This window comes from Hesperophylax consimilis, chromosome 12, assembly GCF_061612785.1.
Source record: "Hesperophylax consimilis isolate HC1 chromosome 12, BYU_Hcon_1.0, whole genome shotgun sequence".
Lineage (NCBI taxonomy): Eukaryota > Metazoa > Arthropoda > Insecta > Trichoptera > Limnephilidae > Hesperophylax > Hesperophylax consimilis.
In genome coordinates, this window is record NC_142847.1 from 31862267 (window position 1) to 32122649 (window position 260383).

Below are 260383 nucleotides of genomic sequence, written 5' to 3' on the forward strand. Positions count from 1 at the left end.
TCTATTTCGTACTAAGCCAATTTATTTCCTTTAACATTTTAATTACTTTTGAAAATCTAATTAATCTCATTGCTCTATTTCGGAGTATCCGAATCTTATTTTATTCTCTGATGTTACAAAAGAAAATAATTGTTGAGCACGAAGATCTATTAAATAAATGTTCTGAAATCGCGTATTTACCTAACTACATAATAAAATTGAAAGATCACCATCAGATGAAAACAGCAATGTTTTATTTGACCTTGAGTTACGAATATTATTATGATATTTAAGAATATGATTGCTGAAAATTACTGTAGAGGGTATAATGTAATGGTAGATAATATGAATATTCCAACAAACATAAAATCATCCGTTCAATAATTTATGGAGTTTCATGACACAAAATTTTTGACGCATAAATAAAACACTAAGGCAATCGTCCCACGGGTCAATAAAGAATCGACAAAAACTGAGTGCGGTATACCGAGAGCCTACCGATTCATATATTTGTATTGGGGCCTACAAACAGTGCAAAAGGGTCGGGAATACTTCCCATATACAGCTAGCGGTACCAGGTTTCAATGGATGTTCGAAATCACATAACGAACTTCTAATTATCATTTTAACAAATAAAAGTTACTTTAATTTAAAATGATTTCAAAATATTTTTAAGGTTTTATTATTTAGGCACTTTAATAATATCATTAAAAAATATCCACAATTGTCGTCGATTGGTGACTGACTGTCGTTTGTTATTGTTTACATGTTTATACGCCATTCAGTCGTCTTCTCAGTTTTTGACAAATTACAATTTATGTTAATATATCAAATTACCTATAACAATAATAGTCTTATAATAGTACCCGTAGGTCAATTTGACCATGACAAGATAATGACATTCAGCGTACAGGAGGTAAATGCCATAACAGAAATCTGCACTACCGCCTTTACTAGGCTACAAGCTACACAATTGATATATGATATATTATGATAAACTTGATATCTGCAGACCATACAGCATCCATTGCACAACATTTCCCGCATCCTTACAGCACTCTGTTTATTTTGATTCTTTACCTACCCGATAGCCTTAAACATACAAGTATTCTAATTCGTGCACCATTTTGAATGGTACAAACAAGACTTACAATGGAGCTTCTTTGCGGTTTTTACGCGATATAATGCGACAAATAAGAATAATATAAAACCACAAAGCATAATCTATAGTTCATAAATACAAGCTTCTAGATAAATTAGGCGAATTGGTATTTGTGGAGAAATTCTGAAAATGTCAACGAATAATATATTCTGTTTAGATAAAAACGTAAAAAAACGCTGTGGCTTAACATAATTACAACAAATTAACACGTTAATGTGCATACCGCAAATAACTGCCCTAGCCAGTTCGGCTGTGACATCCCCAATGAGGGTACATTGTGAGTTGTGAGGCTGATGGAAGAGGGATTTGTTTTGTTTTCATTTGCCCATGTCAGGTTTCTATTCTTTTACCTATGGGTTCAGAGCTATGGAGTTTACCGCGCGTATACGGAGGTCAGATTTTATAACAACACACTGTTTTTTTTTTTGCATAATGCACCAGATTATATAGCATACTGCTCCCAACGGTCTGAGTAAGACTATGGCATTCCCAATTGGGGTATGTTGTTCATGTTATCTGGCTCAAGACAGCGGGGAAATGAAGGAGTTTGGGAAAAGGGAGGTGGGCTAGTTTCTGGATTTTCAGATCCTGTCACCAAACATGATCAAAGCCATACTGTTTTCACTTTATTATCTCCCTGAGAAAAAAATAATAACCAGTATCTACTTTTGAATGTAAATTCAATTTTAGAAAAAAATGACATACGTATGAAATGGTTCCATGATAACTCAACACAGTGACAATTTAACACACTTTTAAAAAGTGATATAAAGTCATTAGAAACGATGAAAAAAGATTTTTTTAACCTAACCCAACCTAACCTACTTAACCCAGTTAATAAAGTTTTTGTTTCATCACTTTCCATGACTTTATATAACTTTTTAAAGATGTGATGAATTATCATTGTGATGACTTATCTGGTCACCGTATAAAATACATAACAAAGGTAAGAAGAGAAAATAAACTGAGAATGCCTGTGTATCTATATTATAACAAAAATAAACTATTAAAATACGAATTGAAATATAATTTTTTTAAATATATATAATACATTTCAAGCAATATTTCAATTCTGTATGGTTGTCTCTCACCAGGGTGATACTGAGAGTATTTTTCACTCTGAATGTCAATCATTGTAATTATTAATCTTCCTCAGAAAGGAAAAATATTTTTTCAATAATAAACATAATCCTCGAATAAAACTTAAAACGTCGAAAATCAGTCGAATGAAATCCTCTTGAAAAACAAAGAAACGAAGCGGAAAAATTCGTCGAACGATCTATTATATCAGTTAAGAGGGGAAATAAAAACCTCGGCTTCTGGAAACCCTAAAAAACTAACGGCACTAACCTGACTATTGATATCTTGCAATTCGACAATTTTCTCGGGATTACCGTCAAAGAACATCCACTTCGGAGTTTCGGAGAGTTATCGACAAAAAATACCGTGGCTTGGAAACTAATTGCTGACTTTCAGATTTGCTTCATGTTTAATTAATTAGTTGAATAATTTTAAATGCCGAGATATTAAAAGTAAAATATTTTAGACGAGATAATCTGAATTAGAAATAATTCTGTGGAAGAAAATATAGAAATTTATCAATATTTTTTTTAACTTAATGAACTGAATTGAACTGAATTTTTTTAACTTAATCTAAAAATACAGTAAATATCCATAATATTGTAGGATACACGTAAAAAAAAATCTAACCCATGTTTTAAAAATGCACTTATATGCTATGTAGATATATCGTTATTTTTAATCTACAATGAAAAATTTTCAAAATCTTGGGGGTAGGCAAGGAGGACGGACCACCAAATAACTCGGTCTTGGTACAAACTCCTTGGTTAATTCACATGAATACATCGTTTAACACAAACCCTTTTCTTATTCTGACCCTTGACTCGGCCCGACTCTAGTATTTGGTTCACTCAAACGTGCCTTGTCTTCGTCGGGCGTCTCTGACTTCTTCTACAATTCGCATTCGCGTCATGTATTCTTCTTACACTCTTTCTTCGTTCATTTGCTCCACATCTAACCACACAACACCATCTAAGCGTCTATAAATCTTAATCATTAATATAAAAAGTCAAGAAGTGTTTTTTTTTCAATAAAATTTTATAGTGTTGACTGACCGTTGCGAATTCCTGTTTTAACTCACCCTTTTCGCATTTCATCTGTCTGTAAATTTTTTTGTACGTTCCGTTTCCGGCTCAACAAGGTGGCCGTTTAAATAGTTCTGTGACTCTTTTTTGAAGTGTGAAATAGTCGTATTTGTTTGGACTTTTGTATTTTTCAATATTATATTACCTACATTGTGACGTTTCTCCGAAAAATTGTATAATTACTAATTTGAAAATGATACGGCCTCCATGATCGAGGGGTAAGTCTCTCGAATAGTAATCCGAAGGTCGCGGGTTCAAATCCCGGCGTGCGCGAGTAAATTTTATTTGATGGTTTTGTGTTAGTTCACAATTTATTGAATTAAAATAATAAATAGTAGGAACATACTCTCAGTATAGCCCTGGTGTAAGACCACCATTCCGAAATGAAACGTTGCGTCAAAAGGCTTTAGCCATGTTTGGAGACCAGGAATGAATAGCCAAGTATACCACCATCTTCCTCTTCCCACTAACTACAGCTACATACCAGTCTTTCTGGCTCCAGACGGTTGGAAGCTGTTGGAGCTCTTGTACGGTATTCATATATAAAAAAAAATGGGTAAGTTTAAAAATGTAATAATTACCTTCTTACAATTCTTACGATTTCATAGGAAATTTAGGTCTTGATTTACTATCGTACATAAGATAAAATTCGAAACACCTTTTTTTGGACGCGAGGTGTAATGTTCACAGAACTACTAGTAACGATCAACTAGGTACCACTTGATCGCACAAATATGACAGCAGCGAGAGGTTTTTCGTATCTTGATGTGGAAGTAGAATATTTAAAATTGCGGAAATAACCTTGTGGTAGATAACGGTAAATCTCGATGCACACTAAGACGCTGAACATCGAACGCATGACTGTCACGAACCAGCGCAACCGTAGTGTTGTTTACTTTTCAAACCAAGAACATGGTCCACTCGACACAGATATCTGCATCCAAAAGTTAAGGCGACATAAGAATATAATAACGGGGATTTGCTCGACGCTCACATTTTAACTATTTCTAATGAACGTATTACTAAAATCTCAAATGTTTCTAAAGGAATCCCTACGAATGTAAGTTAATTATATTTAAAATTAATAAACAGGATATACCAATAAAATATTGTATGTAAAACGATAAACTATAAAATTAGCGCTAATATTGTTTTTACATTATACTAGGCAGCATAACAAATTGTACACACATGCTGTAAGGACTGAATGTGCCAAAAGAGGCATTGGCCACGAGGGTGTACAAATATAAAATCTCCTTCCAGATAAACTTAAAACGGAGAGTATAAATGTATTTTAAAAAAAAACTTTTTAATCTTAAGTTATTAGAACAATATTAGAAAACTACTTATTTAATGTTATATATTTTAGTTAAGAAAGTGAAATGTAAAATTTCTTTTAACTTCATAAATAAAAATAAAAATAAAAAGACTTTATTTTAGAGATTTGATCGGGCAAATTCAACCGCAGTTCAACAAATTCTTTAGTTACATTTAAAGATACAGTGTAATTTTTTTCATACCTATAACATCAATTCTCTATATAAATAAAAATGTTCGTAATTTAAAAATTTGATATCTTCGAAACTTCTTCACCGATTGCTTTTAAATTTTGACAACGTTGCATTTGAATACGCGTGTTTTTTTATATACCTGTATTTAATAGATGTCACCTGTGAAGGGTGAAAACACACATTTTTTAAAAAACAGCGCTATCTGTTGGACAAACATGTTTTTTAAACAGCGCCATCTGTTGGACGTAAAAGCAACACGCGCTACAGTTTCTCCATCTGCATAAATAGACTGAGCCACAACAACACGTGGCGGGGTAAAGCTAGTATTAAATAACAGAATAAAACGTTTTTTTAAATAATTTTGGAGGGTACTTTTTAGGGCGATTTTTTTCCATCGAGGGAATTTCATATGATTACCGTTTCGGCATTACAAATGTATTGATATTATCGTAAAAAACAAAATAAATTTTTTTAACTTAAAAACTTAAAGCTTTAAAGAGAAATATGTAATAAATCGGTAATAATTGGGAATACGTGGGATTAAGATTCAGATATTTTTTTAGGGTAGTGTTTCGTCTTAAGGCGTGAGAAGCATCTGTGACTGCCTGCTATTGAGATATATACTATGATCATGAGAGTGTTTGGACGCATCAACGTTTGAGCCCATTACCTAGTTGCTGTGGTATATGAGGTGAATATTAATCACGAGCCGTTAGTGGCTAAATCACGCTTGGAGGGTTACCGTTTTGTTGCGAACCACTTGAAAATTACACGTTCTTCTAGAAAATAAAAGAAAAAAGTAAATATTAAAAATAATCATAACTTTGATGTTCGCATTCAGCGACAATATAAGAAGAGTGTTTGTTATTTTTAAGCCACTCAAGAGGAAGTCGTGAGGAATAGTAGAGTGTATTTTTAATTAAATTATTTATTTATTCACGCCTTAGAGGCTTTTGCATTCATAAATTGTATGTCTCATTCATTATTATTCATATCATAATAATATAGGGAGTACGAATGATACAGGCAGGTTTTAAAAAAGTAAGCCGTGTTCAGGATGCGCCTGTCCACCAACTGCGTGGGGTGCCAGATCGGGAGAGGCTGATTTGTGGAGATTTCTTGACCCCTTCAACTGGTCTCTCGACCCATCGTTTTTTCCCCGCAGCGCGAGGGATATATTTATACCCACCCTCATACCTTTTTATTTTCCAGAACTTCATCTCCTTAAAAATACCCTCTACACAGCATCCGCATAGATGACACAGGGCCTGAGGGAAATTATTTACCTCAGGACCTCCTGTGTGGGGTTGATTTAAACAAAAACAATAAAAGTTGTCGTAAAGAGTTTTTTTGAACTAAGAAGTTAAAATATTGTATATACTAACAGGAGTACAAAATAAGTTCTTAAAGTACTATGAAAGTAGTTACAGAGCAATCTGTAGTAACTATTTACTAAAATAAACTTAAATAGTTTGTTGTAAAGAATGTGAGTATTTAATATGCATTTATTACGCCAGATTAGGTGCTTTACAGATAATAATTAGATAAATGATGATTTAATGAGATAAAGTGTGCAACTCACCGCGTGAAAAATGTTGTGATTCTTGACGGTTGCAAGGCTTATAAGCGAAATTAGTAAGATTAAGAAATGGACGCTTATATTGTTTGGACGTGTCGAGTGAATGAGCGAATAAAGAAATTTAAGGAGAATATATGACGCGAATGTGAATACTAGAAGAATTCGGGGATGCCCGATGAAGATATTTCGACGTTCAGAATAACAGAAGGGGATGAATCAGACGATGTATTAATGTGAATGATGTAAGGAGTGTCGACCAAGACTGAGTGTGTGGCGGTTCATTCCCTCTGTCTACTTCTGCGGGGAAATGACGTGGTGGCTAGTTATTCAGTATTAAAGGGTACTGGAGATAATAGAAACATAAGTTGTGGAAAGGAGAAAACACAAAAGCTGTAACACAGTAGATGTTTGAACTTATGACCTAGTCGTAAAAAATTCCCGTTCTCAATTTTATTTTGGTTTAAGTTTTGGGATGCTGGACAAGCATTTAGCTTTTCCGCAGACTGTGAATTCCTAAATCCTCTGATCAATTTTCATCGAACTAGTGGTCAAACGGATAAGTGTATACTTCTCTCCTCCAAACAAAACTGCCTCCTAACTAAAGCAATTTGTTTTCTGCTGTATATATCTACTACAAATTTATTGTCAACCATCGTATGTTTTTAAAATACTGAAGTCTTGAGAAAGTTTTATTTAAAAAAAGAACCGAATGAAGTGATAAAGTGTAAAAACTTATATAGGAAATAAATAGTAATAAAATACAAACAAACAAACCAGTAAGTCGAGACCTGATACATGACAAATCAGATCAACCGCAGGGGAAATGCGGATGTACAAAGTTAAAAATAACGTTTTCCTCAATTATATATAACGATTAATGTTTATTTTACACATTAGGTAAGTAGACATTAACTTGGCAGACATGAATGTTTAAATAAATATTGCTAAATTATTAAGAATCTCTTCGAGTTATTAGTAATCCTGTTCAAAACTGGATTGCAGGTCATTAACGAATGAATTGATAGGTATCCTGATAAACTTTTAGTTGAATTTCAAATGTTTTGTCACGATGTCGGAACACGTGTTAATAAAAATCCTAACATTTTCGGATTTCGTCATTATATAAAATTAAAAGAAACGCAGGTGCGTGAACACGAATTCCGATATTATTACGAATTTACTAAAATTTTATCAGGAAGCGGCCTGCAGTCTTATTTCTACCGGATTACCAATATTTTGAAGAGTTTTTAAAAATCAATATAACTATTTTTTCTCTCTGTAGGAGGTACTTCAGTAAATATTTGTCATAACTCGCATCAAACAATGTGATGTTTTTAGTATATTTTAATTTTATTTGTAGTGTGCAATTCTGTAATTTTTCAGAGGTTATAATAAATCGTTATATTATTATTATTTTAATTTATTTATCTAAAAGAGTGTCTATGGCGGGCGGTCAACGGGTTAGCGGCGTGGATTTGATTTATATTCAAATCTACAGATTTATTCCGAGGATTATGAAACTTTGCACACTTGACCCTCGAAACAAGAGTAAGGCCACTGTCGACATTAGGTCTGGTCTACAGTGACCATCGAAGACATCGGACTAAACAAAGACATTGGGTCGGAGCCCCAACGTTTTTCTATCAGCCACGAAAAACGTTTCAAAAACGATGTTTCATGTTTGCCCAAGCATTCAGTTGAATGTTTGTGGTAATATTATCACTCCAGAACCGCCTTTGGATTTGAAAAAACTCTGCGTAAAGCACGAGCAACGCCAATAAAAACATGTTTTCTTTTCTAAAATCAAACGTCAAATTGTTCATAAAAAAATTGAATACTTTTCAAGGCTTTCTTAAATTATTGGGTAGGGAAAATTAATAATTAATCAGATAAAGCGTATATTTCATACTAAAAATCCTACTATAAAATGGAATAAATGGAATTATAGACAGCCCAATTTATTGATTCTAATCACCTATAACATACCAACTAGAACTGCTTGATTCAAAATTATTTTTGATTCCAACAATAATATCGGGACTGGGTTATTTAGATACTCGCTTGCACCTAGATTTCATGCAGTTCATGCGTACATAGTTAATAGTTGTAAATGTATTCTAATGCACGGAATATAGTTACAAGAAGGCTATAATAACATACCTCAATAATAATAACAATTAAGGTTAGCATAATACTTTTCTACTGCATGGATTATATACAATTTTACTTTTGATTACTGCTCCACTGAATTATTTTGAAAATATCATCACATGTCTGTAAAAGTCTATATGGGCGAAAAATATATATAAATAAATAAACTAGTCCATAATTTGTATCCATAATTGTTATACGCGTACGATCTTACAACGCAGATTATTTTTCAAATCTGTTATGTATTTTTTTTTTCTAAATTTAATTACATTTTTTGATTAAACGGTGAAATATTGATCCCAAAGTTAATTGCGTTATCTGAGTCAGCAATTTTTCTCGACTGCTTGGCGTAATTGATTCAAATTTATTTTGGATGACGTGACCAAAATTCAAGAATCGATATAGATTTTATATTTTGTATTAAAACATTCGATTTATTTTTACCTTATTTTTTTTTTTTAAATTTACCCGCCGTGGCGGGTTTTTGTTTGCTATTATTTAATAACATTCAGCTTTTTTCTAATCCCATCTTTCCAAATGTTTAGAATATTAAAATAAGTAATCTTGTACTGTAAATGGTTGTTAATCTATCGAACAATAATCAAAAAATAAAATAACGTTGGTATACTAAATAAGTAATTCTCTTGACAGTAGAATAATTTTCCAACTCTTTCACGACTTTTTTCACCTTCGCGACATATTTTCTTTGAGCATTCCTATTTACTTGTTTGTTCGTATCTGAAACATAAATTTTTTAGATACGAACAATTATCATAAGATAAACATTTTTTAAATACGCTAGCTATACCCTGCTACGCGTTGCTGTGGTTCAGTATGTCTGTGCAGATAGCAAATAATAGTTTCTTTTACATCCAACAAATGGAGCTGTTTTAAAAAAAATCATGTTTGTCCAACAGATGGTGCTGTTTTGCAAAAAAGCATTTTTGTCCAACAGATGGTGGTGTTTTAAAAAAAACTTACTTTTACACGTCACATTTGACATCTATAATATACAAAATACACGCGTATTCGAATGCAACATTGTATCAAAATTTTTAAAGCAATCGGAGAATTTAACATTTTGAACAAACGAACATTTTTATAGATATAGATATAGATATAGATATAGATATAGATATAGATATAGATATAGATATAGATATAGATATAGATATAGATATAGATATAGATATAGATATAGATATAGATATAGATATAGATATAGATATAGATATAGATATAGATATAGATATAGATATAGATATAGATATAGATATAGATATAGATATAGATATAGATATAGATATAGATATAGATATAGATATAGATATAGATATAGATATAGATATAGATATAGATATAGATATAGATATAGATATAGATATAGATATAGATATAGATATAGATATAGATATAGATATAGATATAGATATAGATATAGATATAGATATAGATATAGATATAGATATAGATATAGATATAGATATAGATATAGATATAGATATAGATATAGATATAGATATAGATATAGATATAGATATAGATATAGATATAGATATAGATATAGATATAGATATAGATATAGATATAGATATAGATTATTATCATTCCTATTAACACTTTTTTATCGATTTAACGAAGATGAGCTTTTTCGAAAGAATGTTCAGTAAATAGCATGATAAAGTAGAAAAGAAAAATTATTTACCTCTGTTTATGAATAAAATATGACGGAATGACACTTACCTCAATACCTCAAAACTCTCTAAGCACGTTCCAAATACCCGGCACACGCGTCTCACTGAGTAAAAATGCGTGATCAAAAACATCGATCAAATAAAATATTTCACCACTCGATGGCAGTTTCCATCAAAACACTTCTAAGCCAGCTTGGTTAAAGTGTATGTGATTGATATTTGAAGCACCTATTAATTACATAAATTCTTTCTTATACCACGAGCATAACTGTTATGATAATGGCATAATAAATAAAGAGCAGCGCGTTATTGTCATTATGTGAATGGAAATATTATACGGTTAAAATTGTCTTCCCAAAAACACATAGAGAATGAAATTGAACCAGTATTTTTTGCTTTTTATAACCGTTCAAAGATGAAGCTTCTTATGGGATATCTGATCAGGAAAAACTTAGTTTAAAATTTAGCGATTTTTTTTTCAAATAGAAAATCATTTAAATCTTTAGTTCATCTAAATGCGAGATCATTTACAACGGGATTGCAATAGGTAGAACATATGAAGCCCGTGTTCGCAGTATCCCGGATTATAGCTCCATCATTTGGGACCCTTCTGAATGAAACCAAATCCTAGAAATAGAAAAAGGACAAAAGAGGTTTATGCGTTAGCTATATATGAGAAAATATACGTACTATTCATTTGTTCTTAACGGGAATGCTCGATTTCGACACCTTAAAAGCACGCTGAAAAATATTTTTAGACTCAATTTTTTTAAAACTAAATACATGAACTATATTAAATCCACTTAAATTAATAATAATAATAAATAATAATTTTAAAAATAATTCACCATAGTTTGGTAATTAAACATAACTTGATTGACTGCCGTAATATAGTACCATATTATGAATACGAACCAAATTCATTTTTAGAATACGAATTTTATAAAATATATTATGATAAAACTATACTAACAGACCGAACGATTAGTCATAATAGACCCGATATAGTTTTACATGACAAAATTTAAAAAAATAACTTATATCATTGATGTCGCTATTCCAAATTCATGTAATATTCAAAAATGTGTTAGTGAAAAAATAAGAAAATACCCAGATTTAGGAAATGAAATTAAAAGAATTTGGCATTCTAAGACTAAAAAAATATTACCATTCGTTATTTCGGCTACTGGCATTATACCTAGCTCTCGTATCTATCAAAAAATTTATATATAAAGATGCAAAAGTCGATAATTTTGAATACATGTAGGATAACGAAAGATTTTTTAAATATTTATGTTGAGGCATCAGTAGGATTTATAGGCCCTATTAGGAGTTCTGCCGAGCCGAACCCTCTGATATGAAAATATCTGGAGTCGGTGAATTATTTTCCCATTTTATCCCTGGTGAGTTGACGTGTTGTTCTTGTATTGTTTTGTATTTATTTTGCTTATATAATGCATTTGCATAATGACTTTATTTATTATACTGTTATACTTGGTGGAATTATATATTATTAAAATAGAAAATAAAACATTTTTTAACTTATTTCCACTTTTTTATTTTACCACTTTAGTGGTAAAATAAAAAAGTGGAAATAAGTTAAAAAATGTTTTATTTTCTATTTTAATCATTTGCATAATGTTGATTGACTAGATGATCATTTGTGGAAAAGTGTGTGGAAGGGTTTAGTTTTTCCTATGGGGAAGATTTAACCCGGACATAAAATCGAAAGTTTAAAAAAAAAAAATTCAGAATGTGGGGAGGTTAGTGCAATCCCACATGTCCCATATTGAAAGAGGTTAACTTATATGTACCTAACAAGTATACTCGTGGGAGATCCTACCCGCACTTTTATAATCCGAAATCACAGAGCGACTGCTTAACCATTCTGCTTTGGCCATCGACATTTTTAACGTCACTTACTGACAGTTTTGCAACTATCTTTTCACGCATGTAACAAAATAATAAAATTGTCTTCAAGACTTTTTATTCTTACGTGTTCCTCAAAACTGCAATCTTCTACGTCAGGTGTGGCGAACCTTTTTGGGCCCGCGTGCCAAAAATCCTCAAATATTATTTCTAGATTGTGTGGCGTGCCCAAGCTGTAAAAAAATTTAACCAAATAGATAACATAATTTATTTTTTTTAAATTTTATTCATAAGCTTAAAAATTACTAGAGTTTCATAAAAATAAATTCATAATCAATAAATGTACAAATTAGTTATTTATCAATGAGATTTTTGCTGTTGTACATTCGATGACAAATTCTTAATATCTGGATCATATTTCGTCACTTTTAGTAACACACACGACCAACTGGATTCATCAGTCATTCTCGTTCTTGAATCGCATTTTATGAAATTCATTTCTGAAAATAATGTAGAAGAGAAAATTAATAATGTTGCTCTCGCTAGTTTCTGGAATGGCTTTCCAAGTTCTCATTATTTCTTCTTCTGCATTTTTATTATTTATGTTCGTTAATCGATCGCTTTCAATTATTTCCAAATCATTTCTCAAATCAACAAATTTTTGTTTCCATAGCGAACTCGATTGGAATTCGATAAATTGCATTTCAAAATCTTCTAGATTTAGCCACTCGAAAATCTCCAAATTGAGGTCATCTGCTGATAGTGTATCTGGATATAAAATAAATTTTGATATTTTTTCAAATCTCCTGAATTGTTTGAATCTTGAAGAAAATTCGTTGATTATCGATTGAATAACTACAGAAAATTCTTGTGTTAATTTGATTTGATCTGGCTTTTCTTCTGCAAAAAGTTTTTTTGTATTTGGGGAATATTTGAAGGTGTTAGATACAACGTCACGATCAAAAATTTGTAATTTAGCTTGAAATGCTTTGATTAAATCAAACATAACAATAATTGTTGTACATAAGTAAGCCCTTATATACTGAGTTTACCTCATTTAACAATTCTAAAAATTTTCGTTTGTTTAATCCGCGTGCAGATATCAAATTAATCAATTTTGTTACAAGAATCATAACATCTTCCAGTGACTTAAATCCGTGCTTTGCGCATAAAACTTGCTGGTGTATAATGCAATGAAAACCCAGAACGGAATGTCCAACACGTTCAGTAAATAAATTGACAAAACCATTTTCCTCTCCTGTCATACTGCGAGCGCCATCCGTCGTTACTGATACAATTTTGGAAAGATCTATTTCTCTTTCAGTGAGTGCTTTTACAACTGCATTGCAAATATCTATTCCTTTTGTTGTTGTTGCTAATGATATTAAACTGATCAATTCTTCTTTGATATTATTTCCATTGCATTATCGGCAGCGAACTCCATAAACAACTTGTGAGTGTTGCAAGCATAAATAAACCAATCATGTTGAAAGCGTAAAAAAAATATTCCTATCGATTTCTCTGGAAAAATTGTCAGTCTCGGCGGGGAACATTGAATAAAATTTTCAAATGTAACGTAAGTTAAATTTGAGTTGAAACAACCCAATTCTGGTTGAGGATGGTTTTGAACTACCAGGCTATTTAAATCTAGTGGCCCAACATAAATAAATCCACTTCAAGCAACGTTTCGATTCTGAACAGTGGTCTTTCACCGGGGCGAAACTGAGTGTTTCTACCACTTCCTTAACCCGCCTCCCAGGGCAGAAAGGCGAGATTCTTTGCTGTGACAGATTAAAAAACACCAAACCTACGCAGAATAGAATGTCCGTATATTAACTAGAAACTGGAGTATAAAGATCTGATTCTAAATGATTGTTCTGTTACATTTCTTCGCGCATTCATCACGCCCTATTCCAATACAACGTCTAATTATTAACGATATAATTTGACTGGAAGTACAGTAATCTTAACCTACCTCAAACACAGCAAAACAACTTTTCGAATGTAGATTACAACTCCCTAATAACAAATAACATAACTAATAACCCTGATCCCCGAACCAGTTTATTTCAAAGTGGGACGAACCAAAAGCCAACATCTTACAATTAAGTTTATTGCTGGTCATTGAATGGTAACTGATATCATATTTATGCTAAATTTAACAGCGTAATAATCCACTTCAGGCGGTGTGGCAAACATAAATACTGTCAAAACCAAACGCGTTTTGCCTTAATTATCGGTTTTTAGATGAAACATATAGTTTTTTTCGTTTTATGTCGAAATTTGATCGTCGTGTGTGATTTTTACAAATAGATGGCTAAACTATATATTTACTATCCTTTGTTGTTATACACGATCTTTATTATTTACTCAATTCTCATGTACACATATATCTCTAATAAGGGCTTAAAAATGTTGGGATTTATAACTAGGCTAACCAGAAATTTTAACAATATAAAGTGCATTAAATTGTTATATTTTGCCTATGTAAGAAGTCAATTTGAGTACAATTCTCCTGTCTGGAACCCACATTATAATATACATGTACAAGCTGTTGAATGAATACAAAACAAATTCTTACGTTTTATAAATTTTAAAATGGGTATTCCAGCAATTATGTTGAACTACAACACTATTAAATTATATGAATATGCTCAAATTGTCAGACATAAGAATTTTCACCGACTTGGTATTTCTATATAAAATTCTAAATGATTTAGTTGATAGTCCGGTATTGCTAGAATTGATAAGCTTTCGGATTCCACAACGTAATACTAGAAGTCCAGATTTATTTTAGTGCAGAAATTTTGGGACTAACTACCATATGTATTCCTCTTTGCCCATAATACTAATGGAGGGAAACTATTATACCAAGTCAGTGGACATCTTCAATTTATGTTTAAACAAATATAAAATGTTGTTAATGAAGCAATTCAGTTATGTACAATAAATAATGTATATTTCTTAATATTCTCATGTAAAAGCACCGGAAAAGGGCGTTAATAAATAAAAAATAAATAAATAAACAGATGTATGGATTATATCTCTGACACAATACAGATATGTCCTCCCGAACTCATTATCTATGGCTGATACAGATGCTTCCTATGGAATTTCTTTTTTTTTTTTTTTTTTTTTTTGTATTAGGCAATTCACCCTAAAGAGAGTGCTTTGTGCCGATTGGGTTAAGATATATGGTTAAACTGATGTGAATTATCTATAAGGGGACTGGACATATCATATATTAAAGTCATTCAAATCTATAAACTTATAAAGAATAGAATATACGCGAGAGTTGTTAAGAGACAGCAAATATGGAATACTAAGGGGAGACTGGTGGGTGATTTTAATAAGCAATCGATACATGCCTTTGAAAGAAGAATGGTTTTTACAATTGAAGAAGACATGGTCAAGAGTCTCATCCTCCACACCACACTGGCATAATGAACTTTCGAGCACCCGAATTTTAAACAAATGAGTTGCAATAGAGCAGTGGCCAATTCTCATTCTCGAGATACAGGAAATAAATCTTTTGGACTTTTTTTTGCCGTGGAACCAGGGTTTACTTGGAATATGATTTTGTATTCCAGCATAGAAAGATCCAGTTTGAGTTTTCGTGATTGTCCAATTTTCTTCCCAGGAACGAGACATGTTGGATTTAAGAATAGAAAAGACGTCAGAGACAGGAATTTTAAAATCTAAAGGAATAGAACCAGATACAGTTCCAAGTTTAGCGAGAGAATCAGCTTTCTCGTTACCCTCAATTCCTAGATGGCCAGGCACCCAAACCAGTATTGTCTCAAACATAGATTCGTTTAAAGAATCGAGGATTTTTTTAATATTACAAATAACATAGTCTTCTGGACATCGAACGATATTAGAGGAAATTTTTAATACTGCACTTAGAGAGTCAGTACACAGTAAGGCTCGACGAATATTGAGGAGTTGGATTTGAATTAAAGCTTGTTCAATTGCGAAGCATTCTGCAGTAAATATGGAAATTTCTTTAGGCAATTTATAAGACAGATTAACATTGAATTCAGGAATATATACCGATGCGCCACATTCTTTGTGGTCGGATTTGGAACCATCTGTGTATATGAGGGAAAATCCAGGAAACTTTGAAAATATAAAGTTTTTAAAATGTTCTTCAACATTTTGAAAGTTATTAGCTGATGATAAAATGTTCGTCCGGAAGTCAGAAATTATTACGTTTGGGATAAAATTAATAGCATTAAACGGGGTACTGTAAATAGGAAGGATTGGATCATCTTGTAGATTTTGAAGGTAAGAAGACAGATATTTAAATGATAGAAAACTTTTTAATAAGAGAGGGAATCGATCTCTATCTATTACCCTCCTTCTGCTATTTAAATTACTTAACAAACGATCGAGACTCTGTTCCAATGGGTGACGCGATAAAGATAACGCTTTGAAGATATATCTATCCGCGAGGTATTGTCTTCTCAAAAACAAGGGAGGATCTACACATTCTATCTGAAGAGCATTAATTGGAGAAGATTTCATTGCCCCAATAATCATTCTAAGCCCTTTTGATTGGATTCTTTCAAGTTTTTTATCCAGATATTTAGGAAGTGGGTCGAAAAGAAATGTGCCATAATCCAAGTGACTTCGAACGAGGGAATTATACATTAGTTTAAGAGTAGTAGGATGGGATCCCCACCATACTCTGGAAACAGCTCGCATCATATTAAGCCCCTTTTCACACTTAGCAGAAACGTTCTGAATATGCGGGAGCCAGGAAAGCTTATGGTCCAAAAGCAGGCCAAGAAATTTTATTTGCTTAACGATTTGAAGGGGGAAATTATCAAAAGAGACTGTAAAGTTAGGCAGTTTTCTTTTGCGAGTAAAAGCCACTACCTTGGTTTTAGAGGTAGCTAAATTCATTCCATTTGTCAACATCCAAACTTTAATATTATGTAAAGCCAAATTTAATTCCTTCGCAGCATGCGATAAATTTTTGTGAAATAAATATATGAGAAAATCGTCCGCAAAATAAAGTCGCTTAATAGACGAAGGGATTACAATGTCTAAATCACTCATATAAATATTAAATAATAATGGACTGATTACAGACCCCTGGGGTAGCCCTTTCCAAAGTTTGCGCTTCAATATGTTTGAGGAAGAGTGGATAATAATGGTTCTGTCTGTTAGCAAGTTGATAATAAATTGAACTAATTTTATGGGGATTTTTATTTTAATTAATTTTTCCTTCAAAACATCAATTAATACATCGTCGTAAGCTGAAGAAAGATCTAGAAATGTGGCCAATGTACAAGAGTTAAGGGATTGAGAAATACGGATATCTGTTGTTAACAAACTTAAATTATCCATAGTAGATTTCTTTTTACGAAAGCCGTATTGATTAGGAGGGATAATACTGTGATTTTCAACAAACCATTCTAATCTGTTCTTTATCAAATGTTCCACTACTTTAATTAAACACGACGAAAGAGCAATAGGACGATAGGATGAAACTTCGGACGGATTTTTCCCTGGTTTTAAAACCGGGAGGATTTTTTGAACTTTCCAGACATCCGGAATAAATCCTGTTTCAAACATGTTATTAATTAAGGATAAGAAATATTCAACCGACATGTCGGAGAATACTTTAAAGAAGCTATATAATATTCCATCAGGACCCGGAGAAGAGTCAGAAAGAGATTTGATTACTCGTTTTAGTTCACTAACTAAGAAAGGAGAGTCTAGCCAGTTAGAGTGAGATGGATATGAAATAAAAGAGGGCATTTCTTCACATCTGGCAACTGAAGGAGGGGCAATCTTATCAGCAAAACCCATAATAATTTCCTCCGGAATATGTTTGGTACGCTCCGGAGCATATGACGAACCGAATTTTTTTAAATTAGTCCAAACAGATGACTGGGGAGTTTCAGGAGACAAGTTTTCACAAAATTTTCGCCATCCAGACCGCTTTTTATTTTTCAAAATACGTTTAGTTTCTGATTGGACGCGTTTCACTGATAAGAAATTTTCAAAAGACATGCATTTGCGGTAAATGGAAACTGCTTCTTTTCTAGAGTTAACAGCACGAGTGCATTCTTCGTCCCACCACGGAGTCGAATGTTTAGTTTTAATGTTAACTTTACGCTTTGGAATGGATTTTTCTGCTGCTTTTATAACTATACTAGGAAATAATTCACATTGTGTTCTGATGTTCCCAAGAGAAGATTTTACAGAGTGAACAAGAGAGTCTAATACAGAAGAAAAAAATCTCCAGTTCGCATCTTTCGTTTTAAATTTAAAATTATTGTTAATTGTAAAGGAATGCGAGGTGGTTAGATAGTGAAAGAGGATTATAATAGGGAAATGATCACTGGAAAGGGGGTCTTTAAGTATGTTCCAAGAACATTTACGTATCACCGAAGATGAACAGAGAGATAAATCAACAACACTTTTCCTTTGTTGAGGGGGGGTGAATCGGGTTGGAGATCCGTCGTTTAAAATACATAAATTATGGGAATCAATAAAATCTAAAAGATTACGGCCAGAACGATTCGTTAATTCACTACCCCAAGAGGTAGAATGAGCGTTAAAGTCGCCCAGTAACATATACGGGGGACGGATCTGAGACATAAATGATGACCATTCGTTTTCATCAAAAATAGTGGAGGGAGGGACATATATTGATAGTATTGTAATATCACATACAACAGCTGCTACTATCTGAAAATTGTTGGAGAGAGTATGAAACATGATTGGTTTGAAAGGGATAGAGTCATGGATGATTAAGGCAGCGCCACCTTTACCATCCAGTCTATCATGTCTAAGACAATTATATCCAGAAATCTTAAATAGATACGAGGGTTTAAACCACGTTTCAGAAATAGCGGCAACTGAAATTTCATGTTCATCGAGTAATTTTACAAGTTCAAATTTATTACAGATTAGACTTCTGATATTCCACTGAAGAATTCTGTTCAGTTTCTGAGACATTAGGAAGACAGGATAATAATGATTTAATGCAATCGGCAGCGTTGGACGGTATATTATTGTTGTTTGAAAGAATAGAAATTAAGAGGGTAATTAAAGTCTGAATGAAAGCAGAATTTTCATTCACCACTTTCCCTAAATTAGTGGAAGATTGGGAACTATTTAAAGCACTCCCATTGAGTGTCTGAGATTTATAATTCCCATTTGGGTTAAACAAAATATCATTATGTTGATTTTTATCAATAGAAGCAATAAATTTTGGTTTTGGTTTTTGTGGTATAAAAATTGTTTCCCTGTGAGAAGATGATGGAGGAGATTTAGAGTAAGATAGATTGCTAGGAATTGAGGTAGATGTTACCTCTGCAAACGATTTTATTGCAGGTGGGAATAATTTTGATGCCTGGAAATATGAAATGTTATCTGAAGCCATTGATTGTTTAATATTCCTTTGTCTGGTCAATTCTGGACAGGCCACACTAACCGCTGTATGATTTCCCTTGCAGTTAATGCAACGTGGATCATTCGATGATTTTTGGCAAAGATCAAAGGGGTGGTCTTCTCCGCAATGAAAACAACGTGGAGGGGAACGACATATGGGTTTTGAGTGTCCGAAACGGCAGCAGTTAAAACACTGGATCGTCGGGAATTTATATACTTCCACAGGGAGTGCGTTGTAATAAATAAATACCCGAGATGGCAAAGTTTGGCCTTCAAAAGTAATAACAACCGATTGTGAGGGTTTCCATGTAGTGGTTCCATTAGATGTATCTTTGTAATTTAATCTACGTGCTTTTAAAACCTTGGGGGTCACTTGAGAATCATTAAGTGCATCAACAATTTCAGATTCTGAGAGATCGGTTGGTATACCTCTCACTCGGCCCATTCTAGTAAGGTTGTAAGTTGGAATATAAGATTTAAATTTGTGGTGTGAAAGCGTATCTATTTTTTGGACAAATTCATTTGCAAAGTTTGCGGATTTAAATTCTAGGGATAACTTATAGCGGCCTTCCGGCTTAATAGATCCGTTAACTATGCCAAGGTTACTGTTTTTTGAACTAAAAATGAATTTCCCGAAATCCAGAGGATGAATGATTTTTCCTTGTTCAGTACTTTGGACATTGACAATGAATGGAGCCGAGGAAGATGGGGAATAACTTAGATCAGTATTTTTAGATTCTGATAATATGGTATCCTTACGACTTTCCTTAGGGTTTGAGGTTTCATCGGATTGCGAAGGTTTAATTTTGGGTGGTACATTAAGACAGAGCGATGGTCTTCGTTTTCTGGAAGGGAGTATTATAGAAACATCCGATTCATACTCATCTCCAATATTAAATATGGACTCGGGGTCAGGAGGGCGATTTTCATCTTCCTCCATATTTATAATTAATTAATTAACAAAAAAAAAATAATACAGTCTATTTGATTGACTGTACACACTAATTTATCAAAACCTAAATATAACAAACAAATAATAGAAAACAAAAATGTAACAATAATTTCTTATCTGTACGAAGTCCGCGACAGCAGGTAGGCAATTCGTCAAACACAGAGCACGACTATCCACTACCGTAGTTCGATGACTAATCCGAATTTCTTTTTATTTGTACTTTAGTAATAAAATGTATGATTAAGGAAAAAATATAAACCTTCACAACCTTTTTTTTTCTCTTTTCACGAGTTCTAAATTTTACACATACGTACCTACCTAAGAAGCTATCCTTGCTTTGCTTTTAACATTTTTTTTAAATTTTATGTTGGTATTTTACATGTTCATAAATATTTCAACGACATTGATCCTGAGACAAATAGTGTGTAAATACTTTCAGCTTCACAGATACTACAATAATTATAATATCCCGTGATTTTTCACGGATCTGCTCTAATTGAAAATAGTTTACCTACCGTTTTCACAGCGGTATTGATAATAAATGGGGGTATCGTTGCAAAACTGACTCAGTCCAATTTTTGTCAAATTTGACCTGTAAATGCAATATGTTTCTAAATATCTTTTCAATATTTTTGCAATACGATGTTGCGAAAGCAACTTATTCCCATCGAAAAATAACTGATTTCTGAAAAACTAATTCCACTAATGTTACTATCAAATCAGGCTTATTCCGTTTCAGCCAATAGACAAGGAGTATTTGGTCACGTGATAAAATGGCCGCCTGGTTGGCTTTGTTTGAAAATTGCTGTCAGTTGTATTATATTGTCTTGCAAAGTAGACTTATTCCAAACTCTAACTGTAAATATCTTTTTCAATATTTTTATAATTTATGTTTCAAATCGAATATAATTAATATATTACTAAAAAAAACGCAGATATAAAATCACATATTTGAAAACCATATCAGTTTTTTGCGATTTCCCAACAAAATAAGTCAGTTTTACAAAATACCCCTGAAATTAAAAAAAAATGTACCCGCACATTATTTAATCCACTATTTTTTTATGTAAACTAATATTCTATTTCTTTCTGTTCGCAGGAAATCATTAATTTGACTACACCTGGCACTACTGAACCGTCTCCGAAAACTATTACATGAAATGAATTCATAACCTATTAAGCATTAAGCCGAAATAAAAATCGTATCGAATTGACTAATGGTTACAGTGTTAATAACAAAAATTATTGGTTCAGAGCGACCGATGAATCTCTAGAGCAATCATACAATTTGAATTGGGTCATGATTTTAAATTGAAATTCATTGCGTTGACGACATTTGAAATTTAATTGCTTAGACTTTAAAAAAACGAAACATCGTGTTGTGTCTAAAATGTGGTTGTTTTTAAATAATGTCTAAAATTAAAGTTGATTTACTTGAATGTTTTAAGAGACAAGTGTGAATTTTGAAGTGAAAGTGATTTGTGTTTTTGAAAATGGGCAACAACGTCAGTACGGAGAGTGGTTCCTCCACACTTCCGAAACGGAAGTGGGGGATGGGAAAACAAAAGAAGGAGCCACATCCTGCCAACGCCGAGTCTTCGAGGGTTCTGTTCCTGCTGTACCTGATCCATAGAACGTGGAATATTGTTGTGGAGCACGTGGACTCTAAGAGCGTTTCAAGGTAAATATATATCTATTTAATCAAATTAAATCTGTGTCATTATGTCTGTATCCGCGTCTGTCTGTTTGTGCGCATAGTTCTTTTAAACTATGCAACTTTTCTATGATTTAGAAATTTTCTTCCGGAAGGTTTATATATATTTTATTTGGTTTTACGACCGGCCGAGCTTTTACATATATATAACTAGCAGACGTGTACCCGGCGTTACTAGGGGTTATCCTTAGAAGATAAACATATACCATCGCGGCCTTTTAAAGATATACTATTCCGTAGTAAATAATTTTGATGTATCTCACAATAAGACCTAATTACAAAACATCGACTTTTCTCTACTTTCTATAAATTTAATATCCATGTATTATATAAATAAACCTTCCTGAAGATATTCACTAAATGTTTAAATGATAGTGAAATCCCCATCAAAATCCGTTGCGTAGTTTAGAAGAACTAAGCTCACAAACACGGATAACTAAATGGTTTTATACTATTTATTAGAGATACATGCATATTATAATTTTTAAAAGTCCATCAACGCTGGGTACACATCACCTAGTCTTTTTTATAAATGTATTTATTTATGGAAAATATATGGTTGTCATTTATTATACTTATACTTTTTTTCTAGCATCACAAATTGTTGATATATTATATCAACAATTTGTGATGCTAGAAAAAAAAATTCTCAGTTAATTCTTCATTTAAGAACCTGTTAAACTAATACAGCAGTTTGTTAACAGGTTTATAATTACGTGATTCTCGTGATTTAAAAAAAAAAGATTAAATTTGATAAATGTGGAAAAATAATCAAATAGGTGGGTAATTAATATAGACTCGCTATAGGAAAGCAAAAATTAAATAATAATATTTTTTTAATATGTGAAATGCCTTTTTAAAAAGAACTTTCGTTGCTTTTAAGCTACTTTTGCATATCAGTTACCTTAGCTGTGTAGAGTCACGTGGGGTAACCGTGCGCAATTTTTACATTGGGATTTTTGTATTAAAAAGCTTTAGGTATTTTACTCAATTTTTTTGTTTATTAATATGATCGATTGTTAAGGCTTCCCAAACAACCATAAAAAACTCATATGGTTCATAAATCAAACAGTTATATAAAAAAGTTTACATGCATGTCGATTGCGTACACTTACCCCGTGTGCGGGGTAAGTATACGCATACCGTAGGGTAAGTGTTCGCATCGCGAAGAGTTACCCCCCATTGCAATTATCACACTTAAATTGCCCCTTATCGTAGTCTGTGCAGTTCTCATGCCACCATGCTTTACACAATACATTCTATCCAATCTTCTGTTGGTGGATCTCGATATTTCTCCTTGTATTGTGGGCAAAAATAGTCCTTAGAAGTCTGTTTTTGTGCGCTCTTTAAACAGTTATGCACGCTGGAATTTCCCGCATTACGCTTTGTGGTGTGACTTTCTTGAAAAGAGGTGGTCGTCCGATTTCCATAGTTTTAAATATTGGTTTTCGGACGATTTTTGCATCTGCATCTGTCTGTTTCTGCTGAAGTTTCTTTTTATAGGGACTTGAGATAATTATTTTAGACTTGCAAGCATTTTTCAGTTTGCGTAAAACCGCCGAACTTGAACAACGTTAAACCCAATAGCTCTCGCAATACTTGTGGGAGTAGTCTGTCTTAAAGCTAAAACAGGGTTACATTTTAGAAATCCATACACCCAATCCTTGCCAGCCGTTTTTGTAATGTTGTCAAATCTGTTCTCGATCTTGTTGATTTCAGCATACTCGTAAACAATTTTTCTCATTGTCTGCATAGTCAGGCCGTAGAACATTTCGTCAGTTTTTTTACAACAATCAACGATTTCGGCCTGAAAATAAATGAATAATTATTAGATCAATAGTTTCACAAAAAAATGACATATGCACGATAAATTGAGTATCTATTTATCTAAAAATCTACTTCTTTATCTGGTGTAAATGTCGGACGATATCTCCCCATTGAAGTTGCTATTAATTTTAGTTTTAGGCGTTTACGCAGAGTGGCTTCACTGATCCCAACAATATCTGCAGCAGCCCGCTGACTCTTCCCCTCTTTCATAAGCCTTTTTGCAGTTTCTTTTTGCTCTTGAGTGCAAACCGACCTCTCCGGGTGCTTTATCACGTACACACGTGGCATATTTCACTGTAAAAAAATAACGAGAGTTGAAATATTGTGCTATGAAATCAATTTTATCTTTCGGGGTAAGTGCTCGCACTCGTCCAACTGCGAACGCTTACCCCAGCACACTTACCCCATCACACCAAAATTCAATAAACTTTAAAAAACAGATAAGTGGTTATCTTTATTAGAATTATCATTTTGCACCCGTCTAACTAACAATATTTCACTAAAAATTATCATAGACCACGTCACTCTGACACAGCTGGTTACACAATAGCGCACATCGGTAACAGAGATGAAAAATTTAAGAAAAGCACGAAAAAAAGTAATTTACCTACCAGTTTTTATTGACAAATCAGCATCCACTGTACACATGTCCTGCTTCGGCGCGATCCAGAAGGCTACTGAAATAAGGAACGCGTGGGCGCTTAACAGGCACAATCTTGTCGGAAACATCACTGCGAACACTTACACTCCGCGTACGGTTACCCCACGTGACTCTATGCATGATATACGGACGTTTATAAACGAATGATTGATGTTATTGTTACAGTGAAAGATATAAATATTTCGTGTGACTTGAAAATTTGTGCTGTATTTTTTCGGTGACCGGATAACTCATCAAAATGATAATTCATCACATCTTTAAAAAGTTATATAAAGTCATGGAAAGTGATGAAACAAAAACTTTATTAACTGGCTTAAGTAGGTAAGGTTAGGTTAGGTTTAATTTTTTTTTCATCGTTTCTAATGACTTTATATCACTTTTTAAAAGAGTGTTGAATTGTCACTCTGTTGAGTTATCATGGAAACATTTTTTCAATAGAATCCGAGTGAACCTTATAATGCGTTGGCCAAGTAAGTGAATTATACTCTGTTTGACTCCGGACTAATGAAGTATATACAAATTTGAAATTAGATGTATCAAAAAAGTATTTGGCGATTCTATGAAACCGAGCATTTTTTAGAAACATAGCGCGTGTTGTTTTACATCCAACAGATAGCCCTGTTTAAAAAAAATACATGTATGTCCAACAAATTTCCCTGTTTTTAAAAAAATCATTTTATTTAACTATCACAGGTGACATCCATATAATATTCATACATAAAAATCACGTGTCACTGTGTTCGTACACGCTAATCTCCGAAACCACTTTAAATGAAATTTTGTGAATTTGTATGGTTTGTTCCAGCTTGAAATAAAGGATAGAAACTGAAAAAAAAATTGTGCGCTTAGATCTTCTAAACTAGGCATCGGAGTTTGATAGGGTTTTCACTATCATTTAGAGAATTTATTCCAACGTTATATACGTTATAAATGGATATTATATTTACTGAAAGTAGAGATAAGTCGAGCAACGCCGGGTCATCATTAAATGCATTCCAAATAGTCGAGTTCAATTCCAACTGGTTTCTAATATTAATATATAAAAATTCTAAAAGTAGACAACTGATATCGCTGAACATTTGTTTTTATTAGTGCCAGAAGTGTTTAGATATGTTTAAATGGTAGAAGAAATCGGGGACGCCAGAGGAATCTCTGCACCGTAATGAGATACAGAGTAGAATTAAAGTCGATGTAATGTAGTTTTTTAACAATAACATTGTGGTGTAGAGTAGTGAATGGTGGAAGAAGTCAGAGGCGCCCGAGAAAGACATTAGCAATAGCGAATCCACTAGTATAGATATTTAAAAACACACGCGTATTCGAATGCAACGTTGTGTCAAAATTTCAATGCAATCTTTGAAGAACTTTCAGAGATTTAAGATTTTGAACAAACGAACATACGAACATTAACATTTTCATTTATATAGATCATAGACATATGAATATTAGTAGACCTGCCCTAAGTGATTAAAAGCGTATTATCCCCACTCCCCATACCGGTTCCATTGGAGCCGGCTGTGCTGGCGTATGGCCTCAAGTGAAATTTGAAAACGTGACGTCATCATTCTTGTGCGAACTATGGTCGAGGCATCATCGGTTCATTTTACAAAATAACACGGCAAAATGTTGACTTGTACTATGAAAACTTGTAAAAATAGATGTGAAAAAGAGAATAAACCCAATTGTCGTATTACATTCCATATATAAGCATTATTTTACTTTATTTTAAGCATATTCACATCGTATAATATAGATCAGTTTTAGAGACATATTATACTATCATATCGAGAAACGTCTGGACGCGAAACACAAAGCTGGTTGGTTGCTGGGAAGTAAATTATGAACATTTATAAAAGTGTCTTAACTAAATACTTAAACGAAATATTCGACTCTGAAAATACAACCGAATTTTTTTGCCGAATTTGGACTTCGCAAATTTGTTCATAACGTGGCGAGTAATTTGCGCTCCCATGTAAAAATGTCTATTCATTCCAAAGCAGATTTTACTTTTAAGAAGTAAATGGTGATACTCGTATTATAATGCGAGATGCCTATTTACTGTCAGATTGATTTATTGACGAATCACAGTCAGCTTCACTCCCTTCGTTCTTCAACAGTTGATTTTACCCCTCGCCATTATCTTCTCGTCTATTAATTCCTATGTCTGTGATATAGATAGATAATGATATTGGCCTTCTATGATAATAAGCTTGTAAAATATGGTACATAATAAGCTTCGAATTTCAAAAAAAGGATAGATAACCATTTCAAAATTAAAATGTTTTATTTGAGTTTATATGAAAAAATAAACTTCGAATTTCGAACAAAGTTATTTTTCTTTTTAACTTCTACCATCACGTGGAATCATTACATCCCGAAATTAGCGCACTTTAACTCCGAATAACCTGTATATGTGTATATATACATTCCAATCCTAACCGACTTATACCGTACTCTTTCGTACACATCTTTTTTTTTGGTTTGTTTAAACCGTTTTTGACCCGAAATAACAATATTGTCTCAATAAAAATTAAACATGTAGTTTCAGATCGATATTAATCACAAATGGGGTTTGTAGGTATCGGATATCCCCTGCACCATGTGCCATACCATCATAAGTCTTTCCTTACATTCAAGGACATGGCATAGTAACCCACAAATAACCAGTATGAAAGCACGAACGAGAAAACCAGTATATTGCCAGCGAATCCGCCGCGTTTCGGGAACCTGCGCAAATGTAACCCGTTGGTTACAAGGCAGATCGCCAATAAATAATACAATTCCGAAATCAGGTTTTGTTCTCGATATTATTTGAATTTAAATGAGTAACTACCAGAAGTTTACGCATTTCTTTCATAAGAGCAATAATATTTCAATGAACATATATTTTAAATCAATATAAAAAAAAATCCCACGCTTAAAATATTGCCGTGACCGGACTTAATTTCCCGCTTCTAATCTGACCTAGTTGGGGAAACATATATTATGTTCACCAAAATAAAGTAAACAAGAGCCGTTAATAAACAAACATTTGAGGATTATCAATTTCACGATAATCCGATTTTCACAAAATGTTCATTGCACAAACTAAAAATAAGTTTTAGATGTATTGTAAAGTGTTCACAATGTAATAGAAATAAGTTAAACGGTTTATACTAGACATAAAAATGTTAAAATAATTATAACTAAATAAAAACATACAAAAAAATCTCCAAGTACCAACATTAATGTTCATTGCAAAAACTTCAACTAACAACATTAATGTTCAGTGCACAAACTTCAACTACCAACATTAATGTTCATTGCACAAACTGCAACTACCAACATTAATGTTCATTGCAAAAACTTCAACTACCAACATTAATGTTCATTGCAAAAACTTCAACTACCAACATTAATGTTCAGTGCACAAACTTCAACTACCAACATTAATGTTCATTGCAAAAACTTCAACTACCAACATTAATGTTCAGTGCACAAACTTCAACTACCAACATTAATGTTCATTGCACAAACTGCAACTACCAACATTAATGTTCATTGCAAAAACTTCAACTACCAACATTGATGTTCATTGCAAAAACTTCAACTACCAACATTAATGTTCATTGCACAAACTGCAACTACCAACATTAATGTTCATTGCAAAAACTCCAGTAGCAACATTAATGTTCATTGCAGAAACTACAACTACCAACATTAATATTCATTGCAGAAACTCCAACTACCAACATCAATGTTCTTTGCAGAAACTCCAACTACCAACATTAATTTGAACATTTTATAAATGAACTTTTAATAAAATCAACCGGTAAATTACGATTTTTTTACTATAATAAATCTATTTTTATTATTTAGAAAAAATTAAAACACATATCTTTTTTTAGTTTGACCGAGGATTTAACCTTCATCCCCAGGAACTGGCTCTTAACTGCAGTGACATTTTTAAAAGATCTTAAAACTTAAAAAAAATGGTTTGACTGAGGATTGAACCATCCTCCCTAGACACTGGAGTCACCCGCGCTAACAAATGAACCGAGTCCCGATTGGGTAGGACCGACATTTATTTCGTAAATTAACTGCTACAATGTCAAACGATTTCAGAGAAATGCGTATATGTCCGCGTATGTATGCTTGATTGCTACCAATTTTTATAGAATGCAATGTCATCGACAACGAGTCTACCGAGTTTCAGCTCAATCGGATTTCGGAAAGTGGGTTAATTTTCACTTTCAAGATTTGCATTATTCATTCACCAAAACAAAAGTGATTTTAAAATAGATGTATTTAAAAAGAACATATTATATAGGTACTAAGGAGGGGTTGTTTCGGAGAATCTGAACAATTCATCAAATTTCAACGTTCATTTTCAAGTTCTGTGAAAGATTTTTTTAAGTTCTGTTTTTATTTCAGTTTTGTCAAGCAACTAGCCTACAATGATATAAAAGAACTTGAATAAGTCTTTCACAGAACCCGAAAATGAACGTTGAAATTTGATGAATTGTTCAAATTCTCCGAAACAACCCGTCCTAAATAAATTTGACTTCATAAAGCAGAACTATGAAGAAAATATTTACCAAAAATATGAAGTTTTTTAGTGTCAGTCAAAACTGATCGAAAAGCATATAAAAATCTATTTTTATACAGTTGAAAAAAATAAATCGACAATGAGTATATCTACCGAGTTTCAGCTGAATCGGAAAAAATAAAACTTTTTTTAAATTAAAATATGGTAACGGTCGTTTTTCATAAACACCTCTTCAATTATTATCTTAATCCGGTATTCGAAACATTATTTTGAGTGAATTCTGCACAAAGAAACCATTCCACAGTTTGAGAAACCATCACATCTTTACTAGTTTGACTATAATGAATAGAATGGTTCTTGGAATATTCACTACGCGCAATTCACCGCGGGAAACATTCACCACGTACAATTCACCGCGAAAAGTCGCAAACCCCACTGTGAACGTTCCGCGGTGAATTTTCCGCAGTATTTTTTTTGGATGCCCATTAAGGCATAGATTATGCAAATATGTAGTTCTAAAAGAGGTGGAACAATATTGACCTTTGCAGAGATATCATTTGACCATTGGAGGTTGAACGTTGGATGTCTACCGCGCGTCAATAAAAATATTGAATTTAAATATTTACTATGGGACCTTCTAATCTGGATACATTGATGAATTGTATTTAGATTAGACGTGAAACGAAAAAATAGGTTGCACTTTTTGACCTCCAACTGACCTCCAACTCAATCAACCCTCTCAACTAAAACTACCGATTCAAGGCTGCGCGCACCGCTTATCGCGTTCTAATAGAGGAACAAGTTTACTACGCAGTGGCACCTCTAATCAATTTAAAAAAAATCTAACAAATATGTTATGATTGTAAATTCTATCTAAGAACAAAATACTTCATGGCAGCCAAAAAAAGTACGTTTACTATGAAAATAAAAAAGACAGGCCCTTAATTAGCGTAATAAACGTATGTCTAAATGTTTAAAAAATACATTAGTGTATGAAAGAGATAGCACGATTATGCCGACACGTATAAATGGGTATGTCTGCTTTCGTATTGCTTATTTTTATCAGTAGCCTTCATTCAAGTTACTTGTACAATTCTTGTACATTACACTCAGTAAGTACCCTGAATTTTACTCTAAGACAACTCACTAAATCCCTACCAGAAGTACTACACTATTATAAACTGGAACCAGTTCAGCACAAAATGGTGCAGTCAAGACCACAACAATAAGTATAGTTTTTAATAGAATCGTTTCTAGTTTTTCAATTGTTGTTCTCTGAATGAAATCTTTTGAAACTCGGAAAGAGCTAGTAACGGCATGTATATTTTTAATTTACAATGTTTCAGATTAGAAATGTTTTCATACCAGCACATTTTCACAGAGGCTTCGAAGCTGTAGTGACCATAGCGGCAGCATCTCTATCTCTCCCGCCTCTCTAATTAACGCCTATTAATAAACCAGAAGTTGCCGTTGGTCCATCGTTAAATTAAGTGTAAAACTGGCCAAGTCAAACAGAATATACTCGAAAGCTGTTATGGCGACAATTTTGTATTACTTTAAGCTATTTATTACTTAGCTAACATTGACTTTGTAATCATTAACACGGAGAAAAATTACTAGTATTGAATATTGCTAATCTGATTAATATCTTAATGACTGTATAGTCTAGGATTGTTCTAAACAGAAGTGACGCCCTCTGTTATTTTCAAAAAGAACCGTTGAAGTTTTCAAGGTTTTTATTTGCTAATCTCTTCAAATTATTCATGATCCGGTTAAAAACGAGATTGTAGGCCCTTAACGAATTAATTGACTATTTTTCTTACAAACTTTTAGTAAAATACCAACGTATTGTCACGATGTCGAAACACGTGTTCATAAAAATCCACATTTTCTCATTATTATTATTATTATTACGAATTTACTAAAAGCAGTCCCGTTTTTAACAAAGTTACCAATGATTTTTAATAAATTAAATAAATACCTAAATAGTCATTTTTCTTCGTGAGTGAATATACAAATCTTTTTGACAGCAAAATGATTAAAGATTTTTAAATATCATTTGGATCCGCATCTTATATAATGGCTTTGTCTTTTCATCTTGTATACTTTTGTAGTATTGCATTTTTTACAGTTTGCTTGAAGTTTTTAAATATTTGTATTGCTTATATATGCATTAGTATCCGATGATAGTTTGCTTGAAGTTTTTAAATATTTGTATTGCTTATATATACATTAGTATCCGATGATAGTTTGCTTGAAGTTTTTAAATATTTGTATTGCTTATATATGCATTAGTATCCGATGATAGTTTGCTTGAAGTTTTTAAATATTTGTATTGCTTATATATGCATTAGTATCCGATGATAGTTTGCTTGTAATTCTCTAAAAATGCCTACAAATTTGTTTATGTATGTTGTGTGCTTTTAAGTGTGTTAATACCTATAGGTTAAATCGATCTGTGTATTATATTTATTCTAGTCTCTTGAAATTTTATTTTTCTTCTGTTTATTTTCTATATAATGGCTTCTCGTTAAATGTGTGCTTTGGTCTTATAATTAATATTTTGAAATAGACCTGCTGACAAACTGCTTTGGCAGTTTAGCTGGTGCGAATAATAAAGAATAAAAAATAAATGTCTCAAGCTGTATGTATTGTGTTTAATGTGCAAATTGCGCGCGTCTAGGAGACGCAAAAATGAAACTTTTTATACATCAAATAATATGTAACCGTTCCGGTGTTAGAAAATGTTTTATTTCGACAGTACATTATGTTCATCCCCTATTGGTTTTCCCATGACGCATTTGAGTCAACTTGACTGTATCTGTAATGGTAATGTTGTTTAGATGGCGTGGGTCCAGGAGACACATGGACTCGGACTCGGACCCGAGGGACTCGGAGATGGCCTCACAGTACTCTTTCTGCAGTTGCAGTCACTGCCGGTGCAATGAGGACTGTGACTCTGTGTCTGTATGCAGGTTAGTGCTTTACCTACCTACATGCTTGCTAATAAATCAACAGTCTTTAATTTCCATTGCAAAATGTTATTATTGAACTAAAGCGAATTAATATGAACGGATATATAAATTTTATACATCGAAACTGACTATTTTAATCCTTATTTAATTCATATATGGATCTCCGACTATCTCGGCCAACAATAGAATAACAAGATTTCTTAAAATAATTTTTGGTAAAATTGTATATAAAACGTAATCATTGTAACGCAAGTTAATTGCTGTCAGCATTATATTCTTAGCCAGCTACGGACGGATTAAACAAATGACGATTCTACAAAATAGAACTATGAGAAATATACTGAATAAAAATAGATATACTATATTAAAGGTAATGTTGAATAAGTTAACATGACACATCACCCTAAAATAAAGTCGTAATCTTAACGACGCAAGTGAAGAAAGCGTAAACAAAAATATGCGACTCTCGGCTCTGGTGAATTGGATGGACCTACGGTCGTATATGCCCCAGCAAATACCGTAAAATAAAGTGAGAATCTTAACGACGTAAGTGAAGACGGCGTATATACAAATATTTGGCGCGTATTGGATAGACCTACGGTCGAATTCACCCTAGCAAGCCTGGAAAAATAATCTTTGACCGTCATTTATTTTAATAAGCCCATTTCTAAAATTTCAGATGTCACTAAATGAGTACCTCGGAAAGTTACAAATTCATCGCAAGAAAAATATAATCTTGTGCTAACCGCTAATTTTATAATTGAAATACGTTTTATACATTTTTTGAACTTCTTATTTAAAATATTTTAATTGGAAGATAAGTATTTTTGTAATAATTTTAAATATCGATCGGAAAAGGGTATTATATATATATAAATTTCATGCCCCGTAGAAAGCGTTCAAAGATGGTTTGAAAGGGAGATATGTAAATACAAATGTTTTAGGGAGCGCACTAATATTAAAAAAACGATAATAATTAAGCGAAAATGGTGACAATATTTAATAAAACACGACTCGTTTGAGATGGATCAAAAATCTCTCAACAAATGCTTTAGTTGCATTTAAAGATGCACTGTGATTTTTTCATGCCTACAACATGTAAAATACCAGAACAAAACGTGTTTTTAATAATCTCGTGATTTTTTCTATCGAAGGAATTTCATATACTTAACTTTACGAAATAACAAATGTATAAATATTATTTTCAAACATAAAATATATATGAAAATTATATATATATATATATATATATATATATATGTCGCGCTCCCTCCATTCGTTTGATTATCATCCAAGACAATTGATTTTATGTTTTATCACCTTCTTTTCCTCTTTTTTAGGAATCTGGTAAAACTTTTTTCCCCATGCCTCTCTCAGAAAAGAAGACTCAAACCAAAACCCATCATCTTTACAGGGAAGGGTTTAGGCAAAATTAAATCAGTAGAAATTGGTTATTCAGGGACATGTATTATATTAGTAATTAAAGTTCAATTATTTCATGCATTCCCCATCGAGACCCCATGAATTAAAGTTTTTCTTTTTTAAATTCAATATAAATTAAATTTAATATTATTATCATTAAATTGATTTACATTAAATTAAGAAAAAAAATGGATTTCTAATAGTTAAACACAAAATAAATAAATTAAAGTGTTTAGGTCACCCGTCCCATCAAAGTTCCGTGGTTTACGGACAGTGCTGGTAGTAATGTGCTTTACTCATGCTCGTGATCTGTCTGAACAAAATGAGTAAGTAGTTGATTTGTAGGAATGTGGACACCGGCGCTTTCAAATAATCATGGTGATCCATTGACATATAAACTATTGATAAAATTGAAGAAGAAAATCTTTTCTTTTCAGATCTTCTCATTTGTGATTAGAATTATGATGCTATCACTAATATTACCTACTAGGGGTCCAATAAAATCAATGATTGTTGATCCAAAATACATATAATCATTACTTATCAGCTTGATATTACCTACCTACAATGAAGGTGAAGCTTAATGCTAAATCACTTCTTCTTTATAACGAATTGGTTTATATATTATGAATACCAAATATATGAATTAGATAAATTGAAGCTTTTTCTGCCATTTCTCTTGAGAAGAATACAATTTATTTATTGTTATTAAGTTTAATTTGTAGAACTCCATTTTATTTTTTTATTTTTATATATATACAATAATATTATTATTGGGTTTATAAAAACAGTTTATTTTTAAACAAGTTCTGCTGTGTAATTATTATTACGCGTGACAGCTGTTTCGCCCTCTAAAGACAGTTTGATAATGCCTTTAGAGGGCGAAACAGCTGTCACGCGGAATAATAATTACACAGCAGAACTTGTTTAAAAATAAACTGTTTTTATAAACCCAATAATAATATTATTGTATATATATAAAAAAAAAGAATACAATTAAAAAAAATTAATAACTCAATAAAAAATTTAAATGTAAACTACAATTTTTTTTAATTGAAATGTATGAACGCATAAAAAAACAACTTATAAAAAAACTATATTATAGTTTAGATTATCTGTGACAGTTTCCCTTGATAAGTTTTTTTGCTTTCTTATAAAGTTGTTTTATAAAAACCACTTTTGTTCTGGATGAAATAGAGATACATTTTTACATACTATCCAATTGAGCAAATCATTTATCTCCAATGGACTAACAACTAATTGCATTCACCTAATTCGTTTCATTCATTTAGCGGTTTTTCATTAAAATATAACTACGGTTGTATTTTTATTAATTGTTAGAGATATTAGATGGTTAAATATGTATTAATTAATTGGGACAATTAATTATGCATCTCAATTTAAAGTCTACAAAATAATAACTTATCAAAAAACAGTAACAGTAGTAGATCGATAAATGACGTTTAATCTACAGCTACAAAAAATATATACCGGATGCCCACTGTAAAAAGAAAAATAATGCACAAGTAAATTATAGCAAAATTTCTACTTTTTAACAGTGATGTATTTGTCACAAAACAATAAAATCACGTTGTGTTATATTTGTCACCATTTGACAAATCCTGAAAAAAACAGTTTTATAAAGAGAGACCACCAAGATTTCACTTTGCATTTAAATGCATACCATATACAGGTGTTCCAGCACGTATCCGAAGGATTTTTATTGATGGTTAAAATCCCTAAGTAAGTAAGTGCTGTTACATCCTGAACACATTAAAAAAATGAATACGAAGCGGGTATATTATGAAAAAATCTGTAATCTGAAATATTTTGTAAATAACAAGATATTATATTATTGTCTTGACCCGACAACGGTCAACGAAGAAACGGCGTAATTCACAAAAAATGACTACTCAACTGGAGTAAGCGATTTTTTTTTAAAGAAAGACAAACATTCCCGGGTTACGAATAACCTGACAATATTTGAAAATCTCCTACTACCACCACAGTAAACTGAAAATGTTGCTTGTGTTGTGATGGAGGACTTAGCCAGCCGAGGAATTGAACACACTACGCCTGAATGGGACCCAAACGCGATGTCAACTCGGCCACCGACCGGTCAAAACGATTACAAAGTGTTAAGAACTAAATGCACAATTATACAATGCAGCCATAAATGAACTACAGTTAACACAAAACAAAGTAATCAAAAAGTTATTTCACTTCAAACCCAGAACATCCCAAAAAATTATATATGGAAACAAAACTGTTAACATTCAGATTACTATTAATATAATACATGTCTCTTTTTATACAAAATAAATAATAAAGTCATACATAAAAATACAGAATTCATTAAAACGTTCCAAGTACACACACACTTAAACATACTCCCTGTTGAAATTGTAAAACGTCTGATTATAAAAATAATATTGATGAAACAAAGAGATTATCCAACACAGCTAATTTTTGATGAAGTTAAAATATTAAAATTGAATGATCTTGTCCGAAAAAACATAAGTCAAATAATAAAAGAAAAACAAAATCACAGCCTTTCAACTGAAAATCGTACTCGTCAAAAGCATATATTTCCAACACAAAAATGTAACACCACTTTTGCTCAATATCATTACATCTATCTAGGGAAAAAATACTTCAACAGCCTACCTGAAAACATCAGATCAATCGCAAACGATAAACACCTAATAAACGCGATTCAAGAGAAATTCAGTGAAAAAATACCACAATTATGAAACTATTTTCTTAATTAATTATAATTTTTTTTTTTTTTTTCATTTACATATATTATTTAATATTCAAATTTCCTTGAATCATAATTATAAACATTAAATATTCTTCATCCTGATGATCAACACTCCTTTGAACACAAGCGCCAGCTTCTATAGAAGAGAAACATTAAAAAAGCAGTGAAAACTGGTTTTATGGATTATCTTAATTAACATACGAGTACATTATTATACTCTGTAAATTGATTAATTATTTAATAAACAAAAAACAAAAAAAAACATTACACGGCAACACAATAACATACATTTAGACACCATAGATACTCACTATGGCCAGCAATCCATTGGTTACGAGGGGGGCAACATATATAATTGCCTTCCAGACAACATTATAAAAGTAAAAAGTTTTGATACATGAAAAAAAAAAATTGTTCACTTTTATGCTCAATCAAAACACTGAAAGTGAATTATATTGTTATGTTATGTATTTATGTGTAATGTAATTTAAAAAATGTATTTATTTTAGTTATTTCTAGTTAAATAAGTGAAAATGTTTTTCTTTTATCTGGAATAAAAAACCTTTTAAAAAAACCATAACGATATACAAATATTTGGCGCGTTTTGGATAGACCTACGGTCGAATTTAAAAAATGAATTTATTTTAGTTATTTCTAGTTAAATAATTGAAAATATTATCTTTTATCTAGAATAAAAAACCTTTAAAAAAACCATAACGAAAACAACAAAAAAAATACTGGAATATCGACGAATTATTTTTTTTCAATTAATTAATTCATTCGAATATCGATTAATTCATTTAAAAATTTTAATTTAAAAAATTTGCATTATTAAACTGTGTCTAAATCTAATTATTAATTTCAAAATAATTAGACACATCATTCATTAATCCATTTTTTAAACAAATAATGATTAATATTCGAACAAAATCAGAATCAATCAAAAAATTTCGGACGATGTTGATTATCTAGAACTCTTAATTGGACCAAAATAAATAAAATCTAGAGATGGACGTTTCGATAGTTCGGCATATTTATCTCGTCCAAACGGTGCAGTTTTTAGCGAATCTATCTCTAACCAGTCAGCTCCTCAAATAGAGCCTCTCCCGCTCTGTATTTGTTCTGCAGGTTCTCTTTGCTCGGCTGCCACTTCCGGGTCAAAGAGCGCCAAATTCGGCTAGATTATGGCGCATCGGAAGTACTACCTTCCAATGCGGATGCGGCGGAAACGAAAAGCTACCATTGCAAACAAACTTTTAAATATCTTTTGCAGAAATGAATACAAGCTTTAAAAAAATTAAGTAATTGCGACTTCAAATTTAACAGTTTTTTTCTCCACTCCCCAATATAATCTACAGCCTCCGTGGATGAGTGGTCACTATTCTTGGCTACGAATCCGGAGGTCGTGAGTTAAAATCTTGGAGTGCGCAAGTTAATTTTAATTGTGTAGTTTGCGCTGTTTTACAATTTATTCAATAATAAATAGTATTTTTGCGACGGGTTTCAGAGTGGTGGATTCTTTCAGTAACGCCTTTCGATTCTTTTTTTCTTCCTTTTGATCCTTTCGAAAAGTTGCTTGAAATGGCTTTAGCCCTGTTATATCATAGTATCTGAATAATCAACTACCTCCCCGCTTCCTCTTCCCAGCTCTTTACCCTTCACACTACCTTCAACAGTACAAAATACCACAATATTTAAGATGTCATGAAATCACTGGTCGTACATAAAAAAAACATTGCTTCAAGTCTGTTAGAATTGTGTGGCGATTCGTCTCCCTGCCTATACCTATGGAGAAACTGGTTTAATTATTCAAGACAGTATAAGCGATTCTTAAACAAATATTTGAAAGAGAAAAATCAGAAAACGACACGGTCACATCTAGGACATGAACCCAAAACCCCAAAGCCGGGGCACCGCTCTACCAACTGATCTAATGGGACCCTATCTCCTTCGGGCATATTTAAGTGTATCATAATTTGAAAAAGAACTACCAACATTATCTTCATTTTTATTGGCTGTTTCCTTTGTGTAGATCGCAAAATTCAACTCGAACTAAATGCAACCATAGATATGCTAGATGTCATATATGTGGCCTTACTTTTTCTGATTTTTGTGTTTCAAATTATAGATTTAGAATTTAATACTAAAATTTGAGGTTTTACTCATAAAGTTATTTAAAAAAATAATAATTATTATAAATTGCTATCCTTTGTGCTATGCACAAAATCCTTTTTTTATAAACATTAGTTTATCATTAAAAAAATAGCATCCATTTGAATCGCAATCCATAGAATTTCTAGTATTTCTGCTCGAAATGACTTTACTCGGTTCTTAATATCCAGGTACATCCAAACCTGTTCATTCTTCTTACCCTTCCCTGCCCAACATCATTCTTCTCAAAATACTCTTCGTAATCTGGATTCCACAATAACCTCTATTCTGGTGACCCATTAAAAGTCACGGCTTCGCTATTTCAAAAAAAAAACAAAAATTTTAAACATGATTTATCACAGACCTGTGCAAATACAAAAGCTGATTTACGGTTCATCAACATGTTTATGGCTCACACATTTATCCAGTTATCAAGAGGTTAGATTATCAAGTTTTGGAGATAAAAACAGATATCTGACAAATGCCCAAAGATGTTTTGGGGCCATACGAACGAAAAAAAGCTGACCTAGTTGTTTTTAATCTTTAAACTTTATAAAAAATCCGACCAAAACTTATATAAATTGATTTTCGTTCATAAATATATTTTAAGATATGCATTTACCTTATTTCTTGTTCATTTAAACATAAAAATATTATTATTTAAATGTTTTATTTGCTTATTGTGTGTGTATGTGTGTGTGTTTTTATGTTGACCATGGTGTTTTTTTAATTGATTTACCAATTATAACGTATTTTCCATATTTACGCTAATTGCTGCTTGAAAAACTTGTTATTGCTTTGCCCTGTACATTTGATATTAAAAGAACATTATACAAGGCAAATGGAAGGATGAAAAGAGCAAAATCGTCAAAATAATGTAATTACGTACTAATATTAGATTCATTGAGGAATTAACAAGCGGCCGTACCTACCTTTTTTTTAACCTAACTTGTGTTTACAAGAAAATGATTTTATGCAAAGCGCAAAGGATAACAAATTATAATAAGCAATATTTACTTTCCAGAAACACAAATATAAATTGTATACTATAATATGTAATAGCGAAACATAATACGATTAAATGTCTAGGTGTTAATGTTAAGGTGTCTTCTTTAAATATGTACTTACATAGTGTGTTGACTCGACCTCCTAATTGTCCTAACTCGCTTGGATGAGGTTTTTATACCTCCTTCTCTCCAGCGTTCAGTTTCGCTTTTGCAAAACGATATCGTGCTGGGCCTAGCTAACTCTGAACATTCCCCGCCCCTGTGATATTACACACAGTAAAATAAGGCCTTCGCTGTGGGGTTGATCTACAATAAATCCCTTAACTTCACGTTGTGTGATTTGTTAATTCGAAGCCCCCCCGCTATGGGGTGGTAGGTATTTAATGTCTCCTTTCTGTGGTAACTCCCGGTTCTTTTTAGCCAAAGTGTGGGGAAAACGTCCATCGACCCTCAACGAGTACTACAAGAAACGAGTACGTGTCTCACCTAACTTTCGAATACTGGACCCTATTGCTAATTGACCTAGTAGTTTCTATCATATCTCTACAATTTCCTTGTATCCCCGCCCTTACCTAATGTCCCCGTGTTTATAAACTCTAGATTGTGACATAGGACCGTACCCCCCCCCCTCTTGTGTACGCGCTATTAAACCCTTCGTTGAATAGTGTGTTGTTTCCGCATAAGTACTGGGACTCCCTCGTCGACCTCTGTAATGGTGTACTGGAACTATATAAATGGATTTAGCTGTGGTTAGTAAACTTTGGGTGTTGCGAATGGAAGTGGAAACGAGAGAGGAAAGGAGATGGGAACGGATTGAATGACGAGAAAAGGTTTTTTTTTGCAAACTGGGTCGGCACCTCACTGCCCCAAATGAAATGGTCGCTATTCTTCCAAATGCACAACCCCAAGAACCAATACGTGTCTGGCTTTCCCCGAGGTCTGGTCTAACTTCTTCTTATAGTCGCCTTGACACCTCCGGACCGCTCACGTCAGAGGGAGAGGTAATGCACCTGTTGGAATATCCCAAGTCACCCCGCCCCGCTTCCTCCAACGGACTACTTTACTGACTGTAAAAGGGGAATTTTTCATTGCGTCCCTTGTCATGATGCTAAACGCGTGCATGTTTCAAATAGGTTTGTTCTGGTGAGGCTTTCAACGTCCACTAGCCGCCAGACCTACTATCCACCTCACGAAGGATGCTGCAAAGGATCTCGAGGGATTTCCAGTCGAGTTGCATCAACCTCCGGGTAAACCCCGCTTTAGTATGTGTTCGTCCTCCGATTTTGAACCCTCGTTCATCACGCCGACGTCCCCTCCACGCGATTTTGAAAGACTTGGAGCCCGTTCAATTAAACGCCTTCGCAGCGAACCAAGGCCCAAACATTCCAACTTGACATTAATTTTCATACTGCCTCTCGTGTCCTCTCATCCGACCCGGTTCCGCGAAAAGGGATGACCTTCCGAACTCTTCGTGATTCTCCATACAACGTTGACGCCCCGAAATCGCGTGATGAGGAAAGTAGAAAATCTTCTGAGCCGAGGAAGTTGTGTGCTTTCCCAAGACAGCTTACGGACAACATACTCCAACGGTGAGTTCTAAGCCGAGGCCAAAGGTATTTAGGAATTTGTTAGTGAACATATAAGGTTATACAAATATTATTAATTTTATTTTTTTATTTGTTTTGAGCATGAGTTGGTTGCAGCTAGTCGCTTCCATGTTGATTTGAGGTGCCTCTGCGCGGCTGCCAACTCGGTAGAATGTACGACTTTTGTCGTCAGGCACGGACGTCGAGTGATTTATGGGGTCCCTTTTCTTCCTTTTGGGTCGTGTGTCGCCACTAACTGCTTACAAATAAGTAGGTCATTGGCCTCGTGCTAAACACAGCTGTTAGAAGCAAGCAAACAGTTCTAAATGTGATACTATTTTATCAGTTGCAGCCCCATCTTCGTCGCAATTTTAACGTTCTGGAAATATATATTCATGCAAGATCACTCACCCAAAATCGTTATATTACCAGTCCAGTCGGGATATCGACGACATGTACATTAATCCGCGTCCAGGAACTGTAGGTATGAGTAGAAGCCCCTAAGCCGTTAAAGGTTCGTATTAAATTCGAAATCGGTTCTCTATGTCACCCGTCTACTCGCCGGTAGAAACTATAACCATATTGTATCTAATTTTTCTAGCTAAAATTTCTACTTTCATACGCCGCTCCGTAGATAGCACATAAATTACCTGATACTAGAATTCGGAATGTTTAAGCGGATCATTTCTTTCAATAGAATGATCTCTTCCTCCCTAACCGTAAATTGATAGTTGACATGCATCGGTATCTGTTGGCCTCCTCTGTACCTAATCTAGATATCTCTCCCTATCGACTATTTTAGAGTATCTAAGTAAGTATTTGCCGAGATCTACCCAAAACCCCCTTCCCCTCCCTAGAACCTTTCATATATTATCTGCCACGTTCACTTCGATTTTTTCACTCAATTCTTATATCGTGTAGACCGTTAAAATCCCTTCCCGTGCTCGCAAGGAAAACACTGTCTCTTCAATTTCACAATAAATTTGGAACTCTGACTTAGCCGTTTTCGTCTGGTCATTTGATAATTATTATGGTTCTCTATTTTTTCCTCCTCTAATGGCACACGCGTTATTATTAAACATTACCGCAGTCGAGTTTCATCGTTTTATATTAGTCTGAACCAAGAGACTCCAACCCGTGAATTTAGTATCGTCTAATTATGAGTTTACCCTTTTTTTTAGTTGAATCTAATTAAATTTTAAAACACTTCAATTATTTCAATTAATATTAAAACCACAACTTCACTATATTTAAAACTCTATCAGTTTAGTTTAAAGATAGCACACCAAACTGTCGCGACGTTAAGTTCTCGAAGCCCGACTCCAACCAAGTTAAAACGAAAAAGCCCCGATTTCCTCCAAACAACGCTATTTAATAATGTTTTCTTTCGAATAAATCGACTTAAAATTTGTGCGACTTTCGTCTTTATGAATTCGAGGTTTCACTCCCCGTTAAGTTTAGAATTGCATAATCCCGTTTCAGATTTTTTTTTGTTCTCGCCTTCCGAGTTGAGGTAAACACCTACCCTCTGCCGAGACGGGTACAGGCGTGCACTCGGTGACCTGACTTTTGGGCGCCCTCCCGTTAATGATATACGGCGATGTAGATTATTGCGTAAAATTATTTGATTCTTTTTTTCGTACACGTGTTGTGTCCGTAATATTGGTTGATTTCCGGCCTATAGACTAGGTGTAGCTCATTTCTATATCGTTGTTTTCGAAATCTTTCCGAGAAATTCGCTATTGATATCGATAATATAATCGATAAATTATCCCAACTAACGGAAGCTTTTCACCTATTATGTCCAGCGCTTGCGCAATACAGTATCCTTCCTTGTGTGCTGCCTTCTAGCATTTGATTGGTGTCTACACGATCCGTGGGTGATCCCAGGACACATATACCTTCCCCTCGGTGATGACATACGTAGGCATTCGTTCCAAAATTTGATCCGACACGTTTTTGTAATTTCGCCTACCTGTTTTGACTCTTTTCGTGATATCCGCCGCATATCTTCTGGTAATCTTTCGTAACCCAACGCTGTCCACTACCCGAGTCGTTGAAGCCCCTTCCATCATGAGCTAAACTACTTTTCGGGTTTCTTTTCGATTTCCGGTCCTTTCTTTTCAGCGATCTACGCCCAGTACATCCCTGTTTTTACAGTTTTTTTGCGTCTAGTTTTAGCCCAACCCATATACTCTTTTCTCGCTTCATCCAGGAATTTCAATATATTATCCTCGTAACTTTGTTTACGCGCAAAAAAGGTCGTAAAATTTTGATCGTTAATCAAAGACTTCGTGACCCATTAACTTTTATGTCTTTTCTTAATTACCCAACTTGCATCTCCCCCGTATTAATATAATTAGGCAATTTCGGCCAAACATCCCATCTTAAGTTAAAATTCGTGTCCATTGTCAACACTTGAAATAGCACTCAGAACTTCAGCGATCGTAAACAATTCTCTCTATGAGGATCACCTCGTAATATGTCTTCTGGACCAAAACATTCTAAAAAACCATCTTCTTTCGCCAAACCGTCACCCCCCTGTTTCGTTATCGATGGTTGGGTATCGCTTCGTTTCTACCTTAGAATGCAAATTTATCGTCGAATCCCAAGTGCCTTTGCACGTGTCGTGAGACCGGGTCCCAAGGTTAGCTCAACAGTAAATCAACCTAGAGTGTTTCGCGTCTTTAGACCGCCCCTAGTCTCCGTGATTGGCGAAAAATTATTTAATTGATTTTGGGAATGATCTGATTCGTTGAGCTCCATCACGCCTCTTTTCAATTATTACGTGGTTAACACCTATTACCGACGTAGGTTTCTATAATAAAGCTTCTAGGATGTCCCAGAGATGTCCATAGTCTGTTCGTTTCTCCCTATTCTCTGAACGTATTTTAATTTATATAAATAAAAAATCTTTACGTTCCTTTACCCCAAACAGGTCCATTACAATAGTATACTTAATTAGAAGGATTACAAAAGATATTTGTGCAGAATCATTAGCACAGAATAGGCAGATCTAGTTTATTTTATATCAATGGTAATGTCCAGACGTTTTATTGTTTGGTGAAGCCAGCAGTCAGATTTTTTATTAGGTAGTCTTTGGCAATGCAATTAAATGCTTTTCACAGTTCATTGGAGCTTTTGACTTTGACTACAAAAGTTTATCAGAATTATTTCTTGTAAACCATTTTATTTAGCTTCAGTATAACAAAATGTAACAAACAAACAAACAAACGGAACAAAAGAGAAAAAAAGTCCCGATAAACTACCAAAAGTAGAGCAACATTAAGCTAAGGACGGGTTGTTTCAGAGAATTTGAACAATTCTTAAAATTTCAAACTCAATTGTCAAGTTCTGTAAAAGTTATTTTCAAGTTACGTTGTTATATCAGTTCTGTCAAGTAACTGGTCTATAATGATATATTAATAGAACTTTCACAGAACCCGTAAACGAACGTTGAAATTTGATAAATTGTTCAAATTCTATGAAATAACCCATCCTAAGTAATATTATTTTTTCCTAACGAATAATATTATGTTTTAATTATTTTGATGTTTTCAAAATAAAAATAAATTTGCCGTTTTGGAAAGGGTGGATAACATGTAAAAATTAATTACAAAATACAGATTTTTCATTACCAAAATTTATTAGCCCGTAGATTATTAGGAAACCAAATTTGGTCCCAAACATCATAATGCCGTTATGAATGCAGGTGACCAAGATTGTACCAGAGTGACCATACATTATTAAAAGTTGGATATCATTTGTGACTATTTTATGTCTGAAAGAGAACGAAATGATGTTTCCTTTTGCTCTTGCAATATTTGTACTTGATTCAAAGGAAATAATCCTAAAAAATTACAAAGTACATGATTACAAATTAGATAAAATCTCCGTGATAAAATTGTGTTTTGGGTCATTATTTATGCAAAATGTCAATGTAATCTATTTTTTTATTATAATGCAATAAATTAACGACTTATATATGGGTGTTCTTTTTGTTTGGTTTTGATGAAATAATCATACAATAATAGTATGTTAAAAGTGAATGTCTTTCAAATTCACGCGAAAGTGTTTTAATACAACATCGATAACAATACTCTTGAGACATTGACACAAATTAAAACCTTAGGCACCACTTTTAAAACAAATCTTTCATCTGTTAACCACATAACAGAATTTTTTAAAAGGGCTTACATATGTTGGGATCCACAACTAGGTTAACTAGAAATTTCTACATTAGTGTATTAATCTGTTATATTTTTCCTTTGTTAGTTGTCAACTTGAGTACAATTTTCCCGTCTGGAATCCACATCATAATATTCGTGTACGGTATTCGAATAAAAAATAAATACTTACATCTTTTTAGTTTTAAAACGGGTTTTGCATCAATTTTGTTGAAATACAACACTCTTTTAAATGATATGGAATAAGAATTATATGCTTAAATTGTCAGACAGAAGGATTTTCAAATGGTATTTCCATATAAAATTCTAAACGCTGCACTTTATAGTCCGGAATTGCCATAATAGAAGTAAGAATTTATTTTAGTGCAGAAATTCTGGGACTAACTACCATATGCATTCCTCTGTGCCTAAAAAACTAATGGAGTGAAATGATTATACCGAGTAAGTGGACGTTTTCAATTAATCACTAAACAAATACAAAATGTTGTTACTGAGGCAAAAATATATGTAAAATAATATTGAATAATTTTTAATATTCATATGTAAAAGCCCCTAAAAAGGGCGTTAGTAAATGAACAGGTAGTAAAGTTAACAGTTAGTAAATAAAAAAAGTATAAAAGATTGCAATGGAATTTGAAAACGTAGATACTAAATAATCAGGCTTGGATTTTCATTTAAGCGATAATATTTTTTTATGACAAAGCTCGAAGAAACAAACATTAGCGCCACCTGTGAGATAAGCAATAATATTTTTTATTACAACTAAAGCTTGAAGAAACAAACAAAAGCGCCATCTGTGAGATATAAGAAAATATAACAAATTTTCAACGACGCTGTTTTCACTTGCGTTGTATACTAGCGCCATCTAGCATTTCGCCAGGAACAATACTTTATCCCATACAAGTGGGTTTCACAGTAGAGTAAGTACATCGTGGTTTTCTACCAGAATGGTTCAGATCCTCTACAAACACATATTTTTACAATTTTCATTCAATGAATTGACACAAGATGGCGTAAGAAAACTAATTCCTATTGGAATGAAGAACAGTGGCGCGGTGGTTTGAAAACAAAACTAAAACCGATCTTGGCTATCCAGAACATTTGTGGAAATAACAAGAGATTTGCTAAAGTCACATGGGTTATCGGCTCTCCTGAACATTTCGTGCTTTAGAGTTGCATCGATAAGCTTCTCGGGTACAAATTTTATTTGTCCAATTAGCCTAATGTTTTATGAAAATTTGAAAGTTCCGAAAGATTCTTAAACGCAACGTTAAAAACAACCGCTTTACATAACTTTTTTGTTCCGATTATGTGTATTTCTCATTCTTATGATCATCAAACATTGTCATATGAAAGCTTTAGAGAATGAATTGTATATAATTTTCTTCGTTGATAAATTCCGTTATGTACGTAGAATTCACCCTGGCCCAGTTAGTACCTATCAAAAGTTTTGCAGCAGGCAGCCGACGATACGTACCCAAAACGTATTTCAGTCAAAAAGACAGAAAAGTAAGAATTTTTTTCTCTTTGTACTATCAAGTCCACCGAACCTTTTACATGAGTACCGTACAAGAGTACCACACGGAGAAAATTTACTGATATAAAATATTGGTAATTTATAAAACTGGTCAAATTATTCGGACTATCAGTAAAACAAGAATAACATGGGGATGTCGGAAGACGTGTTCATAAAAAATCAAATATTTTCGCATTTCGTCATTATATGAACACTTATTCGGATATATTCTGAATGTTCTAATAGTTTGTTAGTAAATTGCCTGCCATCACATTTTTTACAGGATTTTAATAAATCAGAAATACTCATCTTTCTCCATGCTGCTGCTTACTGTCTGGAGCCAGTGAGACTCTGGCATCCACAATTAGGTGTGTGAGGCTGAAGGCAGAGGAGAGGGGAAGAAGATATGAAAAAGGAAGGTGGGGAAGTGCCTGGCTATTCAGATCTGGTCACCAAATACGGCTAAAACCATTTCAAGCAACCAGGGCGATACTAAAAGTATCAACCATTTTGGAATGTGTCACAAATATACAATGTATTAATTATTATTTTTTTGGTAAACTAATGTTTAAGACAAGATTTCTTAAGAATCTTGTTTTAAACATTAGTTTACCAAAAAAAAATAATTAATATTTGACAAGTTCTAGTATCTTCACCAAAAAATGTAGACAATTTGTCTCGACGCCATCTAGTGAGAGAGTTAGCACTTACAATGCCTTTCTCATATAAAATAAAGTTGGTTGTTTTCAGGTGAAAAAATGTAACAAGCAGTAATTGTTGAATGAAACACTAGTACCTATATATTGAATTATTTCGCGGATAAGAGATAAGCCGCCATAGCTCAGTGGTCAGAGCTGTCGACCGGAAATCGAAGGGACACGGGTTCGAGTCCCGTTGGCGTCATGTATCTTTTATCAGGAGATTTTTCAATGTGGATGAGTGTTTCAGGCGAATAATTATTGCTTGTAAAATAATCATACAATGTTTTATTTTTAATTAATAAATTATGAAATCACATCAATTAATTAGCGCGCTGAGATTTAAACGCGCGACATCTGGATTCATAACCAAGGGTCGTAAATACTTACCTCGTAGGCTGTAAAAAAATATCATTAAGTTTTGAAAAACAGTATTAACAACAAAAAATCCTCCTGTTCACGAAATTAATTTGAATAAATTTGTTTTACGAAAAAAGGTACCTACTTCAGCACCCTACCGTTTAGCGTTTACCATAATAAGGTATTGTTCTGATCACGTTACTCGGGATTCATTGTTATTAAAATAACTACCAACAGAACAATGTGTACCGTCCGTTGGTTACAAATTTATGATCAGAATTATAAATTCAATTCCAACACACCCCTCTACCTTTTGTTCATATTCATCGATGAGTCAACCTTTTACATAAATACTACAAAAATACTGAAACCAAATATATCTTATTGTTCCACTGCACCCACCGCTTATCATTAAGTACAGTTTCCCAAACTCATATTATTTTTTGACACACCGTCCCCTTTGCATACATGCATATTTTTGTTCGTACATATTTTTCGCTTACTCGACTATCCGTGCCCGTCTAAGAAGTCTAGCACAGTAAAATTGATAACTTTACAAATTCGGATATGATGATTTCATGCCGATTTCCCGAGCACGGTCGCGCTGTTGATAGCGAGACCAATATTGATATTGTAATAAATAAGAAATCGGTATATATTATCGCTTCTGTCTATGAATTGACATTTCTAAAAATTAAAAATTGAAATATTAACTTAAGGCGATGCACTATGTCGTGTAATATTTTTAATTGAGCCGCTATCAATAACAACCCTTTCGTAGATGGCGATAAGGTTTATATTCCCGCTTAACACCATCCGCCTGTTTTGATTTATGTAAGAAAAAAACATAGCCAAAAAGTGCCTTTTATTTTATTTTGTGGATGCTTAGGCATAAATATTTAATTTTTTTTCGATCATTTTATAAATAACTTAATTTGCCACATTATACAATAAAATCATAACCGAAAATGGGTTCGTAAGTAGGAGATTTTGAACTTTAAAGCAGTTTTCACAGGCCTTATACATTATTTTTTTCTGGGCTTATAAAAGACTTATCTAAAAAATACTCGATTATTTAAAAGGCCAAGATGTATTCTACTCGCAGTATTTAATTAAAGTATCTGAAACATTTCTAGGCGACCAAATTTTCAAACCAAAAACACATGATTTTGCATTACTACGTATGGCATCGCCTTAAATAAGTGTAAATTCCGCATTTAATTTTTCACACTAAAAAGAGAGTTAATTAGTTATACAATTAGGGGGGCGAGTTTGAGAAGCCCCGGAACTCGTGGTACAGAAACATTCTTTGGTGTTTTTGTTATTTAACTGTTCCTTTTTTGCTTCCGACAACGTTTTTCAAAGTCTTCTTAATGGCTTTTGCCGGTGTACAAATATATTTAATTACTTTGAGAAACACTGATCTAGCATATCGTTGACTTGATGATATTCAGAATGTTCACGCTTCGTGTTTAGCACAGAGTAGATACATTGGCTAGAGAACAGACATGGAACAATGTTTACTGGCCGGCGCAATGGTGTGGGGAGGCGACCTCTCCGATTAAAACCGGTGGCCACCGAAGATATAATCCAATAGAAGTGTTAGAAGAAGTAAGCTCAAATTTTACAAATTATGTTGAAAATGATGAAAAGTTTTAAAGATATGATTTTAGATTTGCACTGCCAAAAGAATTATCATTATAAAATTATAGATCTTTCTTAAATATATTTCAATATTTTCTCAAACTACGAATACCATTAAAAATTTGCACTGAGAAAAATCAGTATGGCTGATTTATTAAAATCCTGTTTAAAACGTGACTGAATTTAATTTCCTAACGAACTATTAGTTGTTTCACAATACATCGGTACACGTGTTCATGCAGTTGCGCTTATCCTGTTATTATATTATGACGAAATGGGAAAATATTAGTGTTTTTATGAACACGTATTCGGACAACCTCATACTCATTGGTGTTTTGATGATAAGGAAATCTGTCAATTCATTCGTTAAAGTCCTGCAGTCCCGTTTTTAACAGGAACACCAATAATTTGACCATATTTTTAATAAATAAGCTTTATTTTATATCAGTTAGTTTTCTCGGTGTGTGTAAGATTTACAGTTTATTTTTCTAATTATGATTATCGTACTAAAAAGTGGTAATTTCAATACAATTTTCTTAAATAAATAAAACATTGAAAATACCCTGTTTCATTGATTTATGTGCGTTCAGGCGTCAAAAGCCGTATATAAACTGACGACATAATTTTCCTTTCCAAATCCGAATAGTAATGTAGTCATATGATCAAGTCAGTCCCATAGATCAACGACAGTTTGCAAATTACAGCAATTGCAGTTCTTGATACTCGTTACTGTGTGTTGTTCTACTGCAAGCCTTTATAAAACAGACAGATTAGACGATTTTAAAAAGTGAATTTTACTTAGCGACAGCACAGACTTTGGAATTTGGCGGTCGCGCGCCCAGTCCTGTACTTTACTCTAATCGGCCTTGGTTTCTTTCAAATGAATACAGATCACACTTCTAGATCATGACCTAGGATCTTTGGGAGTATTTCCCCCCCATTAATATTTATTCGAAGGTATTCTAGGGAAACCGGCTAAGTGCTACCTACTAAGGCTACCGTACTTTGGCTAGTTGTGACCATTATTTTCGCCGGGACTGCCCCATAATAGAGTAGCAAACTGATGTCTATTTGCGGCTTGGACATTTTCTTTCGTTTTTCATACTTACACCTGTAAATATTGTTTTCTTTCTATATTATTTCACTTTAGACGCTAATCCATCAGGCAAACAAATCTCTGATGTGTCCTTATTTTGAATTACTACGAATGTACGTATGCATACATTATTTCGTACTAACAATCATGCAAGCAGGGTAATTGGAGGTTCTGTAGCTTCTTTCTACAAAAAAACAGTCCTGACGTTAACGGTTTTTTCTCACACAGTCGTTGGGACTGCAAAACTACCCTGTGGTTCCCCTCCAATTTAGATCACATTTCTTGGAAATATCTGTTCAGTGCTGGCAGCGAACAATGGTTGAAGGCACAAAAAGGCTTCGAAAACGACTCATATAACACGATATGTGAATGTACGTGACTGTAATTTAAAATTATTCTGCATTATTGCTACATATTGGATATCAGGGCGAATAATAATCTTCAAAGAGAAATCGATAATTTAGAGTCAGACGGTCTCTCCCTCTACTATCGAAATAAATACATATATTTTTTTATTTATTTTGGGATTGATATATTTTACATCATAGTCCATATTTTCGGATAGACGTCTCCACGAAACATCAGGTAAAAATGTATACGATGCGAGGGAGGCCCTTCAGGGGGTATGGTATTTCGCTATCCTCTTTATAGTTTATCCCTAGAATAATTTAACAAATACATACCCGCAGTAGGTAGAAAACTGGGCTAACTTATCTGATATATACTGCCGTGGTAACTAAAAACACATTGTATTCGTTGAGACTGTCAAGAAAGATACTTAGAAATTTAAGAAATTTAAGATAAAAGAAATTTATTTACTATTCATAGTTTCGAGTACCGAATAGTTAACTTGAAATATATAAACAAACTAGTGTGCTCGGGCAGACGTTGTCCTGCCACGGTAACCGGACAAATCATCACAATGATAATTCATCACATCTTTAAAAACTTATATAAAGTCATGGAAAATGACGAAACAAAAACTTTATTAACTGGGTTATGTAGGTTAGGTTAGGTTAAAAAAAAAATTTCATCGTTTCTAATGATTTTATATCACTTTTTAAAAGTGTGTTGAATTGTCACTGTGTTGAGTTATCATGGAACCCCTGCCACAAACCGCTTTCTATGTAGGGGGAGTTAAAATTTTTGGATGAGAAATCTGAAAAAAAAATTGATATCGGGTCCAAAACAATCCTATGTTTCAATGGAATCATCCTGTGAACCAAACATAAACATTCAGAAATTTACATTGAAATCGGTTGGGCGGTTTCGGAGATTAACGTGTACGAACACAGTGACACGTGATTTTTATAATTTTAGAAGATAATACGTAAATCAAAAACATGCAAATTGATAAGATCTTAAAAGGTTAATGAAATACCTCCTCACTGTCATAACGAGCAGCTGTAGCATGGATTCAGTTATGAGTCACAGCTAATTTATTAAGAATATCTTCAAATTATTTGTTATTCCTGTTAAAAACGGGATTGTAGGCATTAACGAATGAATTAAATCACGAATATATTATCATGATTTCGGAACACGTGTTCATGAAAATCCTAATATTTTTGCATTTCAACGAAAAGTTTTCGTTTCGTCCGTTCATTTTATTCACGGCAAATCGATAAAAGATTCAAAGCAATTAATGTTTAAATTAAGGCCTGTGTACGTGTAGTTACCGTATGGAGGTTTAATACATTATATATATATTGCTATGTATTGTGATGTGATTGTTAATGCATAAAATCAAGGAAGAATTATTATTTTTATTATTTTGTTAAAAAGTCTTATATTTTATCATTGAAAATATATGAAGAAAATATAATACTTTAGTAATAACTTCGTTCTATTAAACGGTAACTTTTAACGTTTCAGGCAACCCTAAGAGAACCATCTCTATTCATACTTGCTATTCTCAACAGGTTGGAAAACGCGCTTGGTTAATAACTTCTTATTATTTACATCCACTCTTCCATTTTTTATGGCAAACAAATAGTTAATATTCATAAACAAATCGACATGAATAAGAACAAAGCTTGAAAAACCACTAATATCGGATATGATTTTTAAAAAAAGCTTTAAAACAAAAGCTTGCGGTGGTATAAAACAATTGCTTTAAACATGCTTGTCTCAATTTGATTGCAACCCAACACGATGGAATGAATTTTAATTTTTGTTTATACTTAATTTAAAAATATCAAAACTTAAAGTTTTTGTTTATGTTATGTTATCTTGTTAGTAAACCAGCGTTCGTAGAAGAAAAATATCACAATATTATTCGTTGCAGAGCAGTAAACAATCCCACGGAAAATTTCTCCCCTTTTTCTTACTCCGTAATACCAGACATACTAGACATACTCCAGGTACTATTGCATAATGGTGTTAGAGCTGGATCGGGGATAAAATCCAAAATAGAAGTACCTACCCACGATCAATAAGTAAGTTTTAAACACGTGCGTCTGGTTTCCGGCTTAGATATGGTGAATGAATAATAATACGTTTTTTATTCCACTTACGTCAATTAAAATCTATCAACATCTCACTACCAATGACAGTCGGCAAAGTTTTATTTGCTATTACAGCGAGAGTACCTAAAATAATATATAATGTGGTAATGTTCACATTCGGTCAAAGCAAATTTAAGTCATATTGGTTGTTTGAAACAAGGGCGTGTATAAGTTGGTTAAGGGGGTTAAGGGTTAATCCCCCTCCCTTATGTAAATGCTAGAGCTACGCCACTGGCTTGAAACACATGAAATAGAACATGTTTCAATCGAATATATACAGGGTGTAACATCACGTACCCGAAAGACTTTAAAGAGCGTCATTTTGCTCTCTCTCCGATTACATTATTCCGTCTCGCTTTGGCAACACCGTGCAGGCGAGACAGGGCGCATGTCATGTGATCTATTGCGACGTTTTGCGGTGTGATCAGTGGCGAGGTGTGATTTTGAATGTAAAATTAACAGCAAAATGATATCTATTTTTTTCCAAATACGCTCACGAAACGCTGATTTTTTTTTGAGTTCATGCTAAAATAGTGTACAAACAAAATAAATATCACATTTTGCCGCTGAGCTGGTTACAAATTATCATTTTTATACATTTTGATATCTATGAAATGTTAAAGCATTCAGTGGCATTATAAAATGAAAAATTTATTTATTTATTTTTTGGAATAACTTTATTGAGTAAAACCTCAAATTGTAATATTTAAATATTGAAGACAATATTAGCGATTTCTAAACGAAAATCTGAAACAGAAAAATAAGAAAAGGATACGGTTACATCTAGGACAGGCCCCGGCAAGGCAAGGGTCCTGGGTTCGTGTCCTAGATGTGACCGTACCCTTTTCTGATTTTTCTGTTTCAGATTTTCGTTTAGAAATCGCTAATATTGTCTTCAATAATGAAAAATTATTTATTTATTTTTTAATTTTTGTTTTTGTCTAAACATTTTCATTCTGCAAAATGGTATTGAAGAAGAATTTTTACGAAAATAATTCCAGTGCAGGCCTGCGCGATGCATTCTTGTGCGTCAAATGCAAGAATTTCTGTCGTTGGGTACGCATCGACTTCGAACGATTTGTTGCGTATTTTCGAAAGAAAGAAATGCTATAAAGTTTCACTGTGCGAAGGCAATCTGCGTGCTTTTTGCTCGAACAAACATTATTTACACCAATTAATCAATTCTTCGCTTGATTTATCGGGCTGATTCAAGGAATTATTCACTCAAAATCTGATAAAGACAGAAAGAACTTGCAGGAATTTGATCCGTTAAGGATGTTCGCTATTGGTAATTGCTTGATTGGGATCTGTATTCCCAGAAATTCTGCTGATTGACATTTGCAATAATTTATCGTATTGACTGTTCAACGAAAATAACCACAAACAATCTGCTTGAAGAACATACCTTTCCTTATAACTTAATAGAGTTGTTGGGTACCTCTGAAGATCTCAATAATTGCATGCCCTTTTCTATGAATGTTCTGAAAAACATCCCAGCATATCCCACTAATAAGCAATATAATAATATACAATATATCTGAATATAATCCGATGTTTCTTAAACCATCCAAGATTCAACTTTCGAATTACCATCATAACTTAACAATAAACATCACAACATGACCAGCAAAGACTAAGATATGTAATCTTCTTAATAAATTAAAATTCAGTCTGCTTATGTTTGTGCTAGCAACACTCCAAAAGTAGTCTACCGATATTGCTGAAAATTTAAAAGTTTGGTCTCATTAGTGCTAGGAATGTTTAGAGTCAGGTTTGAATGGTAGAGAAGTCGAGAGAAATAATTAACGCAACATCTCAGCACCGGATTGAGATACGGAGTCGAATTAAAGTTTATTTGATGTAGTTTTTTTAACAGTAACATTGTGGTATACAGTATTGAATGGTGGAAGAAGTTGGAGACGCCCGAGAAAGACATTAGCAATAGCGAAGTATTGCGGTGTCCACTAGTAATATTATATTATACGTTTTCGAGGCCAGCGTCGTGATTTAGCATTACGTTATTGTTTATTTTTCAAGTAATTATTTACTGAGGTAATTAGTTTTTATTTTTCTGAAAACACTGACGATCAGTGAATTAGATTCCTTGCTACCCAAATTCGCTGACAGGAGGGTCAGGAGGGGGTCATTTTTGTTGCTTGTCAGTTGGCCTTTATATAAATATCCATGTCATTAACCAAATTTGATAAAACAGCAGGGTCTGTGATAATCTGGGGGAATCTATTTAAACCGCGTACTAAATATATTATAACTTGCAAAGTGAATGTATTGTAACATGTATAGAATAAACCAGTGTCTTCAAAACAACAAATCTTCTTACTGAAGGAAACCTACAAATTTAACAGTTATATTTATTGCATCTCACTATACAATAATCACGAATTTTCTCGTAAAAATTAACCTCACTAGGACTAAGCTTGTATCGAGGTTAGCAATTTACATCCGAGTAAAGCAAACATAGAGTAATCATAAACATAAAGTAATACTACATAAAACGCAAAAAAAAATAAATAAAAAAATGTATTTGATGTGTAATTTGACAGTATATTGTAAATGACAGTTTTTAGCAAATGGGACTTGCATAAAATCTTATTATTTAAGAAAGGAAAGTATGAAAAAATATTAAGACAATTGTCTGTCAATACAAACATCTTAATTAAGTTAAATATTTTATTATTAATTCAATAAAAACATCGTATAAGTCACTGATCTAAGGGTGATTTGGGAGATTTGCTTGCAACATGGCCGAAAGAGAACTTCAACACTTTGAAATAAATATTCTATACGTTGTGTGTGCCGCAGCACCGTCACTCACTAAATCTTCGACAAATATGTCGTATAATAATTAGGTCCCAATGTCGAGTGGATAGAGACGTTGTCCCGGTAAGACAGAGATCGTGGGTAATAACAAATACTTATAATTTTATTAAAAACTGTTTCAAAGCATCGGTCGATGGTTTCAAAGATAATATTATCCCCATATCACAGGACGATCTTGAATAATTTTCCCCAGATTTAGATTAAAATTTGATTGCGAAATTACGATTGAGTGAGTATAAAGTTTGTCAGTTTTACAACAGCGCCAATTAATACACTCTCTAAATAGTCTAACACAGATTCATGTCAAGGGTCCCAGTTCCGACAGGTGAATTAGATACTTTCAATTAGTTTTTGTGGATTCAACCTCTGTTCATCCGCCAGAACGGAGAGTTATATCATAAAAACTGACCAAATTATTAACTGCGCCTGGTTGGAGAACACTTATTTTGCTTGGAATGGCAATCACCTAATTGATTAGTTTAAGCGTCTGGATGGAAAACACTTATTTTGCTTGGAATGGCAATCCAATCATTGATTGCTTTGATTGATTTATGCGCAGATCTTTTAATCAGATAATTCTCATTGTAAATAAGTGATTACGTATTTCGATGTTTTTTAGCGGGGTTGCTGACAAATTTACGATAGAAAATACTTAAATAGGAACGTAATATTACTAATAAAAGGTGTTGTTTAAGAGTTTTTCTGACGCTCTCTGTTCCAGCAGAATAATTACTTAGAATCTTGGGATATTTGATTTATTTGTCACATTTTCTGACTTACCTTTTTTTATTTATCAACCGTTGGCAGTTTGACACTCTCCGAGAAAAATTAAATAAGAAATAATATACAATCAAAGATATAAATTTGTTTTAGACCACTTAAAGTGGTCTAAAAAAAACTTATATATTTTATTGTAAATTGTGACGAGCCACAAATTAAATGCTTATTACAAATAAGAAATAATATTTTTGTAGGATTTGTAAAATTGGAAGTTTAAATACATCCGAATAAGGATAATCGCTGCAGAATGATAAAGAAAAAATAATGTTTAAATATTTAATCCGTCTTTAATATTCAAGATTAACCCTAAGAAATTTAAGCACACATTTCAAATGCAGAATTAAATTAGATTCAGAGTGGAAGATACTCTCAGTATCACCCTGGTGTAAGACCACCATTCAGATTTCAAACTTTGCTTGAATTGGCTTTTGCCGTGTTTGGTGACCAGATCTGAATAGCTAAGTACTCCCCTACCTTTCTCTTCCCCATATTCTTCTCCTTTACACTACCTTCAGACTCACAAAAAACCCCAATTATGGATGCTATCGTCTCACTTGCTTCAGACGGTTGGGAGTAGTTGGGACTCTTGTGCGGTATTCGAATAGAAAATAACAAATTAAATTATAAGTAGCTTTAATTCATCGCTTGTCTGAATTCTTGACAATTATTTCCAATTTTAAAAAATAACATCCAACTGCCTAAGAAATGCGAGTTCATTGAACCACAGTTATAATCACACACAGACAACCCACAACTGAAATAAGTGTGTATGATGCTGAATTAATGCTTATGATTAGTTAACCGAAGGATTGTCAGGCCGGGTAGGTTTTCAAAATGAACAATAAGAAATATAACTCAATATCAAAAGGATATATTCTTGCGGTATTCGCGTAGGTACAATATTATTTGTACATCCTGGAAACAGTCTGTAATTGAGTAGGCACCAACATCAAACCTCAATCTTGCATTTAATATCATAAATCAGTCAGATTTCTTCATATTTCACAAGGCATCAAACAGTAGCCATGCAATATGATCGTTTTCTTCTTTTTTTCCAAGCTTAATCAAAATTCCTTGATCTTCAATATGATAAATTATTAACGGTTTGTGAAATTTTGAGTAACCCTGATCTAGTAAAATATGTGTTTGTTTGTTTCATTTGTTATCATGCATCGAGTAATTAATAATAGGTGTAATTAATACGTGTTATGAATATCATTTGATATGATGTGAAGCCTTATGCGCAATGCTACGCCTCCGTGCCTTTATACCTGAAATTACTATGACCGGTAAGCGATGCGTTTCGTGCTAATATTTAACGTTTCAGAACATTGAATTTGTATTCTATTTGTTTGGGAATTTGTGAACAAAGGTGTAGATAAATATTATATTTTTATTAGAATAACTTTTCTTTAAATTTGAAGGTTTTATCCATCAATGTAATATGTGATTGAATAAGAAGATAATACTAATAAACGAAAGATGAAACAGAACACAGAATAAAAATTTAAAAAATAACGGTCACAACTCACGACTAGGAATCGAACCCAAGATCTCTTGTCTTACCGGGACAGCGACTTCATATTTGTCGATGTTATAATTCAATATTTTCATTAAAAAAGTCATTCAAAATAGAGCCGTACGGAATATATATAATATACAATTGGATACACATGTCAAAGATATATACTCACAGACACAAATACTTCCTTTTACAATTCTGCCAAAGTATAACATCACAACTGCCATTCTACAAATAATTCAACACTCCTCACACACCAACACTAAACCAGTCTTTAATTCCGACATACGCCAGCACAAAACACGATCACAAAATCAAATACAATTATCATCATCTACTTACATGACTAAATTTGGAATTAACTCCTTACGATACATCGCACATAAGCAATACAACGCATTGCCTAGTAACACTTCCGGCAACGAACAAAAAAACATTGGCAAAACTTCCTAAAAGCTATTTCCTCAGCAGTTTTATTAATGACTGACACATTATTTCTTTGGAACTCCAAAATAACTTATGCGTTTATTTATTTTAATGTATTTATGTTGTCTTGCCTTTAATCTAATATTCTCTTTTCCGAAATGAGTTTTGTAAACTCACTGGGAATAATACATTATACATTTGTTAGTATTCTGTAATGTCTTGTAATTTGTAATATTTTGTAATGGCTTGCAATAAAAAAATAAAATTTATATAATTTACCTACTTTATTTTATAAATATTTTATGCTTATTCAGGCAGCTTTAAAAAACATATTATTTTAAACTTTGAAATAAAGATTACATATTATTTATTTTTATTATACAGACCTTCTCAGGTTCTATAAATTACAAAATTATTTTCTTATTTCTATGGTGATTTGAACCTCTAATATAAGAATAAACATAGAGTGGATCTTATTGTGTTGCTACTGTTAGTTGTGTGGTGTCCATGGTTCGTGCATATGTCATGCTTTATTGATGAAATCTCTTTCTGTTGACTTAATCCAGTTTTTTTTATTTATTCCTGAAAGCTAGATTGTTTAATTAGTGTTTGTTTAAAATTGCATCTTAAAGCATTTTCGAAAAAAATTTGTGATAGAATTTATAAGATCCGTGGTGTACTTACCTACACATAAGATGTCGTGGAATTTATCTATTGACACGCGATAAAGTTAAAACTCTGTGCGTGCATTTCTTTTTAATTGTTACCGTTTGAGTTAAGAATAATATGTACCTACTGCTTTCTGTAAACATACATGGTTTATGCATTCTGTCAAATTTTCTGTATGTTTACTTACTTTTTAGTAAGATAATTATTTTGTTTGTTCTGTCCACCCTTCCTTAAGAATGACCGCAAGTCTTAATTGATAATTTAGTTTAATAGAATTTAATCCAATGATCTGTATCTACTCGATCCTATTTTCTTCTCCTCCATATCCACAACGCCGACAATCTAAACCTTTTTTCAAAGAAACAATTGTGTATTCCTGGAGGAACAATATCTCCACCAGTTGGGCGACGTTGGTGCTGTAGGATGGGATCTATTAATACAAGACTTACAGAAGCCCGGATTAAATGACGGAAGAAAGACAGCAGCGAACGGATGTAAAATACCTTATTCCCTACTTGGCGTTATGACTTTATTGGCGCCACTAACTATTCCAGCGCTAAAACTCAAAACATTCCTTTTCTTATGGAAAACGAATACCAATAATTAACATGCTTGCAATATTTACGATGGCTTAAGGAGGAATTCAAGCGATTGGATCGTTAAATTTGTGCAGTTGTCGTTTTTTGCTAAAAGATGTCTTGCTATCAAAATTATTATAAATGAATGAGGCAAAATATCAACCTTTTTACTGACATCGTTCTCACAAGATGATTTGCTACATTTTAAATCAACCAATATCGACGAATCCGGGGGCCTAGCACGAACGCCTTAAAATTGACAAGATAAAGATTTATTTATCCATTTCCTCTGGAATCGGCAATTACGTTAGTCAAATAATACAATTAAAGCATAGTAAAGCCATTCATAATCCGTGTGTATCACTGTTGATAATCCGCCTTTTCACCTCACAGTATTCATAGGTTGAGATTTGTCACATAAGAACGGGTCGCTTCTACAACTCGTTTTTGAGTTCAACAGCTCAGCTGTGGAACGATTGGCCGGCCTTTGCGTTTCCTCCCTCCTCTGAGAGAAACTCATTTCCTTAGGACCTCCTGTGTGGGGTTATTGTTTAAAAAAATCTAAATTATGGGCCGATTTAAATTCAGAAAGACAGATTTGAAATCGGCGGAACGAAGTTTTGACAATTATCCTGTATAACAGTTGATTTTTTTAAATATCAACATAAAAATATGTCACGTTGAAATTTTGGCACGTTGCTCTTTTTACCTCAGTACTATGACGATTTTAGAACCAATCTGCTTGACAAAATAACAACTTCAAATTAAAGGTAACCATTAAAGTTGCAAGAGGGAAAATGAATATTTTTATGGCTTCCTAACAACCCCATATTAATTATATATTGTATCCAATGGAAATAATATCCGTTATTCCGTTATAAGACTCTCCTCGCCGGAGGAAATAAGTATTATAAATACGGCAATGGCAATGTAAAAACGTTCAAGAACGCTTATTATAAAGTTGACAGATGGGCATTTCGATATTAATGTGCATTCTTTGCACTGCACGTCTTGGAACCTGAGTAGAGTCCAGAACAATCCAGCATTACGATTCCTGGAATAACTGTTCCGTCCTCACCGTGGACTCAGTATTAAGCCATAGTTACTCCTGTCTCATCACTAATGCAGACCTCATTCCATAGAACATTGATAAATAAAATGTTAGCTAAGCCCTATTCTATGCATTGAGCCCGCTTTCTGTCGTGTTTTGGTTTGTGTTGTTTCCTTTTTTCAGTTCCTTTTTTTTCATTGTATTTTCAACCATCCATAATTTATTTTGACCTAAATCTTACTGAATCAGTACCTTTCTATAAATTCCTATGTTGGTTTTGTGCTTGTAATACGTATATCCTTGGGTGTTTCTTTTTTTGTTTCCTCTTGTCTGTTCTACTTAACCTCTTTTTTTATTTTTGTACTTTATTTTATATGAAACATACAATTCTGAGATCAAAATACCAATGTTATATTAAACATATTAACTAGTGTATTGTAAGAAAATTGTTTTGTAACTTATCGGAATTGCTCTAGCAAGAAAAAAAATAAATTCTAAAATTATGATACAAAGAAACACATAATTTTCTTGCTAATAGAAACACTTTCAATAAAGGGCGATTTCTTTTACTTTAAATAATGATTTAGGTCACTTAATTTAGACAGCAAATTTCTAAATACGCGACAGTCATTTTAGCTCCATAAGATTGTCATTTTAGGTGCAATGAAGACATATCTTGTATAATATTTGAACGATGCCATAACACATAAAAAGTATCTAGAAGAACTGAAGTAGATACAGTTGATAAGATATGGTAGCGGTTGACATATCGGGATTATAAAAACAACTTTTATTCCAGTTGACCGCAGATGAATGTCATCTGATCAATCAAAACTGTATAATAATTCTTCAACGAGTTTATACAAACGTTTGAGCAGTATTAAAAATAATGCAAGATTTGCAAAATAAACTGTCAAGAATAAAAAAATATAAAAAAGGTACCTACCTGTTATAGCGTAAAAATAAAATACAGTACGTAGTATAGAATTTTAATCAAACTTAAACGAGCAGTCGCAGTTTTTCTATCTTTGTTTCAAATAATACGACAAATCTTTTCTTGTGTTTTGCATTTTCGTAAATAAGTGTGGCATCAAGAAATCGATGCATGGGAGTGGTTTCGAGTTTCACGCGCTTCGCGTCTAAGACGATTTGCGATTGTACATTTTAACGAAGTCACTAAAAAAAGTTACAAGAGCTAGAAACAATAGTGGAACACGCATCATAAATAATAAAAATTGAATTAAATTGCGTTTTATGAGGAGAACTAGCAACATGTAAAAAAACAAAATTATAATTTCAAACACTAATAAATAAAATAGTAAATAGCAATACTAGATTTTCGCTACACCTTTTGATTAAAATAATTATTAATCAGTTTGGTCAAGTATTTGGCCTAAAATCCAAATGTATGTGTTGTATGAAAATGGCCGCCTTTTTTAAGCGGTTCCTTTTAACTCAACAATAATTATTTCTGTAGTTAGTAGTATAAAGTTTATCCTGAGTAAATTAGGCTTCTTCCTATATAAGACAATGGGAATGTATTTTTGGGGATGTGTTAGGAGACGAATAAAAGACGTTGTAAGGTAACAACGTTTATTGAGTGAGTGCAGTAGTGAGATGATTCTGGACCGATGTTCACGCAGTTTGGGGATTTTGTCGACGGCGAATTCCCCTGGCCGAAGACTAACACCGCATCGGTGGAAGTAGTCAGCGGCGAATACTCCATGTCGAAGATCGACACCAGATGTTAACGGAGATGATGGTAGTGGAGGGGTCAAGGCGATCAAGTCGGTGGCTGGACGGCAAGGTGTTGGTGGAGACCGGACTTGTAGATGGTGTTCAGCACTGGGGATGACGTTGAGTTTTCCTGGTACTCCAGTAAGAGAGCCGAAGGTATGCATGACCCGGTCGGCAGATGCGCAGGAGATTCAGGCCGGAGAATATGTCTCAGGGCCAAAGCGCAGATCAGCAAAGATATCACAAGGCCAAGGCGCTAATGATTATCCATAACCTCTCCTTTAAGTTCGTGCAACGCCAGGCGTAGTAGGTCCGTGGGTACTCATTTGTAACTGCTAATTATTGATTGTTGACTATTGACTGAGGTAGGTACTTTGACGTGGCCGATTTAAAAAGGCGCTAATGCGTTCGAGAATAATCCGTGCAATCGCAAGTAGGTCCGGCCCGTAGTAGGTAGTATGGCCTGTACCTTCGATTTTTTCGCTGGATGGTTGTAAGGCGATGCGGGTTGCACGTATAACGTTCCCGAACCTTCTAGTTATTACCGCTACATATTTATTGCTTTGATCAAACTACCCCAGCAAAGCAATAATTGTTGCTTACTTTATAACAATTATTCAAAATGACTTGATTATTTTACGAAAAGTTGATCATCGTTTTCAATTCATTATTATTCATTCGAACTATGATAATAGATAGCTACACGACAAGTACTAATAATTTAATAACTTTACCGATGTATATCCCTGTCCTCCAGCTCGGTATCACATTTCATCAGCGCAATACCTATTACTTAACACTTGTAGCCGTTAGTCAAGGTGTGATTTATCGTTCCTATCACTGGGCACCTCCTTCTTAAATTACATCTTTATAGCAACTCTTAATTCGGGAACATTTCCTTGTGCCGACGCAACGCTATTTATCAAGTAGGTGGTACACGGCTCGTGTAGCATTACCTCCGCTGTTAATCAACAGTTGGCTCAGGTATCTATCCGAGTTTTGTAAGATTAATAATCTGATAAATATGGTGGATAACAAGATGGGCCAGACGTCAGAAGCTTTTAACTGGCGGTTCTCTTTGATGACTTTGAATCTTCATGATGTTATGTTTGATTAATAACTTAGTTTACTATTTCCTCTATATAATGTGGTTGTTTATTATGATTTTATGACATTAAGATTAAGACAGGTAATCCCATGTTTGTATAAATCAGTGTTTTCAAAGACAAGATTTATAGCTTAGGAGGTTATTCCTGGCAAACCTCAATCAACCATTGACGTCTGAAGAGTTAGACTTGCCCTAACATAAAATCCGGGTATAATTTCGACGAGCTGTAGACAAACCATGTGACAATCATTTTGGGAACTGGAGAGTTCCAGCATGTCTTGAATAAACGACGACATCATTCGTAGGCGTTGCGTTTGTAAAAGTGCGAACTAAATACTGTAAAAAAATATTCGATTCTGGAAACAAGCGGAACTTTTTCGCTGGATTTGGAATTGGCAATGACGTTTAGTAGTGCTGCTAGGCTATCAATTCGCGCGCTATTCTAAAAAGGACTATTAATTCGTAAGCAGATTATATTTTCGAAGTCTTAATAGAGATGATAGAATGCGAGTAGCCTCAACACTGTCGGATTCATTTATATCCTACAAATCTTAGAAATTCCGCGAATTCGTGGATAAAATAATATTTAACCATGGAACTAAGTTTACAGTATACCTAAGGACCAAAATTATCACTTTCATTTATTCACCTACAAACATGTGTAATATTGGATGGTATGAGCTGTGCCATTTGATGTTTGATTTTTACGTGTACCATGTAATAAGTAGAAAAAAATCCTTTTTTTGTCCACCTAGACATATTATGTTACATGTAAGTATGTGTTATGTGCTGTGACTAATCAACCACATTCATTTGTTTATGCGTGACAACATTTGAAGCAACAAAAAAGTTTTAATAATTTTGCCATGTAGATATCTTAATGATTTAGAAACCCATCAAGTTTATAAAACGACCTTTTTGTATGTAATACGAACCCTGCCCTTTTTGAGAAGGTTTTTCAAAATAAATAAATGTTTATTATTCATCGTTTCCCACGACAGGTGTAAAGCCACTTTTTAATGTTTCAGCAAACATAAAAACTTTATGTTCGAGGTGTCTCGAGAAGAAGTATCTTCAAGTCAGGAAGTAAATCCGCAAAATAATGGCTGATGACTTTTATAAATTTAACATTTAATTACTTACTGAAAACCTGAAATTCAAGAGAATATAACTTTAATTTATGATTGTGATAATGCGACTTGCGAATAGCGGGCGCCGAAATGTGGAGATTTGCGACCATATATAATCACAACTTGTTTGACTGTAAATCAAATGAATCCGTTGGAATTTCACTAAAGGCTTACCGTACATCATGATACTAATGTGGTACCAAATAATTATTTAAAATGTATCGACTTTACCCCAAGAACTCTATAATTTCTTTTAATGACTGCTGTCTTCCAGGAGATGTGCGTGCATTGTTTTTTTTTTGATTATTTTTTTACATGAAAACCGCACAAAAATCCCAACTGCCCCCAACCGTCTGGAGCCAGTGAGACTATTGCATGCCCAACTGGTTTTCACCATTGAAGTCAAGTAATATATTAATAATTATTAACTGGGGTATGTTATGAAGCTGAAGTTTGTGGGGAGGGGAAGAGGAAGCTGGGGGAGACCTGGCTATTCAGATCTGGTCACCAAGAACGGTTACGAAAATTCCAATAGTTTGGTAGACTTTAATAAAGAAATACAGGTGACTATTGCTTTATTGATCTCATTTGCAATAGGTACTTCTCAGCCTTCATTGTCCCCTTCTCCTTTCCCTACTCTTTTTTTTAAAGAGTCCCAACAAAAAATAAAAAACAGTTGCCGGTAGCTCTATCCACATACGGAGCCGTCTTATACAAAAACGAGTCGAAGAAGCGACCCGTTCTTATGAAGTCAACATCAATTGTGAACGGGTGCTCCGCTTGTGTATGTCGAGTTTCTCCTTAGAGCAGGTTCCATTAAAATACCTGCAGAACAGACTCAACATGTCCACATTGCGTCTGTGCATTATAGATTGAAATCAGTCTGTTAAAAATGGATTGTCAATCACATGAATCGCCCTCCTTTGCACAGAATCAAGTAGGTTCATCAAGTATTATCGGGTTGAAAAGCTTCGTAACTTTTTTTTAGATTCTCTACGTACATAAGCCTAAATTTACAATTTTTCAAAACATTGATTTATTATATGTAATCTCTTTTCATACTCCAAGCAGGTCGGTTACAAGACAGTACCTACCATATTATTGTAGCAATTCTATATCTACGTCCCAATATCACACTCCTATGCGACGGATTCTTTCCTCAGCTAGGAAACAAATACTACGATGTTGTTGATATATTTAGTACATCAATTTCAATATATAAGCATACCCTATTGAAGTTTTTTTCATCAAGTAGTGGAATATTTTAATAAAGGTATTTAATTTGACTAACACATAATAATTTTTTCAACTGAAACAGAAAAAAATATTTTGGATTTTTTATGTTTTGTGCCTACACACTGTGTGGATCAAGTTCAGTGATATTTTGACTTTATATTTATTTTTCTGCAATTGTTTTTAAATAGTCGTTTTCTGCACTATTTTCGTGTATAATTTCGTAAATATTTTTTATATATATATATGTATGTAAAAGCCTTAATAGGCGGCGTAAAATAAATAAATAAATAAATGTCTGCATTTGTTCTTCTTACAACCCACTTACAATAATTTAGAAATCAACAGTGAAATAAAATATAATGGTTGTACGTGGGTTTAACCACCATCAAACAATAAACCTTTGTTATCATGCCGCTTTAGTATACTTAGTTACAAAATTTCCTGTGGCTCTCAGTTTCTTAGAGATATTTTTTAAACGTGACGAACAAAATAATCATATACCACGGCCCACATTGGGCAGTCAAAACCTGTCCTAGACCAAACTATATTTTTATGCAAATGTCAGGACTTACTCCCAACTCATGTGTAAGACATTAATCTAAGGAGATTGAGCACTGGTGGGTTTACTTCTAATGTTGAACTATAAAAATGACAAAATCTATTACGAATCGCATTAAATTTTAAACTAAATTGTTTTTGTTAAATCAGTTTCCAAAAAATCTGATATTGTAAATACACAATATTGCCGAAAAAATTCTGTTAATTACATTATTATTCACAATAAATTGCAAAATTAAGTTTAAATAATTCAGACAAATTACCGTATTTTTTAAATTAGAATTAATGGTGTATCTCGTTTTCGGAAAAGTCATTTTTTTAAATTTTATTGCAAGTCGAGTGTCTCATAAGATTCCAGAAAAATCAGTAAAAATATATCTATTATATTGATCTTCAGCCCAAAATTATGATTTATAATCAAAATTATCAATATACAACACCTGCGTCGTGTAAGGCTTTTATTTCACTGGGATATGCAGTTACCGATACTTGACGATTCAAGTAGGTATCGTATTATTGGCGAGTAATTCAAATATTATATTATTACGTCGTATTAGTATTATTGGCCGACTACCACTATACATCTGCGCGGAGGTTCGTACTAGTGATGGAATAACCAAAAAAATAAGTGCTTTTTCATTTTTTTACTGAAAAAGTTTCCCTAGATATATAATCACTGGTTCGTGCACAGGCACAAGTCGCCGAAAAAATTTAAAATCGACGGCGACGCCAGTCTACCGCGACCAGCCGGGAGACATTCCCACTCACGTTGTCAAGACTAACATAGCGTCTATTGTATCAGTCAAGTGATAACACTGCGGGTGATTTAGATCAATGTTATGAACAAATCAGTCAACAAAGAATGACAGTTAATACAAAACTGTTTGTTTGTGAGTGAGGTTATGAAATATTTCTAGTTTTTTGACGTTTTGATAAGTAAAAAATGATTGGTGGGGACATCATTTCGTTTGCGACGTAATTATGCAACACGAGCATCGGATACTTGCGTATTCCTATAGAAATGGGGACTAAGATTCATAAATTGAGAACGTTTTTGGAATTGCAATAGGCACCAAAACAAAAATCATTACGCAACAGCCAGCAGACATCAGACACAAGAGAGCAAAAAATTATCATCTAAATGCCGAAGATGCGACAAGGAGATGAGGAAGGAGCAGAGTATAGGAGTATATATCCTGGCGTGACAAAGGGCCCATCTATCAAACCGGCTGCTTGGCATGCTAACAGTAACGCCTCATCACCGCAGGATAAAGGATGGCACGTTCTGTTCATATTGAAGTAGCTGCTAGAGAAACATCCTGTTATCCGTGTTATTTACAACACAAGGAAACAGAAGTTGTTTTTTGTTGTTTTGACTATTATGTATATTCAATCTGCGTATTGACTAACATCCGGTGGTATTTCGGTAATAGAGTATGCATTAGATTTCGAGTTCCGAGATTGAGAATTACATTTTAAGTTTTTCTTCTATAATTTATGAAACAATGATTACTTATAAACAAGTCCTGATGTGTAATTATTACTCAGCGTGACAGCTGTTTTGCCTTCTGAAGGCTTTATCAAACTGTGGTAAACCTTAAAAAAATTCATGTCTACAAACTTAAACAAACAAAAAAATACAAAAAAAGCAACAGCATCAAAAATCTTCTCAGTAACTAAATAAATACCATCTTCCTCCCATACGCACAAGTAAATATATTTATACGGGACTACCTACATCTTTAACTAAAAAATATAAAAACATAATTGTGAAAACGAAATGTTACTATAAAGGATGTTAAGGGACGTACTTACTTACTTTAACCAGTGATTCCTGACATTATTTGGAGTAAAAAAGCAAATGAAATTTTGGTCTCCGGTGACTTTTTTAACGTGTTTTTAACTAAACACATAGAAAAATAGTAGATATTGGACAGCTAGGATTGAAAGCGAAGACATGTGGAAGAATTTAAAAAAAAATTGTGATCGAAAACTAAAAAAAAAACACCGAAAACCAAAATTTTATTTACTTTTTTTACTCTAAATAATAACAAAAATGCTTTTGGCCGTGAGAATCTTTAAAACTTACCTGACAAAAATAACTGGTTAAAGTGAATCAAGTACGTCCTAAGGGACGTGTTAAGACATCCTGTATAATATGCAAATTATGTATTACCCTGATGTCAATCATTTTTATACATTGTAAAAAATAAATAAATACATTTACTGAAAACAAAAAAAAGTATAAAATATGGTTATTTTTTTCCACTTAAGATAGTTTAGGTCCACTTGCTGATTATGTCATTCAACATCAAAAAATTTCAAAATTTTGATTGACAAAAGCATTATTCAATTAAAATGTTTCTAAACAGCATCAAATTAAAGAGAGAATAACAATACAAACACAATCATAATGAATGCCATAATAACTAATTAATATCGCATCTCTCACACTTCACATTCTAACAAACTTACAACTGAGCTTTTTAGTAACAAGTTACAAAAACAAGGTTTTGTTTTGAAAAGATGATTACGCGCGAAAACTGAGTGCGCACTTTGCAAAAGCTCAAACGGAAAAGGAACGGAGTTCTACCGGCCTGCGGCTCAGTTGCGACTCGACAGCGGACCGGAGCAGACGTTCCGAGCTCGAGTACTGCGAGTGACCTCATTAACTGACGTAAGAAAAGTAAATCGAACTCGTAAACTCGATAAATACTCGTCATTTCGATTGTTTTCTTGTGTCGGAAAATCGTGCGAACTTTTGACGAAGACGAACATTTTCTCACTGTTGCGTGTTTCTAGTTAATTCGCTCGTAAAAAATGCGTAAAATAATATTGTATCTGATTGCGGTATAAAAACAAGTGATTTTTTAAAGAAAGTTTGTTGAAAAACAATGGTTAATAGTTTATAGTGCTTTTTATTGACTGGGATAACAAGACACTGTATGTATTGCAATAATTAGACTGCTAATTAGATTACGCGATAGCAAATAGTGTACTAGTTTTTATTGCCTACATACTTAATATGTGTGTAATCTAGTCAAATAGTTTCTTAAATTAGTTGAGGTTTTTTATGACCTTCATTAAAACTGGCAGTTTTATTACGATTTTAATAAAGGGGTGTCATTAATTACATCGGGGTAAAATAGCCTCAGCATCTTTATTTATCCCCCTTTTAAACCCTGTCGAAATGATTAACGTATCGATTCTTTTCATGTTTTAATAAAGTGTTGATTTCTTTAATTTTTAACTTTTTATTCAATCGGTCATATGAGTCGTCCATCGCGGTTTTTTAAGATTATTCACATAGTTTGATTCCTTATTTGAGTTCATGAATAATGTCCTTAACAAAATTTATGCAAATAACTTAAATAAACGGCCATTTAGTTTACTGATTTATTTTTGGGGTATTATGCCTCCTTCTGATGATGGATACTGAAATGCTGTTGTTGAAATGTTGGCTAAAGAAGTAGGCAGCGCAACACGGCATAATGGTACATAATACACAATCTCAAAAGCAGTTTCGTGGTTTCATCAGATAATTTGATGCTATAAATAAACAACTCAAGTTAAACTAATTGATTTGATTCAAATATAAATGACCTTATTATGCTCATAAAATTGCGAACAAAAATGCCAATGAAATACAATACCCAATCATGCTCAGCATTTCAAATCAATGTATTTTTTAAAGAAAATAAGAGCTGTAGGTATAAAATAATTTAAAATGTCAAACTATGATCTGCTTTAATCAATAATCTTAAAAGTTATTAATATTTTCGTAACCATTTACCAGAAAAAAAACATATAAGAGCTTGTTGCTTTGAAAATCAGCTAAACTCAGAGCAACAGGGTTCTATCTGAATGCATATTTACTTTGCCATTTTTAGGTAATTTTCTCAGATAAAGTTCCAATTGCGTGATGGCAGATGGAACCTCATCGTCAAATGGAACCAAGTTGATGAAAAAATATTTTGTCTGTGACAGTGTGTGAACAACTTTTCTCTTTAATTTGCAAATGGAGTCTTGTTGTTCCAAGCTTAAAATAAAAATTAAGTTTTTTTTAAATGGAACTACGTTGCTCCTAAATTGCAGATGGAACCTTGTTGTTCTTTAATATAATAGGTTTTTAAATAGAACCTTATTACATAATTATCTGCGAACTTACATAGAAATTTGATGTGTTTTAGATACGGTTGTTTTTTTAGTTTCAGAGAGTGCAAATATTTTAAGGAACTTCGTGCAAACGAGTAAATTTTGTCTAAAATGTAACATAGATCTATGTTTTCCCAAGGGCACGATATAATAAATGATATTTGCTTAAATATTATCTCCTTTCAATTTTAGTAAATTTCTTCTGAGAAATTGAGAACTGTTATTTATTTCAGATATGGTGTTATAGTATATTTCATTAAATATTTTGGAAATCTTGTTTTCGAAAAAAAATTATCTCGATAGCCAAAATCGAAGCTGGATCGAATTCCAAGATGACGCATCTAGAGTACAGTCCTGAAGATATTAATGTATGCACCGCGATCTGTGCTATAACTGTAAAGCTCTAAGGAGGCTCCGACGCTGTTCGCTGTCGGAGGCTTCAGGCGGCCTCGGTCGGTCACTTATTCACGTTAAACGATCTTCCAGCGGTAGAGATGAGCTAACGGGGCACCCGTCGCCATATAAAGTGTGCAGTCCGCTTCTCGATACGTAGTAAAATCAGACCGGGGCAAATTCTCTCACTACGGACATATTTGATATATATATATATACATATTTGATGCAGCTAGAAAAAAACGCTAGCATTTAGCGTGTGTATAAGGTTAATTTATAACATATTTCTCTTGAACAGCTTAAGTTTAAAATAGTTCCTAAAAAAATTGTTGTTTTTGAAACGGTAATTATATGAAATTCCCTCGATAAAAAACAAAACACAGAGTATGCTCCGAAAATAATTAAAAACTAATTTAGTTCTGTTATTTAACACCATATAGGTATGAAAAAACTCACAGCGTATTTTTATGCAACTTAGGCATTTGTCGATAGATTTTTGCTGTATTTTAAACGAGTAGTGTTTAATCAAATATTTTCACAATTTTCGCTTTGTTGTTATTGTTTTTTTTTAATAAAGCAGCGCGCTCATTCTAACATTCGTTTATTTCCCTTTTAAACCGTCTTCACCTTCTTTTCGAACGCAACGTTTACTACTGTGCCTCAATTCATATCTGATCCTTTTTGACCATTAGTGTTCATACACGGAGAAAATTTTTATGATTCTCTTTAAATAATTGGTAATCCGTTTAAAAATAAATAAATTCATCATGATATTTATATACGTTTTTGGACATCGAAAGACGTGCAGTTTCCCTGATAATATATTTTGACTCAGGGCAAAAATATATGGATTTTCATAAACACGTGTACCAACATCATGATAATATATTCGTAATTTACTAAAAGTTTACTAGGAAACTTGTTAATTCATTCGTCAAGAGGCATGAAATCGCTTTTTTAACCGGATTACCAATAATTTAAAGAGATTGTAAATAAATTTGCAATATTCATTTTTCTCCGTAATAATATTTATTCCAATAATGCATATTTCAGACAAATCATTCTTTAAAACATAAACTCTTCAAATTAGAAAAGGTATTTTATTAGTAAACGGTTTGTTGTGAAAACAGATTATTCTCCTACATTTATAGATATACCTACCTTTGTAATAATAGACACCTACCTTATACAATATATTTTAACAACCACTCGAGCGATTTTTGGCATATTATGCCAAAACGCTTGCCATTATGCGCCAAATTTATAGAACCTAAAAATATGGGATAAACGGTGAATTCTACTTGGATTCATTGGCTTTCAACTGCAGTAAACAGTTTCATATGTGTCCATATTATTAATATTTTGACGAATGGAATTAATGAAATAATATTGTAAATGGATACATGACACCAATCACTCGAATGGATGGCCCAAAAAATATTTCAGCATAATTATTTTTTTAATTAGAGCTACGTTTGTGTTGAATTATAATTTATTTATTTGATTAATTGATGTAGCTTGATGTTCAAACCGCTATTTAAATTGATCCAGTGCCAATATTAAGTATTTATTACCATTATTAACGACTCGCTAATAAAGATGTGGTAAAACAGAACCATTATTTATTGCTTTGCAATAAAAAGACTATCCGTTAAATATTTCAGTCAAAGCATAATATTTGATTGGATATTATTTACAATATTATTGCGACCATAAAAATGACTGGTATGTGAACTTGACAAAGTGGTGATAAAACATACGTTTTGATGAGTGGCCGAAACTCTTTGGATTATTCCTCGTCGAGAGAAAGGTAAGAAACAATATTTATGTACACAATTATTATACAGTGTGGATATTTCTAATCCTATTTTAATTTTTAGTGATTATCGTTAAATAATTATTTTACTTTGGGAAAACAAACAATTCAATATTTTATAAAAAATACAAATAGAAAAAAATAATTATGGCTGATTTATTAAAATCCGATTAAAAACAGGATTGCAGGCCGTTTTATGTTAAGCTTTTAATACGTTCCTGAGCATGCTCTGATAATATATAATGACGAAATGCGAAAATATAATGAATTTTATGAACACGTGTTCCGAAATACGTTAATACGTACATTGCTTTTTTACTGAAAGTTTAACATGAAACCTATCAATTCGTTGATTAAGGGCCCGCAGTCCCGTTTTTAACCGGATTAGGAATAATTTGAAAAATTCTTAATAAATTAGCAATATTTTTTATCAGTTTGTTTTCTCCGTGCATAAAAAAACAGTGAAGATATATATTATAAAATACAAAAACGACATAAATGATTAAAAAAAACATAATAATCGATAGTGGAATTAGTTTAAAAAAAACAAATTATAAGTGTTAGTTCATAATTTAATTTACAAAGTCTACGGTGAAACTGTTTATAAATAAATAAATTGCTATTTTAATAAATGAAACAATATTATTAAATTTAAAAAAATAGTAAAAACTTTAAATTTAAATGGAGTTCTACAAATTAAACTTACCGAGTACTAAAATACGATTTAAGATTTTCACGGCTAAAAGTATTTTTGTTATTTGTTTTTGGGGTGTTATGCCGTGTTGCGCTAACTCCTTATTTAGCCAACGTTTCGGACAGCATTGCAGTGTCCATCATCAAGGCAGATGTGTTATTTTTTTTGTAGTAAAGGAGTTAGCGCAACACGGCATAGCACCCCAAAAACAAATAACAAAAATTACGAGTATTTGAAAATAATTCAATACGTTTTATTTTACTCGCCTAGGATTTGAACCCAAGACCTATGGATCTACAGTCAAAAAGGTTTCCACTACCACTGTGTTATGGTGGAGGTCAATGATATAAATACAATTTGATTTAATAGTTATTACTGTTTTTCGTACTTTGGTCTACAAAACATTCCTGTAGATAAGTACTTGTTAAGTGTTTTTTTTATACAGGGTGTCAAGGGACGTACTTCATGATTCATGACATGACCAGTAATTTATGACATGACCAGTGATTCGTGACATGACCAGTGATTCGTGACATGACCAGTGATTCATGACATGACCAGTGATTCATGACATGACCAGTGATTCAAGACGTGACCAGTGATTCATGACATTATTTGGAGTAAAAATGTTTGAATAAAAATTTTGGTCGCCGGTGACATTTTTATGTAGTTTTTTATTCAAAACAAACAAAAAAGATCTCCTCCTCATGTTGTCACTGGTCGCCCAACGCATCACCTCAACCCACTATCCAAAAACCTACAAGTCAAAGTCAAGTACGTTCCAAACATAACCGCCATGCACAATTTTCCATTAATTAATATTCCATTCCTCTGTTTTTTTATTCTAATTGCTCCGAGCTTCTATTGTTTTAAAGAAATTATTACATAAATATAATATTTTATTCAAATTTTCGGCATTTTTTAAATTTATTTATCGCCTACCTTGGTAATATATTTAAAAAATACTTTCGGTTATGTCGGATAAGTTGAGAGCTGCATATAATTTTGTGGCTCGGTAACTTTGAGCGTTAATTATTGAAAACGAATTAACGTTATGTAGACAGAATAAAATTACGGTACAGAAATCTTTCAACAAGTATTATATTATTAAAAATACAATCATTTTGTAAATTCTTGGCAAGTAGGTATACAATATTATACGCATTTAGCCGCTTTTGTGTATTTTCCTAGTATTTCTTTAAGGCGATGCAACACGTAATATTTAGGATCGGGCCGCTAACAATAATATTCGTTATGTAGATGGGGATAAGGGTTAAGTTTGCCGGCTTTTTTAAATTTTTTTATGCAAAAACATCGCCAAAATGTGTATTTTATTTTATGTTGCCAAGTTCAGGCACAAATAATTAAATATTTTACGAAAATTTTATGATGAAGTTAATTTGCACATTATACAGGGTTTTCCAATAAGAGGTCGCCCGCTATTTCGGTAGATGTTACTTTTGAAGCTGTCATTTTTTGACATTTGACAAGTAGAAACTACGCCATTAATAATGGAACAATACACGCTTCAACAACGCATTGAAATTATCAAAATTCACTTGAGTGAATCAAATGTAAATCATCTTGAGTGATGAGGACCATTTCCACCTCGGTGGCTTCATTAACAAGCAAAATTGTAGCATCTGGGGGTCGGAAAACCCAAGAGTTATTGTCGAAAAGCCTCTCTATCCTCAACGTGTGACTGTTTGGTGCGGTTTATGGCCCGGCGGAGTCATTGGACCTTACTTTATCGAAAATGAGGCTGGAGCAACAGTTACGGTGAATAGATTGCGCTAACGAGAGATGATTAATGATTTTTTATGGCCGGGTTTGGATGGTATTGATCTGGACAGCGTTTACTTTCAACAAAACGGCGCTACGTACCACACAAGCAACGAAACCATTGATCTTTTACGATTGAATATCAAAATAACACCTCTTATTGGAAAACACTTTATATTATCAGAGCATGCTCAGGAACGTATTAAAACTTGTCAAAAAGTGCTCGATTATTTCAAAGGACAAGATGTGTTACTCGCAGTATTTAATCAAGTATCTAAAATATTTCCAAGTGATCAAATTTTCATTTCCAAAAACATACGATTTGGCATTACTTGTAGTGCTTCTCCAGCCACAGAAATATCATCGCCAAATAATACTGTTGTATGTTGAAGTTTTTAGATAAAATATTATCATTTTAATAATAATTTGATATCTTATTGCAAATTAATGATACTTTGTTAAAAAAATATTTTGTGTTACTCTTCTAATTTTAAATAATTTTTAAAATGTAGAAAATATAATGAAGCGAAAATGTGGTTTATTTTACTTAGCGTCGCGCCATTCAATTAGTAGGAATCTAAATCAGAACGATGACTTTAGAAATGCATTATCATGATCAAACCAATTGCAAAAAAATATTTATTTATCTACCCACATTGTGCATTGAATCTAATTATGTTCCAACTGTTTACGGTAGAAAAAAAAAACAAAATTACGTACCAACCCAAAATTCGTTTTACCTGGTTCACAAATAAAAACCATTTTAAAAATTAACATGTACAAAAAAGTTATTATTAGATACATTATATCTCATTTTAATTTTTCTTCTAAAGAACATGGTTACGACACGGATTTTACCGCTTTTAGAGGGCTTTCTTTTATAAGCATTCAAATATGGTGTAAAAGGGAGATATGTAAATACGAATTTTAGGGAGAGTGCCCTGATTTAAAAAAAAACTATAATAATTAATCGAAATTGCTGAAAATATTTAATAAAACACGATTCGTTTGAATTCGAGCAAAAATCTCTCGAGAAATCCTTCAATTACCTTTAAAGATACACTTAGAATTTCATGACTATACAACATATTAAATAACGGAAGAAAACGTGTGTTAAATATAATTTTAGGAGCTTAATTTACGATTTTTTTCTATCGAGGGAATCTAATATAATTAACGTCTCGGCATAACAAATTTAGAGAAATTATCTTCAACTTTTAATAACTTTTTTTTTTAATTTAAAGAGTTAGCGAGAAACTTGTTATAAAACGGTAGAAAATGGGTTTGCGGGGGCTTTCAATTTAAAAATCTAGTGAATAAGCACACTGTTCTTAAACCTGTCACATATATCATGATCATGACCAAAAAAATATACTAAATCTATTTGTGGAAAGCAAAAAATGGTTTTCGACGAGATCGTTAATTTATTATAAGATTACAAGATTTTGATAATGCCATTGCTCATAAATCACGATTAAATACTGGTTATATTTAGCTGATTATATTTTTAAATCGAGATTCGTCCTCAAACGACAATATTTTATAATTGATGTACATCCATATGTTGGTACTTAGTGGGTAATTATTGGATGCATAGTCATGTAACTTTCGCTTTATGATAATTTTCATTAAAAAAATAGGAAATTTTAATAACAAACCCGGTACAGAATTGCTTTAAATTAAATGGTTTTTGTGATCACTCGTAGAATATAACAATTACAACTGAACAATATCATATATATCTAATATCAAATCAATATCATTGCTGGTGATAGATCTATGACCAGCAATGAGGCTTTTACGTTTGTTTGACTAGTAAAACTGCAATTCGCCGAAATATTCCGAGGTGCATTAAAATTTTATCTTGTAAAAAAGGCGAAAATTGATCAGATGGTAGCCAACTTTGGTTAGGAAGAAGCATCAAAAGAAAATATAACATATATACTTATATAACTTCGAAGTCAGAAATGAAATTTTCATAGCACTTGCAAGACGCACCTTTGCATCGAACTAGGCAACTAATTAATAAATTGATGATATTGAAATCATTGCATGTTTTTCAAAACCAGGAGACGCAACGGTAATGTGCGTACTGTGGAACTATATCCCCAATATTGTGGTATTTAGTTCGGGAAGGAATTGGTCACTCAGATCTGAACATAAAAGACAACTAAAGCCATTTCAAGCAAAGTCTATACTAATAGTGATCTTTTAGCGGGAGGGTCTGGGTACCTACCGCTCCGAATAATCATACTGTTCGATCACGCATCACAGCGTTACAGATCTACTAAATTAAAAATCTCCAATGTCCGGAATTACCCAGGTCACACATGCACACTGCCTTGGTGTTCCTTCTTGGCAGCACTTCCTCCAATTACCGTACGCGCGAGGGCAATGACCCCGGTCCACCATATCTTCCCCCCGCTCCTCTTTCAATTCCATATCCGAAATATATTATTTACGTCTCGCGACCAGAAACGGGTTTATGGCAATCGGAAGATTTCATCTCGCCTTTTCTTTCACGTACATATAATTTATTTGCTTTACATAGTTGTTCTTACACTCCACTTCATAATTGATCATCGATCGATCATTAAGTATTGACATGTCGCTACCACGAAAATGTTTGTGCAAATTTCGTGGTAAGATAATAAATTAACAACTTTTTCTTACAAAAGCTCTCTAAGATTTGATTGCTATCGCGTATACGAAAAACATTGCAAAGGAGTAAAACATCTGATCTCATTTCTATAATACCTAACAACACTTCTAATGCTCTACTCTTTAAACAAAATCGATCATTACTAATAATGATTATGATGTTGCTGTATTTTAATAAAATCTCATTAAATTGTTTTACACTTCACAAAAAATCGACCTTTAAAATTATAAAATGTCATCATTACTCCCTTCCGTAAAACTGTACTTGATCAATTAAAAAAATATTATAAAGTTCAGAATTTTATCGTTAAATTAAATTCAGAGGAATTGTCGTTGGTATTGATGAAATAACTAAAGAAACTGTGTTTCGTTCTTAATTTATTCAATTATTGTGGCTCATTGTGTCTAATCACTCTTTAATACAACTCCGGTATCAAATAATGAACTTGAGACTAAGTTATTTTCGTTTTAAGTGCCAACTGTGAATAGCACACGAAACTAATATATAAGATACCACAATAATGCATGCAGTACCCAGAAAAATCATTTCTACTACGCTTAGTCCGGATTTGTCATTTTTAGATAAACAACTCACAACAATACAAAAAGATTGGTTTAAAAAATTCACTGATTACTGCTGGCTTGCTTTTTAGGTAACTTATATTCAAGGAAAACATTATTCAGTATTACATTATCTTTCAATCTTTCAGTTTTCAGGATTTTTGAAAGGGATCAAAGTGCTGCAAAAATATATGTTTGATCCCCGGTTGGCATTTAAAATGTGCTGAATGAGAATGAAGATTAATTGATCATGTTATTATCACAAGGAAATACGAGGAGAGAGGAAACTAATCCTTTACGTGATGATGATTTTGTCTTCTTTTGAGTCCTTGCTGGTTTCTTGAAGATTCCATGTGTCACTTATAGTTTCTAGGTGTACACCTTATAAAATCACCATTAATTTTATATTTTTACAACACGAACTCTGTTTACATTCACCACATCACAAAATTAAATTTGTGAATGATTTGTTCACTATTTAACTGACTTTTCACGAGATTATTGATATAAGCATTACACTCTTAATAACGACAAAAGTTTGAATCATTAAACGAATGATATATGTGTGTTACTAACCAACGAATAACACTGGCGTTGGTCTTCTTTTTTCAATTTTTGTTTCTTCAAGACTTTTGGGAAAGGAAAAAAGGACATTACAATTTGAATAGGACATAGGGATGTGGAATAATAACAAAACTGTTTCAATACTAAACAATACATAAAGCTGCATAGATTGACGTGCTCTTTCATCTGAAAAAAATTAAACATTTGCAAGGGTAAAGAATATTCAAAAGCTAAAAAATATATTTAAATATTGAAGACGAATATAAGCGATTCCTAAACGAAAATCTGAAACAGAAAATCAGAAAAAGATGCGGTAACATCTAGGACTCGAACCCAGGACTGCATTGCCGGGGCACCGCTCTACCAACTGCGCTAATGGGACCCTATCTCCTTCGGTCATATTTAACTGTATAACTTTTCATCAGAACTACCAACATTGTCTTCATTTTTATATATGAAGGAGATAGGGTCCCATTAGGTGAGTTGGTAGAGCGGTGCCCCGGCAAGGTAAGGGTCCTGAGTTCGAGTCCTAGATGTGACCTATCTTTTTCTGATTTTTTTTTAGATATCGCTTATATTGTATTCAATAATTAAAAATTTCAATTTGAGGTTTAACTCACTAAGTTATTCCAAAATATAAAATAAAAATATATATTAACGAATTTGAGAGCTTTTCATAAAGCTTATTACCTCAACAAATCCGATAATTTACGACAATTTACGTCTTCTACAGTTTTACGGTCTCGAGTCACTTATTAATGGAAGCACTAAGAATTTCCTGTAGGTACATTAAACTGTCCAATTACACTCCGCTTGGGAATCGTGTAATTAAAACCGCGTTCCGGAAATTGACAAAGTGAATTTAACATATCTCCGCAAACGGTTAACCCACGTAAACTCGCGTTAGTGAGCGCTGCTAGTAGTAGTCTGCTGCTTGTCTGTTATTTCTGCTTGCTCAGTATTTGGCTTTGAAACTGATATATTCATTGATGGTTTAAACAATTTATGCAACAAACTAGTTCTCTTAGCTAATTATGTTTTTATAACTTAGAAGATGCAAATTTTTATGTTAGTTTTCAGTGATTTTAATAAAACATTTCAGAACGAGTTTAATATCTATTAATATTAAGGAACTAATTAGTTGGCTGTACATATTTTTTAAGTAACAAATTGATATACTGTTTATCTTATTCGTCCGCTGGTTTGAGCAAAAGAAGCTGCAAAACGAAGATCGGGGATCTTAAATATTTTATGCCCAATATGCGTACTGAACCAATAAAAATGTTAAATCGTTAGAGTATATTATTCTTGCTCTAAGGTTAAACGTATAAAGCTCAATTGGGGCGTAAATAAATAAATAATAGTCATTAATCTATATTTTCTTATTACTTTGTAAACACCACATTGTAGTCTAAATACAGCGGAAAAATTATAATATAATCTGTACAAAGAACGTAAGTATAGTTGTTTCCCTCTCGATCCTTTAATAACAATCAGATATTTTTATCCGAGACACTATCTAGGTTACAAACCAATTCTTAAAAACTTTGTAATCATTCAAAAAGATAGATTCCGATAATATGGAAAAAAATTGTTGCAAGATGATATTGTTAATTCTAAAGTTGAAATACGAGATCGACAAAAATGACAATGGTTGCGAAGTTAAAGACGTTTTTCCGGTAAAACACCCTGGGTTAAATTTTTAGTTGAGACCGTTATTTTTTTATTTTTTCTGCGTCTTGATCTGTTTCATGTTTCGTTTATATTATCTTCTTCTATGTTATAGTAAGGTTTTATTAAATGCATTTTATTTTCAATTTTTTTAACACTAACCCCACATAAAAAAAAATTCTTCGGTGCCTTTGTCATTTTTGGGGATGCTGTGTGGAGATCTTTATAAGGAAATGAACGATAGAAAGTTAGAGAAGGAAAAAGTAGTATGAGGGTGGGTAGGAATCTGGGGGTCATTATGTCCAGCAGTTACGTATAAATCCATCCCTCCCACTAAGATGCAAGGCGATGTGTCGAGAGAGTCCAGATGAAGATGTCAAAAAGTGTCTCACACAACCGGCCGCTACCGATCGCAACCGTCACGCAGTTGGTGGACAGTTGCATCCGCCGTCAATATCTGGACAAACTTCACCCCCCATGAACTTGGTCACTCCTGCTAAGTCACTAAACGCAGCAAACCACTTGAGGCGACCTATGGCATAGGTGTTGGTTACCCGATAAATGGTTCACGGAGCGACGGTACCCAAACCTGCCTAATATTATTGCAAGTATCTACCTACATTCTGATATTCACACCAATTCATCATAAAAGTGTTGCCCAATTAACAGTGTAATTACTAGCTCTCAAAGGTATACCTTAATCTTGTGTTAATTATCGCTTTGCGCCTTTGAAAAATAGCCAGCGATATAATTACTATTAAAAAAATGGACTACGGAGTCTCTTATAAACTTATGCCGCCTTTTAATTTTGCCTTCAACCGTACTAAAGGTTTTGCAATATTCTCCATACGAAATCATTTCAGGAATTTTACTGCTTTAGGACCAGTCGATGACCCTTCCGTTGAACTTTGGAGAAAACCGGGATCTTCGGTGGAAGTTATAAACTACTGTAGAATTGAACGGTTAAAAATTGATATCGAAAGATAAACCAGTACAATTATTTACGTTATGAAATGTCTTAATTTATTGGGTTCGACGTAATGGCTTTAATCTCGGTTTAGAGGTTTTGGGAGGAACTTTGGACCATAAAAAAAGATGTAAGTAAGTCTTTGGATAGGATTACATCGATTACGACATATTTCGTTAGCATTTCTCTTAAATTTCGAAAATCTCTCACAGATATAAATTATTTCATGAACAACACCATAAAAAATAAACGACTTTTTCCACAATGTAATTATTACTCCGGGACAAGTTAGTTGCTTTCGAGCTCTGAGGAGATTAACCGATCGATATATATTGTAGGCGTGTCCTTGTATATAAAGTACGTTCAATTTTTCCTTACTTTTGGTTAAATTTACCAAACAAATGAATGGCTTGGAGTAAAGTTTGGAGGTTGTGAATTCTATTATACCTGAAAACTGGGTTTATTTTTAATGTGGAAATAATATTTTTCTAAAGAATTCAAAAGTTTACCTTTTATAAGTTTTTCGTTTCGCTTGATCGTGTAGTGTCTTCACGGACGCCCCCGACTTCTAATATCACTACTGTATACCATACTGTTAATATAAAAGCAAAAAACTACATTATATTTATTTATTCGACTCCCGTGTCTCATTTCTGTACAAAGACAATGCATTAAGTCTTCCTCGGGTATCTTTTGTATTGAGGTGCAGTAGTTTTTGAGTCTACAAGGGATAAACAAAGAAACATCCATTTGTATGTACAACGATAGAAGACGGGGTCATTAATATTTCCAATATTAATTACTCTGATTATTATCAGTTCCCATACCGTTTCAAAATACTGAATTTATCCGGTTAAATTACACGCAAGATTTCGGTATGGATGATCGTTGAATTATAGTTCAAAAACATGGTCCTGAATTATAACCGGATTATCAATCCTAATCTGTGCAGCATGAAAATACCAAAACTTTTCGCAAATTCGTTTTATTCCGGGCTTCGAATTTCATGCAACGAATCGAAGTTATTTGGACTTTAACGATAAGGTTTTGCCGATTTTGCAAAGATGAACAAGCAAGAAGATCTCCATTTTTTTTAACTTCTTACGAGAAATAGGTATTTTGATATATGGTTATAATCGAGTTTATTTGTAGGTTTAACCCTGAGGCATCTGGCATCTTTTGGCTTTGCAATAAAATCCAAATTAATGCAAAATTTCTGAACATATTCAAAAAATAAAAACTTTTTTTAAAAGATGATGAAATACGCTATTGAATTTTAAGAATTAAATGTATAGTTTTGGAGTTGTAAAACTTTTTAATAAAAATATAAAAAATTTTAAAAATGGTTCACCTTATATTTTCGCTAAATAAAATTACTGACAATGAAAAAAAAATTTACTACAAAAGTGTTTTGTAAACGTTACTGTCACCTCACTTTTTTCTCGTTTTCTTTAAAAATAATTAATACACCATTCACGAAGTTTCATATTTTTTTCTCAAATTGTAGGCGGAACCTTCGGTTTAAGAGAGGTGTAAATTTGAATTATTCTATGGTAAGCTTATGGATTTTAATATAAATCGCAGTATTTTCTCTTTCTATCACCGTTAAGATCATATTTCTCACCATTATAGCAAGGGAGATACAATGATTTCTGTAAGTTCACATGTTTCCCAAAAGCGAACAAATTAGACTGAGGAGTCAAAGAAATCTTCAAAATGCACTGTTTATATAAAATTGTATTTAAATGGAAGGTAGGTAAGTACTACAAAAAACTAGCGTCATATTAATCCCTTTGACACTTGTTGAACGAGTCATTTTTACTAATCATGAAAATCCACACATGAAATAAAATTTTAACATATACCAAATCAGCATTATTAAAAAATGTGTTAAAATATATCAAGTATTGTACCAAATAAAAATAAATAAAAAAACTCTAGAAGTTTAGGCATAAGAAAGCGGTTAAATTTCGAAAAAGTCAAGTAGTTCACAATTATTTCTAAAATAAGAGAATGGAAACTTTGTTCTTAAGGCGATGCCATACGAAGTAATGCAAAATCATGTGTTTTTGGTTTGAAATTTTGGTCGCCTAGAAATGTTTCAGGTGCTTTAATTAAATAATGCGAGTAGAATACATCTTGGCCTTTGAAACAATCACGTATATTTTAGATTAGTCTTTTTATAAGCCCAGAAAAAAATAATGTATAAGGTCTATTAAATCGCTTTAAAGTTCAAAATCTCCTACTTATGAACCCATTTTCTGTTATTATTTTATTGTATAATGTGGCAAATTAAGTTATCTATAAAAGGATCTAATAAAAATTATATATTTTTGCCTGAACATCCACAAAATAAAATAAAAGGCACTTTTTGGCCATGTTTTTTTCTTGCATAAATCAAAACAGGCGGATGGTGTTAAGCGGGAATTTAAACCTTATCGCCATCTACGTAAGGGTTGTTATTGAAAGCGGCTCAATTTAAAATATTACACGACGTAGTGCATCGCCTTAACATATATTTACACGTGCTTTAGTTGTGCACATTTTCTTCTCTTGCACGCAAAATGATTGTCATATTCAGGGGCATTAATATTTATTTTAAATTTTATACATATTTGTCTACCTATAGTTTAAGCTAACGACCTTCTCGCGTGACATTTAACCGTATCCGAGATTTCTCGCTGCAAACTACCAACTAACTGATGCCAGAAAAAAAACTACGTAGCTCCATCAAATGCCTACAATTTTCAAAGAATTCTAACTTGATGTTTCACGGGTTATTGTAACCAGGATTGAAGTAAAAAAAAACAACAACAAAATCTTAAAATAACTTTTTACATGTAGATATAAACGACGATGCTATCGTGATTGTACTCTTCGTTGAGAAGAATTTAGGACGATTTTCACATAAAATCCCTCAAAGGCTTGGTACTGCCAATAAGAGTTGTTCTGATTTCTCATTTTTTATTGTCAGTTTTTTATGTTTTATTTGTCAACACGACATAACACTCCAAATATAAATAACTATGATACGTTTTGACCGTGAGAAACTCAATTCATGTCATATTAATATGATGTTATGCGTTTTATTTCGGAATCTGAAAGTTAAATTTGTGAGGCGGGTTTGGGTACCGTCGCCCCGGTAACCATTATTGGATAACTAACACCTCTGCTATAGGTCACCCCAAGTGGTTTGCTACGTTTGGTGATTTCAACACATTCCTTTAATTCTTTTTTACAAATTTCATTCGTGTTTCAATTTCTTCTCTCGGTGATCAGAGATCAACAAATCGTATCCTCTATGTTCAATTATCTCGTAACGACGTAATAATAACCGCCTTTGTTAAGGACGGTGATCAGTTATCGTCACAATTAAAAGTTGACGTATTTTCCCGTCAGGGGAACAGATTAATAGTATTTATGATGACGTGACTAAAATATGTCGACGGGTCTCAATATGTGAAAAGAAATGGTGGTTTAATAGCGGAGAAAGGGGTTTCATACATGTTGCCAACATGACAAATCGATCTACAGTCACGGGCAACATTAGAGAACTATATCAATTAATGTCTTACAATAGGTTAGTAACTGCTATTAAAATTAGAAAATGATTCCCTGCTGGGGTTTAATAAATATATATATTTATATATCACAACAGAATTTAGTTAGTAAGCACTTAAATATGGATATTACTTTGGAATTTGATTTTAATTGAATCTTCTATCACGCATATTTCTAATGCGCATAAATAAGTACAAACCTGTAAATATTACTCGTTTGACTTAAAAAACATGATAAATGTGTAGAAAAAAGTTTTAATAAGCGAGACCTTAGTCGCGGCGACATTTTGAAAACTATTCCAAAATTCATTTAATTTCAAAAAACCCAACTAAAAAGTCTTTCGTGTCCGTACCTCCACATACCGTAATGGATGTGTATGCCTTTGACTGTTGCAGCGCAACTGTTGCCGCAACTAAAGTCTCTCGTCTTAGGACGCCCTTATAAAGGGTTTTAAAAAGTTATATTAATATAAAATTCCACCATTATTTGATTTTAAATTATTCGTATTAGATGTAGGCGAAAGCAAATATTGAGTAATTCGAAGCAAATATTGATCAGAGTAATTCAGAGAAATTTAGTGAAAAAAAAATTGACTTTGCAGACAGAATTTGTTTAGAGAAATTCTTATTTTAGATTTTATTTTAACAGTTTCACATATTGCTAAAAGTGTCACACAAGTACGTCATAAAATAATTATCATATTTATTTATTTTTTGCATCTCACAGAACACAATATTAGTACACATAGTTTTTCGCATTAACCTCACTAGGATTATTAGACTACATCAAGATTAACAGTATCATGGTATATATAAATGGTCAAGTGAATACGATTAGTATTTGATAACTCAACATTCCTTTGAAAAGTGATAAAAAGTCATTAAAAGCGATGAAAAACTAATATATAAACCTTTCCTATGTAACCTACTTAATCTAGTTTTTGTTTCATCACTTTTCATCACTTTATATCATTCTTTAAAGGTGCGTTGAATTGTCATTTTGATCCGGTCACCTTATATTCGCATTCGATTAATGAAATTGGGGATGCCACAAATCGGGCTTGCTGGGATACACACACAAAAATATACTTAGTAAAAACCATTTTCCTCTGCTTAGTCCGTCCTGTTTGCCTACCCCTGCGGGGAAACGGCGTGACGGTTAGTTAGTTAGTTAGTTAGTTAGATGAAGAAGTAGGACTCTTACTATTTGCGCAAAAAGGTGATTCACTGTACGAGTACATTCGTTATGTAACATGACATTTCAAATGCTGAAAAAAAATCATCTCGCAACAATAATAATTTGAATAAATCTTTTCATCAAATGTTACAGCTGTTATGAAGCATGTATTAGTAATGATATGTGATTAGTTTTTCATCGCTTTTAATGACTTTTTATCACTTTTCAAAGGAATGTTGAGTTTTAACACACTTATGCTCTATATCCTTTATATGCTTATGTTATATATTCGCAACAACTATATATATACTCTGTTTACTTATGATCTTGTTATATATACTTTATATCGTTATGTAAAACATTCACAACAACCAAATCCTTATATCTGTTGTATACTTTACATGCTTATGTTTTCGTTTCATATTCTTTATATGCTTATGTTTTATAATCTTTATAAGCTCATGTTTTACTTGCTTAATATGGTTATACTAACTTATATCTCTTATGTACTTTATATGCTTATGTTTTCGTTTCTTATTCTTTACACACTTATGTTTTATAATCTTTATAAGCTCATGTTTTACTTTCTTAATATGATTATACTAACTTATATCTCTTGTATACTTTATATGCTTATGTTTTCACTTCATATTCATATGTTTATGTTTTATAATCTTTATAAGCTCATGTTTTACTTTCTTAATATAATTATACTTCACATTCTTTACATGCTTAGGTCTTATATTTTCAACAATTATATTTACACTTTATATACCTATTCGTATGCCATATATATTGTATATGCTTATGTTAAATATTGGCACCAACTAAACACTTATATCTCTCGTATATCTTATATGCTAAAGCTTACGTTTTACATTCTTTATATGCTTATGTTTTATCTTCTTTATAACATTATGTCTTATATTACTTATATACCTAAATTCTACATACGTTTCATGCTTATGTTATATATTATTTATAAGCTTATGCTATATATTCACAACTACTCTTATATAAGACACACGTTTTCAAATTCTGATGAATAATATTATCACGGATGAACTAGATAGCACTTATAATATAACAGAAAAAGTATGTAATAATGTTGATGAATGTAACCTTGTTTTCAAAAATATGACAAACTCATTAGTAATTATGCACTTAAATATTAGGAGCATTCACAAAAACATTAATGAATTATTATGCACCCTTAGTCTTTTGAAAACTGAACTCGACTGTATTGTTTTGACAGAGGCCCACCTTAATACAGTAAATATAGATAATATACCACAATTACCGAACTTTACATGTATTTCGACGAAAACACACATTAACAAGAATAGTGGCATAGTTATTTACGTTAACCAAAAACACCAAGATATATCTTATAAAGAAATAAACATGACCCTCACGAACTGTGTAGCATTACAATTTAAAGTAAATAATCAGATTTATCAAGTTATTGCTGTTTACCGAACCCACGGATCAAAAACTCAACAATTTATAGAGAACCTCAAAGATGTAATAAACAAAACAAAATGTCAAAATACTATAGTGACGGGTGACTTCAATATAAATATAGGTCTAAATTCAAACAGCGTCGAAAAAAATGATTTACTTAATACGATGGCTGAGCTTAACTTCATTTCATGTATAAACGATTACACTAGAGTTGTGCCCCTACAAAACCCATCATGTATTGATCATATCTGGTCTAAGGCTGACACAACTACACAATTAACACCTGTCATTTGGAAAACAAACATTACCGATCACTACACGTGTTTTTTAATTCTTCATTTAAAAAAAAATATTTCATTTACCAAAACTCCATTAAAACAGTATAACATAAAAACCTTAAACATACAACTTCTTGAACAAAAATTGAAATTGGAAAAATGGGAAGAAACATTAAACACCGAAGATGCCGAAAAATCTTCAATAATATTCGAAAAAACACTTCGCGAACACATAATAAATGCAACTATACATAAAAACGTAAAACCTAAATCAAAACATAGAAAAATTAAGCCCTGGATCACCCATGGAATAGTTACCTCAATTAGGAATAAAGAAAAATTATTTTATCAAACCCGAAAACAACCTAATGACTTAACTTTATTAGAATTATATAAAAAATACAGAAACAATCTTACAAATTTAATTAAAAAAACAAAAGAAAATTACTTCAAGGTAAAAATTGAAGATAGTGGTAAAGATAACAAAAAAGTCTGGGCTACAATTAATAACATTATCGGCAACGGTAATAAAAATAAACAAATAAATAAAATAACTTATGACAACGAAACAATAGACTCAATAAAAGAACCAACTAAAATTGCAAATATTTTCAACAACTACTTCGCTAAAGTCGGAGAGAAACTTGCCAAAAAAATCGACTCGTTCCAACCTAAAAATACTACCAATACATCCACACAAACTTGCCAAAATATTTTCGAAAAATTTGAAAAATGCACTCAAATAGAAATAGAAAAAATTATAATGAACCTACGAGTGTCCGCGAGCCCTGGTTTTGATAATATCACAGTAAATATATTAAAACAAATGAGACAATTAATATCCAAACCAATTGCACATATCATTAATAACAGCATACAGCAAGGAATTTACCCAAAAATATATAAAAATACAATAATAACTCCGATCTTCAAATCAGGAATTACATCTGACGTCTCGAACTACCGTCCCATATCTATTGTATCTAACGTAGCAAAAATATTTGAAAAAGTCGTAAAGTCACAATTAACTAAACATATCACTTCAAATAAAATCATTAATGATAACCAATTCGGCTTCAGAGAAAATTTAGGTACGCAAGATGCAATCGCAAAAATAACCTCTATAATATATAATGCTCTTGACTCGGGAAATAAATGTTTAAGTATATTCATCGATCTAAGAAAAGCCTTTGACAGTATAAGCCACAAGAAGCTAATAAAAAAATTAGAAAATATTGGAATTCAAGGAACAGTTAAAGAATGGTTTAAAAGTTATCTTCATAAAAGACACCAACACGTAAAAATTAACAATATATTGAGTGAACCCACCTATTCCGAATTTGGAATTCCTCAAGGGACAGTTCTAGGCCCAATATTGTTTATCATTTACGTGAATGAAATGCTTACAGTACCAAAAAATGGAAAAATCATATCTTTCGCCGACGACACAGTTTTAATCATAGACAAAAAAACTTGGGAAGAAGCCTATCAAACTGCGAACGTAGAAATAAACAACTTAAAACAATGGTTGGATGACAACTACCTCTCCTTAAACTCTGACAAAACCTATTTCATGACTTTCACATTATCAGACAAAATGCACCCAACAATAAATTCCAATATAACTATCCATAACTCTTGTAATAATTATACTGACAACTGCAATTCACCTAAATGCTCAAAAATCTCCAAAAAAAGTAATATTAAATATTTAGGCATAATTATAGACCAACATATTAAATGGACTGAACATATTGCGCAAACTATAAATAGAATACGTAAACTTTATTACGTATTCCTCAAACTAAGAAATATATTACATAAATCTTTGCTACTAAAGGTTTACTATGCATTAGCCCAATCAGTTCTGCAATACGGAATAATAGGATGGGGAGGAGCATATAAAACCAACTTAACCCCACTTGAAATAGTACATAGAAGACTCATCAAAATAATTCTAAAGAAACAATTAGACTATTCAACCCAAAAATTATTCGATGAATTCAAAGTATTACCAATAAATAAAATTTATCAAAAAAACGCATTACTACAAATCCATAAAGACAAACTAACAATCAAATCATTTAGCACCAGACCGAGAACCTTAGGACAAATAATAATCCCTAAACTTAATACTACAACAGCCCAACATCATTACACATATTCAGCAATAAAATGCTTTAACGAACTCCCTATAGAAATACAATCCGAGAGGAATTATGAAATTTTTAAACGAAAACTCAAAAAACATTTTACCATTAAATAATTTTTAAGAATGTCTTACGATGTGCAATCCTATATCTCCATTATGTACAAAACAAATGCCATCTTATAATTTTCATTATGTATAAAAATAATTTTTCATTATGTACAAAAAAAAAAAAAAAAAAATGGCTACTTATATTTTCATTATATATAAAAAAAGTAGTCATTCATGCATCCAAATAGTAACAACTGATAAGTATGTATAGTACTGTCAATTTGATAGTGCTCCCTCCCTAAACACGAGAATTTCTCAATTAGGGAGGTATTGTTACCGCTAATATTATATATTTTATATATTGGTTAATTATGTATTATATATGTATATTGGTTAATAAAAAAAAAAAAAAAAAAAAAAAAAAATTACTTTTCCTCTCCATCAAATAATTAATTGAATTGGCATATTCTAACAGGCTATTGAAATGATCAGGTTTTTGACTTTCCAATCGAGCAAATGAAAGATATACCCATGTGATACACTTTTATAAACCAATCTACCTTATAAAATTAAATTTAACTTTTCAATGTAAAAAGCACCCATTAACAAACTGCTAAAAAGTAATGTATTGTAACTTTTCTCTTTTGTTTTATTATTTCTTTTGATTGTTACAATGTTATATATAGCAATTTTTTTGATGAATAAAAAAAATACAAATTATAAAAATATGTACCTACCTATATTCAATTCAAAATTTTATTTTAATTGTTTTTTATTAATATTTGGTGTTCAAATGCGGTCCTTGATTCAAAAATTGTTTATTAATGTTATTTTTTCCATCCTGAAAAGCAAATCAAAAACTAAAACTAATAAGTTTCAGAACTCAACATTTCAGTTAACCGAATAAAAACTACCAGAGATCATTGATTTTTTATATATAGACGAGACATAAAGCGTAAAAATAGGTACCACTTTTACGTCCAACTAGTCCGATTATGCCTCCGATGATGAACGCCGAACGACCGGAAACTATAAAATCCGGTCTACCCGCACCGATTACCGCATTTCAATAGTGGAACAAGTTTCAACGTTATATTAGAACGCTAAAATGGTGTAGCTTTATGTTTTAGATAATTAACCTGATTTAGTTTGATAATTTTATCAGTGGGTTGAAACATTTGATAAAAATGATTCACGTAGGAATACTTTACATTAAACGTTCGTCTATAAGTAATGAACAAATATTTGCGTTGGTCTTTGTTGAAGGTTTTCCTAGTGCACGATTTCTCAAAGGCTTTCCGTAAAAGGTTGGTATGTAATTAAATTGAACGATGTCATTAAAATTGATGCTGACAATGATGGCTGTTCGAATCAAAATGGATGATTGAATGCGGAACATTAATCATTCGCTTTTTTATTCGTATTGCAATGCACAGTTTGAACTTAATTAAGCACAAGTATTCTTCTAGAAAAAAGGTTTAGGATTTTCCTGTCGGAACAATTAACGACATTCTAGTGCCATTTATCAACAAAAATAAGAACCTATTTCTAAACCTAATAATTAAATCATACCTAACTTTCACTGAAATATTATCGATAATGGAAAATTCAACTCCTTACATTAGGTACAATCGCACAGGTAGTCAAAATATTTATGTTGTAGCATCTATATGCATCTTCCTCAAACATATGTTCCTGCATTCCCCATTCAACCTGTTACCCAATTTCCTGTGCCTGTCTGACAATGTGAAGTACATTTTCAATAATTTAATTATACTTGACCCGTCTGTTAAGAAAACCGGTAGAGTGAACATGTCTCTTCGGTGCGTTTAATCCGAGTCTATTACAAAACTTTGTACATTGATGACCACGCAGTGTCTCTGAAGTCCATAATGTCGATCGAAAAGACTAAAGGTAAGTCAAAATCGTTTACAATTCTAACTGTTAACTACAACTACCCCAAAAGTTGTCCACAGTAAAACCACAAACTGATTCGAATATAAAATGGCGACTTCAAATCATTATATTTTAGTGCAATTTCAGAAATAAAACTTGATAAAATCGAATCATGAATCTTACAGCAAACTCATCAGACTGTTCTACCACTATTCTATCGGTTGTTTATCAACTATTAAGCCGATAGTAATTTTGCAATTTAAGTGAAGCTTTTCATTTAATCCTACTTCAGCTGAGCTACTCAGTTATCCAAACGATTCGTTCGCTAATCTTCTTTTTACAAATATCCGTAATAAGAACGATACAGAATTCAGATATACCCATTTCTTAAAGCACCATCATCGTCAATTTACACCGATTGAAATATGTTAAGTCATTCATATGATTGAATCCACCGACCTGATATGTCAATAATTAAATCGTATCATGTAAATTAAGGCAGTCGTCCCATGGGTCGGTAAAGAATCGACAAATACCGAGAGTCCACCGATTCATATAATTATGCCTGCAAACATCATAACAAATTGGGCGGCGAAAGGGAGGGTTGCGATGTACTTCCCGTATACGATATTTATCGCGATACACCGATATCACATAAGGAACTTCTAATTATCATTTTAGCAAATAATATTGATTTTGGTTAAAAATGATTTTAAAATATTCTTGAGACCTTATTATATAGGAACATAAATAATACCACAAAAAAATTCCACAACTCGTCGTCAATTAATGACTGACTTGATTCACAGTTTTAAGTATTTATATTAATATATTGAATTACATGTATAGTCTCCTTATAATGGTACCCGTAGGTCAATTTGACGATGATAAGATAATGACATTCAGCGTAAAGACGGTAAATGCGAAAACAGAAATCTGCCATACCGAGAGTTTACTGAGCTACAAGCTACATAGATTATCAGCGGTATCACAGACATAGGAATTAATAGACGAGAAGATAATGGCGAGGGGTAAAATCAACTGTTGAAGAACGAAGGGAGTAAGGCTGACTGTGATTCGTCAATAAATCAATCTGACAGTAAATAGGCATTTCGCATTATAATATCACCATTTACTTCTTAAAAGTAAAATCTGCTTTTGAATGAATAGACATTTTTACATGGGAGCGCAAATTACTCGCCACGTTATGAACAAATTTGCGAAGTCCAAATTCGGCAAAAAAATTCGGTTCTATTTTCAGAGTCGAATATTTCGTTTAAGTATTTAGTTAAGACACTTTTATAAATGTTCACAATTTACTTCCCAGCAACCAACCAGCTTTGTGTTTCGTGTCCAGACGTTTCTCGATGTGATAGTATATGTTTCTAAAACTGGTCTATATTATACGATGTGAATATGCTTAAAATAAAGTAAAATAATGCTTATATATGGAATGTAATACGACAATTGGGTTTATTCTCTTTTTAAAATCTATTTTTACAAGTTTTCATAGTACAAGTCAACATTTTGCCGTGTTATTTCGTAAAATGAACCGATGATGCCTCGACCATAGTTCGCACAAGAATGATGACGTCACGTTATCAAATTTCACTTGAGGCCATACGCGAGTACAGCCGGCTCCAATGGAACCGGTATGGGGAGTGGGGATAATACGCTTTTAATCACTTAGGGCAGGTCTACTAATATTCATATGTCTATGAGCGGTATGCAGAAATCATCCAGCATACATCGCATAACATTTCCCGATTCTTTACAGCACTGGGATTTTGTCGATTCCTTACCGACCCGTAGGAAGAAGAGTTGACCGTCAATTAATAAATTACCACTAAAAATGGATATTTTAAAATAAATGAAAAAATATGTTGAAAATGTATAATTTTGCGGACCACCGACGCAATTAGAATTCTTACTTTAAAATGATTAAAACATCATCATAAATCAGTAGCAAGCGAAATGATTTTTCTGTCGGATGTTTTCATGAAAATTACGCATTTGCGTGACTGGTAAAATAAATGTCATTAATTTTCTAATTCATTTAATTCAATAGTTCACAAGTTCCAACTTTAATTACATTAAAAAGTTCGATTAAAAAATCCAATTATTTGTCCATTACGAGACAGAAGAAAGCTTTTCATCAAGTAACGAGTGACACACATAAATCGAGACAATGGACGTGTCATTCTACTTGGAATAATTACGCTTCGTGCGACTCTCTTTATTGTTATTTAATGGACTACTCAAGAATCTGTTTATACTATCTTCTACTACTGACCCATCCAATCACACGACAAATTACAATCGCCTTATGTACACTTCAGAATCTGTGCATTCACACGCACATGTGTCAAGATAAATCGTCACACTTTCTCCTGAGTTGAATGCACTGCAATATAGTGTAAATAATCACAAATTTATTTAATTCTAGCGCAGAAATTAAATGAAAAATCATGCGATACATATTTTTAATGTATTTAATCTTTTAAATAATAATTTTTAAATTTAAAAAAAATGCCACTGCTTGGAAGACAACTGTGCTGACCATAACACCACAAAATATTTTAAGAACGGCGACATAAATTCATTATAATATGTCCACAGAGAATATAAGAATTTTTACTTTAGAATGCAATATATTTAGGTACTTATATCACAGTTACGTACTAACAAACGAAATTGTATTGATTAATTAATATAGACCTATGATTAAATCGTTCATAAATTACGATTTATTAATTCTACGGATGATTATATAATATTTTATTAGAACCAACAATTAATACAACCAATAATAAAAAAATCTACCCGTAATAAACAAAGTTTTTTCAGATTGAACCTTCTTGAATTGATTCTTGAAGCTCCCCAGTCAGACCGCGCTACCAACTGAACCAAATCCCGATTGGTTAGAACCAACATTTATTTCGTACATTAACTGCTGCAATGTCATCCAATTTCAGGGAAATACGTTTGTGTCAGCGTGTGTATTCGTGATTGCCACCAAAAGTGGATAGAACGCATTGTCATATACAACAAGTCTTTCTGTTGAGTTTCAGCAAGGAAGTGGATTAATTTCCACTTCCAAGATTTGCATTCATTCATTCACGAAAACAAAAGTTAAATAGAAATGGGTGCATTTAAAAAATAAGCTGGTTGTAAATATTTCTCGTATACGTCTTCCACTACAAACACTAGACCCAATTACACCAGCTGTCGACCTTAGATATTCAGAAGACAACATGAACATGAGAAAACACGATTTTTCACTTCCCCAGTTGGAAGAACTTATCTCTGGTAAGCTTTGTTAATCTGAAAGATTTCCAAATCACACACAGATAAAACTAATTCCGTAATTGTGTACATCGTATTACTCTTAATATTATGACTTCATTTTTGGAAGATGGTGATGATAATATAAAAACGTAATAGACTGTCGAGGTTCTTTCCGTAATTTTGACAAGCCATTGTCATAATTTTGACAAGCACTTATTGTTTACAAAAAATAATCTTATTTATCTGTTCACGCAAATACAAACAATACGACGTTCGCAAGGTTCGCATTGTTACTAATGTATTACAACAGAAATATCATTAAACAATTTCGGTTGTCGGTGCGTGAATTTATTCAAGATCAACGAATTTAAAAAACTAACTAACCACCATGCCATCCTTCCGCAGGGTAAGGCAGAGAGGACGAACCGCCAAACAACTCGGTCTTGGCACAAAATTCCTTTCCCTTTTTACATTCATACATCGTCTCATACATACTCTTCTGATAATCCGACTATTGACATGACCTGACTCAATTATCTTGTTCACTTAATCATGACTTATCTTCCTCGGGCGTCCCCGACCATTCACGTCATATATTCTCCTTACACTCCTTTCTTCGTCCATTCCCTCTACATACCCAAACCATCTGAGCGTCCCTTTCCCAATTTTTCTCATTACGCTTACATCAGCATTGCTTTCTTTTCGTATCTCTACATTTCTCACACGATCATACATGGTTTTCAATTTTAACCAATTTTTTAATTTTAAAATTGGAACTGATTGGAAATCATATTCAACAAGCGATAAATAAAGTACCAAATTTTTGTATTAATTAATGATTCTTTATTTGCATATGTATAATTTCTGAAAGTTTAAGCTTGAAGATGTCACCATAAAAAAAAAGTTGCATGATTTACAGTTGCTATTTATGCTGCATTTATTGACATTTATTAGATCTCTCTAATTTGTCGACAAAAAATATAAATGAATATTGACAAAGTTTGTTTTTGAAAGGAAATAAGATTCACAAATCCTACAATTATTGTAATATCTAGTGATTATGCATGTGTCTGCGCTGGTACAATATGTTTCAATTTTAAAGGAAGGTATACATATTTATCCATGTTTTTCAAAATTAACCTCTTATCTGTTCATCTTATCTCTCTTTCCATTCAGCAGAGAAAAGACAAATTAATTTTCAGATAGATAATGACGGTAATGTGACACACTGTCAGCAAGTAAGGAAATAAATTTAATATAATACAATTTATGGCCTCCGCAATCGAGAGGTAATACTCTCAACTTTCAATCCAGATGTCGCGGGTTCAAATCCCACCATGTCCAAATAAATTTTATTTAATTCATTTGTATTGCTTCAAAGTTTCGGTACGTTTCGGAATGTAAGTTACTCTCAGTATCACTCTGGCAAAATACCACCATTCTGAATTAAAAACTTGTTTGAAATGGCTTTACCCGTGTTTGGTGACCAGATTTTAATAGCCATGTACTTTCTCACCTTCCTTTTCCCCATCTCCTTCTTCTCCTCACTATCTTCGACCTCGCAACATATTCCAGTCGGAGATTGCATCGTCTTACTGATTCCACACGGTTGGGAGCAGTTGAGACTCTTATGCGGTATTAATATTTATACACCAATAAATACCGTAATAAAATAGCAATACTTCGAACCTAAGAACAGGAAGAACAATTATTTAAAATGGAGAATGATCAGTAAAATTTGTAGTTCAGCAATAGTAATGTCGACATAAAATGAATTATTAACGGTTTCAGGTATTAGCAATCCCATAAATCCTTCTTGTGGGTACATTTATTCCAGCTTCCGCCACATCTGTGTGTGTATTACTTATGTATAGGGTTTGCAATCCCGCGGAATTAAGGATTTTCGTGTGCGGTATTTGCCGGATTGAAAAAATAAATTTACACCAATAACATGCTGTGATGACAGTCCCACCAACTAATGTGGAAGCAGAGAGAACTTTCCGCTGCTGGGCTTTTGTGCACAAATAATGTCCGTTTACATATGGGTGACAGGACTCCCCACTGTCTATGTTTTTATGATCTTATTTTTAATCAAAAATTTATTTTTTAATAATATTACTATTAATGATTGATCTCGATTTACTTAGTTCGTCCTGGCTGTGACAGTTTTGTTTTTATAATTTAAAGACCAATTTTTTTTATCGAATACTTCTTAAAATACTTATTATGTTACCTGATCAATATATTTTTTCATAATATACTAACTAAGATCAAAGATAATTGATAACTAAAATATTATTTGTTTCTGAAATATTGATACCTCTTAACAAAATTCCCGCAAAACCCGCGGGATCCTGAGATTTATCTGGATCGCGGGATTTCTAAATTCTATCCCGCAATCCCACAGGATTTTTAAAAGGTGGGGATTTGAAAACCCTACATGTACGTCATGCAATCTGGATGATATGGGTAAGAACTTAATTGGCTATCGGTGAAATGCGATTGCGATGATGTTTATCCATAAAATAGTAAAAAACCTATTAAAAAATACTTTTCAAACAAAATTATATACTTATTTTACAAGCAATAATTATTCGCCTGAAACACTCATCCACATTGAAAAATCTCCTGATAAAAGATACATGACGCCAACGGGACTCGAACCCGTGTCCTTTCGATTTCCGGTCGACAGCTCTGACCACTGAGCTATGGCGGCTTATCTCTTATCCGCGAAATAATTCAATATATACTAGTGTCTCATTCAACAATTACTGCTTGTTACATTTTTTCACCAGAAAAGGCGAATAATTATTGCTTGTAAAATAATTGTTACCCTTTGTGCTATGCATAAAAAATCTTGTCTTAAACATTAGTTTACCAAAAAAATTATAATAATTAAAATTATATACAACAAGGATATTCAGAGACATAATACAAGAACGTGCAATAAAATTTTTACAACAAGGATATTCAGACAAAACACAAGAACGTGCAATAAAATTATATACAAGTACATTCAGACAAAACAGAAAAACGTGCAATAAAATTATATACAACAAGGATATTCAGACATAACAAAAGAAGTGAAATAAAATTATATGCAACAAGGATATTCAGATAAACCACAAGAAGTGCAACAAAATTATGCTACAAAAAGGACACATACACAAAATAGTTGAATAAACAAAGTCATGCAATATTATTAACATTAAGTCTGCACCAATTGATAGATTAAAGCTGGGTTATAGGAACCATATTAATCTAAAGAAAGTGCAACAAAAACTTTAAAATGTAATAATGTATACATTCAATTAATAATAAATTATACATTTGTAAGCTTGGATGTACAAATGACTAAAATAAAACTAGTGAATAAAATAAATAAATTCCCACTTTCATTCTCCCACGCCGTCATTTTAGCTCGCGATCTTTAGGTTCAAACCAAGAACCAAAGAGCCACCACTATTCTATGAAAGTTGTCAAAACATATTGTTTTATGTTCAGACATTAACCTCAATAAAGTATAAATTTTTACAACAAATAATTGTCTGTTTCTCAGGCAAGCTTTACGTGTCCAACTCAAATAAATAAAATTGTGTACCAAATGTTTTCTTCAACTGACAATATTGTATTGTTAACTGTACATAACGCCAGTGTATTTTATTGGAGAACAACACGCCCCATTATCTCGCGTGCAGGCAAATACTTCACACGATGTAGGCAATATATTTTAAATGAATTATTATTGTGACTAGTTATAACAACGCCGAAGAAAAACGCTATTAACGAAGCTGCAACACTTATAAACACTTCTCATGCATTTTTCATATCTATCCCGCGAACTGAGATAAATGCGTCAGATAACAAACATATTTGGTGGGAAGTTATCGCATTATTTTGAACCATATTTTGCAATATGAAAGTGAAAGAAGTGGGTTCAATTATGGCGGAAAAGCTTATCATCAACTCATCAACCTGAATGAAAACTATAAAATACCTGCTGGTTTTTTGAACATGCGTCTATTTGTGAAAGTTCATTCAAACTTCAAACAACAAATTTAAAACTAAATAATTTGAATACGCCTACGTGGGTGGGTATGTAGATACTTATATAAACGCCTCTTGGCGCCACAACTCTTGGGCCACGATATAAATATAAATATTTGGCGACAACATGCTGCATTGTCAACCTATGGGAGCCTTTTTAAAAACGTTTTCATGTTAATGAAGATATTTCACGAAAAATGGTGCCATACAAATATTTTTACGTTATTTCTCACATTTTTAGAACTCATGTGTGGAAAACCATTAATTATTTAACCAATAATGGTAGTAACCTCATAATGTTGTCAGTAATTGAAAAATATTTATATTTTTTTAATGATAAACTAATGTTTATAAGACAAGGTTTTTTATGCATAACAAATTATTATAAGCAATAATTAGTCGCCTGAAATATCCATAAAAAATGAAATTATCTCCCGAGTAAAAATAAAGCCGACGTCGCTCAGTGGTCCAGAGCACCTGACCGGACATCAGAAGGTGCGGGTACAATTCCCGTCAGCGGCATTTATTTTAAATCCTGACATAATTTCAATTTGTATGGCGACATATTTCAGGCGACTAATTATTGCTTATAATAATTTGTGAATAATGTTTTTGACTACAACCGTTTATACGTACTAATGATAACAAAGTGATTCTGATAGTACTAAGTTTCTATGTAATAGACATGATTACAAGTACGTAACTTGTAGCCAGCTGTGAGATGCGGTAAGTGCTTGCAACTTTTAAAATTGACTCATTTACGATATTTTCTCACATATTATCGTTTGCTTTCGTTCACTTCCTTATTAGAAGTACTAATTTGTAATGTACAGGAACATTCCATAACATTCTTGAAGTTATTTTTTCTCAGGGAAAGAATGATCACTAATCATTGTTATCTAGAAAAGCAGAAATTATCATATAAACACCAATAAACAAAAAAGTCAATGATAATTTTTTGCAAACTGCTCTGATGTAATAAAAAAAAACGAATATCATTGTCATTTCCGTTGGTACGTTTTGATAGTTGGGTTTCCAATAATTAAATGGTGTCGTGTAAAGTAGTTATTACAGTTTACACGATAAAAGCAATCTGTGAGCGATTTTAAAAACTTTATCCTTGTTTGCGTTCAAAACTACAGTATTTTGTTTTGAAATTCTTTTAAAAACAGCAAAATTATCGAAAATATTTTCTATTGACAGTTCTCATATGATATGTATTTTACAAAATGTCAGAGGCTTTGGGGTTAAAAAAAGTGTTATGCCTATATTCATTTTTAAATGAAGACTTATCAAATGCTCTAATCGCAATCATAAAACATACTTACTTCGAATGTATGTGATGTGCGTTATTCCTGCGCGAAATTATTCATGTTCAAAGAACTAAAATTAGCTTTAAATTTTAGTGTCATATTCACTATTTTCAAAGTAAGTACCAACCAATAATATTTAAACAGAAAATTATTTTTATTGTCTTTTTGAAAATTGCAATTTTAATATATCCCGTGATTTTCCGCGTGTCTGTGTTATTTTTAAATAAAGACGCTTATCAAATGCTCCAATCGCAAGGATTTGAGAGATGTCCTTCAACTGGGTGTTTTTCCTAAACACAATGTGCAAATCATGTACCTGGAGACTTGTTAACAATAAAATTGAGCATTTAGAAGGTTGCATAATTTCAAACAGTGTATTTTAAACTCCGTGTAAAACAGTTTTCCCATAATCATTAGTCCGATTGATCATAATGCATTTTTATGATGGTATTGTACCGACATTCAAATCTAACGAATTGTCCATTGTCCACTGTTATTATTCAATGTTGTGATTTATTCCGGGCAATTTAACATCTCTTTCTCCGTCGTCAGATGGTAAAACGTTTATCTGCAACTTGAAAATGTGATGTTGCATAAGTCTTTAATTCGCAAGTATGTAGGTAAGTTTGACGACCTCCCTGGTAGAACGATAAAATCAACCCAGTTGCACGGAGAATCGCTTTCGTGAGAGACTACCATTCAGAATCGATGAGTTCCTTGAAATGAGCCAAGACACTACATCTGATGCTTTCTCTTCCCTTATTTGTTTGCCATATCTCCAGCCATACGTGCCACGTGCGCGTCACGTCATGTGTCAGTGTGCTGTATCACGCGATATTCTTTTGACAACATTTTAAATGAAGGATCAAACTAATCTTTCACCATATTTGACATTTTGGACTGTTGACATTATCTACTGTTTGGAGCTTGCGGATCTCTACTGGTTGCGAAAAAAGTAACAAAATCTCCAAAAACGTTTAAGGTCCCTCGTTAATTATTCATTATAGTGGCATATTTTAGCAAAATAGTTGATACGGTACATGAAAAAATATTTTCACTTTATTTATGCTCCATTGCCTGAAGCTAGTGGGTCTAAGGAATTTTAAAATTATGCCAGTGTTTTGGCAAAATACTGTATCTCCAAAAAACTAGTATTGATCTGTTTATCTCTAAACTAGATTTTTAGAGATATTTGGACATTTATCTCAATAAGACGAGACAATGTTTTGAGTTCTTCGATAATTACAAATTTCATTTGTTTATTGTTTCTTTAAATTGTATGTTTTTACGTTAGAATTTTTAACCTGACGAGGACAAGTCTGTTTTGAGGTTAATAATTTTACAAAATAATAAAAATAACACCATGATTATGTTTTAATAGAAAAATATAGTTACATTATTTTTTCTAAGTATTGGGAACCTATTAATCTAATTCCATCAAATTCATTACAGTTTAATTTAGTAAACATGTAGGGTGACCATGATATACATTGATATTTGATTGAAAATAAATATTTTACAAATGAGAGAAGAAAAAAAAAATACATTGTTGAAGAAAAAAGATGAAAAATATGCACGTACAACATAATATGCCATTAATTTAAAAGGACAAAGATGAAAAAAATGTTGGTAATCCTCGGCTAGCACAAATAATTTATCATTATTTTTTAAAATACACAAGGAATTTAACGACTAAATGTGTTCTGGAAGGCTTTCAAATAGAATTGGAGCCTGGTACAAATAATGTCTTCGCCCAAAAAACTTTGTGGTGTCATTATAATTTAATTTAAATAACAAACTATGTTTACACCACTAGATTATTATTATTCTTTTGTTGTTTTTAATTTATATAAGTTCTGGTTTATTTAAAAATATTTTTATTTATTTTGTATTAAAATTTTTTTAAATAGTTACTAATTAATCTTAGATTATTGTAATATTATTTTCTTTACCTAGGTACTTATTTATCTATTTTTACATTTACACGTATTCATTTTTAATATACGTTGTATCCTAATGAAAAAACATTGCATTGATTTTGAAACTTGTTGAACATTAATGAGTGGTGTAAACGGGTTTGTTATTTCCATTGAAATAGTGTTTTAAGTACAAAAATTCAGACAAAGTAAATAAAAGACACCTAGACCTGTTATAAAACAGTAAAAATCCATTTGCTTGGAAAATATTTACGTTGAGTTATTACTGTGGTGTAGCGTGGGTGTTTGTCTGTGCGTCACTTTCCCGAGAGCTTTTATGAATACTGATGTGATGGGTCTAAGTCTGAATGTAAATTATATGGGAGTGAAAATACATGTTAGTTCGAGATTTTCTTTATCCTTGTGAATCCAAAACCAAACAAAGTATTGCATAGAGTCAATAATACTACACTCATCTTCCTTCTTATGAACTCCTGATGTGAATAAGCAAATAACATTTCCTCTTAGATGCCCCAGGATGTTAAACATCCTTGGAGTATCGGCCTGTTCTAAGTGGCAGGCTTAAAAGTACTTAATGTCTTCCTTGACCAGTTGGGACAGGAAATGTCTTTTAAATGCTGTTTTACACAAAGTAAGGAGTTAGTTAACATCCTGCAATACCTATTTAATAGCTTCTAACACGTTTAAATATCTTTCTCACTATTGAACCTCGCTTTAATAAACAATTCTCTGTCTTAATCTACAGTTCTAAGTGGAAATATATTAGGTAAAACATGCTAGCATTTTAAGCATTAAATAATGTACAAAAAAGTTTTTTATATTAAACCGAACACGAGTCCCAACTGCTTCCAACCGTCTGGAACCAATGATACTATGGCATCCACAAACGGGGTAAGTTGTAATACAGAAGGTTGTGGAGAGGGGAAGGAGATGTGAAGAGGATGGTGAGGATGAACCTGGCTATTCAGATCTGATCACCAAACACAGCCAAACCCATTTCAAACAAATTTTCAATTCTGAATAGTTGTCTTACACCAGGGCGATACTGAGAGTAAGTTCCACGCTGGAACTTTATTAACGTACAACAAAATTTTCCATCCAAGAATATTTTTTTTCTTACACAAACAATTCAACTTTTTAACCTAAAAATAATACCTTAAAACAATGGAATTTTGAAAAAAAAATCACTTCTAAAATCACGTAGAACCCCTTTTTATTATCATAATTTTAAAACAATAAACATATCTTTATAATAGTATGTATATAATACCGCATTAAAAGTCTCATGATGACGATATTAATTACTGTGCTTAGCCATTTAAAGATTGTCCTATATTATTAATGCAGGTTTGGCCAAAAAATCTGTCTAACCATAAAAAGTTTTCATATTTGTACAAACATTTTTTGTTAAGCATCAATTTATCATTTTGACGGACATTTTTTGCGATTCGTGCAATAAAAAAAAATATTAAACAATTTCTACTTTCCACAGCAACATTCTAAAAGCTTAAAGAAACAATAAGCAACATTATAACTGTGTTTAAACTGCTATAGATAAACGTTTCGATACATCTTCTTGACCAATAATCGGACATTGAACATTTGGCTTCTGACCTTAAAATCTACGTGCCCAATCTAATATTGGATATTGTAATACTTCTCTTGATAAACGTTAGCAGGTTTCACGGGAACTGTAATGATGTATTTTTATTCACTTTTCTTATCATAATTTCTAGTAATATCTTCCCGTACGAATACCTTGTATTACCAATGATAAGATACTTAACTAATTAAAAATATACACCTTTGAAATCTTTTGCAAATAAACCATCTTGAAAAACAACGTTTTCGAATGGTTCCAGAATAGGTATTACAATATAATATCTACAAAAACCCGGAAGGCGTTCATATTGCAATCTTCTTACTTGGTTGTGAAGAAACTAACTGCTCCCAACTATCTGGAGGCAGTGAGGTATTGGGGATGGGAAGAATATGTGAAAAAGGAATTTTCAAGCAACTTGGAGAGTATTTACCACCCACTTTAAAATATATGTAATATACGAAAGGTGAACCAGCTACCACATATAAAGTGAAAAATTAAAAATTAAAGTAAATTTTAATAATTTAAATTTGTATATATTTTTTAGAAAATAAACACAATATGAGCAAAACACAACAATTTTTAAAGTTTTTAGTGCTGCTAAGGAAAGGTTAATAACGTTCCATTGCAAGCTTCGAAATTCCAAAATAATGTTTTTTTACTACATATCCTGTAACGTTTTACGACTCCATCATAAAATAATTGCATTATTTGCCCGTTATTTGAACTGCATCTTATCTCCGCCATCTCCAGCAGATCTCTTCATTACAATTTTACGACTTTCCATATGGCGATAGCTTTATGTATAATATTGTTTCGTATCGGCGATTAAATTGCCAATAATGTAATTTCCCGGACGGAATTTAATTTTCTACACAATTATTCAATGGTTGCTTCAAGACGGGCCGCACAACGCACTTGAGTCGCTCCCAACTAGTAAGTTAATAAATACTTGAATATTGAAGGGAAGACCCGAAAACGATATTATAGTTAATATTAATTGATTTAATACAGTAGTATTGTGCCCATTTGTTTGTTTAATGATTTATGTTCTTGTCTGGAGGCAACTACTGAAGTGCACGCGAATTTTTTTGCAGTGCTCAAATATTTAAAAAAAAAAAACAATATCAAAAAATTACAATTAATTAATCATTTAGATGTTTTTTTAAACGTGTAATATAGCGAATGTTTGACCGAAAAAAATTGCCTGGATTCAATTATTAAATAATCTCGAACCCAACGCCCAGTTTATATGCGCCAATTTGTTATTCCAAATTTCACCTCCATGTTAGAATTTGTGAAAATTAACAAAAAAAATGCTTAAAATAACAAAACATTGTTGATATCACTCTGATATATTTGTTATACAAAATGAATTTCCTACTTTAAAATCGATTTATAAAAGAATATATTTTCTTTTTGAGCATGTTATCGGCTGTTATTATTTGGAAAAAGAAATAGCTGATCGTGACTGATCAATCAATGATCACTTTTGATCGGATGTGTAAGAAATGGTAGTATATTATTAAAAATTATAGTAATTTGGTTAGCAGGGGCAAGAAACCTGACATGTTTTGGCATTATGATTAATTTAAATTGATAGAATGTTTTGATGTATGTAGCGTACGATACGCGTATGTGATAGAGAAATATTTTAATTATTGCTGTTATAGTATATTATATTACCCGTAATGATGTGTGGAGAATACAAAAATAACGCGACGGCCGTGACGAAACAGCTGTCATTCATAAATCTAAATATTTTTTTTTTCTGTTGAAGCGAAAAGCGAGTTAATCAAATAATTATTAATGACATCTTAATTATATCTGTATTGCATATTATAAAACTATGGACTCTCACACTTTTAATAAGTGGGGAAAACTGGTCTTTTAAATTTATAGATATTTTTTGTGAATACCACGCATCAGGTCCGACTGCCTGAAACCCAGTGGGACTATGGAATCCGCATTATGGTTCGTTGTGATGCTAAATGGAGTAAAAAGGATGGAGATAGGGTAGAAGACGGTTGAGAAGTATCTAAACTAACTAACCATTACGCCGTTTCTCCGCAGGGGAAGGCAGAGAGAATGGACCGCCAAACAATTCGGTCTTGGCACGCACTTCTTGTCTCATTCACATTCAAACATCGTCTCATACATTCTGATCGACTCGAGTATCTGATTCACTTGATGGTGCCATGACTTCCTGGGACATCCCCGACTTCTGCTACCATTCGCATCCGCATTATATATTCTCCTTACACTCCTTTCTTCGCTCATTCGCTCTAAATGCCCAAACCATCTAAGCGTCCCTTTCTTAATCTTACTCACTACGCTTACATCAGCCTTGCACTTTTTGCGGATCTCAACATCTCTCACACGACCATACATGGTTTTACCACATATACGCCTCAGGGAACTCATTTCAACAGCATTCAGTCTACTTTCAACCTTTCTCTGCCAGTTTCATGCCTCACTTTCATACATCAGGGTAGGTACCAGCACTCCATTGTGTACTGCTAACTTCGCTTATTTGGCCAATTTTTTGTTATTGTCAACTGCGTTCAGTCCTCCATCAATTGAGTTACCTGGTTAGTTAGAGAAATATCTGGTTATTTAAATCCTGTCATCAAACCAGGCTAATGCCATTTCGAGCTTCTGAATTTCTGGAATGATGGTTATTCACCAGAGCGATACTGAGAGTATCTAGAAGAGAGCAACTTTTAATCACTATTGGTCAGCTCGTCCTAAAACATAAACAGATCTAAAATCATAAAACTATCTAATATATGTTATTGTTTGACATCTAAAAAAAATTAGCACTTAAAATTTATTACATTAATCAAATTGGTAGTGTAAAGATTATTATCCGTGGATTTACTTTTTGGGGTAATTATTTAAAACTAATATAAATTGCATCCAAATATTACAAAACTGTTAAATCACAAAAGAAAATATTGCATCGATTGATCTATGTATTTATATATTTACCCTCTTAGTTACATAAAACCAAATTACAAATGAAGTAAAAAAAAATATCAACAGAACCGAATTTATTTCCAAGCCTATGAAGCCCTTGTAGTGGGGAATCAGTGTGTACCCGACTAAATGTCGTGTGCATACAGACTGAAAAAATAGGGGTTAGTTACACGACTCAAACGACTTTGTAAATGCCAATCAATTGACTTTCGTCCTGAAAAGGACGTTTCTGGAATATACACGACTTTGTGCAAAATGCAAATCAATTGAACCTCGTCCTGAAAAGGACGTTTCTGGTATATAGACGACTTTGTGCAAATGCAAATAAATGAAAGATTGCCTTTAAAAAGGCAGTTAAGTATGTCAGCTTCTTAAGCCTCGTGGTTCCCGCCGGAATCTAGTGGATGCAGGATTCTTCAGTTGAAGGAGAAAGGCCAATAAAATTCTCAGAACTCGGCAGAAAGGGGCAGCGGCAGGTAGCTCGTAGATGCGAAGGTCCGAGGCGAGGGTGATCCAATGGAGAAAGAGGATTTAGAATTTAAAAATGCTGCTTTTTGTCAAAGTTGCGACTCGGCAACGGCACATAAAAAAAGGTCAGCCAAGGTCCAGCGGACCGTTTATGGCTTCTCATTGGTCGGATTTCTATAGCCGTTGGAGCGTACCAGCCAGCCTTGGACCCCACACTTTCTAATTTGCTACCCGCCGGCCAATTGTTTATTGTTTATTTTTTTACAAGTTACATTTTTTACATTTCAAGGAATTTGACAATCTTAAAGCTAGGTACACAATGCAGAGTTCCGTGAATGTGGACAATTTCAAAATAGTTTATTAATGTCACATCCACGGATTAACATTATACGCAAACAATATTTATTTATTTCTTATAGTAGTAAATAGTAGCGAAAGATGTAAACAAAAACAATATAAAGTCATTCTTAAATTATAATGAACAAGCGTCCGATATACTCCCCCCGGTGCAGCCCTCTGCGCCAAGCTATTTGGGAGGACGTGAAGTGTTTCGACGATCTGGACAACCGGTACCCCTGGTTCGCAGTTGGACGGGCCGTATTGTAGATGGTTCTGGAGTGGTGGATTTTGGGGCTGGCAGCAGTACGGCAATCTTAACGGCTGGCCGCACATATATCCCGGAAGCTGTTTGAATGCGGGCGGTCCTCACTTGACCATCAGCGGCGGGTTTTGCATCGATGACTCGGCCGCGCGGCCAACTGTTCCGGGGTAGCGCAGGATCCATGATCACCACAAGGTCATCCTTTTTGATGGGCTCGGCCGGGTGGTGCCACTTCTGTCGGGCGCCCATAGTGGGGATGTACTCTCGGAGCCAGCGCCTCCAGAACATATCTGCAAGTTGTTGCCCGATACGCCATTGGCGGCGGAGACATACCTCTTCTTCTTTTTTGTCATACAGGGACAAATGGGGGCGCTTTCCGGCTGACCCCAGAAGGAAGTGGTTTGGTGTCAAGGGGTCTTCATCTCGTGGGTCAACAGAGACGTGAGTCAGTGGTCGGTTGTTGACAACAAACTCAGCTTCTGCCAGTGCTGTGCGCAGGGTCTCTTCCCTCGGCGCCCTTTCCTTTAAGGTAGCTTTCAAAGCCCGTTTCACCGACCGTACTAGTCTTTCCCAGGCTCCCCCCATGTGGGGACTGAGTGGCGGTATGAAACGCCACTCAATGCCTTTGGTAGCCATGGCGTCCATAATTCTAGAATCTTGTTTTAGTGAATCCAAGGCTTCCCTGATCTCAGCGTCTGCTCCATGGAAATTCGTTCCGTTGTCCGAGTACAGAACTTCGGGCTGACCTCTTCGGGCGGTCATTCTTTGCAAGGCCATAATGGCAGAGTCGGCAGTCAACGTAACAGCAAGTTCCAGGTGAATAGCGCGGGTGGAAAGGCAGGTAAAAATTGCCCCATAGCGCTTCTCCCGGTGTCTGCCAACTGTGACCTCCATTGGCCCGAAGTAGTCCAGCCCACAGTGAGTAAAGGGACGCACATGATGTAACAGGCGGTAAGATGGTAGCGCCCCCATTAATGGTGGAGAGGGCTTGCTTCTTCGTATGTGGCAAGTGGGGCAGTCGTGTGTTATTTTCCGGCTGATAGTGCGGAGCCGTAGAATGAAAAAACTGCAGCGCATCTCCGCCACTGTCTTCTCGGTGCTAGGGTGGTCTCCCTTCTCATGGTAGTGGCGTGCCAGCAGCCGAGCGTACGGGTCTTTGCCATCCAATATGATGGGGGTCTTGGCCACGCTCGTGGTCTTTGTCAGGGCTCGTAATCGGGAACTCATCCGCAAGACATCATCTGGGCCGAAAAAGGGGGTCAAGGAATTAAGACGACTGCCAGCAGGTAGCGCCTTTCCATGTCGTATGGTATGCAGATCAGCTGCGAAGGCGTCTTCCTGGGATTTCCTGACCCATCTGATCTCTGCTTCTTTCAGTTCCTCTGCTCGTAATGTGCCCTCGGCGGGTTTGTGAGACCCCAATCGGCACCGCCTGACAAAACGGAGTATCCATGCTGTAGATCGAATTAGCCGGTTCCAAGATGAGAACCGTTCGATTAAGGGGAACGCCTCTCCTTTAGTGGTTATTAGGCCTACATAATGGGGCCTGACCTCCAATACGTCGTTGTCGGGTTTCTTGGTGGGAGATCGCTCCTTTGGCCACTCGCTTTCAGGTGCAGTAAGAAATGCAGGGCCGCAAAACCATCTTCCTTTTGGTGATAGATCAGGCACTTCAGAGTCACGTGTTCCGATGTCGGCGGGGTTCAACTTCGTCGGCACCCACCTCCAGTTAAGTATGCTGGTCATCTCATCTATTTCACCCAATCTGTTTGCCACGAATGCAGAGTAGGCGCGTGGATCAGTACGTAACCAGCACAGAACGGTTGAAGAGTCTGTCCAGAAGATAGTCCGGTTTATTAAAGCCTGGCTTTCTTTTAAGATGGTCTTGGCTAATCTAGCCGCCATGAGTGCGGCTTGCAACTCAAGACGGGGAATGGAGAGGGGCTTGAGTGGAGCCACTTTACACTTGCTGGCTAGGAATGTCGCGTGTAAAACTCCCTGCACGTCTTCTGTGTAGTATGCGACGGTGCAGCAAGCTTGTTCGGACGCATCGCAGAATAGGTGTAACGTGACGCTGCTCTGCTTGTGCCGGAGGGAGCGCCTCGGTACTGAAACGCTGCTCTCGTGAAGCAAGCTTATCCAATCTCTCCATCTCTCGGCGTGCTCAAGGGTGATCAAGTCGTCCCATCCAACACTCGACCGCCACACAGCTTGTAGCAAGATCTTTGACCGTATTGTGAGGCACGCGACGAATCCTACCGGGTCGAAGATCTTCATTACGATGGAGAGAAGCTGCCTCTTGGTGGGCCGTACAGCTTCTTCGGGGCTGACTGCATTTTGAAAAGAGTAAAGGAAGCAGTCAGTGGATGGGTCCCACACTAGCCCTAGTACTCGCTCCATCTCTTTGTCCCCGCTGCTGATGTGAACTGTGGAGCTCGCCCGGTCTCCGGAAGGAATGTCAACTATGGCTTCCGGACTGTTAGAGGCCCAGTTCGTCAAGTGGAACCCTCCCTTTGCAAGAAGGGCACTCACGCTTTGTACTAGTGCGGCAGCCTCGCTAGCAGTATCTACCGCATCCAAATAGTCGTCCATATAAAATTTGGAACGAACGGCTGCCGCGGCGGCCGGGTACTCGTGTTCGTATTCCCCGGCAACCCTGTCTCGTACGTACTGGGCGCTACTCGGCGAGCATGTGGCCCCGAACATCATTGATGTCAACTGGTATGTGTCAGGTTCGCGACATGTTGGTGACTTCCACAGGTACAGTTGTGACTGCAGATCATCCCTCCTTATCTTGATGCGCAGGAACATCTCCTGAATATCGGCTGCTATGGCAATAGTCCCTTCTCTAAAGCGAAGGATGTTCCCAAGAAGAGAAGACAGCAGGTCAGGACCGGTGAGCAGCTGGTCATTTAGCAAAGTCCCTCGGCATCGACTGGCAGCATCAAAGACTATTCTAATCTTTCCGGGTTTGTTTGGATTGAGCACCGCAAAATGTGGGAGATACCACTTCCGAGGGGCAGGTGTTGATATCTCGCGATCAGAAAGTTTCCTGGCGTAACCTTTAGCTACCAGCTGACCCATTTTGTCAGTATAGGCCGCTGCTAGGCTTGCATCTGCTGCCAGCTTTCTCTCGAGGGACTGTAAACGTTTCAGGGCACAGTGGTAATTGTCGGGCAACGTGACTTCCGGGTTTCGCCATAATAGCCCGGTTTCCCACCTGCCGTTTGGTAGAGGACGGGTGGTCTTTTCCATCAGGGCTGTGGCTTTGAGTTCACTCGCATTGACTCTGGCCGCAGATGTTACGCCGAGAGAGTCGACGGCAAAGTTGGATTTCACCAACTCTCTCAGGCGGATGTCTGCGGCTGTCTCCATCTGCAGGGCCAGGGTGGTAGCTGGGCCGTCGCTGCCAGGATCGGTACCACCGTGGGCAATCCACCCTAGTGCGGTCCGCGACACTATTCGCGTGGTGCCGAAATCTTCCCGCACGTCTCTTGATACTATCAAATGAGCATTGTCTTGCCCGATCAGTATCCGAGGGGTGACGCGTCTTCCTGGGACACGCTGCTCCGGTAGACTGAGGTCAGTCACTGTGTGAGCCGTAATATGATACTCATCACTGCTACCTGCACCTCTTATGGTTATTTTCACCCGGCGGGAGTGCAAGTCAGATGTGCACATTCCCTTTGCTCCATGAATTTTTAGCCCCTGGACTGGGCCGCTCGCGCCAATTTGTGCCGCAGTGTCAGCATCAATGAGGGTTACCGTGGAGCCTTCGTCAAGAAGCGCGAACACTGAAGCTTCATTTTCATACGAAGTGCTCAGTACTACTGGCACGATCTTCAGTAGTACACGGCAATCCGTACTCTGGCGTCATAGATTGACGGCACCACTCACGACGGTATTCACTGGCGCGGAAGCGGGCGCGGGGTTATGTAGCAGCCTGTGGTGGGGGGCGCGGCAGCCTCCTACTCCACACCACACTTTAGAGGTGCACTCGCGGGTATAGTGTTTTTCTAGGCACTTGCGACACAAAGAACTCGCGCGCACTGTTTCCCAGCGGAGATCAACTGATTTCGCAAAGAATGCCGGGCACTCACGAGTTTTATGGTTCCCGCCACACTGCGCACAATTAATGTTTTCACTATTGTTTTTGTTTTTATTGTTCACTCTTGAGTTAGCGGGCACATTTGCATGAACTTGTTCGCGGCGCGGGGCACGTGCAGACCGTGCGGGGTCAACCATTCCGCTTAAGGGGATCGCTTTTGCAAAACTTTTCAAAAATGCCGCGAACTGAGTTATGGTGGCGGGAACTGTTTGTCCGCGCACTTCCGCCAACCAGGCTAGTCGCAACGTGCACGGCATTTTAGATGTGACGTCAGACAGCAAGGTAGGATTAGTGAGGTACCCGTCGGTCCGCAAGATTCGCAACGACGCCACGAGGTTCTGGATTGTTCCAGAAAAATCTGCCAGGTCCTCAAGTGATGCTTCGGCGGTGAGATGCGGCAGTTTTTTCACCTTCTCCAGCATCAAGGCAGCAATTGAACCCGAGCCGCCGTATCGCTGCTCAAGGACGGCAATTATCTCGGGGACTTGCGTTGGATCCATCAGCAGGGGGCCGACGGCCTCTCGGGCTTTGCCCTTCAGTGCACGCTGCAACCGAATGAGATTCTCGCTCGAAGTCATCTTGCAGGTGGCCGTGGATTGTGAATATTGGGCCATCCACGTAGGCCACTCGAGCGGGTCCCCCGAGAAGGAAGGTAGGTCCTTGGCGGTAGATTGCCTGGCTATTAGGGCAGCCATTCTTATGTCATCCTCTACGGAGGGACGGGGGCTATCCTCGGATCGCGAGGCGCGAATTGCATTTGTAATTGCAGAAGCAAGTTGCGCCACGGAGTCCGCGCCTTGGTGTGCCCACTCACTTGTGTGTCTAGAAGTCTCATCGGCAGTAGGTGGTGGTGGAAATATTGGTGAGAACTCCTGGCTGGAGGAGGTTTGATGCTGGTAACCAGGATGGAGCTGCCGATTGAGGTGCACATTATACCCTGGCTGAGTAGGTATATCCGCATGGGACAGACTGGCGGGCTGCCCATTCTGCAGGTTGACAGACCGCGGCTCATTGTACGATGCGGCAAGGTGTGTTTGCAGATCAGGGCCCGGCGCATATAGTGGAGGCGCTTGCTGTGGGTGACCGATGTTAGATACAGGTCGTTCAACTATGGCAGGCTGCAATACCGTGTGGCCGACTTCAGGTGCCGGCTGCATGCCGTCGGTATAGCCGTAAACGGGCGTAATGATTGGGGCCGAGTTGTAGGCTGGCATTGTACCCCCGTGAGACACGAGTCGCTCGACTACGGTAGGCTTCGATACCGTGTGGCCGACACAAGCTACCGGCTGCATTCCGACGAATGCCGGGGTAGGGGCCGGGATGTTCACCGGCGTAGTTATTTCATGAGACGCCGCAGCCGGGACGATCACCGGCGTGGTTACTCCGTAGGACACCGTGGCCGGGACGATCACCGGCGCGGTGGTTGGTTGCACAGGCCTCAGGGCCGCCAGCAGGTCTGCGATCTGCTGGGCGTGCTGTTGTTGCATGGCACGCATTTCTCGACGTAACTTCTGGACGGTGTCATCGGTTGACGTAAGCCCAGGCGAAGCGACATCATCGGAGCAGATAGATGCGTGGCTCGGGGCCAGGGGGGCCGGGATAGCGGGGCCCGTGGCAAGGGGGGCCGGGACAGCGGGGCCCGTGGCAAGAAGGGCCGGGACCGCGGGCACGGCAACATCGAGACCTCGGTTGGCGACAGCGTGCTCAGAAGAGCCCGAGGTAAGTGGGCCCAAGTCTAAAGGTGGCGAAGGCCCATCTGGAGCAGCGGTGACAGCGGGGGCGGGCTGGGATGTCTCTGAGGAGCTCGAAACGCCGCGGCCGCTGCGTAGAGTAGGTGACATCCTTCAAGAAGGCGTGAAGGCGTGATGACCTGAAGGCGTGTAGGCGTGTGGACCTGATGATCTGAAGGCGTGTAGGCGTGTGGACCTGACGACCTGAAGGCGTGTAGGCGTGTTGACCTGATGACCTGAAGGCGTGTAGGCGTGTGGACCTGATGACCTGAAGGCGTGTGGACCTGAAGGCGTGTAGGCGTGTAGGCGTGTGGACCTGATGACCTGAAGGCGTGTAGGCGTGTTGACTTGATGACCTGAAGGCGTGTAGGCGTGTGGACCTGAAGGCCTGAAGGCGTGTAGGCGTGTGGACCTGATGACCTGAAGGCGTGTAGGCGTGTAGGCGTGTGGACCTGATGACCTGAAGGCGTGTGGACCTGAAGGCGTGTAGGCGTGTAGGCGTGTGGACCTGATGACCTGAAGGCGTGTAGGCGTGTTGACCTGATGACCTGAAGGCGTGTAGGCGTGTGGACCTGAAGGCCTGAAGGCGTGTAGGCGTGTGGACCTGATGACCTGAAGGCGTGTGGACCTGAAGGCGTGTTGAATCCGGTTACCAGAAGGCGTGAAAGCGTGTTGAATCCGGTAACCAGAAGGCGTGAAGGCGTGTTGAATCCGGTTACCAGAAGGCGTGAAGGCGTGTGAATCCGGCTCGAAGGACCAATTATGTACCCGACTAAATGTCGTGTGCATACAGACTGAAAAAATAGGGGTTAGTTACACGACTCAAACGACTTTGTAAATGCCAATCAATTGACTTTCGTCCTGAAAAGGACGTTTCTGGAATATACACGACTTTGTGCAAAATGCAAATCAATTGAACCTCGTCCTGAAAAGGACGTTTCTGGTATATAGACGACTTTGTGCAAATGCAAATAAATGAAAGATTGCCTTTAAAAAGGCAGTTAAGTATGTCAGCTTCTTAAGCCTCGTGGTTCCCGCCGGAATCTAGTGGATGCAGGATTCTTCAGTTGAAGGAGAAAGGCCAATAAAATTCTCAGAACTCGGCAGAAAGGGGCAGCGGCAGGTAGCTCGTAGATGCGAAGGTCCGAGGCGAGGGTGATCCAATGGAGAAAGAGGATTTAGAATTTAAAAATGCTGCTTTTTGTCAAAGTTGCGACTCGGCAACGGCACATAAAAAAAGGTCAGCCAAGGTCCAGCGGACCGTTTATGGCTTCTCATTGGTCGGATTTCTATAGCCGTTGGAGCGTACCAGCCAGCCTTGGACCCCACACTTTCTAATTTGCTACCCGCCGGCCAATTGTTTATTGTTTATTTTTTTACAAGTTACATTTTTTACATTTCAAGGAATTTGACAATCTTAAAGCTAGGTACACAATGCAGAGTTCCGTGAATGTGGACAATTTCAAAATAGTTTATTAATGTCACATCCACGGATTAACATTATACGCAAACAATATTTATTTATTTCTTATAGTAGTAAATAGTAGCGAAAGATGTAAACAAAAACAATATAAAGTCATTCTTAAATTATAATGAACAAGCGTCCGATATACAGTGGAATAGTTTGTTTTTGAAATATATACAGGATGTTCAGGAGTAAAGTTCACTTACTTCGGGAGGTGATTCTAGTAGGAGTAGAAGTTAAAAATTCAACTTAATATACTTACAATACACTTAATATACTTACAATACTTACTGACAAACTATGAAAGTTTAGTTTAGTAGGTTTTAATGACGTCGATGATTGTCAATAAATAAAAATAAGCGACTAGATCTGATTTGCAGTAGGTACTTCTCCGCCTTCATTGTACCCTTCTCCTTTCTTTTCTTTTTTTTCAAACTGTTTTATATAAAGCCGTACAAGAGTCCCAACTGCTTCCAACCGTCTGGAGCTAGTAAGACTATGGCATCCCCAATTTAGGTATGTTGTGACGCTGAAGGTAGTGGGGAGGAGGAGAGGATGAGGACGGGGAAGTTGGAGGAGCACCTGGCTATTCAGATCTGATCACCAAACATGGCTAAAGCCATTTCAAGCAACTTTTCAATTCTGAATAGTGTTCTTTCACCAAGGCGATACTGAGAGTGTATTTCACTCTGGAACGTCCCGCAAGTATACTAAATAGTATTTTAAATGAAGAATGTGTAAAACAACACAAAATCATCTGATTTGAACCTGCAACCCCAGCTTGCTAGTCGAGAGCCTTACCCCGCGACCAAAGAGTCCTTCTACTTTCTACGGCCTTACGAAATTCCAGAAATGGGGGTGCCGTAGTTCCAATGTGACAAACAGTGGGAACTCCTGAACGTTATAACGATAATATAAGAAACGAATACCGTAATTTTATTGGAATAACTTCACACTCTTGTGTAACAAATATCACTAACCCGCGACCACCGACCCGTTGCTATGATTTATTCGTTCGTAGTTCAATGCACTTATACTCGATACAAGTCATACAGAAGCGGCAGAGTAAATGGAATGGAAGCAAACAGAAATGCCCCGAAAGTTCGATTGTGGCTGGAATTGCCGCCCGGAGGCCATTTGGATACCTCACTCATACTAAATGTTCCGTTAGTACCTTCTGTGGCGGCCAAACACTTCGTAAGAACTTGCCTAATGCTACGTGAGCTTTTATCAGTGTTACATAGCACGTTAAATAACAATTAAGTGAAAAACGAACAAATTGCTCTTAGGGGATTTTTAAAGAACGAAATGTCCCGTTAGTAAAGTGTCATACAAATTCAATACAGCGTGAGTCATTTACTTAATACTTGATAGTTGACTTAGTGAATCTTAACCCCTAAGCCTCGGACTTATTCACCGTCATCATTTTAAAAGACCCTGTCAGAAAATAGATGAACTTATGTGCGTATTTTCGCTTTGCAATAAAATCCAAAAATTTTAAGATTTTCCGAAAAATAATAAATAAAATTAGGTTGTAGTTAAAATACGCATTAAAATTTTATTATTAGATATAAACATATAATTTTTGAAAAAATAAAATTTTAAAACAAATATATAAAAATTGCTCACCTTAATTTTCTATCCAAACATTAATATTAAATTATTGATTTTACTAAATAAATGTTTTGTTAACATTATTGCCCCTCACTTTTTTGTCGTTTCATATGAAAATAGTGATTTTTTCTCAAAGTACACAATTTTATTGTTCTGCGGTTAACATTTTGATATCATTATAAATCGTGTTTTTTTTTCTCTTTTTAGCATCGTTCATATCTATAACCATGACAGTAAGGGAAATACAACGATATTTATGAGACCACAAGATTTTTTCCTAAAAGCGAACAAATTGACTCTACGGGTAACAGCTGTTTGTTCGCAAAACCAAACGAGTTAGCCTGGGTTGTTAAAAGAAAAACGCATTTGTCAACATGAGTCTAAAATAAACACTTGACTCATTACTCCGTATACATCATAGACATATGAATATTAGTAGACCTGCCCTAAGTGAAAAAGCGTATTATCCCCACTCCCCATACCGGTTCCATTGGAGCCGGCTGGGCTCGCGTATGGCCTCAAGTGAAATTTGAAAACGTGACGTCATCATTCTTGTGCAAACTATGGTCGAGGCATCATCGGTTCATTTTACGAAATAACACGGCAAAATGTTGACTTGTGATATGAAAACTTGTAAAAATAGATGTGAAAAAGAGAATAAACCCAATTGTCGTATTACATTCCATAAGTAAGCATTATTTTACTTTATTTTAAGCTTATTAACACCGTATTATATGGATCAGTTTTAGAAACATATACTATCACATCACAATGTAGCGATTCTCAAGTGTGCTCATCGTTGTTTACTGGGGTAAGTAAATTATGAAACATTTGTAAAAGTGTCTTAACTAAATACTCTGAAACTAACTACGACTCTGCAAACAGAAGAAATTTACTTTGCCGAATTTGGACTTCGCAAATTAGTTCATAACGTGGCGAGTAATTTGCGCTCCCATGTAAAAATGTCTATTCATTCAAAAGCAGATTTTACTTTTAAGAAGTAAATGGTGATATTATAATGCGAGATGCCTATTTACTGTCAGATTGATTTATTGACGAATCACAGTCAGCTTAACCCCCTTCGTTCTTCAACAGTTGATTTTACCCCTCGCCATTATCTTCTCGTCTATTAATTCCTATGTCTGTGGTATACATCATTGCGCTTTAAGTGTGAAGACGGTTCACTTTCGTATCATTTCGGCACTTGGAAACTACCCGTGATTGCACTTAGAAGTGCCGGTACACCGTTTAACGATATTTTTCTTCGTGTTCTCAACTGAGATCTTGTAAATGCTTTTTCAACTAGTATAAAAGTCAGTACCTCTTTTCCGGTTAGTTTTTATTGCTTTAAAAGCAATATATTTATACGTAATTTTTTATTTCTCTCTTTAACAATCATGTCCACCGTAGCTTACTCTTTTTAAATAAACTTAAATAGTTAGACAATCGCTCAAATAATTCAATATGTAGGTACTATTATTTTTCATTAAAGTTTTACATTCGTTTATTCCTCATTACATTTTTTCAACTGGAAACAAGTCATTTAGTGTTAGTGCTGAATTCTCCACTAGATGGCGTCGAGATATGTAATATCTACATTTATTGGTTAAATATTTTGACTACTCAATTATTATTATTTTTTTATTGATGAACTGATGTTTATAAAACAAGTTTTTATGCATAGCACAAAAGATAACAAATAAGCAATCATTATTCGCCTGAAATACCAATACAAATTGAACAAAAATACTGAGAAAGAATAAATGCCACTTGTCAAGTCAAAATATTTCGCCAATAAATGTAGATATAGTATGCCCCGACGCCATCTAGTGAGGAATTCCGCACTAACAAAGCCTTTCCTACAAAATATAAAGTTGATTGTTTCCAGGTGAAAAATTGTAATAAGCAATAATTGTTGAATTATAAATAATTATACATTTAAAAAGACGTTATATTTTCAAATGTGTGTGTGTGTTTAAGCCAGCCAGTAAGTTAGTTTCGTACACAATTATGACTTCATAAAGGCAGCGCGAAAGCTAAAATGCTCAAAATATATTATTTTGACGTATTATGTCAGAAATAAGTTGACATAATACCGTTAATTTTATTATCTTACTTTTTGCGATAATTACTGTTGCATCGTTCGTATCAATTTGACTAAATTATCCCTGAGTTCAGCCGCCAGCGTAAAAACCTGCATCCGAAGTGTCCTTATCAGCAGTCCTTAGAGGAATATCTTAATAACAGTTTCCTTATTTCAAGCTTACCTGTTCTACTCTCTTCAGTTCAAGCATATGCAGCAGGCTTTACCTTTATTTCTATTTTAATCCCATTTAGAGTCACGCAATGGCATACGGCTGGCGCCGAAGCGGAACCACTGTTGCTGGACCATTTCGCTGCCGTTGCTTCGTGGGGAAGATGGTCAAGATTACCAGGAGCGCAGAAACATGAACAGGCCATTTAACTCGCGAATCCCTTACGGTCATATTAGTTAAACAATCTCACACTGGCTAACAACAACTATGTACTATCTGATTGACAATATGATTGCCTGGTAGCGCAAAACTGGATAAATCGATGCTTGCTTAAGTCGGTAGTTTTTAGCCGAGTTGCAACGTTCTATTTTAATATTGAGTTGTTAATAGGCAATCAATCAAGGCAGATAAGGTTTTTTTAACTATATGGTTGAGATACTTACGCAATCCTTTTAACGATGAATATACCTATTCGACTTTTGATCGACCAAGACATCAAAGCTTTTCGAGCTTCTAAAGACCATGAAAATACTTTTTACAAAAAAACATTTTATTTTTATTTTTCATCATACTTGAACAGTACACTGAGCAAAATATTTATTTTAAATAATTATCACTAAGCTCAGAAATAATAGCCAAAGTTGCCTCTGAAAAACTGAAAAATTGAATTCTTCAATGCTCCATGTTTTATAATTTAAAACATAAATAAATAAAGTGAAAATTGGGCTGTTTCATGCTTTGTTTAGATTTATTAGTATTATATTCGTCTTTAAAAGAAATAATCCGTTAAAATTTAATGAATAATTATTCAAATGATAATTATAATTACGCAAGTAGGCTAAATGCATTGCACTTGCCGTAAATTTACAGTAAAGCAGTTCTTAGTAGGTACTTCTCAAAGAATTAGGTAAGTAGTGCTAGGTCAGTATTATCAGCGTTAAATCTGCACCGGGCACAAACAACTTAAACATGTTTAAGGCGAGACAAGACCTAAAATAAAGCCAGAATCTTAACGACTTAAGTGAAGCAGTCGTGCACAAAAATATATGACGCGTGGCCCTGGTTTAGTGGACAACTGCGGTTAAATTTTCCCAATCAAATCTCTAAAATAAAATGGGAATCTTAACGACATAAGTGATGAAGTCGTGTAAAAACAATATTCGGCGCGCGCTCCAGCGCAATGTATGGACTTACGGTCGACCTTGCCCTAGCAGGCCTAGGTAATCAATCTTTCCGTAGCGTTTATTTGAATTATTTCTGATGAACGTATTAGTTAAATCTCAATTTTTCTAGAGAGATCCCTCGAGAAGTTACTAATTCATCGACTAGAAAAATAAAATCTAGTGCTCACCGATCATTCTATAGTTGAAAAACGGTTTATAAAATTTTCAAACTGTTTTACATAAAATATTTTAATGGTGAGATCCTGTTTTTATTAATTTTAAACATAATTAACTTAAACGCGTGGGGATCCATCTAGAAACATTTGAGATTTTAGTAATATCTTCCCCAGAAATAATTAAAATATGAGCATCGATCAAACCTCCGTTATAAGTCTTATGTCGCCTTTGTTCTGTGTAAAATACACAAATTATAATATATTATTTCGAATCAAACCGCCGACGACAAGCGTCACAAACCTCGCAACGGGCCACCCATAGATTGCGGTAACTCCTAGTAGGTATGTGAACTAATTGTTGCTCTCCACAGAACAACACTACGAATCGATGGCGGCTCATGTTATTAAATCAGAATCTGCCGTTATGTGCACGATCGTCTTTGAAAATTGCTAGATGTATGCAAAGACCTATTGTCTGCGTTCAGAGTCTATGGGGAAGTGATGGACTGTACATACAATATGCATATCTTATCTGAACTATGGAAGAGTCTGTAGTGCAACGGTACCACCATTGCTATCTTTGATCTGTGTTTTGATACGCATGATGACTCGACCATTGTTTTTCCTCCTGCATAGTTCAAGGCCAGTATCATCCATCTTGGCACTGGTCCCACGATGTGGCGGAATTTGTAATTGAATTATTAAAATAAATTAAAATTTAAAATTTCTTCTCAAGTACCGTTATTGCTTTGTGGAAACTTCAAATTTAGGAAGTACCTTTGATGACCTTTAATTACAAAATGAAATCAATCGACACTGTTGAAGCTACTTTTGCAAGGTTAATAATTTAAATAAATATTCTAATTAAATCACGGTACAGTGTCAAATTTATCTTTGGAGGTGGCCATAGGGGAACTAAGCACGACGTGCTTTTTTATTCGGCTGTCAAAAACATGAAGTAATTTCTTCAAACATACATAATACTCGTAATTATTTGTGCTTGGGAATTCATTTTGCAAAACCTAGCACATCGACATTTTTTAGAATTCACTGCCTAAATTTAAAAGTGTCTTCATATCAATAATATTATAAACTGTTCAATGCGTATATGCATGCACACCTTACATTACACACGTCACCCGGTAATTACTGAATATGCATATTATATATGAGACATTACAAGGAAACATATCATGGGTACGTTGATATATTTAATATCTGTAATTTTTTTCATCACTATCACTATGCCACCGAATGCAAGTTATAACTGTAAAGCTGTAACTAATTGTAAATTAGTAGTATCAGGTATCTACTTAATTAGTATTAACAAATGAATAAAGATCAAATAGCTCTATTTTTAAACCATCCTTGCTTTGAACTCCTTCAACTAGTTCACCTTAATCTAGTGGAACAATTACTATAGCAACTCGAGAGGATGTTTCACTAGTTAAACAAGTTTGTTTCATTAGAATTTAGTTCCAGGAAGTGTTCAGTGTGCTATTTTCATCTAGTCTACACCTGAGTAGCTATTTAATTACTTATTTGCTGCTGCTTCTGATAGCTAGCCTAGAAAGTAATTTGCAAAAGCTCAGCTTCTTCTAATGGATGACGGCCTCCGCGGTGCAGTGACACATGGCTTTAGACATCAATATAAACAGAGCTGAATCTACTTTTAGGATATAAATATTTGTGGGGTCAAGTATATCAGTGAACCATGAGAGAGTTTGACTGAATCACGCTAGTGTTTATCCACGCATTTGTTCTTAAATCTATTTGTTTGAAGTTTTTTTTGGTTTTTGTTAGTTTTCTTTCGAAATAACGGCCATTTTTTATATATTGCCAATAAGTTTCCAACGTATTTTTGGGCCAGAATGTATGGTGAGAACCCGCGATTTATGCAAGCCTGCACGAAGAAAAATGAGTCCTGCTGATTTATCAAAAAAATGTGACTGCATGCCCATTTTCTAATAAAATATTAGTCATTCAGAATATATATGAACACGTGTTCACGGAGGTGGTCTTGACTTTATAAATATTATGGACGAAGTACGGAAATATCGTAATTTTTAAGTGCACGTGTTCCGACTTTTTCATAACACATTCGTGCTTTACATAATTAGTCATTTCATTCGTTAAAGGCCTGCAGTCCCGTTTTTAACAGGAAAACCAATAATTTTACCAGAGTTTTAAAAAATTATTAATATTTTATAACATGAAGTTTTCACCGTGTGGATTTTCTCTCTGAAACGCGCTGCAAAAGTCTCCAATCTAGCAAGAATGAGGCCCTTACAGTAACAGCAGTAAAAATATAAAATAAAAATATTTTATTGACGGCCCATACCTCCGGGACTGCTATAAATTGTTCGTACCGAACAACTACAATCAGGATCGACACCACGACTTGCTCTTTATTCCACATGGCAAAACGGACGTTCTGGCCCAGCAAAGCATGACAAGAGGGATGGGGCAGCTAATTGAAATCTTTAGGTGTCTTGACATTTTCAACAATGGCCTCGAAGGTTTGAAGAATCATTTTAGGCAAGGACTCTAAATTTTAAATTTTTTTCGTTTATTTATTTAAAGTTATTTACATTTTAATTCCCCATAAACCTGATCAAGGATTACTCCATTAAAATATTCTAAATGAACACACTTATATCTTTATCTCTTCAATGGCTGTGACCTGTTCTGAAAGACCAGAAATTCACATAAAATCACAAGTGCAACGGAATAAGATGAAGCTTATGATAATAGTTTTTTACTCAAATAATTCGGCACTGGTGGTGCATTTGACTGGCATAGAATTTTTTGTATCGATACATATACATGTATTATTGATTAACTTGATTTAGACGTCTGATTTTTGTATTTCTATAGGCAAGAAATCTCATTTTTTTTCAAACTATAACGGAACTTTCATATAAGAGAGAATGTCGGAGAGAAATTGTGTTTTGATCTTTATATTAAGAATAAAGTACTGCGGAGGAATCGTGGTCAGCGATCTATAACGGAGGTTTAGTACCGACACTTGTTCAGCGTTTAATGCCAGCAAAACCACTCGGTATTGGTAAAGATTTAACGCAGTAGATAAACGGTCACTTAAAAGAATATGCAGGGTAACTGTAGACTGTAGATAGTTCGCTCAAACGGAAAGATAACAAACAGCGAGAATTTGCAAATTGGGGCAGAGGGATAATGCCAAAGTGACCACAGGAATGCTGGCATCTGGCTTGGTATAGTGGCTTTATAGGAAACGTTTAAATTTTCAATCTATTTCGACACGTTTCCGTAGTTTAGATAGAAATGTTAAAACGGTGCACGTCTTGCTTTATCCATTCTTACGCATTTATTTTAGCCTCCGTAGCGCAGTAAATGCGCTTGATTTTGACTCTTAAGATTACAAGTTCGATTTCTGAGCAGCGCTTACACTTTTAAGATGTCTTATTTTGAGTATTATAATGACGATTTTCTAATTTTGATGAACCGTATTAAGAATTAATTAACATCTATTAGAAGGCTTTATTATCCGATATCATGTAGTAATAGTCTAGAAGTTTTTCAGAAATCACTGTAAGTCACTGAGATTTATTTAAAGTGAATACCGCACAAGAGTCCCAACCGACTTGAAGCAGTGAGACTATGGCATCCTCAATTGGTGTATTTTGTGATGCTTAAGAGTAAATTGGAGAAGTACCTAAAGAAGGCTAAAGAAGGAGTTAGCGCAACACGGCATAACACCCCAAAAACAAATAACAAAAATGCTTTTTGCCGTGAAAATCTCAAATCATATTTGAAGTACCTCGCTATTCAGATCTGGTCACTAAACACGGCTAAAGCTATTTTAAAGAACGTTTCAATTCTGAATGGAGTTCTTACACCAGGGCGATACTGAGAGTATCTTCCACTCTCGAACGTGCTGCAAACATACATTTGACGGCCGGCGTGGTCTAGTGGTATACGCTTTTGACTACAGATCCGAAGGTCGCGGGTTCGAACCCGGCGTGCGCAAATAAATTTTATTTGATTAATTTGTGTTATTTCACAATTAATTAATTTAAAAATAATATATAGTATATTTGCGGCACGTTCCAGAGTGGAAGATACTCTCAGTATCGCCCTGGTGTAAGACCACCATTCAGAATTGAAACGTTGCTTGAAATGGCTTTAGCCGTGTTTGGTGACCAGATCTGAATAGCCAGGTACTTCCCCACCTTCCTCTTCCCCATCTCCCTCCCCTCCCCAATACCCTCAGCCTCACAACATACCCCAATTGGGGATGCCATAGTCTCACTGGCTCCAGACGGGAGCAGTTGGGACTCTTGTGCGGTATTACTGTAAAAAAAAAAAAAAAAAAAAAAAAAAAAAAAAAAAAAAAAAAATATATATATATATATATATATATATATATATATATATATATATTAATTTAAACGAATAATTTGTGATACATCACAAATTGATCAAATAAAATTTACTAGCGCATGCCGAGTCTTTATTCCTCAACCACGGAGACCATGTTTATAAATTTACAAATGTATAAAATAACAAAACATCCTAATTTAAATTATGTGAAATATTTATATATATTTTTTTAATGGGACTTATTAAAGAAATAAGGTAAGTACATATAAAATAGTATTTACATTGTGTTTGTACATATTGTGAGATTTGTATACTACTCTTCCATGGAAGCGTTAGCTTGTGCTTGGAAGAAAAGTGTACATTGCATTATTGAAGTTATTCATGAATTTTTTGTAAAACCCACCTAGTAGGAACTTTGATGATAGGGCAACATTTTTTGGAAAATTATTACTATTAATGATCTAACTATTGTACATATTACATAAATATGTGCTCATTCAAACCCATTCCGGGATATTTAGCATATTTTAACATTTCGCGTATAAAAATTACGGTCCAACTCCGTAAGATGGGGTGAGGATAATTAATTGCCTTGTAAGTTGGCAGGCGTGTGAACGTGCCATTTTACAATAGGCTGACACAAGATAAAAAATTGTACATGTTCCCATCGTTTTGCCTCCCTGCTAAGGTGATCATGTCATTGAACTGGACGCGGCTACGGGTAAGGTTACCCCACCTCGCTGTGCGTGCGCCGTTGGTACGTTGCAATGATATAATATTCGCTAGAGAGCATTTTGACCACAACATATAACACTATTTAAAAAATCTATTGAAGCATATTTTCTATGGTTTCTATCTTCACACATCACCCTTCAAACTCTGTAAAAATCAATATTTATTTTTTGTTGTTGTTAATTTTAATACCGGGGCACCAGGCACTGTATTTTGTATGGCGTTGTTGATAATCGTGACGCATTTTATTCTTAAGTTTAACATTTTTTAATATTGAAATTCACTATGTAAAATATCAGCATCTCATTATTACTCTTATTTTACTGTACAAAAGTGCAAAAATTCATCCATGACCGCATCCGATAAACGATTTATCCATGTTCCGAAATCTGTCTTACTATGAAAAAATTACGTGATTCCACCAAACAAACCAACAAGAAACATGCTCCTTTATCACTTAGTTCAACTGCGTTTTGTTGCGGGAATAGTTTTGATGCAAGAACAATAGTTTAATTAAGGTGATCTAATAAATGTTGTCTACAAATTTAACCTGTTTTATATTTAAACTTTCATTTCACTTTAGTGAGTCTACTACATACTTTATTTATTAAATTACATTATTTTCTTTCTTTGAGGTAGCTTTTATTAAGTATTATTACAATCAAAGATATATAATACAAAGATTACATTATACATATAATTATGCAAGTAGATTAGCTTATCAATTTAATTTTGTTATTATGTTGTTCAACTAATTAACAACTCTGCGAAGACTGTTTGACTGTCCTCGAATGTAACCGATTTGAATTATTGGGAGCCTAAATGTTGTGGTTAATTAGTGGAAGTTTTGTGTGGTTTACTGTTGAATCTTTTAATGGTTCACTGTTATAGCATCTACCAGATGTGGCTTTTGGTGGAACTTTTGTGTGGTAATAAGACTTATCTGATTCCCGCGCGTTTTCGCTAAACGTCAGTTGTTGGCGTCAAGTTTATGTAAGAGATAAACTTTATACGTAGTGAAAAAAACATCACGTCCACGTTAAGTCACTTTTAATAAGTTTTCCACAATTATGAGGTTAGTTTACCACATTGAGAAAAAAATTGACTATACTGTCATCTGTAGGAAGGTAAAAATTATATTTATGATAACATGCTGCACTGAGAAAAATCTGTATTAATAATTTATTAAGAATCTCTTCAAATTATTGGTAATCCGGTTTAAAACGAAATTGCAGGCCCTTAACGAATGAATTAATAGGTTTCCTGTTAAATACCAGTATATAAGCACGATGTCGGAACACGTATTCATAAAAATTCTAATATTTTTGCATTTTGTCAGCATATAATATCAAGGCAGGTGCATAAACACGTGCTCCGATACATTAGAAAATCACCAAAATTTATGAGGAAACGGCATGCAATCCCGTTTTTAACCGGATTTCCAATAGTTTGAAGATATTCCTTATAAATTAGCAATACTCATTTTTCTCCATGTGGAAAAATTATTTCAAACCATGTGAAATCAAAAGGATTCATGTAATTTTAAAACGGTTTTGGGCCAATCTAGTAGTTTTTAAAACAGTGCTGCTTACACAGTGGCCTTTCAATGCGTAAGTTTTACACGAAAGCACCGTAAAAAGTACACATTAAACCATACTAACCCGAGTAAAAAGGAAGAATTACATTATTAAATCATTTTTATATGCTTTGGAAACTCTGCGACTTTTTATGAAGGTTCTAACAAAGATAAATTATTTATTATGGAGAAATCTCTACTCGATGCGTGACTTTTATCCAAATGTACTAAATTATTAACACTCGAGTCAAAATGTATAAGTCAAAGTATTGTACATATATTTTTGAACGTGAAGAACTGACTTATGTGTTAGTTGTTGTATTTTCAGGCCGAGCGAGAAGGTGATTTCTTTGAATGCTCAGTAAAAACGTGAATGCTTGGTAAAGCGCGAAACACATACAATTAAAACGGGAATTTGCGTAGGTAGGCACTCGAACGAATATGGAAAATAATGTGAAATGAATATAAAATATATCGTTGTTCTTCATATTTTCGAATTGTTTTCTTTTATGATTTTATAACACTAACCGACGCGTACCCGGCGTTGTTCGGGGTTAGTAATGGTTTGGAGTAACGTTCTGACATTGAGACTTCTAGGTCTATTTTTAAGGTGGAAATAACATAATTATAAAAAAAATCCAGTTTTATTTTATTTATTTTTTATTTAACAAACATTCCTGGGTTACGAATAACCTGTCAATATTTGAAAATCTCTTACTACCACTACAGTAAGCGGAAAATGTTACTTGTGTTGTGATGCAGAACTTCGCTGGCCGAGGAATTGACCACACTATGTCAACTCAGCCACCGACCGGTCAGTTTACTTTTGTAAGTTTATATTTCACTTGATAGTGCCATGTCTTTCTCAGGCCTCCCAAACTTCCATAATTCACTACTGTATATAAAATTGTTGCTATTTAAAAAAAAACTAGATTATATCGAATTCTTCTCCACTCCGTATCTCATTCAAGTGCAGAAATAACGCGTTAAGTCTTCCTCGTCCCCAACTTGCACGACTTCTTCTATCATTCAAACTACTATCTAAACACTCCTGACACTAATAAGAACAATCTTTAGATTTTTCAGCGAAATCGATCCGGTAGTTTTGGAGTCTCTAGGGACATAAAAACAAACATTCAATTTTGTATATATATGTTCTTCAAAAACGGTAAAAAAATTAACCGTTCTTTTAGGATAACACATTACGCAGAAAAAAACTGAAAACCACAAATAGTTTCTGACGTCTTATATAAGTAATTTTCTTTTATTACAAATTAAATCAATTTAAATTTATTTAGTTTGTCCATTAGTTTCGCTAAAACTTATTTAATTTAACAGCTTTAGATACGGAAAAGCCTCCATTGCGTTATTATGGTGAATTTTTTGGGTGGCTAGCCATATTGCGCTTCCCTCTACATTAGCCAAAGTTTTGGACAGCGTTACAGTATCTTCATCTGGCCTGATGATGAACACTGCAACGCTATGCGAAACGTTGGCTATAGAAGGTGGAAGTGCAATGCGACATAACACCCCAAAAATACATCTTGATTTTACATTTGGCCGTGAAAATCTCGAACCTTGTTTATGTAACTTAAATTAAATTACGCTTGTAAAATCTACGTATTTTTTCACAAATCTTAAAAAAATAATTCATTTTTAAAATAAGCATGCTTCTATTTTAACTAAAGTATCTTCATTATTAAAGAAAAATTAATATTTTATTCAAAACCTATTTACAACCAAAGTAAGAATCGTGTCTCTCTTATTAGACAGAAGATCTCATATTTTCTGATAAGGTGACAAATAATGCTGTTTAAATATTTTTAAAAGTATATTGAACCTATCAACCTTATTTTTAACCTTTGGTTGTCTCTTTGCTAACCCATCTGATCATTGTATCTTTATAATAATTTTTTTTTTGTATTTTTATTACATGTATGTATGTATTTTTTTTATTGTAATATTATTTTTACAATTTGTTCTAAATTATGCATCCTCTCAAAATTATACTACTTATACCTATGTAAAAAAGCCCTACGGGCCAAAATGAAAAAATTAATATTAAAAATTAATTATGTTAAAATGTAACTCTTATTTTCATAATGCAGTATTTTTTTAATGAAAACATTAATATTTATTGACTAACAATAATTTGATGAATTATTTTTAATGTTTTAAATAATTTATACAATATCTATCGGTTTAGGTACATACCTACATGAATCATGTAACATAATTTTATAAAAACTCATCAACTTAAAACAAAAGTGAATCCACATCACATTATATTTATCATAACCATGTGGCAGTTGCTTGATGTAATTTGATTAAAATTTAATTTAATTTGACCAAATGAGGCCCAATGATTTGGTATAATGAGACGTGTCTTATACACAATCTCTGCGGTTGTTTTCAATCAAGTTATAAATAAATACGCTCCACGTGATCTGATGGGACTGTGATTATAATATATTTTTATTTTCATTTCAAACCACAGAATACCATCACGTAGAGTGGTGCTGGTAATCGGAGCCTCGTTGGTGAAAGTAATACAATATATTTTCTTGCCTACAGTATTCAATGTTGATTATTTGACTTATTTGTATCGACACAATTTAAATCAACTTTACACATTTCTTTGTGGATTAAATAAAACTACACTTTTTTCCAAAATAAGTGTTTTTGAGATTTTCTTGTTTTATAATATTTCCACTTCTATCAGAGCGTCAAAAAAGTGATATTTAGTTGTGTAAGTGCAATATATACCAAGTCAAAATATTGTTTTTTTGTTGTTGCAATTGTTTTAAATGTGAAACCGCACAAGAGTCCCAACTGCTCTAAACCTGCCTGGAGCCAGTGAGACAATGGCTTCCCCGATTGGGGTATGTTGTGATGGTGAAGGTAATGGGGAGGGGAAGGAGATGGAGATGGGGAAAAGGAAGGTGGGCAACTACCTGGCTATTCAGATTTAGTCACTAAACAATATTTCAATTCTAAATGATGGTCTTACACCGGGGCGAAGAGTATCTTACACTCTGGAAAATATATTATCGTTGATACTTCGTGGTCGAGAATTTATTTAATTAATTTGTATTATTACACAATTTACTCATTTACATAAAAGAATACAAAATAATTATAATTATTGACAGCTGTTTCGCCTTCTGAATGTATTATCAAACTCACAGTTCATGTCAAACTCAGTCTCGCTTAATAATAATTACACAGCAGAAGTTTGTAACATAAACTTTTTTTTCAATTTTTTTTTGTTAAATTTTAAATTACAAGCGAAATGTTTTGTTATGTCCTAATAATTATGCTTTAAACCAAAAACCTGTAAATAAACCTTTAACAACATGTAATTTAAGAAGTGTGTCAGTACTTCATATGAACGTGGCCCACGCTTCAAGTAATTACATTAATACAGAATCATTAATTCAATATTAAACTTCACGAGCATTATTTGTAACCAATCAAAACTGCTTTCCCATAACCAAATTCGTCTAAGATAAATCTTAATTTCATGTGCGTAGGTTTTGACGTCTATAGTTTGAAGTTTTCAACCTTGGATGTTTGCCATAATATTTTTTAAGTAACAAAAAATATCAGGGGTCATATAAGGCCGAAAATCATATCACTTTTGAAGATCATAATTCATTTTAAATTGATCAATTAAAGTAATTCCTATAACCATAACTTTCTCCCGTTAGTTAGGTTAAGGTGATTTATATCTTCATTTAAGCCAAGGCAAATAACCATATTTTAAAGTGGAAACACAAATATTCAGTCATTATGAACCCTCTCTATGACATTGTTGGTGGTGCCTGTAATATTATTCAGTCATTATGAACCCTCTCTATGACATTGTTGGTGGTTTCTGTAATATTATTCAGTCATTATGAACCCTCTCTATGACATTGTTGGTGGTGCCTGTAATATTATTGAGTCATTATGAACCCTCTCTATGACATTGTTGGTGGTGCCTGTAATATTATTCAGTCATTATGAACCCTCTCTATGACATTGTTGGTGGTGCCTGTAATATTATTCAGTCATTATGAACCCTCTCTATGACATTGTTGGTGGCGCCTGTAATATTATTCAGTCATTATGAACCCTCTCTATGACATTGTTGGTGGTGCCTGTAATATTATTAATTCACCATTTTCACGCATAGTTAGAATGCAATATTTGGGACGCTTTACAAATCTATAAATTAACTTAAACATGATATATTATAGAAGACTGGCATTTAAACCGTCCGAAAAAGACACAGAAGAACTAAATTCACAATAATGCATAATATGCAAGAATTTTACGGAATTTCGGAATGTTTTTTATTTTATTTTTTTATGTGAATACCGAACTGCTCCCGACCGTCTGGAGCTAGTGAGACTATGGTCAATCGGGGTATGTTGTGTGGCTGAATATAGTATGAATGAGTGGGGAGGCTGGAGAGGAATGTGGGGGGCGCCTAGTTATTGAGATCTGGTCACCAAAACATATTAAATAACAGAACAAAACGTATTTTTGAGGGAATGTCATAAAATTAATATTTCAGCGTATTAAATGTACAGATATTATCTTCAAAAATATTTTTTTTTTGGAACTTAAAAACATAAACAGTCAAAGAAAAACATGTTATAAATCGGTAGAAATTAGGAATGTGGAGGGTTAATATTAAAAGTCAATGTTAGTAGTGACCAATTAAATCAAAACGATGGTATTGTAGATTTGAACTACTTTTAAAAATACATTCTTGGTGAAATCTTGTTCGTAACATAAACACCAATCCTGTATATTTTACATCAGTGACAAAACCAACTCCATCTGTTTTAAAATAATATTAAATCCGCATTCCTGACTCGGTCAAATACATGCACGGCGTTAAATATAATAATTTTATTGCGAACAAATCGTCAGCATTTCAACCATAGCGAAGTTCGACTTAAATCGACGAACGGCAAATCGATCTCGTCATAACTGTTGTTTTCGTTTAAAGACAATACACAACAGAAATCTATAAATCAGTTCTGACAACGTTGCGTCGATAAACACTAATATATCGTTGCTTTTGTCTTCGCGAGATAAAGGCTCGGAGTAATCATTATATTGTTAGGTAAGTTACTATGAGATAACAGAGCTAAATTATGATATAAGATCATTATGAACATGATTAAAAAATAAAATATATTTAATTTATTTGAATGACCAACATGCCTTCACAAATTCAATATTTTTAAATCATTTCAGAATTTACAAATTAATAAATTAAATTTTTATGACCTAGAACCTAGATCATTAATTCGCCGTTTAGGATCACAGGGGCATCTCTACAAAAGCGTAGTTTTGAGATAAACGCAAATAAATATTGGAATGCTCATATACCCAACTGTATGCATAACTGTATCTCTTAAACAGCTTTATGTACAAGACAAAGCTTCGTGTCACTAATAAATATGATTATGACGTTACCGAAACCAAGCTTAACTCAAAACACCACTTTTTGTAGTTAGGCCTCTATGATCCTAAATTTACGACACCTAAATTGCGAAAAGTAGGTAAGGTAATCTGATTTTTTTAAAAGAACTTTCCCGGGTTATGAATAAAATGATAATTAAAAAAATACTACCCTGTGAGGGTAGTAAGCGGAAAATGTTATTCTTGTCGTAATGGAGGACTTTGAATAATTGAACTCACGATGTATTGTTTCATAGTGGTTTTACACAAACGAACTATGAATTCGTAAGTCTAAACATAAACTTCACACTTACACTCGAACAACGAGTAGTTCTACCCAATCGTCATTGTAGTGGCACGACTTTTGACGTTTGGCGTATGTAAGTGTGTACCTTTGACGAGACTCAAGAATAAGAATTTCGATCAATGTATGTATTTTCGAAGGCGATTGCGAGCGGCCTGGATTGGTAAATCTATACTTTCTGAGCGCCAGGACCGTCATACCTTCGTTCTTAAACAATACGATTTTTGCCTGTTATAAATAATAATATGGACAACCGTCTGCGTACGTCGACAGACATTTGTTCCCAAAATATTTCACAGATCTTTTATTATTTAAACAAGAAGATTTAGTTTCAAACCAATTTTTTTTATAATATTCTTTTCTAAATAATCTTAAATGTTCCACACATTTTTAACGGTATTCATAGCTTATGAAAATACCCTATCGCTTCGATTGATATTGAGGACTGGTAGTGTCGGAGAATTTGAACAATTTTTCAAATTTCATAGTTTTGAAAGATTTTTTCAATTTCTGTTATTATTTCAGATCTGTCAAGCGACTAGCTTATAATTATATAGTAACAGAACTTGAATAGGACTTTTGTAGAACCCGCAAATGAACGTTGAATATATGATGGATTGTTTAAATTCTCAGAAATAACCCGTCCTAAACTTTTACAAATGTTTTGAAACAATATTCCATTACACGTTTCAAAAAAAAATTGAATAGAACTTTTCATAAATGCATAATCCGTTTGTGCCCATCGCTAATTTGTGTATAAGATACATATAATAATGTGTATCTAAGAGTATTTGTATCAATACATCAGATTAGTATGCAGAAAAACCTACGCACACCATCAAGCATACAATACTAAGAATATTTTACCGTTCTTATAGGATAGTATTTATATGGAATAATTTATTATAAGGAACTCACAAAAGATTTTCTTGCAATGGCAAAATTAGCATTCAAAATTAATTGGTCAGTCGATTCTTAATTTACAAAGTTATATTTTATTCACCCAATAGTACAGATGACTCGACATATAAAATGCTTTTGAAGAAATTCACGAGAGTTAATTTAATTATGATCAATGCAACTATAAATCAAAGTAATTTCGTGTAAAATTTACAGTACATTACAAGGGAAAATGGTGGAAATGAGTAAGGTTGGCAATATTCCTAAATTTAATATGTCACCAAGTTTTAACATGAACTGAACTCGTACCAGCTCTTTTATACACTACTGTCCTAAGACTATAACTTGTAATATTAATGTTCCGTCACGCCGATTTGCTTTTGACAGGCCGTGTGCTGACCAATAGTACGGTCAGATGTTGAACTGTACAGTTTGAAATCACACACGTCAACTATAATCACGGAGGGCCGTCGCATCGAAACGTTCATCTTGTCAAAACCAATGTGTGTACTATCGCCGGTTATTTATCGGAATATTCCCTTAAACGTATTTTATCGCAATCCAATTCAACATAACGAGTGATACCGTACAACGATCACCGTTGCAGTGCTGACAGATGATTCTCGAGATGCATACGTCGTTCGCCACCCGGTAAGCTGACTGTGAATTAACCTTATTAACAATTAATTGTGTTATCCCATTCGCCTGTCATAAGCCATAGGCGTTATCCATGCTTTATCTGTGTGGAATAGCCCTTTAAAATACGGCTATCCCAACCCTTGTTCGTTCCTCGTTTAGTAAATAACAAATTTCATATATTATATTTTACCTGCTAGCTATAAGTTAGCGAACGCACTGTTATTTCACTTAGAATAAATAGTATAGCTTTTGGTTTACCGTATAACCGCCAGTTAAGAAACCTCTTTGCATCTATGTCACCCTATAACTTAATCTAAATCCAGGTTAGAAGTGTGATAGTTATACTTACAGGTAAGGTAAGCTAGCAGAATGTAATTTGGTATGAAGTACAGGTGTCATATATTTTATTTATATTATTATTCAGTATTCTATTAAATGGCCGGTGACTCATGGTATAGACAGATTAGTGGTCAAGTTGTTTTCAAGTTAACAATAGACAATATTGTACCGTAGATTTAGTTGACCGCTTTTTACAGTGAATACACTTATGTGGTTGCAAACATGAATTTTCTACAAGATTGATTTTATTTAACCAGTGCTTGGTAATATTATCACGTTACAGGTAGGTAGGTTCCTACAGGAAGTGTTGTCTTCCAATTTCCGTGACATTGGGTTTCCTGCAAAAAATATTTCTGTACTGGAATAACTTACTGAGTAAAACCTCAAATTGTAATATTTAATCGTTGAAGATAGTGAGAATTCTCTAACGAAAAATGTGAAACATAAAATCAAAGAAAGTTTTGGTCGCAATTACGAATAGAACCCAGGACCTCGGCTTGCCGAAGCTTTGCTCTGACTCCTGAGCTTATCTTAATTTACTTCGATTCGTAGACTTTTAAGTAATATTTAACTATAAATCGTAGAGTTTTAAGAAATTCAATGGATTTCACATATTAAAAATAAAAATGTATATATTTATCCAAGACACTATCTTGATTGAAATTAAATTCGAAAAGAATCTTACAATCGCGTAAGCATAGCTTCCAAAAGGTGTTAAGAAACTGTTGGTTGAATCAATTTGTAAGCATTCAAAGACACGCAATTAAAATTTTCGATTTTTAAATAGCTTACTCTTATTATAATACATACCTATTTTTAGGTAGGTACGTATTAACTCAGACAACTGGTTTTTTTACGAATCATGTTTGATACGGTATGGTCAAGTCAAAATTTTTTGAAATTATGGTTCAGACTTGTTGAATATTCAAGTTCCAGAACAATCATTGGACCCTAGAGCACGCTCTCCTATATTTAATTACCCACCAAAACATATTTGTCAAGAGAAAAAATTTTATAACAAAATTAATAAACAGGATTCAGTAATTTGTTAATATTTAACATTATTTTCCAAAAACCCTTGGTAACCATTGCCACCAAAACCAATGTCATTCAGCTGCACTGTGAACAAGTAGCGTTTTATTTTTTCTCTGAAAAAGATAATTTTAGTTCAATCAAATTACCGGTTCACGAAAACGATTACAAACATAAATGTTCATACAATGTCCGATCCAGATCGATACATTTCCGTGCATAATTTCCTCACCAGCTCAAAATCAACTCTCCTTTTTTTTCCATCAATCCACATAACAATCCGCAAATCAATTTTTATAAATCATGCAAAATTTTCTTTAATTGACGCAATTTCAATGATTTCCTTCACATTTGTTCAATAATAGAGAAATATTTAATCGTTCTGGAAGATTACTTTGCAGGTATTGGTCGTGCTGATTATACCACAGGTGAAAAGTTTTTTCTTCTCAAGCGCGATTGCGGTCAAGTTCTGCTCAGCGAGCTGTCTTTCTTCTTCGTGTGGAAGTTATTCATAATATTGATGACAGAGCCTGCTCATTGTATTAAAGTGAGTTATGTTTCTAATATCTGTGAAGTGGTTTGAATACTCTATGCACCTGTTTCTACCGGTATTCCAGTGGGAAGATGTCTAGTTAGATCCCTAGATTAAAACTGGGGTTAATAGTATATTCGAAGCTATGCAATGTTAGATTGGACTTGCAATAGACCTATCTCATAAACTCTATCATAATATTATTATGTTGTGTAATTTGAAAGCTTGGTGAAAACTTTTTCTTGGAGGCACATAATAAAGCCACCTTATATCTGCTCACAGCGAATGAGTACTTGACTGATCTGTACCGCGGCGCACTTTATATAGGAGCGCGCGCATAGTAGGATTCTAGAGGCTGCAGGTCGACCATAAATGAGTCCTGAAATTTCCCGGCTACGCTGTGCTGCCCATACTGCTAGTCTCAAATGTTTTATATTACGCTGCGAATGGCGCGTGCTATTTTAGTAGCTTGCCGCTACATCCATTACAGGATAGTGTTTAGACTCGGGCTATAAAATTATTCTGTTTTTTGTGGAAATCTGGTAAAATTGAACCAATTAAAAAGAAAGAAGAAAATTCAAGAGAAAATAAAATGTAATAATTTAATAGAATTAAGATACCGTAACAGGGTGCGACTTTTGAATTGGGGACATTGATAATCACAAAAACCTGTATAACTCTCGCTACTGCTAAAAAGTTACCGGCTTATTTTTAATAGTTTTTCGTACAACGTGGATACAATGACGCTCCAAAAATCAGGGTAGAATTAGTTGATTTCTAGATCTATTTGAACATATTTATGGATGAATTGTGAAGCTTTTAGACATTTTTTAAGACATAAAAAATTTCCATTTTATAAATTCCTCAAAGATTTAAATAGTTTCGTGTGATTTATATTGTAAGTAGAGTATTTTACTCTCTACTTGAACTTTGAAGCTCGTATATTTATATATTATATGTATCATTGTAATAAGTTAATTGATATCGTATATCAGAGTCACCTCACTACGATTTCATAAAAAACGTTACTTAGTTTCAAAGGTGAAAATTTACCAAAATCACCCCATTTTATGGAATCGAAATTCACAAAAATCTTGCAATTTTTATTTCTTATACGGTTTCTATAGTATGCATTTTTTTTAATTTTTATCTTACCATAACAATTTTCTTTCCCTTATGTTTTATAATTGTTATTCTTACATAAATCATGTACAACTACCATAATACAAGCATATGCCTAGTATGGTTATTTAATTTATAAAATTAAAATTAAAATAAAAAAATGGTAAATCGATTATGCAGGATGTAATTATAGATGAAGCACAATTTATTTATTTTATTTGTAGCAAAATAATATCAATTTTCTTTAGTACCTACCTAGATATTCAGAGAGAATCTCGAGTTAGATTAAAAACACATTATGTAAACCTGATTAGAAGACCGGCACCTACCCTGATTTAATTAAGAACAATCTAGAAGCCATTACATTCCCCGGCTCATTGCTCTGGCGCTGCACGCACTGCTCACTGCGTACTTCCCGCACCGTTAGTCTACGCACGCCGTTTAGCCTGGGGCTATATGTATAATGTTTCTTTGTTTGTCCCGTACGCGTTTCTGTACCATTCATGCGATTTCGTTTACAGAGAAGTTTATAGAGATCATATTTTGAACTTTCCTTGACATAATGGAGTTCCTTACAAACAATAAAATTTTTAATTCCATCCGACAATATATTTGCGGTATTTTCATTTACCATTTCGTTGAATTAAAAGCTAGCTTTATATGTAACATCGTACTACCTACTCTTAAGCACTAATAAGCTCCGTTGCAATATTTCATTTTGTTCATTCTGAAGGATAGGTTGTAACGGGCTTATCAACGGTATGTCCAACTACAGAGTAGTAGAGTGAGTGTTAGATATCAAAAAAAACTAGTTGAAAATCACTGAGCTGCAAACCTGTGTACACAGTGCCATCAGAATCCATTCAAAGTCTGAATTTGCAAAAATTGCATCACATAAACTAATGAATTTGACTTTAGTCCAGATTAGTGGACGTTTTACACGGTGCTTTTTTGTATAGTGCGTCTTTTTATAGGTATTCTGGATGAAAAATCAACTAACTAACAAAATATTTTTTTTTTACCTAGTTGCGCAATCTCTTGGGCCTGTTAGTATCAAATTTCAAAGATTTTTTATTTATTTAATATAGTATTGAGCCTTCTTCCCCAGGGACTAACCAAGCCCTAATTGGATAAAACCGACATTTATTCTTAATTAACTGCTGTAAATGTTAAAATATAATGAAATCCAATTTCATGTATATGAGTGCTACCAAAAATTGATAGAATACATTGTCATAGACAACTAGTCTATCTACCGAATTTCAACTCGATCGTATGTAGGAAAGTGGGTTAATTTACGCTTCAAAGTTTTCATTAATTCATGTATTTTTTCAATCAAAAAACGCTTGTATTTTAGTTGATTTGTTGACGACAACTATAAAATGGCAGTTTCTTTCGTGTCATTTGTTTATGTTTATGTTGCCATTTTTTGCGATTTAGAACCGCCCCAGTATATTAGTTTCTCTCTAATGACCACTCTCACTGTTTGAAATCATTAGTATAAAATCAATTATCATATAAAGCAACGATTTTTCATGTGGGTTACAATATAGTTTCCATGTGGGATCGGTATGAACAAAATTATCGTGTAAAACGTCCATAAAAAGAACATGAGAGAAAAGTTGTTATGGAGCCTGCAGCAACCACTAACGGTGACCACTTAAAAAGTGAATTTATAAGTGAGCCATGAAAATAAATGCTTAATTTCTTCCCTTCAAAATGGTACCTGATAATGTTGGTACCATACTATTCGACTCCATGCAATTGGAATTTTTGTGTGGTCAACATAATAAAAAATATTAAATTTCAATTGATTTCTTACAGTATTTACCTAAAGCCTATCCAGTTTAATCTGGTTATAATGGCAATGCAGAAAGAGTATAAATTAATTAAGCACATCAATAATGCTATTGACAGACGCCAAAAGGTTAATGCAATTAAAAACAACGGTGAATAATTATCTTAATACACAAACGAGAATAGCTAACAATGTTTTGACAGCTATGGTGTAAAAGGTGAATTCGGTTTTAAAAGAAGCAAACATATGTATTTTTTTATATTTATATACTTGTGTAACAGATTTAAAAATACACCGACAACTGCTTCTTTTTGCAAGTAAAATAATTTTTTTAATTTATAAATTTTTTTCGGGTTCATATTCAAACAAGTATTAATTTATAAATAATAAGGGTTTTTTTAATCGAACGAAGTCTTGAAAAAATATTTTACATATTTATTCCACTAAAATTATATTTAAATTAACGTCTTCATTAAATGGTTTATAAATTCTACACTATAATTTCGCTGTTTTTTTTATTATTTATACCCGCTAAACTGCCAAAGCAGTTTGTAAGTCATGTTTTCGCATCATTAAATAAAATAAAAAGGAATTAAAAAATCCCCAATTGAGGTATGTTGTGAGATTGAAGGTATTAAGGAGAAATATATTCACATCTGGTTACCAAACACGGCTAAAGCCATTTGAAGCAACGTTTCGTTCTGAATGGTGGTTTTTCATTACCTACTGTATACCGTGTATCTCTATCTACCACTCCGGAGATAATTATTTATTAATGACACCGTAGTTTAATTATTTTATTAAAACGCATAACTTCGAGTGTATAACATTCTTGCAAACATTCAACTGGTATCAATTCCTTGATAATATCCGCAAGTTGTGAATAATTAATTCATCCATCTTTTTCACAGCTTCTGCCCATTACTTAGCCGAAGACAGAACTAAGATCAGCACGTGTCGTCTGTTATATGCCATACAGGGTGTTTAAAGCCAATTTAATTTGTCAACTATTCATTTTATTTTCCTATGAGTAAATAATTTTATTAAACTACGACATCAGTCATATATTGACCCCCCCTAAGAGCGCACAGTGAAATATACAGAAAAGTAAAGTTTGCTAAAGTAAGTCAAAGGAATGCAGCACAGTACATTGTGGACTTTTTTCTGAATGTTCGTTTTTAGACGAACCGTGGGTAAATTATAAAACTTTTGTAAAAGGGTCTAACTACATAGCGTTACAAAATAATCAATTTCGGAAATAAGCCGAAGATTTTTTAGCCGATTTGTTGTTAAAGTTAAAAGGGTTATTAATTCGTAAGCAAATTTTATTTTAGGGGACTGAATAGTGATATTACAATGCGAGTTGCCTGTTCACAGTCAGATTTATTTATTGACAAATTACAGAAACTCCTTGGTTTGTTCCCCTTTCCCTGATTGGCTGGTCTATCAATTTAAATGTCTATGGCATCGACTTATTTTCAATGACATAATTTTAATTTTTTACACAAATTGCACTCAATAGGAACATAAAACAGTGTTGATATTCTGAAAATAACATCGCGGTGGTCGGCGCTATATGCCGTACTTTTTAAACTTGTCATTTGTAGAAGTTTATATTTCATATTTTTACTTAGGTATTAAAGAAAAATAATTCATTCTTTTCAAAACAATTTTTTTTTTGTTTGAACGGCGGTATATTTTGTATCAATTAAAAACCTTAAGGGTGATAATGTCAGGTGACCTCTCAGGTAGGTATAGTCCTATATTTAAATTATCTGCCTGAACAGAAAGTAAATAACTTGTTATGTTTGTACATTAGCAGCTTCACGTTCGTTGATCAAATGTATTGAACAAACAGGGTGTATCGGCACCTACCCAACAAACTTCAACCAGCTATTCCTTAGCACATTTGGAGTAAAAAATGTTATGGGCACTTTGCTGTCCGGTAGCATTTTTTTTCAATTCAAAACAAAAAAATTAAAAATTTCCACACTCCATCACTGTCATTGGCATTGCTTTTCGTGTTCAACAGCTGTTATAAGCAAATATGTCGAAAAGCGTCTTCGCTCTTTCGCACACGCTAAATAATAATAGTTAAAAATGAGACGAATGGTGCCGTGCCATTTCGTTGTGATTGTAAAAGCGCGCCAATATAGGTACACACGTACATTATTCAACGGAATTCGAATAAAATATTGCCAGATGGGTTTTCAATCTTTGACAAAGGATAAAACAGTGGTGACATGTGGTGAAAATATGAATAGTAAATTTTTTATTAAAAAAAAACGTTACCGGACAGCAAAGTGCACATAAGATTTTTTACTCCAAATATGCGAAGGAATAGCTGGTTAAAATTTGTCGGGTAGGTGCCGATACACCCTTTATATGTTTGTATTAGTGATCGACGAACCGGTGGATGCAAGCGGTTAACCGTAAGTAGACAATAGTTTGTCTAGTCTATAGTTAGTAATAAGATAGATCATTGTAGAAAAAAATTATATATTTATAGAGCGCACTTGAGATGATTTTTCACAAAAACGGCGCTGTACAAATCATCCAAATATTAGTATTATTATTACTACATGGACTCTCTCTGTGTATTCGTATACGTTTTGGGAATTTTTTTGTCAAATATTGATCTGAGTCTTAGAGTTAATAACGTTCGGATTGTTTAAATACATTTATTTAAGTGTTGGGTATTATAATTATTATTACCACCTTGTATTTATTGAGTGTAGTATACGGGTACAACAGGTACAGTCGCGGCAAAGATAGCTGTCGTAACAGTTTTGATTGTCCGAGTGAGCAGGTTTATTTGAGCAGATTTCACTGAGTATTCTGCATAGCGGACACCGCTGTGAACTCCAGACCAGTTTGCCAGGTTCTATGTAGATCAATACTGCTACTCACTGCTCAATGCAGCTCCTCCACTCTATGCTAGAACCATTCCGTCTCTGGGTCAACTAACACCAACAAATTACTGCCACTACTCTCATAATAACATGCTTATTCTGATTACTGTATTGATAAATATTCGCCAAAATACTTAATCAATATTTATTCAAGCTGAAATTTGATTAATTCACTATCGTAGACCTGTGAAAAATCACGGATTTTTTTAGTAATTTAATTAGTTCGTAAATAACGCTTTCTTAAAAATGGAATAAGTGCAGACCCCTGAGAAATCACGACATCTGACTTTAGTTGTCAACAAATACATGTTTCAAATAAAGAATTTAAATAATTTTCCTGTAAAAAAATATTATAGAATATATCAATTATTCCAATTTTGAAAATACAATTAAAATATTTTTTGTTATTGACTACTAGTACATTATGGCTAGGTACTTTATCGCTTGTCTGAATTCTTGGCACGATCTGTTCTAATTTTCAAAATAATACTAGAATTCAAGTAAATCCGAATTAATTTAATTGGAGTTACTCCGAAAACAACCCACAACCGAAATGAGGACGTTTGATGTTTTTATTTTTATTTTTGCATCTACTGTTGTTGATTTGAACTTGTTATTTTCTTGTTGCAATTGTAATATTTCACATGTTCTCATGTTGTCCAATTTATTGTACGACAGTTTTTAGGTAAATATTAATACTATTTTAACACTTTACAATCTATAGTGTATAGCATGACTTATTTTACATCTCATAGTTCACAACCCATGACAGTGTATTTCTTATCGCAAGTACTTAATTAGAATGCATTGATCAAATCGAACTGTTTTCTCGTACCAGACCATGACAGACAAGTATTATAACAATAGCTAATATTTAGCAGTAGCTGCCCGATCGAATTTCAACCCAGATACTGGAGAAAATTCTCGCTGATGCTAACCAAAACATTTTACTCACTTTTCCCGTGACACCATTGCGGTAGTTATTTAATAAAAAATAAGCCAGGTAATAAAAATTAAGTCTACACAAAACTAAAAGGGAATTAAACTGAAATGATTTTCGATTAAAACTTGGCACCAAAAACAAGTAATCTTTCCTTTAAAAAACCTTTATTCAACACCCGCATGAATTCACAAACACTTAACAATTGTTAAAAAAAACCTTAATTCAACTTGATGAGTTCACAAATATTAACCAATTGTTAAAACCTGTGCTACACACCCTGATAGGTTAACGAACACTAACCAATTGTTTAAAAAACCTTAATTCAACCTGGTGAATTCGCGAACATTAACCTATTGTTAAAACCTTAATACAACACCCTGATAGGGTCACGGACATGATCTAATTATTAAAACCTTAACTCAACACCCTGATAGATTCACGAACACTAACCAATTGTTTAAAAAAACCTTAACTCAACAAAATGGGCTCATGAACATTGCCAATTGTTATCTACCAATTAGCAAATATTTTGCAGGAGGAGGTTTGCTTTATTTATTTTATTTAAAAATTACAATAGATTTGAAGGTCACATTTGTTTAAGTAATTCTTAGTAATGTGACTAATTATCATTTTTAGTACTATTTTTAGTTTTAAAAAGGAGATTGAACAATTTGCTAATTGGTCTTTTGGACAATTAATCATTAGGCGACGATATAGTTCCGCTGTCTTTACTCTGTACAGACAGAGACCCTCTTGTGATTCAAATATTAAGTTAAAATTGTAGAAGAAATTATCAACGTTTAACGATTTCTCAAAATACTGGTATTGTACGAACCTTCACTCTCCGTTTCATTAACTACAGGTTGTGAAAATGCGAGTCAATTTAAACACTGCATTGCCGTATTTTGCACAGTTAGCGAGGAACAACTTTTCTATCTTCAGGTCTCAGTACGCCGCAGGTCACAGGTTACTGTGGCTTCACTAGAAATGAGCTAGGTCAAGGTAAATGGTATGAAGCCCGGTTTACAAGATACGGTAACCATGCTCTACCCGTTGACCTTAATTTACTAATAATTGATCTCACTTCTGGAAAACGCACGTGCTTTGATTTCATTAACTCGTTTTTTGGTGCAGTGAAATGTAGCCAATTTATTAGAAGTTTTTATTAATAGCTAAGCAAGTTGAGCAATAAAAAACATTTTTTTCAGATAATTCGTGACAGATTTTGGTTAGATTTCCATTCAAATAAAAATAAATTGAATTACTTGTCGACCTTCAAAACGTACCTACTGCACATTTGAAGTAGAATTGTTGTATCGTGGGTTCTATTCCCATGTAGCGCAAAAATAGAAAATAACATTTCATGCATATTTCGTTCGATTACATCAAAACACAATCAACAATTTTTAGATTCTTATAACGAATAAAATTAGGTTGTTTTTAATGTCTTCAACACGTTTCACTTATTATATATTAAATATATTAGTTTTGGTGGTGCCTCTGTCTGTAACACCTGTTTAACCAGCTCTCGAACTTTTGCTTTGAATTTAATATTTTTTTATTGTTCTTTAAAGTATTATCCCGTCAAACCAAAATTAAGAAGTTTGTCAACTGGATGTACATGTTCAATTACAATGTAAATATGTATACATAATATTATTACTAATTATAAAATATTCAGACTCTTATTATTGGCAGACATAATCTAAGATAACACAAAATCTACATGCCAATGTATACCAACTTTTGATTGATAGTGATGATTAGTATAAAGTATTTGTACTTATGAGCTGTGTTTTCAGCATATATCTGAATCTTTTTTTTTTATTAACAAATTTTTTGATACACATACAATTCAGGTACTTACATAGTAATAAAGAATGAAAGAGTAACTAAAAAATCCCACAAATGCGAAGCCTGAGCGTGGGTATTAATCTATTAAGTAATTTGCAATTTTTTTATATTACTTGGTTACACGTTGAACATTTTGGGTTCGTTATATTCTAAGGTTCGCTGTCCGTATTTATTGCTTTATTTTGGAACAGGCATACCTCATATTCTTTGTGAACCTTTTGTTGTGTTCATGTTCTATTTTTCTCTTTTATTCAGAGTCAGATATAAGTTGAATCGGAATTCAAAATGTTAAGTATTGTTATTTGAAGTATTTATTAGTTTGGAGAATCCAGACAAGCGATAAAGTAGGTATGTAGGTACATAGTACCCACCATATAATATTTCTAACAGAATATTCTTTTTATTACCATTTTAAAATATGTTCTTTTTATTGCCATTTTAAAAATTGGAACGGGAATTTAGACTATCTTCATTGATGTAATGGTTCCATTGTAGTCCGAATTAACCTCCAACGCTGCAAAACTCGGAAACTACCGAATCCGGTACCTGCGCATTGTTAAAGGTGTGACAATAGTGGAACACGTTTTCGTAAGATATTAGTAGATGTATAATAATAGCGTTTCTATGAATATCCCGTGATTGTTAACGGGTCAGCGCTAGTATTTATATAAAATAGATACGTTGATAATCCCACAAATGCTGCGACTAATTTTCCTAATGAACATTTTTTGTCCATATTTCTACATATAACAATAACAACACTGACCTCCAATCAACAATGATTTAAGTATTTATGTATTGACAGTGATTTTATTAATGAGATCCGTTAATACAATTAGTGTGTCCATTCATTTATCAACACCAACTTGAGATTGTTATTAAATTAGTTTTTCAGGTTCGCGTTTTGGTAATAACAACTTTTCAAATAGATTGATGCGAGACCAGGTATTGAGTGACATTATCGACGCATTGAAATATCCGCATATTTCGCTTTCTAAAAGGAAAACATTTTTGTTATAAATTGTCATAATTGGGATGGTCTTTTTAAATTTGTGTTGTCATAATTTGACGAGTAATACGGAGACTATGGCATCCCCAATTACGGTATGTTGTGAGGCTGTCGGTAGTGGGGAGGGGAAAGAGATGAGGAAGATGCGAGGGTACCTGGCTATTCAGATATGGTCACTTAACACGGTTAAAGCCATTTAAAGCAACTTTTTAATTCTGAATGGTGGTCTTTCACGAGGGCAATACTCTGAGTATCTTCCACTCTGGAACGTGCCGATATATAATTTTAAATAAATACATTTTGAAATCACTTGTCATAATTTACTTGCGCACGCCGAGATTTGGAGATGCGAGATTCGGATTGCTAATTTAATTGTTTAATTTTAAGTAATATTCAGAGTTTTTGAACCTTAAAAAATGCGATATGTTTTTCCTGTACTTTCAAGTTCGGATTTAATAATAGGACGGGTTGTTTCGGAGAATTTGAACAATTATTCAAATTTCAAAGTTAATTTTCATGTTCTGTGTAAGATTTTTTCAAGTTCTGTTTTTATTTCAGTTCTGTCAAGCAACTAACCTATAATGATATAATAACAGAACTTAAATAGGACTTTCACAGAACCTGAAAATGAACGTTGAAATTTGATGAATTGTTCAAATTCTCCGAAACAACCCGTCTAAGTGTAATAGTAAAATTGTTGTAGAAAAAAACCCTTATCAATATTATGATGCGTGCAAGATTCTAAATTTAAACTTTCTAATACATTTTTAAATGGTTCTAAAAACAATAATGTTTTGGATAAACAGGTGTACCAACCCACAATTATTAATATTTTCTCTTTTTTTTGTCCATTTCAGTATAGAGTTTTTTTTATGAATTACATTTGTCAATTAATCTCGGTTAATCCTAGATTAATCTACGCCGACGGTGCCGGACGTTGCGCCTAGAGAAATTATTTGCTAATTTGAATTTAATTGAAATGTGGTTCCTCATCACTTATTATTCCTCATTCACTTTGCGGTACTTAATTAAAATGCAATTATTTCAATAGTGGCAACACTCGAGCGTGACTCAGAAGGTGAAGGTAAATTTTTAAAGGTTACTTCGGTTTGTTCATTGAGAAATTAGCGCTCTTTAAGTTGGCGCACAAAAAATACCGCTTTACCGAAAATCTATTTTATCCGATGATCAAAAAGTCGTATTTACTGCCGTAGTAAAACAAATGTATATCCCTGCGCTGGAAAAAAATAATTCAACGGGGATGTGACAATCTATGGAGCTCGTGGGCCAAATCCCATGAGATTCAGGCGATTACTCAATATGGATGGAATCTCACTGGAGGAGAGTAGGACTATTAACAGGACGCTGTCACATCAGGAGACACTTGCGACTGTTTGGAGAGGATAGTATAGGATAGGATAGTTGCAGGAGATGTTACGAGGATGGCAGAGTCAATGAACCACCGATTCGTCTTTGGTGCAACTGGCCCATTTTAATTGGAAGAAGGTTGGAACATAACATCCATTGGCAAACCCGGTGAACTTTACTAAAAGAGCTACACTGATGTCAACGGAATAAGGTTGAATTAAGGTAGAGATATTAAGTTGGACGAGTAGACTATGACTGTCTAAGGCCAAGTTGTTTCACAGAAATTTAAGTATGACATAGTGATTAAATGGTCATTCCGATTAAACTTCATAAATGCCGATTCTAAGTCTGTTTCAGCATTGAACAATGTGTGATTAGCAGAAGTGCACAACCACCATGTCGTTAACCTCGCAAGCATATTACAATTTGATAAATAGCCGAAACGCACCTAGAATCGGCGTTTAGCGAGGACCTTTCAAATAAAAAAATAAGAAAGTGCCTCTGAATGGCTATTTGATGACAATGTTACATTTTAATGTTTGCGAAACAACAAATATCGAATGAACTTTGAGTGCAGTTCCTACGTAAGTATAGCGTGATTTATGTTTGCGGCGTTTTGTTGAGGATTTTACATTTCCGCCTGGGCGTTAAATTATTTCATCTAAACTGCGTTCAATCGTAGATAATTTTAAAAGAGGTACCAACATACCTTCTATAAAAATACCATTAAAAAATCAATTTTATGTACCTAATTGTTATTAAATAGTATGCATGTGGTTGATATTTTTGTGTTAAATTGTTAAACCTTAGTTACACTTTTTTTCTATATGATAGAAAGAGCACATCATTGTTCATTAAATAGAAAACAATATATTTAGTTTCTTCGATACCATTATGGCCACTCTAATTTATTAGACAATACCATTGTAAGTTTATTGTAAGCCAGAAAATAATCAATACTAATTGAATAGGAATGGATACCACATAAGAAGATTTTGTAACTTGATTGAAATAATACCATTGTTTGATACCCGATTGGTATTTAAATGGGCTGCATTTAAATGAAAAAGAAAAGATCAATCAATCGTGTTATTATCACAAGGAAAGACGAGGAGAGAGGAAACCTAGTTTTTTTCCTGGAGATGATGTAATTTTTTTTTAATCATGCTGCTTTCTTGAAAATTCCTTGGGTCATTTACAGTTAGGTATACAATCAATATTAATGTTAGATTTTTCACAACACGAACTCTGTTTACATTCACCACACGACAATATTGAACTTGGGGATTGTTTTTTCACTATTTAATGTACTTTTCACGAGATTATTGATACGAGCAGCGAAATAACATGCATTTTCAATTGCGACGAATTCGAATTCGAATCATCAACAAATGACATGTGTAGCAATAACAAATGTTTTTCTTCCTAGGCATGTCTTTTAGGAAAGCAACAAAAGGAAAATACAAATTTAATATGAACTGGGATGTGGAGTATTACACAAAACTGTTTCAGTGTTTAACATTTCAATTATTAACTTTTTTTTTAATTTTTACACTAAAATAGAACGCATGGAGTTGTACACTGTTGTGGTTGTATTTAAACAATGTAGAGCGATTAAATAATGTGCGGTTAATGGCAGCAATTTTCGTGTTCAAGTGAAATGACACGATAACTGTCTCTAGATCAATTATGTGGTTGCTCGTAACGAGAAAGCATACCTTGTTGTGATTCTAGTTTACTACAAGAACTAGTTTAATAATGAGCTAGAAAAATTACTAACCACTGAATTAGGAAAGTAACGCATAAAAATATTTCAATTAGAATCATTATGGAACTAAAACTTAACTTACCTAACAAAAATGTTATTTCTCAGTATTGGTAGGCAGAGTGGATGGAACGACACGCATCACTGGCTTAATACACACCGTGTTGCTTATCCACACTCATACACCATCTTTAACCAAATACTCTGCACATATCCGATTATTTGTGACCTGTATACGTCATATAATTACAAATTATAAATATGCATAATTTTGTTAGTACAAGAAGACTTACAATATCATTTTTTATTAAATACTTTAAAAATACACACATTGGAAGACAGACGTAAAATAAACGACTTAACTTTTTTATTCCAGATTCTAAACTCTAAATTCGACTGTTGCGAACTTCTGCAACTCATAAACATACGAATACCTACAATAACAACATGACAAAATACACTATTCCAATGCAACACACATAAGCGCAATTACATTGCGAACTCCCCGATACAACGGTTTCACACTATGGGAAACCAATACTTAGGTGATGTCGATATATATAATATTAACTTTGCGAATTTTGTGGATTACGTAAAAGAGTTATTTAAACACTATTCCTAAATGGAAGTTATATTTTTGTAAGCCATTCAAATCGCTGTATTTTTTTAATTTATGTTCTTTCATTTTTAATATTTCTTTCTCATGTTTCAAAACTGTCATTAAAATTGTGCCACCTACATGTAAAAGCCCTCTGGACATTAAATAAATGAATAATAAATAAATTATTATTGGCACATATTATTTAAAATAACACCAAATCTACATGCTAACGTATAACTATTGATTGATAGTGATTTTTTTTTATTTTTTTTTTTATTTTATTTTTTTTTTATTTATTATAAATTTTTAAAGATACAAGTTTTATGCAGTCCCACAAAGCTGTCACACATGACGGCTTGTCTGTAGGTTCTACAAATAATATATATAAACATTTTTAATTTTTAATACATGTATGACACAAAATTATACAATAAACAATATCACAAAATAATATATCTCAAAGTACGTACCTATATACAAATTATTTAGGCAGGTACGTTGAGATGTTCAGGAATACATCAATAATAAAGTTCAGAGATACATTGATTCGTCGCTTATTAGCCAACGCTTAGTGTTTTTGGGGCAGGGTCTCTCATTATTCTGAGGTTTAAAAGAATTATTAAATTTATTGAAAATCTCTGGTATTAAATATTTAAGCGTTCGGCTTCCATACTTATTTGTTACTCTTGGAATAATGAGGCCCTTATTTTCAGTGAATCTTGTTGTGTGATTATGCACCGGTTGCTTTTTATATTTGCTATCTCCCTCATTATCCATTATAATAATGTACCAAAGAAGACCCTTTATTGGAAGTAGGCCCTCAGAACTGATGATTGATAGATGATAGATTAATAGATGACTGGTGTTTCTTCTTATTAGCCATGTTTTCAGCATATATCTGAATCTATTTGATAACTTACAACGTTTTATGTTACTTGGCAACACGTTGAACATTTTGGGCACGTTATATTCTAAGGTTCGCTGTCCGTATTTATTGCTATATTTTGAAACAGGCATGCCTTATATTCTTTATGAACCTAGTGTTGTGTTCATGTTCCAATTTATTTATTTTTTATATTCACAGTCATATATATTCTGAATCGATTTTTACTTTATTTTATTTTAAATTATAAAAATATGTGCTGGAGTCTTATAACTATTTTTGCCTTATTTAAAAACGGTTGTACTGAACCCTAGAATGCATACTCGACTCGTATATTTAAAAAATGAGACTCTGAGGAAAATGATTTTCGTCAGAGTCCATCTCATCTTCGGGGACGCTGTGTTGGGGGTCTTTTTAAACAAAAGAGAGGCAGATCTGGGAAGGAAAAGGGTTTGAGGGATGGGTAGTTATATCAGGGGGTCAGTGTGTCCTGATGTACGTATTCATCAGCAGTTGATTAAACTTCACCCCGTGAACCCGGCCACCTCTGCTAAGTGACCAAAAGTATTGATCCACCTAGGGTGATCTTTGGCAAATGTGTTGGTTATCCAATTAATGGTTCCCGGGGCGGCGGAACCATACCTGCCTCACAAATCGGTGTTTTGTAAAAGTTGGTGGGCGGTTCTCCTGCGAAGAATCATTTTGTTAATTATTGCTTATTCTGCTTTTTTTAATATCCTGTTCACAACATGATCCATCAAAGCGTGTGTGTTTTGTAAAACACAGAACCCAGTTAAAACATTAACGTCGTGATTTGGAACGCCTGTTCGGAATATAAACTAGAAGCAGGCGCTTTGAAAACAGCTTCTATGTTCCTAATTTGAATCGATAACGAAGTCGTGTTCGTAAATGCCTCTTGGGTTTGAAAATCGAACGTGCTCATCGGGTTCGGATGCAAATCCGCGCACGCGCAGCAAAAACGAACACCGCGAAGTACTTACCTGGTTTTCTTCTCAGTTTTTACGATTAATAGCGTAACTGTATAGTCCAGTTGGCGGGAGTTTCAAATAGATTCGAATGCGTAGAAAAATATAATTATGTCATAGAGAAAGAAAGGGAGTTCATTTTTAATTTAATACTTTCATAGAATAGAAACTCTTCGTGCGAAAATAATGAAATAAATAATAATAGTTGTACTTTGGTTTTATTTTTACATTATTTGGAAAACATGTAGTTTTATTTAAATACATGTTTAATGATCCAACTATTGCAGTCAGTAAAGTAAAACTGTCTTAGCTACACAAATTTGTTGATAATAAGAATAATGAAATATAAATGCATTGTTATTGTGATTAATTCGTTGAACTCCATTTAAATTTAGTTATTAAATTTGTGTTAGCTGTTTCGTCGTTCAAGACCATTATCAGACTGTGGTAATGCCACATTGAGATGACCTATTTATATGATTTTATTTACACCCACCCTATCAATATTTTCATGATGTTTCAAGTGAACCAATTTACTTTAAAAAAATCATGTATGTAATATTATTATTATAAAACTTAATAAAAAAGATCATTTATGTAAATCTAACATTATAACTAATTATAAGAAAGAAAAGATTAACAATTAACAAACAAAATAATCTGTACACTTACATTTATAGAAAAAGAAAAATTGGATAAAAATAGTGATAACAGGTATCATTTTCTTAGTTGACATTGGTTTTTAGCAAGTACCAGTCTCTGAGGATATATCTTCGAAATGATTCTTGAACGTGGACCTAAAAAGCCCTGGACGGAGTAATTCAAGAACAATTTGAAGCCGCAGGGTGGATAAGGAAAATGTATCAAAAATGCTAAAACCTACTTTATTTTTTAATGACGTATTCCATTCCTTGTTGAGACAAATATCCAACAAAATCATAAACCGTAATAACTGGATTAAAAACATAAAAATAAAATAATAATAGTTCATTTTGCACAACTTTGCATACAAAACAGTTAAAACGTTAGTAGTACAAGATGTCTGCCAGGCAATTTCGCCTTACCTTAGATTTGGCTTCAATGCCATTCATATAAATCGCACTATTTCTCTGTCCAGGGCTTTTTAGGTCCATGTTCTTGAATGTTGGATGCGGATTTGATCTGAATGTGCGTAACGTAAGGGAGATAGCAATTAATGAACCGAATGAATATTCCATTATTGTGACTGAGTATTTTGTAAATCAATTTCTGCTTGAATATTGTTCTTCTATCAATATATTTTTTTAAATATAATATTATATAAATGTTATTCAAATAGAAATAATATTCCACCTTTCTACTCGTTAGTTCTCTTGTAAGTGGATCGACATATCTTCGTTGCAAAACAAATTCAAGCAGTATTGGCGGTACCTTAAGAATTTTTTTAAATAATATTTAACGAAAATAATTTTAAGTAATCAACTTGTTTTTGAAGATATTGAGACTGTATTAAATCGTGTTGATCAAAATGAACATGACATCAACATTCTTTTCATGTAGACTAACTGATGAGATTAGGGTAATTGTGTTAATAATTGCTTATAATCGATTAAATACATTATAAATTTAAGCTCCAACACGTCACGCGTAATGGAACTTGAATATTTTGGTGTCAGTAGTTGAACTGGTTTTGAAATCAAGTGGATAAAGTGTACTTATCTTGCACCGTGGGTCGGGTTCGGCACCATTTGATGGTTCAATCAGCCTTCTGCACCGGTGCACAACCAGGATACTAGTCAAACGCGTGCCCAGTAACTGTACACGGTATGCATATGTACATCTCGCATGCAATGGACCGTTTTACGCAAGAGCGAGTCTAATTTTTGTATCCGTCGCTCATAGCATGAGTTTCGGCAATTCCCAGTTTATTCCTTTCTCCATAACATGGTATCTCCAGAGACGACGAGAAGCTTCAATGTTTCCCTCTGGTGAAAGGTGAAGGCAGGGGGTTAGAGGGGGAGATTTGGCAGTAAGATTTGATAAGAAACTGACTATTCCACATATTTACTAACTAAACACGGCTAAAGGCATTTGAAGCATAGCTAGATTCTGAATTACGGCCATACTGAAGGTATTTACCCTTCTGGTTTGAGATACAATATTGCACGGTACGTAAATTAGTATAACTCTGCACGAAAAATCGACACTGAACTGTAAGGTAGGTACCGTGATACAGGGCAACTTTTGAATCGGGAGACGATATATGCACAATTCCATCTACATCTCAAAAATTACTTGCTTTCTTTATAATGATGTTTTTCAGGCAACAAGGATACAACGACGCTTTGAAAGTTAGTTAAAATTCGTAAAATTAGTTGGTTTTTAGTTAAATTCGAACATATATTATTGTCAGCTATTTATTTGAAATTTCAGACAGAGAGATATGTAAAACTATTTTATGAATTCCTCAATGATTATAAAAGTTTCTTGTTATTTGTATTGTAAAGTATGTCAGTGTCTATCGATATACCTAATCCTTAAATATTCCTACTTGCAGTTTTTTCAAATTTTCTAATAAGCTTACAAAAATAATACATCAAAGTAGCCCCACTCCAAAAGGTGACTTTTTGATTACCATATTTTTTTACTCCCTAAGCATCATATTTTAATACATTCCGATAGTTACGTTCAGGGGATTAGGATCACAGAGGCTAAACTACAAAAACCGGTGTTTTGAATTTGCATGGTTTCGGTAATTATCATATTTATTGGTGACAAGAAACTGTATCTCGTACATAAATCCGTTTAAGAGATACAGTTAGCATATGAGCATTCCAATTTTTATTTGCGTTTATCTCAGAACTATGTTTCGTAGACAGGCGTATGATCCTAAACCCGATGTGTAATTAATAAATTAATTAATAACTAAATTTTTCGACACAGATGTTTTGATAAAAAGGTTATTTATTTTCAGAATTTAAAATTGATTAAATACATCCCATTTTCATGAACCAAAACACTTAATAATAATAGATATTTGGACATATCATTTCCATCAATATGGTTCCGGGCGTGCATCAAACATGTCTGTTAGAATGTTTCCATATTAATTCAGCAGAAAACATTCTCACTTCTGGTCTGTCCGTTTCGATTTCCCGTATAAAACAAGTATAAACATAACATACAAATCATTTTCTATGAATGAACTTGATAAGTGCAAGCTCTCCGCACCTGCAGTTTGAAATCAGCGAAGCGTTTGTCATGGCAATCATTCGTTTGGTATGCAATTTGAAAAATACGTATAATCAGCTGTGGCCGGATAATTCTACTTGCAAACGAATACATAAAATACATTTCCTACTGGGAAAGTACGGTCAACGATAAATACGTTCAAAGCGATTCCAACGTTATCAGAGACTGTCAACCATATTAACTTTTTTGTAAGGTACCTATCTCCAATTCAAAGTATAAATAGTGTACGGGACGTGTTTGCCTGCACAAGAAAAGACTGTAAATAATAAGCACCGGCACACATTAGTCCTCAACCTGATTTAAGGGTAATGATTTAAGTAAAACACGGTGAGGTGTTCTATCCAAACCATCATAAAAGAAAGACGATTCCAATCAAAATTCACATTTTAATTGCAAGTATTGAACTGGTATACAGAACGTACAAAGGGGTGTAGCTTATAGGTATTTCCTATTTTTTAGAGCCAACCCAATTCACAAGAAATAGTTATATGTATTTCAATACAACTGGAAAAACACAGATAGAAAACTGATACAATCGGAATCAATAAATTCGTGTTTTCATGTTCGATACAAATAGATTTATCGAAATTCAAAAACATTACTTTCTTCTCTTATGAAGGTTTAGTAACTGTTTAAAAATTCTTTTTTTTGGGTAGGCTTTCAGAAACTGTCGCAAGGCAATAAACCCGTATTTTCATATATCAATCTATATTGTGGTTGATTTTTATACAAGTCTACAGTTTTATTTCGAGATTGATAAAATTTCGCTGACTCGACCTTAGAAAAAAGAAGTTTTTTACACTAACTCCATACAGGATGCCTTGAGGAAAATGATTTCTGTTAGGGCCTATGTCATCTCTGGGGATGCTGTGAGGAAGGAGTGAACATGGGTATTAAAGAGACTCATTTTGTCGGAGGAGGGAAAAACAGAGGCCCGCAAATTATCCAACAGCCGAGCTGTTGAACTCGAGAACGAGTCGTAGAAGCGACCTGTTCTAATGTGACAAATGGCAAACGGGTACAAATATTAGGCGCGTATTTGGCGTGTTTCTCGATTATGCACCTGTGCCAAAGGGATCAATGTATCTCGAAGCATCTTCCATTTTAATACCGGTAGAACAAGGACAACATACATACCTGACGTCTGTGCTCTCAAGATTGCAATCCGCCTGTTAAGATATGGGAATCTACCAAACAATCTATGTGAGATTTGAAAATCCCTTATTTCCACCCCTAGAGTAGAATTTGATGAAATTTTGCACACTCAACATTCAAAATAAGATGAAAATTTCTGTGATTCTATACACTCTGCCTAAAGCCCGAGCAACGGCGGGTATTTCAGCTAGAATGTGTTAATAAAGCGTTAATAAATAAATTAAGATTTCGTGTATAAATACCGCCCTTCGTTAGTTTTGTTTTTATTTACGTCTAATTAATAATGGCCAATCTTCAGTTTCAACTTTTATTCGTGATAAATATCCAATTTTATTTTGGACTACAAGGGATTGAAATGATGTCCGTTCACTAACCGAAAATTCTGAGTTTTATACCACCGATGAATCAAATACTTTAAGATTATTTTTATTGTTACCATTGCCATGTTAACTGTCGGCTAACTTGCCCATTTATCTTGACATCTTTTGAACTTGCTTACCACAATTTCAGAATCTGTATATAGGGAGTCCGGGGGTAAAGTGCACAGCCTTAGGGAGGTTCTACATGATGGTAGAAGTAAAACAGATGAATATTTTTTATTGTAATTTTTAATTGCTCTAATTTCACTGTGGTAATTAAACTCACGATTCAACCTAATTATAGGTTTATCAATCTTACAAAGTTGATAAACTCTAATCACTACTATTCAGAGTCAGCGCAAAGAGTAAAAAAAATATCCAAACATATTACTCTTATTATTCTCTTAGTATTAACTAATCCCGGTCTGATAAATCACGAAATGCTAACGGAACATTGAAGAATCGTGGTCAAATTTATTTTCAAAGTTACGTATTTTTTAAGTGACCTAATGCCTTGTTTGGCAAAATCAACACTCCGGGCAGCACTTTTCGGTAAAAACAGTTTGACCAAATATGTATTGACCCAAATACGTTTTTTTACCATAATGACCGATAAACTAGCCACACTTAGAAGCGTTAACGAGTTCATTTTAGCAAAACACATTATTACAATTGTCTACGTATAACGAAAGACGTATTTTTCTTTGTATTTTTTGATTGGGTACTTAGAAGAAACGAATTGCAAGTAACTGTATTAATTTGTTAAAAATAAACATAACATAAAGCTGGCTGCTCTTATCTGATTGATGAAAAATTGAAGTATTTTACGGCCTCCGTGGTCGAGTGGTAAGAAGGCTCGTGACTAGCAATCCAGAAGTCACTGGTTCAAATCTCGGCGTGCAAAAGTAAATTTTTATTCGTTTTTTTAAAATAAAAACAATCATTCCCGGGATACGAATAACCTGAGAATATTTTAAAATCTCCTACTATCACCACAGTAAGCGGAAAATGATGCTTGTGTTGTATGGAGAACTTAGCCAGTCGAGGAATTGAACACACAACGCCTGGGTAGGATCAAAACGCAATGTCAACTCAGCCACCGACCGGTCAAGAGTAGTAGGTACATACATCAACTGTGTTATTTCACAATTGTCTCATTTAAAATAATATATAGAACATCTACGGTACGTTCCAGAGTGAAATATACGCTCCGTATCGCCCTGATGTAAGACCACCATTCAGAATTGAAATGGCTTTGGCCGTGTTTGTTGACCAAATCTGAATAATCAATTACTCCCTCACCTTCCTCTTTCTCATCTCCGTCCCCTCTCCACTACCTTAAGCCTTACAATACGCCCCAATTAGGGATGCCATAGTCTCACTGGCTCCAGACCAGAGGTTCCCAAACTTTTTTGCCCCGTAGACCACTTGCCAAATATATTTTTTTCCGTAGACCTGTCTGCCTGCCGAATATTGAATTTTCCTAAAACTGTGCAATGTGCATGTTTTGCTTGAATATATTAATTCTGACGATAAAAGGAACGTAGACTCTATTTATATACCTCAATTAACAACTTTACGAAATATAAAAATGCAAATATCAAATAAGTAATTTCTCAGTCTATTACAATTGTGTTAGGTGTATTGTGTCATTTACGAAACTCCTAAATGTTGACTTGAGGTAAATGGGGGTCCGCTCGTATGTACCCCCATTTGAATCTGGTGGACCCCCAATTTTTTTTCTCGCTGACGTAGACCCCTAGCAAGCCGATATCGACCCCTGGAGGTCCATATAGACCACTTCGGGAACCTCTGCTCGAGACGGTTGAGAGCAGTTGGAACTTTTATGCGGTATTCACATTACAAAAAAATAATTATAAAAGTTTTCAGAAGAAATTACTTTAAGAAACTATATGGCACAGTGCACTTAGAACAAACGAATAGAATAATATCTTTTGTTTTGTGTTAATTATTGTTTTTGAATTGTTTTAGTGAGCTGACATACAGGGCTGAGCTGCAGGAATCTATGGCTCCAAACTCCTCGCAAGGGCAGCGGGGGGCCTGGGCTGACGAGACTGCTAGGGTGAGCATCATCAAATAATTATCATCCCTTATATCACCTTCAATACTCCTTAAATTACTCCGAGGCCACTTTTTTATTAAAAGTTTGGCAGCTTTACAAAAATATTTTATTTATTTTTATTTATTTATTGCATCTCACTATACATGAAACACTTTTTTTCACATAAAAATCAACCACTAGGACTGAGCCTGTATCGAGGTTAACAATTTACATTTGAGTGAAGCAAACATAAGAGTAATCACAAACATAAAGTAATTCTACATACAAACACAAAATATTTCAAAAATAAAGAAAAAATAAGTATTAGATGTGTTACCAGATTAGTAATTTGACAGTATATTGTAACAATATTTGAACCATAACTAATCATTAATCATTATTCAAAAGAAGAAGCAAATTAGATAATAAAGACAGATAGGGTGACATTCAGTTTTTAGCAAATGCGACTTATATAAAATCTTATTATTTAAGAAAGGACAAGGATGAAAAAATATTAATACAGTCTGTCAATACAAAAATCTTAATTAAATTTTTAAATTTAACTAAAATTAACTAATAACCAAATTTCATTATAATTTTGAAATTTGCCCATTTAAATAAAATTAATATTTAAATTCACCTTTCATTTCTCAATAATTTTAAATGATGGCCAAGAACACCCTTGAAGGGTGAAAGCCAGAAATAATGTTAAAAAAAACCAAGGAATTGGTAGACTTAATATGATTTGGAAGAATATTAAACATAAGTGGTGCCTAATATAAATAATTTCTTTGACCAAAAGAAGTTTTAGTATGTACCGCCACAAAGTTCAATGTAGAGCTAATTCTAGTTGTCCGCATTTTTTGTGTTCTTTCAGCAAATTTAATATTGATAAAAAATCGACAAAGTATTTGAGTGAATTCTAGTATTATCATTCATTCTGAAGGCTTATTTATTAATGAATGTTTGTCAATTCAATAGAATCTGAATAAATTGTTCATTGGAAAAAATAATTATTGCTAATTTATTAAAAATATCTTCAAATTATTGGTAATCCGGTTAAAAATGGGATTGCAGACCGCTTCCTGATAAACTTTAACTAACTTCCTAATAAATAGGAACACATGTTCATGCACCTGCATTTGCCTTGATTATATATGATGGCGAAATGTGAAAATATAATGATTTTTACGAACACGTATTCCGACATCGTGATAAGACTCGAACATTCCTCTTTTACTAAAAATTTAACAGGAAATTTATCAATTCATTCGTTAAGGCACTGCAATCCCGTTTTTAACCGGATTGTGAATAATTTGAGAAGATTCTTAATAAACGAGCAATACCTACTCATTTTTCTCCGTGTATTCACAAAACATTTAAGGTTAAAAACGAAAAATTTCGTTTATTTTAATTAATAAATATGGTAAGAAATACAAAAAAAGAATACAAAATTTCATGTCCTATGATATCATATTAAAATCGGCAAACAATTCATCATTGCACAATCTAACGCTAAATTCTGCGAGTTTTTAAAAACTGCTTTGTTCTGCGAAACGCAAAACCTACTTAATTAGTTATGTTATATACTTTCTCGAATAACTTCAAATTAGTTAAACGCTTCGGTTGTCATCGTTATAAATGAAAGTGTAATGCAAAGATTACGTAGATAATGTATTGCATAAAGTCTTCATAAAGAGACGCGTTTGGAATTACGAGCCTCGAAATATAATTCAGCAATTGAGATGGTTTTAATTACTCAATTCGTGTTTCATAGATTCCCTCCTTATTTGTAATTTCCCGGAACAAAGCAAAGATCCATAGACAAAAAGATAGCCGATCTTTTATAATTTAGTATGTTCGATAATTGCACGGAATTTCGTCTTATACGGAACAAATTGGGCGCGAAATAAATAGCGTGGGATGTACAAAACAATACTATTAATGTTGAATAGCCATATTTTCGGCAGAATTTTCGAAAATCATCCATCATAATTAAAAGTCTCTAAATACGCTATTATCGCGTCGTTTTGGATACAAGAGTTTTTTCCGTTGTTTAATTTACAATGGTAGAAAACTCTCACTGGAATTTTAATGACAGGTCTCATTTTTCAGTATAATATTAATGAAGTTGATTTTTTAAACAAATTTTAACTTGATGACATGTGAACTGTCTTTATTTTGGTTTACTAAAACGTGAGAACGTGGCTTAAAATTTTCGGTCAATCTTGTAATTTAAACGTATTACTGTGATTTATTTGTTAATTCCGTGTGTCAGATAACTAAATGGTTAAATTAGAATTTGTGATCTCTATCGATTGGCGCCAACCAAGTATTAACAATAAATCAGTATTTTTTTTAAACTTAATAATTATCAGTTAATAAAACAGAATAATGTGTGTTTATGTAATACATATATCGAAAGTTGTATTTCATGTGTACATTATTCCTTCAGTAGAGCTAATATCATCTTTGCTTTTACATATATTAATTGTTTGCATATTTATGAAGGAACATAGAAAAATTAAAACCTTTTAGATTTCATGATGGTATCTTCATAAATATGTTTCTCTATCTCTACTTGTGTTATCCTTAATCACCAGAGCTTTTAACTAAAACTATTTCCAAAATAATAAAAAATATGGGCCTCTTATTTCATAGAATTTAAAAACCAACTATAGGGTTTTGTGAAAGTTCTATTGAAGTTATGTCACATAATATTTTATCACATAATTATGGGCCAATTGTTTCAAAAACTGAAATAATAACAAAACTTGAAAGGAACTTTCAAGAAACTTGAAAATTAGCCATGAAATTTGATGAATTGTTGAAATTCTGCGAAACAACTGGCCAACAAACAGTTTTTAGGTACAGTGGCAAACAGCTATCTAAAATAACAATCATTGAAGTGGGCTCTTGGAATAACCGTGATTTGAACAATCTTTAAAATGGAACAAGCTTAGTTAAGCAAGTACCCACCTATTACAATTATCTATACAATTCAATATTGCTCTGAAAGCTGTATCCGGCACCGATGCCTAGTTATTGAAATATAAATGAGTTCCTACTTAATTAAGTACTTACCTACCAACGTATCCTATATAACTGTACCATCAACCATAAGAAAGAAAGATAAAGTCGTATGATTATTCTTCTCTTTCGGGGTTGTTTGCCAATTAAAATTATAGTAATTTGAACACTAGCAAATAATCTGTTACTTACAGTGATGAATAAAATGATTTCCATCGGAAGTGTAACAATGTTACCGAGTAATAAAGAATGCTCTCACTTCGATGACCACGCGTAGGTCTCCATTAAACCAACATTAATTCATAAACAACACATTATTTGGAAACGATTTCATTGCATGTTTATGGGGGGAATTGACTTGACATCTACATAAACGATTGAATAAAAGTATTCAATTTACATTATGATAAAGTTACTTTAGGGTAGATCCGATCTGTTTCATTGGTCTTAGTGTTTTGAATTTTTATAGTAAGCAATAAAATAAACAATTTTATAGTAATCAAACAATCACGTATTTTTGTAATTTTAGTTTAAATTTGTTTACATTTTCCTCTAATTTTACACCAGGTTTTTTTCTGAGGGGGAGTCTTATTTAATTTTTTTACTTTTTCTTAGAAATTCAATTGAAATATGGACATTTATTATTTTGTATATTAAAAATAAAGCATTAAAGCAAACAATTTGATTAAATAACAAGGTATTTAACTCCATCAAACATTTTCTTGATTTTCGTATATAAATTTATATTCAATATAATTCTCCAAGATATATTTTGTAGTATTGTCATTTGTTTCATTAGTCTATCGTTGGCAAAGAATATAATACTGCTACAGTAATTAACGTGTGGTACAATGTTTGCGTTGTATTCCTTTTTATTGGAGACTGTTTAGGACTATTTTTAACAGTGAATATAAATATATTCACATTTATCATTGTAACTATCAGTATGACTCTTTTTGTTGGTGTTACTCGTTTTCCAATGTTCATAAATTTTGTTTTATTTATATTCAATTTTAGTTAATTTTTCTTCAGCCTCATTGCTACACGCATTGCTGTGGCTTAGTCTGTCTGTGAACCAAGAGCAAAAATAGATCGTGTTGCTTTTTCGTCCAACAGATGGCGCAGTTTAAAAAAATCATGTTTTTACCTGAAACGGATGACATCTATATAGTCAGCAAAGAAAGGAGTGTAAGGAGAATATATGACGAAATGTGATTGTAGCAGAAGTCGGGGACGCCCTAGGAAGACATGGCATAGTCAATTTTATCAGATACTTGATTCGGGCCATGTCAAGAGTCAGATTATGAGACGATGTATGAATGTGAATGAGGCAAGGAGTGTATGCCAAGACCGAGTTGTTTGGTAGTTCGTATTCTCTGATTACCCCTGTGGCAAAACGGCGTGTTGTTTAAATAGGTAAGTAAAAATACACAACTCAACGAAATCAACCTAATAAATGAATATTTGATTTCTGAACGAATTAGTGAACAAAAACATCACGTGTTAATTTTTTACATAATCGTTTAATTAGTTTCCATTGCCAACTGAAACTAAAAAAGGATATTACAGAGGTACTTACTTTGCTAAATGTTAATGTATATTCCTCTGGCCACATATCAATCTAAACAACTTCAAGGTTTTTATAACTTACACGCACCTTCAATTACTTACAATGATATATTATTACACACATGAAATATGTGTAATAACCTTACTTTAATATCAATATTACAATAATAAAATCACTTAACTCCTTTAAATGGCTTCAGTGATGTGGCGTAAGCGAAGTAAATCAAATATAATTTGCAAAATGACTCGCAAAACGACTGATCTTAAATCATGGGAAATTATTCACGAGTTGCAATATTTTTTTATACCCGTTGATTACTCAAGTTTTTTTCAAAATTATAGATGCCGAATGCTAATTAATAACTTTGTATAATTGCTTCGTTATAATATGTAAGGTATAACTGATGTCCATAGTTTTAGCAAAAACATAATTGCGTACAAATATCGTGATAAGACTTGTTTTTCAGATTAAAATTGATTACTCTGTAAAAAGCGTATTTAATACTATAGATTTTTACAACAAAACTTTAGATTTGTACTAAAATAAAGCCACCTACGCCGCCCCCCATAGACACTCTTCATTATATATTTATAGCAAAGATTATATATAGATAGTTTGATATTGAAATGATATCAATTTAGTTTTTCCAAACACATTTATTGAAGTGAAACTTCTTTACGCGCGTTATGCAATTTCGAGGACCGGAGTAAAACCAACTCATGACCGTCATGAAAAACCGTGATCATTTCGCTATAGGAGCCTAGCCAATATTATATACCTACTTTAGGTCACTCTCCAAACAAAGCTTCGCGGTCTAGAGGCAGAGCGCCCGATTGTCGTCGTGAAGAACCGAGGTTCGATCCCCGCTTTAACTATTTTTTTTTCTTTTTGTGATTTTTTTAATAATATATATTTTTTTAAACTGATAAAATGCTCTCGTGCTGCGACTTTTAGATATTTTTACCATATATATTTTGGTCGAATACGTAATAACCGCGGCCTAGAGGCAGAGCGTTCGACACTCGTTATGCAGGACCCGGGTTCGAATCCCATATTTTTATAACTTTTAATTTTTTTTATCATATGCTACTTATAAATATGTCAATAGACAGAAAAAAAGAGAGAATGAAATGAAAAGAGAGAGAGAAGAATAATAAAAGTTTCACTTACGTCGTGCGTAGGCTTGCCACACACTGTACTTTTTTCTTAAATTTGAAAAGTTTTATGTTAAAAATTTAAGCTCTTGATGTTTAAAATACCCTCTACACAGCAGCCCCAAAGATGACATAGACCCCGGGGGAAACCGCAGATGTCATGTCTATATATGGAAAATTAGTACTATGGAAAGAAATAACAGCTTTCGAAAGGTCAATCGATCGTCAGTTCTTAGAATTATTATTTCACAAACGATTGTCTCTACCAGTGCTATCATTGAAATTCTTGAATCGAATTCTATTCCATAGGTCAAGTATGAATAGCCCATCGACGAAAACCAATGGTGTAACAATTTGTTAGTGAAGATGAAAGAGGTCACTTAGAGGAAACGATGTCCATCTGAATTACTGCAAAGTGCGGGTTTAATGGTTAGACACTTATTTTATGGTGTAAGACAACGTTACCATGATTTATTTTATTTACAAACTGGCGCTCCAAGTTTAGGATTGTGAAGCTAAAAGCATGTCTTAAATATTTAACTCGGATCACATTGCCTTTCAAAAACATTGCCAATTTTATTTATAATTATAATAAGAAGAGTTAAAAAATATCGTGTATTATTTTTGGGTTATTATGCCATGTTGCGGTTCCTCCTTCTTCAGCCAACGTTTCCGACAGCGTTTTAGTGTCCATCATCAATCAAAGATTTGGTCAAAAATTTAAACTAAAGAAATTCACATTTGAAATATAGAATTATTAATTACTTAGTTTTCTGATTAAATGTAAGTACCTTCTTTATTGCTAGTTTTTGCACAATCATCCAATTTTCAATTTTGTTCCAAACTTGAAAATATTAAAATAAATTTGAGTTCATTACACACGACTTTTCGCATGACAGACAACCGAAATGGATATATTTAATATCAAATGTAAAATATTTGCTTAAATTTTGAATTGACAATTTAATTTTAAACAAGAAAATATATAAGACAAATCACTAAAACTACATTACCAATGCCACTGTAATTTGTGGGATTCAACAAAGTGCTTATGCTTAATTTGGTTGCCTAAACATGTTACCTAGATCATGCATCTTGTTAGTGAGCGTATCTGATAGTTGGTTGTGTATGTATTACAAAAGAATTTTTCCATTTTGTCTTGTGTTCTTAGTCGGTACATGGAATTTAATAGTGGCGACGATGGCAGGGCTGTCAATTAAGTTAAAAATGACTCTCTGTAATACAATTCTCCTTTGAATTGTGGTAGCGTGAGGACCCAACATTTGACGCAGGACAACTATAATATAGGATTTATCGGTACGTACCCGACAAACTTTAACCAGCTATTCCTTAGCACATTTGGAGTAAGAAATGTTATGGGCACTTTGCTGTCCGGTAATATTTTTTTTAATAAAAAATGTCACCAATATTTAATCCTTTGTTAAAGTTTGAAAACCCATCTGACAATATTTTATTCGAGTTTCGTTGAATAATGTACGTACGTACCTACATTGGCGCGCTTTTACAATCACAACGAAATGGCATAGCACCATTCGTCTCATTTTAATAATATTTAGTGTGTATGAAAGAGCGAGGACGATTTTTTACACGCTTGCTGAAAACAACTGTTGAACATGAGAAACAATGCCTATTACAGTAACGGAATGTGGAGTTTTTTTTTTTGATAATTGAAAAAAAAACATTTTTTACTCCAAATGTTCTAAGGAATAGCAGGTTAAAGTTTGTCAGGGACGTGCCGATACACCCTGTATATACATATTATATCAGTTGGTGGTTGGAAAATCTGTTATAGCGCCCGAATCTTTAGTGACTGGCAGGACATTTGCGGGGACCGACATTAGTCTGCAGACCACCGGGTTTGTGAACACTGGCTTAAATCATATTATCATCGTGACTGCCTTTAGCAAATTGTTGTCAGTAAACTAGTATTTTGAGGAAAAACTTACATATTCACCACAACTCGATCACGCATCTCCCTCCAGTGGATACGCTGTGATTACGGAACGGTATTCAATACCGATTCGACCGGATCTTGGCCGGAACGTGTAACATTATGTCTAATGTTGGATGTATGAGGTCTACTCAGACCCCAACGGTAACTCTGAACCGAGGAAAGCTGTTAATGGGTTGAATCGGCGTTGAAGAAAATAATGATGGATAAGCTTAGTGGAACTTCTAAAGAATAATGGATGGGTAAGGAAGATGGACAATTGCAAGAATATTGACCATAGATAAAAAGGTCGCACTTTCTTAACCTGGTAAAATCATAGCCAATTGAATAGGGTTGTTGTTGTTTTCCACATTTACTGACAGTCAGTGGCGCATCCAAAATTTCGTGTTGGGAGCGAGTTAAAGAATGAAAATATACTACATACGCATTATTATTATTTTTAATTTCAATAAAAATAATAAACACAAAACAAAGGTTTGACTGATGTTAAGGATACATGATTATACACAAAAATATTTTAATCTTTCTTTTGATATTTTGATTTTTATTTCTATTTTCTTTATAATATTTTTTTATCAATCAGTTTAATTTTTATTTCTATATGGTTTCTATAAAAATATATTTTTTTGAACTTTTGTTTAACCATAACATGTCCTTTTCCCTTATTTTTTCAACAAAATATTTTTTTGTTATTCTTACATAAATCATGTACGACTACCATAATACGGGCATGCGCCTAGTAATGTAGGTAGATGAGAAAATCACCAAAATTGGAATTTATATAAAATACAAAATATTTATTTATATTGTTCCCACAATCAATCCCAATTTTGGAAATGACACTTAAATTCAGTACAACTCAAAGCTTAGAGTTTATTGAAGCAGAGTTACAGAGTCAAAACGGAAATAAGCATGTTTAATCATTAGTATCGAAAAAGTTTGTTAAAAAATTGGGCTAACTTCTTATTTGAAACATTCTCCTTTAAAATTAAATTAGTTAGATTATTAAAAGCAATCTATATTTTGGACGGAATGCTTCGCGGTATCGCGGAAGTGTTTGGGCGTATAATGCTCTCTGCTAATGATGCGTTTTAAATTAAACGATTATATATTTCCAAATGTTACCTTTATTCAACACACAATATTTACATACCGAATTAACAAAATCGGAGAATCTGGAATCACTTGCATCCCGAAGTCGCTCGAGACAATATTACGACCGGGGCTTTAAATATGAACCGCTGTGCTGGTTTGCCGGAACGCGCGTGCGTCGCAGTGAGGCGACAAACAAGATCTTGCCAGTGTCTAAAATTAATATTTCATACAGGGCAAAAATCGAAGTAGGAAAAGCGCATAAAATGTTTGTTGAAATGATGTGTGTACTCAGTGACTGTACTATACTCATTAATGAGTTGCGGAAATTAAGAGTAGATACGTAGATGAAGATAAAGTAAGACAATGGAAGAAATTTCGGTTTTCTCAAAGTGTTCATAATATGCCTGCCTTCTTCTGATGTACTTTTGAAGGTTAGTTTGTGTTTATTTATATTATGTTATTTGGCATTATAGTATCACCATTACATTGTATCATCTTCGTTCCCTCCTGACCGCGGATCACAGTTAGCCTTCGCCGATCTTCAAAATTCAACAATGGGCCACAAATTACAAGTTGTGAAATGAACCCCATTACCGTTCTCGCTCCCGGCCTGTTACCGGTCTGGACCGACCGTAATACAACATAATCATTTGCTTTTTACTGCGGGCTTTTACATCACGTTTTCATAATGTAAAGGTCACTTGAAATCGTAAACGAAAAAAATCATCAAAATATATCGTTGTTAGATATAGATTACACTATTATACTAGTTTAAACCCCGTGAAAAATCACGGGGTATTATAAATGTAGTATTTGTGAAACTTAAAGAATATAAAAATTTATATTTGACTCAGGATCATTGCCGATCAAACATTGACAATTTTAGAGACTGTCTGAAATCTACCTTTTAAATGAACACCGTTAGTAAACTTAAAAAATTATGACATCTGTTGAAAATTTTAACAAAAGAAACACACATTTTTAATGTAGGATTATTAATCAATTAATGCTCGGTGCCTACTTTATCGCTTGTCTGAATTGAAGTTCAAGTATTTATTGTACCGTAGTTACAGACAGAATCACAACCGAAATTATAATTTTTAATCGAATTTGTAGTTTTAAGTCTTTTTCTACAATGTTTTTGATTTTTAGAAACAAAAAAGCTAGCATTTTTATGATAGATAAAAGTTGGTGTTATACGAGAAAAGTTGTCGACTACAAATCGGGATGTGATTACAGCTTCAATTTGAGAGGCGGGTATGGGTACCGCCGCCCCGAGAACCGTTTATTGGAAACCAACACTTTTTCCATAGGTCACCCGAAGTGGTTCGCTACGTTGGATATTTTTATGTATTTTCAACAGGGGTGTATCATTTTCGGGCTTTGTTTAAAGTATGGTAATAATAAATAAACAGTTATAATGTATTGTTTAGAAATAATTTGCAAAAGTTGTTCATGCGATCATAGAATTTGCGTTTGATTAACGTGTTTTTTAACTGAATTGATTGTTGTTGTCACATTATCAAGACGCATGTATATTCTTGACCTTTTCGGGTACAAGATAATTCGTATCACTATATCTAAATAATTTCATTAGCATTATTTGTAAAATAATATATTTTCAATAATTATTATTCTTTCACCATAAAACCCAAATAACTCATTTCTACAATAACCCCATAAAAGCCTCGTATAATGAACCTACCATTGGACAAATTGCCATCTTTAATGGTTTCGTTGTTTCATCGTGGATTTCTACAATTTTAATTTTTACTCTAAAAGTAATTTAATCGCCTTGACCTTACAATAAATTATTGCAATTATATCAAAGTAATTGAAGAGAAGTGCAATTATCTTTTAATAATAACGAATTCAAAGTAATATTTAGATTGTATTCGTGAGGTGCACAAGTATATGAATTGCCCCAGATTAGTTCGGATGGACCCATTCCTGCGCTCTGTTGGAGAACAGGTAAAGAGTATTGTAGTGATGAGAATATTCCGAGTCAATATTGAACGCAAACAATGATTCCCCACACAGTAATCACACATAAACAGTTTATGTTTTAATTAAAGACATTACTGAGACAAGTGGGTCGTTTTCACTTCACTGCGGTTTGTGACTTCAAGTTATTCATTGAGACAAATAATATGCGGCATCAAAAAAATTATTTAAAATATCCTGTTCAATTATATGTTTGAAAAAACACATTAAAAACGTGACAGAAAAGTGTTGTGAATGGATCTGTAGTAGTAAAATCTCCATCACAGCAAATCTCGTGTCGTTTATTTAGGCTAAAAACTGTTATAATTATAAGGAACTAGTGTCTAGGATGGCATGGAGGTTAAGGTCCTCTCTTTAAATTTATTATAATCTTTGTACTGCCCGGAACCTCACTACTTCCCGCACCTACCGTGTAGGAGCGATCTATCACTACAGACATCTATCAGATAACTCTATAACCTCTATGATCTATCTACATTAGAGACATCTATGTCTCGTAGCTCGAACTATCACAGTAACGTTCATCACTCTGGATCTAATTTCTTACAGCGTGGAGCGAATTGATTATTAAAACATCGTTTGTACACGAGAAAACTTACTGATTAACTTATATTTTATTTTAAAAAACAAGTAATTTTCTTCGTTATTTGTTAAAAACGGGACTGCAGGCCTTCAAAGAATGAATTGACCGAATTCCTAACAAAGTATCAGTCAAAAGCGAATGTTTTATGAGAACGGCAGAACACGTGTTCATACAAACATTGATATTAACATACTTATATTGTCGCATTCCGTCATGATATTTATTATGAAAAAGTCACGTATTCTCGATATATTCTGAATGAATAATATTTCATCAGGAAATTGCCATGCTATGAATTTTTTAACTGAATCATTTTTTTTCCGTGAAATATTCGCATAAAAAAAATTGTATTATCAATTGGTTTATTCCCATCTTGGATTTTTAGAATTCTTACGATATCTTTAGCAGAAAATTCTAAAATCATAAACCCAGCTTGAAAAAACCGGCCTTTGCGATCTAAATCTAAACTTTCCATCGGAGAGCAAATTCTTTCATGGAGGTAATCGGCTAATCGCATTTATAAGAACGAAACATTTCAAAACAATATGAATGATGATTTCAACAACACATTTTGTTCTTCTGTATTCTATGATTCAGAGGGATTTGTTTATACGTGTGTTTATTATTCTTACATTCATAAGTCAAAATATTTTTTGGATTAATTTATTTTAGTACAAGGGTTATGTTTAATAATGTCACGTTTGTCTCGGAAATGCTATTATTTTTTTATTTCTACCCAATTTGGGAGGCGGGTGTAGGTACCGCCGCCCCAGGTGTCTAGGTCACCCCAAGTGGTTCACTAGGTTTGGTGATTTAGGAATATACACATTCTATTTTTGTCACTCCTCTACACACTAATCCCTAGATTCCTACCTAACCCTTATATCTTTTATATTCTCAGAACCTCCTTTTTATTTTCTTAAAAAAGACTCTCCACACAGCATCCCAAAAGATGACATATGCCCCGAGGGACATTATTTTCTTCACGGCCTCCTGCGTGGTGTTAATTTAAAAAAATGAAGAGAACTGACGTGTTTGTTCATGAACTCACCTGTGCAGAGTGCCACGTACTTTCTGAATGTAGTTGATCAAAAGATCGATATGTTTTCATATCTTATAACGCACTTAAAAGGTTTTTGTCACTGCAAATAAATTTTTTAAACTGTATAATTATAACGACTTAGACCTCAAATCTCTAATATCATAAAACAATTGTACAAATTAAATTGAATAAAAATATTTATTTTTTATTATTTATATTTCGTGCTAGAGCAACACCGATGAGTTACAAAACTCATTGTAGGACGAGAAGAACTTAAAATACATAGATGGGAGTAAACAGGTACAATTTTATATTGGTATTTTGATATCAACATTATAAGTTTAGAAAAATATCATTATTATAAGTTTCACATACAATCAGTACACAAAAATAAAAAGGGGGGTTAAGTGGAACAAACAAGAAGAAACAAAAAAGCAACAGACAGGGATATACACATAACCACAGAGCCAAGGTAGGAATTTAGAAGAAGGTACTTACCCACATTGGTAAAAATAGATTATGCTCGAATAAAAATACAGGTGATAGAAAAGGAGAGAGAAAGAAACAAAGCAACATACAACACGACAGTAATTATGTATTTTCGTTTTTACATTTTTTTTAAATATTCTTTTAAGGCCTTACTTTGAATTTTTGGATTATGTTAGATTAAATATTAATTGGTAAAATTTTTAAATATCGACTCCTCGTACGATAAAGATCGTCTGTCAAATATGTTACACAGATAATTTTTTTTAAATATGACAAGTGCGTGAAAATATGTTAATGTAAATAAAAAATTAATCTATCAAAGCATGATTTAAATAATATTATCTCTACTCATCGCTAACCCACGTAAATCACCATTTATTTCTGCCGGCAAACTTTCTTTAAAAATACAATAGACATAGACATAATGCCTAGGCACTGTGTACATTTATCGTGATACACCTTGAATTTTTTCTCCTATTTTGGTTCTATCCAGTTCTCTGTGTAGGCGGCTATAGTATATTTATTGATTAACAAGTTTAATTAATAGAACACGATATTATTTGTATTTGGATTTTTAAGTAGGAAGAAACTGTTGTTATGAATGGTCGATACTGCGTAGGTGATTTCGCCAGTCTTCCCACGGGTCGGTAAGCAATCGACATAAACCAAATGCCTGCCTAGAAAAGTTCCACTCTGTGCTGCAGACCGGTACCTTACCATGGCGAACTTTTCTTTGCAGGACCCTTGGGACGACGGGCTTATTCTTATACCTACTTTTCGATCGTGATGACGTTAATATGAGTTAAATTAACGTCAAATGAACGTCTTTAAATCAATCGTGTTTCGGGCGTAGGAAGACGTAGTTGTTCACTAATCTTATCGAAAAGACTAGCCGGATGTGCATTTTTAAATAAATAAATAATTCAAGTTCAACTACTAAACAAAAAAAACGGAAATTTAAAATAATATATTTATTAATCATTTATTTACCTATAATTTTGACATTTAAAGATGTGTTTTATGTAAGATATAAATATAGATATGGAAGTGATGAGATCAACAACGTTTATTTATTATTTTTTTGGTAAACTAATGTTTAAGACAAGATTTTTTATATAGCACAAAGGGTAACAATTATTTTATAAGCAATAATTATTAGCCTGAAACACTCATCCACATTGAAAAATCTCCTAATATCTCTCTAATAATTTTTAACAACGTTTATGATAAAAAAATTTCAGCGACTTATACATTTTTTAAAAATGATAGTCAGTTATATTTCTGATAATTCCTTGAGCTAAGATTTGCTAAACTTAATGAAGTTATTAATTGAATGAATTTGATTAATACTAGGTGGGAGATTGTTATATAACTCATCGAAAACTTATCCACATTGGTAACTCTTATGATATGTTAGCTAATTTTTTTAATATGCCTCTATTGATGTATAAAGCTGTACTAATTATAAATTTTAAAAGGCTTTTTGTTTTTGTTTCTACTTCATTTCTTTCATTAACTTTATACTAATGTTTATACTTTTTCTCGTTTACTTATATAATCTAGTTATTTTTCCTTTCTTTCTTCTTTCTATATTGCACTATGACTGTCAAAAACTACCATGTACATTAATCACACGTGTGCCGTTATTCTAAATGAATAAATAAATTAGCCTCTGTGCTTTGCATAAAAACCTTGTCTTGTAAACATAAGTTTATCTCCAAAAAAAATAATACTTTTATATCAAGCAATCGAATAAATTCATTATAAAGTTTTGTGCAATGCTAAGGAAGAATAAAGGCACCTTATAAATGATATTTCATTTTTAAAAATCGGATATATAATAATTATTCCTTATAAATGGGAACACGTGTTCCTACACCTGTATTTGCCTTAATAATCTCTAAATAGTATACAATATAAGTCGCTATCCAGGTCTGTCTGTTTTTGCTCTTAGTTCTTCTAAACTTCGCAACTAATTTTGATAGGATTTTCATTATCATTTAGAGTATTTGTTCCCGGAAGGTTTATATATATAATACATTCATATTGTATTTTTAGAAAGTAGAGAAAAGTCGATGTTTTGTAATCAAGTCGTAAAAAGATTATTTTCGGGCGCTTAAATTGCTAACGCTGCCTAAACCTTATGAGATATATCAAAATAATGTTCTACGGAATTGTATATCTTAAAAAGGCCTACAGAAAAATCTGCCATGATATTTGTATATCTCCTAGGATAATCCCCAGCAACCCCGAGTACATGTCAGCAAGTATAAAATAATGAAATGCGATTTTTTATGAACACGTGTTCCAACTTCGTGACAACGAAGTTGTCATAGATTACAGATAATAGACTACATTAGTATTTTACTGAAACCTATCAATTCATTCGTTAAAGGACTGCAATCCCGTTTCTAACCGGATTGCGAATAATTTGAAGAGATTCTTAATCAAAATTCAGTATTAGTAATATTTCTCCTTGTAGAAGGATTATATACCTTCTGGGGAATTCATACATCGTTAATTCAGAGTATGCACGTTTACTCTGAATTGACGAATTAAATGATTTCTTGTAAAACAACCTACCACTTTGTTTTTATGTCTCAATTCAATATATTTAACCTCAGTGCTTTATGTACCATCCAGAACATACAATACCACTTAGTGATGTAATTCACAATCGTGATGAAATCATTGTTTTGCCAATTTGGCCGATCTCCCTTGTCACACCCGTTATGCACACTGAACCTCCATTAGCAGAGAACAATATTAATTTTAGGTGGAGAACGATGCTTTTTTGTAAAAGTATTCTTCAAATCATCAATTTCTTTAGCGTTCTTTAAACCGTGCACCATAAATTGAGTCATTATTTGAATGAAATAGAAACTCGATAATACGCGTTGTTATAGTGTAGCATCACGTGATGAGAGACACATGCTGCTCTGGTTTAAAAGTGTTTATAATAATGTCCTAAAGAAGACAATGATGAAGACTGAATCATTTTATTGACTGCCTTGGAAACAGGGTCACTTCGATGATTGTTAAGTTTAGAAAAGACTGGCAGATTTTAAAATATAATGAGCCATAGTGATAACAAAGAAATGAGCGCAAAATGCAAAATAGGTAAAAGTGCTAAGATATTGTTGAAAATATGTGTTTGACCTAGGTAATTTGAATGCAAATACAGAACTGTACGCAAATTCAACACATCACGCGTTTGTTATAAGTATTTTCGTGTGGATGTTGCCAGTCTGGGTATTCTGTAATTCTGCTGTTAATTGTTTAATTCAATAGACCTTCAAATTTGTTTAAAGCTGTACTAAAGATTTTTTGCAAAGAAAGACAAACTTTTTCTGGTTACAAATAACCCTAATTAATTAATTAAAATAAACAATATTTCATTCGTCCACTCCTTAATTTTGGATTAGTGAACAAAATACACAACCAAACTGCCACCGAAAAGGTCAACATATTAGGAAAAATTCTAGGAGGATATTTTTGAGAAAAGGAATGATTGAACATCAGTCTTGAAGAGACCCATGATGTAGGAAAGAGATAACAAAGTGGCCACCAAATCGTTCCATAACATAATATTACAATCATTCCACAGTCGAGCAGTTGAACTCAAAAACGAGTCATGGAAGTGATCCGTTCTCACGTGACAAATGTCAATCGTGTACATATGTTGGGCCCGCGTTAGGCGTTTTTCCCGACTATGCACCGGTGCCGAGGAGATCAATGACGCTGGTTCCTCGAAGCATCTTCCATGTAATACTAGTAGAACAAGAACAGCATACCATAAGACAGAGGAATCTATCAAACGGTCCACCTGTTTCTGCAAGAGTTCTTTTCATGTATGTTGAGGCTCCAGATTAGAGGTGGTTGCCAAATTCAACAGTGGGGCGCACTTGCGATTTAAACATAATCATCAGTTGTGTGCCATTAAAGTACTCGTATATGTAGATACAGTACGCCCAGCTTCTGAGAGGCTAACTTGATCCTGGCTTCTATGGAGCCCCCGTACTTAAGCTGGTCACTTAGGTCTTATAGTATAGCATATCAATGCGTTATAGTGAGACTAGCCTATTTACATTGGACTTAATGGACGGCAATGGAAAATATAACAAGACAAACGAGTTAAACTCAGTTGTAGATAAATATTTTGCACCTACGACAACTATCTCTATGAATGGATAGTACCTTCAGTAATTCTTGACGATATTAACTCACGTTACTCATGCGAAGCCAATAGTCTGGTTTCTGGCTCCGTGGTCCAGATCTAACCTAATTCTTCGGCAGAAAGTAGTTAACGGTCCGCTAAACCTGAGATAACCGTAATGGAAACTGCACCGGGGGCAAACACCAGATTTGCAAGGTTAGCCTATGTAGGTCGCTAACTGATCTCTTCACAGGTTTGCTCCTTATTTGATATTTACTTCTGTAAGTCGTGATTTAATCAATGGCCTATCATATCAGTGCGACGGAATTTATCTGTCGCCTACTTTCGCAAATTTAACAATAGTGTGAAAGGAATCGGATATTAAAAATGCTTCTATTATTTGTATCGGCTAGTAGCGCCGACACGTGAAAATCACGAAATCTGACTTTACTTGTTAAGATTAACCGTAAGAAATTTAAATAAAAGAAATCCACCTTTAAAATAAGGATTATTTAAAAATCTTTAATATATAGGTAGGTATTATATCGCTGGTCTGAATTCTTGAAATAATTAATTCCAATGTTGAAAATGACACATTCATTCAAAAAAAATCCGAGTTTAGAACTGGAGTTACAATCACCGACAGATCCACAGCCGAAATTAGTATGCTTGATGATGATAATTTAATAAAATATAGTTAGGTTCTTTATCGCTTGTCTGATTTTTTTTACATCAGTTCCATTGTTGAAAAAGACAATTAAAAAAAAAAATTGTGATAAATTTTGAAAATCCTTCTTAAATTTAAAACAAATCTAACTTCATTAAAATAGACGGACGCACAACTGAAATTAGTATCCTTAATGACAATAAAATAACCTTTGACCAAATTGTGACCAACTGTGATCAATTGTTGACAATTTTAAATTGGAAAAAGCTGAAACACACCGAGAGTTTTACCGTTTAAATATGAAATATTCAAAATGGCGCTGATCGACAATTAATCCTTGGGCATTGCACTTGTAAGTTTTTTCGTAAATTTACGACTTCTAGCCAATGGGCATCTTGCATTTTGAAAATCCAATGCGCCCATTGGCTAGAAGTCGTAAATTTACGAAAAAACTTACAAGTGTAATGCTAGCCTACGAAGGCCGTCTTACCAGATATTTTTTATATATATTAATTTTTAAAAAATGTTTATATCTGTCTTATCTTAACCAGAATATTATATGTTATATACTTATATTCAGAGATTTTTTCCTATCTAATGTTATAAAGAAATACTCAATTCTTGCGTTTTATTATATTTTTCATAAAGTAAAATAAGTTATCTTCAAAATAAAATTTAAAAACTATAACTCTTTAATGTAAATAAATATAGTACATAAATATAGACTTTCAAAATCTTTGATGATTTGATTGACTTTGAAGATTTTAAACTTTAACACATATACAATTTTAAACTGAAAATTGATATATTTTCACTTGAGAAACGAGAGTCTAAAATAAAATAGTAATACATTATTTCCTTGCTGGGAGAAAAAAACATAAGTATGCCATTAAGTTTCACAATAATACAAAACTGAGAAAAGTGAAGTGAACCACTAGCGAATCCACGGTGGATTCGTCGGCACACCACAGATACAAACGTCAGATAGGACTCACTAGAGGTGAAAATATTGCTTGTATTGCATAACAAAAGTTTTATTAATATTTTTTTTATTTCCAGGAAAAACAACGGCCGCCCACCTACAATCCGGAAGACTATGCCGCCGCCCTTCGCAAGTGGGGCCGCAGGAGCGCCCATCACACCCTGTCCACCCCGGGGGCCACGCCAGGTGCCAGTCCCCGGGGCAGTCAAGTGGACTTGGCCCCCTCACCCACGAGAACCAGGCATCAGGCAAATGATAAGGATTACAGGTAGTTATATTTAAGGCTTTTTTGAAGTTTGATGCCAATCCTGGGTGAGACGAGCAATATTTCGTAGGTACTATCTAATCATAAAAGGATTCGCTGATTCATTGATTTTTTGGATAATAAGCGATGTCTCCTTTAGGATAGCCAAAAATCATGGGTTAAAATCAAAGACATTATTAATTCAAATTATTAAATTAAATTAAAATGAAATCCCCCATTTATTTATTATTATAACAAGTTATGTTCATTATAATGTTTTGTTATACTATTCACAAATTTATTCACATAACAAGTTGTGAATAAAGTAATTAACTACCTTTTAATGTCAAAAAGTAAACATGGACCGCCCATGTATATTAAGGTTAGTATTTTAATTCAACATTGACAATTTATTAATATTTTTACTTCTCTGTGTTACATTTGACGTTTCGGAATGTCAATTTTTAGATAATACCTCCAGTGTTGCGAGCGCATGTCGACTTATTATTTATTTCATTATCAATATCGGTCTTGTTATCAACAGCGCGACCATGCTCGGGAAATCGGTAAAACATTATCGGTAGTTACGCCTATCCATTCGATATTGTAAAGTTATCGATTTCACTGTGCTAGACTCCCTGAAAGCAAAGAAAGAAAGTATTAGAAATATAATCTTTGAAAATATAATGCCCCGAAGAAAATAACATTTGTAAATATTTACGACAAAAATTTTTTTTTTTCAGAAATCCCTGCCTCAGTCCCGGTGGAGAGATGAGCCTACGACAGTTTGGATCCCTTAGCGAATTGCTAACCAAACTGAGAGCTGACCTTCGCTTAGCTTTTCCCAGGTAAGATACATACTGGATTAAATTTAAGCTGCAGAGGTGAATTGTTTGGCATAATATTAAAATGCTTTAGGTCAATTACCGAATAGTATTTATACGATTCTGTAAAATTCGTAAATCGAATGGCAGTGCTGCAGTACAGCCATTCACGTACCCTGATGTCACAAGCTTTTAAATTTAATTAAGTTCTGTCCTCTACAGCCATTCACGTACCCTGATGTCACAAGCTTTTAAATTTAATTAAGTTCTGTCCTCTACAGCCATTCACGTACCCTGATGTCACAAGCTTTTAAATTTAATTAAGTTCTGTCCTCTACAGCCATTCACGTACCCTGATGTCACAAGCTTTTAAATTTAATTAAGTTCTGTCCTCTACAGCCATTCACGTACCCTGATGTCACAAGCTTTTAAATTTAATTAAGTTCTGTCCTCTACAGCCATTCACGTACCCTGATGTCACAAGCTTTTAAATTTAATTAAGTTCTGTCCTCTACAGCCATTCACGTACCCTGATGTCACAAGCTTTTAAATTTAATTAAGTTCTGTCCTCTACAGCCATTCACGTACCCTGATGTCACAAGCTTTTAAATTTAATTAAGTTCTGTCCTCTACAGCCATTCACGTACCCTGATGTCACAAGCTTTTAAATTTAATTAAGTTCTGTCCTCTACAGCCATTCACGTACCCTGATGTCACAAGCTTTTAAATTTAATTAAGTTCTGTCCTCTACAGCCATTCACGTACCCTGATGTCACAAGCTTTTAAATTTAATTAAGTTCTGTCCTCTACAGCCATTCACGTACCCTGATGTCACAAGCTTTTAAATTAAATTAAGTTCTGTCCTCAACATGCTCTAATTGATGTGATACATTTGTGTAAAAACGTGAAATTTCGTTGTAGAAGCCAACATCATTAGTTCCTTAAAATAATTCGTTGTAGAAGCCAACCTCATTAGTTCCTTAAAAAATTTCGTTGTAGAAGCCAACCTCATTAGTTCCTTAAAATAATTCGTTGTAGAAGCCAACCTCATTAGTTCCTTAAAAAATTCGTTGTAGAAGCCAACCTCATTAGTTCCTAAAAAATTTCGTTGTAGGAGCCAAGCTCATTAGTTTCTTAATTTTGTTTTAATCTTCTTATTTGTGTGTTGCTTCTACCACAGATTATGTTATAATGTAATTATTGACTCCCAAACAATAAAACAACAACAAAAAATATCAGACTATCTAGACTTATTTGATTTGATCTATTAGAAAAATAATTAAGTGATTACCTTTTATAACAAATTTATTAAGGCGAAACAATTATTTTATAAATTATTGTTTAGTGTGAATACCGCACAAGAGTCCCAACTGCTCCCAACCATCTGGAGCCAGTGCGACTATGTATGTTGTGAAGCAAAAGGCAGTGGGGAGGGGAAGCAGACGGGGAAGAGGACGGTGGAGAAATACCTGGATATTCAGATCTTGTCACCAAATACGGCTAAAACCATTTTTAGCACGTTTCAATTCTGAATGGTGGTCTTTCACCAGGGCGTTACTGAGAGTATCTTCCACTCTGAAACGTACCGCAAAACATACATTTTACTATTTAAATAATTAAATTGTGAAATAACACAAATCAATCAAATTATATTTATTTCTTCATATGAAGCGGTTACTTTGTGATGTGACATTATAATTTAAAATTAAACAGTAACTTTGTAAACATCACTTATGGGTAAATACTTAATGCCGACCGGGTTTCGCTACAACCGTAGCCTCATCAGGGCAGTATAATACTAAAAATCTAAAAATTAAATTAACATGTGTAGATATCACGGTAGGTGGACAGTCTGAGCTACAGTGGAAGAGGTAGGGATAGTTGGGAGATTGGGAGGCGAGTGTTCTTTGTCAATAGGGAACAATCTGAGTATAGGGCTTTTATTTAGGTTTATTTGGTTGTTGATGACTTTGCTATTGACGTTTATGGCTTTCCTTAACTCTAACGCTTCTAAGTTATCCAACCTAAGACCTATTCCGTTTTTATGTAATAGGCTGACGCCAGTATTTTTGTCGAACGTATGGTTTGTTGCTATGAGGTGATTTGCAAATTCGGAGAATCCATTACTGTTTAAGCATCTTAGGTGTTCTTTGACTCGCGTTTTGATATTACGCGCTGTTTTGCCTATGTAAAACGCGGGACAGTCACTACATTGCAGTGAGTAAATACCTGAGTGATTTAACCGATGTTCTTTGTCTTTAACGTTCATCAAAAATTTACCTATACTATTGTTAGTGTAAAACGCTGGTTTGATATCTGGTGGGAGGTTTTTTATGCTTTTTTGAGAGAAATTATCGATGTACAAAATTCTACGCCATTGTTGAGGTTGATTATTATTAGTTGATATATTATTATTATGAGGGGAGCTGTTAAATAGAAATTTGCTTGTCGATAATCTTTTTAATTTCTTGTTTAGGATGTTATTGACCATATTTGCATTATAGCCATTATTAATCGCGATTTGTTTAATCGTCGCTAATTCTAATAAGAAGTTGGAATTTGATAACGGGACGGTAACTAATCTATGGATCATGGAATGGAAAGCAGAATGTTTGTGGGAGATGGGATGGTTAGATGAATTATTAATAGTTGTATCAGTGTAAGTGGGTTTACGATAGATTTTAAATTCTATTTTATTGTTAATGATTGATAGGGTGAGATCTAAAAAGTTTAAGCTAGAATTAGTTCCTATTTCTATTGTGAATTTAATTTTTGTATGAAAAGAGTTTATTAGTTTTAGGAAGGAATCAAGTTGGCGCTCAGTACCTGTCCAGATACAGAAAACATCATCGACATATCTCTTCCACAATAACACATTCTTTAATAATGGCGATTTACAGTTAAAAATGTTATTCTCTAGATTGTCCATAAATATGTCGGCGATGAGGGGAGAAGTCGGAGCTCCCATTGCCAGGCCATCTGTTTGTTGATAAAAAAGTTCATTGTATTGGAAATAATTTTGACTTAGACAAACATTAAATAGGTGAGAAAGTTCCTTAGAGAAATTATTTGGTAGTTTTGAATTTTGTAATAATTTGAACAATATGCTTTTACTTTCATCTACGGGAATATTTGGAAATAAGTTAACAACATCAAATGAGACTAATTTTGAATTATTCGGAATATGTAGATTTTTCAGTTCATCAATCAAAGTGAATGAGTTCTTAATGGTGAATTTCGGAGCAAACACTTTAGAATTATTAAATACTTCAGTTATAAATGAAGCTGTTTTGAAATTCGGAGAATTACAACTTGACACGACCGGCCTAATAGGTTTGTCGTTTTTATGGATTTTTAAGAAACCATATAATTTAGGGGCCAATGGATTTTTTGTTAGAAATTTTACTTGTTGGTATGAATTGTCTTGAAAGATAGGGGATTTGCATGAATTCAAAGCACTTTTAATGTTATCTAGGTATTTGGTAGTGGGGTCTTTAGGTAGAATGTCAAATTTGTCCGTCTTAATAAAGTCTTGCACTTTGGAATTATAGTCACTTTTATTCATTATAATTATCGTGTTGCCTTTATCAGCCTTTGTTAAAATTAATTGTTCATCCTTTAATTTCTTCCTGATGTTCAGCATAATGGATGTTTCACGATTATAGTTGACTTTAAGTGTAGGAATTAGCTTTTTTATTGTTTCTGCACTTTTGTATAGAGGTGGTCCAGGTTTATTATATAACGCGGTCTCGATGTCCACTGCAACGTTTTCCACTGCACTAATGTAATTCTTTTTATTATAATCTAAGTTGTATTTTAAACCTTTAGATAACAGAGTCAGCTCGTTTGGTTGGAACTGAACTGATGAGAGATTCTGTAATCGGTCGAAGAACTGATGGGTATATTTTACTGGTTCATTGTTATTATTTTTTTATGTACATTTATTTTTACATAAAAAAAATAATAACAATGAACCAGTAAAATATACCCATCAGTTCTTCGACCGGTTACAGAATCTCTCATCAGTTCAGTTCCAACCAAACGAGCTGACTCTGTTATCTAAAGGTTTAAAATACAACTTAGATTATAATAAAAAGAATTACATTAGTGCAGTGGAAAACGTTGCAGTGGACATCGAGACCGCGTTATATAATAAACCTGGACCACCTCTATACAAAAGTGCAGAAACAATAAAAAAGCTCATTCCTACACTTAAAGTCAACTATAATCGTGAAACATCCATTATGCTGAACATCAGGAAGAAATTAAAGGATGAACAATTAATTTTAACAAAGGCTGATAAAGGCAACACGATAATTATAATGAATAAAAGTGACTATAATTCCAAAGTGCAAGACTTTATTAAGACGGACAAATTTGACATTCTACCTAAAGACCCCACTACCAAATACCTAGATAACATTAAAAGTGCTTTGAATTCATGCAAATCCCCTATCTTTCAAGACAATTCATACCAACAAGTAAAATTTCTAACAAAAAATCCATTGGCCCCTAAATTATATGGTTTCTTAAAAATCCATAAAAACGACAAACCTATTAGGCCGGTCGTGTCAAGTTGTAATTCTCCGAATTTCAAAACAGCTTCATTTATAACTGAAGTATTTAATAATTCTAAAGTGTTTGCTCCGAAATTCACCATTAAGAACTCATTCACTTTGATTGATGAACTGAAAAATCTACATATTCCGAATAATTCAAAATTAGTCTCATTTGATGTTGTTAACTTATTTCCAAATATTCCCGTAGATGAAAGTAAAAGCATATTGTTCAAATTATTACAAAATTCAAAACTACCAAATAATTTCTCTAAGGAACTTTCTCACCTATTTAATGTTTGTCTAAGTCAAAATTATTTCCAATACAATGAACTTTTTTATCAACAAACAGATGGCCTGGCAATGGGAGCTCCGACTTCTCCCCTCATCGCCGACATATTTATGGACAATCTAGAGAATAACATTTTTAACTGTAAATCGCCATTATTAAAGAATGTGTTATTGTGGAAGAGATATGTCGATGATGTTTTCTGTATCTGGACAGGTACTGAGCGCCAACTTGATTCCTTCCTAAAACTAATAAACTCTTTTCATACAAAAATTAAATTCACAATAGAAATAGGAACTAATTCTAGCTTAAACTTTTTAGATCTCACCCTATCAATCATTAACAATAAAATAGAATTTAAAATCTATCGTAAACCCACTTACACTGATACAACTATTAATAATTCATCTAACCATCCCATCTCCCACAAACATTCTGCTTTCCATTCCATGATCCATAGATTAGTTACCGTCCCGTTATCAAATTCCAACTTCTTATTAGAATTAGCGACGATTAAACAAATCGCGATTAATAATGGCTATAATGCAAATATGGTCAATAACATCCTAAACAAGAAATTAAAAAGATTATTGACAAGCAAATTTCTATTTAACAGCTCCCCTCATAATAATAATATATCAACTAATAATAATCAACCTCAACAATGGCGTAGAATTTTGTACATCGATAATTTCTCTCAAAAAAGCATAAAAAACCTCCCACCAGATATCAAACCAGCGTTTTACACTAACAATAGTATAGGTAAATTTTTGATGAACGTTAAAGACAAAGAACATCGGTTAAATCACTCAGGTATTTACTCACTGCAATGTAGTGACTGTCCCGCGTTTTACATAGGCAAAACAGCGCGTAATATCAAAACGCGAGTCAAAGAACACCTAAGATGCTTAAACAGTAATGGATTCTCCGAATTTGCAAATCACCTCATAGCAACAAACCATACGTTCGACAAAAATACTGGCGTCAGCCTATTACATAAAAACGGAATAGGTCTTAGGTTGGATAACTTAGAAGCGTTAGAGTTAAGGAAAGCCATAAACGTCAATAGCAAAGTCATCAACAACCAAATAAACCTAAATAAAAGCCCTATACTCAGATTGTTCCCTATTGACAAAGAACACTCGCCTCCCAATCTCCCAACTATCCCTACCTCTTCCACTGTAGCTCAGACTGTCCACCTACCGTGATATCTACACATGTTAATTTAATTTTTAGATTTTTAGTATTATACTGCCCTGATGAGGCTACGGTTGTAGCGAAACCCGGTCGGCATTAAGTATTTACCCATAAGTGATGTTTACAAAGTTACTGTTTAATTTTAAATTATATTTACTTGCGCACGCCGAGATTTAAACCCGCAACCTTCGGATTGCTAGTCGAAAGCCTTACTCCTCGACCACGGACGCTCATTACATTTCACATAATCTCGCATGACTGCAAAAATGAAAATAGTATATATTCATATAAAATTTAATCGTTTTTTGCGCGATTGTATTAATTTTTCAACGCGTGGGTATCAAAAGATTTACAAGATAAAACTGCTTTAAAACCTTTCTCGAAAGATAATGTGAAAAGTTTTATTTCACCTGCTAGATAAATTACATCGATAAAGGAATGAGGCATATCGTAGCACGTAAAATATTAGAATGCTGCCGGAGCCCTTACAAAAATGATCTCCCATATAACTTAATAACGACTACTGCTCCTTTTTTGCAATACTTGTGAATTTGTTGGGTGCTTATCCGAGACGTGTGATTACTTTTAAATCAGAATACGGCGATATAATGGCTAAGTGGGTAAAGTCACTATTTATCTGAAGCCCATACTTTTGAAAAGCTGTTTATGTTAAACAATTTTCAATTGATTCGTTTCCACGGGTTGATAATTGACTTAACTCGAAATACCCGTGGAATGTAAATTTAATTTTAAATTAGTTTTTTATAGCTTATCTTGTATTACAGCATATCATTAAAAAGCACGCAATTATATTCATAACGAGATATATTATTAACCTGGTGAACATATTTGTAGGCAGCGGATATTGCCAATTTACAAGAACAAGCAATCACGAAATTAAGCAACATTTTTGGATTTTGACAATTTTGTAACAACCTTAATAACTATATGAAGTTGTAATAGACGAAATATTAGAATAACGTAATGTGTAACCTGAAACATGTTGATCCTCTTTGATTTAAAAGTGGTAAATACAAAGTTATTTATATCAAAATGACGCCAGAACGTGATTTTGAAATTGTTGAGGAAGTAATATTTAATAACCAAATGAAACAAAGTAACTTTTTTGGAAGCAGTATATTATTTTACATACGCCTAAAAACCGTTTTGGAACAACCGTTCTCCTCAGGACAAAATATACACTAACATAATAATCCTACCATCCCACAGCCGAACTATTGAAATCAAGAACGAGTCATAGAAACGACCCTTTTTCATAATGTGACAAATGTCGATTGTGTACAAATATTAAATTTTTTTTTCAACCCAACAATGAACCGATCATTGCCGAAGATCGTCTTCCATTGAAATATCGGTAGAACAGGGAAATCATTTCCACCTGACGCCTGTGCTTTACGGATTTTTTAGGTAGGAATAGTATAAATAATCATTAATTTCGTTACTTATATCGTTAATCAATAAATCCACGTTAATCGACTGCCTTTAATCTTTCATTTAACAAATTATTTTCCGAGTAAGCCTGGCTTACCATCCTTCCTGAAACTGGTTCATTGCTGTATGCCATTATCAGTGGTATCGATCCCTCCATCCTGTGCCATACATCCTGTTTCTCCCATCCAACACATCGCCTTAAAAGGCCGTTTATCTGCGAGACGTATCTTCTTATCCTGTTTCCCAGGGGGTCATTGTATCCTTGTAGCAGTGTTACGTGTGCTACAACATGTTACCTATGTCTGTAAGAATTCTTCTGTTCTACAAATTTAAGGCCCTTCTTCCACAGGAATATGCAAGTTTCCGGTACTTATGTTGTGAATTCACATCGCAAACTACTTTTCCGTACATGTCGCTACTGAAATTACGTGACCCAAAGGCTAAAAATAGCTTTCATGACTTCACTCGCGACTTCTGTAGCTGTCAAGTGTTTTGTTACTGGAATTACATATATACAGTAATGACTTCGACTGGCTGGTCGCGGGAGATCATCACCGACGAATTAATAAAAAAATCTGCAACGCATTATTATTTTATTATTTATTGAATTAGTTTATACAACATTTGAATATAAACAAGATAATATTTCATTTGGTAAGTGTAAATTTTTTCACAATAAACATAACATTTCTTTTTAAATGCATTCATTCTTCAGACTTTCAGGCATTTTATCATATATCTTTGGTCCTTTGTACATTAGGCAGTTCTGTGATTTTGATTTCTTTATATGTGGCAATTTAATTATATTTACATTTCTGGTTTCGTACTTATGAACATATCTATTTAAAACAATTTAATCGTTAAAATGTTTTGGCATTGGTTGTTCATGATTTTATGCACAAAAATTAACAAATTAAATAACAGTCTCTTTTTTATTGGAATCCAATTTAGCTGCTCTCTCATTTGATTAATGCTTGCGTATTTGCTTTTTCCCAGTATACATCTCATAGCTCTAATCTGTATAACATATAGTTTGTTCAAATTTCCTTCATTGGCCAAATATAACATAGTATAGCAATAATCTAAATGTGGAGAAACTATAGTTTTATAAATGAGATCTGTAGTGTTGACATATAACATATAAGAAGGGAGAGAGGAAAGGAAGCCTTTACCTGGGATGACGTTGGTTTGTTTTGGAGTCACCACACGACAATATGTAACTTGGGGATAAAATTTGCACTTTTTAATGGTATTCCCACAAGATTATTGATGCTATCTGCCAAATAACGTGCACTCTCAACTATGACGAGAATTCGAATCCAAAACAAATATGTGTGTTAGCAACAAATGAATAACACTGGCGTTGGTTTTCTTTTTTCTAATCTTGTTTCTTCCAAGGTAAGACTTTTAAGAAAGGAAATGACATTGAATAGAGCATTGGGATGTGGAATCATCCGCACAGAAGTAGCGTTAGTCGTCAAGATACTTGAATCGTCGAGTATCCCTGTGGAGGAAGGGCTTTACATTATACTAAACTGTTCACATGGATAATCAGGGCTGTCATCCAGAGGTTTTCCAAGGTTTCCGAAAACTTATTTTTGAATTTTTTGTAAAGAAAAATTTGCTTGTCAGTAAAGTGTTTTTAAATGTGTAAAAATATTTTAAACATGTGTGGTATGTTTTCTCCGTGGAATAACGCGTATTTGGGTCTTAATATGAGTCCTGAGTTTTGTATATTAATTGTATAGTCATGGTAATACCTATCATAACCTGTGATAAATATGTTTCGATTTCATCAAACTGTGAAATATTTCAACAAAATTATGAGTACATTAATAATTTATTGCATGTTGACATATTAAATTACATTATAAGATATAACTGCATGGTTGTAATGACGGATTGGAAATTTGTCTTTTTGGAAACCCTTCGTTACGGAAACTGGATGACACCACTGTTTACACGCAATAGCTTTGCATTGTAAGGGAAGAGGCATTCGAATGCTTCGTATTTCAGACGTGACATTCCGAGTTCATGCTTATTAAAAAACAACTATTGCTTTCCTAAGTTCACCTGATGAAATAAGTGTCGGTCTGCAGATAAAACTGGCACGTAACCTATTCATTGCAAATGATTTTTCTTTTAATTTTCTGTATATTATCCAGAAAAATAAACTTCAACCATCATGGAATACAAATGGAAAATGCGTAGATATTTTATTAAACATTGAAACAATCACTGCAAATTAAGATATAAGTATTTATAATTACGCAAATGTACATTATCAATTTAGTATCTTCTCTGTCAATGCTGATCATATAAGCCCTTGTGCAAGTTGAACGTGTTTCAATAAATTGATAAATCAACATTTTATCCTCATTAGTCAATTAGCAACTCGTTTTGTCGAACCAGTCATTCTGTTTTTGTTGCTTTGAATGGAGTTAACAAAATGTCTAACATTGTTAATGGCCTTTCGTACTGGTTTGACTTTATTAAACAAAATGATTAGTACTTAAAACGAAATAATTATGTATATAATACATGACACACGTACAAATTAATAATCATGTAATTCTTAATAGCTGATCACAATGTATTAGGAAAAAGTCGTTATCCCCACACGGAGAAAAATGAGTAATGCTAATTTATTGACAATCTCTTCAAATTATTGGTAATCCGGTCAGAGTCTAGAGCAACTTATGATATTGCATGACTCATGTATTTCATTAATATAATGTTCATAAATCATAAAATTTCAGATGATGCATGAATCATATACTTCATCAATAGAATGTTCATAATATCATCGATGTTGCATGAATCATGTATTTCATCAATACAATGTTCAAATATCATAATATTACTGATGATGCATGAATCACGTATTTCAACAATACAATATTCAAAAATCACAAATACCGAAGAGTTTTTGTCCAATTTGTCAATTTTTAGCTGGGTTCCTACCAATTTATTCGTTCATTTCTACTGTTTTTCAGTGCGTATTTTTATGCTTTGTGTTACATACTAGTCAATAAATAAATATAATGAAAAAAAACTTTGAGTATTGGAAAAAAAATTAATTATAATATACTATAAGGAAAAAATAAAAAATGAAAATGAAAAGCCCAATCGTCAAAATAACATCAAAATAACATAAGAAAATAAGGAGCAAAAAATGATTGTAACAAGTTCAAATTCAGGTATGATAACAAGTTTTTAAAGTAAACATGCCATTGAAGATTTGTTTGAATTTTATTGGTAAGTTGTATAATAATATGTTAATTTCAGTGAACATATCATTTATTCAACAATTTAAATAATCTTTATAATAAATCCGTATTTTTTCTTTTTATTTTATAAAAGTTTTTTAATCCAGTAAGACTAGGAATATAGTGCTATCCCGGTCTGCTACATTACATGAAATATATACAACCACATTCGAACAAAATAGCTACATCTATTTTGCGATAAAACTATACAACATCCTTCCCCCAGATATAAAACCAATAGAAAAGTTTAATGATAACAAATCAAGAATAAAAATCTGGCTGAAATGAAAAACTCTGAACAAAAAACACTGAAAAAAACATTAAAAACGATGTAGAAAAGAAATATAATAGAAATTAATAACTTTAGTCACTATAGTCACTAAAACAAAAACAAAAAAAAACAAAAACTATTACATTTCAGGAGAAAAATTAAAAAATAATAATAATAAAATTAAATATTTTAAAAATATGGGTAGGTAAAATGTTGTTCAAAATTCTTAAAACTTATACCTAATGACAACATAAAATAAAAATAAAAACATTTACAAAAACAAAATCAATAAAATTCATAACTTTTTACCATGTTTTAAATGTAACTAACTGGACCGGTTTCACCTTTAACGGGCATCTTCAGACTGGTCAATTCTTTATGTTGATTCGTAATGGCATATCCGACAGAATAGTATTAGATTAAAATAAATTGCATGCATTATTTCACGTGTGATAACTTGCAAATTGACCGACGTGGTTCACACGAGCACGCTGAGAACGTTCATTGTGTTCCTCCGCCAATATTTGACGTAATCGTGAGAAATAGCAGATGAGAACACTCCTTTACAATGCTTCTACAAATAATTATATTATTTTGTAGATTGACATAAATAATTTTTTTTTACTCATTCGAATTTCAAATTTGACCGAAACATGTGTAGAATGTGGTTTTTTTTCTATTGAAAATAGCAACGTTGAATAAAATATCTCATTTTGCATAAATCGATAAAAGATAACGTTTCTTGGTGATGGAGTGGTTGGCGTTCTTTCACTTCTCAGTCTGCTTTACTAAAAATAAAATGGATTTAAAGTAAAATATTATGTTAATGGAATGATTTTTTTTTATTTATAAGAAAAAATGTTATTCAAAACCAGGTTTTGCGGTTAACTACCTAACGAGAACGATTTATTTTGATTTGGCTGAAAAAAAATATTTATCTGCCGTGAGTTCTTGTATGTAGGAAGGTACATATTTATATTTAAAAAAAACTTCACTCATTTTCAAACGCGAGTTTTTTTTACTAGGAGAATTGGATATGTTTCACTGAAAAGGTTTAAAAAAATTTCAATCAAATGATATTAATAAGATTGTTTAATCATTTAAGACAATATCAGCTATTCGATTTTCGTTTGAGAATCACTTATATTGTCTTCAGTGATTAAATATTACAATTTGAGGTTTTACTCATTGAGTTATTCTAAAATTAAAAATATTCATCCTATACTTGCGGAAAAGTCAATAGATGTCGCACATTAAAAATAAAATGATATAGGTATACTTATCGAAGACACTATCTAAACTGCATATAGTTCGAGAAGAATTTTGCGATCATATATTAAGTTAGCAGCCAATAAAAATATGCATTAAGAAAACGAAGATAATGTTGGTAGTTAATGATACAATTAAATATGAACGAAAGAAATAGGGTAGGATTAGCTCAGTGGTACATGGAGAAAACTTACTGATATGAAATACTGTTCATTTATATCAAAAATCCGGTAAAATTATTCGTTTTCCTGTTAAAACGGGACTGCAAGTCTTTGACGAATGAATAGACAGAGTTCCTAACTTAAAAGTATCAGTTAAAAGCGAATGATATATGAGAACGGTGGAACACGTGTTCATACCATTCATGTTCGCATTCGGTCATGAATAACTAATATTTTGACAGCTACCCGCCAAGACTAAGGTCCTGGGTTCATTTTCTAGATGCGACCTTATCTTCTTGTAATTTTTCTATTTCAAATTTTCGTTTGAGAATCGCTAATATTGTCTGATTAAATATTACAATTTGAGGTTATTTCAATCATAAAAATAATAATAAATCATTAAAACTCCATGAAAGCGGCTTACAAACCATCTTGCCCATGCCAAAACACAGTTTAAATGCTTCCAATAGAACAGAACTGTACAAAGATCCATCAATTCCATAGCATCCCAATGACTACCTTCTCACACGTTAATTTAAAGAATAACGGTTCTAGTTTTGTATAGAAATCCCGCCGAAAACGGTGCAAGTTCATTCCCCGCCACTGATTAGTTTCAAGAGCGTAATAATAATTGGACAGAGAGCCACGTCATCCAGTGGTGTTAAATATCCTAGAAGAGCCCTTGGCTTTCAAGCATTATGATTTGCTTCTAAATTGTCAATATTTTTAATTTTCAACTATCCTTCGAAGTTTCTTCCTAATATTTAATAACGATTGATTTGATTCTTTCCCACTGTGTTGTTATTGTTGATGGGAATAAACCAGAGAAAGGCTGATTATTTTTTCCTTATCGATAGTCTTAGGTATGTATATTTTTTCTTATTGATAGTCTTAGGTATATACATTTTTTTGTTAAAATTATTTTTTATCGATTTTTCTTACGACCGTCGACAAATATAACCCAGTATAAAAATTATAATGCCAACAGCTGGAGTTGCAGTGCACATGCATAAAATGAAACGAATTCTCTTAATTATAATAGTGGATTATTCATGAAAATATGTTAATATTTTTTAAATTAAAGCCCAAATTAAAAAAATATATTATAAATTTCTAATTTTGTGCGGTTTACAAAATGTTCATTTAACCACACCTTTATAATAATTAGTATTTTTTTGTTTGTCACCTGTTCTATAAATGACATTGATTAATAAATTACATTAAAAAAACATTTTTTTTAAATATCTTTTAAAACTTCAAAAAAATGATTTGATTGAAGATTGAACCTTCCTATCCAGGAAATGGAGACGATAACTTTACCAACCTCGCTAAATGCCGATTGGGTAGGACCGATATTTATTTCATATATTAACTGCTGTAATGTCCTCCGATTGGATGTATTTATCCGTGTGCGTTGGCGTGTGTGTGAATTGTCATCAACAACGAGTCTTTTCGCCAAGTTTCAGCTTGATTGGATATCGGGAAGTGGGTTAATTTCGCTTCCAAGATTTGCATTCATCCATTACCGAAAACAAGGGTGAAATTGAAAGAGTTGTATTCAAAAATAAGATTAATAAAATATTAGCACGACTGCATTTTATCGGAGGCAAAGGGATGACTGCCCCTATTGTACACTTTTCAGAGATTTTTTTGGAATCTCGTACTTGGGCAGACTTATAATACCGAACCGAACAAAAACGAACGGTCACTTTGGCATTGGGAAGGTCAATCATTGCATATCCTATTTCTATCATAGGAGCAAGTCATTAGATGTAGATGATGCCTCCCGGAGATGTGGTATCAAAAGACGCTGTCGCTATAGAATTAATCAAATTTTGCCCGCGTCAGATGCATTGGATAATATAAACTAGCTGACGTGTACCCGGCGTTGTTGGGGGTTATCCTTAAGAGATAGACATATACCATTTCTAATTTTTCTGTAGGCCTTTTTAAAATTTACAATTCCGTGCTAAATTATGTTGATGTATCTCATAAGGTTTAGCCAGCATTAGCAATGGAAGCCCCAAACATATTTTTTAAAGATTGATTTAAAAAAATGTTTACTACTTTTCTCTACTTTATACATTATTTTGATAGATATAAATCTTCCGGAAGAGATTCTCCAAATTAAAGTGATAAACCGTTGCGTAGTTTAGAAGAACTAAGCACACAAACAGACAGACGCGGATAGCTACTTTTGTTTAAACTATTTAGAGATTAGAGATATACATGAGCAAACATACCTAATAGCAGAATATCTACATTCTACATGCCAAAATGGTGAGTCATCCCGGATACTGATGAATTTGTATCGTCCGCCTTACTTGCAATTAGTATGATAAACTGTAATTAGGTGGAAGCAAAAATGCACCCTAATGCCTCAAAAAAAATTATTTCGACTTTATGATGGCTTCCCGTATGAGTGCGGCTGATTTTTTTTTAGTATGATCACCGATCAGTACAAATAATGCATTCAATAATTAATTTTCTATTTTTTTACTCGTTCAACAATACTATCAAAGGGTTTTTTTGTCTTTTTGTCTCCTATTAGGATTCTATTTTGATTAGATATTATATTTTAGGTAAACAATGCTTATGTTTTATTTTTTAAATTAATAATTAATGACAGTATCTATCTTTATGAGAATCAGTAGGTCTTTATGAGAATCAGTAGATCTTTATGAGAATCACGTTCTGAAGCTTATAGATATAACATGGAAAGGAATGTTATAAAAACATTATGTCACGTGATCGTTCGTGTTAGGTGTGTTTTATTTATACCATCGTCTGTTGTAATAATATAGCTTTTCCAGGAATCAATGCAGGATTAAAAGGCCTAGCTGAAATGTCAGAAATGATTCGTATTGTGAAGCTTTTTTGTTTCAACGAAGATTATCACTACGGCATAGATATAAAATAGGATCTAATTCAATGATCCTTGGGCAGAAATCAGCTCAAACCTTTAAAATGAAGCAGTCTGAAGATGCTCGTAGCATGATGAAATTGGTTCGGTCTCAAATTAAAGGGAAGCAAACTTATAAAATTTTAGTTTAGCAGTTTAGGATTAAAATAACCTCCCATAGCGGTACATCCACTTTTCTAATGCTGAAATAATTAATTCGCATTCTTATTTATTTATTTATTTATTTAACATAAACGGTATAAATATACCATAAACTCATGATAACATGTCACAGTTAAAATCGTACAAATATTTTGAAAAAAGAATTACAAATATATGTGGCATTTGAATGTGAAATGACATTAGAGAGTAAGTAAACAAGAGATACAAGTACATAAGTTTCTATAGTGCAAATAAGGTAGAATTAGATTTAATTAATATTGATTGAAAAGATTTGATAGCATAGCCCTCTTGTACCTACCTTGCGTGCAGTTAAATAGATCTGCCACATCTGCGTATCTATTACTAACTTCATGCAACCTAGGTACAAGCGAGTGTTTGGAATACTCAGTCCTGATATTGTTGCATTTATACAAAATTTTAGAACGAGTAGCTCTCGTGGGTATATGAAATTCAATGAGGTTAATTAAATCAGGACTGTCTATACTACCATTTACAATTTTGAACATAAATATTAAGTCGGATATAATTCTTCGATCTGAGAGTTTTAATAAATTTAGATTTTTCATCAAGTAATTATAATTTATATTTTCAATGGGAATACCGAGTTTAAAATTAATGTGTCTTAGGAATTTATGTTGAATTTTTTCGATTGAATCTGAATGTAATTTGTAGTGGGGGGACCAGATCGAGGAGTTATATTCGACTTGACTACGAACCAGGGATGTATACAAAATTTTTAATGTTGAAATATTCTTGAAATCTCTGGAATTTCGAAGAATGAAGCCTAGCATTTTCATTCCTTTATTATTAATATTATTTATATGCGATATAAAGTTTAATTTAGAGTCGAAAGTTATCCCCAGGTCATTAATTTCTTCGACAGAGGTAAGGATTGAGTTATTGAGTTTATATGAATGAATAATTGGTTGATTTATTCTGTAAAATTTAATTTAATTGAATTTAAGAGAACACCAATTAATTAACCTGTTCAAATTATTTTGTAGACAGATACAATCTTCAGCGCTTTTGATTATTTTAAATATTTTTAAATCATCTGCGAAAAGTAACGTATTAATATCTTCATCAAATATATTTACAATATCATTTATGAACAGTAAAAATAATATTGGGCCTAAATGAGACCCCTGTGGTACACCACTGGTAGCTATAAATTGATTGGAAATGAACAAATTGATTTTTACAAGTAAAACTCTATCAGTTAGATAGCTAGCAAACCATTGTTAAACCAATGTTATTCATATATTAAGGGTCATGGGAAAGAATAGATCTTGGAACGTGTCATATATATCTTTTGGCATAATTCTATACAGAAGTGTTATTAATATATTGAGTATCATTTCAATCGTCGAAAGGGAAATCAAATATATCTTGGAATTCCATACAACTCTTGGGATATTGCAATGTGGCAGTATTCATATATTGAGCATCACGCCAATCACCGCGGGGGGAAAAGAAATCTTAGAACGCCAAAAACCATAAAACAATACGTTCATGGGTGGAAAAATGCGTTTAAAAATGTACTGAAGGTTCGAATGTTTTATCATATACTATCTCATAAAATAATCACTAACATCTAATTGAAAATCGAGATTTTCTCATTAATATTGTGGGAAAAAAAAATTTGATATGAGTTTGTTGTTCACGCTATTTTATCGTAGCTCAAATGTTTCATGCTATCTTGTTGGTGAACCAGCAAGTGGTTATAAATTCTTTTCTAAAGCTATTTGATAAAAAACAGCAATTCAACTGATAAGAAATCGCCGATTATCCTAAAACTATCCAAATTAACGATCTCAGTCTCAACAAAGATGGAGAGATATTTTCAGTTAAAAAACTTCTATTTGTATAACGAATGTGATTACTAAAACCACCAATATTTTTTCCCATTAAGTTTGCAATCTTAATGACCAATTTAACGCTGTAAGCGACAGTGAAATATAATAAAACCACATCACGACCAAATTATCTTTTAAATTTATTGCGAATCTAGAATATTTGATTCTCATTGAGTGTTTATTTGAAGTGTTGGTGATTATCACCATTTTGATGCATGTTTTGATAAGACTCCATTTTATACAAGTAAATTACGTCAATCTTTCTTGGCAGATGTAATGTTATTAATTATCTAATAGCTAAAATTAACAAAAGGCGAAAAAAATTATATAAAAAATTTTTACGTACCTTTAAAGCTTGTCTCAAATATGCTCCATAACAATATTCAACAACATCGACAATGTTTTTCTTGTATTATGACTGGACAATCTGTAGGAAGGTGGCAAAAACAGCTGTTACCTATGAAAATATTGCATTAACTAGCGGAACCGTGAAATCTCACTTGATCTAAATTTCTGTAACAGATTAAATGTCATTTTTTTGTGTTTGAAGAATCTTATTTTTTTCTGATAGTTGAACTCTAGTAAAAAATATAAATTAAGAACACGAGGTGACTACTGTAGTAATACATACAGTTTTTACTACGTTTACTCTTCTTCTTTCATCTGACATGGAAGGCTTGGTGTATAACATTGCCACATTGGGATATGCCATGAGTTGTGTGGCGTTCTAAGATATCTAATTTCCTCTCTGGTGATTGGCATGATGCTCAATATATGAATGACACTGCCACATTGCAACATACCAGCAGTTGGTGGCGTTCCAAGATCTCTACTTTCCTCTGCGGTGATTGTCATGATGCTCAAAATATGAATAACACTGCCACATTGCAATATACCAGTAGTTGTGTGGCGTTCCAAGATCTCTCTTTCTTTTGCGGTGATTGGCATGATGCTCAAAATATTAATAACACTGCCACATTGCAATAAGCCAGGAAATGTATAAGATATGTTCCAAGATCTGTACTTTTCGTTCCGCTGTGGTGATTGGCATGGGGCTCAATATATGGATAACTCTGCCACATTGTAATACTCCAAGAAATGTATAGGACACATTCCAAGATCTGCACTTTTCTTTGCGCTGTGGACTCAATATATGAATAACACTGCCACATTGCAATATGTCAGGAGTTGTGGCGTTCCAAGATCTCTACTTTCCTTTGCGGTGATTGGCAAGATGCTCAACATATGAATAACACTGCCACATTGCAATATGCCAGGAGTTGTGTGGCGTTCCAGGACCACTACTTTCCCTTGCGGTGATTGGCATAGTGCTCAAAATATGAATATCACTGCAATCTAAAAAACTCCGGAAGCAATAGAAATAAGGTTAAAAACACAATTTTGAGTTGGTTATTTTGTCACTCTTTAGCTAATAAACTACAAACCTATCCCAAGCTATCGTCTTGACTTTATGTCAGATGACCCCTCTTCAGTAAATATTTGAGTCTTTCGTGCGGTCAATATACATAAACATCTGGACTTTGCAAATCTTCAAGTTATTTGGTATTCAAACAGTATCACGATTTCAATGTCAATGTCCTTTGGGTTCGATGATACGTACTAGGAGCAGAACTACGGCATTTCACATGGCCGTACGAATTTCCACACGCGAGTCGGTGAACTTACGAGCAATAAACATATTGTACTCGTAAATGGATGCCGTTTCAATTCAAGGAATTGTGGCTGAGCTAATAATATGATTGTGCTTGTTATTTGGGAGGTACAAAAACTGAGTGTTATTTATAGGGAGGGTAATAACCTCCCAAATATGCAGTACGTGTGTATATGATCTCAATTTAGATCAGAGGCATGCCGTGCTACATATATTCTATTATCCCCGCATGCGCAAGTAAATTTATTTTGATTAATTTGTTTTAATTCACAATTTATTCACAAAAAATCATATACGTTCCAGAGCAAAAGATACTAATAGTATCGCCCTGGTGTAATGTCGCAATTCGGAATTAAAACGTTGCTTTAAATGGTTTTAGCCGATTTCGGTGACCAAATCTGAATAGTAAGGTAATCCCCAGCCTTCCTCTTTCACTTCTTCTTCCCCTCCCCATTACTTTCAGCATCACAACATTCCCCAATTGAAGATTTTTTATTTTTTTTTATATTAACTCCACACAGGAGGCCCTGAAGAAAATAATTTCCCTCAGGGCCTATGTCATCTTTGGGGATGCTGTGTGGAGGGTCTTTTTGTGGAGAGGAAGGAGTGAACATGGGTCTTGAAGAGTCCCATGTTATAGGAGGGAGGAAACACAGAGGCCGGCAGTTCGTTCCACAGCCGAGCTGTTGAACTTAAGAACGAATCGTAGAAGCGACCCGTTCTCATGTGACAAATGTCATGCCATAGTCTCACTGACTTCAGAAGGTTGGGACTAGTTGGGACTCTTGTGGAATATTCCCATAAAATAAATCTCATTTTTATTTTAATCCTACATTTAAAAAAAAAACAGTAAAATTTAAAGAAAATTTGAATATTCGTTTCAATATCATTAAGTTCAAAATAACATAAAAAATGGAAAAAAATAGGCAAAACATGTGCTTAATTTAAATTAAGTTTATTTCACTTTTAGGTGAGTTGGTTAATAATATTATGCACTGTTGATTTTCAACAAGGTTATATTAAATTCGACATGACTGATATGTACCATAGGAAAACACTACATAATATATTTTTAATTTTGTTTATTTTGGCATTTCCTACTGTTATTGACAAATACAAAATTAGTTGAAACACGTAGTAAATATAAGTAATTGTTTTTACTTAATTTACAAAGTCATACTTCAGAAAAACTACACACAGATATTGTATAAAAAACTATCAAAGCATTTGTAACCGTTTTAACTAATCCGTTGTATGTTTCCACCCATTAAATCTTGGTTAGAATTCTAAGGACGGATTGTTTCGGAGAATTTGAACAATTCATCAAATTTCAACGTTCATTTTCAAGTTCTGTGAAAGATTTTTTCAAGTTCTGTTTTTATTTCAGTTTTGTCAAGCAACTAGCCTACAATGATATAATGACAGAACGTGAATAGGACTTTCACAGAACCCGAAAATGAACGTTGAAATTTGATGAATTGTTCAAATTCTCCGAAACAACCCGTCCTAAGACATAATAAATTTGAACAAAGATCAGAAATTTATTATTACGAGTAGATAACATAATTATGAAAATAACTACATCGCGTCACGTTCCTACGTAGTGCGAATTCTTTCAGGTTTTAAAGCGTTGATTCAACAGTGTCAACACGTCATACAAATAACTTGCCTCATACAGATCTTCAAGACAATATTTACATTTTAGCTTACATTAACATTTATTTTATTAAAAGGTATATCTCATCTTACCACAAAATCTGTTCGTGTGTTCCATTAAATACTATAAAATGATGAACACTGGCATCATGAAATATAATTTAATTTTAGTACCGTAAAGAGGGGTGATCGATTTTTCAATTTTGCAAATAAATAACTTTTTTTATAAAAACTAATACATAAACATAGAACATAGATTTATGTATGCGTTTAGGGGGTTATCTTTTTACATGGTGCTCAAATATAGCTTTTGGAGTGAGATTCTTTTATATACCATTTTATAAGCTAATTGCAATGATACGCCTATTCCATATATATATACAGGGTGTATCGGCACGTACCCGACAAACTTTAACCAGCTATTCCTTAGCACATTTGGAGTAAAAAATGTTATGGGCACTTTGCTGTCCGGTAACATTTTTTTTCAATTAAAAACAAAAAATGATAAAAAAATACACACTCCATCACTGTCATTGGAATTGTTTCTCGTGTTCAACAACTGTTATTAGCAAGTGTGTCAAAAAGCGTGTTCGCTCTTTCATACACACTAAATAATAATAGCTAAAAATGAGACGAATGGTGCCATGCCATTTCGTTGTGATCGTAAAAGCGCGCTAATGTAGGTACGTACGTATATTATTCAACGAAACTCGAATAAAATATTGCCAGGTGGGTTTTCAAACTTTGACAAAGGATAAAACAGTGGTGAAAATATGAATAATAATTTTTTTATTAAAAAAATGTTACCGGACAGCAAAGTGCCCATAACATTTTTTACTCCATTTTTTACTCCGCTAAGGAATAGCTGGTTAAAGTTTGTGGGGTACGTGCCGATACACCCTGTATACACACAGATGTATTTTACAATATAAATGATACGAAACTGTTATAATCGTTGAGGAATGCATTTAATATTACTTGTACTTCCCCACCTTCCACATCCCCATCTTCTTTCTCTCGCCACAACCTACGGCCTAACAATATACCCCAATGTGGGATGCAATAGTCTCACTGGTTCCAGGCGGTTGGGAGCAGTTGTTGCCTCTTTTCTATTTTATTTGTCCAAAAACATCTTAGAAACAGTATCACAATTCCAACTAGAAGCAATTAGTTGGTTTCTAGTTATATTCTAAGGTGACCGAATTAATCATCAAAATGATAATTCATCACATCTTCAAAAAATTATATAATGTCATGGAAAGTGATGAAACAAAAAATTTATTAACTTGGTTTAGTAGGTTAGGTTAGGTTAGGTTTAATTTTTTTTTTCATCGTTTCTAATGACTTTATATCACTTTTTAAAAGTGTATTGAATTGTCACTGCGTTGAGTTACCATGAAACCATATTCTAACTAGAAATAACTAGAATCTTGAATATAACTAGAAACTAACTAATTTGTCACTTATTTTCAAAGCGTCACTGTATCCACGTTGCCTGAAAAAATTGTTGAAAGTAATTTCTAAGTGGTGATTAAAGTTGCCCCCGGATCGAAAGTAACCCTATATTACAGTACACTCCTATAGACATTTCCAATGATTATACTCCCCTCTAGGTACGGATGCTGCACGTCTTTCATTCATTAAAAAAACCTTCAATTAACCGCTTGTGTATGGTTAATCCCTCAATAATTTAAAATCCCGTGTCGTTGACTCGACATGAACTCGGCTTTATTAGTACGTATTGATCGCTAAATAAAAATGTATTACATAAGGAAAAAAGTTACATAATGAGCAGACACCGCGAGGTGCCAACTTCCGTTTAAACTTGAACTCGAACCTGCCGCCATCTGGCGACTGGCCGCGGAACCTACAGCCGATCAATTTGGAAAAGTAATTAAAGCTAGCTTAGTAATTATTTTTTACTGCGCCATTACAGGGGATAATCATTTTAGTGTGATTCGCAATGAGCCGTCAAAAACACGTAGCAAATGTGAAAAAAATATTGTAGATAGGATATGTCTAACACTGCGCAGTTATTTTTGTGAAAACGTCAATCAATTATACTCACTTTTTTTTAAACTGTTTAATTAATTTGCAACTTATGTTTATAAAATACAAGGTAGTGGTATAAGAAGTACGTCTCGCAAATATAAAATCTATTTAGGAGTAGACTTAAAGTCCATTTTAGTCTATTTAGGAGTAGACTTAAAGTCCATTTTAGTCTATTTAGGAGTAGACTTAAAGTCCATTTAAGTCTATTTAGGAGTAGACTTAAAGTCCATTTAAGTCTATTTAGAAGTAGACTTAAAGTCAATTTAAGTCTATTTAGGAGTAGACTTAAATTCCATTTAAGTATATTTAGGAGTAGACTTAAAGTCAATTAAAGTATATTTAGGAGTAGACTTAAAGTCAATTTAAGTCTATTCCAGAGTTGAAGATATTCTCAGCAACGCAACGTCCTGGTGTAAGATCACCATTCAGAATTTAAACGTTGCTTGAAATGGCTTTGGCCTTGTTTAGTGACCAGATCTGAATAGTCAGGTCTTTTCCACCTTCCTCCACCCCATCTCCTTGCTCTCCCCATTACCTTCAGCCTCACGACATTTCCTTGTTGGAGCTGCCATAGTTTCACTGGCTCCAGATGATTGGGAGCAGTTAGGACTCTTGTGCGGATTCACATTTAAAATAATTATAATTCAAGTACAAAAAAAATATCTGAAGTTATAAGCAAGAGTAAGGGTAATTTCGTGTTGGTTTTGGAGTGGTTCTGGCATAAACTTTTATCATTCTTCTTCAAAAGACGGGTTATTTCGGAGAATTTGAACAATTCAAAAATTTCAAAGGTAATTTTCAAGTTCTGTGAAAAATTTTTACAAGTTTTGTTATTATTTCAGTTTTGTCAAGTAACTAGCCTATAATGATTAAATAACAGAACTTGGAGGACTTTCACGGAACCCGAAAATGAAGGTTGTAATTTGATGAATTGTTCAAATTCTGCGAAACAACCCATCTTAAGATGGTGGCTAGTTTTAGCCGAGATAGATAAGTTTGAAATTACCTCCACTGAAACTGTTCCCCGTTTGGGCGCGATTGCCTCCCCAAACTTCGCAATTTTTTAAGGCGATTTTAAATGTGCTTTCACGTCAAAAATATCGGATTATAAATTTGTTTTAAAAATCGGTTTTCCTAATTTTAAGAGGAAAAATCTGTGCTGAAATGGCCTAATATTCTTTATATTAAACTTACAAAGTATGTTGTTTCTGTAAGCATTAAATTAACATCAAGGTTGAGGACGCTTTACATCTTTTCACAGTATTCCTGAGGCTTTGAAAGTAAAAAACTATTTTTTATCAATGTGACAAGTTGGTAATATAAAAAAAATGTCATTAGTGAAAGTTAAAAATGGGACAACTTTTAACTTCGTAACATTTTCTAAGAAATATTTGTTCAATTGAGAGTATCTTTGCCCAGATTTTCTAGATCAACGAAAACATATTCAGTTTACGATGTCATTTCATTGGAATTGAAATACACATTGACTGCAACATTGTTTCTTTCAACTTCATTGAGAAAATTGTTCCTTAAACAGAGTGTTTGAACCTGAACGAATCCGGGTAATAATACCCATATAAAGTTTAATCGAAGAGATGTGTACGAGACATCGTAAACTACTTTAAAATCGTGTGAAAAAACGGATGAATATTCAATCATTTAGATCAGTTTAATTGAACTACAGCCAAGCTGTATCCGGCCAAAATTCTATGAGGATCAAAGAATAACAAATTACTAGTTTGAATCCCATTGCGATTACGAAACTATTTTTTCTAATTTCTTTTCATCTATCGGTAATATAAAAATAACGATGGGAAGTTGAAAGGGATCTCAATACAAACAAGAATTCGTATTGTTATAATAACGGCAGATACATGAAACGCAATAAATCATAATTATTAGTTTTATTTGATTTAACTTGCCAATTTTCTTGAAATAAAATGGCTACGTATTGAATGTTATTCCGTTTATCTGTGAGATGAAATAATTACCTGATGTTCTTACATAATAAGTAATCAAATTTTTTGCTTTTATTCTCAATACACAATATTTTTGGTTAAATACAACCCTACAACGATTCATAAATATAAGTAGGGTCTTGTGACGTTGACGTATTATTAGATTAGTTATTTTACACACAAAATATTTAATTAACTGTCATTTGTTTGCTGCAGATGTGGTTTGCCTTTAAATTTCATTTGTTTGCTGCAGATGAAGTTTTCGTTTAAATTTCATTTGTTTACTGCAGATTTGGGTTGCCTTTAAATTTAATTTGTTTGCTGCAGATGAAGTTTTCGTTTAAATTTCATTTGTTTACTGCAGATTTGGTTTGCCTTTAAATTTAATTTGTTTGCTGCAGATGAAGTTTGCGTTTAAATTTCATTTGTTTACTGCAGATGTGGTTTGCCTTTAAATTTCATTTGTTTGCTTCATATGAAGTTTGGGTTTTTCTACTTTTTTGCTTCAGATATGGTTTGCCTTCAAATTTCATTTGTTAGCTGCAGGTGTGGTTTGCCTTCATATTTCATTTGTTTGCTGCAGATGTGGTTTGTCATGACGAGAACACAATTACTATCGACTTCACTCGTGAAGGTATTTTTTTAATACAAACTTACTTAACTATTGATGCATAAGTTGCATTTAAGTAACTAAGCCCGCTATCGCACGGGTCGGTAAGGTAACGGTCTGCAACGCAGTTCAGTGTGGAATTTTTACTTACCGACCCGTGGGACGATGGAGTAACATGGCTATTTTTAGTTCGTCATTAATCTTCTATCTATACATATAAATGATTAATTCTATCTATACATATAAATGATTAATTCTATATAAACATATGATGATTAACGATTTTTTATGGCCGGAATTGGATGGTATAGATCTGGACAACGTTTACTTTCAACAAGACGGCGCTACGTGCCACACAAGCAACGAAACCATTGATCTTTTACGAGTTTTATGCGTAGGTGGATGGCTTTGTTTTTCATACACACCTACAGTTTTGTTAGAAGATTGTCCAAATTGTGTATACTTGACGTTAAAAACTGTTTACACGAGATTTCTAAAAACCACCCCACATTCCCTCTTCCCACCCCTTAAAGTAGAATTGTGATACTTCGTAAAACTGTCTACATCTGATTTAAAAAAACTCTGCTTAAAGCCCGGGCAACGCTGGGAACTCAAGCTAGTAAATTATATAATCTTTCCACATAAACTATGAAATTACTTTCAATTTCATAGAACTGGAAGGTTGTGCATTATTATTAAACCCTAAAGTAAAAATAGGTAGAGATTTAAAATATTCCTACATTGTTGGCTCAGTGCAAAAAATATTTTTTAATAACAGGGACGTGCAACGGCAACCCATTTAACCACAACAAAAAGGTTTTACATTCCGTTCATCATTTGAAATTATCTTTTCTCATAATCATACGGTATTATAATCAATTCTTCACCCAGGCTGACCGATTACGATCATTATTCTAGGGAAAGGATAGAGGATAATAATAGGCACTGCCTACTCTGTTGGCAACTTTACAAGTTTCAGAATAAAGCAGCCTTTATCTGGAGCCTGCATCTGGACCTTGGACATGCTCTAGTGGCCATGTCAGTCTAGTGGGACGCGAGTCTTGATAGATTTAAGGGCTTTTTGCTCATAAGAGCGCACGTTGGCAATGTTAATTGGATCTGTGATCTTTACAGAAACGGTACACACTAACAAGTGAGACGAACGTACATGGTCATATTGTGTAGCTAACTTATAGCCTGTGGTTAATAGCTTAATAAATTAGACGGTAGGATGTGAACAAATCTGCAACATTGCTATTAAGCTCATATGATTCAAAGTTAATTATTATAAACGTGCAAAATTTATACTTTCATTGGTTATATTTAAATAATTTATTTTGTGGGAAATTAACAGCAAATCCTAAGATGAACAAACATTATAAATACACTAATTTCGATGGACTGTGATATGAACATTCACGCGTAATGAACACAAAATTCGTTTAAAATTTTCAAAATTGCATCATAAATTTGGTACCTAATTAATAATCAGAAAATTATTTTATTATTATTGAATTCATAAATCATTAATTTTGTTTCAATTTTTGACTGATCATTTTTTAAGTTTACTAGCGGTTTTTAATATAAAGGTAAATTTTAGACGTCTCTCTGATTTGTCATCAAATAATATAATTATATTTTTTAGAAATTGGCGATTTCTGTCTTGAAAGGCTATGTGATCATAAATCTATTCAGCTTCACAAATTCTACGATAATTTTAATGTCCCGTGATTTTTCAAGTGTCTGCTCTAGTATAATAATATAAATATAATAATTATAATCTCTCCACAGAAAATTATATATACATATGAGTAAAGTGTGACAGTAAAAGTGACTATTTAGAAAATATGTTGAAGGGGTGGGGAGATTTGAGGAAATATGGGATTAGGTTTAAGGGACGAAGGAGGGAGATTAGATGGGAAGATAGACGGGGTGTTCCAGTTTGAGTTTGATTGGGTATTGGATTTTATAACTATTATATTTATATTATTATACTAGAGCAGACACTTGAACACCCTACTCTCCCTCCTTCGTCCCTTAAACCTAAGGGACGAAGGAGGGAGAGTAGATGGGAAGATAGACGGGGTGTTCCAGTTTGAGTTTGATTGGGTATTGGATTTTCATTTCATGTCTAAAATATGAGTTAAAATTATATGAGTTAAAATTGTCAAAACGGTAATATTTGAAGTTTAATTAATTTGGAGATCTGCAGTTAAAAAAGTTTTGTTTTAAATTTGTTTTGCAATTTTATTATGATATTTATGTATTTGCAAAATAAACACGTGAAAAACTTGCATTATTAAATTAGTACCTACTAACTTATTATTTGATTAATAAAGTTATGAATTTGTAAGGCGTATTTCATAGAACTGAATATTTTTAACAGAAAAATATTTTCTAGTTATCTAAATTGACAAAGATTTGTCAAGAATTCTTGCAATCTATTTATCTAATCTTATTTTTACAAAACAAACTTGTTAAGTGTGGTATTCTGATTAAAAAAATTCTGAAAAACACAAAAAATCGGACAACGACCAGAATATGTACTTTGGTGGCATTTATAGGTATTACTATTATAGGTAAGGTTTAGCCAGCGTTAACAATGTAGTTAGTGCCTGAAAATATATTTCTACGACTTGATTATAAAACATCGACTTTTCATAAATATAATATGCATTTATTATATATGTAAACCTTTCGGAAGAAATTTTCTAAATGATGGTGAAAACCCTTTCAAAATCCGTTCCGTGGTTTAGAAGAACTAAACGCACAAACAGACAGACGTGAATTTACGACTTAATACTAGGTGCTTTGTCGTATCGTGTGAGACTGACATTTTTTTTAAATTTCCATGTCGATGTTATGTAGCAGTTCCGTTATGAAGCGCCTGCCTAAATATTACACGATAAACGAATAAAAAAATTACCAACTGAAGATTAGTGTGTCATAAATAATAAATAAAAATACAAACTGGTTTAGGAGGAAATGGTCCACAAGATTGGCATATCGGTTTGAAATTGTAAGGTGATGAAAAAGATAAACGTTCATAGCAGTATTTTTCAAGCGTTTGGGATTAAATTACACGGAGTTGTGTTGCCTTTCCGCCTAGAGGTAGAACGCCGGTTTTTATGGCTATGGAGTCACGGGTTTAAAATGGATTCCAAGAAATAATATTTAATTTGTTTTCTTCTGTCTTGGAAGAAGTAGATGAAGAAGAAAAAGTGGAAGAAAGGAGAAAAAATTAAAATCGTTGATTTGGTGTTTTTGAATCGTATTGAATATGCTTGCTGAATGTGTGAAGAATAATGTTAGTTTTTCGCATAATATATGTCATAGGAGTCAAATAATATTCTCCTTGAAAGGATAAGTTATTTTTATCGTTATCTTTCTTTTGTTCATTGCTTCGTTAATTTTCTGTAAATGACACCTTCATCTACTTATTACGCTTACTAATGAGTAGATGAAAGTGTCATTATACTCTTTGCAAATCTCCACATTTCACATGATCACACATGGTTTTGTCACACGTATGCCTCAAGGATCTCATTTCTATATCATTCCGTCTACTTTCACGATTATAAATGTGAATGGTACAAGAAATTGAGGACGTTCGACTTCTGAGGAAGACACGGTACGGTCAAGTGTGCCAAATACCAAAAACCAAAGAACGTCAAGAATCAAAAGATATATGAATGTTAATGAAACAAGGGGTGTGTGCTAAGACATAGTGTTCACAGGTAGTCCTTTCTTTCTGCCTACTCCGGCGTACAAAGGACGTGGTTATTAGATAGTTTACTTTTTAATCGAATTAATTTGATAAACTTTCAAAAACTATACTGAATATAAAAACACTCCAATTTTTTTATGTAAAAATTTTGCTTTGATGAGGAAAGCAATATTGTTTTATGCATTCAAGGGATAGAATGCATAGAATGTAAAAAAATCTTACTTATCACTATTATTATAACTTTCTTATTTTTATCAATGACTATTTATTACTTTTATTTCCGATTTTATGTCCCGGTTAAATCTTCCCCATAGGAAAAACTAAACCGTTTCCACACTTTTCCACAAATGATCATCTAGGCAATCAACATTATGCAAGTGCATTATATAAGCAAAATAAATACAAGAACAACACGTCAACTCACCAGAGATCAAATGGGAAAATAATTCACCGACTTCAGATATTTTCATATCGGAGGGTTCGGATCGGTAGAACTTCTAACGGGGCCTATAAATCCTACTGATCCCCCAACATAAAAATCTTTCGTTATCCTACATGTATTTAAAATGACTAATATTCACTTATCATTATTATTATAACGTTCTTATTTTTATTAATGACTAAACTATACCAAAAAACACTATCTTACTTATTTTAAAATTATTTAAAAAAAAAAATATTATATTACATGATATATGTTCATAATTAAATTCAAATGAAACTTTGTTGGAATATTAATTTTCTTATAATTAAATTAAACATAATATGTAAATGCAATCCTCAGCACGGGAGATCCCAGTGAGGATATCATTATATCTATTTGTTACAACAACAAAAAAACCGATAGTAAAACACTTATTATTATTATTTATATTACTTTCGACACTTTTAAGATGATTATCAAATAAGATGAAATTAACTCGAATTTTTGATGAATTAAAATACAATTAATAGCTCACATCCAATATATTTTTTAAACTTAAAGTTAACTCGGTTTTAATTGATTAAAACCAAAAGATCATTAAAATTCGATATGGGGTAGACTGTACGGTGTAGTCACGTAACAGTATGTAAATCAAATCAACTTTAAATGATTTTCCACACAACTGCTACATTATGTTGCAATAATATCTTTACACGTCGACTTGAAATCGGTACCGCCTTATCTAACGGAGCCATAAATTGTTAAGTAATTATAGTTGAAACCCTTTTTATCTTCTTCGTTCAATAAAGAAGAATTCCAAAACGTTTTCCACATCATGTTTTTCTGTTTAAACAGGTATTTTCAATAACGAATGACAGTCATTTCGTTCATTACCATCATTAAAAATAGATAAAAACGTATATTGGATTACCAAAATTAAAAACATTTAAGTTAACTGTGAGAAAATTTCCTCGATCAAATTTTTGAATTGATCTGAGAATCTTTATCTCACCAATATATCTTTTGCTTTACGGTCAATTTACTAACGATTCGATGGGATAAATTTTCAATTAAAATCTAAAAATTATGATCCCGTGAGGTTTTAAAGCGTTCTTGTATGATTAAGAATTTTTTATCATGACTAGCGCAAATTAAATCACGGAATAGTCCGAATTCATCAGACATGTCATCAGTTTCGAAAATGACAGTCAAAATAATTTTGTATTAAAATATTATACACGTATGTTGTGTACTTCGTTTAGCGACACTTTAATTCAAAGCAAATCCGAGTTTATTGAACCAGAGTAACAATCACATACGCACAACAGAAAAAATAATAATTTTAGTCAATTGTACATTCAAGTATATTTTGCTTTCTGTGTTTCTTACAATCTATTTTGAATTATTAGTATTTTAAATTGACTAGCATTTTTTAGTACTTTGAATAAAATTTATTAATATTTTAAATAAAAATTTTGGTGATGATTTAGTAATTTCTCTGCAACTTTAGGTTTTTCTTTTATATATTCACTAATATTATTTTTTAATTCAAAAACAGTTCAGTTTCACAGAAACGAAGTTTATTAACCCACAAAAATTTTAAATTTACCCGAAATATTGAATATTCTAATTTTGGTTGTCTGTGGTGTGAATCTGTTCAAAAACTAAAAAATTGCTTTGAATTTAAGTACCTATCAATTTCAAAATGGGAATTGATTTTGTGAAGAATTCTGACAAGCGATAAAGTACTTACTCGTTATATAATATTTAAATGGAAATTATTAAAATTGGAATTATAAAATCTCATTATTTTTCATCAAAATTATCCTGTTTAAAAAGTGACAGCATGATGGCAAACCTGATAAAATATTAGTCGTTCAAAATATATCGAGAACACGTGTTCTTTTCCTAATAAATATCATGACGTAATGCAACAATATCAGTACGCCCATATCACTGTCAATATTTGTATGAATACGTGTTCCGCCGTCCTTACAGAACATTCCCTTTTGACTGATACTTTGTTAGGAATTCCTTTAATTTATTAGTTATGGGCCTGCAGTCCCATTTTTAAGTTGAAAATGAATAATTTGACCAGAGTTTATATATTAACATTATTCACAGCAGTAATTATTTTTTTTTAATTCATATTTTATTTAGTTATAAAATTTTACATCTTATACCTAATATATTATGTTTTCTCCGTGTACAGCACGCTAGTGTGAAAAATAATATGCAATTGCAATAAGTGAGAGATGAAAAAGAGACTTAGGAAGATGATATACATTAAAAATTATTACAGTTATTTAATAGAATATTTTTCTAAAAACAACCTTTCAAAAAATTGAAAATGAATTTTTTTAATGTCCGACGCTATATATTTAATTACACAGAATTATTCCGCCATTACCGCAAGCATTAAGTCCTGGGAAAGGCATAATGTCCTGCGAAGGAAACCAGACGAGTTCAGAGAAGAATGTGGATTCATGGAGGCTGGTTTAGTAGACACAGACGACCATCATTAAGTTAAGACACAGAAGAATTTGAAGCCTCCGCAGATCCTCGCGTATTTCATGTCAAAGTCAACCAATGGTCGAAGGGAGATAAATCTTTTTTCTATTTTCTTCGGGAACAATAGAAATACCTTTTATACAGGATATTAATCGGACCTTTATCTTCTTTATTAGGTTTACATTATTTATTTATTTCATTAGGCACAAACTCACCATTGCAAAAAAATTGCCGCTTCAGATAAGACAATACTATACATTGATTTTCATAGTAGTTACGACATACTTGTCCTTAATTTGCAGGTTATACGATAACTTATTTGATTGAAAAATAATCATAGGATTTTTTTCGACATACTCGTAGTAGAGAGTTTCCATTGATTTTAAAGTGGTTGGAACAAAACTATTTCTATTAACATCCCCCTATTCATATTCTCTTCACCTTTCAACATTACCCGGTGTTGAGGATATTGTCTAGGTCCGATAATCCACCGCATACATCCCCCATAATATTTCACTAACATCTTTTGGAGGTCACCCAATCATCATAAAATTATTTTTATGTATCACCACACCACACTGAAGCTAGCGTGACTATGGAATCCTCAATTGAGGTATGTTTTGAGGCTGGAGGTAATGGGGAGGAGAAGTAAATGTGTAGGAAGAAGGTGGGGAAGTACCTGATTATTCATACCTGGTCACCAAACACGGCCAAAGCCATTTCTTCAGAGAGTATCTTCGACTTTGCTACATCTTTCAATATAAATTTCAACGGAACATAATTTTCCTCGAGGCCTATGACATCATTAAGAATTCTGTTTGGAGGGTCTTTTAAAGGAAAGATAGTTCTGGGAAGGAAAAAGGTACGAGGGGTGGGTAGGAATATGGGTGTCAGAGGTCAAAGGTTCTCCCTCAACGGGTTTCTCTCGGCCCGGCAGTCGCATCGGCCGTCAAGACCTGAAAAATCCTCACCACATGAACCCGGACACCCCTGATAAGTCACCAAACTTAACGAATCACATAATCATAGATATGATCTAAATCATAGGTGTTTGTTATTCGAAGAATAGTTGCAGGGATGGCGGTACATGTACCCGCCTCTCCAAAAGAGATATTTTATAAATGTGAAAATTATAAATATAGCAATTCAAAACAGATAACCGTTTGATTCTCCTGAAGGGGATGATTAAAAAATCAGGTGCAGTTTGACGGATGAGTCATTACTAGTGAGATCCTCCTAACGAAGCCTATGTTATCCGGGGATATAAGCAAAAAAAAAAAAATATGATTTCCGCAAGGTACTATTAAGTTTTCTCTGGGCACTCTTTTTTACTTTTCGTTTAATGTCTACTTTTGTGATTTGCTTGAAAATAGAACAGGTGTGATGTACATACACAAGATCAAACACGTATTGAGAAAACGGTGTTTGTAACCATGTACCGTATCCTTAACCTTTATCGAAGGTGGATTTTGAATGTTGTTATTTTTTAGTTATGAAATGCGTCCATCGTTTTTCAAGATTTTAACTTATTGCAAACCTTTTCACAAGCCCTATCGTCGCAGATAAATTTCGTCGAAAACCAAAAGTAACCGATATAAAAGCATATCACTTTGAATGCATAGAAAAATGTACTTAAGTACTAATTTATTTCAAAAGTCATTGAAACTATGATTATATAATTAAAACCTACGTCATATTATCACGTTTTGTTAGTTTGCATGATTCATTGAATTATACTAATAGCTAGTGGCATAACGCGTCAAGCGCTGAACATGAACAACGCGATCGCCCACTTGCATAAATGCACCCCAACGGCTTAGAGTGCATTTGACGGAGCCCCGCCTGCATGCATTATGCCAGAACTGTCCAGCACTCACCAATCAAGATGCCAGCACACAATGTGCAAGGCTTCAGAACTGCATTGCTTTCTTCTTATTTCATCGCGTTTAGTGGCAAATCGTTAAATTCTCGCGGTTATGCCCCGACGAACAAACATGCTTTTCTTTCCATCGCTGTTTGTGAGTTTTTGTTATGCTGAGTAACAATCTACTACTGGCCTTTGCTGGACCAACAATTCAGACAAGTAGTGCTTTTTGTTAAATACCAATTCCTGCAATGGTAAAGGTGGACGATAATAATTAACTTTGTGGGGATTAATTACGTTTATGGGAGAGGTGTTAAAAACAAGATTGTTATAATAGTTGCTTCTCTTGTGATTACCTGTTTAATGATTTTTCCTCTTGCGATGCACTTCGTTTAAAACTGCACTCATTTTACATAACTCTGACCGAAAAAAAAATTCCCTGTTTAAGAATACGTTGGAATCGTATAATGATGACTGTCTCTGCAATGTGGTATATTATGCATCTGTTGCGTCAGGCAGTTTCAGGTTTGATTCCAATCCAATCGCGGTAGAAAAAAAGATGATTTCAATTAATTTCAGATGTAGGACAAATTTACCTCTCGGTGTTTTAATGTTGTTGATAACATTTACTGTTACTTCGTTTGTTACTAGTTAATGTCATGGTTGTAGATCCAGAGACGTGACGACTTAACTTTTTCAAGGGATTGTTGGGAGACATTAAGTTAGGTGGAAGTCAAGTACAAGTAAATAACATTGATAAAAACTACATCAACATGCGTAAATTAATTGTATGAGTTATGATAACTGTTAAATATAACCTTCATGTATTTTAAGGAAACGATATTCGATCGCAATAAGAATTAAATCTAATTGCATCAAATTTTATTCACGCTTTTGAATACTTTTTAATGTAATCTAATTTAATCTAAAGAGTGCTGAAACTGGTTCATGCAGGCGCTTTTTCTTCATTCACAGATGAAAGGTTTTTTCCAAAGCCGTTTTCATAAATGCAAATGAAGGTCTGCACTTTCTCAAAACACATAAATAATCTCAATCCGAAAACGAACTTTTCGATGGAGATAATTTTGGTGTCAGTTGATCAATTTATTATATCCAGTTTATTTCTTCTTCTGTTTTACTTCTTGTACGCAAATAACTTTAATACTCTCAATTAAAAATAAATTACACTTATTATTGATATTAGGTTAGGTTAGGCTTCTGTGGAGATGTTCGATTGTTCGAGATGTTACGATCTTTGGCTACGAATCCGTAGATCGCGGGTTCTAATCCCGTCGACAGCTAGTAAATTTAGTTTAATTAATATGTGTTCACAATAATTTATTTATTGAAAATAATAATATATTTGCAGCACGTTCCTGAGTAGTGCATACTTTCAGTACAGCCCTGGTGAAAGAACACCATTCTGATTAGAAATTTGGCTTGAAATGACTTTAGCCATGTTTCGTAACCAAATCTGAAGAGCCAGGTACTTTCTCACCTTTTCGTTCCCCATCTCCTTCCCTTCCCTACTACCTTCAACCTCCAAATATAGAATTAGAATTACACAGAATTTTCTTCAAAAACAATTTTCTATTGATTTATCCCTTGCAAAACGAGTGCCTCAAAGAATCAGACATCCTATTCAAAAGACGTTTCCTTTTTTCTGAATATCTCTCAAGGGATCTTATTCCCAACCAACTGTGTTCTAGTATTAATTAATCTAGATGCACAGTATTGCTTCTTTGAAAACATTGAAACTAAATAAAGAAATAGTTTTTCATTATATGTGAACTATACAGAACAGTCTTCCCAGTGTCTCTCCATTCCTAATTAGGTCTATGGAGTAAAGATAAGGATGCGGCCTTAATCTTCAAGCAACAAGAACATTGTCTTCTATGGGATTCGCCGCTTGGGGTCCAGGGAGGCGGCAATCCCTTAGGAAATATACCTTTTCTAAAAGCATCATAAGAGCCTTGCGATAAATGCAACACGTATATTAATAAGATTTAACTACGAATGTATAAACGAACTCTTAGATGGGCTACTGGCTGTAGTCCGAAGTCTGATGTGTAGGAATGAACACGGTATGGAAAGAATGGAAAAAGGATGACCAAACACTAACCACTGTATCTCTACAAAGGACCATACAACACAATCACAATATAGTGAGTTCCATCGCGATACCTTGAGGTAATTATCGCCAAAACAAAACGAATAAGTACTTAAAACGACATTAAGCACTTCAAATTTAGTTATTACATATAATTTTTTTTACATTTTTTTTTATTTTTTAAGGGTTTAAATTTTTTCACTATGTCCATAATAGTAGGTATGTTATTATTTGAAGCTAGACAATAATAAATGCTTATAAGATAGAATACATCTAATGTAGGTACAGTATGCTTGCGTATGAAAAGTAAATTTATACAATCAATACGCTTGTTTTTATTGAAGTAAGAATTAGGTTTTATATTGGGTTTCTGTTACAATGAATTGCATTTTCAAACTATGAAGCAATCCGAAACATTCGTCTAAATAAGTCTATATTTAAATATTTTAGATAGATAAACATGGAAGTTTTCGTATCTCAGAATATGACATTTACAAATAGCTGCGTTTTTGCTTTTGACGGCCGTATACGAATATGGTTTATCGCATCCATATAACGTTTAAAAACAATCGATCGTATGGAAAATGTTATTACTACTTATTTCCTATTTTAAACGATTAGAATGAAATTAGCATTGCTTACTCACAGTTTTTGTATGGGTATAAAATTATATAGGTACACCGTTCTGAATCTTCCTCATTCTCTGAACTGCTTTCTCGTGGCTTAGATCGAATAGAAACCTGATCAATTCTTCGCGTAAAATTAGTTCGAACAATGCGATTCTTCGTACTCTCTGTGCCATATATGGCACAGCTCATAGACAATGAATAGCACATGAATATGACGAAGTCACGACATTCTGCCTCGTCGGTGAAATGAAAATGATCATTATTGACAAAGAATCATCATTAATTTACTAACGAACACATTGCTGTTTAATTACAGGTCGTCATTCCAATGGATTTTGCAATGAAAATAGAAGTTATTTTTCAAACCGATTTTCATCCAGTTTGGCACGCAAATATCAACTGGACAAATTACGTAGGTCACTATTATTTAACGTAATGTAGAAATGTTGCTCGTTAATTTCTAAATATATTTAATACCTTTTAAAAAAGATTACAGGTAGACTACACTGTCTTTATTACTAAATTTCTGTTCGGTAATTTCGCGGAGTATTTTTTTTACATTTTGAGACATTTATTTTTAAATTGTGATTTCTGGTTATATTTTAGGTGGTGTTATTTTTCGACAGCTAAGCACCGTCCGAAAAACAATTTTTTTTTTCATGACAACTATATTTGTCAATGTGTAAGAAATAATGATCACGTAAAGCAATATTTTCCATATGGATCGCGATACGGTTTCCAAGCGGGGAACTGTATTGAAATAAGGTTCGTGTAAAGCTAGCTTCATTAAAATAATAATTGTTAATAGATTTAAAAAACGCCCGATATTCAGATTTGAAAAAATTTAATAATCAATATAAAGTCTTGCTTTACTTAAAAAAAACGTGGTTTAAAAGCTACATAGCCATTCGAAAATTATATTTCCGATATATTATATGGCCGAAAAAGTGACGCTGATTCATATTATCTAGACAGAAAACTGATTTGAGCTGAAATATTGAAAAAAATTAAAATTAACAACATTATTCAACAGCTTTGGAAAATGTTTCTGTATTTTTTCCACAACTCCACACAGAAGGCACAGAAAAAAATCGTTTCTGTTGAGGTTGTCAAACTCAAGAACTAGTCCTAAAAACTACCTACCCGTTCTCATGTGACAAATGTCAACAGTGTACAATCGTAGGTTGTGCGTTTGACGTGATTCCCGACTTTGCACCGGAACCGAATAGAGCAATAACGCTAGTTCCTCGGCAGCATCTCTCATGCTGAGAGCATCTTCCATTGAAATACCTGTAGAATAAGGATAAAATTTCCACCTAACGCCTGTGCTCTGAATATTGCAATTAATTTTTTAAGATAGGGGAATCTAACAAACGGACTAAATAAAAATATTAAAACGCTTGGGTTATTAGGTAACGGAAAATCGGTTCCATGATAACTCAACACAGTGACCATTAAACACACCTTTAAAAAGTGATATATAGTCATTAAAAACGATGAAAAAAAATTTAAACCTAACCTAACCTAACCTACTTAACCCAGTTAGTAATGTTTTTGTTCCATCACTTTCCATGACTTTATATAACTTTTTAAAGATGTGATGAATTATTATTTTGACGATGTATCCGGTCACCCGGAAAATCAACTGCTTTGATTCTGATGTAAAATGTACCCAGATATTGGGGAGCTATTTACTTTCGCAATGGAGACTCCTGTGTGGTCATCAAACGAAAAAAAATACCGTTTCGTCAGGCAAATTATTAGTTAAAACCATTTCCTCTTATCTCTTTATCTTACCGCTTTAATTACTTTTTACTTGTAATCAAACCACGTCGACGTATTTACATACACGTTAAAAGCGTGGGTCGAGTACCTGTATAGATTTAGACACATCTCAGCAGAACTATTTGAATAATAATATTAAAAATGATTTGTTTAATACATGACACAAACAGAAAAGAACGATTTTTTTGTATCCACTTAAAATATTTTCTCACGCTTGACATCCGTATTCGTATTTCAGTTATTTATGGTGTTTTATTTTTAATTCAATAAGTGTATAGTTTATGCTAATTTTAAGCACACAAATACCATTTGATTCTGCTCAAACTAAGATTCAATGTATTTATATTAACCATACGCCTATAATAGAAATTCAACACTTTTTATAGACTAATGTTATAATATCAATCATACTCATTTAGTTTGTCTGTGCTGTGCGTTAGTCCTACGTGAAATATGGTTCAAAAAAACTTTAATTTGTTAAATTCGGAACTGATTGTGTGAAGAATTCGGACAAGCGATAAAGTACCTATATAAGCACTAGAGGTTTTTATCTACCATCTGTCGGAATCATATTCAGACCGTGCTCGCAAATATCGTTAACAGGCCATAGAAGACGGGTTTCGTCCATATCGTATTGATATATAGCTTTATAAATCATCGGTGCTAGACCTCCAGATGTCTGTATGGAACTAATATATTTACGAGTACCAATAACAGAATTGAAACTGACAGGACTTTTTGAAATTACACATACTCAAAATATGCCTTCGACATCGCATCGACTGAATTTTGACACTTTGAATTTTGAATTAGAACCGGCATCCATTCAATAATGATCACCATAGTTGTCAAGCAGTTGATCCGGGTTCGATTCTCGGCAGTGGCAATATTTATTTATTCTTAAATACTTTTTTTTTAATTATGCACTAATAATTTAATAATTTTCTATATTTTTTTCAGTTTCGTGCAAGAATTCATCAGCGAGCCGTTAGATGGAGTCTCATTGGTGGTGGAGGCGCTCCGCACTATCCAGCTCAGCCAGTCGGGGGGCAACTCCCCCCCTCCTAACGCCTCCGCCGGGTCGGGGACTGTGGTCGCTACCTCTCCGCCTCCCAGACTGCCACCTGCCGTACAGAGAAGGTCTCTGTTGGATGAACTTGCTTGTTTGTAAGTTATGAAAATCTAATATTATTACCCTAATGTCTGCCTTGCATGCTTAGTCACAAACAGAAGTGCTGCCATCTATAATGTTAAAAGATAACATTTGAAGCTAAAATGATAAATAATTGTCCTAAAGGACAAATTTGATGATATTTAAAAAATCGGGGCGTCTAATTGGTCCGAGTATTAGTTAGATTTTTTTTAAGGTTATGAGTTTTTACAGTATGAGAAATGAAACAAAACACGATTAAAACCGATACATCACTTCGGAGGAAGGACAGAAGGATGACCGACTAAAATATAAATATTTTAAGCATCAGATCATAGACAATTGATAAACCAGCCAATCGGGGAAAGGGGAACAAACTAAGTTGCAAAGAGCGCGGGAGGTGGCGGGACCGTCTAATTTTCTGTGATTTGTCAATAAATTAATCTTACAGCATAAAGGCAACTCGCATTGTAATATCGCTATTCAGTCCTCAATAATAAGATTTGCCTACAAATTACTAGTCCTTTTTAAAAAATGTTGGCTGCGTAAAAAAACTTAACAACAAATACCAAATCGGGTAAATAAAAAGTTCGGGCTTGATTTTAAAATTGTATATTTTACTACACTATTATTAAGAAACTTTTGCAAATATGTTATAATTTAACAACTAAAGCCAGACGGTTTGTTTAAAAACGATTCAGATTCTGCGTAGAAAGGTTCCACAACGTACAACTACGCTGCAAATATTTGCCTTTTTTAGCGAACTTTACTGTTCTGCGCAGCGGCTGGTTATTTCATTGTGCGCTCTTCGGCGGTCAATGTACGACTAAAATCAATGTTAATACAAAGTATTCTTGAACCCTCGTGGTGCCAAAAATGTAGTCGTTTTCCTCCAGCTCGTTGAAAAATACCATATTTTTATATATTTTTTAATATTTTATGTACCTCTTGTATTTGGTAAGTTCTCAACTGAAAATATCAACCTTGGATAATACGCTATTGTAATTATTGCATGGTCTGTTCAGGCAAAAATTCTGCTTAGAGTTCGTTTTGCTTTGATCACCCGGAACAGGACACAATAGCGTGTTGAACGCGCAGGTACATTGAATGGAATCTTGGAATCTGGGATTTGAATATTATTGTTTTTACAACGAAGGGAAATATGAGTGTGATAGCTAATCTTTGGGATATCATTTTGTCATTATTCATTCATTACGATTTGAATTATCTTAACTTAATATAGAGCTAAAGTTTCTTCAAAGAATGACTGAAGATGCCTTTCAAAAAATTTCCGTTTTACAATTTATCACAGCAACTGATCCCCATATGTTTTGTTTTCAGACAATGCCTTCACAGTTGTTGCCAACGGTATCCAGAATCAGCTCGAAGATTGGTGTCTTGTCCCGCGGGGCTTTACGCCCTCGCGGCGTGCATCATGTCCACAGTCAACAAGTCTAGAGTCCTGGCTTTGCAGGTATTACCATTTATCTTACTTTCATCTATCTCCTTATCGTAGAAATGAAATCATTTCCTCTAATGAGAAAATTAGTTTGGTTCTAGTCGTGTTCTTGTGTTATTTCGATCTTTATCACTGAAGTCTGTCATCATTCATTGCATCGCTGATATTGTCTTTGCAGTAGTTATCAAACGCCTTTCTGTGTAAATATTTGCATCTACAACAAGTTTTGTGGGTAGAATATATGAATTAGAGCAAAAGTTTATCCATAGCATTGATATTATGGATATATTCATCACATTTCTGAGTATGCTCAGAAATCTACTAATAAATACACAATAAATCAAAACACGGAAGATTTTGATTAGCTTCTGATTAGTTGGTTAATAGGGGCACTATCCAAAATATTGTGGGTGGATAGAATAGGAAAGAAATTGGTCATCAAATGGCCGAACATTGCAAAACTAGCAAATATACGAATTAAAATTAATAGACTAATATATTATGTTGATTACATCATGAAAGGTGACAAAGATTATGGATATCTCAGTGCAATGATTGTGATTTTCCAGAGGAATATTAACGGTAAACATAGTGAAGACATTGCAAATAATCGTTTTGAAATTTACATAAGATCCATACTCCGATGGGGATGCCGCAGGAAGAAGAATTGTGTTACTCTTTTGCTCTCTGTTAGATTTAGAACAAACTGTTGAAATAGACTGGAGTTTATTGAGTAATTTACTAAATTTAATTGTTTTGTTTCCAGCTGCTGACAACAGCCTGCGAAGTATCCCAGCAGGGCCACTCCGGGGTTTCTGAGGCTCTATCCACCCTGCGCCTGCGTTACGGCGAGCCTTGTCGCTTCCGCTTCCTTGCCGGGATGCTCCAGAGCGGGGCAGGAGGGGGGGAGCTTCCAGCCGCAGGATTAAGGCTGTTGGCCGCATTACTTGGAGGAGCACCCACCCCGCAGAGGAAGCTGTACCTTCAAGCGGAGCTGGACCAAGCTGGGTTAGACGTGGTAGCGATACGGAAGGTGAGAAAAATTCACAAAATTCGGGAAATATTGTTACCGATTCGTTTACATATCATAGTTACAGAATAACCAGGTAATAATAGTAAATCCTTGGGACACACTGATTTGATGTTTTTGAGCTCTCATTAACAAGATTCTCGAGTTTAAGGTTCATTTTAATTCTCTGTGGTTTATTTTATGGATTAGGCCCACAGTTTTTTCGTCTCGGTTTAGTCTCACAACCATATGTTGGCGACCACTAGTCCGTATTGCAAAGTTCTACGCCGACTAATTAAAAGAGGAATAGTAAGAAATTGAAGTCTCAGTAGGTGAATAACGTCCTGGCTGAAGAAACGCCATGCTTTATTCGTAAAACTACTTCATTGTGTAAACCAAAAAATATCTATGATGGTGTTTTACATTCAATGGAAGAGAAAAAGGCCTGTGTAACCAAAGCGCATACTATTGCAAAGCTCTTAATATGTAATATCCCTTTTAAGCCCACTGTATCGAGTAGAGATTTGTAATGATGTGAATAATGCTTTTAAAAGAAATCCAAACCCAGTTCAAATCAATTAAAGTAGTAGAAATCTGGAAAATTGAATTAAACGTTATCTGAAAATATATAACTCATTCTCAGCCAACACCTGATAATTTTTTCGCATTTTTAATTCATTAATACTCTACCTTTCACAATCACATTTTAAGCTGGTGTAATTGAAGTTAACAAGCAGATAGGTAGTAGGCAGGCTCTGCGCTGGTATTACCAGTGGCAGGGGACAGGTTATGAGAGCAAAGAAAGCGAACAAAGAACCGGATCTGAACAGGTAGGTGACTTTACTTGGACATCCGCTAGCTGCTTATTTCCTGTAGCTAGTAGCACTATTCATCTTTGGGATGGTGTATAGGTAACTTTTAGTTTCTTTCTGTGCAAACGAAAGTAATCATTGAATTTTTACATTGCGTTACTAAATTGCCTTCTTCTTATAACAAACAAAGACTTTATGACAACAACGAAGAATCAATCTTTCAAATTGTTTAATATCCAATTTTCCACAGTTAGCAATATGATAACCAATGAACGCAAGTGTATTATCCTAATAAATGATTTGGGGTAACGTTTGTAGGTTGTGAATTCGAGAGTACTTGACCGCTGAGTTAATTTTTGAGGTTGAAATAATGTTATTGTATTGTAATAAGTTTTCGTTTCTCTTGATCATGTCAAATTTTCTTCGGGTGTCCTCGACCTTTTCAACCATTCAATTCCAATTCATTCATTCTCCTTACATCTCTTTCTTCGTTCATCACTTACGTTTCATTTTACCACAGTAATTATTTAATTCATTTCATGTCGGGCATCCCCGACTTGTATTACCATTCGCTTCATGAAGTATTTTGAAATCCACAATGATACTGTTAAAAAACTACATTATGTCGACTTGAGTTCCACTCCATATTCCAGTACAGGGATAACTCACCATTTCAAACCACTCTCTAAACACTCCTGGCACTAAGAAGACTGCATTTTGACATTTTCATAGAAATCAGATCTTATACCATTCATTTTACATATATATAAATATATTTATAGAAGATTGTATTCTTATCAATGTAATTAATCAATTCATTTTCGAATGTATTTGTTAACAGGCTGTAGCCAGAAACACTCCAGGGGCTGACCAAGTATTGATAGAACTTGCTCGATATGAGCGTCAACTGATTGATGTGGATGGACTGAGCGAAAAGGCGACAGAAGCTGAAAGAGAGAAAGACGACCTCAGAACTAAACTCCAACTGCTAGAGAAAAGAGTTCAGGTAAAAATGTCATATTTAACGTTTATAAAATTCAGCTGACCTCTGTTAAATATTATCTAATGTTGAAAGCTAATCTTAAAACAAATCCTCTTATAAGTATTAAGAATATGAGAACTTTACTCTTCTTGCGATGTTCTGGAATAAGTTTTAAGGAATTTTTATTATTTTTTAGATCCTTCAAGAAGAAAAAGGAATTTTGCTCTCCTTAGAACAGTGTTTGAAAGAACGATGCTGTGAACTCCAAGAGGAAGTTACTTCTCTCCGATCAGATCACGGAACAACACTCAGGAAGAAACCTGCTCCCAAACAAAAAACAGTGAAAAGAGGTAAAATATTATTTTATACGGCTTTTTGAGAAATTCATGAATACATTTTTGCTAAATGCAAAAAAAAATTACAAAATTTTTCACCTTAAAACTTAAATCCTTGACTTGTGTAATATTCTTCAAATAAAACTAAGGTGAAGGGATTACCTTGGGTTATTTTGTTTGTGTAAATACTAAATATATACACTGAAGGCAAGTTTAATAGCGGAAACATCACCGGTATCAATTAACTAACTAATAACTATTAATATAAACTATAAAGTACAGTAACATTCTGTGGTCTGTGAGCACTCGGTATTAAACCACCGTTTGTTTTTCACAAACAATGCAGTCGAATATAACACTTATTACTCTTAAAAAATTTAAAATACTGTTGACACATAGGTCCTTTTATGTGACAAATTAAATGATCTTCAAATAATCTTCAAATCTAAAGTTTTTTACTCTTTTTTTAGATGAATCTTCACCTCCAGAAGACGAAGGCATAAGCTCTTCTGAAAGATCTCTCAGCCCAGATGATGAATTACAAAGAGAACCCATGGTGTATGAAGTATTCAATGTAAAAAATGAAACAATTCTTATGCGCTCTGGTAATCCAAAAGAAAAAAGGCGCCAAACACCTCCCTCAGAAATATCGATAAAAAAACTCACCGACGACGAAGATGAAACAACCATTGAAGAAGTCATCGAAGAACTCAGAAACATTATTAATGACGCTGAATCTGAACAGTATGAAAAGGACAAAATTGCTGAAGAAAAACTATCGAAATTCAACCAAAAATCTGAAATTAATGTGTCCATTGGTGTTGAATCCAGAAATCACAGTGACCTCGAGAAAAAAGACTCCATCACAAGCACCAAACACAATATTATAATTACTAATGGATCTGACTATATTGCTCGTTCAATTGTAGATTCGGATTCAGAAATTATCCCTGTAAAAATACTACCTCAACCTCCGAGAAAGTCGAAGAGTTTGGTCCATCTTTTTATACCAACTGCGCAGCAAGGAGTTATTTGCAATAACAAAAATGATTCACAGTATGATGATGACCCACAATATTATTCAAGTGATGAAGGCTCTGATTCACTATTAAGCGCTTCAAGATGCCAACCGCAGCTTCCACCAGTTCGTCCAGATAAACAGGAAGTTTACGTCAAAACGAATAACAGGTCACTTTTGAACACAATAATGGATGCAAGGGAAAGGGCAGTGATGGCAGAAAAAAAGGAACAATTAAGAAGATCGAGACACAAATCAGGTGAGGAAGTTTGCAGGAAACAGTCAATCAAGAGAACGGAATCATTCACAAGGGTAGAACAGCAAGTAGGAATTGTTAGTGTTGATGACCTTGGAAAGATAGGCAGGGACAGCTTTGATGGACTATTTTATCTCAACGAGGCAAACGATGCACAATATGAAACACTTACCAGGCACGGGAACAAGAGAAATGAACAGACAACGCAAGTGGCACTTTTAAAACAGCGAGAAGACTTTGCAGCACTTCTAGAAGCTAAAAAACTCACCAAAAGCCTGGACAGAATCGACGAAGGCCTTGACTCCATGGTAGACATAATTCTCACATCAGAGAATAATCGCCAGTTTGATTGGACTGGAAAAATGACTAAAATGCATTCAAATATAGACCTGGCTAGAGACTCGTCAGGCAATGTTGTAGTCAGAAGCCCGAGCAAAAGGCGATTGAGTCGAAACACGAGAAGCAGGCACGATTCAAAGGGGTCTGGAACCAAAGTCACCCAAGAAGTTTATGAAACAAGTCACCCATCTTCTGACGGTTCGCATAGACTCTTTTTCCCCTCTTCTAGAGTGAGTTCTAACTCCTACGAACACCATTCCCAGAACAATGGCAGCAACACCTCTTTCATCATAAGAAGAGGTCACACAAATGCCGGTCTCTATTCTGGACAAAATAATTGCAACAAAGACGGAACTAAGAGCTTTTCAACTTCCAGAATAATGAGTGTCGGAATATCTGGAAATAACACAACGAGAGCTTTGTCGCCTCCCGGAACAAGGAGTACGAGTATAGCCAGTAATATGAACGGTTTGGCAAAATTAACTGATATTCCTTCTGGATTATATTGAGAAGTTAATTTCACAAATATATGAACTTAGGAGTCGTGAAAATTTATTTACATAAAAGAAAAACGTGACAACACAATGCTGGACAAAATTATGTTATTCTTAATGTTCTTCATTTGACTTATTTCACTCAGATAAATCGGTTTTAATTAATTACTTTTAGTATTTATCTTTATCGAAAGAGTATTTTGAACATTCCGTTCATTCCTGGATTTCTCGTGTAACGGTGATTTCGGAAATGAATACGAAGAATTCAATGTTGTAAATAAGTTTTTTAATCATAACTATTATTAAACGAATCAAATTATATTAAGTGCAATATTATTATTAATTTAAGAAATATTTTCATGGAATATCCCTAAATTACAAAGAAGATAAAGGAAAAATATTTTCTAAAAACTTATTTTTGTAAGCATCCCTACTTAATTAACATGTGAAATTAATTATACGATTTACAATTAAATAATGGGTATAAACGATAATAATGAATCTCAAAAGTGGTGTTGGTGAAGTATCGGGATAAAGTATTAAGGAGAAAACAAATCAATTGAAAATTTAAGATGCCGTTTTTAAAAATTTTGTGAAACTGCAAAATTTTGACAAGACGCCTTAATTTATATGATAAATGCCAAATGCTATATGTTAATAGTTTGAGTAAATTAAAATAGAAATAAATTGTTTTAAGGAATAATTATTTTGTTATTTTACATGAAGAAATATAATAAAATTAATGATGTCGATTTCTTCTCTTTATTTGTCCTACCCTTGATGTCACATGGGAAAAACCACAGCGTGTTGCGTACGACAGGGCTTCCGAAACTCGTTTACATGTCATGTGGGGGTTTTCAAAATCGTTGAAGTGGGGTGGAGTATATTGAAACTTTTTTTTTTTGATAAACTAATGTTTATAAGACAAGGTTTTATGCATAGCGCAAAGGATAACAAATTATTATAAGCAATAATTAGTCGCCTGAAATATCAATACAAATTGCAAATATCTCCCGAGTAAAAATAAATGCCGCCGACGGGAATGGTGAAAAAACGGGAGGTGAAAAAATATAATAAGCAGTAATTGTTGATTGAAGTACTAGAACATATTGAATTAGTTGGCGTGTTGGAAATAAACCGACGTGGCTCAGTGGTCCAGAGCATCTGACCGGACATCAGAAGGTGCGGCTTCAATTCCCGGCGACGGTATTTATTTTTACTCGGGAGATATTTTCAATTTGTATTGATATTTCTGGCGACTAATTATTGCTTTTAATAATTTGTTATATTGAAATATGTTTGGCGTGGATGAATGTTAGAGTTATGATGCGTAGACAACCTTTATTTGTTTTCCCATATAGGTAATTTAATTAAGTATTTACCTAATTTAATTTTTTCAAATACCTAGACAAACAACATACATCTATTTTAAATTTTCGACCAAGTTGCGCCATCTCTTGGGCCTGAAAGTAGCCAATTAAAGCTAGTAAAAAAATATGCTTTGCTTTGACTAAGGATTGAACCTTCCTCACAGGGGTTGGCTCTCAAACTGCTGTGAACTTTTAAAGTGTATTTTAAAACTTAAAAAAAATGTTTTCACTGAGGATTGAACTTTCCTCCCCTGGGACTAGAGTCAACACTGCTAACACCTAAACAAATCGTAATTTATATCGTATATGAGCTGCTGTAAACTTTCTAATAAAATATCAACCAATTTCAGAAAAATGTTAGTGTGAGTGTCATCAAGTGTATCTGTCGAGTTTGAGCTCGATCGGATGTCGGGAAATGGTTTAATTTCCACTTGCAAGATTTCATTAATGCATTCAACAAAAAAAAAAATATGGATATATTATTTGAATTGCGATTGGAAATGGGAAATATATCGTTTACCGCTGGCATATGACTATTCAAGTAAAACATTGTGTTTCTACTATCTTGGTACGAGAACACCAATGGAACACAGGAAAACACTCTATCTTCTAAACATCGATTTATTTCAATAAAATATAAATACAATGGATACTCTATTAGCAGCAGACACATACCTGGACGGATGACGAACCTCGTGCTGGCACTGTTGGTGGACGCGATGCACTCTCTCGTTGCAGCAGCTGGTCCAGTTTCCTCACCACCTAGGATTCTTGCTGCAGAGTCTCCATCTTCGTGTCACCTGTTCCTGTACTTCATTTTATTTAACTTAATTTCAATTTATTTTTGTAATACCTGCATCAACTGTAAATCGCCCCTGAGGTGATATCTCACAAAAGCAGCACTATACAAATTGTCCAATAAATAAATACTAACTATCGGTCGTAGCCGAAATGTACTGTGTTCTCCACGATCACTGATTTCAGAATTGGGGTCTAATTTCCTTCAGTCTGTAGGTACCTCTATACTTATAGGCTGCCATCTAACTCCTGAAGATATTGGAAATATATCATATTTAAACAAACAAAAAATAAAGAACACATTAAGAAAGTTAACCTTATTGGAACATATCACACGCTTTGCCTGGCGTGTGAATTACATATTTTTCTTTAAACTAATATTACAGTTTTTAGAGGAATATGACATAAACAATGCAAACATATTTACAGTAGATATTAGGAATGCATTTGTAGGTTATAATTTTTTTATTACTGTTCAGAAATGGGTCTATATTAACATTACCCTTGTTGAAATAATTATGCTCCGATTTGGTCTAAAAGTCCGACACATTATTTTAGGGTCATTGCATACTATACATATGTATTGCATACTATATGCATATAATATACATATGTATAGTATGCAATAAATTTGTAAGATTTAAATGGGAGGTGGGTATGTAGTGAAGCCCCCGCATACCCATTTTCTATCGATTTATAACAAGTTTCTCGTTAACTCTTTAACTTTTTAAGTTCCAAAAAAACAATATGTTGTTTTTTAAGATAATATCTTTAAATTTGCAATGCCGAAAAGTTAATTATATGAAATTCCCTCGATAGAAAAAAATCGCCTTCGAAATATATTTAAAACACGTTTTGTTGTTATTTAATATGTTATAGGCATGAAAAAATTTACAGTGTCCTCTTTAAATGCAACTAAAGCATTTGTCGAGAGATTTTTGCCCTATTTCAAACAAGTCGTGTTTTATTAAATGTTTTCACTATTTTCGCTTAATTATTATCGTTTGTTTTAATATTAGCGAGCTCCTTCTAACATTCGTATTTACATATCTCCCTTACGGTTCCATGATAACTCAACACAGTGACAATTCAACACGCTTTTGAAAAGTGATATAAAGTCATTAGAAACGAAGAATTTTTTTTTTAACCTAACCTAACCTAAACTACATAACCCAATTAATAAAGTTTTTGTTTCATCACTTTCCATAACTTTATATAAATTTTTAATGATATGATGTATTATCATTGTGATGATTTATCCGGTTACCCTCCCTTACAAACCATCTTTAAACGCTTGCTACGGGGCCTTAGTTTACTGGTTAATGCATACGAACCTAAAACTTAAACATAAATGAACTATGTGAAATTATTTCTAAAATAACAGATGTGGGGGGAAAAACATTATGTTTTTATGATAATCTTACAGTAAGAAATGACCAATTTGCTTGGAATAGGTAGTGCCACATTCTGGAATGAACACATCGAGATAAAACATCGAGTATCATTTATGTCAAAAGGTGAAGTAGAATGGTATCTAGGTTTTATAAATACATAAATTTGTCCTCTGCGAAAGGACTCGCAGCCCGATCGCAAAACAATAAATCTTACTCAGTCGCAAATTGACTTCCGAGATGAAACATTTCCGCCGGTCATTAATTCATCACTACTCCCCGTGCCCAGTGCCTGTCTTCCCGTTGATCTAACGGGAACGGTGAACATCTGATGGGCTCATGGCTGATGGATGCCAACGAATACCAATAAATTCCTGCTAAATGGACATCAAGGAATTCAAATAAGTACAACCGTCCAGACAACGCGACGCGACCTGAAGCCACAGAGAAAAGCTATGTTTAATAATATTATCGGAGCATTCTGGGAATGGAATACAAAACTATGGGGGGTGTACAAAATACATCAATTTTCTTGCAGGAAAAAATTACAAACTGAATGTGAAATCGTAGTAGTTAAGTGTTTAACATGTTACTATTTTTAAAACATCTCACACAATTCAACTGTATTTTTCATGTTCTTGATGATAAAAAGAATCTATTTTATGAAAATCTTCTTACTTTGTTACTTGAGGACACATCGTTCGTCATTTTGAAATACCATCAAGAACGTGTGTAAAACAGTTATTGTTATAAATTAGGAAGATAACATTTAGTTAAATTCACTACAGTTTTATATTTAGTGTTCAAAGAATTAAAAATTACGTATATGGGAAGAGACGAAAATTGTTATTGAATATTTTTCTTTTATTTATTTATCTGAAAAAACATGTATTACATTGATTTTCGTAATTCCTACGTCACAGAGAGGAGCTTCCATGTTGAGAAAGATAAATGGGTAACCGATAATTCCTGCCTTTCCATGAAATATGTAGGTATATTAACGTATAGGAATTTGTGTTAAATTTTGGGTACAATCATTTTACAAGTATGAGATGTATTTATGGCAGTTCAGCAATAGTAAGACTGGGTTAGCTAAACTCCGAAGCAGACTGTTTACTAAGCACTTCTTGGGTCAGAACTTAACTAACTTTAACTGAAGTAGCGCGGTTGGCACGGAAGGTCATCAAAGCTTCATCATCCCTTCCAGAGATCACGTCTCTGGGCCAGAGCGGCGGGGTGAAAAGTATCCAATAGCATACATCACCCTGATTGTAAGAGACGAAGCGATGAAGGAATGAGAAAGTATTCGAGATCGAAGAACGTTTTTATATGAATACCGCACAAGAGTCCCAACTGTTCTCATCTTCTAGAGCCAGTAAGACTATGGCATCACCAATTGGGGTATGTTGTGAGGCTGAAGGTAGTCGTGAGAGGAAAGAGATAGGTAAGATGAAGGTGGGGAGTCCTGACTATCCAGATCTGGTCATCAAACAAGGCATTTCAATTATACCAGGGCGATACTGATAGTATCTTTCACTCTGGAACATACTGCAAGTATACTTTCCATCATTATAAATTATTAAAGTGTAATATAACAAAATTCAGCAAATAAAATTTACTTGCGCACTCCGGGATTTGAACCAGCGACCTTCAGATTGCTAGTCGAAAGCTTTATCCCTCGACCCCCGTTAAATGGTTTGGTATAAGTTATAACATAGTATAATAAAACTCACTGCTCCGTAAAAAATTGCTTACTTAAGCTAGTCACTCTTTGATAAGCTAAAATAAATATTTGTATTTATTACGCTTTTTACGAAGCTATATTATGCGTTATCAATATGCTCATTAGAAGTATCAGGTCAAAAACACGAAATAAACACGATCATGTGGCCTAACTTGGGTGTGCTTTAAATCACAACAGAATCTAACAGTTAGTTATAAGTTACAACACTGATATCATACAGCCATAGCCGGGAAGAGGTATTTTGGTGTCATGCACTCTTTTGAATACCTGTGCGCCCCTCACAAAGTTAAAATTATTTTAGTATTTTATCATTTTATAACGGGTTTTGATATATTTGGATTGTAGCACTCCATACAATCTACAGTTTAAGGCGAAGCACTACAAAGTATTGCAAAATCTTGGGTTGTTGGTTTGAAAGTTTTGGTCCCTCCCTCCTCCCCTTCCTTTGTTTTTAACTTCAAAATCTCCAACTTTCGGTTATGGTTTTATTGAAAATGTAGTAAATTAAGTTTTTAGAAAATGATTGTGAAACATTAAAATATTTGTGCCAGAACGTCGCAAAATAACATAAACCACACTTTTTGGCGATTTTTTTTTCTGGCATACTTAAATCAGAACAGGAGGCTTGTGTTAAGCGGGAATTAAAACATGTAATGGAGGGATGCTGTAAGGAGGGTATTATTATATTAAAGAGAGAAATTTAAAATGAAAAAGGTATGAGGGGTGGGTAGGAATCTAGGGATCAGTATGTCCAGGAGTGACGGACATATGAATATATCCCTCCCACTGCGGCGTAAGGCGACCAGTTGGACACTGGACAGGTCAAAAGTTTCCTCAAACCAGCCTCTCCCGATCTAGCAAGCCACGCTGGTGGGCAGGCGCATCTTGAACACACCCGATGAACACAGGCACCCCTGCTAAATCACCAAACGTAACGAACCACTTAGAGTGACCCAAAGCAGAGGTGTTGGTAATCCAATATATGGTTACAGGCCCCTATAAAACTCTACATACCTTGTCTCCAGAGATGTGTTTTATTTCAAATACATAAATCCATTTCAAATGGAAATGCAAAATGCCAAATGGGTATTTTCCATTTTTCATTTTGCATTTCGAATGCTTTTCTCAATGCATTTTCCATTTTAAATGCTTTTTTGCAACATCCTTCCTACTATCTCCACTCATCTTATATTCATAAGCCCCAAATATCAGTCGGTCCTCAACCTCGCTATGAGAGATAATTTCCATTTGTCAAGTTGCTCCCTGGTAGGAGCCCTGGCACTTGAGTGAAACCATTACAAGAAATACTGATTCAAATACTGAACATAGGGCCATGACGCTGTAATATTAAATGTTAGATAGCAGTTTCTATGTTTTTACCTTGGCAACATTAGTCCCGCGCAAATATTTTGTGGTTTCATAATCTGTAGTCGTGGTGTTTTCGGATTTACCATCATGTATAATGTTTGTTCTAAATTGATGGCCATTATTAAATGACAAATTTTTTTCAAAATTCTATAATTATTTTAATTGTTTGACCTGAGAAACCATTTTGCATTTTCAATGCATTTTGAAAAGAGGTATTTTGCATTTTGCATTTGAAATGCTTTTCTAAAAACCATTTTGCATTTTCAAATGGAAAAGTTTTGACCCATTTCCATTTTGCATTTCAAATTGTTTTGGGTACCCATTTTGCACATCTCTGCTTGTCTCATATCAATTTCTTTTTAGTAAAATGTGAATTTATAAGTTACGTAACAATGTTACAACATCTTAATATGCATGCAATATACGTAGGTGGTATTGTTTTCACTGAGAATAATTTAACTAAGGCGTAAAAAAAGCAATCGGCAACCAATAGTTACATTCGAATTGACTAGAGCAGTGCTCCGCAACCTTTTCTCACCTACGACACACCAAATTTCTTCCTAGAATTCCGCGGCACACCAAAAGTTAAAATATATAGATATTAAATTGATATGATAATTCATCACATCTAAAAAGTTTTATAAAGTCATGGAAAGTGATGAAACAAAAACTTTAATAACTGGGTTAAGTAGCTTAGGTTATTTTAGGTTTAAATTATTTTTTTTCATCGTTTCTAATGACTTTATATCACTTTTTAAAGGTGTGTTGAATTATCACTGTGTTGAGTTATCATGGAACCAAATATAACATATTTATTTTTACGCAATCTTAAAAATTATTATAAAATAATAATAAATTAATTAGCAATTAATTGTTAAATTAACCTGCGCTTGTTTCAATGAACACAAAAGTTTTATATTCGGCTCGATTTTTGACAGCGCAACCCGAATTTCTTGGTCAAGACCTTTTAAGCATGACCGCTTATCATTTTTAATTAATACAAGCGTTGAAAAACTTTGCTCACATAAATATGTCGTTGAAAATGGAAGTAGTGTTAAGAATGCTTTGACGGAAATGTGAGGATATTCTTTTTTGACGTAAATCCAGAAAACATCTAATTGATCTTCGGAGAAGTGAAGTTTTAATGTCATGTTATTAATTAAATCTGTACATTTTACTCGAATTTGCAGAGGCAGTGCTTCCGTAGAATTTATTGCATTGGTTGCAAAAGGATTTCGAATCCAATCGTATTGTTCCGTATTAATGGAATAAAAATACTGACCAAATTTCTGCTTAAGCATACTTAAATGTTGTTGGGTCAGATCCACAGTTAATTGTTTGTTTTCAATTGTACTATGGTTGATCCATTGGTACATTTCCAAACATCCTTTTTGCAACTCTTTCTGCCAAAGTTCGTTATTAAGTTCATTCAAATGCACGAATACATCAGCCATGTATGCAAGTTTGGCTATATCGAGTAATTATCATCGAGGTGCTGATATAGTTTGGGCATATTTTGATTTAAAAGAAACTCACACACCTCGTGACGAAGCTCAAACAATCTAGCCAAAACTTTGCCTCGGGATAGCCAACGAATTTCAGTATAAAACAATAAGGATTCATATTCGGCTCCCATTTCTGAACAGAGTATTCCAAAGATTCGCGGTTTGGGGCTCTTGATTTAATTATGTTTACGATTTTAATGCATTCATTCATCGTGTTCAAAAGTTCCTCCGGTAAATTTTTGACCATCATTGCTTCTCGATGTATGCAGCAGTGTGTAAATTGTAACGTTGGATTTTTTTGTTTTACACAAGAGACAAAACCCTTTTTACTACCCGTCATTGCTGCAGCGCCATCCGTGCAAACAGCAATGCAATTGCTCCATTTAATCATCGGTTACTTGAAAAAAATCTTCACCGGTAGTTCGCTCTGGAACCTCCTTACAAAATAAATAATGTTCTTTAATAAAGTCCTCGTCAACGAAAAGTACAATAGCTTTTAACTGTGCTTTATTTTTAATATCAGTTGTTTCGTTGATCTGAAGTGCAAATTTTTCAGCCAATAACAGTTTTCTAATCAGTGTTTCTAATATATTGTGAATACGTCTTTTAACAGTATCTGCAGACAATGAAAAATAGACAATATTATGAAAAATATTTTGTCATTGTGTATTAAATACATAATGAAATATTGTAAAATGTCAAATACATTGAATTTGACCGCGGCACACCGGTTGCGGAGCACTGGACTAGAGGATACTTATATTTTAGTTTTCATGTAAATGTTCATTTAAATAATGCCGAGTTAATCGGAAAGAGTACATACCTATAATGAAATATCAAAATATAGACATGTTGTAGAGATATCAAATGTGGCAAGCAAAAGATTGTCGTATTTTCGATTTAGTTGCTGTTTACCAAACTGACACTCGTCACGTAAGGTCGTATGCTAGCTCTAACCAAATTGCATAAATAGTACCAGAATGCTTTTGTGTGTGACGAGGAAGCGTTTGCGAAACTGAAAAAGCCAAGGAATAAACACTTCATTCGTAAATTATTTATTTTTATAAAAATTAAAATTATTTCGTAGATTTTCAGCGCCAAAGAAAGTGAGAAGTATTAGAATAAAAAGGACAACCTACTGGGAGTAGGTCGTCTCATACAGCGTTCCGTATTTTCTATGAGTGTAAGTGTATCTTGTTATCTCAGTCACACTCGTGATGTAGAATGTAGTATTCGCCGCAACTTTGAAGTATGTAAATACTGCCCGGTCTAATGATTTGAATGGCTATCTTTGTCATACACGAATAACGTTTGAATTAAGAATTTATTGGAAACATAACAATGGTTCTTACTTGCTACATTTTGTCTTATTTTTTTGAGACAATAACTGGTCTAGATGTTTAATAATGACATTGGGTACCGATGCATTTCTTATTACTAACTCACTAACTAACCATCACGCCGTTTCCCCGCAGGGGTAGGCAGAGAGAACGGACCGCCAAACAACTCGATCTTGGCATACACTCCTTGCCTCATTCACATTCATACATCGTCTCATACATACTCTTCTATTGTTCTGACTCTTGACATGGCCCGACTCAAGTATCTGATTCACTTGGTCGTGCCATGTCTTCCTCGGGTGTCCCTGACTTCTGCTACCATTCACATTTGCATCGTATATTCTCCTTACACTCCTTTCTTCGCTCATTCGCTCTACATGCCCAAACTATCTAAGCGTCCCTTTCTTGATCTTACTCATTACGCTTACATCAGCCTTGCACTCTTTGCGGATCTCCACATTCCTCACACGATCATACATGGTTTTACCACACATACGTCTCAGGGATCTCATTTCAACAGCATTCAATCTACTTTCATCCTTTCTTTGCCAGTTCCATGCTTCACTTCCATACATCAGGGTAGGTACCAGCACTCCATTGTGGACTGCTAACTTCGCTTCTTTGGACAATTTTTGTTAGCGCCAACTGCGTTCAGTCCTCTATTAATGGAGTTACCTGCATTTACTATTCTTTCAATATCTCTGTCTTTCCCATCTCTCGTAAACATGCTTCCTAAATACACAAACTCATCCACCTGCTCCAAGTATTCCTCATTCACAGCTATATTGCACACTGTTTTCGTACTCTCTCTTTCAAACACCATTACTTTATACTTACTTACATTCATCATTAACTCATTCTTCATGCATACTTCGTTCATCCTAGACACGAGAGACTGTAGATCATCCATACTATTAGCAATCAGCACCGCATCATCAGCATACAAGAGGCATTTTTTAGTATATTATTACAGTTTATTGCAGGAATTTTGATTTTTTTACTACTTTCATTTTTTATTCAATACACAGTGCAAATTGGCATAATATTGAGAGACTTTTTCGAAAATTGCAATAATTCTTTGCCAACCCATATATATACATCACGACCCACTGCAAAACGACTTAAATAAAATATATCAATGGATAAAGGATTGGCTTCTAATAAAATGTGAAATTGTAATTTACGTAACAATGTTACAACATCGTAATATACATATATTACGATACACCTACATAGGTGGTATTGTTTTCACTAAGAATACTGTAACTAAGGCTTAAAAAAAAGCAATCGGCAACCAATAGTTACAAATAAATAAACTCAATGTTGAAAATAAAACTGTCCTACATATTGGAAAAATTATTCCCAAGTTTGCATACAAATTTAATGGAATACCTCTAAAAGCAGTCACGTTACAACAAGACCTAGGAATTACTATATCACAAGATTGAAATGGAGTAGTCACCGAACCTCGGTAGTGTGCAGTCGTGTTTACCAGTGCTCTGTGTTTGACGGCTTACTTTGACGGCGGCGCGGCGTACAGATAAGATTTATTTATTGTTACCTTTTCGTATTCATTATTTTTGTTTGTGTTATTGGTTTGCGACGAAGTTGCGTGTATTATTTCTATCATTTATTATTTCTAAAATAATTATTATTGTTTAATTTTTTTTTAATTTGTTGAAATGGAGGAAGATGAAAATCGACCTCCGGACCCTGAGCCTATTTCTAATATTGTAGACGACTACGATACTGATGATACCCAGACTTCTGTAACCCTTCCTTCACGAAAACGACGTCCTCCGCTTTGCCTTGATGTACCTCCTAAAATTAAATATCTTTCACAATCAAACGAAGCCCCAATCTCTCATGGAAGTTATAATGATACAATTCCTCCAGAAGCAAAAGCTATTGAGCTTATGTATTCTATTTCATCTTCAGCTCCATTTATTGTCAATGTCCAAAGGACTGAACAGGGGAAAATAATTCATCCCCTGGATTTTGGTAAATTTATTTTTAGCTCAAAACTCAATAACCTCGGTATTATAAATGGATCAATAAAACCGGAAGGTCGATACAAACTATCCATAGAATTTAAATCAGCCACATTAGCTAATGATTTTGTTAAAAAAATAGGTTCTCTTTCAAATAATAAATTTAAATCTTTCATACCTACATTCAATTTAACCAGAATGGGCAGAGTAAGAGGTATCCCAACCGATCTATCAGAAACAGAAATAGTAGATGCTCTTAATGACTCTCAATTAACTCCAAAAGTTTTAAAAGCACGTCGTTTGAATTTCAAGGATACTTCCACCGGCACCACTATATGGAAACCTTCACAATCCGTTGTTATTACTTTCGAAGGTCAAACATTACCATCCCGTGTATTTATTTATTATAACGCTCTTCCCGTTGAAATATACAGATTCCCGACTATCCAATGTTTCAACTGTTGCCGTTTTGGCCATTCAAAACCTATTTGTCGTTCCCCTCCTCGTTGTTTCCATTGCGGAGAGGATCATCCCTTTGAACAGTGTCAAAATACAACGAATAACCCTATTTGTATTAATTGTAAGGGCAACCATACTGCTGTTAGTGTGGCCTGTCCAGAGTTATCTAGACAGAGAAATATCAAACAGTCAATGGCTGCAGACAATATTTCTTACTTTCAGGCCTCTAAATTATTCGCTCCTACAAAAAAATCTTTTGCAGAGATAACGTCTAACGCTTCTCTCTTTCATTTTTCTCCCCCTAAATCCCCTCTATCATCTTCCCACAAAGAAACAATTTTCAAACCGATAAAATCTAATCCAAAATTTATTCCTTCTTTCGATAAAAAACTACATAATGAACTTTTACTTAACCCGAATGGGAATAATAAATCCCAGGCTCCCAATGGGACTGCCTTAAAAAACTGTTCCACTTCCGATATCTTCCCTAAAGTCACGATTGAAAATTCTTCTTATATTCAAACTTTAATTACCCTATTAATTACGATCCTTTCAAATAACAATAAAGTACCGTCCAACGTTGCCGATTATATGAAATCTTTACTCTCTAGCCTTCCCGATGTATCCGCAACTGAGCAAAATACTTCAATGGAATAGTAGAAGTCTATTCGCCAACAAAATTGATCTTGTACAGTTACTTGATGAACATAATATTTCAGTTGCTGCCATCTCCGAAACGTGGTTAAAACCCTCATACCAATTTAATATTCCTGGATATCATTGTCTAAGACATGATAGACTGGATGGCAAAGGTGGCACTGCTCTTATTATACATAATTCTATCCCTTTTAAACAAATTATTTTCCACACTCTCTCCAATAATTTTCAGATAGTAGCTGCTGTTATATCTGATATTACATTACTATCAATATATATCCCTCCCTCTACAATTTTTGTTGAAAACGAATGGTCAACATTTATATCCCAGATTCGTCCCCCGTATATGATACTTGGGGACTTCAATGCTCATTCTCCTTCTTGGGGCAGTGAGTTAACAAACCGTTCTGGCCATAATCTATTAGATTTTATGGATACCTATAATTTATGTATACTAAATGATGGATCTCCAACTCGTTTCACTGCCCCTCAACATCGGAAAAGTGCAGTCGATTTATCTCTTTGCTCATCTTCGGTGATTCCCATATGTTCTTGGAACATTCTTAAAGATCCCCTTTCCAGTGATCATTTTCCTATAATAATTACCTTCCACCATCTATCTTCCACGCATTCCTTTTCGATAAACAATAGTTTTAAATTTAAAACGAAAGACGCGAATTGGAGAAATTTTTCTTCAGAATTAGACTCCATTGTTCAAGAATCTAAGTCTTCCCTTGTCAACACTAGTTTACAATGTGAATTATTTCCTAACATGATAATAAAAACTGCAGAAAAAACACTTAAAAAACGTAATCTTAACATTAAGATAAAACATTCCACCCCATGGTGGGATGAAGAATGCACTAGTGTCGTTAAATCCAGAAGAGAAGCAATTTCCATTTTCCGTAAATGTATGTCTTTCGAAAATTACCTTTCTGTGAAACGCGCCCAGGCAGAAGCGAAACGCGTTTTGAAAAACAAAAAGCGGTCTGGATGGCGAAAATTCTGTGAACGCTTGTCTCCTGAATCTCCCCAGTCATCCGTATGGTCCAATTTAAAAAAATTCGGTTCGTCATATACTCCGCAGCGTTCTAAACATATTCCAGAAGAAATTATTATAGGTTTTGCTGATAAGATAGCTCCTCCGTCAGTTGCCAGATGTGAGGAAATGCCTTCCTTTATTTCTTATCCATCTCACTCTAGCTGGCTGGACTCTCCTTTCTCAATAAGTGAATTAAATCGAGTAATCAATTCCCTTCCAGACTCTTCTCCTGGCCCTGATGGAATCTTATATAGTTTCATTAAAGCATTCTCAGACATGTCGGTTGAATATTTTTTATCCCTAATTAATTACATGTTCGAAACGGGATTTATTCCGGAAGTCTGGAAAGTTCAAAAAATCCTTCCGATTTTAAAACCTGGCAAAAATCCATCTGAAATCTCATCCTATCGTCCTATTGCTCTTTCGTCATGTTTAATGAAAGAAGCAGAACACTTGATAAAGAACAGATTGGAATGGTTTGTTGAAAATCACAGAATTATCTCTCCTTATCAATATGGCTTCCGGAAAAAGAAATCAACCATAGATAATTTAAGTGTGTTAACAACAGACATCCGTATATCTCAGTTCCTTAATTCTTGCACTCTGGCCACATTTCTTGATCTTTCGTCAGCTTACGACGATGTATTAATTAACATTTTGAAAGAAAAATTAATTAAAATAAAAATTCCCTTAAAACTAGTTCAATTTATTATTAATTTACTAACAGACAGATCCATTACTATCCACTTTTCTTCAAAAACTATAAATCGCAAACTATGGAAGGGGTTACCTCAGGGGTCCGTAATCAGTCCATTATTATTTAATATATATATAAGTGATTTAGACAGTGTAATTCCTTCATCTATCAAGCGACTTTATTTTGCTGATGATTTCCTTATATATTTATCACACAAAAATCTATCGCGCGCTGCGAAGGAATTGAATTTGGCTTTACATAATATTAAAGTTTGGTTGTTGACAAATGGGATGAATTTAGCTACGTCTAAAACCAAAGTAATGGCTTTTACGCGCAAAAGAAAAATACCCCCCTTTTCTGTCTGCTTTGATAATGTCCCTCTTCAAATCGTTAAGCAAATTAAATTTCTTGGACTACTTTTGGATCATAAACTTTCCTGGCTCCCGCATATTCAGAACATTTCGGCTAAGTGTGAAAAGGGTCTAAATATTATGCGAGCTGTTTCCAGAGTGTGGTGGGGATCTTATCCTACTACTCTTAAATTAATGTATGGTGCTCTAGTGCGAAGCCATTTGGATTATGGAACATTTCTTTTTGATCCTCTTCCTAAATATTTGGACAAAAAACTTGAAAGAATTCAGTCCAAAGCGCTCAGAATAATTATTGGAGCGATGAAATCTTCTCCAATTAATTATCTCCAGGTAGAATGTGTTGATCCCCCCTTAATTTTAAGGAGACAATTCCTAGCTGATAAATATATTTTTAAATCTTTTTCTATATCGCGTCACCCTTTAGAACAAAGCCTTGATTATTTGTTCAATTACTTAAATAACGAAAAAAGATCGACAGATAAAAATCGACTTCCTCTCCTTCTAAAAAGTTTTCTTTCATTCAAATCTCTGTCTTCTTCCCTCCAAAATCTACAAAAAGATCCTATCCTTCCTATTTTCACCATCCCATTTGATTCTATCAATTATATCCCCAACGTTATAACTTCAGACTTCCGAACTGATATTTTAACCTCATCTAATCAAAATGTTGAGGAAAAATTTAAAAACATTACATCTTCTAAGTTTCCAGAATTTTCTCTCATTTACACAGATGGTTCTAAGTCTGATAACAAAGATTGTGGAGCTGCGGTACACATTCCCGAATTCGATTTAGATTTGTCTTATAAATTGCCTAAAGAATTTCCATATTTACTGCAGAATGCTTCGCAATTGAACAAGCTTTGAGCCAAATCCAGCTTTTCAATATTCGACGAGCCTTACTGTGCACTGACTCACTAAGCGCAGTGTTGAAAATTTTCTCAAATATCCATAAACCAGAAGACTATATTATTTATAATATCAGAAACACCCTTAAATCTTTAAATGAATTAAATTTCGAGACAATATTGGTTTGGGTCCCTGGCCATTTAGGAATTGAGGGTAACGAGAAAGCCGATTCTCTAGCTAAACTTGGAACAATTTCTGGCTCTAATCCTTTAGATTTTAGAATTCCTATCTCTGACGTCATCCCAATTCTTAAATCCAACATGATCCGCTCCTGGGAAGAAAATTGGACCAATACGAAAACCCGAACTGGTGCTTTTTATGCTGGAATACAAAATCATATTCCAAGTAAACCTTGGTTCCACGGCAAGAAAAAATCCAAAAGATTTATATCCTGTATCTCGAGAATGAGAATTGGTCATTGCTCCATTGCATCCCATTTGTTTAAAATCCGGGTCCTAGATAGTCCACTCTGCTAGTGCGGCATGGAAAATGAGACTCTTGATCACGTTTTCTTTAATTGTAAAAATCATTCATCCTTCAAAGGCATTTATCGTTTACTTATAAAAATCACCCACCAATCTCCCCTTAGTATTCCTTATTTACTTTCTCTCAACAATTCTCGCATTTTCTCAGTTCTATACAAGTTCATAGACTTGAATGACTTCAATATTTGAGATTTCGTATTCCCGTATAGATTTCCCATAAAATTATAACCATCTCCCTTAACTTTAACGGCACATAGCACTCTCTTTAGGGTGAATTGCCTAATACAAAAAAAAAAAAAAGATTGAAATGGGAACTGCATATCGCTGGGATTTTCAAAAGTAGAAATTCCATCACATCAGGAAATCCTTGAATATTAAAAATAGGCTAGATCCCCAACTAAAACAAATTTATTTTATTTTTGGAATAACTTAATGAGTAAAACCTCAAATTGTAATATTTAATTATTGACGACAATATTAGCGATTCCTAAACGAAAATTTGAGGTTTTACTATTTTGAAAATTTGAGGTTTTACTCATTAAGCTATTCAAAAAACAAAATATTCATCCTAGACTAGCAGAAAAAGTCAATAGATGTCGCACATTAAAATAAAAGTACGATATATTTATCTAAGACACTGTCTAGATTGCATTTAGTTCGGGTTGCGATCATACATAAATGAAGACAGTGTTGGTAGTTCTTATTCGAAGTATGACACAGTTAAATATGACCGAAAGAGATAGGGTCCCATTAGCTTAGTTGGTAGAGCGGGGCCCTGGTAAAGTAAGGGTCCTGGGTTCAAATCCTAGATGTGTATCTTTTTCTGATTTTTTCTGTATAAAATTTTCGTTTAAGAATCACTAATATTGTCTTCAATAATTAAAAACATATTTTTCACGAAAGGAATTCAATTCTAGATTAAATAAAAACCAAATAATCGAAAAATAATGAGTGATCTCTCGGCAGTTAACAATATCATACATCTCATCAGGTAAATTTAATTTAATTTACTTTTTCCTTTTTACTCTGGACAGATCAGTTTTTTTCATAATTTTTTATTAAACATAACTTTTTTATACTTTTTTTCTAATTATATAGCTAGCCATTCAATAAATTATATAAATTTACTGGATTTAACTAAATTCTTACTTTCCTCTAGTGATTTGATTTATTTAACACTATTCCTGTATTTTTTATTATTACATTTAAAATGACGTAGACTACTTGCAACAACACGGCGTAAGCTAGCGTAGCAAGTGGGGAAATATATTTAAAAAAATGAAACTAAAAAAAAAAACAAAAACACCACATCATCAAACAAATCAAAAACTTTGGTCTTATGGAGAGAGTGCAGAGACGATTTAAAAAAACACAAAGAGCTTTGAAAGACCGATAATATGAAGATAGACTCGGGGAACTAAGATTACCAACGTTAAAATAAAGCAAAAAACTACGAAACTTTCAAAACTTTTTTGTCTGGACTTTATAGTTGCCCTGGCATCCATGAAATCTTCACCTCCAACTAAAATATAAATCTTCGTGGACACTCAATAAAAAATAATAAACCACCGTTTGCATACAATCCTAGAAAACACTTCCTTGCTAATAGAATAGTGGATGCATGGAACAATCTTCTACAACATGTCATCTATTCTACTAATATAAACCAATTTGAAGTTCGATTCGATTTTTATTTCTAGAGAGGAAAGGATTAACTTATTTAAAATTTAAAACAACTGAATTATTGTTAAACTTAACCGTGGGCAATAAAATCACTCACTGAAACAGAAAATTCGTAATAATTGAGTTTATGACACCAAGATTTGAGCATTTGAGCCATTTTTTTCCATAAACGGTTACTCATATTAATTGGTGAAAAGGATGAAAACAAGACTCGTCTCAATTCTTGCTACAATTGTCTATTTTTCTTTTGCTGATGTTACTAACTATTCTTGACATACATTCTTTAAAAAATATATCATACAAAAACCGCTTACGTAAACCAATGCTTTTCACCTCTGATAAGTAATCATTTCTAAAAATGACCTACCCACACCGCTTCAAACAATCAACACTTAATTTATTCAGCTAAGTCATCGGGTTCACCAGTAATCACCGTGCCGCAAAGATGAGAGGTCACCCGTTCGCGTTGTTCTTCTCAATAAATCTCATCCTATTTATCTCCTCGCTCTTCTGCGCCTCGGCGAATGGGAATGTCGATGTGAACGATGCACTTTTTACGGGAGGGCTGGAATTTAACGATCTTTCTCACCCTTACGATAATAATACCGTGTATTGGCCCGGTGGCAAAAGGTTCGCGTTCACGAAAAAGTTCGCTGGGAAGAGAACGGATGGAGTTTGGTAAGATTCTTAATTTTGTTGGATACTTTTACTATTTTTTTTATAAAATAGGTCAAGATGTAAACTATAACTTCATGAGCACTGAAGAAATAAATCGATAAACGTGTGTTGTGTTCGTGTCCGTGTTGGTGTACCCAAAGTGAGTTCAATTTCCCCTTACTTCTTATCTGCTAAAACAAAATAAACTTTTCAGTTATCGAAAATCGAAACTATTTCTTGGACAATTTCAAAAGCTAATTGAAAATATCATCTTATTCCTTGTGTAAAGTCATTTTTTGCTACAAGATATACATGTTTAATTATGTACGGTAAGTTTCAGACTGTTTGAGACCATGATCATGTAATATTTGACATTTTATCTATAATTATATGATTGAGGTATTTTAATATAAATTATATTATTACAGTCATCATGTAATAATATAATGTGTATTTCAAATACCAGTTTGTTGTTTAGGCGTAATACGATGCCTTTTTTATGAAGCAATGCAAGTTTTTGAATAGTCAATATTTTTATTCAAAATTAAAAGCGGTTAAACTTAAGAACCCATACCATGTATATAGTGCCTGTTGAAATAAAACGTAGGCTCTTTGTGACTGTTGACGTCACATTGACAACCACAGATTGGGTGCATTTTTGGGAGACACGTAAAATGAACACTTAATATTATTTAAATATTATAATATAAAAACTATAACATCAAAAAATAAGCTGGTATTTAAGTTAGAAGGTCATTTTTTATAAATAAAAAATGAATTGCCTGGAATTTCTTTTAGGTATGTTTCCAAGAAGTCAATAAAGCAAATGGTGCGAAAATAATGCGGTAAATCACACTCCAATGGCTTCAATGCAAATTGACAATGACGTAAGCATATTGATAACTGACATTGATAGCCTTCGGACTCCTTTATGTAAATTGATGACATCAGTAAAGTTCCTTTCAAATTCCTAATGTTCACACTTGTAGAGATTATCTGTTCAATGTTGTGTATTATTAAAACGTCACGATAGAGAAAGAGAGACGTAAATTATTTATTGTGTTTGGTAATTTGTGTTAGATTTTGTCCCACTCGGCTTCGTCGGTGATATGATCGAGACGATTTTGTCCCACTCGGCTTCGTCGGTGATATGATCGAGACGATTTTGTCCCACTCGGCTTCGTCGGAGATATGATCGAGATGATTTTTTCCCACTCAGCTTCGTCAGAGATATGATCGAGACGATTTTGTCCCACTCGGCTTCGTCAATGATATGATCGAGATGATTTTGTCCCACTTGGCTTCATCAGAGATATGATCGAGATGATTTTGTCCCACTCGTCTTCGTCAGAAATATGATCGAGAATCTCCTTTTGTGTTATTCCATAATTTATTAATTAAAAATAATATATTATGCCTGAGGCACGTTTCAGAGTGTAATATAATCGCCGTATCGCCCTGGTGTAATTCAGAATTGAAACGTTGTTTGAAATGGCTTTAGACGTGTTTGGTAACCAGATCTGAATTGCTAGGCACTCTTGCACCTTCCCCGTCTAATTCCATTCCACTATACTGTCAGCCTCACATCATACCCCAATTGGGGATGCCACAGTCTTACCGGCTCCAGTTGGCTGGGAACAGTTGGGACTCTTGTGCAGTTTTCACAAAAAAAATAAAACAAATTATTCCGAACATACAAAGCTGTGTAAATTTCTAGACGCCAGAGCTCATCGATCGAGAGATTTTACAATTTCGTAACTAAGTAAATTATCTTAATGCTTTATTATAAACAATCATTTATTAATTTTACTGTGAATAATAAAAAAAAACGTAAAATTAAAAAAAAAAAAAAAAACAGAAATTAAAGCCTGAAAAAGTTACTTTACTGTTGAGAAGTTTAATTTGTAGAACTCCATTTTAAAGAAAACATCATTATTAAATTATAGTGATGTATTTTTGAGGTATTATGCCGTGTTGCTGATTCCGATCCGATTAAAATTCCATGTGATAAAGAGAGAAGAATTTTTCTCATATTTATTTAACTCCAATAACTTTTTTTCTACATTTCACAGTAGTTATTGTGGGTACCTCATTAAAGTAACATATTTGTAACTTATTCATTTGATTTTATTAATTTATTGACAAAGAATATAGTTAGTTAAAGAAACATTGAGAATCCGAACTGAAGCAAAAGATCTATATTCCTGAATTGGGGATTTCCTTCGCTCAAAAGCGCATATATTTGGTGACCAGTAATAAAAAAACCATATCTTGATCGACACGGTTTTTCGAAAAAACCGTGGAGGTATAAATGACACAAAAAACCATGAAAACTTTGTAAAAAACATTCATCTACAACACAGATGAAGCAAATTTTCTCTTTTAGCCCATGGATCGGTAACGATAAGGAATTGACAAAAACCGGAGACCGTGTACAGAAAATTTCTGAAATCAATCGGGCTTACGTGGGTGTGGTGTCAATTTCAGTACGTGTAAGTGAGTAGGATTAAAATGGGTTAGTTCAATTATTAGCGCTAAGCTGATATTTTCGGCTCATTTAAATCTAGGTCACTGCGTATTATATACTTTCGACACCAATCATATTGTTATAACTCATTTTGAATGTCAGCTAAACAAAGCATACGTGAAATTAAATATTTTAAAAATATATTTTTTCCTCATCACAGATAATGGCATTATTCCTCTTGCTATTTAATTGAAAATAATAAAATATCGTTCGAGTGAAACAACCCTTCTTGGCATTTTAGGTTTAATACGCAGGTAGAACAACAAATCTTGGCATTTTAGGTTTAATATGCGAGTAGAACAACAAATCTTGGCATTTTAGGTTTAGGTGTGAGTAGAACAAGCCTTCTTGGAAATGTGAGTGCCAGTAGAACAACAAATCTTGGCATTTAAGGTTTAATGTGGGAATAGAACAACCCTTCTTGGAATTGTAGGTTTAATATGCGAGTAGAACAATACATCTTGGCATTTTAGGTTTTCATTTCATCTTTATTAATTTCATTACATGGGGATATGTTGTGGCTGTCTCACTAGGAACTCCTGTGTTGAGAGCAGGCTCAGTTTACTACATAAATACAAATAATTTATTTATTTATTTCATTTAAACGCCCTTTTAGGGCTTTTACATACAATGCAATTATGTTTTTTAAATACAATAACAGTAAAGAGTTTACAATGTATAAGAATATACAGATTACATATAATGTAATAAATGACACAATATTATGTAAAAGTTTAAAAACAATCAATATCATACCATTGGAAATGCATATTTATAAATTGTTTTTGATTAAAGCTTTGATATTATATATATCTTGGTTAACGATCAATAATTAACGATTAACGCTTGGTATCTGATTTATATGTAAAATAAAGTTGAGTTCTGTCTAATGGCCAGAGGAAGAGCATTGTATAGCTTTGTTGCAAAGTATTCAAGTTGAGTTCTGTCTAATGGCCAGAGGAAGAGCATTGTATAGCTTTGTTGCAAAGTATTTAAAATTTCGTTGGTCAAAAGTTGTTTTAGCGAAAGGAATAAGTAAGAGGTTATGATCTTTGGTTTAGTATCGCGCGCAGTTTGGACATTGTCAAAAGCAGTTTTGAAGACAATTGTTAGTATGTTTTTGGCATAAACTTGCTGAATGGTCAAAACACAGATTTTCTCAAAGATGGTGAAAAAGATATTGTATTTAATAATGTGTAATTTCAGGTATTCTACCAATGAATTCTGCACTGCGGAGCACGGCGGCACCCATTTGGACGCCCCTTTCCATTTCAACCCTGATGGTTGGACCGTTGGACAGATTCCCTTCGAGAATCTCATTACCCCGCGTAAGTTTTTTTGTATGTTTTTATTTAGTTACAAAAAATTGCATTTTAATATCTAGTATAAACCTTTTAACAACTTATTTCTATGACATTAAGGACACTGTACAATACATCTAAAACTTATTCTTCTTGGTATTTAGGCATAACCCACGAAAAGCAGCAAGGCTCTTAGCTTCTCGACATCTGTCGGTAGTTCATTAAAAATCTTAAATTATAAATATTTTTCATTTTTCAAAACTTCTATGTATTAAGAGTCAATTACAATTCGTTAGCATATTATAATTCTTGATTTCAATTTATTTTTTTCTCTCCATTCACTTTCTTCCTTTATAACTATTACCTACTCATACATAAATTCAAACTTAAATTCATTGATTTTAACTTAGAATCATTAGTTCTCAGAACAATCTCAGGCGAAATTACATATTCTATGGACATACGTAATAGGTACTAAAACTATGTAATATCGAAAAAATATCCTTAACTGGATCTTATTGTACTGTGTATGTCTTAATAAATAAACTATTTTTCTTATATTTACATCTAATTTATTATTTTTTTACAGTTTAATTCATATGTTTTTGTCTAACCTCGATTTATGTATTTTTTTTGATGGGTTGTTTCGGAGAATTTTAACAATTCTTAGATTTTCAACGTTCATTTTCGGGTTCTGTGAAACTCCCATTCAATTTCTGTTATTATATCATTATAGGCTAGTTGCTTGGCAAAACTAGAATAATAACAGAGCTTGAAAATATCTTTCGGAGCTTGAAAATGAAAGTATAAAATTGAAGAATTGTTCAAGTTCTCTGAAACAACCCGCCCTAAGGATTGAACATTTCTCGTCAAAAAAGTCAAAACCAAAGCCGATTTATAATTAGAAAGCACCGGCATTACTTTACTACTGTAAATTTTGATTTATTATGTATGAAGTATAAAAACAATTTCAGAAAAAAATGTGCATGGACGCGTGTGTTAGCATGAACACCAAATAAAGATAACAAAATGATTTCACCATTGTTTCAACCTCAGACCGTAATTCTTAGTGGGTATTCACGGTTTCAGTCCGTTCGGTGTAGGGAATGGAATCCCGGTATACCGGGATCCCGAAATACCGAGATCCCCCAGACATTTTGCGGGACTAATCTCGGTCGAAAATTTTGCGGGATCCCGCTGGACTGACGGGATTACAGACCTTCAATTCACTTACAATGTGCCAACCAGCGTGGAAGCTGAACGAGCTTTTTCAGCCGCTGGCTACCTTGTGTCCAATATCAGAAGCCGTTTATCAGATGACACAATTAATACTTTAACTTTTTTACGAAGCTAGTTCCAAAATAATGTTTAATTAAACTTATGATGCTCATTGTACAAGAATATTGTTTATCGTGTGAACGTTATTATTTAAATTTAAGTTTCAGTTCAGTTTCAGTTTCAGTGCCGGCAATCCGGGCGTTTATTTTATTTTTATTTGTGTACATAGATTTCTTTTACCCACCTCACTAGACAAAGTCTGTTCCGAGGCGGGTATGTTATGTAAATTTATGTCTCATCTTATTCTTTGCCAATTTATGACTTAAACTTTACCTTTGTCTAACTAAAGGTATACCTATTAATAAATCATTTAAAATGTCCCAAAGAACTTGTTTTATTATAGATATAAATTTAAAAGTCTAAAAACAAGGTTGGTAGATCGAGGTCTTTATTATACCATTGATTAGATATCTAAGTCCACTCTGCTGGATCCCGCAAATACCTGGATCCAGCGGGACTAAGATTGTTCAGTCCCGCAAATACCTGGATTGGCATTTTCTTGCGGGATTGCATTCCCTAGTTCGGTGCCATAGAACCAGAGAAAACGGCTTTCAAAGTTCAAGCCCAACTCTTTTTGTCAAAATGATGATTTTTCCACAAATGCTATTTTAGTGACATTTCATGATTGTTTCTACCTCAGACCTTAATTCTTAACATGTATTCAGAATTTCAGTCCGTTCGGCGCCATAGAGGCAGAGAAAACGGCTTTCAAAGTTCGAGCCCAAGTCTCACTCTTCTCGTCAAAATGATAAGTTCGAACCCAAGTTGGCGTTTTTTTTTTTTTTATGTGACACCTCACAAGAGTGTCCCTGCCTGTGCAGTGTACAGACAGGGGAACTATGTCACCACCCGGTTGGGCGGCGTTGTGAGGCGGAATAAGGTAGGGGCTGTAGGAAGGGATTTGTTAATGCGGGCCTTGAAGAGGCTCGGATTATAGGAGGGAGGAAAAACAGATGCCGGTAGCTCGTTCCACATACGAGCCGACTTACACAAAAACGAGTCGTAAAAACGGCCCGTTCTCATGAAGCCAACGTCAACCGTGAACGGGTGTTCAGTTCGTGTCCGTCGAGTTTCGCGCACGTGCACCGGTGCATCAGGAATCAATGCTGCTAGCTCCTTGGAGCAGGTTCCATTGAAATACCTGTAGAACAGACACAGCATGCCTACATTGCGTCTATGCATTAGAGAAGGCAATCGGTCTGTTAACAACGGATTGTCAATCAGACGGATCGCTCTCCTTTGCACAGATTCAAGCAGGTTTATCAAGTATTTTGGGGCACCAGCCCAAAGGTGGCTCCCAAATTCAATAGTTGGGCGGACTTGAGACTTGTACAGGGTCAGCAGCTGGTCACTGTTGAAGAATCTCCTAGCCCTGTACAAGACGCCCAACTTTTTGGAGGCCTGATTTACTCGGGCTTCTATGGATCCCCGATACTTGAGCTGGTCTGATATAGTAACTCCAAGCATTTCAATGGAGTCTTTATTGGGGAGAGTGCTCCCATCAAATTGCACCAGACAGTCATTGATCTCCCTCTTTGCCGAAATCAGACACGCTTGGGTTTTTGAGACGTTGAAACTGACCAAGTTGGCCTTATTTTTGTTATTTGTTTTTGGGGTATTATGCCGTGTTGCGCTAACTCCTTCTTTAGCCAACGTTTCGGACAGCATTGCAGTGTCCATCATCAGGGCAGATGTCTTATTAATAAGACATCTGCCCTGATGATGGACACTGCAATGCTGTCCGAAACGTTGGCTAAAGAAGGAGTTAGCGCAACACGGCATAATACCCCAAAAACAAATAACAAAAATACTTTTGGCCGTGAAAATCTTAAATCATATTTAAGTTGGCCTTACCCCAGGCACGAACCATTTCGAGGTGGTGGTCAATTTTTTGCTTCAAAACTTCCCGAGCTGTTCGGACATCATAGGTGGAAGGGGGCCTGTCAAAAAGATAACCCTCGTGAACGGTGCTGTCATCAGCGTAGCAGTGAATTGGTGCACATTCAACGAGATCGTTGATGTGCAATAAAAACAGCGTCGGAGACAGTACAGATCCTTGTGGCACCCCCGCATTGATTTGGTGCGGTGAGGAAGAAGAGCCGTCAACCACGGTTTGAATTGTTCTTCCCCTCAGAAAGTCTGCAATCCAACTATGCAGGGTTGGGTGGATCCCATACGATGGTAACTTCTCGATAAGCGCCCGGTGCCAGACTCTGTCAAAGGCTTTGGAGATATCCAACCCAACGGTTTGAGTTTCACCAAAACGTTCCATATACCGCCCCCAAATATGCGTCACATATCCGAGTAGATCGCCACACGATCGGTTTCGACGAAATCCATATTGTCGATCGCTTAGGATATTGTTATTCTCGAGATATGTGAGCAATTTGTTGTTAACCACCCTTTCTAATACCTTCGAGAGTATGGAAGTGATGGCTATGGGGCGGTAGTTAGAAGGGTCGGAGCGGTCCCCCTTTTTTGGGATTGGGTGGACCATTGCCTTTTTCCAAAGATCTGGTACCTTTCCACTTTTGAGAGAGAGCCTAAATAATTTCGCGAGCACTGGAGTCATTTCTGCAGAACACCTCTTGAGGACCAAGGCAGGTATTCCGTCCGGCCCACTGGCTTTGTCGACTTTCAGCTCGTTCAAGACTCGGAGAACCTCTCTGTTCCGGATCTTCGGTTCCTCCATTTGAAAACCGCAGTGCGGAATGGAAGGAGGAGTCTCTCCGTTATCTTGAAGAGTTGAGTTTTCCGCGAAAATTTTGCCTAATAATTCAGCTTTCTCGCGGGCCGAGTTAGCCAGCCGACCATCAGGCTTGGTCAGAGGTGGGAAAGTGGTTCTGCAGAAATTTCTTCCGATCGAGCTAGCGAGTGACCAGAAAGCACGGCTACCAGTGGGGCAGTCAGCCAGCTTTTTCGCAATTCTCTGGTCGTGATCGCTCTTAGCTCTATTTAGAACTCTCTTACAATCCCTTGCCCGTTTTCGGTATTCCGAAAGGTTATTAATGGAGCTAATCTTCCGGAGTGCATTAAAAGCCGTATTTGTTCCTGTCAGAATGAAGATTTTTCCCCAAATGTTACTTTTCTGAGATTTTATGAATGATTCTACGTTAGACCATAATCCTATATAATGTATCCAATCGAAATAATACCATAGGTATCCAATCGAAAGCTCAAAAATTTTAAATCCATCCTTAGAAGGTTGAGTTATTGTTAATTTTCACATATGAAAAGTTTCTGTTAAATGCTGATTCTCGGCTCATTTTATTTTCTGGTTTAATTGTCATCAATCGGCTGACAACTGACATTTTATAACAATAGATTGTTCAATACTTTAACAAGAATTTGGTCGCACCTGTGAAGGACTGTTAATTCATGATAATGTCTTAATTTCAGTGGTGATCGTTGACCTGAGCAAGCTGGTGAAGGGAAATGAAGAGTTCCTACTTCAGAGGTCCCACATGGATAACCTGTTCCACCTGGACACCAGGAGAAACTACACGGTCATCTTCAGATTTGGATGGAGTCAGTACTACGGAAACATAACCAAGTACCTGGGAGCTGTGAACCCTAATCAATTTAATCTCAAATTCCCAGGTAAAATAATATTTAGTAGGTATTTCTGTGAAATCTGTCGCTCGTTATCTCATGATAAATCTTCAAAACTCACCTAAATTCCTATCTGTCATTTGCATGGTTAAGATGGTTCACAGTAAATAAAAAATACTCGCCTGTCACCCCTCTGGGTCGGTATTGGTAAGCAATCGACATAAACCGAAGACACTGAACATAAAAGTGTGTGCACATAGTATATTCACTATGGTTTGCAGAGCAGACATTGTGAGAATTTTTCTGCACAGGGTCAGTTTATGCTGATTGTCTAATGATACTGATGCAGTGAGACAATGTCTTTGGTCGTAAACCTCCGTGGCAGAGTGGTATGTTTCTTGATTTTAGACCAACCATACTCAACCTTTTTTCTTCTCGGGCTACATTCGTTTGTTAATGTTAAATTACTTATTTTTTTCCCTGACACCTCTTTCATCATCATATACACTTTATTAAAAAATTACATTTCAAAAATGGTATGTAGTACTTCTATAATTTTTTCTTCCGACTTTATGTCCGGGTTAAATCTTCCCCACAGGAAAAACTAAACCCTTCAACACTTTTCCACAAATGATCATCTAGTTAATCCACATTATACAATGCATTATATAGGCATAATAAATACAAAACAATACAAGAACAACATGTCAAATAACCAGAGATCAAATGGGAAAATAATTCACCGACTCCAGATATTTTCATATCAGAGAGTTCGTCTCAGTAGAAAATCTAATTGAACCTATAAATCCTACTAATCCCTCAATATAAATATTTAAAAAAATCTTTCGTAATCCTACAAGTATTTAAAGTTACTGATTTTTTTAAATTTTTATTCTTCTGCATGATATTATTACTGACGGCCTTCGTGGTCGAGGGGTATGGCTTTTGACTAGCAATCCGAAGGTCACGGGTTCAAATCCCGGTGTGCGCACTTAAATTTTATGTTATTAAATTTGTGTTATTTCACAATTTATTAATTTAAAATAATATATAGTATACTTGTGGCATAAACCAAAAGTAATTAAGTCTAACTGATCAATGCATAAATTAAGTTGTTAAGCGCCCTTGAGGTGATTTTCTGACGAAAACGGCGCTATATAAATAATCCAATCATTATCATTATTATTATTATGTTCTAAAGTGGAAGATACTCTCAGTATCGCCCTGGTGTAAGACCACCATTCAGAATTGAAACATTGCTTGAAACGGCTTTTAGCTGTGTTTGGTAATCAGATCTGGACAGCCAGGTACTTCCCCACCTTCCTCTTCCCCTTCCCCTCCCCACTATCTTCAGCCTCACAACATACCCCAATTGGTGATGCCATAGTCTCACTGGCTCTAGATGGTTGGGATCAGTTGGGACTCTTGTGCAGCTTCACATAAAAATTAAAATAAATATTATGATTAGAAACTATCTATCAGAAACCAAATCATCCTTTATTGACTTTGCTTATATTTAATGACCTGATCTGAATAGTCAGAATCCCAACTCTCCTCTTCACTTCTCCATCGCACCTGTACTATCCTGAGAACATCCCCAAACGAGGGTGTAATAGTTCAACTGGCTATGACCAGTCAGAACTCAGAAAAAGGAAAGAATTTTAATATTGAAATACGAAAATAAAATTGTTTTTTTCAGGTATCAGTGCAGACGTGGCCAACTGGCTGGTGGAGAGTAAGAACCTGGTTGGAGTCGGCGTGGATACCCCTTCAGTGGACGCGGGGCAGGAGCTGAAGGGCGTGGTACACACCATCCTCGCAGGACACAACATCTTCATGCTGGAAAACCTCAAAATCGATAAGGAACTACCGAGTAAGTTGAAACAATATTTCTAATTAAATTACATATAATAAAGTTAATAAATTACAAATACATATCTAAAAATATTGACCGTGCTAGCAAATCTCTACATTGATAAAGAGCAACTAAGTAAGTTGACAATATGTTCATTGTTAATCAATCCGAACTAAGTAAGTACTATTGACTATGCTGGAGAATCTCTATATCGATAAAGAGCAAGGAACTAAGTTGGCAATATTACTTTATTACACAATCTGAACTAATGCCAGCGTTAATTTATTTCAATTAATTTAGATTATTTTTCAATTTTTACATTTATTTATTTTTAATTTTAATTTGATTAATGTTGGACTTTGATTCAATCACAGCAAAGCATTGATTTAAAAACTTATCTGTGTAGGTGTTCAAAATAGGAACTAACAAACGAACAATATAAAAGTTAATTTATTTATATGGGATATTTTATGAAGAGAATGTAAAAAAATCATTATTATTATTTTGTTTGTCTGAGGATTGAACCTTCCTCCCCATGGATCTTAACTGCTGCGGATTTTTAATATGTCTTTTAAAATATAAAAAGAAATAATAATAATTTGATTTGACTGAGGATTGAACCTTCTTCCCTGGGGACTGGAGGCAACCGCTCTAAAAACTTAGCCAAATCCCGAATACATTGTCATCAACCACGAGTCTGAAGAGTTTCAGCTCGATCAGATGTCAGTATGTGGGTTAGTTTTCAATTCCAAGATTTCAATTCAATTCCATTCATTCATTCACGAAAACAAATCGAAATTCAAATCGATATATTTAAAAACATAAATATTGTACATTTGTGAAAATCCTGTTGTGAAAATTCCATTGTGAAAATCTTAGAGTGGAAGATCAGAATCGAAATTGCTACCGCACAAAAGTGTTGCGAATCAGTAACCGAGGAAACCATTATGAACCTAGTTCTGACCTATTGAGAGTTATTAATTTATTTCACTTTGTATCACCCCTTTCATACTTCATAAATGATAACATATATATCTGTCATTACACTTTTTAGTGAATATAAAGTATTTCCGGGCCGAGGTATTCTATTTTATATCATTTCACCATGGAGCTTTCGAAAGGAACGTACCTCGTAACTTGCTTTTTATAATATTGATGGGTGATAGTAACCGTAGTATCAATAAGTACCTACATTGATAATTCAGATACATAATATTTTATTGGTTTATTCACATTTAAAAATATGTGGAATTGAAATAAAAACGCAAGTTACTATGTAATAATAAAGTTGCTATCCGCGTCTGTCTGTTTATGCGCTTGGTTCTTCTAAACTACGCAACAGATTTTTATAGGATTTTCACTATCATTTAGAGAATTTCTTCCGGAAGGTTTATATATTTAATACATGCATATTATATTTATAAAAAGTAGAGAAAAATCGATGTTTTGTAATCAAGTCATAAAAAATATTTTTCCAGGAGCTTACATTGCTAACGCTGTCTAAACCTTGGGAGATGCATAAAAATTAATGTACTATGGAATTGTATATATGAAAAACGCCTACAGAAAAATCCGCTATGGTATATGTCTATCTCTTAAGAATAACGCCGGGTACACGTCAACTAGTTATGAATACATAGAAACAATACATAAAATTGTCTTGAAATAAAAGTTAATTATTTACATTTTACAAATAATAAACGAAAAATTCGATAACCACTCGAATGATATATAAAATAAATGCCTAGAGCTATAGAAATTTCTGAGCATTCGGTTTTACATAACTGTTTACTGTGATTTAAAACCAATGAATCCACCCTCATTTCTTTGTTTATTCCATATTTGGAAGTTTTATAATTGAGCTGTTTGTGAAAATTTAAAAATAAATTGAAATGAAGTCGATAAAATCGTCTACCTAAATTTAGGCAGCCATCGCTCAAGACCCAGAGGAATGAGACCTAATTATGGGTAGCCATCGTTCGACTGATCAAATAAAATGTTCACAAAAGGAAAATAATAGATATATTCAAAAGTTTTTTTATTGTCTTTTCCTCCAAGTTACTGACACTTCAGCTTTAACATTAGATAAAATTTTGATAGTGAAATAGAAATAACGTTTATTTTTTAAATAACTTGTGGCGTAAGGGATCTTACTTGGATAAGGACCGGCCCTGAGCCAAACGACGCCTAACGCGAGTAAAATTTTGGTGCCCCTTGTCAAAACCAGTATGCCTAGGTTGGTGATCACTGTAATCAATAATATTCAGATGATTTGTATTTATGCATAGCGCCGTTTTCATGAAAAATAAGCACAAGGGAAAAAGACTGTTAGGTGTAATCAGAGCCTTGGCAATTCGTCGCCTGGAGTTACGAGTTGCGTTCGCATAGGGCCGGCCCTACTCGGATACATTGAAATAAGATTACAACGGCTCTTTTACATTATATACCTACCTAGTTATTCCACTTTTGGCTGAGTTGTCATCACGTTTGGATCCCACCCAGGCGTAGTGTGTTCAATTCCTCAGCTGGCTAAGTCCTCCATCAAAAGCAACATTTTCCGCTTACCGTGGTGGTAGTTGATTTTCAAATATTGTCAGGTTATTCGTAACCCGGGAATATTTGTCTTTCTTTATAGATTTGGAATACACATAAAGAAGGTAAATAGATTTTTGAAAATCTGAATTAGCCATTACCCACACATACTCGTACATATTACATAGAGAATAAGAACCAAAAAAAGTTAATATTTCTTTTTGTGAAAATACTCAACAAATAATAATGACAAGATTGCCTATTTTTAGATCTAACTGAAAACCAACTATTTTACAGGTAGCCTGTGCAGCGTCATTGTTATGCCAATGAAAATTCAAGATGGAACTGGCGCCCCCTGCAGAGTAACAGCGATTTGTCCTAAACTTTTGGGGCAAACTTTATTCTAAGATGCACCTCATCATAATCAGTGAAAGGTGCATTTAAAATTAACTGTAAGAAGTAAGGAATTGCAGTGATAACAAATTATCATTCAGCTTACCTGTCTGTAGCCCAGGGTAGAAGATTTCGTGGCAGTCACAGCCAATGACTAAAGAAAATTATTCCTTATCAATGGTCATAGCCAAAGATATCAATATCTTTGGTCGCAGCATATTTTGATGCTTTAGAATAAAAGAATTTGTATTCTGAAAACAGTTGTCTTTTTCTTTTGTCTTTACACCATTTGCACAATACATTACACTAATCTCCAATCAACCTAACATTTGCATAAACAAAACACTTCTCTCAGACCTTTTATGTTTTTGTTTAAGCTTTCCATAATGCAGGGATCATACGAGGACAATACAATATTGTCCACTCCTTGATCTGTGACAAAGAAAACAGTAAATCGACTCACTCGCGCGTTGGCAGTCACTGTAATGGCACCAAATTAATTTGCACGTCGAAATAACGCAACTTGCTATTCCTGTGCAAGTCAAAATTCACTTGCATGCAACCTGCACGTGCAACGCAGATAGAAGTTTCCTCTATGCAAGCTACTTGCATTATGGAAACGCTGCTTTATGTACTTGCATTTAACATATTATAAGGGAAATCTTACAAGAAGACATCTCCAACATACTAATAAAATAAAAATCCACATTCATAAAATTATTTTTGTTAATAAATATGATTATATTCAGAAAATGTTCTCATTTTATAATCCTATATTTTAACTTAATTAAATTAAAAAGTGATTTTTTTTTTAAATTTTTTATTAAGTACTCCTACAATAATTAAAAATACAAATTTAATAAAATATTGCTAAAGTAACAGTTATAATGCACAACTGCGGAGGATTACTTAAAAGTATTGAAAAATATCTGTGGGGCTGTCGGAAGAAAGCCAATTATAGTAATTCTATATTTAATAATATATTTCTTGACATAGCTTAAACATACATAGTCAAAGGGAATATTATAGGTATTTAGCAGGTTAATGTTTATAGGCACCGGGGAATTTAATAAGTAGTGAAATATACTCTCTCCTCGTAAATAATTATTCATCCAAGATATTTTAGTACAGGATATTTCAGACTCAAAAGGAATTCACAACAATTGATCAGTTACGTATCTCAAAACACTCTTCAGGTAAGTTCACATCAAAACACTTACGAAAAGAAAAATACAACAATTTGAATATGAATAACACTAGTGCAGTTAAGCAAAGTATCTTTATTGTTTTTAGAAATCAAAAGGCCAGATGTTTCATTACTGGTAAAAAGAAGATACATAACTTTGGTTTTAAACTGTAAATTAAAACTAAATTGACTTAAAATATACAAAAAATTATAAAAAATATATTTGTCAACTAAGCCGGTTTCAAAAAATAAAATTTGCCATAATGACAACAGACATTTAATGCACTTCTTGAATAGAGATGGTATATTTATATTGAATAGGTTAATACTGCACATTTAGGGTAGAAAAATACAAATATTTTCGCTGATAACAAAAAATATTATTCCATTTGCGTAAACATCTCAAAAAACTAGATTCCACTTAGACTAGGGATAATCAAAAGGTTTTAATAAACATTTAAAAAACGCACATGAATATTTTACGAAATAGATTAAAAACATTATTAAAAAATGTAGTATATACGAAAAGTTTCATAAAACGGGCTACACTTATTTAATTAAAATGAATATTGTTATCTAAACAACGCATTTGTAAAACGTGAAATTCTTTTGTCACATATTTCAGTCTGACAAGCTAGCAATCGGTGATTATTTCAGGAAGAAGCAGTCATTTTAATAATGCAAAATCAACCGTAAAATAATTAAAATTTTTATTAAAAAAATTTACACAACTACTAATACAACCGTTTTAAAATTTCACATCAAATAGGAAACAGACATTACACACAGCAACACTGAATAATACTTTTATATTATTGCTTGGAGTATATGTAGTACGAATTATGCTTAATAAGGCGAACAATGCAATTCATAGATACGGATACGTTACTTATACGATAAAAGCTTATTAAATTTCAAGTTGCAAATTTAATTTTAGCACTGCGGGGTAATTACGGTGCTATAAATAATAAGTGTACTTTTAAAAATGTCATGTTGTAGGAAAAATATATTTCCAACAAAACATACCATTCACAATGCACTCTGTATGATTTAATAGCACATCAAGTTGTTTGATAAATCGAGAGATGATTTTACCTACATTAAATGTTGAATTGATTGCTTTGTACATTTAAAGGATATATTATTTGGTTACTTCTGGATAGCTAATTAGTCAGGAGTTCCTGAAAATATAGTTTAGTCTCAGTACAATTAATATTAAAGTTTACAATGAAGTCTGAGTTCCGGCTGTAAACGTTTGGTCAAAACGGGAGTGATTTTAACGAAGTTAATCTATAGAGTTTTGATAAATTTCATTATTATGATTTGATTTATAAATCACTGCGAATTGGTGATCTACCAATTGAAAAAAATTTAAGCAACTTGTAAAAAATAAAAAATAAAAACACAACACAAAAAATGCCCTTAAATGTTTACAGGATTTTACTGTGTACTGAAAAATTGTTTTAACGGGAGCAACATTGTGAGTGAGCACAACCAGGAAACTTTCAAAGCAAAGCAAATCTGTTCTTCAAAACACAACTTTCTCTCAAATCGCCTTCCAAATCTATCCCTAGAATAGTATTTGTAAAATACATACAATGTTATAGCTAGTAAAACATTGCATAAGAAATTTAGTCAATTTTTTTACATTAAAAAATATATAAAAATTATACACACATCAATCACCGATAGAGGTTGGTGAATTAAAAAAAATTATATTCCTCCTGACAAAGTTTAATAAAAATTTAACTTTAAAGCACACTATTAAAAAGTGAGCAATATCATAGCACATAAGCAAGATACTAGGTGGACCATCGTAAATCATAGAGCACTCTTGTAGTCAAGATATTTGAGCTTGGATACGGTGAATTGTCTTTTATATCCAGACGTTAAGTAGGAATGAGGAACAGC

At 33.7% G+C, this 260383-nt stretch overlaps 2 protein-coding genes and 1 long non-coding RNA gene across 3 annotated transcripts; 2 read left to right on the plus strand and 1 right to left on the minus strand.

Annotated features, from left to right (window-relative positions):
* The first annotated feature begins 21942 nt into the window (after nt 1-21942).
* On the plus strand, nt 21943-226065 carry mwh (multiple wing hairs). The gene is made up of 11 exons (XM_089638341.1): nt 21943-22153; nt 32046-32177; nt 159186-159276; nt 178077-178267; nt 178987-179091; nt 218431-218637; nt 219962-220094; nt 220846-221112; nt 222742-222906; nt 223079-223232; nt 223688-226065. Exons 1-11 carry the CDS (start codon nt 21966-21968, stop codon nt 225337-225339), a joined length of 3285 nt encoding a protein of 1094 aa, XP_089494467.1. The 5' UTR covers nt 21943-21965; the 3' UTR covers nt 225340-226065.
* On the minus strand, nt 23888-24675 carry LOC149419505 (uncharacterized). Its single transcript, XR_016302902.1, has 3 exons — nt 24625-24675; nt 24086-24307; nt 23888-23993 (listed from the first exon to the last, which is right to left on the minus strand). It is a non-coding gene; the product is annotated as an uncharacterized LOC149419505 (long non-coding RNA).
* A 17479-nt stretch (nt 226066-243544) lies between the features above and the next one.
* LOC149419506 (uncharacterized) lies at nt 243545-257544 on the plus strand. The gene is made up of 5 exons (XM_089637862.1): nt 243545-243809; nt 247522-247643; nt 252354-252554; nt 254206-254379; nt 257191-257544. The coding sequence occupies exons 1-5, from the start codon at nt 243577-243579 to the stop codon at nt 257298-257300; spliced, it is 840 nt and encodes a 279-aa protein (XP_089493988.1). The 5' UTR covers nt 243545-243576; the 3' UTR covers nt 257301-257544.
* Nucleotides 257545-260383: the final 2839 nt, after the last annotated feature.

What these genes read in the sequence shown, in the direction of transcription:
- mwh (XM_089638341.1), top strand. Translation starts at nt 21,966, where the DNA reads ATGGGCAACAACGTCAGTACGGAGAGTGGTTCCTCCACACTTCCGAAA. An exon ending in GGGCTGACGAGACTGCTAGG is followed by an intron (nt 159,277 to 178,076) that starts GTGAGCATCATC and finishes TTTTATTTCCAG; the next exon opens with GAAAAACAACGGCCGCCCAC. An exon ending in ACAAAAAACAGTGAAAAGAG is followed by an intron (nt 223,233 to 223,687) that starts GTAAAATATTAT and finishes CTCTTTTTTTAG; the next exon opens with ATGAATCTTCACCTCCAGAA.
- LOC149419506 (XM_089637862.1), top strand. Translation starts at nt 243,577, where the DNA reads ATGAGAGGTCACCCGTTCGCGTTGTTCTTCTCAATAAATCTCATCCTA. An exon ending in CGAGAATCTCATTACCCCGC is followed by an intron (nt 247,644 to 252,353) that starts GTAAGTTTTTTT and finishes TCTTAATTTCAG; the next exon opens with TGGTGATCGTTGACCTGAGC. An exon ending in ATTTAATCTCAAATTCCCAG is followed by an intron (nt 252,555 to 254,205) that starts GTAAAATAATAT and finishes TGTTTTTTTCAG; the next exon opens with GTATCAGTGCAGACGTGGCC.